The sequence below is a fragment of the Acomys minous genome (genome assembly GCF_964271855.1).
Source record: "Acomys minous genome assembly, chromosome: 14".
Taxonomy (NCBI): domain Eukaryota; kingdom Metazoa; phylum Chordata; class Mammalia; order Rodentia; family Muridae; genus Acomys; species Acomys minous.
In genome coordinates this window covers 31,826,353-32,082,176 of record NC_140496.1, presented here as the reverse complement: position 1 = coordinate 32,082,176, position 255,824 = coordinate 31,826,353, and the positions used below count along the sequence as shown (strand labels likewise).

At 47.3% G+C, this 255,824-nt stretch overlaps 5 protein-coding genes and 1 pseudogene across 18 annotated transcripts; 5 read left to right on the top strand and 1 right to left on the bottom strand.

The window, feature by feature from the left end:
* The first annotated feature begins 8,889 nt into the window (after positions 1-8,889).
* HERPUD1 (homocysteine inducible ER protein with ubiquitin like domain 1) lies at positions 8,890-18,294 on the top strand. The gene is made up of 8 exons (XM_084755677.1): positions 8,890-9,357; positions 12,339-12,416; positions 12,510-12,584; positions 13,721-13,851; positions 14,322-14,444; positions 14,925-15,275; positions 16,667-16,772; positions 17,491-18,294. The coding sequence occupies exons 1-8, from the start codon at positions 8,905-8,907 to the stop codon at positions 17,653-17,655; spliced, it is 1,482 nt and encodes a 493-aa protein (XP_084611803.1). The 5' UTR covers positions 8,890-8,904; the 3' UTR covers positions 17,656-18,294.
* A 29,041-nt stretch (positions 18,295-47,335) lies between these two features.
* On the top strand, positions 47,336-131,283 carry NLRC5 (NLR family CARD domain containing 5). 6 transcript variants are annotated; one of them, XM_084757353.1, is made up of 49 exons: positions 47,336-47,415; positions 70,720-70,832; positions 74,625-74,786; positions 75,539-75,842; positions 76,487-76,546; positions 77,114-77,182; positions 78,337-79,996; positions 81,196-81,279; positions 81,417-81,500; positions 83,635-83,718; positions 83,834-83,923; positions 84,678-84,737; positions 85,989-86,051; positions 86,464-86,547; positions 88,834-88,917; positions 89,802-89,891; positions 90,756-90,824; positions 91,682-91,750; positions 93,165-93,257; positions 93,607-93,690; positions 94,456-94,545; positions 95,265-95,309; positions 96,110-96,199; positions 96,965-97,048; positions 101,924-102,007; positions 104,821-104,910; positions 105,091-105,153; positions 106,603-106,686; positions 109,199-109,282; positions 110,115-110,204; positions 110,452-110,517; positions 111,726-111,809; positions 111,898-111,981; positions 116,868-116,954; positions 117,487-117,621; positions 118,265-118,348; positions 118,567-118,659; positions 120,340-120,423; positions 120,980-121,063; positions 123,716-123,799; positions 125,363-125,446; positions 125,705-125,788; positions 125,914-125,991; positions 126,665-126,748; positions 126,832-126,903; positions 127,134-127,217; positions 128,324-128,407; positions 128,730-128,813; positions 129,298-131,282. In XM_084757353.1, the coding sequence occupies exons 4-49, from the start codon at positions 75,551-75,553 to the stop codon at positions 129,398-129,400; spliced, it is 5,565 nt and encodes a 1,854-aa protein (XP_084613479.1). In that variant the 5' UTR covers positions 47,336-47,415; positions 70,720-70,832; positions 74,625-74,786; positions 75,539-75,550; the 3' UTR covers positions 129,401-131,282. The 6 variants fall into 6 exon arrangements, with proteins under 6 accessions (XP_084613479.1, XP_084613483.1, XP_084613484.1 ...); XM_084757356.1 differs by having other exon boundaries at positions 47,337-47,415; positions 117,487-117,567; positions 129,298-131,281; XM_084757354.1 differs by lacking the exon at positions 47,336-47,415 and adding an exon at positions 48,263-48,282.
* Positions 131,284-136,271: 4,988 nt separating this feature from the next.
* Positions 136,272-178,374, top strand: CPNE2 (copine 2). 2 transcript variants are annotated; one of them, XM_084755287.1, is made up of 16 exons: positions 136,272-136,448; positions 151,740-151,957; positions 154,307-154,486; positions 154,896-154,970; positions 156,552-156,623; positions 157,849-157,932; positions 158,067-158,156; positions 158,687-158,785; positions 159,143-159,229; positions 160,558-160,617; positions 161,273-161,406; positions 162,681-162,735; positions 165,122-165,173; positions 166,220-166,353; positions 171,910-172,143; positions 173,137-178,374. In XM_084755287.1, exons 2-16 carry the CDS (start codon positions 151,778-151,780, stop codon positions 173,242-173,244), a joined length of 1,644 nt encoding a protein of 547 aa, XP_084611413.1. In that variant the 5' UTR covers positions 136,272-136,448; positions 151,740-151,777; the 3' UTR covers positions 173,245-178,374. The 2 variants fall into 2 exon arrangements, with proteins under 2 accessions (XP_084611413.1, XP_084611412.1); XM_084755286.1 differs by having other exon boundaries at positions 136,275-136,448; positions 171,907-172,143.
* On the bottom strand, positions 177,782-208,714 carry PSME3IP1 (proteasome activator subunit 3 interacting protein 1). Of its 4 annotated transcripts, none has more exons than XM_084755300.1 (8): positions 208,500-208,713; positions 195,218-195,311; positions 194,143-194,280; positions 193,546-193,644; positions 192,848-192,969; positions 187,959-188,089; positions 184,354-184,418; positions 177,782-178,661 (listed from the first exon to the last, which is right to left on the bottom strand). In XM_084755300.1, exons 3-8 carry the CDS (start codon positions 194,267-194,269, stop codon positions 178,444-178,446), a joined length of 762 nt encoding a protein of 253 aa, XP_084611426.1. In that variant the 5' UTR covers positions 194,270-194,280; positions 195,218-195,311; positions 208,500-208,713; the 3' UTR covers positions 177,782-178,443. The 4 variants fall into 4 exon arrangements, with proteins under 4 accessions (XP_084611426.1, XP_084611428.1, XP_084611427.1 ...); XM_084755302.1 differs by lacking the exon at positions 208,500-208,713 and adding an exon at positions 208,438-208,458 and having other exon boundaries at positions 177,782-178,659; XM_084755301.1 differs by lacking the exon at positions 195,218-195,311 and having other exon boundaries at positions 208,500-208,714.
* Positions 198,669-208,430, top strand: LOC311583100 (armadillo repeat-containing protein 10-like; annotated as a pseudogene). The gene is made up of 2 exons: positions 198,669-198,717; positions 205,965-208,430. The product of its transcript is annotated as an armadillo repeat-containing protein 10-like (transcript).
* Positions 208,715-208,945: 231 nt separating the features above from the next.
* Positions 208,946-255,571, top strand: RSPRY1 (ring finger and SPRY domain containing 1). Of its 4 annotated transcripts, none has more exons than XM_084755281.1 (15): positions 208,946-209,119; positions 222,806-223,307; positions 231,523-231,575; positions 232,210-232,322; positions 233,234-233,360; positions 234,816-234,874; positions 236,595-236,661; positions 237,900-238,031; positions 239,592-239,707; positions 240,596-240,739; positions 244,526-244,637; positions 248,499-248,601; positions 249,165-249,317; positions 252,420-252,524; positions 253,995-255,571. In XM_084755281.1, the coding sequence occupies exons 2-15, from the start codon at positions 222,958-222,960 to the stop codon at positions 254,089-254,091; spliced, it is 1,731 nt and encodes a 576-aa protein (XP_084611407.1). In that variant the 5' UTR covers positions 208,946-209,119; positions 222,806-222,957; the 3' UTR covers positions 254,092-255,571. The 4 variants fall into 4 exon arrangements, with proteins under 4 accessions (XP_084611407.1, XP_084611406.1, XP_084611408.1 ...); XM_084755280.1 differs by having other exon boundaries at positions 208,946-209,486; XM_084755282.1 differs by lacking the exon at positions 208,946-209,119 and adding an exon at positions 209,667-209,804.
* Positions 255,572-255,824: the final 253 nt, after the last annotated feature.

Below are 255,824 nucleotides of genomic sequence, written 5' to 3'. Positions count from 1 at the left end.
TGTGTGTAGGCCAGAGGTCAACTTCAGTGATCCTTCTGCCTCTGCCTCCCCAGGTGCTGGGTTTATAGTCAAGCGCCACCACGCCCGGCTCAGTAGAGGCATCTGTGAGCTGCCTCATATGGGCTCTGGGATCTGAACTCTGGTCCTCATGATAGAGTGGCAGGCGCCCTTAACCACCAGGCCATCCTTCCTCTCTCTCAAGTGGATCCGTTGCTTAGCACTGGCCACAGTTACGAGGGGATTTGACTCCAGAGTAGCTTCTGGTAAGGCAAGAAAACTGCTCTGGTTATCGTGGGGGGGGGGGGGGGAGGTCGGCGGAAGGCTGGATTTCAAGACTAGAGACCGTGACACCCTCTTCCTGGGAGACAAAGATGCTTTTGCCTGTGGTTCTGCTGACCTCAGAAAGGACCATAAAAGGCGAAGTTCTTGGTGCTTTTCGTTATTTAGGGGATTTCTAGAGACCAAATAAAATAAGTGTTCCAAAAATGTAATGCAGAAGTCCAACCAGATCTGTGACTTCAGACGGTTTGAAATAAACCACGCGCATGCTCAGTCATCTTCTCCCAGCTCTGGTTTTGTGAAGACCTCTTCTGGGTCTCGGGCCCGACGAAACATGAGACAGCCCTTGGTTCCTTGGCGCTTTCCATGCATGTTCAGAATGTAAACTGGATTAGGTCTCAGCACAGACAAAGCATCATAGCGGAGCCCCCCCCCCCCACCGCCCAGTGGAATTCTAACCAGCCACAACCCTTTCATTTGCACAGACACCGTCTAAAGAGACAGATTTCTTCTCCTCAGCTCACCGAGTTTCATTCCTTGATCCACTTGAACTCCTGTCTCTGAGGGGCACAAAGGAATACAGGCTGTACGCGATCAACTCCACTAGCCGGAAACCAACAGGTGATGGCTGAGAGGAGGAGCGGCAGGAGCCAGGAGGTTAAGTGGAAGGGACGCTGGGGAGTGCGGGTGTGGTAGGAATGCTCCGTATTGTGGGAGAGGGATGGGCTACGCAGGCAAATATAGTTGCCAGGATATATATCAATCACACTTCAGACCTAGTTAAATACTAAGTTTAAAAGAGCTGTTAGCATTCTAGGTGCTTCAGTTTGCCTACCTGTGGGGTGGAAATGGCAATACCCATACTCCCTAAGACAGTGCTGGGAGAATGTATGGTGAGGTCCCAGAGGCTGTGCTATACAGCCAACCCTTGTGCACTGCAGCTGTTGTCTTTACAATCTCTATACAAAAGGCAGTCTTTGCTGTCAGGCCTTTGTTCCTCCTGCCTTGGTTTTGCAGTGTCTCCCTTCCCCCCCCTATGGTGTCAATCCACCTTATTAGAGATCTGTATCTCTTCTTCCACTGACAAGTAGGGTGATCCAGCCGTCAAGTCTGTCTCCCTCTGATGGCTTTGATCATGACTACCCCAAATTTCCCACTACTCACACTTCCAAGAGGGCTCACGGTCTTTGCTGAGGTGGTCCCAAGACCTCTTTCCATTCAGTCTCACTGATATCAACATGGCTGTTGTTGTTGTTGTTGTTGTTGTTGTTGTTGTTGTTGTCATTGTCTCAAAATAAACCCTGTACTCCTCACACGTGACCAGTGGGGCCTTTGAACATCTATCAGATGTTTAACATATCAGGCCCTCTGCAGTAGATCTGTACCCCAAACCTCTGCCCTTTAGGGGGCAGTGCACAGGGTCTCATGATGTAGCCCGGATGACCTAGACTTGAGATTATCCTGTGTAGACCTTCTGAGTTCTGGGTGCCACCATACCTGACTCCTCAGTCCTTTGTATATTTTTAAACTGAAGCTGTATATAAATGCAGTAAAATGCACAGATCTATTTATTTGGTTTTTTTCTTTTTTCATTTATTTAATCACTTTAAAGCCTGATCACAGCCTCCTCCTTCCTCTCCTCCCAGTCCTACCCTCAGCTCCCCTCCCCCTACTCTCCCCTCCCTTCCCCCATGGGTACCAACCCACCCTGGCACATGATGTCACAGCAGGACTAAACACATCCTCCCACTGAGGCCAAGCAAGGCAGCCCAGCTAGGGGAAGGGATCAATTTATTTGTTTTTTCCAAGACAGGATTTCTCTGGGTAGCCTTGGTCATCCTGGAACTCGCTCTGTAGACCAGGCTGGTCTCGAACTCACAGAGATCTGCCTGCCTCTGCCTCCAGAGGAGCTAAAGGATGTACCACCATCGCCTGGCAATAATGCACAAATCTTAAACATAATTTGATTGATTTTTGTTTGTTTGTTTGCAGGGCCTTGTAGGTGTCAGGTAAATGCTCTGCTACGAAGCTATACAACCCCCAGGCCCAATTTGATTGGTTTTGACAAACTTGGATGGCAGTGTAAGCCACATTTCGGTAAAGGCAGAGGATATGTCCTCCCCTAGCTATATCTCTGGTGCTTTGTAGCATGCTGACAGAATAGAAGCACAGGTTCCCTAGAGAAACACCCTGATGCTCTCCAGTATGCATTGACTTCCTCTGGTACCCATACTCTGCCATGGTCAATCTCCAGCTATCAGTGTGACACCACCGAGAAAGAACCGGGCAGAGAGAACCACAGTGAGTCTTTGTGAACCATGACAACGGGGACCATAACTGTGCCCCACCCAAGTCTACATCTGCTTCCCTGTTCCCTCCCAAGGCAGCTAGCTAGCTACCTTTTCCTGTCAGCCGGAGTATTTTGCTTCCTAGAGTCTCCTCCAAATGGAATGAGGTAGCATATGTTGGGACTTCATTATCCATTGGTACCTGTGGAGAATTTGTCCCAGGGTTCCCTGTACTGAAATCTGCGGCTGTTCAAGTTCTTTACACAGTTGAGAAACACCTGCACAGAACCACCCCCTCCTGGAGACTGGCAGTCATCTCTAGATTAGTTAATGATGTGGGAAATCGCATAGGGAGGACGACAGAAAGATTCTGTACAGTTCAGTACAGACACAAGGCATTTTTGGTTGTGTTTTTATTTTGGAAACAGGATATCATTTTGTAGCCAAGTTGGCCTTGGACATGAGATCTCCCCTCAGCTTTTCAAATGCTGGGATTATGGGCATGCACTACTATGCTTGGTTCCAGACACAACTTTTTAAAAAGATGTTTTTGCTGGTCACCCCTGGCCTCAACATCCAGTGACCTGCTGCCACACACTAAGACAGACCAGTTGGGTCTGGCTGCTGCTTGGGTCACATCTGGTTGCTCCAGTGTCACAGTACATCTCTGCCATGAAGAAGGTGGCTTGGCAGTTCTACCTGGAGGCTTCCCAGGCAGCTGCAGGCTTGAAACAGCCTTGTCTTCAGAATGTTTAGCATGCCACTCTGCTGACTGGGGTGTGTAGTGGAAGTTTTGGTGTCTTTACAAGCTCTGTTATGTTATGCAAACAGGTTTCCGTTTTAATCCCAAGTGTGGGATATGGAGCTGTTTTTAGTTTGTCCACAGCTGATTGTTGCAGCGTGTGGCTCAGAGAAGGGCGTGGTCTTTGCCAGCAGCAGTCAGTGGAATTCTGAGGACTTGGAAAGGTTATAAATATCAGAGCCCAGAGAGAAAAAGGGGCTTCGAGGAAACAGTCAGAGGAGGAAGACGACTCCTGGTTTGATTGCTGTTTGCTGTTTGCTGGATGTCCCCAAAGAGCCTGATAATCCTAACAAGCCGGAAGTAGCCAAAGGGAACTCTGTCCCCTCTCCCGACTAACCTTCTTTCTTTCCTAGTGGTGGGGGGATGGTGGAAGGGATGTAGAGGTATAAGAAATCCCATTAAAATAGGTAATAAAAGTAGCATCAACAGGAGCATCTTCAAGTACAAGTCCCTCCAGACCTCAGGAAAAATGCTCATTTTTTTGTAGTCACATCTTTCAGGGGTTTCTCAAATCACTTTCCATGAACCAGGGAATGTTCAAGAGAACTAATTTTGAAGCCTTACGGAAGCTTCCCTGTAACACATGTGGCAGGAAACACAATCTTCTATCAGTCCCTAACCTCTCTGAAATGTCGTTAACTACCAAGGTTTAACTATTTTATACACACTGGCTATAGCACACAAAGCAATGTAGCACACACACACACACACACACACACACACACACACACACACACACATGCACAAAAGCACAAAAAATGTTTTTGCTGAAGTTGGTTGGATCCATTAATGCAAAACTCAGAGAATATGAAGGCTGATCAGACTCATTGTGTCTGATTCTTTCATTCAACATGGTTTTAAAGTTTACTCTTGTTGCTGCTGTGTGTTTGTCATCCACTCAGTTTTTGTTACTGAGTAATATTATATTTATGCAAACATCATGATTTATCTGGCTTCCTGGGACTGTTCCCAGTGCTGTAAAACAAACTGTCAAAACATTCTTCTGCAAATCTCAGTACAAATGTTAAGTTTTTCTTTCCCATGGGTCAGTTCCTGCTATTATAATGGCTGGGTTCTGGGTGTGTGTGTGTGTGTGTGTGTGTGTGTGTGTGTGTGTGTGTGTGTGGTTTTATAAGAAAATTGCTAGGCCAGACTCCACAGGGCTGTACTATTTTGTACTTTTACCAGCTGCAGATGAGTATTCTGTTGGCTCTATTTTATGCTGTCACTATACCGAAAGCATCACAGTCAGATCAATTTATAAGGAGCAGGAGCTTATTGGCTCAGAGTTCTGGAAGCTGGCCAGCCCAACATCAAGGTGACAGCGTCTGGCGAGGGTCTTCTCTCAGTATCATAACGTGGAAGGAAGCATCACATGGTAGAAACCGAGAGAGATCAAGGGAGCAAGAGTGAGGTGTGAACATGGGAAGGTGTGAGCCCACAGTGAGGTGAGGAGCCCACTCCTGTGAGCACCATGTCCGTGCTGTCTACACCACAGCATAATCAGCCCTTACAGGCTCCACCTCTCAACATTCCCTGATGGCAATTAAGTTTCAAGGTGAGTTGGAAGAGGCAAACTTTCAGATGCTGGCACCCCTACTTTGAAGAAGGGTCCGCAGGGTGACTTTGGTTTCAGAACCAGTGGTCTGGAGTCACTGCTGCTGTCCAAATATCAATGGCAGATGCCTAGTATTTACGGAGCACTCACTAAATGTCTGGCTGTGTCTTGAGAGCATTAATAATGTCCTCCTGTTTGTGCCTCACAATAATGCTGTCAAGTTTTAATACATTACATTTTAACAAGTAAAACTGGTAGCTAAGAAAAGCTAGGTACAGGGTGGTTAAGTAACTTCCTAGAGCTGCACGCTTAATAAGTGGCGAGAGCTGGCTAGAAGACAGGCAGTGTGGCTCATTAGCTTAACCACAGTGCCCAACCTCACCCCTACACACCTTCTATATATCAAGTTAACTGTCCCCGTTGTTATTAGTCACTAATTGTTTTCATTCAGATACGTTCATCCTTTTCTCCCCTGCCTTCATCTCAGGGGGATCATACCCCCTTCCAAAATGAGTTGGAGACTGGAGAGATGGCTCAGAGGGTAAAGTACTTGCCCCTCAAGCACAAGGACCTGAGTTTGAGTCCTCAGATCTCTCATAAGCCGGATGCTGTATCTAGTGCCTGTGTTCCCGACGCTCCCAGGGAGAGATGGGAAGCAGAGACAGAAGAATCCTTAGGAACTTGCCCACCAGCTGGCAAATGCATCAGAAACAAACAAGCAAACAGCAACAACAACAAACCAAGAGCCCCTGTCTCAAAGGAGGTGGAAGGTGAGGACCACCATCCAACGTTGTCCTCTGATGTGTCATGGCAGGCGCATGTCATTGTTTACACACATGAATGAGTATATACAGACAAACAGACAGACAGACAGACACACACACACACACACACACACACACACACACACACTGATAATGATGGTGGCATACACTTTTAACCTTAAGAAGCTGGCACTGGAGGACCAGCCTGGGCCACATCGCAAGTCCCTGCATTCAAAACAGAAAGTATGGGGCCTTTGTACTATCTTTTATATTTCTGTTATCACTGCCCAATGGCTGCTGTCCTTAAATTTGTAGGGCCAGGAAGAGCGGGGTCACACTGTGTTTATCTTCCTCTCCTTGGCAATTTATTGAGATAAACTCAGTGTTTTTCTAAGCGCCCTATAAGCAGAATGAGTCCTTCAGAGAGGGCTATTTCATAGGGAGATAATTCAAGATAGAAACAAATCGGATGTGCTTTTCTCCTGCCCCGCCCCCCACTACTGAGGATCAAACTAAGAACCTCATGCATATTAGACAAGCATGTTACCATCACACAGTATCCCAAGCCCACCCTGTCCCTGTGTAGTCCTGAGTGGAAATGGACAAGTTATCTTAGGGGCCCTGAGGTTTGTCCCTGAAGGCAAGGGGAAAACAGTCTGTAGGCACACTTCATTTTGCCAGTGAGGCCCTTATTTCTAGCCTGTCTCCCCAGGGGCTCTGCTTTTCTTATCTGCTCTTACTCCAAGGTAGTTTCTAGCCAGCAGGCCTACCATATCATATTCAGTTATGTTCTCCCATCCAGAAGAGGTAGGAAAACATTCATAATTTGTGGGGTCCAGTGCAGAATAAAAATACAAGGCTTATGAAGAGCTCTAAGAGGGTGGGGCTGGAGAGATGGCTCAGAGCTTAAGATCATTTCTTCAAAATCACGAGGACCAGAATTCAGATCCTGGCACCCACACAAACAAGCCAAGCATCCCTTACAAACGCCTGTAACTCCAGCTCTGAGTGGTGGAGAGATAGGAGGATTGCTGGATTCCAGCCTTGATGAGAAAACAAGGTTTCCCCAGGTTCAAGGAGAGACCCTGCCTCAAAGGAAAAGATGGAGGTAAGCCTGTGACCATCGCACATACCAACCTCCCTACCTACACACACACACACACACACACACACACACACACACACACACACACACAGACCATCGTACCTACCTACCTACACACACACACACACACACACACACACACACACACACACAGACCATCGTACCTCCCTACCTACACACACACACACACACACATATACACACAAGCATACACAAAATAAATCTTTAAAAATAATTTTAAGAGAGAAACAACAGGGTGTTAAGTGTGCAGCACACAGTGTCAGAAACTGTTAGGATTCTGCTTCAGTCTGCCTACCTGTGGCCACCAATCTTATGTTTAATAATTTTAAAAAAGATAATACGGGCTGGAGAGATGGCTCAGAGGTTAAGAGTACTGTTTGTTCTTCCAAAGGTCCTGAGTTCAATTCCCAGCAACGACATAGTGGCTCGCAACCATCTATAATAAATAATAAATCTTTTAAAAATATAATAATAAGGTAATAAGATACCAGGCACCAGATATTATATTATATGAGGTTTATTAAGTGAGCCTGGGGAGAGAAGGAGGGAGGAGGGTTACCCCAGAGAGAGAGAGAGATAGGGAGAGAGAGGAAGAGAGAAGTAAGAGAGAGGAGGGAGTAAGGGGGGGAGAGAGAAAGGGGTGAAGTAGGTCTGTCCTTTTATATTCAGGCCAGGGCCACCCCCCACGGCAGGTAGGCAATGGCATCACAGGTAGGCAGACTGAGGTAGAATCCTAACAGAGACCACATGCCCTCGGAGCCAGTCTTTGTGCAAAGACTAGCTGTCCTCCAATTAATTTCTGAAGCTCTGCCTGCTTCTGCCTCCAGATGCTAGCATTAATGTTGTGCCAACTGGCCTCAGGGGTCCTCCTTAACACAAGAAACCGAGAAGGAAAGCGTCTGGTGTTCTGTGGCATGTTCCTGGTGGTGAGATGTGGTGACTCCTCCAGAGAGATGCTGAGGTCTCAGCCCCAGGGTGAGATGGCATTTAGAAATACAGTCTTTGAGAAAAAGATAGTTAAGATGAGGTCTTCAGCCACTACAATATGACTGGTAATCCTTATTAAAAAGGGGGGAAATGCATAAAGATGATGTAAAGATAGGTGTACGTGTATGCGCACATGGAGAATGCCGTGTAAACAGAGATTGGGACAATACTGCCAGAAGCTAAGAAGTGCCAAGGACAGCTGGCAAACCTGCACAAGTTAAGAGCGGGGCACAGATTCTCCCCCAAAAGGAAGCAATACTGCTCCACACTGGTCTCAGACGTCCAGCCTCTACAGCTGCTAAATAAACTTCTGTTGCTTGAAGCCCCAGTTTATGTCACTTCCTTCTGCCTGTGCGACAAACTCACATGGACATCCCCAAACAGGCCCCTCCTATTAGCCCTCTGACGTCTGTAAGCTCCTGACAAGGCTGAAAACCCAGATGTCCCAAGAGGATTGGGACAAAGATAGGGTCAGGGCAATGTCAGGTTTGTTTACAAAGTTTAGAGGGAACAGTGGAGTGCTGACAACACTAGAGGCCTCTGGTTGGGTTTCAGGAATCTGAGACCATTGCTGTCCTTGTCTCAACTCCAGTTTTAAAGCAGCAGATATTGTTAGTCTATAAAAGGATGCCCCTTTCCAGTGTCTCTGAGAAGGCTTGTCAACCAAAAGACACTTGGTGCCATTCATAACACTTGGTGCAAGTTGAAGATCGGGGCTTCAGGCAAACTACAAAGTGTCCGAATCCTCCATCCTCTCAGCTTAGAGCAATACAAGCCTGCTTTCTCTTCGTCTCTAAGGCGCCAGCTCATCCTGGCTAGTTCGGGAGGAAAGGCGTCCCTGGATGCCAGGATGCGGAGTCACAGGAGGAAAAGCAAGAGGACAGACTAGTGCCTGGGCGCCTAGGGGTCAGAAGGGGCGGAGGGCCGGCTTTGTGAGGGAATAATTTGCAAAGCCTGCTAAACTGGGACTCAGGCAGGCCGCCCGGGTTCAGGCACCCCTCGCACCTAGCGCTAGGACCCCCTGATTCAGACCAGCGCCCAGGAGGGCACCCCGACATGGCCGCCGAAGCCCGGCTCCCGCGCCGCAGCGGGGACTCGGGATGACGCAACCGCGGCGGGTTGCATCAGCCCTCACCCTCGCGCTCAGCCCGCCCCCCCGCCGCCCATCCCCGAGCGCTGATTGGGCCACGTCGGGCACTGCTCTCTACCTCAGCCAATGGATGGCAGCCACAGTGCGCGCTGTCTGTGGAGCCCTGGCGCGGGGCGCCTATAAAAGGTACCCGAGCCGGGGGCGCGCGTCCCAAAGACGCCAAGTGTCGTTGTGGTCTCTCAGGCGGCTGCGTCTCTGCCCGCTTGGCATCCCTGAGCGCAGCCGAACTGCCAAAGCCGCATACATGGATCCCGAACCTCAGCCGGAGCCACAGCCCGAGCCGGTCACGCTGCTGGTGAAGAGCCCCAACCAGCGCCACCGCGACTTGGAGCTGAGCGGCGACCGCGGGTGGACTGTGAGCCGTCTGAAGGCCCACTTGAGCCGGGTCTATCCTGAGCGCCCGGTAGGTGGGGCCCCGGGGTGCCAAGCCTGCAGGAGTGCCTGAGCTCACCTGTCACGCACAGATCCCCTTCCTGTCCCATCGCCCGCGGTGCCCCACTGCTTGCCCCAGCTCTTGTCATCTCTTCTGGGCCTCCACCCTTCCGCGCCTGCCGGCTGCTAGCTTCCTGCCACTTCGCCTCCCCGTACCCTCTAAACTGTCGCACATCTGCCTACCTTCCTATACCCCCTCCTCATCCTTCGAGGGCACATCCAGCCTTCGCCAAGCCAGGGGAAACAGTAATTTGACCTTGGATGAGTCATTTCCCTATCCAAGCCTCAGTGACCCTCCACAAACAACCAAGTGCTCCCAATTCGGCTTGCATCTAGTGGGTAGAAATAGAAAAAGTAAATGCTGCCAAACGAGACTTCTGGGTGCAGCGAGGACAAAAGAGTGCATGTGCCAGCTTGGGCCAGTGGCTGGAGGGCCGGGGTGCGTGCCCAGTCACTAACTTCTGAAGGTCCCACGCCCAGAAGCTAGACTTGGCTCTTCTCTCGCCACCTTCCGTTGGCTGCCCCTCCCTGTCGCGCGGCACTCGTGAAACATTACTTAGTCTGGGGGGAGGAGCCCCCTAAACTTTCTAGCGCAGGGTGGTTGAGAAAGGAAGCCGGCAGCTAGAGTAGCCCCGAGTAGGATTTGATGAGTTCCGTGGGTCCGTTAAGAGACTTTCGTTTTGTTTTGTTTTGTTTTGTTGGTTGACACAACTGTCAAAAGCTCCCTTAGCCCCGCCCACCCCTCCGGTCCCTGCCACGTGATGGAAGCTGTGCTCTGGACCTTCCCGTATTTACTTTGTACTCTGATGTTATGTAAGTGTCCACGAGTGCAATTCTGGATGAAACGGGAGAGGGCAATCGGGTGGCTACACAGATAGGGACTTCGAACAGTCGCTTTCGAGCTCCAACCGTCTGTGGCGCGTGGGTTTCAGTTTTTGTTCCGTGTTCTTGGGAATGCAGGCAAGACTTCCCTTAGAGTTGGTTAGGAAATTTTTTAGTTTAAGTGTAAGCTCCCAATGCAGTGAGTGCACTCTGGAACTTGTCAGGGCAGTCTGCAATATCTCCATGACCGTTTCCAAGAAACCAGGTGTCCTTGTTGGGAGATGGCAGTTAGGCGCACAACAAATGATGCTCCTGTGCTCTCTGGTTGCATCATTTGTAAAAGGCTGTGTTTTGAGGCCTGTTTTCCTCAGGCGAGGAACATTGGGCCTCTTGGATTTGAAGACCCAGTCTCCTGGGTATACAAATCTGTACCTTAAGATACCAGGACTGGGTGTAATTTAGCACTGGGGAGGCCAAGGCAGCTGGGCTATACATACTGAGAGCTCCTCAGAAATTAAGGAAGAAAGCATGCTCATATTTTTCGGTAGTAATCTGTCCTCGGATGAGACCCCTGCCTTTATAATAGTTATGTGCTTAATATTTAACTTTCAAATTGACCTTCCAGGTGTGGACAGAGTGTTAGTTTGGGCCTTTAAACGAGGAAAGCAATTCAAACCGATAGGCAGCTGTGGTTTTGTTTCTTCCGGCCTTTGCTTCACAGTGTTGGCTTCACATTTAGAATAGCGTTTTGCAAATTGATGTGTAGAGCATTTTCCAGTAAAGCCAGTCAGAACAACAGTAAGCCTGGCATCCATTATGTTTTTGTTTCAGGTACAGTGTCAAAAAGCGCTTATGGATGTTGATAAGTAGATGGACGTTTTGTTGCCAATGCTTTGGGCTTTTTTGAGGCAAGGCTTCCTAAGCCAGGCTAGCCTGAGCCTATGAAATACCTGAGGCTAGACTTAAACTCTTGGTCTTTCTGCCTCCACTCCCAAATACTGGGCTTATAGGCATGTGCCACCATGCCTAGGTGGGCCCAGTTTCCCTAGTCTTTTGGGGGGGTATTTTAAAATAGGATCTCTCAGGCCAGGTGTGGTGGCACACGCCTTTAATCCCAGCGCTCGAGAGGCAGAGGCAGGCAGATCGATGTGAGTTCAAGGCCAGCCTGGTCTACAAAGTGAATCCAGGACAGCAAGGGCTACACAGAGAAACCCTGTCTCGAAAAACAAAAACAAACGAACAAAAAGATAGGATCTCTCTAGCAGAGGTTTACCTGCGGCTCACTCATATCCCATCGTAGCCAGGAACTCCTGCCTGACCTACCTTCGCGCTGAGAGTCTCCAGATGAACTCGGTTTGGTTTATTTCAGGCTGTTTGGAAGGAACCGCTTAATGCCAAGATTTGCTTAATGGCTTATTCTGGAGTGCAGGCAGGTGACCTGCAGAGTGGTGTCCACCACTTGACTCCACTGCTTTTAAGTACATACTTTTGAAAGTATAGTTGAAGAGAAACTGAAAGTAGATTTTTTAAAAAAGCTTATTTATTTACTTTTTATGTATACAGTGTTCTGCCTGCATGCTAGAAGAAGGCACCAGATCTCATTATAAATGGTTGTTAACCATCATGTGGTTGCTGGGAATTGAACTCAGAACCTTTGGAAGAGTAGGCAGTGCTCTTAACCTCTGAGCCACCTCTCCAGCCCCTTAAAGTAGATTTTAGGAATAAGAATTATATAAAAGTATGTGGACACTTCATGTCTTTACAGTCACTGGCATGGAGGAGAGCATGGGTTGGAATCTTGATTGTAGAGTAGGTGACTTCAGGCAGATGGGTGAAGACTGACCAAAAGTACATTGAGTTTTCTCTGGCTTTACAGTTCATTGCTGCCCAAGCCCTCAATATAATTTCTTTTTAGTAGCAAAAAGTAGTTTCCTTCTAAGTGGCTGTAGTTCTGACGGATGAGGGGATCATTTGCCTCCCAAATTTCTTTACATATTTGAGATTAAAGTCAAGCACTTTCTAAATAGAAGTTTTGCATATGAGAACTTAAGAAAAAGTCTTCCTGTGGGGCTGGGGAAAATACTTGATGGGATCTGTGTGATGTGGGCTTTTCTTTCTGCTTCCGCCCAGCGCCCAGAGGACCAGAGGTTAATTTATTCTGGGAAGCTGCTGTTAGATCACCAATGTCTCCGAGACTTGCTTCCAAAGGTATTTGCAGCATCTCACATTATCTCCAGGGTGTTGTCAAGCACTTGCAGTCTGAACTCAGGTCCTGAGGTATGTATCTCTTATTCTATTCAGCAGGAGAAGCGACATGCTTTACACCTCGTGTGCAATGTGAAGACTCCCTCAAAAATGCCAGAAGCCAGCACAAAGGTACGGTGTCTTTGTGAGAATAACTGTCTCAAAGTCTCAAGGGAGGGGCAAAGGAAGTTGGGTGAACTTAGGAGAGATTTTATAGTGTTTCCCCAAAGCATACCAGGACTGTATTCTCACCACAGTGAGGGTGGGGTCAGTGGTAACAGGCTGCTGTATGCTTGCTGTGTGCAAAAGCAAAGTCACACCTCTGACCTGAGGTCACTGTGTGCCCAGAACACGGTACCCCAGAATGGCACTTGAAAGTGGTGTTTATGGAAATGAACACATTTCTCTAAGGATGTTCCTTTCTTTCTTATTTCTTGAGACGGGGCCTCTCTGTGTAGCCCTGCCTGTCCTGGAACTCACTGTGTAGATCAGGCTGGCCTCAAACTCATAAAGATCCACCTGCCTCTGCTTCCCAAGTGCTGGGGTTAAAGGCGAGCACCACCATGCCTAGGAACATTAATTTTTATAAAGAGTAAAGAAGTAAATATATTTCTTATAGAAATTTCTGTTGTGGTTACCTGGGTAGAAAAAGGCCACAGTCTTCATTACGTGATCACTAAAGACTTTTGTTTGACAATTCTATTTCAGTTGTATTTCCTGTAACTTCTGAATATCGCATAGAAAGTCCTCTTTACATAACTGCCTAGTTGTATGTGTACATCACATTTAATTTCTAGACTGACTAGGTTTAGCACCATACATTTTAGCATCATCAGGAAGTGTTCTCACTAATGGCAGCTAAAGGCAGAAGGTTTTCCTGAGACTACTGTAGTTATTCTTAGGGAAACAAAAATGTGGATTATATATATATATATGGATATGTAAATGTGGATTATAAATATATATATATTTAGCACATGTGTGTGTATAGTATCTATATATAATAATGAGTTTTTTGTTGGGGCTTGAACTCAGGGCCTCATGCAAGCAAGGCAAGAACTCTACCACTGAGCTGTATTTCTCAGCCCTAATATCTGTATGCTAAAAATTGTTACAGTGAACAAATTCAGATTTCTTTTTTAAATTGCACTTAACTTTGTCAAGTTGAGGGGTGGGAATAGGGATATAAGCCACTTGTAGCAGAATAATTCTTTTAGTTTGATTGCGAACAGTTGCATCAGGTCCCTTGTTTGTGTTACTTAACTTAGGGTTCAGAATCCACAGAGCAGCCGGACACCACCAGTCAGGCACCGTGCCCTGGGGAGTCCTCAAGCGATGGCTTGAGGCAAAGGGAGGTTCTTCGGAACCTTCCTCCCTCTGGATGGGAGACCATCTCAAGGTGAGTATTCATGAAGAACACAATTATACTTAACTTGTGCCAATTTAAGAGTAAGGTATATTTAAGCCGGGCTTTGTGGCGCACAGCTTTAACCCCGACACTCAGAAGGCAGGGGCTGAAACCCTGTCCTCTCCTCTAAAGCATCGAATCCCGATGAGACTTGTGAGGGAAAGTATCAGCTTGTTTGCACGGCTGTGCAGAAAGCATGCTGCATCTCCCTACAGACATGATGGGAGCCCAGGTCAGGATGGGGAGTGAGGGGGCAGGGCTTGTTTCCCACAGGATCTGATGAGCCACAGTGGGAGGCTGTCATCAGTGCTGCTGTGCTCAGTGTCCAGGGTACATCCTAGTCAACTGTTACAGTGTCTGTCCTGTCTCTGACTTTTATTTTTATTGCTGATTATACCATAGTATTAAGCTCTTCATCCCCAACCAACTCAAAGTGTGCTTTTGTTTGACCCTGCATACAGGCCTGAAGCTGTCCAGCAGACATTCCAAGGCCTTGGGCCTGGCTTCTCTGGCTACACCACCTATGGGTGGCTGCAGCTCTCCTGGTTCCAGCAGATCTATGCAAGACAGTACTACATGCAATAGTGAGTCCTGCTGTGGGTGTGGGCGTGGCTGATGGGCATGAAGAGAAATCCCATCTGTGCAGAATGGGGAGGGACGTATATTTTTCTGTCTCCTACAGCCCTGTTCTTTGTGGCTCTGTAATGTAATAGAATCGAAATGATAGCAGCTTCATGATTTGTGTCTTGATGTAGAATTAGTTCCAGATAAGCTTTGCCCTATAGCTCTTGTTAGAAAGGATATTCTTCACTTTAATCCCAGAGGCAGACGCAGATGGATTTCTGTGAGTTCAAGGCCAGCCAGAGATACATACTGAGTTTCAACACACACACACAAACACACACACAAATTTAAAAGGAAAGTTCTTCTTTAAAATGAAGATAAGTTAGGCATATACATTTCTAGTCAAATTGTTAACAGTGAAAGACCCCTGCCTAGTGTGCTGAGGTGGCCTGTCTTTATGCTGCTTTGCGTTCAGCAGTGTCTGCTTGTTTTTATTTTAGCTTAGCTGCTACTGCTGCATCGGGAGCTTTTGTCCCAACACCAAGTGCACAAGAAATACCCGTAGTTTCCACGCCCACTCCAGCCCCTATACACAACCAGTTTCCAGCGGAAAACCAGCCAGCCAATCAGAATGCAGCTGCTCAAGTGGTTGTTAATCCTGGAGCCAATCAGAACTTGCGGATGAATGCACAAGGTGGCCCTCTTGTGGAAGAAGATGATGAGATAAACCGAGACTGGTTGGACTGGACCTACTCAGCAGCGACATTTTCCGTTTTCCTCGGCATCCTCTACTTCTACTCCTCCCTGAGCCGATTCCTCATGGTCATGGGCGCCACCGTTGTCATGTACCTGTAAGCGATGGGTTCTTTGTTTCTTTACTGAAAATGAGACTATATTGCTACTCAAGTACCGGGTGTTTTCTTTCAATCTGTGGTCCTTAAAGGACATACCTTACGTTTTGTCATTCTGACACTTTCGGTGCAAAGAGTCACTAAGAATCTAGAAATCCTGTGTCAGTGCAAGAAAACTGAATAAATGACCTTCCAGAGAGCACTGCAGCATGAGAGGACATGTTTGTTTCCAGAAGGACGGAGTGGGCTTTATCAGGCTTGCAGGACAAAGTTCAGTCAGTATTGTCACAGCCATCGAGGGCCAGTGACACTTTACACACTTGCTGCTTGTCCAGCTGCCAGCTGGAGATAGTGCTGCATCTGCCCGCAGGGGCCATTTGCCAGTGTCTGAAGGATGCCTTAGCTAGAGGGCTGGTCTGGGGTCAAGTAGGCGGCAGCATGGGATGCTGCTAAGCTTCCAGCAGTGTGCAGGAGAGCTCACACCACAAGGACCCAGCCCCAGGAAGCTAGGCCTAGAGGGATAGGAAAAAAAGAAAGATTTCCTTTATAGTAAAAATGGATTATACTGTAGTTTTTTTGTTTTGGTTTTTGTTTTTGTTTTTCAAGACAGGGTTTCTCTGTGTAGCCTTGCTTGTCCTGAATTCACTTTGTAGCCCAGGCTGGCCTTGAACTCATAGCAATCCACCTGCCTCTGCCTCCCAAGTGCTGGGATTAAAGGCGTGCGCCACCATGCCTGGCTATACTTTAGTTTTTTTAAATGTCAGAAGCACAAACACTGTTAATATTTGTCTTAAAAGCTGAATTTTGTTAAATATCCAGTAAAAGCCTCTTATCAAATATTTCTATCTCTAGAATCAAATATTTTGTAACCAAATGTAGGTTATTATATGATTCCTGCTGGGGTTTGGTTTGTTTTGACTCTGGTGATGGAGTAGAGCCCTAGGCTTCTCCATCCAAGCAGCGATCTCTTTTCACTAAGTTATAATCTGAGCTTTTTTTTTTTTTGAGACAGAGTCTTGCTAAGTTGACCGGTGGCATTGAACTCACTGTGGAGCCAAGGCAGGCCCTGAATGTTGGTTTCGCCTTCCTTAGCCTTGCAGGGGGCTGGGATTACAGGGCTGCCCAGCCCGGGCTACTGCATGCTGGCTCTGTTTTCAAGTACCAGGTTTAGTTTATATCAACATTTATTAGCACATACTGCATGACAGATGTTAGTTTATTGCCAGGGAATAAAACACAACTCTGCCTTGAGGGGCCAGAGGCCTAAGAAAGTCTAGAGGGCTCACAGGCTGGCTATGCAGATGATAGTGTGTGAGTTTCAGGGCCGTAAGGTTCCTGTGTGGGTCCACAGTGACTTAGCTGAGGTGCGCCTGTTTGTGCTTTCTTCAAAGGCACCACGTTGGGTGGTTTCCGTTCAGACAGAGGCCAGTTCAGAACTTGCCGGCTGATGGTCCTCCTCCGGAAGCTGCCAACCAGGACCCCAACAATAACCTCCAGGTATAGGCCTCACTGCTCTGCCATGCTTGAAGCTCCGGTCCTTAGCCCACAGACTTTCAGACTAGTGACCTGCCACCTTTTAAGGCTAAGCATTTTATGGTTTCAAAATTTTTTATTCTCATAGCATCTATTTTTAAGACTTTGAATATGCTATATAGGCATACGGCAGTTGGAATTTTTGCATATGTAATGATGGGGGATGTTGGCCCATATTTTGAGACTTAAGAGACACATGACCGTGCATTTAGCTATGGGAACTGTTGATGGATAGTTACTGTAATTGACTGGGCACACAACCATATTTCAACATAGATTTCCTTAAAAATAATACATAGAAACAGATTCTTTATGGCAGATCAATGCATAATCCTAAATGATATACTTTATAACAAAAATTGGCTCTGTGGTCTGCTTCTTAGCTCAGGGCACTGCCCAAATTGGAAGACTCTTAGTGTGAGGCAGAGTTAGTTACTATTTGACAGTAATCAAAGGCCAGGATACTTCACTTCCTCTGACACTGGCCAAGAGGAGTGTTCGGAGCTGTGGCAGGTCATAGTTGAAGCTGCAGGAGTCGAGAGAGAGATGGCTCCTGCCACCAAGGACTCCCCACCCCTCCCAGCGATCAGTCGGCCTGCCATGCTTCACCCTGACCTGTCCTCAGGATAGGTGGTGTTGCTCTAGACCCCAAGCCTTCTTCTCATTGTGTGTTTGCCTACAGGGAGGCGCGGATCCTGAAACGGAAGACCCCAGCCGCCTCCCCCCAGACCGTGAAGTGCTGGACCCTGAACACAGCAGCCCCTCGTTTATGAGCACAGCATGGCTAGTCTTCAAGACTTTCTTTGCCTCGCTTCTTCCAGAAGGCCCGCCAGCTCTAGCAAACTGATGGCGTCAGTGCTCTCGCTGGAGGCTTTGACAGCTTGGACTGGATCACCTGGCTCCAGCTCATTTTCCTCGTTTGGTGTTGACTCAACAGAGTCACTGAAAACCCACAGGATGGTGATGCTGTGCTTCTGCGCCAAGCAAAAGCACAAACCAAGACATGAAGCCATGATACAAACTGAACAGGGCCCCTCATGTTTTCATTCTGAAGAGCTTTAATGTATACTGTATGTAGTTTCATAGGCACTGTAAGCAGAAGGCCCAGGGTCGCATGTTCTGCCTGAGCACCTCCCCAGATGTGTGTGCATGTGTGCTGTACATGGAAGTCATAGACGTGTGTGCATGTGTGCTCTACATGGAAGTCATAGACGTGTGTGCATGTGTGCTCTACATGGAAGTCATAGATGCAGAAGTGGTTCTGCTGGTTCGATTTGATTCCTGTTGGAATGTTCAAATTACACTAAGTGTACTACTTTATATAATCAGTGAATTGCTAGACACGTTAGCAGGACTTTTCTAGGAGAGACTTATGTATAATTGCTTTTTAAAATGCAGTGCTTTACTTTAAACTGAGGGCAACTTGGCAGAGGTAAAACCTCTGCTGGGTTTTCTGTTCAATAAAGTTTTGCTATGAATGACTGTGGCAGAGACTCCCATTGACCTGGCAGTTTGCTGTGTCCTTTGTCACTGGAAAATCAATGGTTCAGCTGCTGGCTCTTGAGTAACCCAAATACTTTCCTGAAGGGCTGTTTGTACCAATGAGGGATGAGACAGGGAAGCTATGGATGCTCTTGTTAACTAGGGCTATGCCTCGGTGTCCCCATTTCCTACCTAAATGTCCCTAGCTTATGTCGGAGCCTACCAAAGTTAGATCCCTCAAATTCAAGGCCAGTGATGTTAAGTGCTGGACCTAATTATTTCTTCTTCTGAGAAACTTTAATTTCAACTGAGAAAGGAAAGGATTGGCCTGGGACTTCCCACTCACAAGCCCAGGTTCCTCATGAGTGACTTTAAAGCTGTGTCTGCCCTGAAAACAGTCCCTATGCCTGGGTAGCTATCGGCAGAGACTGCCAAAAACCAAGCCCAGTGCCTTGTCTCAGAAGTCCATGGTGTTCTCTGGGTGTGAGAGGTGGGGTTATGATGGCAGAAGTGCAAGGGTGGTTAACTGGGATTTTAAAATTTTATTTATTTATTTATGTGCATTTGTATTTTGCCCGCATGTATGTCTTGAAAGGGTGTCAGATACTGGAGTTACAGACAGTTGTGAGCTGCCATGTGGGTGCTGGGAATTGAACTCTGGACCTCTGGAAGAGGAGTCAGTGCCCTTAACCGCTGAGCCATCTCTCCAGCCCAACTGGGATTTGTGTGTGTGTGTATGTGGTATAAGCCCACTAAGCAGAGATTTGGAACTGTAACTGCTTAATTACCACGAACATGGGTCCAAAGGTGGGCTCTGCCAAATGAAACAAATGCTGGGGCTGCCTGAGTATATTACAGAGGAAGGGACCCCAACCCTTAAGGAGTCTGCGGTGTTAGAGGGGACTTTTCAGGTATCAACTCCATTATCAAAGGGAAGTGGTGTGTATATGCTAAGGTCCCACGCCCATGGTCCTCGCCCCTGATAAACTACCCTTTCTCAGGCTGTACCTAAGGCCTCAGGCAAGTTCCCTATAATTGGCTGGCTGAAAAGAGACCAGAGACTTGCTTCAGTGATAGTTCTGTATGATATGTAGGCAGCACCCAGGAAAGGACAGCTTATAGCATTCTAGGCCCCCCCTCTCTCTTCCCCCCCCCCCCTTGTGGGCAGGACTTTAGGTAATGGCATCATATGCTTGGGAAGAGAAAGACTCAGAGTTGCCAGTGTTTACTCATTAGACCTTGTTCGTAATTATACTCTGGTGTACACTGATTATATTGTGGTATATGCCAATTCTGTATATAATGGTTATGGGCTGTGGCTGGTGGTGTAGCTGGTTGGGCAAGGACTTTGAAGGAACATAATTGAGAGGCTGGTGACAGGAGCCCTGGGAAGGGGCATGTAGGGAGACCTCTCCACAGGCAGCAGCGCTTGTGTCCTGTGTGAGTTCTCACCAAGGGGGGAGCTCAACAGAAAGGGTTTTTAGAAAGTGGATCAGAGGACCCATCTGTGGATACCAGCCAGTCTCCTTCCCACCATTGCCCAACAGCTCATGAACAAAGTATCCAGGGAACGGGTGGAGGTCTTGCCTAGATCCAGCAACATGGACTTCGACTCATGAGGAAGCTGCCTGCGCCCACTAAAGATGGTTATCAAGTCCTTTGTTTTTGCGGGTGGAGAGCTTTCAGGCCAGTGCTGCTCCACCTTCACGGTATTCTGTGTGGCACCACAGCTGATGAAGGGACCTCCTCTGCACATGCAGAGAGCAATGGGTCTCAAGGGGATTGGCTGCCTTATGTTCCCCCATTATACTGGACCAAATAACGTCCACCAAAACACACATCCACATGGAGCCTGTGAACGTGACCTGATTGGCAAGTGGAGTATTACCAGAAATAATCTAAGGTGAAGTCACACTGGACAGTCTCCTAAGCAGAGGGGAATCTGAGCAGGGAGGGAGGCCAGTCTTGTGAAGGCAGGCAGAGGCTGGACTTAACGCTGCCGAACATTACCAAGTACCGCCCGCATCATCAGAAGCCAGAAGAGGCAAGAACTAATCTCCGCGGAGCTTTCAGGAGCACAACCCTGCTGACGCTCTTATTTCACCTTGCCTCTCCCCTAAACAGCGAGAGGGTATGCCTGTGTTGAACTGCACCACCTGCCTGTTAATTTGCTACGGGAGCCTGAAGCAGCTGTGGAATATGGCCTTAGGACTCAGTTACAGCGCCACCACGTGGCCGTGCCTTGTAGAGTGGGGACGACGTCCACCGAGGGCTTGTGTTGTACTGAATCAGCCAGAACTGGGCGCAACGATGCCCTAGCAAAACCTTTGTACTTGGCCCCACATCCAGAGGGCATAGGTCATATGGAGTATATAAGATTTCTAGGACTGTGTAAGAACCCTAACACCAAAATAGGTAGTGTAAGGGCAGTTTCTGGGAGTTCTGGAGGCTTGGAGTCTGAAGGAGTTGGCAGGGTGCTCCCAACTTGGGGTTCGGATGGAGAATCCGTTCTGGACCTTTCACTTTTAGTGTCCCGGCAACCAGATGCTCTCTGGCTAAGTAGCTACGTCACTTCACTTCTCCTTGCATCTTCACCCGGCCCACTTCCCTCTTTCTATGCCTTTGTATCTTCATGTTGTCTTATAAGCCTACCAGCCATTGGATTTAACACTGAAAATGCCCCATTCCCATAGCAGCACACGTTCTGAGGTTCCAGGTGGACAGGGGCTTGTGGGTACCCCAATTTTCATGTTGAAAACAATCCTCAAATGTTGGTGTGACACCTTTGGGAAGTAATTAGGGTTAGCTGAGGTCATGAGGATGGGGCCCCCTTGATGGGATTAGTGACTTTCTGAAATAGACTTGAGTTTATAGCTTCCTGACTCTGGCCACATCAAGTCTTCCTCCACATTATCAGGTAACCAAAGATCTTTCCCTGACCAGGTGCTGTCACCTTGACCTTGAGCCCCCTGGCTTGCTAAACTGTGAGCTGTAAAAACCTCTATTCTGCACAAACTATCTGGCTGTCGTATTCAGTTATAGCAATAGAAATAGACCGACACTGGGTGGTCTGTTAATCAACCCCACAATCGGGAGCAACTACAGCTGCTTGGCTCCATTGTCTCCAGGCCTCTGGTGAGAAGGAACAGAATGGCACAGGGTGTGTGGAGCAGAAACGCTCACTTTGTGCAGTCCAGGAAGAAAGGAGAGAGATGGGGGAGGAAGAGAAGGCAGGGGGTGTTACTAGAAGGAATAGAAGAGGATGAGAGAGAAGGAGGGAAGGAGGAAAGAAAACAAGAAAGAGGCTGGGTGGTGGTGGCGCACGCCTTTAATCCCAGCACTCGAGAGGCAGAGGCAGGAGGATTGCTGTGAGTTCGAGGCCAGCCTGGTCTATAAAGCAAGTCCAGGACAGCTAAACAGCTAAGGCTACGCAGAGAAACCTTGTCTTGGAAAAATCTAAAAAAAGAAAGAAAGAAAAGGAAAAAAAAGAGAGAAGAATAGAAAGAGGCCAGAGATAAAATATATCCAACCACCCAATCAGGGCTCACTGCTCTGGGATCAGCTTTCGCCATGTGAGCCCACCTCCTAAAGTTTACGTCACTTCCCATCAGCTCAGTAAGCTATGACTCCATCAGTGGGACTAGTCCACCAGTAAGGTAAGAGCCCTCGTGATTCAATTACTTCCCGGAGGCCCCACCTCTAAACACTTCTGCACTGGGGACTAAGCCTTCTGGTATCCCGTCCCCAAATACGGGAACGTGTGTGCACCTGGGGACAGAGGCGCTTAAGGATAATCAAGGTGTGGGAGCTACAGCTGGCTGGCCAGAGCTTAACCGTATACCCAGTGTTGCCCACAGTCAGCAGCGGTAAAGCCACTTGGGGTTTACATCCTGGCTACTTAATAGAGATTGCATGAGGGTGCAAGTAAAACTAAAGAAGGAAGGAAGGAAGGAAGGGAGGATAATGTAGTGAGCAGATGGTACTGATTCGGGTAGGCACTGGTGGACAGAGGTCAGGGAAAGCCTTGAGGAAGCCGACCTGATTGAAGAGCTGCAAATGCAGAGGCCCCGGAGCAGGAATGAGCCTGGCGTAGCACAGATCCCACATGATGGCATCCGCGCTGAGGCTGAGCCAAAAGGAGAGTGATAGGAGGTGAGGTCCAGAAGTGGGCAGAGCAGGCCACGTGGGATACTATCAGGGAGGAATAAGACGTCTTAGCTGAAGAAAGCTGGGGCCATGAGAGGAGCTGTGAGCCATGAAGTTTGATGATGGTGTACTCCGAGGAGCTGGGGTTTAAGAAGGAAGCCAAGTGTTGTCGTCACTGGTGTGTGAAGACACTTCCTCTCTCCATGGATGGGTAGACAATGACAGCACCATAGACTGTATCAGCCAGCACCACAGCTCTTAGTTACAAACACTCTTGTGCTTCTTCTTCTTCTTCTTCTTCTTCTTCTTCTTCTTCTTCTTCTTCTTCTTCTTCTTCTTCCATTTTGTTTTTTTTGTTTTTCGAGACAGGGTTTCTCTGTGTAGCCTTGGCTGTCCTGGACTCGATTTGTAGGCCAGGCTGGCCTTGAACTCACAGTGATCCGCCTGCCTCAGCCTCCCAAGTGCTGGGAACGGCTTTTCTTTAAGTGGGGGTAGGGGGGGCATTGTCACAGGCAGTTGTGAGCTGCCCACCACGGGTGCGGGTGCTGGGAATCAAACTCAGGTTCTCTGCAAGAGCAGTGTGCACATTTAGCTGCTGAGCCATCTTTCCAGCCCATTCTCTCATGCTCTTAATGGTCGCTGAAGGACTCAGTTTTTAGAGTAGGTTCCTTAGAGCCAGAGAAAGGATGTCAACATCAGGCCTATTGCATCCCCATGGATGGAGGTGGTACAGTAAACCTAACCAGAGCCAGCTTATGGAGTGGCAGCAGACAAGAGGACAGCCAATAGTGCTTACAGTGTCCAAAGGGTAGGGTTCGGCATGGGGGGAAACTACAGCACCACCTTGCAGTGGTCTGAGTAGTGGCAGAGGACACAGTAGGAAGCTTGTTCTGATGACAACTGTCTGGTTGGGGCAGGCCTGGGATAGTTCCCACAGAAGGGAGGTAGAGTTGGCACAAGAGGGCCAGTTTGCATCCAGCTCCATGCCTGAGGGAAATCACGTTGCCTCTGAGCTCCTGTTTCTGCACAGATGACACTGTCTCTACACGAGACACCAGCTCTGCCAAGAGAGTTTACAAGTCTCCAAGGAAGTCACGTGTGCTTTCCAAAGGTCGCCCTCTGGCGCAGGTGCAAAGCATGTTGGGTGAAAGACATATTTGTTTACTGTGTTATCTTTTTTTAAAAAATGTATTCTCCACTTAAAGTGAGGATATAAAGTTCCCCCTTTAAAAATCATTTAAATAAAGGAACAAGTTAAGGCTTTTTAAAAAGTTAGGTAAACAGGAGCCTGTTGCATAAACAGGAAAGACAGCAACCCTGGCCATGGTTGATTGGCAGGAGACACACACTAACCTCTAAAGTCTCTGTGGACACAAAAATCATAAAAATATCTTGAAATATGAGGTGAATTCTTTTTTTTTTTTTTTGAGACAGGGTTTCTCTGTGTAGCCTTGGCTGTCCTGGACTCACTTTGTAGACCAGGCTGGCCTCAAACTCACAGTGATCCACCTGCCTCTGCCTCCCGAGTGCTGGGATTAAAGGCGTGTGCCACCACCACCTGGCTATGAGGTGAATTCTTAAATGCATGTATTGGGATGGATGCTGTGGGGCTGTGTGTGTACTAATGGGTAAGTGTGTCTCACAGCCAGATATATCCAGTGTCTGTATGAAGGTGGCATGCACATATCTGCACATGGGCATACTATATGCACAGGTGCATGAGGCTACCTGAATGCAAGTGTCTGTGCAGGTGTGTGGGCAGAGTGTCTCAGGTGTGTGCACATCTTGTGTGGCTGTTGATAGAGCCATGGAGGTGGCAAGTTGAGCAATTTTCTCTCAATATTCAGCATTACAGTAAGTGACTAGGCTAGAAGGCAAGGGTAGCCGGCCACCAGCCACCAGAGAGCACAACGTGTCTGGGTGGACACAGATTCAGCTAGTCCCCACTCTCCCATTTTCTTGGGTCCCTGTGAGGCAAGGTCAGCTTTGAGCTTGACTCCAGAAGTCTTAGCATCTCTCTGTCTCATCTCCGTCTCTCCTGACAGGCCTCAGCCTTATCCAGTGACCCCTGGCTGAACTTTCTGGAAGGCCCAGGGTTCAGAAAGGAGACTGGTTGCTCCAGGGAGGGTTAGGACCTGGAGGGCAACCTTGGATCCTTTGGGATCCAAGGAAGGGTGCTCCTGGCCCAGCCAGCCTGGATTCCTAAAGTGCGAAATTAGGTCTACAACTGGCATATCTGTACTGGATATGTACAGGAATTTTCCCTTGTTATCATTCCCAAACATAGAGCATAGGACTTAATTACATGACATTTACATTGTGCTGTGTGTTGTAAGTCACCTAGAGAAGGCTTAAAAGGTGTGGGAAGGTGCCAGGCCTTTAATCGCAGCACTCGGGAGGCAGAGGCTGTCGGATTGCTGTGAGTTCAAGGCCAGTCTGGTCTACAAAATGAGTCCAGGACAGCCAAGGCTACACAAAGAAACCCTATCTCGAAAAACAAAACAAAACAAAACAGGTGTGGGAAGGCACGCGCCCTGGTCCTCCCATCACAGAAAGAAACCCAGTTCTGGCTTAATTTCTGGAGCCCGAGAATGTTGTTGTTAGTGGGGGAAATATTTGAAGATATAATAAAAAACTTTTTTTTTGCAGATATGATTTAGAGATGAGGAAGCAGGCAGGCAGGTTGTAAATGAAATCGTGTGTCCTTAACAGAGAGAGGCACAGGAAGATTTGACATACAGCACAGTAAAAGTCAGTGTGAGCACAAAGGTGAAGTGATGTGACCACTCACCAAGGAGCCACGCCTAGTGCCCCCAGAGAGCCGGCCCTGTTCACCCCTCAGTCCCAGCCCCATGCTACCAGTGGTAGACTTAAAGTATGTTAACAAGCATACACTTTAACCTCAAGAATTGTTGTTTTAAGCACTGAGTATGAGTGATTTGTTACAGCAACCACAGGAAACTAACACAGGCTCCAAAACCATAATTTTTAAATCGCAGAACTCAGAACAGTGTACGTGGTATGAGATTACTTTTGTAAGATACTCAGTGTGTGTTCGGTGCATGCATGCGTGCATGTATGCACACAATCCTGGGTGAGAAACCTATCTATTATTGATTACCCAGTATAATAAGTCTTTCTGGCAATGGCCCACATACAAAGACATCAGCCTCACTGGCAAACTGTTGAGGGTAGTATAGATATTCAATACACTGGCAGTGCCAGCTGTCTCCGCCTCCTCAGTGATGTGATTACAAGTGCATGTACTATACTTGGCCATTTTCACCCCACTCTCTCTATTTGTATTTAAGTGCCTGGGTGTTTTGCCTGCAAGTATGTCTGTGCAGCACATACACGCAGTACTCCTGGAAGCCAGAAGAGGGCATCAAATCCTCCAGGGATTGGAGTTAATGATGGTTATGAGTAACCATGTGGGTTCTGGGAATGGAATGCTGGTTCTATGGAAGGGCAACCGGTACTTGTACCCACTGAGCCATCTTTCCAGCACCATTAGCTATTTTACCTGGATTCTGACTTAGCCATCTCCTCAAGCCCGCCTCCTTCTTATAAAGTCACCAGGATGCAGTCACACGGGTTCTACTCTAATGATTTTACCGAATCCTAATTCTGCAGAGGCCCAACCTTGCTGTCTTAATAGCCCATGCTGGAGGCCTAGACCCTAACATGGTTTCAGAGGGACGGCCCTTATTCAAATGTTCATGGCTGTCGCTCTAAGATAGGGTTCATGATCCCCAGCAGAGGTCAGTACAACAGTCTCCTAGAACAGGACCCGAAATGTCACCCCCTTCAGGCCATTGCTACTTTTGCTTGTTTGGCTGTTGAGTTGGTTTTCATTTTGGTTTTTTGAGACAGGGTTTCTTTGTGTTGCTTTGGCTGTCCTGGCCTTGCTTTGTAGACCAGGCTGGCCTTGAATTCACAAAGATCTACCTGCCTCTGCCTCCTGGAGGGCTGGGATTACAGGCGTGCACCGCCATGCCTGGCTGCCGTTGCTAATTTTAATCCAAGCTCCTTCCAGCCATGGGGTACAGGCCTGGTATCCCAGAGCGCTGGCCCAAAACCCCACATTTCACAGTAAACAATGACATCATTCTTTCCTCAGTCTCCTCACTATCCTGGTTTATCCTCCTCCCTGGTGCCCGCTCTTCCTCCTCCCTGGTGCCCTCTCTTCCTCCTCCCTGGTGCCCACTCTTCCTCCTCCCTGGTACCTGCTCTTCCTCCTCCCTGATGCTCTCTCTTCCTCCTCCCTGGTGCTCTCTCTTCCTCCTCCTGGGTACCTGCTCTTGCTCATCCCTGGTGCCCACTCTTCCTCCTCCCTGGTACCTGCTCTTGCTCATCCCTGGTGCCCACTCTTCCTCCTCCCTGGTACCTGCTCTTGCTCCGCCCTGCTGCCGACTCTCGTTCCTCCCTGATGCTCACTCACGTTCTTCCCCACAGCCAACACTTATTTCAGGAAGGAAATTCACCACTACTTCCTTCTTTTTCCAAACTTAGTTTTTATTTCTTTATGTGCGGGTGTATGAAAGCACTTGGAGGCCAGAGGATAACCCCAGGTGTCATCTTAAGGAAGAACTTCCCCCTCCTTTGATACGTTTATAACTTTGAGACAAGGTCTCATCCCGCTGCTCTGACTGACCTAGATCTCTCTATGTGGACCAGGCTGGCCCTGAGCTCACAGAGAGCTAGCTGCCTGCTTCTACCTTTCAAGTGCTTGGATTAAATGCATGCACCACCACACCCAGTTCCACATCTTTTGAGACAGAGTCTTTTGTTGGCCTGAAGTGTACCAATTAGGTAGACTGGCCGGCCAGCAAGCACCAGGGGTCCTCCTGTCTGTGTCTTCCCAGAACTGAGATTCCAGAAATACAGCATCACGCCCAGAATTTTTATATGGGTTCTGGAGATCCTCTTAGGAATGTGGTTTTTATATCACTGGAAAGACATAGGAGGAGGTTGCTCACAATGGACCCAACTTGGGCTGCACTTCCCTTTGAGTTACCCATGATCCTCTGAGTAGCCCCAATAAACTCATTGGTTCACAAAGCTAGGCTTGAGGGGGGTTGTTTGCGTTAGTCCATTGTTGGTATTTATCTGGGATGCTTGTTGGATTGTTTTCCAATAAGCATTTGTGTTTATGCCCATAGAATACCCCTGTCAGTCTCTGTCACAAAGAGAAACTTCTTTTTTCTAGAGGACAGTGGGTATTGTGGGGACTTGTATCTGGTCAAGTTTCTGAGAGTAAGTGACCATTGTGGTGGCAGAGTGGCCCCACGCTCAGCTACAAGTGGAAGAAAATAAGCAGACTCCGCTCTTACCCTCTTCCCTCCAGAGCCCAGGGAACGTCACTGAAGACAGGTAGAAAGACTTTAAAGAGCTGGAGGAAGAGGTGGAGTGTGTGTATCTATGTCCTCCAAATGGAAACACTTCCTTCTGCTGTGAGGAGAAGGGTTTGTCAGGACTAAGAGAAGGAAGCTTGGGAAACTCACAAGACCTGGAGGAATCAAAACTTAAGAAATTCACAGAGCCTTTCCTCAAGGTTATGTTATAGCCACAGGGAGAGGAGACCCTCTTCAGAGGTACTGCCTGTGAGCCAGACAGGGAACTCCAGGGGTATAGTAGCATTTGCAACTCATGCTGGCTGTGTGTGGGTTTTTGTTTTGTTTTGTTTTGTTTTTTGCTCACTCCCTTATCCCACTTCTGGCTCTCTGGATCCCTGTTCTCCCTCCAGCACTAGTATAAACTTTAACGATTATCCAGGAATTATTTATTTGTTTCCAGGTGAGATGAGGGAAGTTTTATGGTGGGTGCCAGGGCTTCTCACAGCGTCATATATCAGAGTTCTTGTAACTAAAAGTAGCATCTAAAAGTAACATCTAGCAGGTGGTGGCCCACACTTTTAATCCCAGCACTTGGGAGGCAGAGGTAGGAAGATCTCGGTGAGTTCGAGGCCAGCCTGGTCTACAGAGAGAGTTCCAGGACAGCTAGAGCTGTTATACAGAGAAACTCTGTCTTAAAAAAAAAAAAAGTAACATCTAAAGGTCCTGCCCCAGCGGGTGGTATGGTACAGTGTTCTCAAAGTCCAAGAAAGCTCAGACGAGGTCTTCTTTCAAAGAAGACAACATTGTTTCTGAGACTTGATTTAGTGTGTACAGCAAGCTGATCTGCTCTCAACTGTTACCTTTTTAACCCTAAAAAAAAACCTGCCAACTTTGCTGTCATGACTATTTCTAATGTTTTAGTTAGTTAGGTTTATTTTATGACAATTTTATAGATGTACATAAGGCTTTCTGGTTATTCTCCCCTCATGCCATCTCTTAGCTTTCTCCCATCCCTAACAATCCCCCGCCTCCTCCCTCCAAGCCTCTGAGCCGTTCATGCTCTTGTAAGTAACCTCACCCTCTGCCCCAGCTCATTAGTTCAACAGCCTCCAAGTGGATGGAATCATTTCTCTGGCCTGTCATCAGTGCCCTATCAAGAGGGGCTAGACATCTTCCCAGGAAAAGTCCTGTGTCGTCACATCGGGTGGTGCTGATGATGAAGGGCCCCAGCTGAAACCCAGAAGGACTAGCCTCAGGGGAGAGGAGAAAGGGCCTGGGGAATCACTGGAAGTCTCAGACCACCGCAGAGTGACCATGACAGCCAGGGAGCCATTGCTCTGCCCAGATCCTGCTCAATGGCAAAGGCAGCTAAAGGGCCACCAGAAGGATGTTGAACAAACAGCCAAAAGCAGGGCTGTTCGGTTCCATTCAGGTTTTTTTGAGGCCGTCTCATATAGCCAAGGGTAGCCTCAAACTTACTATGTAGCTGAGGCTAGCCTAGAACTCCTGCCTCTGCTTTACAGGTGCCGGCATTACAGGCATATGGCGCCATGCCTGACCTTCATTTTTAAGAACTGAGACCATCTCCCAAGTTTGAAGGGTGGCCTGCTCTGGCTTTGGCTGTTCTGTTTGTTTCATTTTTACTCCATTACATTCCTCCGCCACACTACTTCATTGATGTGAGGCTCTTATCTTTATCTTTAGTCCAGTGACCAACAATACCCTGATGGGGCCACCCTGGATCACTGCCCTTTGTGGCCCTGGAGTTGGACACATACAACAGCCATGAGGACCATAACCCCCCAGGAAGTCATCATGATCCTAATACCAGAGGCCCCTGTGTGAGTGGGATACACAGGAGGGATGTCCAGGAGGCCTGGGCTAAAGGCTACCTTCCGCTCACCCACCCTCTCAGCTAAGATGGGGCTCCACCATGGCCCTGGGTATGAACCTCAAGGGCAGTGTGCACAGGAGAAGCAGGTTGGGTTCTATGAATCATGGTGCCTGCCAGGCTTGGCTTGCTCCTGGGCAGTTTTGAACTCTTGACCCTGGAGTGACTCATGAGACAGTGGCAAATGAGTCTACTCCTGCCCTCCCTCATGGCTATCCTGCCCAAGCCCTTGCCTCCCTGGATCCCTCCCTGGAGCAGTGAACAGAAGCAATTGATGAGTTGGTCCCAGTGACAACAGGGCAGACCCTGGCCCCTGGGGAATCAGATGTCATATGTTGTGATTTTTGGAAAGCTAACGCTCCCATGGGGCTTGAAACTCAAACATCACAGAGACTCTCTACTGGGCTCTGGGTAGAGTCCTGCTCCTTCCGTCCTGTGGAACAGATGGCAGGGAGGACCATCTTCTCGTTTGACAGATGATGAAATGACAGAACTGAGGTTCACAGTGACCACATGGGCCCGGTCACCAGTGCCTCTGCCCTGCCTTTCTCCAGTGTCAGAGACTCATGGGGGGGGGGGGGCTGTGCTGGGGAGAAAGCGCTACTACAAGGGTCAGCTGACATTTTGCCAGTGGTCACAGTGCTGGCCTGACACTGGGGAAAGCTGGCTGGGAGCGAGACAGAGGGCTGTGGGAAGCCTGACTCACTGCCCTCAATGGGTCAGAGACCTTATGGGTGGTGGGTGCTATGTACCTGAGAGCCTACTGTATGAAGACACGCCCAAGATTTGATTCCAAATGCATATGCCTGCCACTTAGTAGGGGCTTCTAGAAAGAGCTTTCAGAGCAGAGGAAAGTTACCATGCAATCAGCAATCACACGAGAGGTGGAAACAGGACCTTCATTGAATAAATAGGCTGAGGCGCTAAAGACTTCACACACACACACACACACACACACACACACACCTATCACAGAACTCCTTCTTTGCCTCCTGGTGCTTTTTGGGACTTCTAGGATAATTGGTGTGAGCCTGAGTGTGATGACACTCCCTATTGTTCCTTCTCTGTCCCCTGGAGCTAAGGACATAGAGGCTTCACAGCCCTAGTAATTAAGAAATCCAGGAAAAATTGATTCCAGGAACTGTAGTTGGAAGCAGATCTTGAGAGGAGACCAGCATGGGGGGCCTAAGGTGTGCTCTAGCCACTCAGGGATAGATAATGAGGCTTTTCAAAGTCCTTTAAAGATGTAGACCCAGGAACTGAATGTCCACAAAAGGCTGCTGCCAACTGCAATATGGCCCGTGTCAGCTCCTCCCTCTCTGGGTCTCATCCTCACCCTCAAAACAGTAAGGGTGTAACTGGGGCGTCCCAAAGAGCAGGCTGCGCAGGCGACTGGGGGTGGAAGGTGGTAGCATGGAACCGAGGTCCAGTTTGAATGCCCCAGGAAGCTACTGTCAGGTTTTCAGAGGCTCTTGGTGTTTCAGAAGACAGCAAAGGAGGGATTGGTACTCAGGTCCCTACCAGCCTAGAAGCCCTTCTGCCTCTTTGACATGTAGCAGCAAACCTCCAGCTTAGGTCACTGTGGGCAGCAGGATGCTATTATTAATGCCCATTGCATTTTGACTTCTCTGTTAGCTGTACTTATTTAAGGAGGGAGAAGGAAGCTTACAATAGGAGGACACAGGTGCTCTGGTAATAAATCCAGAGCTGACCCCAGGAGGAGGTCAGACGTGTTGGTCAGGAAGGAGGTGGATCCCTGGAGCCAGGAGAACAAGCAAACAAACAACAAACAAACCAAACCAAACTTGCTTCCCCGAAGGACCTCATGGGGCCTGGGTAAACACGTATATGGGAGGTTGGCTGTCTAGCCTGGCCACTGGCCACTGCTGCTAGAGCACCATGCTAGCTGCCACACTCCTGAGCCTGGTCCTGCGAGGAAGCGCCAGTGCCTGCTCCACCAGCACCTTGTATGCGGCGGGCATTGTGTGCTGCATCACACAATGATGTGTGTGTAAGTCCCTGCCTGTCTCTTTCCAGCTAGGCATTTTTTTAAAGGACATCTGCTGTGGTCAGAAGCCAGCCTGGAGCAGGGCTGTATCTTGGCAGCTTTGGGGGAAGGGTAGAGAGGGAGATGGGGAGAGAGGAGAGGAGGGAGAGGGAAGGAGAGAGAGGGAGAGACGGAGAGGGATGAACTAAGACAGTGAGGTGAGGGGTAGGGCTCCTCTTTCTCAACTCTGCACATTCAAGGTCAAGGTCGTTGGCCTTGAACCCAGCAAGGCTAAGGAGAAGAGCGGCCAGTATACCAGGCTCTTCCAGGGTCATTTCATCTACAAGAATGTCTGTGAGGTGCTCTGCCTCCCTGCCTTCTCACCCACGCTGCAGGGGGACACTTGAATGCTCTACTTCTGGTTCTCTGAGCAAGTCCTCAACTCCTTATCCAGGTGGCCTTCCAAGATGGCCACCTCCAGCTGAGCCAGAGTTCAGGGTAAAGGTCAGGGTGGGCTGCTAGGAAAACCATGTGTGCAATGGTCTGTATGCATTCCTGCCCACCCAGGTCGGGGATCCTGGAGAGAACTTTGAGTGTCAGATCCATGAGCCACGGAGCTGCAGCCATCATATTAAATTCTAGCATTTATTGATACCCACATGAGTGGTGTACAAGATTCACCAAACAATGAAACAGTAGCCAGGCAGATGTAGTTACAGAGTTACAGATATTTTTGGTTCATGGTAATTATGCAAATAAATAGAAACTGCTTTTTAAATTTTTATTTTATTTATTTTTGTTTTGTTTTGTTTTTTTGAGACCCGAGTTTCTCTGTGATAGCCTTGTCTGTCCTGGGCTCCTTTTGTAGACCAGGCTGGCCTTGAACTCACAAAGATCCACCTGCCTCTGCCTCCCAAGTGCTGGGATTACCAGCATGCACCACCACGGCAATAGTAGGGGAAACTGGGCCTCCTACAGGGAAAAGGACTTCTGCAAGGTCCCACTGCCTCCAGCGAGGCTGGGGTTCCTTATACTGCACCCTTCCCTGTCGAATCCATGACATTGCACCCCATGCAGTGCAGTGACTATCTGAGGAGTAACTTCTTCACCCACATATCACCCCTTTCTCTTGTAGGCAGTGCTAGAGACCTGGTGCTTCAACCCTAAGCAGGAAATCATTCCAGAGTTAAGTTCTCCCGCTTGCGGTTTAGCTTATGCACCCCCATGTACCTGCTTCAGGAGCTTTCCTGTCCCCAGCTCATCTCAACAACAGCGATGCGAGCTTGTGATCCCGGGTGTGCAGTCCAAGCTAAGGATTTCTGCCTATCATCTCCTTTATAATTTCAGGCAGTCTCACGAGCCAGGCACTGTTGTGAGCCCCATTCTCACACTGGGCAGCCTAGTGAATGGCAGGGCTGCCTTCGAGCCGGCTATAATGATTCTAAAACATTATGCCCCATATTTCTGCTCCATACTAAGTCCATAGGGTCTGGCGTCGGGATATAACCCCAGCATTAGTCCATCAGAGGGCCCAGGAAGTAGGCTGTGACTACTCATTGCTGATTGTGAACCCAGATAGGCTTTAAGACATCACAGCTTCCGCTCTGCTAAGTGGTGATGGTGTCTATAAACTTGTTTCTCAAGGTCTGACCTTAAAGGGCCCATTATCCTTTCTGGATAAACTTTTTCTTTAATTAGACTCACTCCCCACCCGCTGTGGTGGTTTGCTTGGGTATTTTCATACCGCCCTAAACCCTCCAGATCTTCTCCCAGCTTCTCACAACCTCCCTTTCCACAGACTCAGTAACCCACTCAACGGCTTTTCCCAGAGCGTCCCCAACAGAGCTCCCCACGGCTGCCCTCCCTGTTCATCCTTTTCGGTCCTCCTCGGCATCTTCCTGGCCAAGCAGTGATGGTCTTTCTCTTCCGAACTTCTTATCTTCCCTTCCCAGCCTAGTCCACTTCCTCCTTCCAGAGATGCAACTCAGAACCACAGGCAAACCCCTGACCTGTCCTCCCCTGTCCATATACTGGGAGCCATCATGACATCTATTGCAGAGTCTGTCCATGTCCCTTTGCCTCCGCTCCCAACCCCAGGGGGATATTTGTGACCTCAGTGGGCTGCAGAGGGATGAACCATGGGAGGCAAGAAGGCAGTTACGGTTCAACACAACCCAGTAATTTGTGTTGGTCTAAACTTCTGGAGTCTTACCCTGGAGTGCTTTCTTTTAGGCATATTTCAGCACAGAAAACTATTCTGATGATAATCAGTTCAATCCCAAGTGCACAACAAAGCAAACCCAAATCTCTTTGAGGAACAAAGTGAACTAAATACAGCCCCTTGGTTCTATAGATCGAGGGGGAAATGATGATAAGGGTCTGGGGTTGACATAGTGCCGGAAAAGTCTCTAGCCACACAGACAGTGCAAAGGTCACCAGGGTTGAAAGCATCTCCACTCCCAGCCTTCTGGGTGGGTAACAGGTATTGCATTCCTTCCCTTGAAGAAACAACTCCGGTGTGCTTAACAGTCCAGGTTCCCCTGAGAGCACTAAGACCTCTGTGCTTGCAATAAGCTACCATTATATCTTGTACAAACCCATCTTCCACCATCTGATGGGTCTCAAGGATAAAGGGTACAGGCTGAATTCTCTGGCACACCTCTCAGACCCTGACTACCCCTCTGGTAGCTTGTTTTGTACTACTGTGATGCTCAGTTTAAGATCACTGCCAGTTATCGTCTCTGGACACTCCTTAGCATCCGCTCTTCAGCTGCTGCCTCTGCGTTGTCTCTGTCCTTCTGTGTCTGGGTTTCTATTAGGCACATATTAGCCCCTCCCCTTCTGTCTTCTACGCTAATAGCTCTTGTTATATCCATCACCTCTTTGTGTCCCCATGCTTAGTTCTGGATAGGGCTGCAAATATCCCTTTCAACTTGTTAATTCTCTTTATGGCTGTGTCTTGGACATATGGTCATTACGTAGACACTATTTTTCTTACTTATCCCTTTATTTTGCAGTGCTGAGGGCAGAACCTAGGTCCTTGTGCATCTCAAGCAAGTGCTCTACCATTGAGATCCACACTTAGCCTGAGGTTTTTTTTTTTTTAACATCAGTAATATTTTCACTTCTAGAGTTATTTAACTCATTTTCAAATCTCTTATCTCTGCCCCTTCAGTCATCGCATTATGGCTCTCATTATTTAGTTGCTTCTAAAGTTTATCTTCTAAAGTTTCTCTTGTGGTTTCTTTTAGGCCGTTCTCTAATGTCAGGTGATTGGCTGCTTACCCTCTCCAGCGGGTGTTTGTGGCTAGCCGCTGCAAGTGAGGGCCTCCCTGTGTGGCTGTCATTCTTCTCCACAGCCAAGTTCCTCTTTAGTGGAATTTGGCTTTTCTGTGGACAGACTCTGCTCCCTGGATTAACCAGATTTTCTGAGAAGAGGGTTTTGTAGGTGGGCATTTCTGGCCAAGCGTGGTGCTGTATGCCTTTAAATCCCAGCACTTGGGAGGCAGAGGCAGGCCGATCACTGTGAGTTCAAGGCCAGCCTGGTCTACAAAGTGAGTCTAGGACAACCAAGGCTACCTAGGGAAACCCTGTCTCGATAAACCAAAGAAGAAGAAGAAGAAGAAGAAGAAGAAGAAGAAGAAGAAGAAGAAGAAGAAGAAGAAGAAGAAGAAGAAGAAGAAGGTTTTGTATTTATTTCAGGGATAATAAGACATTCAACAGTTGGGTGTGTTTTTATGTTAAAAGTTCAGCCCAGAAAGTCCTGCACCATGTCAAACTCACTTACAAATATATCCTTTGGTGTTCACAGGGTGCTCTTTGCTCATTCTACTGTTTGTGTTGCTGCTGTTGTTGCCACTGTTGTTTGGAGGTGGGGCTTCACCATATGGCTCGTGCTAGCCTCAAATTCTATATGTAGCCCAGGCTGCTCTGCAGCTTGTGATCTTGCTACAGCTGAGAGTACAAGCATATACATATACCATCACGCTTGGGTCTTTAGCCTCCACCCTCCACCCCACCCCAATCCTCTTTGTGGCTTCCTTTGGTAAGAATAAGTTTTCAGATAGGGGAGGGGAATAAGGGGAAAATGGGAGGGAGGGAAGAATGGGAGGATACAAGGGATGGGATAACCATTGAGATGTAACAAGAATAAATTAATAAAGGTGAAAAAAAAAAGAATAGTTTTCAGTGTTCTTTCCACAGACAGGAAATGTCTTACTTCCAGCTGTACATCTTACCAGTTTCTGAGAACATCAAAGGCCAGAGAGACGTGCCCCTTGGTGCTACATCCTCTCTGGTGTCTTGGGGCTTTGCTGATTGCACTTTCGCCTCTCTACTGTTGTCCTGGAAAATCCAGCTCCAGAACTGAGACTTGCCCCTTACTTTATTCTGAGCCCAGCTTTGTTAAATAAAGCTTATTTGCGGTACTCACTGGTGCAGTTAGAAGAAGCTGATGGCCCAGTCTGGCAGCTATGGCTCCTATACCTCTGCCCAACTCACCTGCCACCGGCATTCCTTGTGTGGGCTAAACTCTACCTACAGGGCCTTTGCTCACTCTGTCCTCTCCACCCAAAGTGTTCCCCTTCCCCCTCCCCATCTGACTCTTTTCCACCTACAGGGTAGGTGTCTGGCTTATAGTCATCATGTAGGACCCAAGAACCGGCACTCCCAATACACTCAGTGGTGTCCTTAATGCTGGGACTCCTGAGCTTGCAGATGCAGCTCTCCAGGGTCCTGGATCTCCCGAGTGTGAAGAGTGCAAACCAGCAGAGGACGCCTCAGCTCTCCTAGAAGATGGCTTTGCCTTGGAGATGGAGGATGGGAGCAATTGAGGGAAGTCCTGGTCATGGGTCATTTCAGACCTACCAGGAAGAAGCAGCCGGGTGTGTGGACCCCGGGGCCAGGGTCTCAAGTCCCTGCAGGTGCTGGGGAACTTTCTTTTGCCTTTTCAGTCCTCTCCTGCGCTGTGGAACTCAGGACCTGTGTGTCCTCAGCAGGTGCTCCAATACTGACCTACTCCAGCTCTACACTTTTCTTTTCCTTCTCTCTGTCTCTCTGTCTCTCTCTCTCTCCCCATCTGTGTTGTGTATGTGGTATATGCATGTGTACGTGCTCCCATGTGCACACATACGTGTGTGTGCCCAGATGCTAGAGGTTGGCGTCAGGGATTTATTTTCCTCTATTGCTCTGCTTTGTACCATCTTTTTTTTTTTAAGTTTGTATTTTGTTTTCGAGACAAAATCACATTACATAGCCCTGGCTGGCCACCTGAACACTGGAATTAAGAGAGTGTGCCACCACACCTGCTTGTATCTTTTTTTTCCCCCCTGAGACAGAGTCTCTCACTGAACCTACAACTCACAAAAAAACAGCAAGCTCTAGGGACCCTCTACTCTGCCTCTCTAGCACTGGGCTTCCAAGCGTGTGTGGCCATTCCCCGATTTTAATGTGAGTGCTAAGGGTCAAACTCTGGTCCTCATGTTTGCACTCCAAGCACTTTACCAACCACCGCATCTCCCCAGCATCCCCAACTTTTCTTTTAATACAATTGCTTGATAAGATGTATTTGATGCCAAATGTCTCATAGTGCCATCTTACTGTCACTTAATTCTTTTAGTTCTTTGCTTTGAAGTCTTTTCTTGCTTTCTGAACACCACAGAGGCTTTTAGTGGCTTTTTGTCCTGTAAATGGATCTGTTTTCGTTGTGACTCATTTTTTGTTTTGTTTTGTTTTGTTTACTTGTAGTGTTGAGGACGGAAACTTGGGGCAGTGCTAGGCAAGCACTCTACTACTAAGCTGTGCTTCTAACCTTCCTTTAATTGTCAGAAGACCAAGAGCTCAGCCTGCTCCCATAGTTCCTCAAGGCCCACTGCTCCTCATGCCTCTCTTATTGTTCTGTGCAGAGGGCAAAGACCTCTGTTTCCAGAAGGGCTCAGATCATCAGCATCTGCTTTCTCTCCCCAGGATATTGTTGCTACCATCCAGGCCTCCTATTCCAAGAAAAAAGCTCTTCTTTCTTTCTTTCTTTCTTTATTACAATTTATTCATACTCCGTCACAATTGTTAGCCCCTCCCTTGTATCTTCCTGTTCCCACCCTCCCTCCCTCTTCCTCCTTTTCCCCCTCCCCTAGACCTCTGACAGGGAAAGCCCTCCTCCCCCACCATCTGACCACAGCCTATCAGGTCTCATCTGGATAGCCTGCATCCCTTTCCTCTGTGTGCACGGTCTCCATGCCAAGGGGAGGTGACCAAATTGGGACCGCCAGAGTTCATGTCAGAGGCAGTTCCCACCCACCCCCACAGCCGTGGGGAGCTAGAACAGAACAGGGGGTCTAGGTTCTCTGTGTCCATTGCTCTTAGTTGGTGCAACAGTTTGTGCAGGGCCCCCTGAGTCCAGATCCACCAGTCTTCATGGTCTCCTTGTGGGGATCCTGAACCCTCTGGGTCCTTCCTTCCCCCCATTACTCCATACCACTCTCAGCGTTCCTCCCAGAGTCCAGCAGCGAGCCCCAGCATCAGTCTCCAACCCTCACTGGGAGTCTCTTAGAGAATACTAAAGGCTGAGCGAGGCCTTGGGCATAAAATGAGAGCACCGAGAAAGACCTAGAAGTTTCTTTTCTAGAGGACGTTGTGGGCAGGAACCCAAAGTAAAGGCTAGATTTCCTCCACCACCCCCTTCTTTCTCTTTGTGTATGGGGTTAGGTGTTGAGAGCCAAGAGGCTCTCATTGCCTAGGCAAGTGTTTTACCGATGAGTTACATGTTGCTTTTTTTTTTTTTTTTTTTGAGACAGAGTCTCGTTGTATCTCCCAAGCTGGGTTTGGGGTATATGCCAAAAGTGTTCCGCAAAGATGGAGCCTGTCTACCTTTTTTAATCTTCTTCTCCTCTCTCTTGATTTCAGGATTAAACCAAAGACTGCCTCCAACATGGCCGAGGCACGTGGTCTTAGAGAAATAAGTCCTCAGGAGAAGCAGGCAGAGGCTTTAAAGGAAATTGGGCAAGAGGACCCAGGACTTGGGTCTCTTGTGTAACTTTTCTCCTGCTCCTGCCAAAAGAAACATTGTTTTTGCAGAAATGGATCAGAGAAGACTTAAATATGAAGGTAGGGGAATACCGGATAGACAGCCTCTCCCTGGATACCAGTTTCCCATCTGGAATGGGGTAACAAACCTAGCCTAGCAGGGACCTCTGGGAAAGAGCATCTGGGTTCAGATTCGCATTCTTATGGGCATGTGGCCGCCTGTCTCAGGGGTCACTTCTGTGATTCAGGAAGTGCTCACATGGCCTCTGATGGACAGAGCAGCTCCAAGTCCACCCAGAGCTTCCTGCAGTTGGTGATCTCCATAGTATACATCCCTGAGGTCATATCTCGTGAGTGTGAGCTCCAGGAAAGGGTGGGGTGGGTGTCTGGCTTCACCTCGTCCCCACTTCTAGGTTGTTCACTGCAGAGCTGCCTCCCAAGCAGGAGCCTGAAGGACCTCTGGTTCTCAAGCCAGTCGGGCATCCTGGCGATGTGTGACAGTGGTGACCTGGCGCACAGACCCTGATTCCGGCTCACACTGAGAGCTTCGCCCCTGCCACCTCACTGTTGGCTAAACACACTTTAAGCATATGCCTTTAAACCCAATACTTAGAAGGCACAGGCAGGTGGATCTCTGTGAGTTCCAGGACAGCCAAGACTATGTAGAAAAACCCTGTCTCAAAAATAAAATAAAATAAAATAAGAATACAGGTTTCCCTATGTCAAGTGGATTATGTCAGGGGAGAAAAAAAAAATCCTGACAGTTGGAAGGCTGCCACCTAGTGGGAGCCTAGGACAAACCTCAGTTTCTCCTATAAAATGAAAAATGAGACTTACTGATCCCCAGATTCCCTGTGAACCTTGACACTGTGGAATCTGCCCATATGCAGCCATCCCAATGGTAGCATCACTTTGAACAAGGGCCTGTGGGGAACTCTGTGTTCCCTTCCACGTGGGGATGTTTAGTGGGCTGCGCCTTCAATTTGAACATCTGCTTATCTACACAGCTTTGGTAGACGCAGAAAGAGGAGAGACTAGACTTAGCCTTACTGTATGTCTTGATCTCTTTCAGCCTCAGTTTCCCCCACCCCGCCCCCGAGCAATACCATGATGTCAAAGCTATAGGGAAACTGGGTATCATGGTGCAGGCCTATGATGACATCTGGTTGGGAGACTGAGGCAGGAGGATTCCAAGAGCAAACGTGTCTGAGTTATGGAGCGAGTACGGGCATTGCCTTGGCAACTTAGTGAGACATCCTCAGAGAGAGAGAGAGAGAGAGAGAGAGAGAGACAGACAGACAGACAGACAGACAGACAGACAGACAGACAGACAGACAGTCACTGTGGTGGTGGAGTGTTTGTCCAGGTTCAATCACCAAATGAATAGCACAGATGATGGTATAGATGGATAGGAAGGGTTTTCTGTGTGAGAAGTGACCACTAGGGGGCGACAGCTACAGCAAGGTGGCTAAGAGTGGCACACAAAACATCATCAGTCCCAACATTTCCCACTGGGGCTACCGAAGTGCTCCATCCTAGGCCTGGGGTTTGGCCCCGCTCCCTAAGAAGAGCTGACTTTGCTCCTTCCCCTGCTTAGGGCTGGAGGTGGCACTGACAACCCTCATGAACAGCAAAGGCCTGGACCTCTTTGGCATCGTCAGCTCCGGAATCATCACTGGGGATGTGAGTATGAAGTCGTCCCTATGACAGTCAGCTAGCTGTTTGAGTCCTGTTGCTGTGATGCAACACTCTGGCCAAGAGCCACTCAGAGGAAGGAAGGTTTCCTTCAGTCGACAGGCCACAGTCCATCGCTGGGGGAAGTGAGGGCAGGGACTTGAGGCAGAAGCCATGGAAGAATACTGCTTGCCGAGCCATCGAGGCTCATGTCTAGATAACTGTCTTATACACCCCAGCACCCCCTGCCCAGGCCAGTGAGGCTGGGATCAAAGGTGTGAACCCAACTCACAGTGAAGAAGAACATCGGAATGCTAGCATCTCTTGTGTGGGGCTCAGAGTCAGGGCAAAGAGATGGGGACCAGCTCCTTGCTTCCCTGCTGCCATTAAATGCTCTGTCCAGGATCTGAGAATGTACTCCTTAGGAACAGGATTGAGGGGACAGAGCAAGGAAGGGATGCATCCTACCCATCCTGACCGTGGTGTCTGTGCTAATGCACTTTTGGTAGGTGCCCCTACTTACGCCCCTCCCCCAAAGTTAGATCAAGGCCACCCTCTGCACAATCTGTGGACATCACCCCATCCTTCTAGCAACTTCCTAGCATGTACACTGCTCAAGGCCCTTGATTCAGACTGGAAGCTCTGAGAGACACCAAGTGGCCAAGACATATATGATACATCCATCTGTGTTCACAGGAACAAGGCATAGACTCCAGTCTGGGTGTAGAGTAGAAAAGGCAATGTCAGTAGCTCAGAGACTTGGTGAGCAGACTACTACAGTGGCAGACTTACTTATGTGTTATGAGTTTTCTATCTGCATGTACACCCGTGTGCCAGCAGAGGGCATCAGATCCCAATTTAGATAGTTGTGAGGCTCCCTGTGGTTGCTTGGAATTGAAAACTCAGGACCTTTGGAAAATCAGACAATGCTCTTGTTTGTTTGTTTGTTTGTTTGTTTTGTTTTTCGAGACAAGGTTTCTCTGTGTAGCTTTGGCTGCCCTGGACTTGCGTTGAAGACCAGGCTGGCCTCAAACTTACAGGGATGCACCTGCCTCTGCCTCCCGAGTGCTGGGGTCAAAGGCGTGCACCGCCGCCACCACCACCCAGCCAGACAGTGCTCTTAACCACTGAGCCATCTCTCTAGCCCCAAGCAATCTGGACACACACACACACACCCCCAACTAAGATGTCATCAGGCACCACAGAGGGAACATTCTGTTCCAACAGGTGTCTGCTCTCCCTATAGGGTCCAAATTCCTGATTGGCTAAGCCTGGGTGAAGTTCTAAAGCCCTGCCTCTGAGTTACTTTGATGGACGGCAGGCTTCCATACCAGGGAACCCCACCCCTGAACACCCATCTGCATCTTCTGGTGGCCAGTGGCAAGGGGGCTACTTAAGCCACATTTTAAAGGCTGAGCAGGAATTAACTGAGTATCCATATGAGAAAAGGTGCTAGAGCCAGAAGGGATGTGTGGGGTCCGAAAACATTCATTCACTCCTTGCTTAGCAACATAGTATCTTTTCATTCACTGACATCATTATTTTTTTAAAGATTTATTTATTATGTATACAGTGCTCTGCCTGCATGTACACCTGCAGGCCAGAAGAGGGCATTAGATCACATTATAGATGGTTGTGAGCCACCATGTGGTTGCTGGGAACTAAACTCAGCACCTTTGGGAAAGCAGCCAGTGCTCTTAACCTCTGAGTCATTTCTCCAGCCCCGACCTCAGTATTTTTAGCATGCCGATTTTTCTCTGCAAAGCCTAGATGCTGTCCCTAGATTCCTGGGCATATCCGCCCTAGAGCCACACCCTGGTCAGGCAAGAGCAGCTCCAATCCTGGTCTGTCCCTCCCCTGCAAGTATGAGGGTTGACAACCTTTTGTTCTCCACTATCAAAGCTCCCATCCCTCCTGTGACGATGATGGGCTTCCTGCCTGAGTCCAGCTAGAGAATCTGACTCATGCCCTGTCCCCATGGGGTTCCCACACTGCAGGATGAGGGGGGCAGGAAGTGAAGTGGATGGAAGAATCTGAGGTGGCTAGGGAGCATGAGGGCCTTGCAGAGGTCTGGTTTTTCACAGAAGAGGAAGACAGAGCCTCTGGATGGGCGAGTCTGTTGAACTCTGATGCCGAAGGGAAGGTCCCCTCAGCACATTTTCAGCCTCCTCGTCCTCCCCACCCCTAGCACAGAGGGCTCTTCCATCTCAGGCTTGGGAGGTTTTCTCCAGGCATGGGCACCACACTGTCCCAGTGGGATGGCTTGTCCTGCTGCTTCACTGCCCTTCACAGCACACACTGTGGCAGTATTGAGAGGTGGAGCCTTTGAAAGTAAGTGGGATTCCTGCATTTTTTTTTTCAGAGATTCAGTTGATTCTCAGGGATGTGAGCTCCTGGTCAATCAGGAATGAATGGGTTAGTGACTCCCAGAGCAGACTGTTATAAACCTGGGCTGACCATTGTCTTTTGCCCCCTCCACGTGTACTCCCTTGCCCATCTTTTTTTTTTTTTTTAAACCGGGAGTTGAAGCAGTGTGATACCTTCTCTGATGCCTCCAGAACAGAGCATTACATTTACTGTGAGACAAGTAAAGTTGTCTTTTTTAAAAGTGCACATACAAGCAGGGCATGGCGGAGCATGCCTGTGATTCCAGCACTCAGGGAAGCAGAGGCAGGCAGATCTCTGTGAGTTTGAGGCCAGCCTGGTCTACAAAGTGAGGCCAACCTGGTCTACATAGTAAGTCCAGGACAGCCAAGGCTACACAGAGAAACACTGTCCCCAAAACAAAACAAAGCAACCCCCCCACACACACATAAAATGCATGTACAGCCAGGCAGTGGTGGTGCACTCCCTTCATCATAGCACTCTGGAGGCAGGGGCAGGCAGATCTCTGAGTTCAAGGCCAACCTGGTCTGCAGAATGTGTACTAGGATAGACAGAGAGTTCCAGGGCTACACAGAGAAACCCTGACCTGAAAAACAAAAACAAAAATGCATGTGTGTATGCATTTGTGAATATATGTGTCCATGTGTGCGCAGGTGTGTATGTATGTTTATACCTACACGTGCCAGAGGATAAATTCAGTTGTCCACAGAAATGCTGTCTACCTCCTTTGAGATCAGGTTTCTCACCGGCCTGGATCTCATCAATGAAGCTAACCTGGCCACTGAGCTCCAGACGTCTCTGCTCCCCCCCCACCCCCCCCACCCCGCTCGTTTCATGGCCTGAGCTCACTTTGTCCCCGTTCTCTTCTGCCCTTGGCTCTCAGAGCAAGGGTCTGACACTGGAAGCAGCCAGGAGCATAGGGAGGGTTCTTAAACAGCCCTCTGGGGGAAAAAAATGTTTACTAGGCACTGGAGAGATGGAGAGATGGCTCAGCAGTTAAGAGGACTTGTTGCTTCTGCAGAGGACCCAGGTTTGGCTCTAAGCACCTGCATGGCAGCTCATAACTGTCCCTAACTCAATTCCAGGAGATCCAATGCTATCTTCTGACTTCCAAGAGCACCAGGCATGTATGTATCATACATGCATGCGTGTGCGCGCGCGCGCGCGCACACACACACACACACACACACACACAGAGGCCAAACAATCATACATAAAATACAAATCTTTTTAAAAGGAAAGGGTTTGCCATTCCCGGGTATCTAAAAGGAATTTTAGGCTCTGCAGTGTCCTCAAGGGCAGCAACACTGGTTAGAAGCCATAGCGAACCAAGACTCCTCTCTTAGGGATCCCCCAAAACTCCAAGGCTTTCCCTTAATGCCACAGAGCAAAAGCAGGAGCGCTTGCCACCCCCCCCCCCCGGCAGCCCCATCCCATGCCTAGGAGCCCTTGCAACACTAAGGGCATTCTGAGATGTCCTTCAGAGTGTCACTCCTGTAGACCCCGCATCCTAGCTGGGACCCTGGAACACATCCTCATGTCACAATGGAAAGCAGAGGTAGCCCCCAGTCCCAATTCTGTCATTGCAGAAGAGGTCTGTTCTGTGGGGCACTTAGGTCACCAAAAGGGCCCAAGAGAGTGTGTAGTAGGATCTATGGCATCCTGGAGAGCAGAACAAACAGCCAGACCCTCACAAACCTGCCACCCCCAGTCCAGAGGCTCTGCGTGGGCTGACGTCTAAAGAGCAGGATAACCTCGGCCCAGGACAGACGCTGGCAGACCTGATTAGAATCTATTGCCTGGAGACCATGCCTTCTGCTCTTTCCAGACACAAAACAGAGCTTCCCCCATCCTGCTAGAGCTCTGAGGACCACATCTTATCACCTGGGCTCCTGGTCCCTAGGGTGAGTGGGACTAGGGCTTAGGTAAATGAGGGAGATTTTTTTTTGCCAAAGGACCCTTCCTACCTCCTTGGAGTGTGGGGACCCACTTGTCTTACAGTCACCTAAGCAATAATTTTATCTGTAACTGTAGGGTAAAAGGTCCAAGCCCACCTCTATGTTTGAAAGCCTACCAAAACCCACCAATCCCTGAGCATGAAAGCCCACCAATTCCTGGGCTTGGCTTGAAATCTCAGCAGTCCCTATACTGGAAAACTCCTTTCCAAAGTGGAATACACACACACACACACACACACACACACACACACACACACATATATATATATATATATATATATATATATATATAGAGAGAGAGAGAGAGAGAGAGAGAATGGCAGCCACCCTCTTGTCTTTCCCAATAACTCTCTTGCATGAGGTTTGTCACACAGTGTGACTTTGGCTCCTAGCTGACAGGCTATTTTTCCCTTCAGAGCTGTAATATTCACCCTGGATAAACGTCCCCCTCAGAGCAGAGATGTAACACTTCCATTGGGGATGCCTTTACATTCCGAGCTGTAACACTAGTTGTACCATCCAGGCCTGGGTCTGTTCACCTTTCTTCAGTCTCCTGGCACCTTGGGCCAGTTCTCACACAGGCACCCAGCTCTCCAAAGCAGATAGCCATGCGAGCCACCAAAGAACTGTGTACATTTGGCCAAAGGAACCTGGCGTTCATGGAGGTTTCAAGGCACTGGCTGGCCTGTTGTGAGAAGTCTTTCCCTGGGAAGGTATGATCAACACCTCTACCTCTATCCCTTCCTCCTGACATCCTAATTACCACAAAATTCTGTTTCACCACGTTCACCTGGGGAACCCGTGAGTTTATTTGGTTTATTTACAGAGGAGCATGGGTGACCCCAAAGCGGCTGCACTGGGAAGTCTCCACCCAGCCTGGATGATGATGTCCCCTTAGCTGCACAGGTGGAGCCTTCTCCCCAAGTCCTCCACAGTCTATACACTCTTGCCCCATTAGAACAGAATTTGCATCCAAGTGGCTGGAAAGAGTGGCCAGAAACTCAGGTAAAATTCTCATGAAGATGGCAGCATTTGGGCTCATAGGATGCCTTAGAACACAGGCTGAACACAGGGTGTGTCTGGGAAGATGGTGCTCCCAAAACCCGTCTTGGCAGGCCTGGCTCCACCACCTTCCTCCTCTGTCCGGCTCCTCAAAGCCCTCATCCCTCTGTGTTCTGGTATTTGTACTCTCCCCGAGTCCTCAGCATCCCACTAACTCCAGCTGGCAGAGACCACGCCCCCTCTCTGAGCCTCACAAGGCTGTTATCAGCTGTAGATAAACTAAGGCAGTCCCATAGTCCCACACTTGAGATAAAAACAAAACCGTATTTACATAACATAATTGAGTTTTTAAGGAAACCAAAACTTCCACTACATGCCTGTCAAGAACTTTCTTGATTTCCAGCTTGATCCTGAGAGGGAGGAGGTTACAGGGCCACGGGAATTTGAGCCCCAAGGAAGGGGGCAAAAAATAGAAGGGCTTCTTAAGAGTTGCAGGCCCATGCTACATCTGCGGTAACTTCTGGTCTCTTCCACTCTTACTAAGGAATGGGAAGGTGCTACTGTCATGGTCCACGGGACAGATGACAGAGCTGAGACTCAAGGGGCCAAACCTTTTGTCTAGGGCAGTGATTCTCAGCCTGTGGGTCATGACCCCTGGAGACCAACCGACCCTTTCACAGGAACCACATATCAGATATTCTGCATATCAGAAAGTCACATTACAATTCATAACGGCAGCAAAATTACAGCTAAGAAGTAGCAACAAAAAATGATATCATAGTCGGGGATCAGCACAGCATGAGGCGCTGAATTAAAGAGTAGCATCGTTAGGAAGGTTAAGAACCACTGGCCTAAGGTGAGATAGCCAACCCTCAAAAAAGGAGGACTTGAGCCTGAGATGTTGGGGTCATGGGTGCGCTTCTAACCCTGCCCTTCAGGGCTCATGCGGTACCATTGTCTTTCCACTCCTCCCCAGAGCATTCTGGGAGAGTTGCTTCACTGTGGGATGTCATCAAGACACCCTGTGTGGAAGACAGAGCCATCCTCAAGAGGAACCTGGCCTTTGTTCTAGGACAAGGAAAAGAGGCTGGGCAGTCTGACAAACGTAGGACAGAGACAGGACCAGTGGCTTTCCAGGACTGACCCTGGCCCTGGAGTCCTTTCCTCAGAGCCCATCTCTTACCATCCTCCCTCATCTCTGCGCTCAGCTTTCTTCTGTAAACTAAGCAACCCTTGCACCTGTGTCTTGTGATTTCTCAAAGCCTGGCAGAGATACACCTGGAGACCGTGCTTGTCCAGGTCAGGTCTCAGGTGATGAGAGGCAGCGCACTGTAAGCCAGGAGTCAGGACCCAGGACCCAACTCCACAAAGTTTTGCTCAGTGGCTCCTCCTGCCTCCATCCTGTGTAGTCTCCAGGGAGGCGGGGGGGGGGGGGGGGGGGGGAAAGAGGGCCGTGCAGGTCCGGGGGCTTCCTGGCCCCACCCACCACCCAGCAGATGCCCACCTTACCCAGCGCACAGAGCACAGAGGCACGTCCAGACGTTCCTTCGCTAGCAATGCCAAGCTGTGGCGGGTTCCTGGCACCCTCCCTGCTCTCCCTGGGGCTGGTACTTTGAAGCCACGTGATTTCTCGGCAGCCGCAGCGGGTTCTATGAACTAGCAAACAGCGCTGGGCTCTGCCACTTTCAGTTTCGCGCAGAGCGCAAACGGAGCCTGAGCTGAGAGGGTGAGTTACCTGCCCAGGTGGGGGCGCGGAGGGAGGGAGATCTATGGATTTGCTTACTGCGCCGAGATGGAGGAGGGGGTGCCAGAGGCCAGGTGGATGGACACATGGGCAGATGGGCGGGTGGGCATTGATGGCTTAGCAAAATGCAATCGACCACTCTGCAGTTTGGGGACCACAGAAAGGTGTTAAGTTGGGGAGTGACTCAGTTTGAGAAATATTCTGTATGTCTGTGTGCCCCCTCTCCTAGTGCCACACTTGTCATCCTGTGGAGCCATACTTTCTTGCTTTTTTTTTCTTTTCATTTCTATTGCTTTATTAATAATCACAGAAGTCATCCTGTTTGTTACACACAATTCCGAATTTTCAGCTTAAAAAAAAAAACCAGCAACTCTTGTTATCAAGTAGTAGAAAGAAGAGAGAGTGGCCGTTATAAAAGAACGCCTCCTCCTACCATTCTCCAATAGTCGCCCACCTCAGGCTGGTGGTTTCTGGCTATCAGCTTTCTTTGGAAACAAATGCCAGATAGAGAATCTCAACAGAAATCCTGAAGAGTACAGAAGACGGGTGACTTTTTAAATAATAGAATATTGTGCTTTAAAAGAAAACAATGATTCTTCAACGTCGGTTCGTCACCTGCATTTCTAATGATGACTAAAATTCACCAGTTACAAGGGCAGGCCTGGGTAGCCTTTTGTCCCTGACTTCCGACATGGGCATGTGGGTTTCAAACCTTTGTCTCACTCAGAAAAGCCAGAGCTGGCAGTTTTGGGAGGTCCCTGCAGAGTCCCAGGTCTTTAGCACTCTTGGCATACATGGTTGCAGTTTTTCTGAAAAGACTCGGTGAGGGGCTTCATAGAGAAAAGCAAGGTATTTTGAAAATTGACTTCCCTAATGGGGGAAAAGGCCATACCTGAGCTTTCTCTTCCTGATTCATGTTCTCTCCGAGGAGGGGCCATGGAAACCTGGAACACCACCAGGTTCCTCCTGGGCGTAGCTCAGTGGTAGGGCAAAAATAAGGCTCCAGGCCTCCTCTCTCCCATCAGAGAACAGAGAGTCGGGTGAGAGCCGGTGACGTGAAGTTCATAAGGCCTCTTGCTGTGGGCTTCCTCCAGACCAGTTGCCAGAAACTGTGCCTGCTTGCCCTGTCTCCAGGACAGGCATCCACCAGTTCCTGGAGTGGGGACCTCCCCGTGCTCACACTGGGCACTTCCTGGATGACCAGGATCTAAGGATTGCAGCTCTCGGAAGCTTGATTCCCCATCTATGATATAAACGTAATGGGTAGTTCAAAATGTAATCTCGTGGATTGAATGAGATGACGTAGAAACGGTGCTTGCCCAAAAGACTGAGGAGTCTTGGGTCCTGATGGGACAAATGCCGCAGCTTAGGGAATGCCGTGGTCTGCTTAGTCCCATTTGCCCTGTAAGTACAGGTGGGCCTGCTCTCGGAAGCCAAGTGTGCTCAGGCCTAGTTAGCACTTGGATGAGAAAGTCTGCTTTAGACCTGACCTGGACCAGGCACAGAGCAGCAGGGCCCGGCCAGTGTCTGTGTACCCCAACACAACTCCCTCTCCTCTGAAGAAAGCCCAACACAACTTTGTAGACGACATCTCCCATGTGTTTTGCTGTGTGTTGAGTCCCCTAAGGAAGATGATGTGTCCTGTTCTCCACTGCCTCTGAATGTGACCTGATTTGGACACGGGGGGGGGGGGGTGCTGCAGGCAGGTAAGATGAGGGTGTAGGGTAGCCTGCTCTAGAGGAGATCAGCAACATCAAAACAGATACCTTAGGGAGGGCAGCCATGTTGGAGAGGCAGGAACAGCAGTTATAAGCTGAGAGATGCCAAAAAAAAAATGCTAGCAACCCCTCCAATAGGAATAACTGGGCGGTGGCGGGGGGGGTGGGGGGTGGGGTCTGTTCTAGCATCCTCAGAGGGGCTCCTGGATGCAGTCTTCCAGGCCGCAGCCCATATAGAACAAAGCGTTGGTGTCAGTGGAGCTTTAATACCACATCTGACACATCGTCACCGTCCCAACGTCCCTCCTCCACCACCGCAGAGAAGTAGGCCAAGGAAGTGCAAACCCTTAAGTTTTAGGGGAGAGGTGTGGCTTAGAGGTCAAGTGTTCTGCCGCGCTTCCAGAAGATTCCGGGTTCTATCCTTTCCACAGAATACGCATGATTTAGAAGCAAAACTTAAGAGATCAATTCTGGCTGCTGGTGCGGAGCTTCAGAGAACAGGATCTCAGGCCTTTTCACGCCTTCAGGGAGTCCTTGTAAAACCAGGTGGTACTGCTGACGCCTTATAGGACCTGTCACCCATAAGTGGGTGTGATTGTGTAACTCAAAAGTTAGCTCCAGTTTCTGGGTCCCTGAAATCTAGTAGAGCTGGCATGGCCCCCTTTCTTCCCTTTAGAGGAACCTTAAGTCTTCCAGGCTGTGGATCTCGGGGACAGGGGTAGGGGGCTTCGTTCTTCTGGTCACCTTTCACAGCAGATGCTTTCTCCTCTCTGGCATTGTCTCCAACCATAGCATGGACATACCCGTTTCTCTGGACAGGAGCTGGGAGGCCAGAGGAAACCTGACTTAACTGGTTCTTCCTGATGACTTGACATCAGGTACTGCTTTGACTAACGCCTCTGGAACTCCTTCAGGGGCTCTTCTCCAGAGAGGCACTGGCCTCCCTCTGTCTGGCTCACCCATGGCTTTTGGTGAAGGGGAATTCTAAGGAGTTGATATGCACAGGCCCTCTAGCACTGGGTTTTTCTATGTGTGTGTATCCATATTTTAATGAGCTTAGATATTTTTTCCTTACTTTTTTTGTTTGTTTGTTTGTTTGGGTTTTTTTTTCTTTTTGGTGTTTTTGTTTTGTTTGTTTGTCTTGTAGCCTTGGCTATACTGGACTCACTTTGTAGACTAGGCTGGCCTTGAACTCACAGCCTCTGCCTCCTGATACTCCTATCTCTGCCTCCCGAGTGCTGGGATTAAAGGTGTATGCCACCACATCCGGCTCTCAGATGCTTTTTTAAAATGAAATTGCTCCTAGCACTCGGGAGGCAGAGGCTGGTGGATCACTGTGAGTTCTGAGGCCAGCCTGGTCTACAAAGTGAGTCCAGGACAGCCAAGGCTACACAGAGAAACCCTGTCTCAAAAAAAAAAATTTAAAAGTAAAATGAAATTTCACTTGTTAAACTAGTCCCAAGTGCTGAGATTAAAGGCATGTGCCACCGTGTGTGGCTTGAAGTTTTATTTTTAAAGCTATTGTGAATGGAATTTTAAAATTCTTTCTCAACATGCTCATTATTGCATACAAAGTCTGCTTACTTCTGTGTCTCCATTTGCATCCTGCTGCTTTGCCCAGTATTTACTGGTTCTTAGACTTTTCTGATGCATTCTGATGCATTAGATTGTGTCATCTTTAAATTGGGATAATTTTACTTCTTCTTTCTTATTTTCACCCTTTTTCTTGTCTTATTGTTTCATCTAAGACTTCTACTACTATGCAGATTAAGAGAAGAGAAAGTGCCAGACATGGTGGTACACCCCTTTAATCCCAGCACTCGGGAGGCAGAGGCAGAAGGGTCACTGTGAGTTTGAGGCCAGCCTGGCCTACAAAGCTAGTCCAGGACAGCCAAAGCTACACAGAGAAACCCTGTCTCGAAAAAAAAAGAGTAGAGAAAGTAGACAACCCATATTTTAACTTTGTCATATAATGTTGTCTGTAGGTTTGTCACATATAGTTATATATGTACATATGTATGTGTATATATATATATATAATATTCTGAGATATACTCCTTTTTCCTAATTTCTTCAAGGTTTTCATCATGAAGAGATATTGGATATGTCAAAGGCCTTTTCTTTTCTTTTCTTTCTTTCTTTCTTTTTTTTTTTTTTTTGGCTTTTTCAAGACAGGGTTTCTCTGTGTAGCCTTGGTAGTCCTGGACTCACTGTATAGACTAGGCTGGCCTCGAACTCACAGTGATCCGCCCAAGTGCTGGGATTAAAGGCATGCGCCACCACCACCCAGCGCTTTTTCTTTATCTACTGATAAAATCCTGAAATTTCTGTTCTTTAGACTATGGATTATTAAATTTATTGGTTGTCTTTGTTGAACTGCATACTTGAGTGAAGACAACTTGACCACGGTGAATGTGCTTTTTGATGTGTTACTGACTTTGGTATGCTATTATTTGCTGAGAATTCTTTGTTGAGAAATGGCCATCTTACTGACTAGATCTTCTGCTTTGATTTTCTTGGGTATATTTTTTCAAAAAAAAAAACCCACCCACCCTTTTAATTTATTATAATTGTGCATGTATATGATGATGCATGTGTGTGGAGATGGGGAGAGCTTCCTGCAGTTTGTTCTTTCCCTCTACCTTAAGTGAGTTTAAGGCTCGAACTCAGTTCATCAGACTTGTGCAGCAGGTGCCTCTCCGCCGTCTTGCTGGCTTCATTTTCTTTTTAAAAGTCATGTTCTTAGCATATAGTAGTTATACATAGTAATGAGCTTCCATTGTGACATTTCATACATTTATGTATTGTATTTTAGTCACCTTATTCTCTATCTCCCTTCCACCCCACCTATCACTTTCATCTTCTCAAGCAGGCGCAGCCCTTTTTTTTTCTTTTGTTCTCACTCTCTGTCTCTGTCTCTGTCTCTGTCTCTGTCTCTCTCTGTCTCCTCTGTCTCTCTGTCTGTCTGTCTCTCTGTCTCTCTCTGTCTCTGTCGTCTCTGTCTCTGTCTCTGTCTCTGTCTCTCTCTCTCTCTCTCTCTGTGTGTGTGTGTATGTGTGTGTGTGTGTGTGTGTGTGTGTGTGTGTCCCTTGCCCCCAGTGACTTTCACTAGGGTCGCTTACAGGAGCATGTGTGAGGGTTTGTATACAGCAACATTTATCAGTGACTATCCCTCTGAAGGAAAGGTCTTCCCCACCCTCATCTGCCATTAACTCAGGGAAGGGTGGGGCCCAATCAGCCCCACCCCTCCACCCTGCTACTTCCTCTGACTATTACATTCTTTCCACCTCTTCTTTCACAGTACCGCCTAAGCCTCCAAGTGAAGTCTAGTGTCTCATTTATGGCTGGGCACTCAACAGTTATTAACTCTCAGCACTTTGGCCAGTGAGCCCCTGCAGTCACCACTGACCACTGTAAAATGAAGTTCCCCTGGCCACAGCTGGCAGCAGCATTAATCTGGTTATGGTCTTTCCCTGGTCTCTTGTGACCCCAGCTTCTAGAATGTTCGATTCTCTTAAATTCCTGTGCTCTTGGCTTGTGCTTTCTTCCCGTCTGTGTCCATGATTTTAAAACTTAGTTTGTTAATACTAAAAGGCCCAGGGAAGTCTGTGTTAGGGGGAAAGGCTGGATAGAGCCTTCTCATGAGGGGTGCTTGGAGCATCTGAGAGAAGAGAGGCAGGGAATGGTGGCCATGGTTACTGGAGGCTGAGAGAAGGAGGCCAAGCGTTTGGCAGGATTGAGAGGCGGGGGGGGGGGGGGGGGGGCAGAAAGAGGAAGAGGGGTAATGTGCAAAGTTTGCTTCTGTGCTCCTAGTGCTTTTGCTATGTGATTTTTTTAAACGTAATTTTTACAAAGGAACAGCATCCCTGGGCCACGGTAGGCAGTGTCAACCGCCCCCTCTCCTGAGTTCCAGAGCCCTTCTGAGTGATGGTGTGGTGGGTGGCTTGCTGTCTCCATCTCAGAAAAGGCGGGTCCACTCTGCTGACATGTAGGCATACATGTGGTTCCTGTGACCACTGCTCAGAAGCCAGCCCTCCGTTCCCAGGCTGGCTTACCTCCTCAGCTTCCTCAGGCTCCTTATGAAGGTAGACTCCTCAAGGAAGAGGCTGGCCTTTATTTTTAAAATATTTGAAACTGTGTTGCTAAATCCTAAAGACTGTATCTATGGACCTCGGCTGTGAGCAGCCCAGAGGCCGCCCTGTACCCCAGCACCCACTCATGGGCAGGAGCACAGAGCTGTCCCCACACCCATCAGCATTAGTGGTCTCAGGGTCTTGTTTTTGTTTTTTGTTTTTGTTTTTTTGAGGCAGGGTTTCTCTGTGTAGCCTTGACTATCCTGGACTTGCTTGGTAGACCAGGCTGGCCTCGATCACACAGCGATCCACCTGCCTCTGCCTCCCGAGTGCTGGGATTAAAGATGTGTGCCATGGTCTCAGGGTCTTGTGTGAGGAAAGAAATCACTCGCTGTTTTACGATCCTCTCCCTGAGATGGACAGGTCGGTCTCTAGCTAAGGACTCACCCAGGAGACAGCTGCAGAGTGACCATGGGAGGCCCTGGGATGGGGCTTTGGGCTAGATCTAATCATAAAGCAAGAAAATTGTTCTCTTTTCAGTTCCTACGTACCATTTCCTGGTTAGTCATGGTGAAACTTCTCTGAAAGGTGCCTGGTGTCTCTGGAGATTCAGAAGGGTCGTCCAGTCTCAAGGGCAGCCCAGCCTTAGGTCAAGGCTGAGATCAGCAACACCACCCCTTTCAATTCTACAACTTTGTTGTAGTTTGTTTCAGGGGATTTCTTTTAGGGAATTATGTCAGTCCCTGATGAATAATGCTTTAAAAAAAAATAAAGTTAAAAGTGAGATGGTAAAAAAAATAAATAAGAGTGAGATGGTTTCCAGACCTTTAAGAAGCAGTTGTCATATAAGGTAACCTTTGTTTGACAAATGGGTTTTTAAAAAAAAAAAAAATTAGGAAATTGCACACATCCTTGGTGGGCGGGCTCTGTGGAACATCCTGCTACTCATTTCTGCAATTCATAGAACTTTCCTAATGATTGAGATTGCTGCCTGCAAGCAGAAAGCAAAATAAATAATTTGGTTTTAAGAGAAAGGCATTTGTTGCCGGCAGCATTGCACTTCCATTCGGGCACAGCCCCTGGTTCATTACAGAGCTAATGTTCTATTATTTTCTTAGGATGCTGGAGATTGAGCCAGGAGCTGACTGGAAGGCCTGCAGATGGCATACTATGTGTGTTTCTGTACAGCATAGCTCACTTGAGGGGGCGAGCATTCTGAAGATATAGCTGTGTCCACCCACGACCCATCACCCTCACACCCATAATGCCACAGCATAGTAACAACTTAATGGTGGATGTCTGGGTTGTTCAAACATGGCTGCAGGCATCTCCTAAGCCCCAGAATTAGGTGCCTGAGTGTATTTGGACTACTGTGACAAAGTCCCATTGCCCACGTGGCTTATATGACACAAGAGTGTATTTGTCACTGTCCAGGAGACTAAAGGCTAAGGTTGGGATGCCAACATAGTATGTTCTAAGAGTCCCTCCTCTGGGCTGCAGACTGCCAACTTATTTTTGTGTGCTTGTATGATGGAAAGAGTGCTATAAAGAATGTTGGGCATTTTAATTAGGAATAAATCCTACTCCTCAGGACCCCACTTTTGTCAACTAATTGCCTCCCCCAAATCTACCCCAAACCATTGGAGACAAGGTTTCTTTTGTTTGTTTGCTTGTTTTTTGTTTTTCGAGACAGGGTTTCTCTGTGTAGCCTTGGTTGTCCTGGACTCACTTGTAGACCAGGCTGGCTTCGAACTCACAAAGATCCAGCTGCCTGTGCCTCCCAAGTGCTGGGATTAAAGGCATGCGCCACCATGCCCCGGCTGGAGACAGGGTTTCAATATATGACTTAGGGGATGACAGCAATACTGTGTTCATAGTCCCACAGGCTGTAGCCACTTGGCACTGTCTTGCTTTGGGCCAGGTTGAGCAGTGGAGTCCAGGAATGGACACATTTTAAGACTTAGAAGTCACATGTTTGAGAGCGAGCAGGCAATTCTGCAGCTGAACCTGTGCCTGGGAACGCCCTCTTTCTCTCACTTCTGAAACTTTCCTTGTGCCCTTGCCTGCTCTCCCAGCAGGGCTGGATTCCTCCGGCCAAGCTGGCTCCCTACCTCAAGGAAGCTAAGGAGGGGATTTCCAAGCTTTAGTTTCGTTTCATTTTGTTTTGTTTTGTAAGACAGGGTTTCTCTGTGCAGCCTTGGCTGTCCTAGACTCACTTTGTAGACCAAGCTGGCCTCGAACTCACAGCGATCTGCTTGCCTCTGCCTCCCAAGTGCTGGGATTAAAGGCGTGTGCCACCACTGCCTGGCTCTTTAGTTTCATTTTTGTTTGTGTGTGGCATTCTGGGCCCTTCCTGCAGGACAGAGCGTGACAGAGCCACTGTGTAGGGACCTGTGATGGGAAGGAAACAGCAGCGAGGTTAAGGTGGGCATCTTCCCTAGAAACACCCCAGGGTCTTTATGTGGACATAGATGCCCACCTGGCCTTCTGGTCCCTAGGGCCTTTGGGGACTCAGAGAAGGTCAGCATAAGCAGAACGTGGACTGCTGGAGGAACAGTGCTAGATACAGGACAAAGAGCCAGTGTCTTCCCACCCCCACCAGGAGGGGAGAACTGGTGTCATCATGGTGTGGCATAATGGTCAGATATCTCATTGTAGCAGCTGCCCTGGGAACATTCCAGAAGAGCAGTTAGCTGAACTCCACCCTGGAGAATATGCTGATATATAGGCCGTTGGACTTGCTAAAGGACACCCTGCCCCCAAGTCTTTCAAATACGCAGACAAGATGGGACCTCAGGTCTGGAGGAACCAGGGAGAAGGTTCCAGCACCCGGAAACATGTGGGGCCTCCCTGGTCACTAGCCACTTCCTCTGGATGGTGGGCCCTGGAACTGAGAGGAGGAGACGACCTCCCCAGCTGTCTGCTGTGCCAGCCAGGCTGGAGCCAGCACCCTGGTCCCAACGGAGGGCTTGTCCTGATTCCTTAGGGGCTTTCAGTAGGAAATAGCAGGTGCTGAGCTGGGAGCCAGCTTCCCGGGTTTTAGTGATGGAGATGGTAGGTTGCAATGGGGGTCTAGAGGTGATGCAATAACCACCCAGAGGGTTCCGAGGTGAGACATGTCTGTTGCTTACAGCTCTGAGGCTCAAGCCGACTGCTTGAGAGGCTCTCCTTTCAGGATGGGCTTCTACTTGCATCCTCTGTAAAACATTGTGATCTTAGGGGTTTTTTTGCTTTGTTTTGTTTTGTTTAGGTTTTTTGTTTGTTTGTTTGTTGATTGATTTTGTTGTTTTGGCTTTATTCATATAATGTATCACTATGTAGCTCAGATTTTCTCCTTCCCTTGCTCCCTCACTCCTTTTCTTCTCTCTCTCCCTTCCTCCTTTCCTCCCAACCCCTAAGGGATGACCCCAAGGCCTTGTGTGTACTAGACAAGCACTCAGTGGCAGCTACAGCTACAGCCCTGTCCTCAAACACATTTTTCTCCCTCAGCTTCCTCGCCTAGCTCTAAGTAATTTTTCTAAAGGGACCATCCACTCACCTACACACGTTATCATTATCCTACCAAAATGTATGGATCAAAGATGATTCTTGCCTGCTCTTCTAGCTTCCAAGAATAAAAGGGAAGGATTGCTGGCACTCCCTCAGTCAGGCACCTGTCACCACTAGGACCATGGAGGGAGGGAAAGCCTTATACACCAGACCCGCCTCCATCTCGCTAACAGTGCCTTCCCCTCTTAGGACCTCAGTTTCCCATTTGTATGCCTCTCAGCCAGGGCACTCCAGCTCTGTCACACTTTGACTCGCCAGCGTCCAAGCGGCATTAGGCACCTCTGGGAAAGGGCAGTAACCCTGGGTTCTCTGTCTTTATTCTTTATGGGCTGGGCTTAGTGTGCAGGGTTCAGAGGGGGCTGGCGAGCCTCTGTGGCTTGAGTTCATGTCAAAGTCCCCAGATCCTTACTTGTCTACACAATCTTGAAGCATCAACATCAGCAACACTTACTCTCCTGAGGTGCTTCTGTCCAAGTGACTGTAACCGTGACTAGAGACGGCTTTCTGGCCACGCCAGGTCCACCTTCTTCCTATTCCTGAAGTTAGCATTTGATGCCTTTTTATTTCTACCCTCCTTCTCACTGCTTATCCTATGTCCTCTTTCCAGCGGGCACCGCAGGGTCAGGGCTTCTCGACTTGACCCTCTCAGATGGTCCTTAGCACAAAAAAAAAGAAGGTGGAAACTCCCTTAGTCAAACGAGGGCACAAGGCTCTATGTTTCTCAATCCCACAGCTCATGTACACCTACAGGACCTTGAGGGTCTAGGGCAAGAGAGAAGGCAGAGGGCGGGTATTGTAATTCTCGTCCAGCAGGTACTGTGCCAAATTGGACATGCCTCACAGCAATCTGATGTGGGACCTGGAACTGTGACCCAGTGATAGATGCCTGCCACTGCCCATGGCTGCCACTGCCCACACCTGCCACACTTATGGCACTGGGCTACCGACACCTAAATCTGTCTCCAAAACACGGCCCTTAGCAGATGGTTTGTGTCACTAGAGGGGCCTGAGGCCTGACTTCTCTTAATAAGACCAGCCTGGAAACAATGACTGACATGGATGGCCATGAGTCTGCGTCTCCTGGGAGAACTGATTATCCGTACCCTGATCTGAAGCCAGGCTTTCTCTCAACCACTCTTTTTTTTTTTTTTTTAGAATTTATTTATTTATTTATTTTATTCACATGCTTCCATGTATATCTGTGAAAGGGTATGAGTTACAAACAATTTTTTTCATTTCTTTTTTTTATTAATTTATTCATATTACATCTCAATGGTTATCCCATCCCTTGTATCCTCTCATTCCTCCCTCCCTCCCATTTTCCCCTTACTCCCCTCCCCTGTGTTTGTGACTGAGGGGGACTTCCTCCCCCTTTATATGCTCATAGGGTATCAAGTCTCTTCTTGGTCTCAAACCACTCTTGTGCTTAGTTTCTGTAGCTACCCCTTCTATAAGGACCTGTCCTGGGCTCTGCTTCTAGGACTCTGACCCAGAACAATCCCCACTTTGCAGATGATGTCATTGGTATTCCAGGAGGACCAGCAAAGCATGAAGTCTCACAGCCGGTACCTGCCTAGCAGACAGAAGTCCGGGCCGGTATCAGATGATCAGATTGTATACAATAGTATGCATAATCAAAATAAGAATTGAAAGATTATTTTTTTTAATATCCGTAAGAAACAGCAAGTACCAGCATTTGGAAAAACCTCATGCGAAAACCGTACCATAAAGTTAATTGCATTAAATGTGAAACTTTGAAGTGATTCCGACTTACAGGAGCCAAGTGTAGAGCACATGCCTATGATCTCAGATTTAGGAGCCTGTGTCAGGAGGATCTTGAGTTTGAGGATAGCCTGGGCTTCTTAATGAAAACCTGCCTCAAACAAAACAAAAAGCTAAATAAAGTTTTAAAAGCAACATTTCAAGAAAATATCACATATGACTATGTGCTATGCTAATTTAAACATCTTACTTTTTAAAAGAAATTGCTAGATAGGCATTAGTTAAAAATGTGTGGAAGACAACCCATACAATGAGAAACATTTTTTAAAGATTTTATTTATTTATTATTTATAAAGTATTCTGCCCCCATGTGTGCCTGCATGTCAGAAGAGGGTACCAGATCTCATTATAGATGGTTGTGAGCCACCATGTGGTTGCTAGGAATTGAACTCAGGACCTTTGGAAGAACAGACAGTGCCCTTACCCTCTGAGCCATCTCTCCAGCCCGAGAAACACTTTTAAAAGGATCATGTACTTGTTTTATGACATGTATATATGTGTGTATGTGAGTAGTGCACACACATACCAATAAAGAAGGTGTTGAGTCCACAGAAACTGGGTTTACAAGTGGTTGTGAGACACCTGCAGTAGATGCTGGGAATTAATCCCAGGTCCTCTGAAAGAGTAACCATTGCTCTTAACCGCCTGCCTCTGTGCTGAGATTAAAGGCGTGTACCACCACGCCAGGCCATTTCTGTGTTTTTAAAAGATTTTTTTGTTTATTATTATGTATACAGTGCTCTGCTTGCATGTACACCTGCAGGCCAGAAGAGGGCATCAGATCATATTATAGATAGTTGTGAGCCACCAGTGGGTGCTGTGAATTGAACTCAGAACCTTTGGAAGAGCAGTAAGTGCTCTTTACCGCTGAGCTGTCTTTCCAGCCCCCCATTTCTGTGTTTTTTTTTAAAGCCATAATTCCAGAATTCTCACTATAATCATGAGTTCAAGGAGATCCTGTCTCAAAGCAAACAAACTCTAAAAGGATGACTTGGTCATATTGGGAGGGATTCTTGCTTGCATTTTGGCTGAACAATATTGGAGCCAGGCAGAATAGAAACACAGGCAGGGTGGCACAGACAGACATTCAGGTAAGAATTGGTGGTGTCACTGGGCGGTGGTGGCTCACACTTTTAATCCCAGCACTTGGGAGGCAGAGGCAGGGGGATCGCTGTGAGTTCAAGGACAGCCTGGTCTACAAAGCGAGTCACAGCTACACAGAGAAACCCTGTCTCAAAAAAAAAAAAAAGAAAAGAAAAGAAAACAAAATAAAAAAAGAAATGGTGGTGCCTAGTTTAGGCAAAGGCCATGGAAAAGCTGGATTCTGGAATGTACTTGGGTAGTTAAGCAGTATGGGCTGTGAGGCCTGGGAAGCTTGCCATGACCCTTTCCTGACCTGGGGAGAGGGGTAGACTGGCTTAGAATGGTGAACATGAGCTCAGTTGGCGACCTGGAAGTGTTGAACCCATTTAAGTCATCAAAATGAGTATGAGGATTCTCTATACATTTGCAGGTAGGAAACCAATACTGATTCCATAACTCAGCTACGTTTTTTTAGTGTTTCAGTAAAAACTCTCTCTATGGTGTGTTGATTTAGCATCCTTTGCGTGTGTGTGCGGGAGTGTTATCACCTCCCTACTGATTACATGGTTGCTACATCACTCTATACTTCCACCAGCAGTGGATTTGGCTTCCCTGTTCCTGCTTGTACAGCTGCCTGTTTGACTGATGGTAATTCTGCCTACAGCCTGAGAGAATTTCAGTGTAGTTTGTTTGTTTTTGTTATTAAGACAAGGTTTCTCTGTGTAGCCCTGGCTGGTCTGGAACTTGCCCTGTAGACCAGGGTGTCCTCACACTCACAGGAATCCACCTGCCTCTGCCTCCGTTTGCTGGCATTAATGGCATGCACCATGGACTTGGCTTCAGTGTAGTTTTAATTTAAAATTCTCTGTTGTTTAAGGATATTAAACAATTTCTCATATTCTTATTGGCCATCTGCACTTCATCTTTAGTCAACGTACATGATAGACTCAAAATAAATTATCTTCATGAAAAATAAATAATTTAAAATAGAGTGTTGAGAATTAAAACAGTTAATCCACTGCTGGGCAGTGGTGGCACACACCTTTAATCCCTGCACTCAGGAGGCAGAGGCAGGCGGATCTCTTGAGTTCAATGCCAGCCTGGTCTACAGAGTTCCAGGACAGCCAGAGCTACACAGAAAAACCCTGTCTGGAAAAGACAAGACAAAACAAAATACAGCTGTTGATGGGTGTGTGCACAACCGGTAATCCCAGCATTTGGGAGGCAGAAGCTTATCTGGGCTTTGATAGGTAGTCTCTGCTACAATTCAAGCCAAATTAAAGTCTATAAAGGTAGGTTTATTGGGGGTGGTCTCAGATGGGTTCACTGATCTTACAGGAGGAAGTCAGGGAAGTCACCATGCAGAGGGAGACAGAAAATCAGGGAGGTGGGGTGGGTAAGAGAGAGGAAATGCAGAGGGGGGGGGGCACAAAATATCTGGATTACATAGTGAAGAGCCTCTGGGGAAGAGGAAGCCCAGCCCCTGGGCTGGGAAGTTCAGAGTAGAGGGTGGGGTATGCCAGCCATGCCCTGTAACAGGTAGGGACTAAAGGATGCTGGGAGAACCTGGAGGTTAAATAGGTGCCTCCCCCATTTGTTCCGGATTTGAATCCCAACAGGCTCCCCAGCAAGTTCCAGGCAACCCGGGTTATTTAGGGAAACCTCATTTCAAGTCAATTGTCAAAGCTCTTTTCCTCCACATTTTAAAATTAACTATAATTACATTATTTCCGCCCCCCCCCTTCCTCTGGTCAAGCTCTCCAAAACAATCCCCCACCCACACTTGCTTCCTCTTAAATCCATGGCCTCAGTGGAAGTCATGGTACACACACCTTGAATCCCAACACTTGGGAGGCAACGGCAGATGGATCTCTATGAGTTTGAGGCCAGCCTGGTCTACATAGCCAAGGCTACATAGTGAGCCAAAACCTGACTCAAAATACAAACAAACAAACAAAGAAGAAAGAAATCCATAGCTTCTTTTTCTTTAATCGTTATTGTTACATATACGCATAAATATATCAGTACAGCTGTTGAGTTTATTAAGCATTACTTGTATGTATATGATTTCAGGGTTGATCATATGGCATTGAATAACCAGCTGCAGGGATCACCCCAATTCTCCCTGTCTTAGGGTTTTATTGCTATGATGAGACACCATGACGACAACTCCCCTAAAGGAAAACGTCTTATAAAGGAAAACCCTGACTTGAGCATTTGAAACTTCAAAACCCACCCCCAAGAGACACACTTCCTCCAACAAAGCCACACCTACTCCAACAAAGCCACACCTACTCCAATAAAGCCACACCTACTCCAATAAGGCCACACCTACTCCAATAAGGCCACACCCACTCCAATAAGGCCACACCTCCTAGTAGTGCCCCTCCCTATGAGCCTGTGGGGGTTGTTTTCATTCAAGCCACCGCATTCCACTCCCTGCCCCCTGTAGATTTGTAGCCATATCACAGTGCAGAACTTCATCCAGTCTAACTTCAGAAGTCCCCATAGGCTATTGAAGTCTCAGCAATATTTAAAAGTCCAACGTTCAGAGTCTCTTCTGAGATTCATGCAATCTCTTAACTCTAATCCCCTATAAAATAAAAATAAAAAAACAGATCACATACTTCCGAGAAATCATGGCACAGGGTGTACATTACCATTTCAAAGGGGAGGAAAGGGAACACTGTGAGGAACTATTGGATCAAAACAAGACCAAAAAAAAAAACCAAAAAAACAAAAAAAACAAAAACAAAAAAAAACCAAACAAACAAAAAAACCAGCTGGGCAAACTCTGCCTCTCCGCATCTTATGTCAAAACAGTCTTCAGATCTCCAATTCCTTTCAGCTTTGTTGACTACTGGTGCCCCTTTCTCCTCAAACTAATCAGTATTTTTCCTTGCCTAGCTTGCTCCTTTTCCTTATAGAACTGCATAGCATTAATAACCAAGTAGCACAGCCAATACTAGGCTGTCCGGAGGTCTCTGCCAAAGCTGTCATTCATAACTCTTCAATGTAGCCTTAGGCAGATTTTTGGGGGACAAGAACAGAAAGCTGCCAGATTCTTTGTCAAAAATATCACAAGAACAGCTATGTACTAACATTCTTCTCCTCTGAATCTTCTCGAGCCACGCCCCCACAATTAAAATCACCCTCATCACCGCTGTCCTCCACTAGTATGGTCCATCAAGTCCCACTTAAAACATTTAACTGCTTTTCTAATCCAAAGTCCGCATTCCTCCAAATAAAAGCGTGCTTAGGCCTACCATGGACCCAGGACTGCACACCAGTCCCTGGTGTCAACTTCTGTCTTAGTCAGGGTTTCATTGCTGTGAAGAGACACCATGAACATGGCAACTCTTATAAAGGATAACATTTAACTGGAGCTGACTTATAGTTCAAAGGTTTAGGCCATTATAGTTATGGCAGGAAACACAGTGGCACACAGTCAAACATGGAGTAGCTGTGAGTTCTACATCTGGATCCATAGGCAGCAAGTAGAGAGAATGACACGGGGCCTGGCTTGAACGTTTAAAACCTCAAAGCCCAACCCCAGTGATACACTTCCTCCAGCAAGCCCGTACCTCCTCCAACGAGGCCATACCTCCTAATAGTGCCACTCTCTATGAGCCTATGGGGGGCCATTTTCATTCAAACTATCACTCCTGCTCTCAGCCTTTCTTAATTGTCTGCAGTTCTTTGTCTATGGGTAGGTCTCTAAGAGATTTCCCCCTTCTGTGTTAGCATGTCTATTGGTCTTCTAACTTGTCCGGGTCTTGTTTAGCCGCCATGCTGTTGCGGTATTGTGGGAGTGGCTTCCTTGACATTTCTAGGAGACACAGTCTCAGCAGACCTCCTGGCCCTCTCTCTCAGACAATCTTTCTTCCCCTCATAGTCACTGTCCTATTACTGGGAAGAGGCATCATAACCAAGGCAACTCTTGTAAAAGAAACCGTTTAATTGGGCCTTGCTTATAGTTGTAGAGAGTTAGCCCATGACCATCATGATGGGAAACAACAAACAGCATGATGCTGGTGTGGGGGTGGGGAGAGAGAGAGAGGAGAGAGGGGCGGGGGGAGAGGAGAGGGAGGGGGAAACTGGGTTTGGCATGTGCTTTTGAAACCTCAGAGCCCACCCCCCAGTGACACAATGCTACACCTTGTAATCTTTCTCAAACAGTTCCACTCACTGGGGACCAAGCATTCAAACACATAAGCCTATGGGGGCGGGGCGTTCTCATTCAAACCACCACATCTTGCTTCCACAAAGTTCCCAGAGTCTTAGGTGTGGGAGTTGTGTTGTACATGTATCAATTATGTGTGGGCACTGCACAATCAGTTCTTCTATACATCTTGATCAGACCAGTGGTGTAATGGTCTCTGTCTGCTGCAAAGAGACGTTTCTTTGACTATGGGTGGAAGCTACATCATCTGTGGCCATAAGGACACGTATCTGGAATGCAGTTAGGAGCCATGCTGGTTTAGTGGAGCATCCTTAGTGAAGTCTATGAGGTCAGACCTTTTTTTTAAAAGTTGTATTTCTTTAGTAGCATGCATGGAACACTTTCCATATCGTGACTCATTTAGCTGTCATCTTTCTGGTAGCTACTTCATCTGTGTGCATCATAATTCATCTCCTATCGATGGACACCTGCTTCTTCCCTCAGCTTCAGGAGCAAGAGCTCAGTCAGCGTTCTTGTGATTGTATACTGGAATTCTGACAACCTGGGTTCCCATCCCTTGCGTTTGCAAAAGCTACTTAGTCTCTTTTCCTTCTCCTGGCTGAATGACACATTGTAAATATTCACCTTGAAGTCCAGCTAGTGAGCATTTCCTGTCTCTGTCTCTGAGGGTCCTGTTACTGTGTGCCAAGGATAGTGCAAACATCTTGCAGGACGGCCTGTATGTCCTACTGCCTCTTAATAAATGTAAGTCATTAATGGGATTTTAATGTTTTTCACCACATACTAGTGTATCTCACAGTGACGGTACTACAAAGCAGATGCTAAGTAGAAGGGCATTTAGCTTAGCCACATCACCCAATTCTTGTTCTGGTTTGCATTCCTTCATAATCAAACCTAGAGACAAACATAGCTCATTCATTTAGGCGATCCTATGGGGACAGGAAACAGAGACAGGAGAGGTCCAACATCCCAGGGCTGTGCCATTGAGCACGTTCACCCTATGGGTAATGGGATCCTGCCTAATATCCACTCTCAGCATCCCTTGGCTAAGGAGACAAATTAAATCATTGGCCTCCATCTAAGGCACATGTGTAGGTAGTCAGATGTGAACCAGGTACATGCAGGTGAATCTGGGGACCTGGGAGGAGCCACAGGGCTTTTATGACCTCTTCCAAAAACAGGAGCCACAGACTCACCCATAATGGAGAACAGTTGAGTTTATTCTCAGCCATCCACTTCAGGGAGTGTCACTAATGCCTGGGGTCTATGACCATGTTGCTGGGGAGCATGGTAATTTACTTGTAATGATAATTTACAGAGCTTTTCCATGGAGTTCTTTCAACAACCCTCTATCCATAACTATAAAGCATGCATGTATTTGTTTCCCCCTAACTACTGTCATTGCATGTCCTTTGCCATCTGCTCAGTAGGATTGTTAGTCTTTTCCATGTCTTGTTAGTCATTGTTCTGTCAGGAAAGTCAGTGGCCTGTCATATGTAACACCATTTCCAATGTGTTGCTTTCATCTTATCATTATCTCTTGTTTCTCAAATAGAAAATTAGTGGTCAATAGAGGATATTTGTATACATTGTTTCCAGTAAATTTATTGAGGTGTGGATCACCTCAATATGAAAATGCACAATTCTGGTCTGAATATCCAGGCCCCAGTTGTGTGGGGTGCGGGAGTACTTTCACATCTCTTGGGTCTGGTCCTAGGAATGGCTTCACGGAGTTTATGGTAAACTTCCAAACTGGTTCCCAAAGGAGCTGTATTCATTCCTGCCGGCCATAGATGAGTTGCAGTTCCTCTAAATACTTATCAACAGAGTCCATCTTTTTCCCTACAGCCAGCCTATTTTGGTGTAAAATGCTATGTTCCCAGGTTTTTAAGTTCCAAGAAAATTTTAAACTATTCATTTATTTGTCTATTTATTTATTATAGTTTATCTAATTTATTCATGAGAGAGACAGAGAGACAGAGAGACAGAGAGGAGGAGGGGGTGTAAGCATGTGGGTGCCATGGCAAGCACATGGAGATCAGAGGACACTCTGTAGAGTCAGGTCTCTCCTTCCATCTTTACTTGGGCTCTGGGAATCAAACCCAGGTGCATGGCAAGACCTTTACCTGATGAGCCATTTCCCCAAGCAAAATATTTAAAGATCACCTAATTAAACGTAATTATTTAGCAATGGCTCAGTGTTTTAAAACACTTGTTGCTCTTGTAGAGGATCTGAGGTAAGTTTCCAAAACTCATGTTAGGAAGCTCCTACTGATGCCTGTAGCTCCAGCTCCAGGGGATCTGATGCCCTTTTCTGACCTCCAAGAACACTCTACATGTGTACATGTGTGCGCGCGCACACACACTACACATAAATAAAAGGCAAAATAAAAATTTAGTAATAGTTCTTGTAGGCATATTTTTGTGATACTTTATTTGGGTTCTTACATTTACTACCCTTCTCCATCCCAGTTCCTTCCAGCACCCCAACACCAGGTAGGAAAGACAGAAGGTTAGTGGGGAGAGAACATTGAGATCTTTTCAGACTACTTTCTGCTGATTAAGAGCACTGAGTTCCTTGGGGGGAAGTCCAGTCTTTATCTCATCAGGGTATCTCCAACTTCTTGTAGTCTCTTTTCTCTCTCAACCACTTAACAAACCAGGCACAGCAGGAGCAGGGCCCGGCAGGGGGAACAGATATGCCCTCGCTTTTGGGGCTCTAGCTTTTTTATACCCTCTCTAGAGTCCCCAGAATTAAGCTAGCTTCAACTGGCAGAATCACACCCCTGCCAGAGCACACATGAGGCAAATAGCCTGCTGGTGTGGACAATCTGAAGCAGCCCCATATCTCACACCTGGGATTAAAACAAAAACATTTATATAACATAACTGGGTCTTTTAAGATAACAAAACTCTCACTACAAGGTCTTTAACTGACTGTTAGAAAAAAAAGCCTTTGATTAATGAGGTTTATATGAATGTGACACTTACTTGCGCTCTATTCCGTTTCTTTGGTAATTTTTAACCTTTTTTAAAGATTTTATTTATTTACTATTAGTAATATAGTGCTCTGTCTGCATGTATGCCTGCAGGCCAGAAGAGGGTATCAGATCACATTATAGATGGTTGTAAGCCTCCATGTGGTTCCTGGGAATTGAACTCAGAACCTCTGGAGGAGCAGTCTGTGTCCTTAACCTCTGAGCCATTCCTCCAGCCCCTAATTTTTAACCTTTTAAAATCTTTTTTAAAACTTCTAATGTTTTAAACCTTTTTTTTTTTCTATTTTTAGCCCAAGTTCCTTACTGCAATGGCCATTGTAGCATTAATATATTTATAAGCTTTCCCCTGCACATCTGCCTGCTTATCCCCAAAATGGTCTTTTGATAAAAATTGCCTTCTGTTTTTCTCTCATGAATTCCTGTGAGTTGACCCCAGGGTCTTGTGCTTGCTAAATCCATGCCTATGTGCTGCACACCAAGCCACAGCCTGAGCCCTTAGATATCCAGTTACAACTGAAAATGCCTCATGCTGTAATATTTATACCCTACAGCCACACATAGTTTGTCATTTTCTCCAAATTACTGTTCTTTTTGTTTGTTTGTTTGTTTGTTTGTTTGTTTTTCAAGACAAGGTCTCTCTGTGAAGCCTTGGCTGTCCTGGACTCACTTTGTAGACCAGGCTGGCCTCGAACTCACAGCGACCCACCTGCCTCTGCCTCCCGTGCGCCACCACCGCCCGGTTTAAATTACTGTTCTTATAATCAAGTACAATGGAGTATCCTGATGGGCTTTAAGTGGCATTGCCTTTCGCCTGCATGTCAACTTAGAGATTTTTATTTCTTCTACTCTTTGTGGTCATAGGCAGGTGTGTCTTAGTCATTTCGTGCTGCTGTAACAGAATATCATAGACTGGGGGTCAATTATTGCTCACAGTCTCGGAAGCTGGGAAGCCCCAGATCTGTGTGCCAGCACATGTAGTGTCTGGTGAGGGGGTCACAGCTGTTTGTTCTGTTTTTGTGGGATAGAAAGAGACAATAGCTTCCTGTATCATCATCTTCTTTTTCCTCCTCCTTCTCCTCCTTTAAAATTTATTTTCATTTCATGTACATTGGTGTTTTGCCTGTATATGTGTCTGTGTGAGGGTGTCAGACTCTCTAGAACTGTAGTTACAGTGGTTGTGAGCTGCCATGTGAGTGCAGAGAATTGAACCTGGGTCCTCTAGAAGAGCAGTAGTGTTCTTAACCGCTAAGCCATCTCTCTAGCCTGTTTTTTTGTTTGTTTGTTTGTTTGTTTTATTTTGTTTTTTGGTTGTCTGTTTTTATGGTTTTTCAAAACAAGGTTTCTCTGTGTATTTGTGGCTGTCCTAGACTCGCTTTGTAGACCAGGCTGGCCTCGAACTCACAGTGATGCACCTGCCTCTGCCTCCTGAGTGCTGGGATTAAAGGCGTGCGCCACCACGCCCAGCTCAAACTTCTTTTAGACAGGCTGAACCCATTCTGTAACTGAGAATGGTCTTGGACTCCTGACCCTGCTGCTTTCACATTGTAAGTGCTAAAACTACAGACATGCATGCCTCACCATGCTCAGCACTTTCTACTGATTGGAAACTTGAAAGTAAAGCTTCAGAGTAATAGTAAAGAAAGCTGCAAATGTTGACCTCCTGGGGGTTTTGTGGGAGAGGCCAGAGGTGGCACCTGTGGGTGAGGATTTTTCCACTTTGTGCAAATGAATGAGCCAGATCCAGCTGTAGAATTTTTATGACACCCAGGCTCTGAATTAAAGGAGATGGGCACAACCCCCTGTTCCTGGTTTGGCAGGATGGCACCAGGGCAGCTGGACTGCGCCAATGCATATACATTTTGGTTGGGAAGAACTCAGTTGATTCGTAAGGGTGAAAGATCTTTTTAAAATTAATTTATTCAGATTACACCTCAGTTTTTATCCCCTTGCTTGTCTCCTTCCATTCCTCCCTCCCTCCCTCTTTCACCCTATTCCCCTCCCCTAGGTCTGTGACAGAAGGGGACCTTTTTCCCCACCATATGGGCACAGCCTATCAAGTCTCATCTTGGTAGCCTTCTTGTTCTTTCTGAGTGCCACCAGGCCTCCCCAGAGTTCATGTCAGAGTCAGTCCTCACTCTCCACACAACTGTGGAAAATGTCCTGTCCAATGGCTAGATCTGCATGTATTGTCCTTGATTGGTGCAGTAGTTTGAACAGACACCCCTGGGTCCACATCTGCCCATCATGATGTTCTTCTTGTAGGTTTCTAGGACCCTCTGGATCCTTCCATTTCCCTAGTCTCCCATACTTCTCTCACCTAGGGTCCCAATAAGAGGTCCCCACATCTATCCCAATCTCCTGTTGGGCTAGTGTCCAATTACAAGTGTGAGTCTTTCTGAGTCTGGGTAACTCACTCAATATGATCATTTCTAGTTCCATCCATTTGCCCCAAAATTTCAGGATTTTCTTGTTTTTAATAGCTGAGTAGTATTCCATAGTGTAAATGTACCACAGTTTTTTTTTATCCATTCTACAGCTGAGGGACATTTAGGTTGTTTCCAGGTTCTGGCTATTACAAATAAGGCTGCTATGAACATGGTTGACCATATGTCCTTGTTGTTTTGTGGAGAACCTTCTGGGTATATTCTAAGGAGTGGTATAACTGGGTCTTGAGGTAGCCCTATTCCCAGTATTCTGAGAAAGTGCCAGATTGATTTCCAAAGTGGTTGTACAAGTTTGTACTCCCACCAGCAATGAAGGAGTGTTCTCCTTTCTCCACATCCTCGCCAGCATGTGGTGTTGCTTGAGTTTTTTATCTTGGCTATTCTGATGGATGTAAGATGGAATCTCAGAGTTGTTTTGATTTGCATTTCTCTGATGACTAAGGATGTTAAGCATTTCCTTAAATGTTTCTCAGCCCTTGCATATTCCTCTGTTGAGAATTCTCTGTTTAGTTCTGAGTCCCATTTCTTGATTGGGTTATTTGGTTTGGTGGTGTTTAATTTCCTGAGCTCTTTATATATTTTGGATATTAGACCTTTGTCAGATGTAGGATTGGTGAAGATCTTTTCCCAGTCTGTAGGCTGTCGCTTTGTTCTGTTGACAGTGTCTTCTGCCTTACAGAAGCTTCTCAGCCTCATGAGGTCCCGCTTATTAATTGTTGACCTTAAGACCTGGGCAGTTGGAGTTCTGTTCAGGAAGTTGTCTCCTGTGCCGATGAGTCCCAGGCTCTTCCTTACTTTTTCTTCTAACAGATTTAGTGTCTCTGGTTTTTTGTTGAGGTCTTTAATCCACTTGGACTTGAGTTTTGTACGTGGTGATAAATATGGGTCTACTTGCATTTTTCTACATGTAGACATCCAGTTAGACTAGCACCATTTGTTAAAGATACTATTCTTTTTTCCATTGAATAGATTTGGCTTCTTTGTCAAAAATAAAGTGTCCATATGTGTGTGGATTTATTTCTAGGTCTTCAATTTGATTCCATTGATCAACCATCCTATTGCTATGCCAGTACCATGCTGTTTTAATTACTGGTGCTCTATAGTACAGCTTGAGATTAAGTATGGAGATTCCTCTGGAGGATCTTTTATTGTACATAATTGTTTTAGCTATCTGGGATTTTGGTTTTTTCATATGAAGTTGAGAATTAATCTTTCAATGTCTTTAAAAAATTGTGTAGGTATTTTGATGGGGATTGCATTGAATCTGTAAATTGCTTTTGGTAAGATGGCCATTTTTCCTATGTTAATTCTTCCAAGAAGGTGAAAAATCTTTGTTGGTCAAGTGTCCTCAAAGATATCTCTGAGGCAGGGGACAGGGGCTGGAGTCCAGGACACAGCAGCATTCCTTGTGGGTTTGGGAAGAGAGGATGAGCATCCTGTCTTCTCTCCCTTTAGGGCCTGCACTATGAAAACATCCTATAAACTAAAGGGCAGAGGACAAAGCCCAGACACTCAGGAAACTCTCTACGCGGGGACACCAGACCATCTATCATGACCCAAGAAGCCAGGTAGGTGGTTTTCCTCTTCCTCTTCCTCTTCCTCCTCTTCCTCTTCCTCCTCCTCCTCTTTCTTCTTCTTCTTCTTCTTCTTCTTCTTCTTCTTCTTCTTCTTCTTCTTCTTCTTCTTCTTTTCTCTCTCTCTCTCTCTCTCTCTCTCTCTCTCTCTCTCTCTCTCTCCCTCTCTCTTTGGTTTTTCAAGACAATGTTTTTTTGTATAGCCTTCGCTGCCCTGGACTCTCTCTTTGTAGACCAGGCTCACCGCAATCTGCCAGCCTCTGCCTCCCAAGTGCTGGAATTAAAGGCATGCACCACCATTCATGGCTCTTTTTCTTTCCCCTCCCATCCATTCCTTCTCTCCCATTCTGTGGCCAGGACTGCCATCAACCCCCATTTCCCCGTGTCTCCAGTCAGCTGTACTCTTCTGCTGCATGGATGGCAACCAAGAGTGGATAAGCAATTCTATTGCTGGCATTTGCTTCTTTGTGAGTTACTTTCTCTCTTCCATCCTTATCTACCCCTTTACTTCTTCCCTTTCAAACCCCTAACACTAGATAGGAGGGGAAAAAAAGAACAGACAGGAAAAAGGGCAGCATTTATCCCTCATTAGGCTACTTCCTGTTGGTTAGGCACATTGAGTTCCTTGGGAAAAGTTTGATCTTTGCCATCAGAATTTCGAATTGCTTCTTCTTCCTTTTCTTTCTTCTTGTTTCTTTTTTGCACACAACCATGTGACAAACCACAACCAACAGCATTCAACCACCAACCAGCCACCAGCAGCAACCCTACCTCTGGGACCCTGGAAAGTTCACAGAATTCCAAACATCACACACTTGCACAAAATATCTGTGGCTGGCAAAATCATGCCCCTGCCAGAGCATGAAGCAAATCATAGCCAGCTTCTGGGAAGTAGCCCATATCCCCACACCTGGGATTAAAAAGAAAACATATTCCCATAAACTTTCTGTGTTTGTTTAAAGAAACCGAAATTACAAAATTCTCACTACAGAATCCTTTTAGTCCCAGGCCCTAGAGTGCCAAAGAACTCTGGGCAGGAATGACAGACACTGAGCTTACAGCTCCAAGCCCTGAGAACCAGATCATTAGAAGGTAGAGACTTAGAGTTCTATGTATTCAGGGTAAAGGCTTTGGCACTGGGCTTGGTTGCTGGGTGCTAGGCAACTGGTATAGCCCTCAGCCCTGGCAGCATCTGGGGTCAGGTATGGTAGATGTTAAAGTTACAGCTCTGAAGGCACCAGATATATGGCTTTTAGTAGAGTTATAGCGCCTGAGCCCCAGGTATCAGGACCCTCGGCTTTTAGTGGCAGACAGTGTTCTCATTCTTGACCTTGAGTACCAAGACCCAACAAACTTGCCCTTGGCTACCATTCTGCGTGAGAAAGAAAACTCATCAGCGCAGACTAGCTGGAGGAGCTTTGAGCTTCCAATCTGCTCCTTTAGAGTTGCTTGTTCTGCTTACTTTTTGATCTCAAATGGAGCAGGGGAGTAGCCATGATCTCAAATGGAGCAGGGGAGAAGGGATCAGGGGACATCACATATTGGCTCCTGAAACAGCTACACAAACGTGGCCTATGTCATTTTTAATATATTTCACCAGATGAATGAAGTTTCACAACCACACCAAATGCAAGGGGATGGTGTCCTGTGATACCATAAGGGCCCAGAAAGGGGGGAGGGGGGAGGCAGGGCATTTGTAAATGTCCCCAAGGCTCACCACGATGAATTAGTAGTAAGCTGGGCCTGTAATCATCTCTTGGCTCTGGGCCATGGATCTTTTTGCTGAAATCCTGGTTCCAAGGCTGTTTTTCACAGAAGTCGCCACATCTATAATGACTTGATAATGCTGTCTCCCAGCAATGGTCATTTAAAGAGCGTGGTGTCTCTTTCCAAGAGGTGGGGCACCTATGGGAAAACAAAGTCTCCATGTTTCGCTGATGTGAGGATAAGGAACCGCACCAGTGTCACCTGTCCAGACCTCTTTTTCATCTGTCACATAATGCCCTGGGTGATTCTTTCCCAGGCAACATGGCAGCCAGATAGCATCGCCCAGTAAGGAAGCCATACCCTGGAGTAGACACACAACCTTAAGGCAAAAATGGCACAAAGCCTTTGTCTCATGCTACCTGAGTCTCCAAGGCTGTGGAATTTACTGACGTGGGAGCCAAGAAATCTTGCTATGACCTTGGTATTTGACCTTGCATATTTCCTTCTCTCACCCTTGACCCAAGGCATTCAATCTCCAGGGACAGTAGTGCCAGCCTAAGGGTCATGGATGTGAGCACATTGCTAGGCTTATAAGCTCTGTGTCTATGCAGAGACAACTGCCAGAAGTCTAATGAAGGAGAGGAGCCTGGAGGAAGCTGGCACATTGGCCCAGTCAGCCCCGATGCATGCCCAGGATATACAATAGATGTAGCGAGGCTGACTCATGGGCAGGCCTAGAGTTAGAGGTGCTATCTCTCAGATGTGTGGATTGGCTACCCTTTAGTACAACCAGAGAGTGCCACGCCTAACACAGTATGTATTTTCTGAGTGTTGCCACTATTGATGGAGAAATATACCCAAAAAACAGCTTATTCTAGCCTACATAGACCATCCTTTAAATTGACCCATCCATGACTGTTTGCTATTCATGATGCCTCTGATCTTTAAGTATTATAAATAATTGTGCCATGAGCAGTTTTGTAATTAAAAAAAAAAGTTGTGCATCCATGATGGCTTCCTACTGCATATGGAATTACTAGCTCATGCCAGGCGGTGGTGGTGCATGCCTTTAATCCCAGCACTTGGGAGGCAGAGGCAGGTTGATCCCTGTGAGTTCAAGGTCAGCCTGGTCTATAAAATCGAGTCCAGGACAGTCAAGGCTACACAGAGAAACCCTGTCTTGAAAAACAAAAACAAGAAAAAACCAAACAAACAAAAAAACTAGCTCATAATCATCATTCATTATTTTAGACTTCTGCTTTCATCCTTGGCCTTCTATCAGAACCCTTTCCAGCAGGCTCATGGTGAGCTTCAGCCTAGAGAGGGAGAATTAGGCTGGAGAGATGGTTTGCAGTTAAGAGTTCTTGTGGCTTTTTCGGAGGTCCCAGGTTTAGATCCCAGAACCCACATCAGACAGCTTGGAACTGCTTGTAGCTCCAGCTCCAGGGAATCCAGTGACCTCTTCTGGCCTGTGCAGGTGCCCACATACATGCACATAAATGCAGAGACACAGTCACATAAATAAAAAATAAAGTTAAACCTTTACAAAGAAAGAATTGGCTTAAAGAGAGAGCGAGCAGATGTTATTAGTTAAGACTTGGCTCCACTATAAGCAGAAATCCTTAAATGACAATGTTTTGAACCAAATAGAAATGTATTTCTCAGTTATATAATAGAAGGCTAAAGCTGCAGAGTGCGGGGAAAGTGAGCAACTTTACCCATACATTCCTCAGCACCGGCTTTTACCTCATGACCAAACATGGCTGCCATCCTGTTAACATTCCCAGCCGCCAGGAAGAAGCAAAGGAAGACACAACATTTCACTTGCATCCCACTGGCCAAACCCCCACGATGTGGCTGCATCCAACTATCAGGGAGGTTGGGTGTCCAGTCTGTTCTGGATGACCAAGGAATAGTTGGGAGTTACAGTACTAAGAAAGGAAGAGCAATATTAGGGAATGGCTAGATGTCTTTGTCTTGAACTTAACCCAGACTGAAAGCAGCATGTATGGACCACAGAAACAGCATCCTTAGAGTCTTGTATACTTTTGATGAGCTGACAGCCCTGTTCTGCTGTAGCCAGGGTATAGTCACGGATCGGAAGCGGGCCCCCATCTCAGAAGTTGACTGTGAGCAGATGCGTCAGCGCACCGTGGAGAGGCCAAGTTACTTTTCTGTTGCTGTGACAGAAAACACTGACAATAGAGAAAAGATTCGTCTGTCTCACAGTCCATTACATGGGTAAGTCAGGGTGGCAGAAGTTGCTGGTCATCAGGTCCCCTGGATGGAGAGGCCCGGTGACACTCAGAGAAAGGATAGCTGGCTACCAAGAAGAGACTTGATACCCTATGAACATATACAGGGGGAGGAGGTCCCCCTCAGTCATAGTCTTAGGGGGGAGGAGTAAGTGGGAAAATGGGAGGAAGGGAAGAATGAGAGGATACAAGGAATGGGGTAACAATTGAGATGTAATATGAATAAATTAATAAAATATATTAAAAGAGAGATAGCTCTCTGCAAATAACTGCACACAAAAGCCTGATATGAATGTATTATTAATGATCCGTCACAGCATAATACTGTCAATAAAGTAATGATCTCTTGAGCCGTTTAAAATAACTAAAAGAAGAAGAAGAAGAAGAAGAAGAAGAAGAAGAAGAAGAAGAAGAAGAAGAAGAAGAAGAAGAAGAAGAAGTTGCTGGTCATGTTGAATCCACTGTCAGGAAGCAGAGAGTGGTTAACGCCAGTGCTCAGCTTCCTTCACTTCATACAGTCCAGCATCCCTTGCCTAGGGATCCACAGGCAAGATGGACCTCCCCATATCAATTACTGTAGTGCAGATAATCCCCACCCTCTGACAAAAACAGCCCGAGGCTCGTCTCCCAGATGATTCTAGATTCTGTCGGGTTAACAGTTAACACACATCCTCACAGGCCACCTACTCCAGCCTGCCTGCCCCCAGCTCACCTGTCTGTCTCCCCTCATCTCTGCAGGACCAGCTTCCGATGGACTCCGAGAACTTCCAAGTGGACACCGAGAACCTGTGGGCCTGGCTTGTAAGGCTCATGGGTCAGAACTTAGAGTGGCTGAGCGCCAAGGTTAGGTTCTTCATCCCTACCGTGGACCCGGACTACAGCAGCGAGACCCCCGACCCTGAGGTCATTCGCCATCAGCTCTACAGGCTGTACTCCCAAGGCCTGGCCACCTGGCAGTCCTTCATCCACTGTCTCTGCATACAGTGTGATGTGCCTCTAGAGCTGGAGGTTCCACTGTTGAGCATCTGGGGCCAAAGAGATGGTAAGGGCCCACATGGGAGGGACAAGGCTGGCAGCACAGCCTTGTGGCCTGCAGAGCTTCAGAATCCCTAGGGACCCATCTGGCCGCACGGAGAGGACACAGTGTAGCTAAATGCCTGCAGTGTCCAAGAGGCTTCCCTTCTGCAGTGCGGCCAGAGGACCTGAGGCTCTAATGATAAGAAGGAAAGATTGGACTGTTCTATTCAGCACCTTGAGAACAGCACTGAGGAGGAGCATAAGACACAGAGGGACAGGAAGTCCCTAGATAGAAAGTGGGAACTCACCTATGAGCTCTACCAGTGTGGAGGTGTGGATACATATTCACACACACATGAGCAGGTAGTACATGCATGCATGTGAACATGTACACCACAGATATGTGTGCGGACAAAGATCCTCACTGACATGTGCGCACACACACACACACACACACACACACACACACACACACACACACATACATACACACTGTGCCCACTGCTACCTGCAGAATGTACCACTTGCTTCCCTGAGGTGACCGGGCGTCAGCTTTACAATCCATGGGGCTTGCAGCTGTTCCCAGAGCAGACACCACTCATGGACCCAATAGCCTAATGACATTGTATTTCATATCCTCAAAGGCACATGTTCTGCTCTGTCTTACAGAATTCTCTAGGCAGCCAGGAGCTGGTGATGAGAGCTGTCCTGGACCTCTGCTGCACCATGGTGAGCTCTGGGGCTAAGGCTTGGGATGTCAGCAAAGCCGTTCAGTCTTCACCTTGAGCTAGTGAACAGCCATTTCTTCCTCTGCACGAGGACCAAGCCCCACTTCCACCGTCTCTGTGACTTTCAAGGCCTGCCCCACTACCTTTTACCAGGGATCTAATTTGGAGCCCCAGAGGAGACTGGCTATGGCTGGCCTCAGCCCTGGAGATCCCATGCGAGCTGTCACCCAGGGAGTGTCTTCTGACGCCCCTGTCCTCACCTCATGGGATTGTAGGAAGGCAAGCATCATGTCATGAGTTTGATTGACAAGAACCAGTTGCAGGCTCCACAAAGTAATTTAAAGCTTCGCTCTTCCAGAGCCTGTCCCTTCCCTGATGGACACGGTGCTTAGGACGCCCTGCTGAGGGCCTGTTCAGAGCCGGGAGCTTACTGGGCAAACTAAGGGAGTGGCCTTCTCAAAATCCCAGGGTGTCCTTCTCTGCCTGGGGCCACTAGTGGAATAGAGCACCCCAAAGGTGTTGCCTGGGTCCTCACTTTCTCCCCCCATGCCCTTGCTTTTCTCTCCAGGTGTCAAGCGTCCTACTGAGAGCTATGGGTCCTCACCCCGCCGGAAACACAGCAGGAAACAGCAGATAGGTGGGTTATGGGAGTAAGAAGCCTGGCATAGGGTTAGGTTGCCCTGAGGTTGATCACTGTCAGATTCTAGGCCTTGGCCTCTGGCTGCAAAGCTTCTGAGGCCAGCAGCTTGTTTTCCAAACCGCCAAGGGAGAAAGACTGAAGATCTTGAGTGAGCAGAGGAGGAGACAGGCTATTTCAAGGACATATTTGTCATCTAGGCTCTTCCAAACTGTCCTCCGGGCGGTAGAAGCACCAGGGTAGTAACCAATGTGACCTCAGGCCTGAGTCCTCAGTGGCCATGTTGGGGGTGGGGGAGGATGGAGGTGAGGAAGGTGTCATGGAGAATCTCTAGGCAGGAGACCCATGGAGACACAGGGCACTGAGGCTAGGCCATGGGGAAGAGGAAAAGGGAAACTTCCTTCATCCTCTACCAGTGGTCCAGAATAGTCTTTGACCCAGTCCTCATATGCAGACACACTCCACCAACCATGGGCATAACCAGAAAATTCACATCTATATGAAATAGGCTGCTACCTCAGTCCTTTCTGGAGTCGGGGTTGGGGATGAGTCTCCCCAATGACCCAGAATGGAAGAAACTGACCCTTGGCATAGCAGGAGGCCAACGGCAATGGTCTGATTGGCTGGTACAAAGCCTGCAGTTTGTTGATTCCCACTCTCAAGGGAAGGATGCAGAGCTTGCATCTACCATAGCTACCGCAAAACAAGTACCTCCCCCGGCTTACTGAAAACTACATCAACTGTATTGCCCTGGAAGAGAGAGGTGTGACCCAAGGGTCCAACACCACTTCCCTGGGTAAATGGCCTATGTTGCTGTTCAACCAACTCCCTCTGGGAATATGTGTGACCTTAAGAAGCTCCATTGTGCCCTTGACACTTGCTCCCATGCCCACATAGCTAGGGCTCAAGACAACCCCAGCCAAGCCAGGCATGATGGCATACATCTTTAAGCCCAGCACTCAGGGAGGCACAGGCAGGTGGATTGCTGTGAGTTCGAGGTTAGCCTGGTCTACAAAGTGAGTCCAGGACAGCCAAGGCTACATAGAGAGAGAGAGAAAAAAAAAGACAGCAGCAGCTCAATCATGGGGTCCCAGGACAATGTATGTATTAAGTGTGAGAGGTCTGCCTTCATACCTTTACTGTGCCCCCTGCAGAGTTGGCCAAGAAGTATCTGAAGCTCCTGAAGACCTCTGCCCAACAGTATCACAGTGGTGAATGCTGGATAGCAGGCCATACTCTTGCCTGCCCACGGACCTACATCCCCCCAATTCTGCAGTGGAGCCGGGATACAGCACCCTTGGATGCTCAGGAGGGAGTCACGATAGGACACCCCGAGGCAGCAGATGACAGTGAAGCGTGCATCCAGGATCTCTTCAGGACCGACAGGGGACCTCGGGTGACAGTGATTCTGGGGAAGGCTGGCATGGGTAAGACCACTCTGGCACATCGGCTGTGCTGGAGGTGGGCTGGTGGTCAGCTGGACCGCTTCCAGGCTCTGTTCCTGTTTGAGTTCCGCCGGCTCAACATGATCGCACATAAGCTGACACTGCCCCAGCTCCTCTTTGATCTGTACCTGACGCCAGAGTCAGATCCTGATGCTGTTTTCCAGTACTTGAAGGAGAACGCCCATCAAGTCCTACTGATCTTTGATGGGTTGGATGAGGCACTCTCTGCTGGTTCCATGGGTGCTGACAACGCAGGCTCCGCCCTCAACCTCTTCTCTAACCTCTGCCACGGGACCCTCCTGCCAGGCTGCTGGGTGATGACCACCTCTCGTCCTGGGAAACTGCCTTCCTGTGTGCCCACAGAGGCAGCCATGGTGTACATGTGGGGCTTTGACGGGCTACGGGTAGAGAAGTACGTTAGGCACTTCTTCAGTGATGTGCTGAAACAGGAATTGGCCTTGGCAGAAATGAGAACCAATGGGCGTCTCCGGGGTATGTGTGCGGTACCCGGACTGTGCGAGATTGCCTGTGTCTGCCTCCACCACCATCTGCTTCCTGGAAGCTCTTCGGGCCAGTCTACAGCCCTCCTGCCCACTGTAACCCAGTTGTACCTTCAGATGGCAGTAACTTTTAGCCCCAATGACACTCTGCTTGCCACATCCATGTTGGGCCTTGGAAAAGTGGCTCTAAGGGGACTGGACACTGGGAAGGTCATCTTCTCTGTGGAAGACATCTCTCCCCCGCTAATGGCTTTTGGAGCTGTCCACAGCCTCCTGACCTCCTTCAGTATCCGTACCCATTCTGAGCGCCAAGAAACAGGCTATGCTTTTGTACACTTCAGCCTGCAGGAATTCTTTGCTGCTCTGTATCTGATGACCAGCGACACGGTGGACAAAGATACACTCGCTGAATACGTCACTCTCAATTCCCAGTGGGTGCAGAGGACCAAACCTAAGCTGGGCCTCTCGGACCATCTCCCTACCTTCCTGGCAGGCCTGGCATCCCATGCCTGCCTCACATTCCTTTGCCACCTGGCTCAACAGAATGAAGCCTGGGTGGGCTCCAGGCAGGATGCTGTTGTCCAGGTCCTGAGGAAGCTGGCTAGCCGAAAGCTTACAGGGCCAAAGATGATAAAATTGTGTCACTGTGCGGCCGAGACCCAGGAACTGGAGCTGGCAAAGTTCATTGCCCAAAGCCTTCCCTTGCAACTCTCCTTCCACAATTTCCCACTGACCTGGGCAGACCTGGCTGCAGTGGCCTACATTTTGGAGCACAGGGCTGTCCCCGTTCACCTGGATTTTGATGGCTGCCTACTGGAGCCCCACTGCCCAGAGGCTCTGGTAGGATGCGGGCAGGTGGAGAATCTCAGGTGGGTCATGTCAGAAAAGGGGTAGGGAAGGGCAGGGAGGGTGGGAGGCCAACCAGTTTGCCAGAGAGACTGGATTCAAGGCTTGACTTTCGGAAAGGAATGTTCCGTCCTCATTTAGTGTTTAACACACTGTGCCTTGATCAGACCCGTCCCTGGGATCCAGTTGTACCTTTCTCTTGCCTGTGACTTCTTGACTCCCCTATCTCTCTGGCAGTCAGGGACTGGAGTGTTACACATGGGCTGTGCTGCTCAAGGCTGTTTGACCATGGACAAGTTATATGTATTACCTCCCTAAAGGGTGTTTCTCCATGCCTGTAATGAGTTCACATCATAATAAGGCAGCTCAGCCCAGCCTCCTGAGGTACAGTTTTTATGACATAAAATCTTTTATTATTTGAACTACTGAACGCAAGAAAGAAACATAAACAGCATAGAAAACAAAATAATCAAGTAAGAGAAAATATCCCCCCTTCCATTAAAAAAAATGTACCAGATAACATTTCTATAAAAGAAAGAGGTTAAGGGAAAGGGGGTGATCTTGTTTTTGAACTGATACAAAGTTGAGTTTTTTTAGATCAATTTGTGAGGTGAATTGCACTTCCTCTAAAGTCTGCCCATTTTGATAATTAGCTCTTTGTTGTTGTTTCTCTTTCCGAAGAAAGTTTCTTGAGTTTGGGGAGATGGCTCAGTGTGTAACAGGGCTTGCTGAAAAAAACAATAGGACTCGAGTCCAAGTCCCCAGCACCCATGTAAAAGCTGAGCATAGCCTCTCATGCCTGTAACCATAATGTTGTGGGGCGGAGACAGGCAGATCCCCAGCGCTCCCCTGAGCTCACTGCCAGCCAGCCAGCCCTAGGCTAAAGAGTGATTTTCAGGCTCAATGAGAGACAAAAAGAAAAAAAAAAGTGATAAAGATCACTGACATCCTATGGCTGTCACAGGCGCACATGGGTGATGAGCGTGTACACACGCACAAGCTTTGCTTGCCATGGTTTATGCTGTATGTAACCGTATTTCTATGGGAGACACGGACAATCCATTTGACAGATAAAGAAGCCAGTGCTGTAAGCTGTACTTCTTGCTACTCTGACAATACAATGATGGTTCTGCTACTGTGATGCCCCATGGACCACGGCCAGTGATGCACTGCCAATCACGAAGCTCTCCCAGAACTGACCCGTTTCGCTTCTCTCCTGCAGCTTTAAAAGCAGGAAGTGTGGGGATGCCTTTGCTGAAGTCCTGTGCAAGAGCTTGCCTACCATGGAGAGCCTGAAGATGCTGGGGTGAGCCAAGGCTTGCAAGCAAGATTTGCCACTGAGGATGTCTGGCACACTCTTCCCTACTTTGTCCTGTAGACAGAACACTGGCCAGCCCTGTTTTCCATCCCCATTCCTCTCTACCATCTTCGCTTGTCCTGTAGGTTAACCGGAAGTCAGATTACAGCCCGAGGCATCAGCCACCTGGTACAGGCTTTGCCCCTCTGTTCCCAGCTGGAGGAGGTCAGGTGAGTGATCTACAGGAGGGCAGTGGTGGCGCATGCCTTTAATCTCAGCACACAGGAGGCAGAAGCAAGGGGATCTCTTGTGAGTTTGAGGCCAGCCTGGTCTGCAGGGGGAGTGATCTACAGGAAGGCTCTCTTGCCTGGGTGAAGAGATCACTTTCTAGTGCTTAGGACACTCGTGGGGCTGCCATATTCCATCAGGGACCAGCTAGATGAGGAGACGTCAGTCCACGAATGAGGCGGGCTGAATCCAAAGCAACGCCTCTTGGGCTCCAGCAGGGTGCATATTTGGGGCCACCTTGGGGGATCATGAGTTTTGGGCTCCCTCCCCTCATTCTGGGACCCTAGGAAAAGGAATCCCAGTGTTTATGCACAACACAGATACTATGGGTACACATAAGTGCATAGCACAACACATAACTTCACGTTCCTGCACTTGAGTGCACACTTGCAAAAAAGAACACACTCACCTAACTCAAGGGTGTGTCCTATGCCTATTCACAGATGGGTACATGTGTGGCACATATAGACACACTTAGATGCAGGCCATGCTGGCTGAGTGCATCTATACAAATACTTCTTGCTTGGTTTCCACATACAGACACACTTAGATGCAGCACAAACTGGCTGAGCACATCTACACAGTATGCTTCTTGCTTGTGTTTGGAATTGATTGCTCCAGGGAAAAATGGAACCAGGGACCCTCTACAACAGTCTTTTCAAAAATTTTTTTAATTTTAATTTTTTTATTTTTTGAGATCATAACCTAATTACATCATTTCTCCCTTCCATTCCTCTCCTCCAAGCCCTCCTTTATCTCTTTCAGATTCATCACCTCTTTTTCTATTAATTGCCATTGTATGCATATGTGTATGTGTATAGACATATATATTCCTAAATACAACCCTCTCAGTCTGTAAGTGTTACTTGTATGTATGTTCCCAGGTCTGACCGTTTGATATTGGATAACTCATTGATGTGCTCTTCCAGGGGGATAACTACTTCTCCCACTCTTAGCATCCCTTAATTGCCTGTAGTTCCTTGTGTAGAACGGAGGGCTTTCCCCCATCCAGTTTAACATGTCTGTTGATGCTGTCCTTGTTATGCTTGTGTTTAGGCAGCCATGTCTGAAATTCTATGAATCTAGCTTCTGACATTACCAGGAGACACAGTCTCAGAAAGAAATCCTTGATCTGATTTAGCTTTTGTTGTTGTTGTTTGTTGTTTTTCAAGACAGGATTTCTCTGTGTAGCCTTGGCTGTCCTGGACTCACTTTGTAGACCAGGCTGGCCTCGAACTCACAGTGATCCACCAGCCTCTGCCTCCCGAGTGCTGGGATTAAAGGCGTGCACCACCACACCCAGCTGATATGCTTTAGTTTTATAAAGCTCCTTTCTGAGATTCAGAAAGGCAACCCCTGAACCTAAGCAGGCCCACACTCAGGAAGCAGCATACAGCACTTACAGAATGAAACACAAGCTGGCCAGTCCCTGCTCTTCCCTGTAATGGGACCTTTGGGCAACAGTCATTCTGGCTGGGATGCAGATTTAAACCATTGATCTCCTGTTGAAATTTTCTTTCTCAAGCGACCTTAATCTTGGCCTCCATTACCCTTTTTACTTACTTACTTACTTACTTACTTACTTACTTACTTACTTACTTGCTTGCTTATATTTAATTTCCCCTGTTGCTCTCAATTATTCTCACATCACTTATCCATCTGTCCCTCCAGTTGGGATATAGGTAGAGACAGTGAGTTCAGAGAGTCTGTTCTGAGCTCTGGTGAGCTGTGGCCAGAGCTAAGACTGGAAGTAGAGTCCTTCAGCCTCCCAGAGAGACTTCACTCATCCCTGGGAACCTTGGTGAACTCAAGAATCAGGCACAGTGGTGCACACCTGTAATCCCAGCACTTAGGGAGGCAGAGGCAGGCAGATCGCTGTGAGTTTGAGGCCAGCCTGGTCTACAAAGTGAGTCCAGGACAGCCAAGGCTACACAGAGAAACCCTGTCTCAAACAAACAGACAGACAAAAGACTCAGGCACAGCTAAGCCCAGGGAGCAGACCTCACTTCATAAGACTGTCACCCACCACCTGGGGCTTCCACACAGCTGAGGGACTGGTCCTTGGTCTCCCTGCAGTTTGTATGACAACCAGCTCAAGGACCCAGAAGTGCTGAGTCTTGTGGAACTGCTCCCTCGCCTGCCCAGGCTCCAGAAGCTTGAGTAAGTAGTCTTGGCCCCCGCCCCCAGCCAATCCCCTTTCCTGGCCCATGCCACACCTTCCTTTGCAGACCATGTCAAGAGCATCCACCCCTGATTCTTTGCCACAATTATGCAGCTTGAGCAGAAACAGCTTCTCCGTGTCAACTCTATTGTCCCTGGTGAAGGTGGCCATTACATGTCCTACTGTCAGAAAGCTGCAGGTCAGGTGAGCAGATCTTTGAGGTCGTGGGCAAAAGGAAAGGGGCAGGGGAGTGAAAGATGGGGAAAGGGGAGGTCCCTAGCTGATGAGATCTGTGTGGGCATGCCACAGTCAGCTTAATTCGCAGCTGGAATCTTGCTCGGGTCTGGTGCACAATAAATAGGAAGGATGCATGGGTGAATGGATGGATGAATGGATAGATGGATGGATGGATGGATGGATGGATGGATGGATGACTGGATAGACAAAACCGGAGTGCAAGCACAGCCAAATGAGTACATAGGCGCGTGTCGCTCTCCATGGTCCTGAAACAGCGCCATCCCATTGGCTCATGATGTAGGTCAAGTTTCTTTATCAGAATACAGCTGTAACTCTCGGTTTTTTTTTTTTTAAAGAAACTCTCAGAGGGTATGGTGATGCACACTTCCAGCACTCAGGAAGATTAGGAGTCCAATGCTAGCCTGAGCTTCATAGTGAGTTTGAGGCCAGCCTGGCTTACATGACACCTTGCCTTAAGAAACAGAAGCAAAAACCCTTTCACCTTGTCTTACTGACCTTACAAAAGCAGGCTCTGTGGTGGCAGAGGCCTTATGACCTGTGTTGGGCCTCTTTTTCCAGGTCTCTTTTCTTCTCTATCATTTAGAAAATTAAGCTTTCCATAAATAATTGAGGCTAGAGGTCAGTGAGGCAGATGGCAGCTGGCGAAAGTTGCTCTGACTTCCGGTTCCCAGATATCATGGCTTTGTGTCTGACCCTGTAGGGAGTCGGACCTCATCTTCTTTCTGTCCCCGGTCACAGAGACAACTACACGACAATCAGGGTAAGTAGCTAGGGAGGTATGGCCCCAGCTAGTCCTGAGAAGGGATCTAGGCTGGGAAGGTGAGGGTGAGAACCTAGCAAGAACTGGAGGGGGGCGAATTATCAATCCCTGCTCAGGGCTGGCAAAGCATCCTCCCTTCCTCCCATATGTCTGGAGTACATCTGACCACTGGCTAGAAAACCAACCCCAGGATCTCAGAGTGAGCCAGGCTTGTAGGGGGAGGGGAAGGAATGTGAGGCTGCCATGCTTTGAAACTTAAAAATCCTTCAAAATGAAGGAAAAGCAAAAGAGAGGGCAATCATGGCCCTCTACATCTTAAGTCTTCCTTGGGCTAGAAGGAGTGAATGCATCTAACATGCTTCAAACACTGACAAGCCACCCACACTCGGATGCTAGCCATGCATGCTCTCCAGTTGCCCCACCCCCTCTGGGTGGGTGGAGACAGAGACGATTCTGTCACTGAGAAAACACTCCAACCATGTTTCCCACACCCTGCCATGGCTAAGTTCCAAAGCTGTAGCCTTTTCCTGCTCTCAGCTTCAGTCTCCCCGTCTGTGCCATGACCCAGTTGGGCCAACGTCACTTCCTCACTAGATGTCTAAAGCTCTGATGCCCAATGTGATCACTACCAGTCACTGTGACTATTTAAATGAAGTAACTTGGAGTTCATCAGTTGCACTTACCACCCTTCCAGGGCTTGGCAGCGGCCACAGGTGGCTCCCATAGCAGATCACACTGTGGAAAAGCACGTCTATCCTTGCAAAATATTCTGTTAGACAGTTCCAATCTATAAGTTTATGGAAATTGGCTTATGGTATAGCCCAGCCTTCTCTACAGTCCCTGGCACTCTCTTCATCTTGTGGGAAAGTCTGGAAGGACTGTAACTCCCCATACCTGGACCTGTCTATGGTAGGCAGTGCATACTTCCTATCTTCTGAGCCAAGGGTCACATTAAAGGGATGCTATATCATGGTGTCCTTAGGCTGCTGAAACAGAGTGATTTGCCAGAAACTGCACAGCCACACGTGGGGGAGGCTGCATTTGAATAAAGGCCCCCTTAGACCTCAAGCCGTTTGTTCCTGCAACTTTGCCTAGTTGCACCCCGAGCACCTTCCAGCACTGTCTCTGGTACTAACACACCATGAAGAGTGAGGGCTTCAGGGTCATCAGCCCCTCGATGCTAACTGAAGAGGTCTAGTCCATCGGGTCTGGCTCTTGAGCTCAGACTAGTGTTTAATCTGTTCTTTCCAGAGCATCAGACAAACAGGACAAAGATAGCCCGAGGAAAGGACAGAACCGAAGCCTGGAACTCAGGTACCTCAGCAGGGCACATCACCCCCAGAAAAGGATAACGGAGGGATGGTCCTTTCTCAGAAGAGGAAGAGCAGTCAGGAAAGAATACAGGGAAAGCAGATGGAGGGACAGAGAAAGGGCATGGATAAGCAACTGTGTCAACAGGAGCTCCGGGCAAATGGACCCATGATATACGTAGGACACTGTACTCAGAGGTCTGTGTCTGAAAACTCATGGGAAGCCTCATGAATGACACATATTACTCTACTTTAGTAGAAGAAGATAGCAAGTCACAGACAGATTAAGTGCCTTGACTAGGATCACCCTACTACTTAGAGGTACACAAATCCCAGGTCTGTTCCCTCAGGACTCACATGACTCAGAACTAGAAGAGCCATGGTTTTCCCCCTGATAGCCTCCATTTCTATCCCAGGCTTCAGGAATGTCAGCTCAGGATCCATGATTCAGAAGCCCTCGTGCAGCTATTCCAGAAAGGCCCCCTGATGGAGGAAGTGGAGTACGTACCTTGGAAAGCGGGAAGCTTGGGGCAGGGGTGGCTAAGGGGGTGGGGGTGGGGGTGGGGGCAGGGCAGACAAGGCCTTCCCATCATGTGGGTGGTGTGGTGTCAGTTGTCTGACTCCTGAAGAATCTGGGGACATCCCAACAGTCAGACCATCTGTCACCTGTCCTGTATCATGGCACTCAGCTAGAAGCTATTAGGCGTGTGTTTCATCATCGTGTCTCTGTGATGGAACCACGTTTTTATAGAGAAGGGAATGAAGGCACAGAGGTAAATTTGCTCAAGAGCAAACAGGAAGGAAGAGGCTGGTTTTGAGGTTCCTAGCCCATCCTCCTGAGTCCTGCCACCGCTTCCATGGCCATCGGTAGAGCCGGACTTGCCTGCACTTGGGATAAACCATTCTTCACAGGCTAAAGAAGTTCCCATGATGCCTGGCTCCTGAGTAAGGCTTAAGAACTGGTAGTGGTCATCGCCTAGTGGGAGGAAAGGAGTCTTGCCAAGATAGTCCCAGGGAGTCTGCCAAGGGCTGTGAAGACAGAATGGCGGTGTCGTCCAGGCGGTGGTGGTACACACCTTTAATTCCAGAACTTGGGAGGCAGAGGCAGGCAGATCCATGAGTTCAAGGCCAGCCTGGTCTACAGAGTGAATTCCAGGACAGCCAGGGCTACACAGAGAAACTTTGTCTCTAAAAACCAAAAAGAAAAAGAATGAAAAGAAAGAAAGAAAAGGAAAAGGAAAAAAGAAAGAAAAGAAAGGGTAAGGTGTTGTGAATTATTTAGGAGTGAGTTGGCCCCACCTTAGGGTGTGGTGCATAGGGTGAGGGCTGCCTAGGTGATCAAATATTGGTTCATTACCTTATTTCATTGGAAGATTCAAGGACAGGATTAAAATGTATCAATTATGGGCCAGCAAGATGGCTCAGCAGGTAAATGCACTTGCTGTCAAGCCTGGCCATCTGAGTTCAATCTCCAGGTCCCACATGGTAGAAAGGGTTAATCGACTCCTGCACGTTGTCTGACCTCCACATGTACTGCCCCTCCTTACAAAAAAAAATAAACTAAATGGAGAGATGGCTTAGTGGCTGATTACTTACTGTCCTTCCAGAGGACCTGATTTCAGTTTCTAGCACCCATTGTAGACTGTTATAACTGCCTATAACCCCAGTTCCCGGGGATTCAGAGCTTTCTGGCATCCACAGGGACCCACAGGCATTGTAGACACTCACACAGACACACATACATATACACAACAGACATACTTTTACATAACAAAATCTTAAAAAAATAAAAAAGAAAGTATGAGATATTTCTAACCCCCTTGCCACAACTGAGCCAGCTCCTCCCCAGTGCCCTCCACTTGCAAAGCAACCCCACCTGCCTAGTTAGATGAATAACCCCTCCCCTAGATTGCTGCTCGCTCCTATCGCTGGTCCAACTTATCCCTCATGCCTGGCTCTCCTCCAGACTCTCCGTCCACTTCCTTTGTTAGAACACCCCCCCACCCCCATCTTTTACCTGGTGACCACGTTAGCTGCTAGTTAACTGTTCTCCTAGCTCCCACCACGGCATTGTCTTACTGGCAGAAGAGACTGTGTTTCTCCGCTGCCTACACCCTTTACTCCCTCCCTCTGCTCAGGGTAAAGCCCAGGTCCTCAAACCCTGCGGGATCCAGAAGCCTGCCCCAACCTCCCCAGCCCCTTGCACTCTGCTGCCCTCACTTAGTTTTCAACCTAAACATACTGGCTTCCTCTGGATGCTGGGATGTGCTGTGCCACAAGGTCTTTAAAAGTGCTATTCTTATAACTAGGGACAGTCTTCCCGAATCTCTCCCCGACCACTTACCTATGGAATTCCTGGGATTTCCAACAAGTAGTTTAAAAAACAAACAAACAAACAAGAAAGCCGACCTGACCCTACATTGGGTCAGATATCCGAGAATTAGAGAGGTCATCACGAGAAGCAATCATGCACGTGGCAGCAGGCAGGAATGGTCACAGCTGGGACCCTCGAGGCCGACTGTCTGGGTTCAAATCCAAGCCCATCCTTGAGCAAGTCCCTTAAGGACTCTGTGCCTTGGTTTACTAGGCAGTAAGATGAGGACATACTAGGCACTGTTTCATAGACTGTGGGTATGAATTGTGCCCCAAAGTGTAGAAGTACCAAGACCCTTGCCTCCCGTGGAGCTGGCTGCCTATCCCCTCTAGCTCACTTGTGGGAATGATGCTCCGACTAAAGCCAGGGAGGGACTGTGAGAGCATCTCCATAGTGCCTCTATCCATCTTAGCCTTTCAGGGAACCATCTGGAGGATGAAGGCTGCCGACTTGTGGCAGAGGCTGTTTCACAGCTGCGCATCGCCCGGAAACTGGAGTGAGTTGTATACCCCCCCCCCCACTGCTGGGTAACAAGAGGAGCTGTGAAGCATCCCATCTGGTCCCTGCTACCCTCTGTTCTCCATGTCACAGCCAGTGACAGTAGCATTGATTTACCCCGTTCCCTCTCTATCCAGCTAACTTGGGGCTGTCAACCGTGCCCCTGCCCTGAACCACTAGTAGCCTTGCCATCTAATCCGTGCACATGGACACCATATCCATGACACATCTGGCTTATAAACCAGGTGGCCTTTTCTGACAGCTCCTTACGCTGTGCCGGAGCTGAGATGCCGGGCGGTGGGTAGGCACTATGCTGCTGGGTCAAGGCATTAGGGGACAGAGTGGTATGTTTGGTTGAGGTGTAGCCGTAGTTTGTTGGAGTGGTGACCCAAGAAAGCAGGGTGTACATGGTGTGGAGCTGGGGCAGAGATGGTGTTTAGATGGGTTATATTGGGGTGCTAGGGTCCTAGTTGGGCTGGGTAAAGAGTGGTGAGGTTAGGGAAAGTGGGCTTCAGCTTTAACTGTGTCGCTCCATAACTTTGAAACTCTGGGAGAGTGGGCCTCGGTTTCTCCATTTGTAAGATGGAGTTTTAAGTGAGACCATGTGCGTCTAACACCCTTGGTACAGAGCTTACTATGACAGCCCTCCCTCTTTATAGCTCACAAAACTGAAGCTCAGAGAGAGGAGAACGCAGAGGTAGTGCTTATCGGTTAAGCCAGAGAATTTGATTTTTTTTTTTTCTGTGTGTGTTTGGCGTCATACATCCCTTAGCTCACGTAGCTACCCTGTTTGGGGCCCCATGACAGCTAACAATTTTCAAGCCTTGAGAAAGGGACAGGAGCCACCTGCGTGCTGATACTACCTCCTTCTCCTCTCCACAGCCTCAGTGACAATGGCCTCTCTAAGACTGGAGTGGCCTGTGTGTTGAGAGCCGTGAGCACAAGTGGGACCCTGGAAGAGCTGCACATCAGGTGGGAACCCCAACGGAGTACCGTCACTACCCTCTAGCCCTGAGCCCCTAGTTCCGGGTCCTCTTGTGGTATGTTTTGAAGCTTCTCATATTATTTCTGGCCTCATGACCTAGAGACACTCCCCCCCCAAGAAGATGCTTCTGGGGAGCCTACCCAGCTGGCACGGCAGTGCAGCCACTGCCAGAGCTGGTGGAGCCAGCTGGGGGTGGCAGTAACAGAAACAGTAGGGAACTCTTCAGCTCCTTGCTCCAGTTGATATGAACTAGGCAGTGTCCTTTAAATCTCCAGGGACTTAGGGTCCTGCGACTTTCAGCTTCCTTTAGTCCCCTTCCCAGCTGCTCCTGAGAACCGTCTCCAAGTGACTTGTGACCTCCCGTCCCCCTGGGCCAACCTCACTTCTATCTCTGTCAGTATTGGGAGCTTGAGGACACGTGTGAACGAGTGTCAGTGCTCTGCTGAATAGCCTAGTTCTTGGTTCTCAGCTGCATGGAAGGTGTTTCACGCACCCTTCAAAGGGCTTGAGAGAAACCAGATTCTCTCACAAGGTAGAATGGTATCTCCCTTCACTGTGATCATTGAGATGTGCTGCCTGTGATGGGAGGCAGAACCCATGGCCCAAAGCGCAGCAAGCCACCGAGGAAATCCCCACCCCCAACTCTGTCCGGGGAAGGCAGAGAGGGCATGCTATATAGGCTGAAGCACAAACCAGAAGAGGAAGAATAGGAAGTCTTGGTAGCAGGAAGGCTTCATACCTCAAAGTCTCAGAGGGCATCATAGGATGGGGCTCAGCGTGGGCAGGTGGTCCACCAGGTCTGGGTTAGACAGGGCGGTAACCTCCTTCCCTTCCCCCTGTCTTGCCCATAGCCTGCTGAGCAACACTGTAGTACTCACATTTTCCCAGGAGCCAAGGGAACAGGAGGGGCGCTGCAAGAGGTAAGGACACAGTATGTACAGACCTCTCTGGGATGGGGCCGCACTCTCCCTGGCCCAGGGACACCTTGACAAGAACTCACAAAGTAGGGCCACAGAAGTATCCCAGATGGTAGAATGTTTGTCTAAGAGCACACAGAAGCCCGGGCTTAGTTCCCAGCACCGCACAAATCAGACACGGTGGCCCCTATGGTACATGTGAGCCTGTCTGAAAAAACTGAAAAGGAATTCACCAGGGGTCAGGCAGTGAGCAGGCTTGGCGGGAGACATAGGTCCGCTGAAGAAAGAGCAGAGGGCAGACTACTGGGAACCTGTGATGTAGGATCCGGGTGCCACACCATACCAGGCCAGGCCAGGATAGGTAGACAGCTACCCATGGGAAACTTGGGGGTTTAGCCTAACTGTTGGGAGTAGCCTGTCCCGGAGCTCTGATATGGACAGGACTCCCATCTTCCTTTGGCACAAGGACCATTCATTCAGAAGGGTGTGTGCGGCCCTCCTTCAGGTGACTTCTGGCACATGGCCAGAGACTTAGCTCTGTGCCTTGTGTGCCAACCCACAAGCTATTACACAGGGGCTGAAACTCTGTAGCTTGGTAGGAGGACAGCTGCTACTTCTACCATCCCTGACGATAATGACAATGGTATTAATGGTGACAGCAACCACCGAGCATTTACCCTGCGTGCAGCTAGCTGATCCTAGACTGAGACAACTCACACGTGCCAAATTAGTCCCAGGGAGAGGCCAGTCCCTGGTCACATACCAAGCTAATGTCCCACTGACCCAGAGATCGAAAGGTGGACAATGAGTTTGAAGATGGCAGGATGTGTTCAGCATGGCCTTGCTATGTGTTCCTCCAGGGGAGCACCACTTACCAGCTTTGTGTCTCCGGCGGCCTCTGAGTTGACCCAGAGCTCTCGAAGGATCAGGTATACGGCAGCCTCCCTTCCTTGCCCCCAAGCCTCAAGCCTGATTCATAGGCTCCCTGAAGGACACCACAAGGAGTTATACTGTGGCAAGGAGTTATGGCCTGGCAACTTCTTCCCTGTGTAGGCCACCCCCTCAGCCACCTCCCCCTGCCTAGGCAGCCCCATCCCATAGCTCCCTGCACTCTGAGCTGGAGAGACTCTGAATGGAGGAAAGAGAAGCCATGAGCCGCAGATCACTAATTCTGGGCCTCTAATTCTGCTCCTGAGAACTGTCTCCAAGTGACTTGTGACCTCCCGCCCCCCGGTCCAACCTCACTTCTATCTCTACCAGTACAGGGAGCTTGAGGACACGTGTGAATGAATGCCTGGGCTTGCCTCAGCCCTGCATCTTCCCATCACCACCATCTTCCTTGTGCTTCTCTGCCTGCCTGTCTGCCTGCCTGCCTGCCTGTCTGCCTGCCTGTCTACCTGTCTGCCTGTCTGCCTGCCTGCCTGCCTGTCTGCCTGTCTGTCTGCCTGCCTGCCTGCCTGCCTGTCTGCCTGCCTGCCTGCCTGTCTGCCTGCCTGCCTGCCTGTCTTCCCGTCTTCCTGTCTTCCTGTCTTCCTGCCTGCCTGCCTGCCTGCCTGTCTGCCTGTCTGCGTGCCTGCCTGTCTGCGTGCCTGCCTGTCTGCGTGCCTGCCTGTCTTCCTGTCTTCCTGTCTGCCTGCCTGCCTGCCTGCCTGCCTGCCTGCCTGTCTGCCTGCCTGCCTGCCTGTCTGCCTGCCTGCCTGCCTGCCTGTCTTCCCGTCTTCCTGTCTTCCTGTCTTCCTGCCTGCCTGCCTGCCTGTCTGCCTGTCTGCGTGCCTGCCTGTCTTCCTGTCTTCCTGTCTGCCTGCCTGCCTGCCTGTCTGCCTGTCTGCCTGCCATGCCTGCCTGCCTGCCTGTCTGCCTTCCTGCCCGCCTGCCCACCCACCTGCCTGCCTGCCTGCCTGACTGCCCGCCTGCCTCTCTGCCTGCCTGCTTGCCTATCTCATTCAGGGTTTGTGTCTTCCTCCATGACACTTAGACTTATCTCTCCTCTGTCTTTTTGCTTTTTGTCTCTGCCTGGCTTTGCCATTGTCACTCTCTATCTGTGCCTCTCTGTGTCTCCTTCTCTCTGCATATGCCCATCTCTCTATCCTTGTTGCTTTCTCTACCTGTCTCTGTCTCTATCGCTTTCTCCACTCATCTCTGCCTCTCTTTCCCTCTTGTGCCCTCCACTCTATTTTAGGCATGAGTCAGTCCTCCTGGCTGTCTCCAATCTGTCATGTACCTGGTTCCCTCCCTTCTGCCTTGCTGGCCTTTCTGCCTGGCTCTGAGGCTTGGGGGCAGTTTTCCTCAGGGTACAGCAGAGTCTGGTGGACACTGCAGAGCTGTGGGTCTTGCCCCTTGCAGGCTGACACACTGTGGCTTCCTAGCCAAAGACATAAAGAGGCTCTGTGCGGCGCTGAGAGACAGCTGCCAGGCCCTCTACCTGGAGCATCTTGAGTGAGTATCTGCATGGAGAAAGGCAAGGGAGGGTACTTGGTGATAGTAGAGTCTGAGCCTCAGCTTTCTTTCTCCACTGACACCAGAGACTGTGCAGTGGCCTGGCAGTGGGCCACTTTCTTTCCAAATATACACCCCACTCTGGTACCCTTTGCAGCCATCCCTGGCTCTCAGAACACCACAAATCTTAGAAGGAATCCTGGGGCAGTGATGTGCCCCGAATGTGAAGTACAGAGACGTGGCCTGGTGCTTAGATTGGGTCCCTGTGCCAAGAACAGCTGGTTAACCACACTGCTACCAAAACAGAACCTACCTCACCCTCCACTAACCTTTTCTCTCTCTTTTCCAGCCTATCAGACAATTCACTGGGGGACAAAGGAGTGGCCCTACTAGCCCAACAGCTCTCAGGACTGGGTCCGCTGCAGACTCTGAAGTAAGCAACTAATCACACATACACACACACACACACACACACACACACACACACACACACACACATACACACATACACACAAAGTCCTCTGGGTAACTGTCAGTTGTAAACATGTAACCAGAAAGTGCATAGGAACCCTTTTCCCACAGCAGCGCACAGGCCAGGGTTCAACAAGGGTGTAACTGGCACTCTGCTCACCCTAGCTTATCTAGGCTTTGCTCAAGCAGTCCCTGTGTCCTCCATGGAGAGAAGAGATACTTTGTTTCTGTTTCAGTATAGGAGCCCCCTCCCATTTTTAATTTACCCACCCTTTGCTTGTTTGTTTCTTTCTTTCTTTTGATTTATTTATTATGTATACAATGTTCTGCCTGCATGTACACCTGCTGGCCAGAAGAGGGCACCAGACCCCATTATAGACGATTATAAGCCACCATGTGGTTTCAGGAATTGAACTCAGGACCTCTGGATGAGCAGTCATTGCTCTCAACCTCTGAGCCATCTCTCCAGCCCTTCACCACTTCTTTATTGGGTGGTGAAGTAGAGCTCAGGGGGCACTCTGGGTCCTGGTCTTAGCTCTGTCACCAACATAGGTCATCACCTCAGCTGTGCAGTGGAGTTGGAAGGTTTCTCACTGGTCACCTGGGCCTCTCCGGGGACTGTCATCTGCTGTCAGAGAGAGTCCCGTCCATGGCCCTGTGCTCTGACATACAGAGGGCATGTCTGAGTCCTTAGTGGCTTCACCATTGTCACCTGTGTGATCTCCAGCCTTAGCAGGAATGGCTTGTCCCTGGATGCTGTGATTGGTTTGATCTGCTGGATGTCTTCCCTACAGTGGCTGTTCCACTTAGATGTCAAGTGAGTGGATGCCCTGTCCCCCTCTCCCCCTCCCCTCATACGTCCCTGCTGAGGCCCCTCGTTTACAGGTCACCTTGGGTCATCCTCGGGGTCACAGGGTCAAGTGAACATGTGCTAGGAGTTCATGGAAGGAACAAACGAATAAATGAGTGAGGGAGTGAGGGAGTGAGTGAGTGAGTGAGTGAGTGAGTGAAAATTGTGACGCCCATGGTCCCAGAAACAATCAAATTTCTCAAAGTTCTCCTTTGGACAAAAATCTTTCTGCTTTCCCTTACTCTCCAGATCGTCCGTAGATACTCCTAAGCAAGCTGGGAGCTGCCTGGTGGCCTTTAGGGCTCAGGAACTGGCCTAACTGTGGCATCTCTAGAGCTACCCTGAATCCCTCCGTGCAGAAAGCCTGTACTTTTAGGAGCACCCTGAGAACTCAAAGAATAGAGTGTGGTGGCGCTTGGACAAAATCGGTCCTTAACTTTATTGGATCTTCAAGTCCTTGTTTAGATAGAGCTCCAAAGCCTGCCTCCTCTCCTAGTTCACCACAAGAGGGCGCTGAAATAACGGGCCATGAGCCCTGCAAGAGCCTTGAACAACCATAGCCGCCGCCGCCGTTTGAGCCCTTGGCTCACTTTCCTTCGGTGGCAGACCCACCTTCTGGTCCCTAAGCCTTTCTGGGGAGGGGGCCCTTGGTCTCTTCTAAACAGCTGCCTCCTCTTTACTTTCAGGTTTGAGAGTGACTACATTCTCCTTCAAGGAGCTAGGACTAGCAGGTGAGGAGCGGAGATCTGGGCGGTCAGGCTTACCTGTGGCTTTGAATCCTGCATCCTGTGGCTGTCCCAACAACACCCTGACACACACCCCGTGCCCAGGAATAACCTCCAGGTCTGGGGTGGTCTCTAAGGCAGCCGCATTATCTAATCTGTAAATCCTCCCCCTCCCCCTCCCCCAAGCCAAGCCAACTCCTTAGCATAAACCAATTTAGCACTCCACAGGTACTCCCAGATGCCCCCTGGTGGCGACAGGCATCATGGCCTTGAACCCTGGAAGCTGTCCTCATAGCTGAGTTTGAGGAGCCATCTTGGCTTTGACCACATCACACCAAACAGGCAATCTGAAGCCAGGCTAGCCCCAGGCTAGATACACCTCCCCCACCCCACCCCCTCCCCAACACACACACACACACACACACACACACACACACACACACACACACACACACACACACATCCAAGAGCTTTGTGGGATCCAAGGGCAAAAGAATTGAGAAACAGGGAGGCAGATGTATAGTCCTGTCAAATTGGTGGACAGACGAGGCACTGCATTCTGTCTCCACTTGCCTGGTTGGGGGCTGCCCTGCACAGGCGCGAACTGCTGACTTTCTTGGCCCCAGCTTTCCTTTTACGGATCTTAGTTTCCCCACCTGAGCAACGGGAGCCTGGCTGGGATCACATCTCCAGGATCCTCTCTAGCTCTCTCTGCAGGTGTGGAAGTCCTGAGCGTGTGGCTCAAACTCAACTTTTGCTATGCTTCTCCTACCCCACCCCCACCCCCACCCCCACCCCCCACCAAGGGATGCAGTAGCAGGTGGCCAAGGACCAGAGTTCCCAGCTGCAGCCCAGTTACCGGAGTTCAACAGGCGCCACACTTCCAGGAGCTTCTGGTACTGTACCCCACTTTTGTTTAGAGGTTAGGGAATGGGCCAAGCCAGGGCATCAGGGCTATATATTAAGGTAGAGGGAAGAGAGTTTGAGAGATGGGGAAAGAAAAGGCACACTACAGAGGCCAGTGCGAGGGACGGTGCTGCTGCTAGGGTCCTTTAAGTCACCTCAGTCAGGGCAAGGCCTGACACTCTCCTCCCTTGGAGTAGATGTCATAAATCTGAAACACACTGGAAGTCCAGCTGTCCCCTTCCCTGGATTGCTGTCTGCCTTTGAGACTTTTATTTCTAGGCTGGGCAGTGGTGGTGCATGCCTTTAATCCCAGCACTTGGAAGGCAGAGGCAGGCGGATCGCTGTGAGTTCGAGGCCAGCCTGGTCTACAAAGCGAGTCCAGGCCAGCCAGGGCTACACAGAGAAACAATGTCTCGAAAATAAATAAATAAATAAAATGATGAAACACTTGGAGGGTGATGAAGGATTGTGGGAGCAAGAGTGGAAGCCAGAGGGTAGCAGGTGATCCAGATGAGTGAAGAAGGTACTGGTCTCAGGCAGAGGCAGTGGATGGCCGAGGCCTTGTGCCACATGGAGCAGCTCTATTGTAGATATCATAATGGTGGGCACGGGAGCGCTTGGAGAGGGAAGTGTGCCCTGCAGGGTATAGGAGGGGAGCCTGTGGCCAGCAGTTCTGGGAAGGAGGAGGGTATCCTAGGACACCAGGGGCCCTGGGTCCATTCTGACTCTCTACCCTGTCCCCTGCCCCTTCTCAGCCTTCAGGAGTGTCAGCTGGAACCCCTGAACCTTGCCTGCCTCTGTGCCACACTGGAGAAATGCCCAGGGCCTCTGGAGGTTGAGTAAGTGATGAGACGCACCACTGAGGGCACAGTGTAGGTAGCTGTGCAGAAACCCGGGAGAGGACTTGCAAGGGAAACTTGACAAATCTTTCCTGGCCTTTCACCAGATCCATCAGCCATACTCTGGGACTTACAAGACGTCTCCCAGGAGCCCTAGCCTCAAGTACCGGGCCACACGGGGTCCTGTCCCAGAGATGCACACAAGTGTCTCCCCCTTCCTGCCTCTATGGCTTAGCTCATCACCTTTGAACCCCTTGTCCGTGGACTGCCTCACCCACTTCAGAAGAACTATATAGTCTGTGACTGTAAATCAGGGGTTAGCTCAGCCGCATGGAAGCTCACTCTGGATTTGAAGTCCCTGGGCCTCAGCCTTCCACTTCTGTGAATGAACAGTGAGCCTTTCCTTGGGAGTCTGTGTTGTGATAACCTCTTAAAAACTGCAGGCTGAGCTCCCTCACTAAACAAACCCTTCCTCCCACTGAATCATGGTGTCACTTGTCACAGCCCTGTCCGATTCTGGCTCATTGTATGCTCCGTTTTTTCCTTTCCTGGCTGTGTAGTTTTTATCCGGGATGCTTGGGACCAGAAGGGTTTTGAATTTTCTTTTTTTGGAATGTCTGCACATGCAGAAGGAGACACCTCGGAAAAGGGGATCGGGCCTAAACACAAAATTCATTAGTTGCACGGAAACCCTGTGCCCATAACCTGAAAGCGATATTTATAACAGGCTTGCACTTGGGGACTGGGACCTGTCAGCACTGGAGTTTTCCACTTGCAGTATAATGTCAGTGCTCAAACTATTTCAGATTTTGCATTTGAGATTTTGGGATTTTGGGATTAGTGCCTTTCGGCCTCAGGCTGCATTCTTAGACCAGGTGCAGCCTGTAGACACACCTGCTTTCCCAGGTTGCATCAGACTCCTGCTCTGACTTCCGGTTCTATCGCAAATCATTTCTAGTCCTTTGGACAAGCTAATCCATGTAGACCCCCAGCGTGCGTTTCCTGTGTACTTGTCCTTACCAAACACAGCCAGCGTCAGGGGTTTGCGTTGTTTGACAAGATCAGATCTGGCCATGAGGGATCTTCCTACATCTAACTACCATTCAGTGACAGAGTGACAAGGTGGGATTTCCAGAGACTCAAATGGTTCGAGTCCAATTCATTAAAAACCTTTTATTACATTTTATTCATTTGTTGTTTGGGAGGGGGAGGAAGTGTGTGAATACATATGCACAGCGTGGGTTTGGGGGTCAGAGGAGTTTCACAAGTCACAGTCAATTCCCTGGAACTGAATTCAGGTCGTTGGGCTTGGTGACAAGTACCTTTACCTTCTGAGCCATCTCACCAGTCCTCAGTTTCTCTCCCTCTCTCTCTCTCTCTCTCTCTCTGTTTTTTGAGACAGGGTTTCTCTGTGTAGCCTTGGCTCTCCTGGACTTGCTTTGTAGACCAGGGTGGCCTGGAACCCACAGAGATCCACCTGCCTCTGCCTCCTGAGTGTTGGAACTACATGCGTGCACCAACATTCCTGGCTCAGCTCATTTTTAAAGCTTATTCTATTTATTTTGTGTGCATGTGGGTGTGCACATGTGTGTGCATGTGGCATGTGCATGTGGGTACGCATGTAGGTGTGCACATGTGTGTGCATGTGGCATGTGCATGTGGGTACGCATGTAGGTGTGCACATGTGTGTGCATGTGGCATGTGGGTACGCATGTGTGTGTGCACATGTGTGTGCACGGGTGTGCATGTGGGTGTGTATGTCATGATGCTCATGTGGAAGTCAGAGGAACTCACCATCATCAGTTCTCACCTCCCACCTCCCACCTCGTAGATCATCTCACATCTCACTGGCCCCCAATTCATTGTTTAACAAATTCCTTTAGAATAACTGTAGACTCTTACAAAAAAAAAAAAAAGTTGCAGAGAGAGGGCAGAGATTCAGAGCATCTCACACTAGGCAGTGTGTTTGTCACAGGGAGGAAACCACTCAGGCTTTAGTACCCTTCCCATTGAGATGGAACTCTGCATTCAGGATAGCAGTCTGCATCCCCGTCGCATTCAAGCATTACTCCTCGGCCTCCTCTCCCCTGGAAGCTTCCAGTTCTTTCTTTGTGTTCCATGTCTTCCTTGGTTTTGTTTGGTTCGTTTTTGTTGGTTGGTCGGCTCCTGAGTGCTGGGATTAAAGGCAGTGCACCACCATGCCCGGGCCCATCCTCCTTGGTTTTGAGCGTGCGCACACGCACACACACACACACACACACACACACACACATACACACGGTATTTTATAAGCCTCTTCTGGTTGAGTTTTGCTGGTTTTCTCCAACTTAAGCTAGGGTCTGGACTTGGGAAAAGCATCCACCAGCCAAACTGCCTCCTCCTATCACCCTAGGGCTGTGTGCTGCCACGCTTCACTGACTGATGGCCTGGCCAGGCTGTGCCTGTCACACTTCCTCACTGTGAGGTTGCTTTGTCACTTAAACAACACTTTTTATTCCATAGGCTTCTGGAATATAGAAAAGTAGAGAGAATAAAGAACCTCAGGAGTCCCCCTCTCCCCCAGAAGTGATCGGCTCATAACTCACGCCCCACCACTTTCCCCCTACACCACACCACATAGCTGAGCACAGTGGCACCCGCCTGTGATCCCAGAGCTCAAGATGGAGGCAGGCGTATCAGGAGCATAAGGCCAGACTGGGCCGCACAGCTGGTTCCAGAGCAGATGAGATTACGCATCAACACCCTGTCTCAAAAAAACAAAAACAAAAACAAAAGCAAAAAACCCACAAAACTTCATGTGCACACATCCATAAACACATATGCTTAATTATTTTGAAGTTTCCAGATATTTTATCATTTTATTTGTAAATATTTTGGTATAAGAAGACGAGAGTACATTTATCTATCTACCTATTTAAGGTTTGTTTGTTTGTTTGTTTGTTTGTTTGTTTTTAGACAAAAATCTGTGTAGCTCTGCCTGGCCTCGAACTCACTTTGTAGCCCAGGCTAGCCTTGAAATCACAGAGCTCTACTTGCCTCTGCCTCACAAGTGCTGTGATTAAAGACACCCCTCACCATGTCCTGCATTCTTATTTTAACATAACCACAAAAATATTATCAAACCCCAAATATAAACAATAATGTCCTAAGACTGTGCAATGCACCATTCAGCATCCAGTGGCCTTGCCTGGGGTGTTTTTGCAGAGTGCTTGCCTTTCCACACTTTTGCACCTTGGCTGTTTACAGCAGAGGGTGGTGCTACACGGCCATCTAGATGTGTGCAGACAGGGATTCCTGTGGGGTCACAGCCATGCTGCCCAAAGCACTTCAGCATTGTGTACCTATTAATCACCCACTGAATACCAGGCCATGGGTTAAACATGGCTTGGGGTTGCAGGCCCTGTCCAGGCTGCGTGAGAAAGACTGGCAGAATGGGATGGGGGTGAGGTGGTTGAGCGCAAGTCTTATCTCAGGGTCCCTTCCCCCAGCATTGATTGTCTGTCCTGGGACTTGCTTGGAGGTCAGGAATGATGGTAAGTTCCCCTGCTGCAGGCCCACTTCCCTTCACTGGGGGACCTGTGATAAAATTGGAATGGATCTTATGTCCGTTGCTTTAAAAATCTGCCTAGACAAGATGGTGTAGTGGTGCACGCCTCAATTCCCAATACTTGGGGGAGGCAGAGGCAGGCGGATCTCTGTGAGTTCAAGACCAGCCTGGCCTACAAAAGTTTAGGACAGCCAAGACTGTACAGATAAACCCTGTCTCTAAATAAATAAATACATAAATACATAAATAATTAAATCAGAGACTCAGAGGCCATGGTGCTGCCGCCTGGGGACGTGGAGAAGCCCCCCATGGGGAGGTGCTATGGAAAGCCCACCCTCAGTAAAGGTCCCATTCAAACACCATCCTGGGTTCTAGCCAGGCTGGGCCAGGAAGAGCTAGTCTGAGCATGAAGTAAGTACTGAGATTCAGAGCTCCTGGCCATACCTCACCCACATCAGTGCTGTCCTACTCTCTCCTCCAAGCCAACCAATGAGTACGGCAGGATTGAAGCCAGTAGCCTTCAGGCACAAAGGGAAAGGGATAGGGGGGAAAGTGCGGGGATGGACAGAGGGAGTCAAAGCAGGAGGGAAACACAGCCCAGAGGGCTCTGGGGACAGGAAGTAACTCCAGGCCGGCAGTGGAGGACAGGCGGATGTGATTCTCCAGATATTCAGGACACACAGTGGCCCAAGGGTAGATGCTCGGACTCTTTCCTGTTCTGTCACACTGTCTGTACCTGCAATGCAGTGATTGGTGGGTTTGGATGGGGCACAGAAACATCTCTTCAGTGGGATACAGGTTCCATGTGCTCCATCGCTGCTGCAGTGGCAGTGGAGGTAGTGGATGACCCTCCACTCATGATCCATGGATTTTGTGGAAAGAACGTCCTACAGTCCCTTAGAAATCCAAAATGTCCAGCCGCTTGTTAAAGACACACAGAATAAAGCAACTTCATTTGTTTCGTCCAGTGTTTCCAAGATGCATCTGACTTGACCCAGTCTTTTTTTTTTTTTTTTTTTTTTTTTTTTTTTTTGGTTTTGGTTTTGGTTTTGGTTTTTTGAGACAGGGTTTCTCTGTGTGACAGCCCTGGCTGTCCTGGAACTCTCTGTGTAGACCAGGCTGGCCTCAAACTCACAGTGATCCACCTGCCTCTGTCTCCCAAGTGCTGGGATTAAAGGTGTACACCACCATCGCCTGGCTGACCCAGTCTTAAGAGGAGATGCTGTTAGCGACACATCTCACCTCATCTCCTGAAGGCTCTGGCTCTGACGTCATGCTGCCCATTTCTAGAAGGTTCCCCCACCTCATTCAAACCCTTTGTTTCACAGATTGTCCTGCAAGACCCTGAGAGATGAGAGCCTAGAGACCCTGCTGCAGCACCTGCCCCAGCTGCCCCAGCTCAGCCTGCTGCAGTAAGTCCAGGTTTCCAGTCCTCCTGCCCAGCTGACCACGTCCCCCAGGCTCTGTGGAACAGGGCTGTCCTTTTGGTCCCCTCCTCTCCTCTCTCCCGCCACTGCATCAGTTCATCTCGCACATCTGAGACTCGGATCACCCAGCTTCACTCTAATTCTTTGTCTCCTCTGGTTCTGCTTTGTGTTCTAACAGTGGGGTTGGTATGCCAGCTCTTGCTCCGGGTAGGGACTCAAATAGGTCATGTGCTCAGAAGCTCATGAAGGACGGGAAGGAGTGTGGCCAATAGTCAGTCATGGTTTTGCTGCCTATGGAAAGGTCACCTACCCCTACGAAGGGCCTAAGCAGGATGTAGGCCATGTATATGTCACATGCCATGGTTTTAAAGGTCACCCTCTAACTCTGTCAAAGGGGAGGAATTTAAGCAGCATCCGTCAAAGTATTTAAAACTCTGTTTTCTAATTTCAGTGCAGACCGGTTAGAATTTAAAAAGGATTTACTTTAAATATGCTTCTAGCAAGAGGGGGTTAGGGAGAGACATCCACAGCTGAGATGGAAAAATACAACAGGAAATTAAATCACAGCATTAAGAGCAGCAGCACCAAGAGCACCGAGGCTGAGCTCTGGGCATGCACAAGACTGCTTACGTCGTCGCCTGTGGGCACTTGCTTCTCTTCTGATCCTGTAGCGGGGAGGGGAGCAGGCAGATGTGAAATGGTCAGAGTCAGGGTAGTCACACAATCCACAGCTCTGAGGCGCGCGTCCTCATGCCTGCTTCTGCAGTAGCCGGTGTTTCCAACCAAGTCAGGGCCCTGGCCAGGCCTCAGCCCTGTTTCACTCACCCTCACCGCTGATGACCGGGCATGGTCTGGGGTGCTGTGGACGTGGGAGGGAAAAGCAAACAATGAGGTCTTTGCCTTCTGTGGCGCCTTGTAGTGCAGCGAGCCAAGCAAGGAACCCGGCGACACAGAATGATGCAGCCAGGTGTCGTGAGGTGGAACCCGAGCCCTTGGGAAGGTTGAGACAAGAGGATCTCAAGGGTCTTGGTTAGCCAGGGCTACAGTGTGAAATCCTGCCTCAAGAAAAAAAAAATCAATATATGAATGTAATCAATAACAAGGATCTTTTCTGTAGGTGGTAAGTGGCAGGAGAGGTGACACAGATGATGGTAGGTGTGATTAGAGGAAGCTACAACCAGCGCGACAGGGACCTGGCTTTGTAAGCTTGCAAACGGGCGGGGAACTACATTCAAGGCAGTGGGAACAGCCTGCTTGCAGCCTCAAAGCTTGATAGGTTATGGGAACAGCCTTGATACGCATGAGATCAGAGCCACTGGCTGGCAGGAAGGAATTGGACGACAAGATGGAGTGAGATGTCGGGACTGGTCACCCAGGACCTAGGAGCCAGAGAGAGGGTTTGGGTTTTCACTCCCAGGGATTTGGGTTTGTTTGTTTGTTTGTTTGTTTGTTTTAGATTTGTTTATTTATTTTATGTATGAGTGCTCTGTCTGCATGTATACCTCCATGCCAGAAAGAAGGCATCAGATACCTGTAGAGATGGTTGAGCCACCATGTGGTTGTCTGGAATTGAACTCAGGACCTCTCGAAGAGCAGACAGTGCTCTTAACCGCTGAGCCATCTCTCCGGCCCCCACTCCCAGGGATTTGAAAGACAGATGAACAGTTTGAATTTTCAAAAGCTAAGGTTGGCTGCTGAGTAGAGGAGAGACTAAAGGACTAAAGGAGCAATGAGAAGAGAGGAACTGTGGCCCAGGCAAGATGCACCCACATCCAGGTCTCTAAGGCCACCCCCTTGGGGTGTCACTAGGATGTCTGTCTTTCTGCCTTCCCCTCACTTCTTTTGCTCATGATCACTGTGGTAAAAATACAGGTGATCAAACAGACTAGTAAGACTAGACATATTGGCAATTTATGGCTTTAATGGAGACTCTGCCTCCAAGAATACTGTGGAAGAGAGAGACCAAGGAAGATTCTTTTTTGTTTGTTTGTTTGTTCTTTGTTTTTCAAGACAGGGTTTCTTTATGTTATCTTGGCCATCCTGGACTCACTTTGAAGACCAGGCTGGCCTTGAACTCATAGCAATCTGCCTGTGCCACCATGCCCGGCTCTAAGGAAGATTCTTGATAGCAACCTTTAGATGTTCATACATACACACATACACACATACACACACATACATATACACACACACCTGCCCCCCAAGAACATGCCCACATACATGTGTGGACACCACACAGAAAAGAAGAAATACATTTAAGGGACTCCGTGGCTAAGAAGCTTCCTGCTCTCGCAGAGGACTCAAGTTTAGTTCCCAGCACCCCCCGTGAGATGGTTCGCAACCACCTATAACTCCAGCTCCAGAGACCTGATGCCCTCTTCTGGACTCTCTGGCTACCTTGCCTTTATACACACAGGTGACACACACTCATATGACACAACCCCACATAGCCACATAAATACAAATAAATCTTCAAAAGAAAATGTAAACCATAGCAGCAATCAGTGCCTGACGGAGAGGAAAGAACACCACAGTTGATTAACTGTTTGCCCACAGGGAGCCGGAAACTCAGAGGTCATAAGACTTACTTAAAGTCACACAGATAACAAACAGAACCTGGGACTCAGACCCTGTCATCCTGCCCCCATCCCACTCCGTTTGGCCTCTCTTGAGTCCTTGCTGTGTCTTCCTCATTTCCTTGCTGAGCTGGAAGCCAAGATATATTCCTCTTCCTACGCCTCCGGCCTTGCTGTTTCTTGACCAACGACCCTGCGTGGCCCTGTTCTTTTCCTTCTCAGGCTGAGCCACACAGTCTTATCTTCTAGAAGCCCCCTCCTGCTGGCCGACGTCTTCAACCTGTGCCCCCGGGTACGGAAGGTCAGCCTCAGGTGAGCATTGCACGGGGAGCCCCACGGCTAGTCTTGGAGGGTGGAGCCTGGTGTTTGGTGAGTGTGAGTGATCGGGAGTACCCAAAGTGATCGGACTCACGCAGGCACGCAAGCCAGCCAAAGTCTGGGGACACCCTGAGGCAGTGGCCAAAGGCGAGTGAGTGTTTACTGTCACTACAGGTCCCTATGCCATACTGTCCTGCAGTTTAGCTCCAATGAGGAACAAGAGGGCGTGTGCTATGGGTAAGTCCTCTGAACCAACCTGGGCATCAGTGGGGATCAGAGACAAGCAGACCTGGCCCCCTGGGGTCAGAGCAGAGTGCAGGGTGCCTACTGCCAAATATGAGCTGGTTCCTTCAACAGGAAGAATCAAAGGCACAGAGAGGGCTGGGCTGGGCCCAGGGGCTAACAGAGTCCAAGCAGACCAGAACTCAAGAGGTCTACAACCTGTCCACCCTTTGTAGACCAGCTGTCCAGACCCAGCACCACCAAAGCCTGGGGCCTTGGGCAAGCTGCTTACCCTTTGACTGTTGGCGTCCTCAGATATAGTGGGGAGCTATGGGATAGGGGAACATTAGCAAAACTGCATAAACCGACATGCAAGGCACCAAGCCCATACAGACATACATGATCCTGCCCTGCTGATTCTCACAGTACTGAAGGTGAGAGAGACTGTGGCACTGCATGGCAGTCTTTGAATGCAGAGGCAGCTGAGTGCCACTAGCTCTCTGTGAGACCTTGGACCCGTCCCTTTGGGTGGTCACCTTTGCTGTGAAATGACGGTCAGTGACTAGCTAGTGCTTTGGGCACTGAAGTGTAATCCTAGCACACAAGGAGCCTGAGGCATGAGGATCATAAGAATTATGAATTCAAGGCCTGCCTGGGCTACATAGAGAATTAATGTCTTTTTTCCCCCAAGACAGGGTTTCTCTGTGTAGCCTTGGATGCCCTGAACTCGCTTTGTAGACCAGGCTGGCCTTGAACTCACAGTGATCCCCTGTCTCTGCCTCCTTGAGTGTGGGGATTACAGGCATGTACCACTATACCTGGCTAAGAATTATTTTTTAATTACAGAGAGTAATACTTTTTAAAAAAATTATCTGGCAATCTTAGCAACTCTCTGGCTTCAAAGTTTTAGGGTTTTTTGGGGAGAAGGGTGTTCTTTTGTTTTGTTTTGTTTTGTTTTGTTTTGTTTAAGATTGCTGGCTGGCCATAATCCTTTCATTTAACTGACTATGAGATTTCACCGTAGGCCTTTAAAAACAGACAGGTTGACTGTCACTTTACATCCAAGCCTTTGCAAAAACAGATGTCGCCCTTAATCTCTCTCCTCTGTCTGAGTTTTCTTATTGGAGGGGGACAGTCCAGCTACTAGAATGATCTAGAGGTCTTGAGCTTGAGTTGGAATCTCTGGAGTTTCTGATCCGTAGGTTTGATGGGGACCCAGGAGTCACATTCCAAGTGCCCAGGTGATTTTGATGTAACCAGTTAGGGACCACACTGAGAATCACCCTTCCCAAAGGGACCGCATAGGCACCAAAAGGGGCCTACAGGGAGCAGGAACTATCAGGGGTGTCCAGGATTTTCAAAGGACCCCTGGAGCTCAGCGGCCACACCCAGAAAAAGCTGAGCTAGAAGTGGTCAGGTATCTGAATGCTTCGTCTTTCCCTTGTCCCTATCCTGGCCATGCAGGTTCCCAGGGTGCAACCTCCGCCGAGAGCACGTGGAGCCTCTGTGTTGTGCACTGAGCAGGTGCAAGGTCCTCAGCCAGCTTGAGTAAGTTGGGAGGAGGAGGAGGAGGAGGAGGTGGAGAAGGAGGAGGGAGTGGAGCACACTGGACAGGTGCAAGAATGTGAGAGCCCTTAGGAGCAGGCACCCTCGCGTGCCCCACTTCAGCTCTCAGGACCAGATGTCAGGAGACAGGTGGGACTCTGGGTTTCATCTCTAAGTCTCCCTGGTCTGTGTGTGTGTGTGTGTGTGTGTGTGTGTGTGTGTGTGTGTGTGTGTGTTTCTTCTACTCTACTCCCACCTTGGCCAAGTTAGTTTCTTTTCTCATCACTGTGTGAACAAGTGCCGAACCAAGGTGGTTAGGTATGTGTGGTTAGGTTCTTAAGGAAGGAAGGACTTATTTGGAAGGGGTTTATTTTTGTCTTACAGGTTGGTTGGTTGGTTTGGTTTGGTTTTTCAAAGACAGACTAATGTAGCCCAGATTGGCCTCAAACTTTCTATGCGGCCCCAAAATGGTGGTGAGCTTTGGATCCACTTGCCACCACCTCCAGGGTTGCTGGGACTGCAGGTGGGCACTACCCCACCTAGCCTCGACCCATGGTTTGAGAAGGATACGTTGTGCCATGGTCGGGTGGTGGGAACGTGAGAAGAGACCTCTCCTCAGTTAAACCTCTCTGGAAAACCCCCCACATCCAAGCTCTGCAGGCAGGTGTGGGAGGGCAGAGTGGTTAATGAGAGGAGCATTGTTTTGCCTGGCAGATGATTAAAAAAAAAAAAAAAGGATCAAATGGATAAGTTGAAGAAGAACTGTGAGCCAGCCAGGGTAGGGACTTGTGAGGTGACATGCTTGTGCTGAGTACCCAAACAGGACAGCCCCCACCCCCCAGCGGGAGCACAGCAGCAAACACCTATAGCGATCCTCTATATTGTAAACACTTCATGTGTTTTCATTGCCCTCTCAGAAGCCTAGGTACTGTGACTGTCCTGTCCACAGATGAGAAACCGGGAGCACGGAGAGTTCAGGATCCCGCCCAGCATCACACGGCTAGTCCAGCACATATAGTTTATGCCCAACCCAGAACCACTGGGAAATAAAGGAGTCTTATAAAAATAAACGAATAATGACTATGTAGTTTAAATTCCTGTCGTGGCCAGATATGTACTCTCTGCATTTGTGGAGTGTAGGCAGGAGGATTTCAAGTGCCAAGCCAGCCTGGGTTCCCTATCAAGCTCAAAGCATCACGTAGTGAGACCCTGTCTCAACTAAAACAAAAACACATTTCAGCGAAAAAGTTGCCAAGAGAACTGTGGCCAATATGAAGCCACGTGTTTTAATAAAGATGAATGTTTCATGGTAGAGAGAAACTTGTGTTGTTTTAAAGGTCATTTTAGACCTGGAGCTGTGTCCCACTGGTAGAGCACATGGCTAGTGTGTACAAAGCCTGAGGTTCAAAGACCAGGATCATAAAAACCAAATGCAGGTCATTATATTAATTGGCTTTGTGAAGCGAAGCAATTTTTTAAAAATCCATCACTTCCCCTCCTGCATGTATGTGTGCACATGCACACGTGCCTCTCACACACATGGACACCCTCAGAGGCCAGACGGAAGGGGTGTTGGATCTGGGTGCTAGAAACTGAACTCTGGTCCTCTGCGAAAGCAACAAGCTCTCTTAACTGATGAACCATCTCTCTATCCTCTACAAAGCAATTTTTAAAAGAAAAATTCTCCAGAACATCCCAAATAACCACATGTCGAAGGCATGGGACGCTGGAGAGATGGCGCAATGGGTTAAGAACACTCGCTGCTCTTGCAGAGAACCCAGATGCTGTTGCCATTGTTTGTGGCAGCTGTCAATTGGCTTGGACTCCAGTTTCAGGAAATCTAGACACCTCTGTAGACACCAGGCACACATGTGGTAGACATACATAAAAGCAAACACCAGTACACATAAAAAATAATATAGAATAATCTTTTTTTAAAGTGTCAGAAATGTAGATGGGAAATCAGATGTTCAGGACACTGTGGTTATGTTTCTGAAGTTGTGCCTGAGCCCAGGTTTGCTATCAGAAGAGGAATTAGGGACCATATTCAAGTGTAGTGTCTGATGTTAGATTCCTAATCACAGGAGGAAATCTGTTAGGTAACTGTATCCTCCACACATTTGTCCCTTTCTTGCATCACTGTGGATTCTAGCTGGCAGCAGGGGAAACTCATTTGCTTTTCTTTAACTCCTAAAAGCCTGCTAGAGGAACTGAGGCCTGTGAGTGCTGGAGATATTGAAGGGGGAGGGGGCTGGTGATACAGTAAACATTGGGTTCTCTGTGGTGCTGATGAGGGGACCAGAGCTGATGGTGGTGCTTGTAGTGGTGAAACAACGGTGGTACGGTGATGGGCATGGTAGCTCGGGATGATGCGGATGCTTCCGGTGGTGGGGCTGTTGATGCCATGGTGGGTGATAACACGCAGCAGTGGCAGTCAGTTTAGTGGCCATAAGGACCATGGGGAACGGGCAGAGCTATAGCTTAGTTCACCAACACTGTTCCTTACTTCTTACAGCCTCACAGACAACCTGCTGGGTGACAGCGGGCTCAGGTGCCTTCTGGGATGCTTGCCACAGCTGCGCATCTCTGGGTGGCTTGAGTAAGTGAACAGCCCGAGACAGCCAGGGATCTCCCCCTTCTACAAGAGCGGGGAGGCGGGGAGGACTGGTGGTGCACGCCTTTAATCCTAGCACTTGGGAGGCAGAGGCAGGCAGATCTGTGTGAGTTCGAGGCCAGCCTGGTCTACAAAGGGAGTCTAGGACAGCCAGGGCTACCCAGAGAAACCCTGTCTCAAAAAACCAATAAACAAACAAACAAATAAAAGCATTAGTGAGTCTCTTTAGAGACCCATCTCAAGGGAACCTGAGAGCAAGATCCAGTGGTGGCCAGAGGTGGCTCTTACCTGGGCCTACCTCTGACAACCTCCTCTCTCATCCCCACCATGGGAAGATCCCGTGTCAGACACTCAAGATAAGTTAGGGCTTGTGCTAGAGTAGACCCGCCCCTCCATCATGTCCCCCTCACCAAGCTAGCTTGAGACAGGGGCAACGTTCCATTCCTACCAAGTGATGGGAGGCTTCAGCAGCCAGCTCCTGGTTGGCCCCACTCCATCTACGGGACACAGGTTTGGAAAGGATCTGCAGCAAGGGAGGGCTCTCAGGAAGCCATCCACTCTCATTCCTTCTCCTCGTGCAGCCTGTTGCTAGACAACTGAACTTGGTACTCAGGCTGGAGAGGCCTGAGCAGATTCTTCAATGTCCCACCCCACCACAGGAGCTGCAGCCTCAGTGAGGATGCTCTTTCTCTCCCTCCCCCCCCCCCACCCCTGGACTTCAATGCCAACATCTAAAGAATGCGTGCTTGGGCACTGAAATGGGAGGGAAATGGGAGGCAAGGGGCAGGGACCCTGCTAAGCCTGCATTCTCTCCTAGCCTAGGTCACAACAGTATCTCTCAGGAAGGTGTGCTGTACATGCTGGAGACTCTGCCGTCCTGCCCTCGAGTCCGTGAGGTCTCTGTGAGGTAAGCTGCTAACCGCTAACCGGCGGTGGGCTACAAGTCAGCCACATTGTAGCTTTATGATGGGTGATTTGGAGCCTATCCCTGACGGGGTGCCCACCAGGGTGGAGAGGGCCAGGTGTATAGAACCTCCCCCTCACAGCACAAGGGCGCAAAGATCTGCCCTGCCCCCCATGCTCTCAGCCCCCACCCCAGGACCCTGGGTACCCAGAATGCTAGCTTGCTGCCTCCCTGCCCTCTTTTCTCATAGCCTGGACTCTGAGCAGAACTTCCGGTTGTGTTTCTCTGAAGAAGAAGGAGCCGGGACAATGCTGAGGTAATCCTGAGTGAGCAGGAAAAAGGCCAGGATTCTGATCTATGAGGAATCCGTGGCTTCCTCACTGGGTTCTCTGCTCAGGCGGCCTGCTTCTTCCTTACAACCCAGGTTTGGTCTCCAGATGAGCCCTGGTGTCCCCATGCCATTCTAAACGCCACACAAACTACCTTATACCATATCATACATTACACACAGCACACACATATACTATACACACAAAATGCATATACCCTACATATACTATTCCACATATCACACATAGACTACACATACAAAATATGTTACATGCTTTTTAAAAAAAAAAAGATTTGTTTATTTATTATGTATACAGTGCATATCAGATGTTTGTGAGCCACCATGTGGTTGCTGGGGATTGAACTCTTGAACTCAGGACCTCTGGAAGAGTAGTCAGTGATCTTAACCTCTGAGCCATCTCTCCAGTTACATGCTTCTTCTTCTTCTCTCTCTCTCTCTCTCTCTCTCTCTCTCTCTCTCTCTCTCTCTGTCTCTCTCTCTCTCTCTGTCTCTCTCTCTCTCTCTCTCTCTCTCTCTCTCTCACACACACACACACACACACACACACAGAGCACCAGTGCACCCTGCCTCATGAGGCCTTCCTTTGCTGCTCACAATGGGCCCAGAGCCTGGCATCTTCTTCTCTTGCCGTTTCTCAGAGAAAATTCTCCCAACCCTTTAAGGCCAGCTTGTGTGCATCTCCTCCTGGAGGCCCATAAAACACCAGCATCCCTTGATACCAGAGTGAACCTCTTTGGGATTCTACAGTCCCTTCTGAGGGACAATGACCTAGCTTACCTGTAGGCTGTGGAGGGCAGAGCCACAGTCAGGGCCCAGGCTCACCCTCCACACAAGGAGCCTGAACCACCCCATTAGTCACAGAGTCCAGCTGAAGCTGCCAAGGTCAGCTTTTCCTCCCCAGAGATAACCCAGCAGCTGAGTGCTGGAGTCAATCAGTGGCTAACTGTAAATGTACCATGAGGACGAAGTGAGACATGCAGCAGGCGGGAGCCCTGTGCCTGGAGGCTAGCACTGTGCCTGTGGACTCACGCTCCATAAGTGACTGACTCAAAGCTCATCAGGCAGTAGCCAACCCCTGCCGGGCCCCAAGCTAGGCCCCGTGTGCTTTGAGGAAGCCTGGGGAGGAGAGGCCAGCAGCCCAAGCCTCCTGAGGTTTTGCCTTCTGTCGTCAGGCTACGTGAATGCAGCTTCAGCCCAGAATACGTGTCTAGACTGGCCTCCAGCCTGACCCAGGCCCCACAGCTGACAGAGCTCTCGTGAGTGACAGGCCCAGCCCATGGGGATCCTGATCGGTAGGGCACCCTGCCTGCCTGAGGAGTACTGATGGCTGATCTCTGTCCCCAGGCTGACCAGATGCCACCTCGACCTGCCACAGCTGACCAAGCTGCTGAACCTGGTGAATAGGCCAGCAGGATTGCTGGGCCTCAGGTACCCTCCTGCACGTGGGAGGGAAATGGGGAAACTGAAGAGGATGGGGTCCCCACAGACACCACCCCACCATTCCAAGTACTCAGGTGACCACTTTTCTGCCCGAGAGCCATCCCAGGCACAGGGAAACTGCCCACCAGGAGAGGGAGGCTGTGCTTTGGGGTTTTAAAAAAAATAAATCATGCTTTGAATATAGCTTAGTTGGTAAAGCGTATATCTAGCCTATATGAAGCCTTAGTTTTCATCCCTAACACCACAAAAGAAATAATAATTGGAAACAATTAAAAATAATCAAAGAAAGCTCTGAAGGATACCTAATGGAAGATCAAAATCAGATAAAATGAATATGCCTACATGTTCACCCTAATGTAAAAAGCCTTCAGAAGAAAAATGTACTTAAAAAGGAGAATCATCTTTAAAAACCCACATTCCATTTCCTGCGCTTCATAATTGCTCATTGTCTTCCACATTTACTCCACATTTGTTTGGCTAAAGTATTTTTAAAGTAAAATACAGAAGACCTCATAAAAATATCACTTCTAAACATCTCACGGTGAATCTCTGTAAAAGCCAGGGCTTGGGAGGTGCCTCAGTCAGTGAAAGGCTTGCCTTGCCACACAAAGACCTGAATTCTAGCCCCAGGGCCAGAATCCCGGAAAGAAAAGAAGGGTGCACGCCAGCATTGAGGAGCTAGAGATGGGAGGATCCCTGGGGCTCCCTAGCCGGCCAGCCTAGCCTCCTTGACAAACTCCAGGACAGTGAGAGACCTCTTTTTTCCCCCTTTTTAAAATTTGTAATTAATTTATTCAGATTACATCTCAATTGTTATCCCATCACTTGTATCCTCCCGTTCCTCCCTCCCTCCCGCTTTCACCCTATTCCCCTTCCCTAGGTCTATGACCGAAGCAGGCCTCCTCCCCCACTATATGGTTATAGGCTATCAAGTCTCATCTTGGTAGCCTGCTTATCCTTTCCTTGAGTGCCACCAGGCCTCCCCACCAAAGGGAGGTGAGAGACCTGTCTCTTAAAACAAGATGGATGGTCCTAAGGAAGAATATCTGAGGTTGTCCTCTGGCCTAGGCATGTAGGTGTACACATGCACTCACGCCCACACACAAAAAGGCACACACTGGGACATGAAATACATGCACATTTGTTCTGTTGCTGTGATTAAAAAACAAAACAAAACAAAAAAACAAAAAACAAAAAAATCATGACCAAAGGCAACTCAAGAAAGAGTTTACTTTGGCTTACGGTTCTAGAGGAATGAGTCCATAATGGCAGAGACACTTGGCAGCAAGCAGCAGACATGGCAGCCCCAGGAAGCTAAGAGATATCCCACCTTATAGCCGCAAGCCCAAAGAAGAGAACTGGAGGTGGGGCAAAGCTATGAACTCTCAAAGCCCACCTCCAATGACATACTCCAACAAGGCCACACCCCCCAAACCCTCCCAAACAGTGACAACTGGGGACCAAGTGTTCAAATGCCTGAGCCTATGAGGGACATTTCTCATTTAAGCCACCATAACATCAAAACATAAACACCCATATACAAATAGTAAGTCAAAATATATTTATTCTGTTCAGTCAGGATGCCTAAGGGATCCTTAGGGGCATGCATTATCTGGTTTAATATGAAATTCTCATATGGTCCTTAAGTGGAACCATTGACCGTGTGGTCCAGGTCCACACAGGCTCCTGGGTACTGCCGGTCCAAGGCTCAGGGCTGCGACTACCCATCATGGGCAGGGCTGGGCCTGTTTACTCCTTTGTGTGCCCTGGAGCTAACCACCAAGTTTCTTAAAGTGGTAATTAGGTCAAAAGGCTCCATGAGATGAGCTAACAAGTTTGTACCCCAAAACCTGTCTTCATGGACCGAACCCCCACATTACTGGCTATAGCCCCAAAGAAAGGCACACAAGAGCTGATTATTCTCATATTTTTCAGATTTAAGAAATAACATTTATTTTCCTAATTTCTTTCTTTTTTTAATTTTTCAAGATGGGTTTCTCTGTGTAGCCTTGGCTGTCCTTGAGCTCCCTCTGTAGACCAGGCTAGCCTCAAACTCAGAGATCCACCTGCTTTTCCCTCCCAAAAGCTGGGATTAAAGGTGTGTACCACCACTTCCAAGCCAAAATAACACCTCTTAAAATTATAGTAAAATCAGCCATGGGTACTGTCATGAGCCTGTGATTCCGGCACTCAGGAAACAGAGGAGCAAGGGCTAAAGGACAGTCCTGACTACCTAGAATGTTGAAGCCAACCAGCCTGGTCTACATGAGACCCTGACTAGAAACAAACAAACAAAACAGAGAGAGAAAGAATGGAAAGAAGGAAGGAAGGAGGGAAAAACGGAAGGAAGGATAACAACAAAAAAGTGAAAAGAAATTAACCATCATAACACAGTTAAGTGCACAGCTTTGATATGCAACCAGTCTTCACCTTGCAGCACCGAAGTGCTGTCTCCAACGAGCAGCTCCCCATGCTCCGCTCCGCTCCGCTCACCCCAGCCTCTGGCGTGAACGGTCTGTGAACTGGACTCCTCCAGTTACTTCCTCCCAGTAGAATCATGCTGTATTCAGCCTTTCGTGCCTGCCATACATCACACAGCATGTGTGTCAAGGTTCTCCCATGTTGTTGCAGGCGTGAGAACTTTCTCTTTCACTTGACTAGTAGCCCAGGATATGGGCGTACCACAGTTAACTTACTCATCTGCTGATGAACGTTCAGGGTCCTTTCAACTTTCACCCGTGTGCTATGAATGTGGGTATGCAAACAGGACTTTGTGTCCCTGTGTTCAGTTCTTTCCTAGATCACCCAAACAACGCCTTAAAATAAAACTTTCCCAGCCTAAAAATAACATTTTAAAAATTGGCAGAAAATCCAGACTAGCATAAAGGAAAACAATGTTTAAAAAAAAATAGTGCGACTGAACTGTAAAGCAGGAATGCTTTAAATAACTTTTCCTTACGGCTTAATTCATTTGTGCACTTTGTACAAAGTTTAGAAAATGGTCCAGGCAAGCCGGGCAGTGGTGGCGCACACCTTTAATCCCAGCACTCAGGAGGCAGAGGCAGGTGGATCTCTTCGAGTTTGAGGCTAGCCTGGTCTACAAAGGGAGTCCAGGACAGCCAAGGCTATCATAGAGAGACCCTGTCTCAGGAAAAAAGAAAGTAATAAAGAAAGAAACGAAAAGAAAATGGTCCAGGCTGTGAAGGTTCACACCTTTAATCCCAGCAGCAGGCAGAGGCAGATAGATCTGTGAGTTCAAGGTCAGCCTGGTCTACAGAGTGAGTTCCAGGACAACCAGGGCTACACAAAGGAACCCTGTCTCAAAAACAGACAAGCAAACAAACAAAAAACAAAGTTTAGAAAACCAAAATCAGTGGCTGGAGAGATGGTTCAGCGGTTAAGAGCACTGGCTACTCTTCCAGAGAACCCAGGTTCAACTCCCAGTAACCACATAGTTGCTCACAACTGCTTGTAACACCAGTTCCTGGGGACCTGATGCCCTCACATAGACATTCATGTAAGCAAAACACCAATGCACAAAATATAAAAATAAATAAATCATCATTAAGATGGGAGGTGGACCCGGGTGTGGTGGCGCACGCCTTTAATCCCAGCACTCAGGAGGCAGAGGCAGACAGATCGCTGTGAGTTTGAGGCCAGCCTGGTCTACAAAGCAAGTCCAGGACAGCCAAGGCTACACAGAGAAACCCTGTCTAGGAAAAAAAAAAAGATGGCAGGTGGAGACAGTAGCATCCACAAACACTCCCTGCTCAGCTAGCCTAGCATATGGAACAGAGATCGACAAACAGACCCTGTGTCAAACAATACAGAAGATGAGGACTGACACCCGAGACTGTCTGCTGACCTCCATGCTCCCCAGTATGTGCTGTGCTCATCACAGGAAAGCACACGCACACTCAAGCACACACACAAACATCCTTGAGCCAGGCCTGGTGGCAAGCAGCTATAATCCTAGCACTTGGAAAGATAAAACAGGAAGATTGCCACAAGTTTGAGTCTGACCTGGCCTGGCTTATATAGCAAGACTGTGTCTCAAAAGTGAAGAAAAAAAAAAAAGGAAAAAAAAATCTTGGTTAAGATTGTCGCAAAAATAATTGTTGGGAGAGGGGCAACGTTAATTTCCCTTTTAACAAAGATGACATAGCAAAGTAGTGCAGGGGAAGCATGCTAGGCCAACAACACATATGACTAAATGTGTAATTTTAGTTTATGCTTTATTAGTGTGTATTAATTATAACAATGGGTCTCATTATGGCATGTTTATACATGTGTATGATGCTTTTATTTTATTCATATCCCCATTGTCTGTGGTTTGGGTTTTTTTTTAATTTTGTTTTTGTTGTTTTGGTTTTGGGGGGATTTTTTGTTGTTGTTTTTTCAAGACAAGGTCTCTCTGTGATAGCCTTGGCTGTCCTGGACTCCCCTTGTAGACCAGGCTGGCCTCAAACTCACAGCAATCTGCCTGCCTCTGCCTCCTGACTGCTGGGATTACAGGCATGTGCCACCGTGCCAGCTTTTGCTTTGTCTTTTGAGATAGGATTTTATGCATCCCAGGATAACCCTTATCCTGATCCTCCTGCCTCTGCCATGTTAGTGCTGGGATTACAGGTATGCACTACCATGCCTGACTCTTGTGTGTGTGTGTGTGTGTGTAGTGCTAGGAACCCAAGGCCTCATGCACTCTAGGCTAGTCCTCTATCAACTAAGTACATCCTTAGCCCTAATTTTATAATTTAAAAACTACCCCCCCACACACACACACCCTCCAGGCTCCCCCTGGCATTGCTCCTCCCCCAGGTATGCTAAGCTGATGCTCACACCAGTCGTCCTTGTCTATGTCTCTCCCATGACAGGTTGGAAGAGCCCTGGCTGGGCCATGCCAGCTTACCAGCTCTGATGGAAGTCTGTGCCCAGGCCTCAGGGCGTCTCACTGAGTTAGGGTGAGTCCAGGGAAGGGCCCACAGGAGTTCACCTTTCTATGACCATTTAAACCTTCCCTCGCCCTCACTTCTCTAGACATCAGTGTTTCGTCCTGTGGATGAACACCATCGCCACTGGCAGAGCCTGCCGGGCATACCTGAAGAGCTATCCACATTTGTAGTCCTGTGCAGTAGGCAGGCTACAATATCAGAGAGAGGAAACTTTGGGTCCAAGGTCCAGGCAGGCACATCTGGGTGTCCATGAGAGTTACCCAGAGGCGGACCTCGGGTGCAGTCAACATGTCCTATAGATAACAGTGATATGAGAGGTTGGGAGCAAGGTTTTGGTTGGACAATGTATGATAACAGATTTCGCCATGGTGCTGTCTGCTCTTGGCGTCACCTCCCAGTTTTGAAGTGTCCTTGTCCTTTTTTGATGCTAGACCTTCCATGGTGCCATGATCCGAGTCAGGAGGCAGGCAGACACAGGCCTATTCATCCGGCCAAGACAAGCTGTGCCGCGTCTCACTCCACCTTTTCTTCTCTCCCTCAGCATCTCTGAGACCCAGAAGCAGCTGTGGCTCCGGCTGGAGTTTCCTCACCAAGAAGACAATTCTGAGGCCATGGCCCTCAGGTGGGACCCAGCATCTAGAGCCTCAAGGGAGTGGCTGGTGGCAAGGAGCAGGAGGTGACACTGCTTGGGACCAATATTTCTTATGTTCCTGCATAGTGTCTGTTGATGTTTGGTTTTTCCACATCCTGGAGGTCTGCTCCTTTGTCATCCCCACTCCAACCCAACAGCACCACTTGTCCCGATCAACTCTCTATTTATTTATTTATTTATTTATTTATTTATTTATTTATTTATTGGTTTTTCGAGAGAGGGTTTCTCTGTGTGGCCTTTGCTGTCCTAGACCCACTTAGTAGACCAAGCTGGCCTAGAACTCACAGCAATCCACCTGCTTCTGCCTCCCAAGCGCTGGGATTAAAGGTGTACGCCAACACGCCCAGCTAAATGTCACATATTTTAGACATTGAAATATCACGCTTTTGAGTGGACACAGCTCTGCATTCTGGGGAATAGAGCATGACTGATTCTCAGGCCCAACTTACCTTCCTGTCTGCATGCCGACCCTCATGTAGTCAACATCTGCCCTGGCATGCCAGCTGCCCACTTGGACAGTTCTTCCCCGCAGTGCTTATAACTAGGGAGTAAATTCGGACTTTCTTCAGCCAACGTGTATTTCCTATGCCGTGAGCGTGAAGGCAGGGATGGGACCTCCATTGTGGACCAGGTGCTCAGAAACTGCAGTTACCCTCTCTGCTTCCAGGCTGGCTCACTGTGACCTGGGGACCGACCACGGCCTTCTTATGAGACAGTTGGCAGAGACGTGCGCCAGACTGCAGAAGCTCAGGTTGGCACTGCCCATGTCCGTGTTGGCTTCAAGTTCACTGGTTCCCCCAGTGTCTTCTCTGGGCCACGTTCTCACATCCCTGGGGTAGGACTCATATTTGGCCCAAGAGTCAGAGAAGCTCTTGGCCCAGGGAAGCTCTTAGAGGGTCCATCTCTCATGGTGATCCCCCCAGGTGTATCCAGTCTACAGTCTTCTGAAGTATTCTTGGCTCTTTTCAGCTTGTCTCAGGTGAATTTTGGTGACAAAGACAACACCAGGCCCAGGCTGCTGCAGACTCTCCTACTGTCTAGCTGTGAACTGAAGAGCTTCTGGTATGTGGACTTACACTTTTACTGAGCGCCCCCTCCCCCGTGCCTGCCCACCTACCTGATCTCTAGCTCAAGGCCCAAAGGATATTGGCCCCTCAGGTCCCAGGTTCCTAGACATGATGCTAGGGGGTCCTTAAATGTAACCTCAGGGACACAACCCCACAACAAAAAAGTATCCCTTTCTCCATGCTATCTTGTTTTGTTTTCTTCCCAAATAATTATGGATAAAAAATTGCTAAGCATGGCCAGGCATGGTGGTGCATACCTTTAATGCCAACACTCGGGAGGCAGAGGCAGAGGCAGACAGATTTCTGTGAGTTTGAGGTCAGCTTGATCTACAAAGTGAGTCCAGGGCAGCCAAGGCTACACAGAGAAACCATGTCTCAAAAAACAAAAACAAAACAAAACAACAGTACTTAGAAGGCTGAGTTGGGAGGATCTGGGGTTGAAGGCTAGCTCCATTGCACAAGGAGCTGAAGGCCAGTGTGGAAATCTTGTCTCAAAATCAATCAAACAAACTCAAAGGATTGGGAATTTATCCCAAATATCTGTTGATATTTTCACATTGTTCACTTCTCCCTTCCCTAGCTTCTCCTTTTATCCTTACCCCTTTTTTTTCTTCAGACTTTCATCCACAAATTTTAGCATCCATTGGTAAATCTTGCCCGAGTTGATTACCAGAATAAAGACTGCAAAACGCAGCTTTGGTTTGGTTGGATTTGGCTATATTTTTGAGACAGGGTCTCAATACGTAACCTCTCCATCCTCCTGTCCTAGCCTCAGACCACTGGAATTTCTAGAATGAGCCCCCATGCCCAACACAAATGAGGTTTCCTGATGTCCAGTGCAACTAAATACAACAAGGAGCTCTCAGCTGGTGAAATGGGTGAACGTGTAAAGGTGCTTGCTGACAAGCCTGAGGACCTGAGCTTAGCTTTAGGGAGCCGCATGGAGGAAGGAGAGAACTCCCAAAAGTTATACACACACACACACACACACACACACACACACACACACACACACACACACACATATATACACACACACATACACAATGTCATGTGCATGTATACACACAAACAAACTTTCACACTAAAATAAATAAATAAAGTCAGAATTTTTAAATAATAGAGAAAGGTGGTATTCTCCCTAGGAACTCCTCCCACTCTCAGGAGTTTTTCTTATTTTTCTTTAATAAATTTTTATAAATAAATAGAATAAAATGAGAAAATTTAAGTGGAGGAAAGTTTTTTTAAGGTGCACGCCTTTAATTCCAGTACTTGGGAGGCAGAGGCAGGCAGATCTCTGTGAGTTTGAGGCCAGGCTGCCTATATAGTTTGTTCAGGACAGCCAGGGATACATTGAGAGACCCTGTCTCACAAAACAAATAAGCAAAATCTCTTTGGAGCTGTCAGACTTTGACCCCAGAAGGCTGAAAGCTGTACAAACAGTGTCAGCTGGAGATTACCATGGCATCCAACTGTGACTAAGGAGGGCTAGGTGACAGCCCCAGCTTCTGCCTCCAGCCACATCCTGACTGAATTAGTCCAGGATGCAGAGGTTTATGGAAGACAGGTGTCCCCTACCCACTGTCCGCAGGAGCTACTCCCAGCCTCTGCCGTCAGTTTCAGACCTCCTGAGGGCCAGGCTCTGCCTGACCTGCCACCCTTTGGTCCCCAACAGGCTGACCTCCAGCAATGTGAGCGCAGAGAGCCTCGCCTACCTGGCACATGGTGTGGGACACTGCCGACATCTGGAAGAGTTGGAGTAAGTTGGGATGGTTGGCCAAGGGCAAGGCTTCAAGGACAGCCACACCTCTGGTAGGGTGGCACAGCCAATTGCACCTGTTGCTGTTCTCCCAAGCCAATCCTGATAATCCCCAGGCGAACACTGTGTTTTGGTCTTGCTTTACCCTTACCCCACGGAGGAATGTCTCTGGTTAGATGTTTCTTCCTCTCTGGCTTGGGACCACACATCTGTCAAAATGGGCTTGGATCTGCCTCAGCTGATGATGAGTGCCAAGGTGCAGAAAGCACAAAGGGACAGAAGAATTACTGTGTGTTTGCATCCCCTCTCTGGCTTGCACCTTATCTGATGCAGCTGTGACTGCCACCCCTCCCTTCAGGAACCCAAGAGTTCGGCCCTCGGGCCTAGGAATGCCCCTGGAGGGGAGAAAGGACTGAAAGCCTGCCCTGTTATCTGTAACCCCAATCAGCCTCCCCAGGGCCAAGGGACAGGAAGGACAGTGCCTCTCCGAGGCCTCTGAGGACAGTGCCTCTCTGGGGCGTTTGCCTGAATGGAGCCTTCTGCTTGGTCTCTGCAGTTTCTCTAACAATGATCTCAGTGAGGAGAACATAGAGCTGCTGATGGGAGCCCTTCAGGGGACCTGCAAACTGAAGAGGCTGCAGTAAGTGAGGGGGTGCTAGTGAGGAGGAGGGGGGAGGAGTAAATGGGGAGTACTTGGAGAGGGGAGGAGGGGAGGTGGGGAGGAGGTTCATGGCGGGGAGTGAGTGGGAGTTCATGAGGAGAGGGAGTAGGGAGGTTCATGGGGAGGGGAGTGAACTAGTGAGTGGGGGTCAACAGGGGAATATATAGACCATGCCTAGGCACCACTGCTTCTCTCTCTCTCTCTCTCTCTCTCTCTCTCTCTCTCTCTCTCTCTCTCTCTCTCTCCCTCCCCCTTCTCCTCTCCTCCTTCTCTTCTTTTTCTTCTCTCTCTCTTTCTCTCCCTCTCCTCTCCTCTCCTCCTCCTCTTCTTCTCTCTCTCCTCTCTTTCTCTCCCTCCCTCCCTCTCTCTCTCTACTTCCCTCCCTCCCTCTCCCTTTCCCTCCCTCCCTCCTGAATGCACATTTGAGTCCCTGGATGAACTGATTTCCAGCTCAAAACAGCCAAAGCAGGAGTTGGTTGGCTTTTTTTTTTTTTTTTTTTTTTTTTAAGAAAACTACAAGGCGATTAACTTCAGTCATGGCTCTGCCTGTCCTCTGGACTTAGAGAGAGTGGTGTTTTAGATGCTGTTACAGAAGAAAAAACACAAAGTCTGGGCAGAATCCCCCTCCTATGGCCCTGGCATCAGCACACTTCTTTCTTCCTTTCTTTCAACATTGTGTGTGTGTGTGTGTGTGTGTGTGTGTGTGTGTGTGTGTGTGTGTGTGTGTGCAGAGTTAGGAGGACAACTTTTGGGAGTGGCTCTTTCTTTCCACTAGATAGGATTCAGGGATTGAACTGAGGTCCTCAGGCTTGGCAGCAAGCACCTTTATCTACTGAGCCATCTTCCCCGCCTCAGTTGTTTCTTAGTAACTCTCTTCTTTAACTCTTCCTAGTAATTTGCAATCACCAAATTCATAAGAGATGCCAGAAACAGCCCACCCTAACAAATAGTAGCATTCTGCATAAACCCAGTTTAGGCAGTGTCTTGTGAGCACGTTAACCTGCACTTTATGCTTTCAATCTGTTTTTCTGATGACCCAGAATGCACCCTGGTTATAAAAAGCTCCACAATTTCAAAAATATGTAACAAAGAGGGTGAAATCCCTTGGAGATGACACTTCTTCAGAAAACTTCCTGGAACAGTTTGTGAACTATATTCTAGATTTTTCTCCATATATGTGCTACATAGAGTTGAACAGCAACCCGGAGCTATGGCATGCCCCTAGTCTGTCCCTCCTAGTTCATCTGCAGGAGAACAGTGAGGTTGGGAGGGAGACATTAGGAAATCTTGGGCCATACAAGGCCCACCTGTCTTTTCATGGGGCTATTGCTTGGGCCTTCCCTGGGTACTCACTGCTTGCTCAGCCTTCTGGCACCTTCCTGAAGCTTTATCTAAGGGGTTAAAGACCTAGTAAGGCCAGTCATTGGCTTATTTATCTGTGTGACACCAAAGCCTCAGCAGGCCAGTGGTTGGTGGTTCAGCACAGGCTGCTCCTTACCACTTCCTTCCTCATCATCTGAAAGAAAGGGATGGGCCCTCAGTAGACAGAAGCCAGATCTGTCAGTTCCATGTTTTCTACCACTGGCAGCTCCCCTCAAACCCAGCCAGCTTCTTTCAGCTGTCCTCCCCCTCCCCCCCTTTCTCAGGTTAGGGGAGTGGACTGTGCTCAGAGCCACATCATCCAGGTGAGGTAGATAGGCTCTTGATAGGCAGCTGACTGTCTTCATTGGCTGAGGCTGTGTCAACTTCAGCACTGATTGTGTGTCCTTAAAAAACCTGTCTCAGCCTGGCACCGTGGTGCACACCTGTAATCCCAGCATTCAGGGAGGCAGAGGCAAGCAGATCTCTGAGTTCAAGGCCAGCCTGGTCTACAGAGTGAGTTCCAGGGCAGCCAGGTCTATGCAGAGAAACCCTGTCTCGAAAAACAAAAACAAACAACAACAACAACAACAAAAAAAAAACTATTTCTGGGAAACCAAGGCAGTTGGCCAAGCCACTATGCCATGCTGGTTTGAACACACTCTTCACCTCTCGAGGCTAAGTCTTCTTTCTGAGCTTTGATTTCCTGGCACTAGGAGGACTGAGTGAAATGATGTGTGCTGAGTATTGTGAACAGGAGCCAGCAGCCTTCACTGGGTAGACACCCTGGCTAATGCTGTCATTTTCCCTTTCTGCACTCAAGCTGTCAAGCCTTGGTTGGGATCACCAGCCAGTGGATAACACATGGCTAGAGCCCTGGAAAGGGTCCTTGGGTTTTATGTTCTATTCCTGCTGCTGCTTTATCATGTGACCCTGAGTAGCTCCTCTTCCCCTCTGAACCTCAGTGTTCCCCATCTGTAAAATGGGGATGACAGTGTACCCACATTTCAAGACGGCCTGAGCCCAGTCTTTGGCCCCCCTGTCATGTGATCTCTGTTACTGCTCAGCAACAGTCTAAGCGTGTGATTGAGAACACAGAACCACTGGCCACGTGATTCAGCAATCTATGCACACTTGATGGGTGCCATTGGCTTTTTACACTGCATCAGAGGGCTGTGGGTATGCTAAGTCTAGAGGCCTCGTGAGTCCATCTGGACAGGGCCTCAGCCTGCTCCCCAGGCATGCACATTTCATCTGGCTTCCTCTCTCTAGCCTCGGTCACTTTCCACTGGAAGCCTCCTCTCTGGCCTTGCTCATTCAAGGACTAAGCCACATGACCCTACTGCAGCACCTTTGGTGAGTAACCAGTGACCCCTGGGAATGAGAGAGCGGGGACCACCGGTCAGCTCTGTTGGGATATCACCCAGGGAAACACTGGGCCCCTCCTTTGGAGCCTGTGATGGCTCCCTCCGGGGACTCCCTGTGCTCTTTCACATTGATGCCCATTGTTCTTGACCTCCTAGTGCCACCGGCTTCCTTGATACAAAAGTGACCTGGCATGGTGGGGTTAGAGCCCCAATAGAAGCCTTCACATGCATAGATTTGTGTTAAGATGAGAATTATAACCACATAGACCCAGGTGCCCAGATTCTTTGTTTCCGGTGAGCACCACAGTGGTGGCAGTTTGGAGGGCCAGGGACCACCACCCTCTGTGAAGGGAGGGGCTGGACTTGATCTCACTCATGGCGCGCTCCCTTATGATGTGGTTTTCCCCAAACACAAAATATCGTGACTAGAACAAACCCCAGTCATGCCACAGGCATTTGGTTCTGTCAGATGCTCACCTAACTCTGGCAGGTCTCGTGGTTGACATGCAGGAAGATGTGGCACACAAGATCTGAAAGTCAACCCACTGCAAGGCAGTTTGCTAAAAGAGGACAAACAACCCTCATAACAAGAGGGCAAAACATGTCCCTGGGCAGTTTAGTTTACTTTTAGTTTTGTTTAGCCCTTGCCTCTTATATAGGCAAGACCAGTCCAAGCACAGAAAAGGCAGCAGTGATGATGGTGACAATAATAATAATGACGATGGTAGTGATGGTGGTGGTGTTGATGATGACAGAGAAAGCCCCCGTTTTGGTTCAGATGCCTTAACTGGGGAACCCACATGAGTCTGCCATCCTGCCAGACTCACCTGGGCAACTCTGTGGCTGGGATCGAGGCAAACAAAGCAAAGCTGAGGATTGTAGTGACTGTTTCAGGCCAGGGACTTTAAACATCATATCCCCCTTGGCTGCAAATCACTGTGAGTCTCTGACACTGGGAGCAGCCACTCTGTTTACTTTCCTCCAGAGGTTTTGTAGGTGGCATATGAGTTTCCAGACGGGTCGGTAGAGTTCTGCACGCAGTACCCGCAAAGGCTCTTGTGCCCCTCTGAGCCTGAACTCTGCTTCTCCAGGCTGAGCAGGAATGGCATTGGTGACATGGCTGATGCCTTCTGTCACTCTTCAGAGTGGCTGACAGCTTGGAGGAGCTGGGACAAGTTTCCTGCCCTCCTCTCAGATTCCAAGCAACTTTGGCAGGAGAAAACGATGGAGGTGGGGGTGGGATGGCTCTTCAAATATGCCCTTCACTCCTTAGTGTCACCCCTTAACACACGCTCACACTGAGTAAGCAATTCCTGGCGAGACGCTTGGACTCCCAAAGATGCTATGCAAGAGTATCAGGAATGATTTTAGGATGACAACAAGGACACTATCCTAAACAGACACTAAGAGTTGGGAATCCCATCCAAACGTGGGTTGATGAGACGCTTGTGTGAACTGAAGCCTTTCTCTGTGTGTCTTAACTGGGAGGGGTGCGGGCAAGGGGAGATGGGTGGCAGGTTGATGGCTCTTCATCTTTGCTTTTCTTCCCAAGCTTGAGGCACAACAAGATTGGAGACGTGGGTACCCAGCGCTTAGCTGCCATCTTGCCAAGGCTGCCAGGGCTCAGGAAGTTAGAGTGAGTCTCAGCCCTCCTGAAAAGAGCCTGCAGGGACCACACCATGCTCTTGGGAGACACTGGCCCCTGGCCCAGGCCAGCACTGGAAAGGGGAATCTCTCTCAGCCTTGGTGCCCAGTAGGGAGATTTGTGACCTCCTAGGTCCTGTTCTCTGGCTTTCAGTGTTCCATCAGGAGGAGGGCGTGGCTGCATCTCTTATGCAAATGTAGTGGGGGAGGGATGAGGGAGGAGAGGGTCCAATAAACTCCTCTTTTACAGCCTCTCTGGGAACAACATTGGCCCAGCTGGGGGAGTGCAGCTGGCAAAGTCTCTGACCAATTGCGGGTGCTTGGAAGAGCTCATGTGAGTATCTGTCCAAGTGGGGTACCCCCACAGGCCCCCTGACCCACATCTTCCTTCAGAACAGGGCAGAGTGAGGCTCCTGAGCAGGCTGCCTATGCTCATCACCCTATCCTTTCTTCTTTCAGACTAGGCAACAATGCTCTGGGGGATCCCACAGCCCTGGAGCTGGCTCAGAGATTGCCCCCACAACTGAGGGTCCTGTGGTGAGTGTCCTCCTGCCAACCGTGCACACAGAGCAGTGGAGAGGGGACCCAGGAAAAGTGGGATCTAAGCAAGCCGTGGGTTGAGGAGCCTGGTTTGAGATCAGCATGGCTCATTCGATGCTGCCATCCCCCAGTCCCCAGATTGAGCTTAGTGTTGACCCTACCCATTGCCTCTGTGAGCCCCTGGCCAAGTTTCTGCCCCTTCTGAGCCTCAGTTTCCTCATCTGTAAAAGATGTCACCAAATCCAAGCTTTCCTATTTGAGAGCAAGTCTCTATGGATGTTTGAATAAAATGTCAGCAAAAGGCCGTGTGCAAACGCCACAAATGCATTGCTGCACCCTCTGCAAGTGAAGCCCGTGGCTTCCTGAGTCCCATCAGCCCTGGGTCTGGGATTCTTGTTTGTACCATTTCCTGGGAAGAGAGCTAAGACTAGAAACAGTATGGAAAGCTTGACTTCCTAATACATGAAGAAGCCAAGCTTTGAACTTAGCCCATCAGACCCATAAGTCAGGGACCTTGGCATCCACTGGATCCTTTGTGGGCAGGGACAGGGTCAAAGGCCAGTTAAGGTTGCTGCTCTAGTCTGAGGCACATCTAAGAGTGTGAGGCTTCAGGAAGGCTCCCAACCCCCAGAGCTGGCCGCAGGTTCCTCTCACCTTGCTTTTTCCATAGTTTGCCATCCAGCGACCTGGGTCCAGAGGGGGCCCTGTGCCTGGCCCGGGCCCTGGAACAATGCCCACATATAGAAGAGGCCAGGTGATTTGGGGGTCCTGCCTGGGCTGAGGGACAGGTTGGGAGGGTCTGGGGCAGTTCTGACTGGTATCCATCCTGTCCCACAGCTTGGCGGAGAATAACCTGGCTGGAGATGTCCCACACTTCTGCAAGAGGCTCCCACTGCTGAGACGAATTGAGTAAGTGGCCTTCCCTGGTTGTATGGGACCCTGTGGAAGGACCACAGTTCTCTTTCAGTAAAGTCTTGTTCCCTGGAGGCCCGTTGAAGAGATGGGACTTAGGGATGGTGGGTAGAGGAAAGATGCTTTTCTAAGACTTACCCTCTTGGTCCCTCCTGCTCTCATTATGAGAAAAGAGGTCCTACTGGTTATGGCCCCTGTCTGAGAGGGCTATCACCATTCCATCCCAGCCTGGTTTCCTGCAAAATTGAAGACCAAGCTGCTAAGCACCTTGCTACCAACCTCATGCTCTGCCCGGCCCTGGAAGAAATTCTGTGAGTACATGAGTTGAGGGGCACTGAGTTGGGAAGAAAGGATACCTTGATTGGGGGTAGGGCGCTGCCTCTCTGCTGGTCCTCCCTTCTGGGGATGGGAAGCCATCTTGCCCCCATAATCTTACCCCACGTGCTCCAGCAACCCAGGGCAGAACCTCTGGCCTTTTCCTACCCATTTCCTTGTCTGTGGGATGGGAAAGGAGGTTCACTTGGTCTGCGAAGGATTTTTTGTCTTTGGCCTTCCCTGTGGGGGACACTTTTCATGGCTTATGGAGCCTCTATTTGTGAATGACTGTTCTGATGCAGAAGGCAGAAACTAGTGGCCAGTCCCCCACCCCCACCCCCACCCCTAACACACTGGCCCTGACCCCATTGGCCATCCACTGTCTCAGGCCTCCTCTTTACGCCACAGGTCAGCACTTGATCTTGAACTCTCCCAGTGACCAGTTACCAGTGACCCCTCCCACCCACACCCCACCCCTCCCCCAAGACCAGATTTCTCTGTGTAGCCTTCCTTGCCTGTCCTGGAACTCGCTCTAGAGAACTCAGCCACCTGCCTCTACCTCCCTAGTACCTGCACCACCACTTCCCAGCTTGACCCTCCCTTTTTAGCCAGTGGGACCAGAGCAAGGGGTTGAGTCCCCTGGGAGGGACGTGGGTCCCTGCTGGAAGTTAGGCCCTCAGTAGCTCTGTGTCCACTCTCTTCAATAGTTTCCCTATAGGTTCCTTCATATGGAGCCCCCACGAACAGTAGAAGACATAGGCTTCCATTGCAGATTAATCTCTTAAAGCAAAAACAATGTTGGGGGAGGCTTTAGAAATATGACACACACTACCACATGGGAAGTAGACATCGCAGCGAGGTGTTAGCTTGGTATACATTGCATCATATTGTGGCTTCTGAGGAACACGTTGCTCAGGCACGGGGTTGGGGGCGGCGGGTAGGGAGGAAGGAACCACCTGTGCCCTAAGACGTCTTCAGGTATAGGTCCTCAAGCACCTGCCTGGGTAACTGCTCCTGTTCCTGCTGCTGCCGGCTCTTGTGCTAATTTCCTTTTGCCTCAGTGCCCTCCTGCCTCTGAGCTTGCCCCTCCTCCACCTTGCAGGTTATCTTGGAATCTCCTTGGTGATGAGGTGGCTGCTGAGTTGGCCCAGGTCCTGCCACAGCTGGGGCAGCTGAAGAAAGTGGAGTATGATACACCCTTGGGTGGGACGTGCAGAAGGGACCCTCATCCTGAACAAGCCCAGAGGGTCCTGCCTCCTAGAAATCTGTCCAGTGTCTTGGAACACCCTGCCTGGTCCCCAGGCCCTGCCAAGCTTAGTTATTCCCATGGGCTAGCCTTCAGCCTTTCTACTGTCCCACCAGGAGCCAGAGTGCACCGCTAAACGCTGGTTGTATTAGGCGGAAGTGACCTTGTCTTGCCAGGGATGGGACATGGAGATGCAACCCCCTACCCCCAGCCTCATGCTTGCCTCTCTTTTCCTCTTCCCGTGCCTCCGTCCACTGCAAAGCTTGGAGAAGAACCAGATCACGGCATGTGGAGCCCAACTCCTGGCTCAAGGGCTGGTCCAGGGATCCTGTGTCCCAGTCATTCGGTAATGAAGGGCCGGGCCTTGCGGGGGGAGGCCACACAGACCCCACAATTTAAAGCAATCTCCTGTGGGGAGAGGCAGAGCCTAGGCTAAGGATTATCCAATGCGACTTGGACTATTCCATTGGGGATTTGGCAGCCAGCAGACTTGGCTCAAATAATCCCAGCTATGCTATTTGCCAACTGTGTTAACTTCGTATCTGTAACTGTGTTGTCTCGGAACCTCAAGGTCCTCACCTATATCTGCCTGGAAGGGTGGTAAGGCCTAAAGGAGTGGTTAGAGCACAAAGCCTGGGACACAGCTGACATCAGTGGGGAGTGGGGCATCATGCTAAGGTGACTGCCCTGGTGTATACGGCCTCCACTGGGTGGCACGAAGGGCTCTTCTGCTTTAGGCCTTGATCTCAGATCCTGTAGGTAGGTTAGGAGCAGAGACAAGAGGGATGAGGCAACACCTCTACAGCTGAGGCCCATGTCTATGTCCACAGCCTCTGGAACAACCCCATTCCTGCCGATGTCGCCCGGAATCTTCAGAGCCAGGAGCCCAGGCTGGACTTTGCCTTCTTTGACCATCAGCCCCAGGCTCTTTGAGGAATCTGATGGATCTCTCAAGACTTATGAGTCCAGCCCAGTGACAACCACATTGCCCACCAGGAGAGGGGGCCTCAGGAGACGAGCCTCAGTTGGTGCACAGCATCCTACAAATGCCCAGGAGGGGAGAGCATATTTGTTGTGTCACAGTACTTACAGGGGGTTTTCTTGGGGACTGAGAGCTTTGTTTGACCAAAAGAGGTTTATATATCATATATGACATGTGTTACCAATGGGACGTCGGCATAATGGGAGCACAATGATGTCATAGATGACAGGGAAGGCTATGTATGGTATACAATGCCCTCTTGATATGGGAAGGTCAGACTCATGACTGGTCAAATGTGGCATTACATGGGACTTGTAGCATGGCACCCAGTCAGAGCCTCTTAGCACTGTAAGTGGCAGTACCCGCAATCAGGGATCCTCCTGTGACAGAATGTACACGTCATATGACACTCAGATTGCCGGGGAAACCACAGGGAAGTTAAAGACATAATTTATTATTATTATTTTTAAAACCATGCAGCTAGACTAATAGTATGGAATCTGAGGCAGAGGAATTGCAAGTTCAAAGCCAGCCTCGGATCATTTAGTAAGATCCTATCTTAAAAGGTCAAAGGGTGTTGGGGTTACAGCTCAGTGGTAGAGTGCTTGTGTGAAACCCTATGCTCAATGCTCAGTACCTTTTTTTTTTAGGTATTTATAAGCAACTTTTGGAGCTCGGGCATCTTTCTGTCCTGGGCTGGGAAGGGAGTTAAGCACTGACTGGCCCAATAGACGAATGGACAGGGCTCTGGGACATGCCAAGGACTCACCATGAAGTCCCTTCCTTCCAGAGGCCCAGTACTCCCTTCTGTTAACTGGGTAGCCCTCCCTTCTGAGGTCAGGCCAGGCTTAGGAGCTAGCCTGACCTTGGGTGCATGCAGTTCAGGCTCATTTGTTCTTTCCTGGTGTAAGGGACAAAGCAAAGCCTAAGGGTTTAGGGATAGTTACATCCAGGGTCTTAGGCAAGGCCACTGGGCACACCCACTACCTCAGCAGGATTCAGAAATCCCTTGGGACTCCATGTTGTTTGTAACTTCCAAGAGAGGGAAGTCAGCCTCACCACACTCCAAGTCAAATGATCAATAAACCCAGCCAGTCCTTCTGCCTGTAGCTGGTTGTCTGATAAGTTTCCTGCCTCTCTGAGGTCAGAAGTGCACCACCTCTGCACTGTGGACGGGAGACCTGGAGAGATGACCGACGTCTCCTGGGATGGGCAGTCGTTTAAAGCTACCAGTCACGTGACTACAGGCCACTCACCATTCCTCACCGGCCACATGAGGCGGGTTCTCAAAGCTCAGGTGGTAGAAACAGATTTGTTTTACTTATGTAATATTTAAACTCTTTTCTGAATAGATGATCAGTATTTGGATTTGGGAACCTGTATATAAAAAAAAAAATCCCAACTCTGGCTTTTCAGGAGCTAGTCCAAAGCTAGGAATGGTAGCATATGCATGTAACCTGAACCCTAGCACTTGGGCCATATTGGAAAGAGATGTCAAGGCCCCTCTTAGCTACATTTCAAATTCCAGAGCCAGGCAGTGGTGGCGCATGCCTTTAATCCCAATACTTGGGAGGCAGAGGCAGGCAGATTTCTGTGAGTTCGAGGCCAGCCTGGTCTACAAAGTGAGTCTAGAACAACCAAGGCTACACAGAGAAACCCTGTCTGGAAAAAAAAATTTTCCTGATGGAGCCACATGGGTGTGACCTTTAGCTGGGGCACATATCTTTCAGGCTGTTACAGTCCCTCCCTGACACCCTAATATCACAACCAACTACCCTCCTTTCCTTTTTTCATGGCCAAGAGTGTGGCACATTTTGAACATGGCTGAGAGTGTAACGTGACTTGCCCCATTCCCTATCTTGGAAAGCGTGGACTGTTTCTTTGGATATCACACACACACACACACACACACACACACACACACACACACACATACACACGCACACACGCACAATGTACGGATACAAGGTAACTGGCAAAGTCAGGAAAACAAAGTGAACAAAGTCCCTGCTACAAAGAACTAAGTGCTGATTACATGCTATCTCCCTTTCTCTTTTAGGGTTGAGTGTCATAAACTGTACAGAGATGCCCCAAGTGACAAAATGGCACCTACTGTCAGTGGCCCCTTCTCCTCCAACCACATTCTGAAAAGCCCAGCCCAGTAGGGTGCAGTTATAACTCAGTAGCACTAGGGGGCAGGCTGGCACACCACTGATTTCCTGATGGAACTCACCAGAAAGAAGGCTATGGGACACATAGGAGATTAGGTGATGTTGGAGGCCATTCCCATCTGTCTAGACACTTGGTCTATCAAAGTGCTCACCAGAATGACTTTGCCCTGACCTTTTCGGCACTCCACATTGTCTCCGGCATCACGCCAAGCATGAGGAGAAAGTCCTCCGGCGAAGTGCCAAACACCTCTCCATCATACCAGGGCACCCTTATCGGGCCAGAATAGGCGCACACCTGGCGCCATCCACCACAGTCATGGGCAGGAAGGTAGCATCAGGTAGAGGACTCAATAAGTTTTCCAAGAAATCCTGGGTCCAAATCCTGTTTTCCTTCCCAGGGAAGTTGCCAGGTCAGCTAGCAGGAGTTGTGCCCATTTAGGACCTATCTGGCCCAGACTGAAGACAGGCCAGTTCAATTTGAAAAAGACCCATGTATGCACACCAGAAGTGCCAGTCCGTGTGACAGCAGGCACAGGATAGTGCCAAGGACAGGGAGCTGAGGACACAGAGATACTCTTTCGTTTTAGGCTCATCAATTTACTTTGCCTCTTTCCCTCAGTCAAGGCTCTAAACTCCAAGAAACTTAGAACAGTAGCCCCAGAACACACCACGGGCTGACTGGCAATGCGGAGCTGGCTAGGCCCATCTCAAGTCGGTGTGCCAATTCCTTCTTCTTTTCCTTGAGAAACTTCCTTTCCTACCACCTACCTGCTCAGGAACCTTGGCGGGTTTTCATCTAAAGCTTAGTAGGGCTGAGTGTCCCTGATGGTTTCCTCCCAGAGTAGGCTCAGTTTAAGAACACAGAGAGAAGCCAGGCGTGGTGGCGCACGCCTTTAATCCCGGCACTTGGGAGGCAGAGGCAGGCGGATCACTGTGAGTTCGAGGCCAGCCTGGTCTACAAAGCGAGTCCAGGACAACCAAGGCTACACAGAGAGACTATCTCGAAAAACCAAAACCAAAACCAAACCAAGCAACAACAACAACAACAACAACAAAACCGTAGAGAGAAGCAACTGAAATCCAATGAGGTGTGGTAGGCCGGTGAGCAGTGGGAGAGACTTCTCCGAGACGAAAGGATGTGGCCTGGCCTGGGAAAGCACCTAAGTCGGCCTGCAGGGCTGGGAGAAGCCTGTGCTGTTTGTCATTTGCTCATCATCCTGGGGCTTCACAGATGGTACAAATGTCTGCCTTCCTGATGGGAATTGTAGTTGCTACTTCTATCTTAGACCTGAAGCCTTCCTGAACTGCTGTCTGTCCTGTGTCTTCCCCCCCCCCACCTCCGCTCCACCCCCCCACCCCCAGCGTGCACACACACAGCTGGTCTGGAAGCCACTTTTCCAAACTGCCTTGGGGAATTGATGAGAAAGTTCCCTATAAAGGTCCAGTTATTTAAAAACAAAAACACAAACAAAACACTTTCATGTGCAATGTACGGGAGGGTTCAGCTTCTGCAAGCCTGGTCCTCCTGAACTGATATTCTACATTTCTAAGAAGCCAAAGGATAACCTGGGCTAGCCCTAGGTTGTGGACTGATTGAAGTAGCCTGCAGGTCTTGGTGTTCTGTAGACATGGGGGGGGGGGTGGCCCTGAGGAAGTAAAACGGGCCTGCCTAGGTTCTGTTTTGACCAGCCAAAGCAGGCCACATCCAGAGTTTACAGGAAAGACTACTCAAGAAATGAGCTTGCCAAAGATTACCAGGCAGCCTATGTCCCCCGGATTGGTTACCAGTAGGTCAAAACTCTAGACACCAGTGGGTGGACAGCCATCATCAACAGTCAAAGAAAGTCCTCCTTTGTCTATGGACACACCACCCTGAATGCTTCTGATCCCATCGAGCTTAAGGGAGCTTTCCCTGTGGCTTGAACCCAGGTAAAAAACTGCCCTCCTTGAGCCCAGGTGGTGATCTCAGACCCATGGGACAAGCTTTGGGGTAGTGCTGTACGTATTTTAATCCTGACTCACTCTGTTCTTTGCCCACCCACACACCTGAGGCCCAGCCAGGCCCAGCCTGTGTTCCCCCCACACACACTTGCTCCTTTTGTTTATTTGTTTGGGTCTTCTGTTTGTTTGGTTTTGTTTTGGGGTTTCTCTATGTATCCTTGGCTGTTCTGGACTCCCTTTGTAGACCAGGCTGGCCTGGAACTCACAGAGATCTGTCTACTTCCGCCTCCTTGAGTGCTGGAATTACAGGCATGCACCGCCACTCCTGGCTGACACTTGCCCCCTTTGGTTTTATCTAGAGTCACACAGCTGTTAGTCAACATCTCATCGCTGTGACAAAACACTTGAGGTCAGCCCTGAAAAGGTGGATTTCCCTCTGGCTTGTGAAAGGCAGCACATCACACCTCATGATGGCGAGGGAACAGAGAGGTAGTGGCAAAGCCCTGGCACTGAGGACAAAGGAAGATGACTCCCTCAAGTGCATGACCTTCCTCTGATCAGGCCCCACCTCCTAAAGTTTCCAGCACTTCTCAATAGCAAAACGATTTACAGACCAATATTTCTTTTCTTTTTTTTTTTTTAAGATTTATTTATTATGTATACAGCATTCTGCCTGCATGTGTACCTGCCCACCAGAAGAGGGCACCAGATCTCATTACAGATGGCTGTGAGCCTCCATGTGGTGCTGGGAATTGAACTCAGGACCTCTGGAAGAGCAGACAGACTCTTAACCTCTGAGCCATCTCTCCAGCCCTACAGACCAATATTTCAACACATGAGCCTTTGAGGACATTCCAGATCCCTATATTCTAATTTTGAAACCTTTTTTTTTTTTTTCATCCCTTCAAGAAACTCTGTGTCAAATAACAGCCACACCCATCCTCCCTCCCAGGCCCAGGCCACTAGAATCCTCTTTCTACCTCTGTGGGGGTATGTATCTTCTGAACAGTTTCTAAAATGAAATCATACAGTATGTGCCCTTTTTTTCGACAGACTGCCTTTAAAACATTCCCTACTGTAAAGTGTCAGAACTATCCCCGGGTAAGTAATATTCCACTGTGTGGAATGGGCACCGAACTTTCCTGTCCCGACAGTTGATACAAATTGGGTCCTTCACACATTTTGGCTCTTGTGAGCCATGTTGCTATAAACGTTCAATGCTCAACTTTTTGTGTGTGTGGATATACCTTTTCGTTTCTCTTGGGAATGGAACTGCTGTGACCCCTGACCTTAGTACTCTGTCCTCCCCACCAGGGCCTCGTGACATCACCCCCCCCCCCAAGGCACTGCAATCACCTTATTCTTCTGGGCTCTTCTTAGAAGAGTAGAAATCCCATGGCTGAGTTGGGTTCTCTATGCTGATTGCCTTTAATCCTGAACTTTTCATCCATCTACTTGTCTACCTGACCTGCCCTTGCTCCCCAGAGTCCAGCAGCTTGAGAAGACTGTCCAGTCCCCACTTTCTACCCCAGAGCCTCAAGGCCAGTGAAAGCCTAGGGAAACCATCTGGGTGGCTTCCTGGAGGAAGCACAGCTGGAGCTGGCTCTAAGAGGTGCCACAGGTTGCTTTGTTCCAGATGAGCAGAGGGCATCAAGGACTTTCGGTACAAGAAGACCGAGGAGACTATGAAGAAAGGCAGAAAGCTCCGGGGACAGGCAGGCAGAGAACAAAGCTCTGTGCCCTGGGGCTGCTTGGTGGGGGCCCTTCTGAGGCTGCAAAGTGCCTGTGACTCAGACGTGGAGGGAGTTCATAGCTGCTGCGTGAGTCTCCCGCATTAACCCCTATCTGTCTGGAAGAGGAAAACTACAACTCAAGCACCAGGCTTTAACCCTCAGGCACACAGTCCTGCAGCCCGTGCACATGAGGACCAAAGGCTTTGGGCATGCCCGTGAGATTTCTGGACAATCACCGCTCCCCTCTCCCTTACGGAATCTGATTTGAAAAAGCTTTGGCCCTGATGTCCAGTGGTTAACTTGCTCAGAAGGTACAAAATACCACTGAGTGGCCACCAGCTCCAGCTGCCCAGCGACAGAATAGTCCCTTAAGAACGGGTGGCCTCTTCTGGGTCAAAAGCGGGCTGCACAGAGGAGAGGCCTCAGCTCCGAGCAACTGCTCTCTCGCTGAGCCCAAACCCCATTCCAAACGTTTTTATCTCGTCGTCTTTGTCACGGGAATATGTGTCATCTTCCAAGTCTCTGGCGGTAAGAAAACGCTATTGAAAGAAATAAAAAAATAAAAATAATAAAATAAAAAGAGGAAGACACTGCCATTCTAGTGCTGCTCCAACAGTTCAGAAGCAAGTCTTGGGCGTCTCCCCGAGGGCTCCGTGCTGAGCCCTGCGCGCTTTGGGGTGAAAGCCAAGGGTGGCGCCCCGGGGTCTAGCGGGCCAGGAGATCTGCACCCCGGGTTCCCGCATCTTTAGCCCGGAGCTCAGCGAGGGGAGCTCCGCGGTGCCTGGCGCCCAAAGCAGTGGGCCCGGCGCTGGGTGCGAACCCTCGGCGTCGATCCCGAGTGGCAGCCTGCTGTGTTCAGGTCCTCGCGGGCCACTAGCCGGGAGCGGGACAGGCTCCCGCGCAGCCCGGAGAGCCGCCCCTCCAGGAAGAGCCCGCCTCGCGCCCGCTTCCCGCCCACATCCTCCCTCGACTGGAGGGAGGAGCCCGCGCCGCAGCGGCCCGAGGAGGGCCAGCCCCAGCCCGAGCGAGCGTACGAGTGGGCACGGCCGCGCGGGCAGCGCCCTGAGCCTGTCCCGGCGCCGCCGCCCGGCCTACAGCACAGCGCGCGAGGATGCCCGGGCGGCCCGGAGCACGCTGAAGCTGCGGGACGCGCGGTGAGTGGGGCCCGCGGCGAGTGCGGGCCAGGCATTAGGCGCGCCCAAGTTCGGCCTGGGGCTCCGAGGGGAGCAGGGGAGCGGGTTCTGCCAAGGGACTCCGACATCCGTGGCCGCCGCCCCCCTGCAGCACTCCCGGTGACTCAGCTCCCACCCTGCCACGCGGGGGCGCCCGTCTGCGGGGTTGGAGGTGGATGGGCGGTTTCGGGGATAGTGGCTAGCTGTCTGGGGGAACCTTATTTCTCCGTTAGGTGTTTGGGGTGGGGGGTGGGGGTGCATAGGATGGCATCCTGCAGCTGTCCGCACAGCCGCTCTAGCCAGGCGCACCCTTTGACCCCACCACCCTGACCCCCGACCTAGCCCTGCTTAGGATCAGCCCTAGGGCGGACTCCCTGCTCCAGTGGGGGAGGAGAGATGGGAACTAGTGCTGGGCAGCTTTCCAGAAGTCAGAGTGTGTTTGCAAACTAGTTTTTTTTTTTTTTTCCGCAAAAGCTGTCTGGCACCTGTGTGTTTCAAGGGGTAGAGGAGGAAGCGAGAAGCCTTTCTTCCTTCTCATCCGCGCAGCGATGCTCCTGGGAAAAATAAAGGAGCCTAAAGCTCCTCTTTCCTTCTCTTCACCTCCCCTGCCGATTCCTGCCTTTGGTGCAGCAGGCTAGTCTTTGGATAAGGGGCTACCTCGAAAAGGGGAGTGCCCAGGATCACAGGTGCTATAGCAACCAGGAGCTGGTGACCATTCAAACGGTCTTCATGCCCCCTAAGTATTCTGGAGGCCTTTGGGGGATTAGCCCACCTGCCCTTTGTATTGTCTGAACGCAGATCTCCATCATGTAGGGGTGTGGAGCTGTCAGGAAGAGGTGGGAGAGGGTACTGTCCTGCCCTTCCAGGCATCAACGGTGGCTGTGCTTGGTGGCATTGTTGCCAGGCAGGCTTCCTGCTGAGAAGTTTCTAGTTCAGGGACAGGGTCCTGCCTTCCTGCCTGGGGGAGGTTCCCTCCCTCTGCTTTACTCCGGGCACCTGAGGCAGTTAAGTGGCATAACTCTTCCAGAATACAGCTCCCTCACCTTGGAGAGCATGGCCTCAAAGGGACTTAATGTGGACTCCTCAGAGTGGGAGGGACTGGTCATCCTGCCATCTTGGCAGGGCAGCTGGAGAGGGGAACCATCCTATCCTGCTGTCCAGGAGAGACAATAGAAGGTCCCCAGTGCTTGAGGACTGAGCCAGGGCCAGAGGTGCCTCCAGGCTCCTAAGTCCTGTGTTCTCTGACCCCAGTCATCTGGTTGCGAAAACTCCCCTTGTGAGGTCCAGAGCAGAGTGCTGTTTGAATTGGAGGAGAGCCCTTCTCCCGTAGGGAGAGAAGCGTTTTGGTTGAGTTGTCATCGCTGGTAGCCTGTGGACAGCCTATACGGGAGTTGTGAGAGACCTGGCTTTGAACACCTTTTTTGTGACCAGAAGTAGGGTGGTGGCCTCAACTCTGCGCCTCCAGTTCTGTGAAGAGGCCTGGTCTCCAGGGCAGCTCGGAAACTGACCAGGCACAAACATGAAGGCATGAGTATATTGCCACCTTGGCAGGGGTCCCAGTGAGCTCTGGGGCTGTCCCAAGATGGTGATCCGGCCTTGAGAGTTCATCAGTTGTATTTCTGCATGGAAAAACCAGGGACAACAGCTATGGATGCTTGAGTTCCCCTGGCCTCTGCAAGCTTCCTGCCTTCATGCCTTGACACGCACACACCCTTTGGGTCTCGGTGTTTTTCCATCTGTGAAATGACACAGACTGTAATAGCAGCCCGTTTGAGAGCTGTAGAGAGGCTAGGGCCAGGAAATGGGCAGGTATTCTTACAAGTGGGGGACCCTTCATGAGGGTCTCTGCATGTTTCAGGCCCTCCCCCCAATGTCGTGAGAATTAAAACTCGAGGGCACTTCATGAAGAAGAGGGTCAAAATGGAGCCTCAGTTTATCTGTATCATAGTGAGCGAGGTGCACGCTCTCAGTTCCCTTCTCTTGCCGGGTAATTGTGTGTTTCCTTAAAAATAGTTGTGAGGATCGATGTAGGGGACAAAGGGCTTACGTGCCGGCACTGTGACCGGCACTGTGACCGGCACTGTGACTGGTGCGGGAGGCGCTTGGGAACAGCAGCCACCCCATTGTTCCTGGTAATATTAGCACACTTGATTCGCATGAGTGCCTTCAGGATCCCCCCCCCCCCGGGAATTTTTTCTGCCTCCTTAGAGATGAGCCCAGGAATCCCAGACATTGGCACTTAAGGGCGAGAGGCCTGGGTAGGAAGGTTCGTTCTTCTCAACCAAAGTGTGAGGAACACGTTTTGAGGTGGTGCATCCCAGGTAGGTGCCCGATCTCCCTACCTGGAGCTGACCTCACTGGGCTCCAAAGCTTGAACAGGAGACGTAAATGCACTCTAGTCATTGTGTTCCTGTCAGGAGAGAGGGAGGGAGGGAGGGAAGGAGAGGGGGGGGGAGGGGGGAGCGTATCTTTGCCTGCTGAGACCTCCTAGCAGTTCCTGCCTTCCCTTCTTCAGCCCTCCCCTAGCCCTGCCAGACAAGCTGGGGCTGCAGAAGCAAGAGCAGAGCGCTTCTAGAATCCAGCCGACTCCCTTCGAAGCACATGGCTTCAGAAAGGTCAGCGTGGTCTCTGTGGAAGTAGGAAGCTCTGTCGCCCTGCCGTCTAGGCAGGCAGGGAAGCTGGAGCCTGTGACCGTCCACTCATGGTCCACCCCTTGCTGTCCAGGAGAGACAACTCAAGGTTCCCAGCGCATGAAGGCTGAGCCAGGGCCAGGTGTGTCTTCTGTGTCCTTGGTCTCATTTGCCTCATGAATCTAGCTCCCAATGGAGGCCAAGGAGGCTACTTCTTAGTGGTACTGTTGGCGTATTCTCTACTTATCACTTACAGCCACACCGCTGTCCCCTGGCAGCTGAAAAGAAGACACAGGAGGGAGGAGGCGTAGCCCTGTCCCTTTACCTTACTTTGTTGTTATTTTTCCTTACTTTGTTTTTCTCAGGGTTTTTTTTTTTTTTTTTGTCAGTCTGAAGTGACCTCATTTATTATTTTATTTTATTTTTGGTTTTTGGAGAAAGTGTTTCTCTGTGTAGCCTTGGCTGTCCTGGACTCATTTTGTAGACCAGGCTGGCCTTGAACTCACAGAGGCCTCTGCCTCCTGAGTGTTGGGATTAAAGGCATGCACCATCACACCCGACTCATTTATTCTTCTGCGCATCGGCTCCTTAGCTCTCCTTTCCTCCAGTGGGCAATTGGCTCCACTGAACAGGCTGTGTCTTCATACTTAAGCAGTACCTGGGGCATAGAAGGTGCCCAGTAAACGCTGCGTGAGGAATGGGAGTCTACCTTTCATCCCAAGTGAGGCCCTGAGTAGCAGGTGACAACCAGGAAGGACTATGAGCTTGCCACCCTGAGTCCTTGGAGGGACACGACACTGGTTTCACTATGCTGGGTGCCAGGGATTTTATGTGGAGGAGGGTGTGTGTGTGTGTGTCTGAACAGGCCAGGGTTTCATGACACAGAAAGCTGGGGGCTGTAGGTAGTGACTGTTACTATCTGCTGCTGTTGCCTGCCCACCAGTGGACTGAGGAAGCGTCACCCATTCCCCACTCCCCACTTAACCTAGACTGTTTTTTTTTTTTTGTAAATAGTTTATTTAATCTTTTAATTTGTGTGCATTGGTGTGAGGGTGTCAGATCTTAGAGTTACAGACAGTCGTGAGCTGCCATGTGGGTGCTGGGAATTGAACCTGGGTCTTTTGGAAGAGCAGGCATTGCTCTTAACCAGTGAGCCATCTCTCCAACCCCGCCCCCAAGACTGTTTCTTAATCTCTCTGACCTCAGATCATCGACTCACTTGTTCTTTCCTTCCTTCCTATAATTGATTGGTTAACTGACCATTTGTGTGTGTACTGGAGTAGAACTCAGCCTCAAGGATGCTCAGTCTGCTGCCCTACTACTGAACTCTAGCTCTAGCCCCTGACCTCAGTTTCTTCACCTAAGAAATGGGCAACCTAAGAGCAGAGGCTCTCTCCCTCCCTCCGCCCCCCCCCCTCTCCTGCACACAGTTAGCTGCTTAGCTACTTAGCAGATGTGTCCCAAACAGGCCATCCGGGTTAGGGCTGGAGAGCTCAGGAAGGACAGAGGGGCATCTGTAGTCACACCACCAAATCTCAAAGGAAGCTTGGCCATGACTTCACAGAGCAAAAGGTATAGAGGGGAAAGAGTCACACATAATTAGGCAGTGCCTAGTGGCCCCCATGGAACTCCCCTGGTGAGTGTGAGCACCATAGCGGGGAGCAAAGGTTGAGCCCAATCTCTGAGTGAAACCACATGCTCACCAAGCCCTCAACTCTCCATTAGTAAAGGTCCTCCCTCTGGCCAGACTCACTCCGTAAGTGCTCAGAGCACTCAGCAGCCCAGACACCTCGTATCCATCCTTCCAGGGAGACAGGACAGAGGCGTGGTACCCAAGCCTACTTTGCAGATGAAGTGCAGAGACCTAGAAGGAGGACTGGTCAGAGACAGACCTGACAGGCAAGACTATGTGCTTGGCCGCCTGGCCAGCCCCTGTAGCGACACTGGGAAGAACCTAGGTGGCTGAGCTGCACGTGGTGCCTTGGGGTCCCCAGGAGCCAGAGCTTAGGTGGGTATTAACCAGCCTCCTTCCCAGTACGGCCTGATGGAAACCGAGGGTCCCAGGGGATCATCAAAGCCAACCCCTGCCGCAGCCTCCTCGCCTCTCTATGTCTATATTTATCTCTATAATGGCCTGGTTGCCTGGAGAGTGTGGTGTCTTTTAAGCACAGTACCTGGTGCCATAGAAAGTGGTTTGTTGTCCAGAGTGAGTGCCAGCCTGTTCCTGGAGCCACATGCCCTTTGGCAGGAGCCTCATAGCCACAGTGCACAGGAAGGGCCCCAGGAGCAGGAGTCTTGGCTCTGAAGCTGTCCTTCCCCAACACTCAGGGATATTGAAGTGGTAAGACTGAAGTCGGGTTCTTATCTGGATGGAAGGTGAGGCAGGATGCAGCCTTTCAGCGCAGAATGTCTCATTATTCCAAAACCCCAGAGTTCAGCTATGTGTGGTGTGGTAGCGTGGTAGCGCATAACTTTGATCCCAGTTCTCAAGAGGTAGAGGCAAAGTGGATCTCTGGAGTTCCAGGCAAGCCTGGTCTACATATCAAGGTTAGAGAAGTTGCATAGTGAGACCCTGTATCAAAAAAAAAAAAAGTGGGGCTAGAGAGATGGCTCTGTAGGCAACACACACACGGTACACATATATACATGCAGGCAAAACACACATGCATGTAAATGCACAGAGAAACCCTGTCTCAGAAACAACAACAACAACAAAACAAAAAACAAGAATTCCCAGGGCTAGGAACTTTGTGAATGTGTGATCCTGGGCTTCTATAAATCCCTTTTTTTCTCTTCCAATCTCATTCTCTAATTTGCTCAGCTCCCGTTCTGTACTTACTTTGTCAGTGCTGGGAATAACAGAAATAAGAGTCTGAGTACGGTGGCGCATGCCTGTATTCCCAGCACTCAAGAGGCTGGGGCAAGAGGATTGCTGAAAGTTTACAGCCAGCCTTGTCTACACAGGAGGACCTACTGCAAAACTCCAAAGCAGACCAGAATATCAATATTAGGGTCCATCTTTCTGCTCAAGCCAATGTTTTCAATTTGGTGATGTTGAACTGGTTCTCCTTAGGGACCAGGAAAGCAGCAAGGGCTTTGTGGAGGGGTCTTGGGTTATTGTGTCACCCCCCTGCCCCACTTAAACATCGTATTGTGAGTTCATAGTCATCTTGGTTTACATAGCAAAACTCTGTCTCAAAATCAAAAGGGCTGGGTGTGTGGCTTTGGTATCAGAGTGCACAATCAGAGTGCCAGTCCAATCCCTGGCAATTTGAAAAAAGAACGAGAAACACCACCAACATAGGATACCACTGTGCATATGGGATAATAGTAGCTGGGTCCAGAAATGGGGACACCCAGCCCTTCTCATAAGTTTCACGCGACTTGCTTCCTATTGTACCACTGTCATCACTTTCAACCGTGTAGGGGGTTTTTTTGTGTGTGTGTGTGTCCACACTTAACCTCATGTGAGGAGTCCAGTAGGGTGGTCATATTCTTTTTCAGCATGATGAGTGGTCCGTTCCCATTGCTAACACACTGATCCCTGGTCCTGCATCAGGGTTGCAACTCACACAGTGCTGCTGTGGACATCCTCATGGTGACCGCCTATGTCGGGAGTTAGCTTGCAGTCCCTATCAAATATGTTTCTTCTGAATGGTTTGCACAAAACCCCACTGCCTCTGGCAAACTCTAAGAGTTCTTGTTACTCTGCGTTCTTGCAACACGCAGTGTGTCAGCTTTCTACAAGTTTGACCAGCCTAAGGATCTTGGTGGACCTCATGCATGATGATGACTCATTTGGTTTCACTGAGCTGAGTGTGAAGAGAAGTCAGCTGGAGAAAGAGAAAAAGTGCATTCCAGGCAGCTGAAACATCAGGTGCAAAATTAGGGGTGCACGAAAAAAGTATTGGAACCTCATACAGTGAAGAACATAGCCAGAGCCATGGGGGTGATGGAGGGGGGGCCATGGGAACCCTACCACTGGGACTAGATGTTGTCCTGGGAGGGGAAGGGAGCCTCCAGGAGGCATTTATCATGTGCTTCAGAGCTTTCTTTGTGTTTCTGGCATCTCCATTGGATAAGGAAGTAGGTACAGGGGCTGGGGAGATGGTTTGGTCAATACAAGTGCTTGCATGGCAAGCGCCAGGACCTTCAGTTCCTAGAACCCTAGCTGGGAAGACAGATAGATAGGTGTATCCATCCCTAGGGTTCAATGGTCAAATTCCAGGCCAATACAAAACCCTAAGGAATGACATCTGAGGTTCTCTTGCCTGCATATAGATATGCATACACACACACACACACACACACACACACACACACACACACACACACACACACGAAACAGAGAGGGGAAGGGACGGAGAAAAAGAGAAAGAGAGAACAGATACAAAACCAGATGGCGGGTCCAGGAACCCATCAGTCTGGAAGTTGGATCCATTCTGAGCCCCAGCGAGTGTTATCAAGAGCAGTTATCACCTAGGAACCAGAAGACAAGAACCATTTAGGCAGCCGTCCAACCTCCACTGACAGTGGGTGTGGTCACCTGGTCACAAGGCCTTGAGCTCCGGTGTCTGGAAGGTTAGAGCTCGTGGTGCACTCAGAATGGGGTTGGATCTTGTCGGGACTCTGCTTTATCCTACTCTTTGTCTCTCTTGGGGTGGTCATACCCACCTCCCCCTTCCCTTTCAGCTGACAGGCAGGGGTAGCTTGGAGCTCCCACACTTGAGAAGTCAGAGCCCCATCTCAGGTCCCCACTTCCTACCCATACCAGGGTGCTTGGATGGCTTACCGTCTCTGTGAACTTGGCTGGGCTATGGTGACCAGTTGTTTGGCCAAATACCAGTCTAGATGTTTCTGTGTAGGTATGTTTAAGATGCGATTAAATTTTAAATCAGGCTTTGGGGAAAGCCGATTATCCTCCTTGCATGGGCCCCATCCAAATGATAGGCAGCCTTCAGCCAGAGACTGAGCTCCTTCCAAGATGAGGTCTTGGACCTTAAGAACACAACACAGGAAAAAAAAAACCCTTCCTGTGTCCAGCACCCCTCCAAACTTCAGGCTTATCCGTGTTGTCATCCTAGGAACAGATTCTTTAAAATCAGCCTCTTCCTGTGCACACACAGACATACTATCATCCCAGTTTCTCTGGAGAGTCCTGATGTTGTGCTCGCCCTCTGTGTTCCTGGGCCTTGTCATCTGGTCAGTGGGTCAGCAATGCCCTCAAGACCCATCCCAAGCCTCTGGGAGAACCTTGAGGACTTATCAGCCCTCAGGGCCAGCAGGCAAGGAGTGACTGGCTGATTAGTAGAAGGTTCTAGTTAGTCGAGAATTACTATCTAAACCAGGCATGGCAGGGCTTGTGTGGAAACCAAGTGTCAAGTCTGTATAACTAGGCTACATGCAGGCCAAGCTGGAGCAACCCTCAAGGCGTTGTCCCAGCCTCAGGTGCCTGCCGCCTTACTCCTGTCATGGCTGCAGGTGGACAGCTTCAAGCTTCCTCTAGGGAGCATGTTAGAAACCGCACCTGCCTGCCAACCCCGTGGTTTGTGTGTTCTTGGCCTCCTCCGCCTTGCCTGCAGGGCTTGTTCATACACGGCTTGTTAGGGGCCTCCCTAGGGCTTCTGATGGGGCAGGCCTGGGTGGGGCCAGATGGCATACTTCTGGTGCTGTCTGAGAAACATGCTTGGAATGGTGAAGCCCCAAGCTAAAAGCCACAGTCCTTCCAAGGTGGTGCCCACCAGGTCCTGTGGCTTCTGTGACCCTTAGGGTGGCCAGGGAGTTAGCTGGAAACCTCAGGGACTTCCACCATGCCCCAGACTGTCATCACCTCTCTGGCCCCATCCTCCACCCTTGGCCTAACTGACATGCTGCATTGTGCTCACAGCAGAAAAGGGCAACAGAGAACCAGGGTTCTCAGCCAGTTTTCATCCCTTACCCTTTTGTTTGTTCATATCCCCCCTGTTTTTTTTGGTCTGCTGTTTCCACCCTGGAGATTAAGAAGCCCTGGTAATAGCTGATGTGCTTTATCTTAACCCTCACAACAACCCAAGAACATACTTTTTTTTTTTTGCCTTCTTTCTCACAGAGGGTAAAACTGAGAGAGGTTAAGAAAGTGCTGTGCATGTCACACAGCCGAGAAATGGCAGAGCCAGGGGTTCACATTACAATAGTCTGTGCATTTAACTGTCCCTTGGTGCTGGCCAGCAGACCAAATGTCTATGTGGCTGCCACTAGCAAGGCTTTGCTCCTTAGAGTTTTTTTTTTTTTCATATTCCAAGTACCAGGTTGGACACACCGTTGTGTGGGGGTCAGAGGACAGCCTCAGGTGTCATTTGGCCCCTTCTATCTTGCTGGAGGCAAGGTCTCTCAGTGGTTTGCTGCTGAATACACCAGGCTCTCTGGCCTGTGAGCTGCTGGAGAGAGTCTCCAGTCTCTGGCAACCTTCTCACCACAGAAGCACTGGGCTTACAGTCACACACTGCCCCACCCCTCGTGATTCAAACTCAGGTCCTCCTGCTTGTCTAGCGAGCCCTTTATACACTGAGCCACCTCCATAGCCTTGGGCATGCTGTTTTGACAGTACCTATGGCCTCCTAACTAGGAGTCCCTCAGGGCCTTGGCTGAGAACCTTGGGGCTGAGCAGCTGCTATTGAGCCACCTTAGATTTGCTCTAGCCCGCCTTCTGCTCTTAGTTTCTTCTGGCTGGGTCCCCAGGGCGCCCTGCAACCCATTGTCTCCTGGGCCTGCTTCACTTAGCACCTCCTGTAACTATCACCTCAAAGCTGGGGTCCTCCCATCTGGCTCAGCTACAGAGTCCCCTCAACTGCGTCAAGCCCCTGTGTGGAGAGTCAGTGGGCCTGGGAGCCATCTGCCCTTGGTCCCTTCTTGGGGCTCTGTTTCCTCCCTGTTAAGGACGATCCTTGCTTCTCTTTCTGATCTGTCAGAGGGTTATGAGATCCAAGGTTGGAGAAGTGGCTTTTGCTCTCGAGCAATGCTGTTGAGCAGCCTGCTGCTGAGTTCCTGGCTCCTGGTGCATTGACTACTGTGTTTGCCGGGTGTTCACAGTAGACAGACCTGCATTCGTGCTGGGGGTCATGACGTCAGTGCTGGGACCTCCCTTGCAAACTCAAATTATGGGAGAGTCTTATAGAAGAATCTGTAGAAGAGTTGTAGATACAGTGATCTCTTAAAGAGCCGGTGTGGAGTAGACACAGATAATATTGGCTCGAGGGATTGTGGAAGGCCCCTGAGAATGCTGGATGACTGGGACCCTTTAAGAGAAGAAGAGCATATCCAGCCCGTGCAAGGAGCTCAGGGCACAGGCCCTGAGATTGGAGGAGAAGCCTGTGAAACTCTGTAGAGAACTGGGGGAGAGCGGCACGAAAGGGGTCAGCCTAGCCTGGCTCCCTTGGCCTGGGGTGATGCAAGGGATCTGGAAGCGGAGGACATTAGGAGGTTCTGTGGTAGCATTTGACTTACCTGATTGGAGTCTCTCTGGCCCGGGGCAGGGGAGGGTTGCATAGACCAGGCACTGCCACACAAGAGATTTTGCAGCTCGCCAGGCTGTGGCAGGGGAGGCAGAGGCACGAGGCTGATGCTGGCTGCAGTTAGGGGTAGGAAAGAGGCTGCCCCATGGGACATGGGAGAGAGAAGGCCAGCGAGTCACTGATCATGAATCACTAGAGTTCTGGCCAAAGCCATAATGCTCTAGATGTGTGGCTTCGTTCTAATGTCACCAGAGGCCATCTCCTATCTAGGGCAGGATGCCTGGTCTGGGTGGCAAAGGCCACAATGGGGGAGACTCCAGCCTCTTTCCCCGGGGGGACCTGTGCCCACACCAGTGCCAAGAGTCCTATCATCCTTGGAAGAGGCTCTTGCTGTCTGCACCCCCTCCTCCAGCCCCAAACCCCAAATTACCTGCAGATGGTGCTGTCCTGGAGCTTTTCCATCTTGCCCAATGTGTGCGTACACAGACCCAACCCCCCCCTTAATGACACCTTGCTGCCTTCTGCTGAGGGAGGGGAGGGGGCTGGCCCAACCAGGCTGTGGTTTCTTTTTCCATTGCGTCAGGGCCTCAGGGTCCGGATCCCTGCCCTGCTGCCGGGCTGGCACCAAGGGCCACTCTGATCCCCTGCCTGTCCCAACCTCAAGACGCCATGTGCTCCCCATTTAGGGGATCCAGAAGCTTCCTGCCAGAGGGTGAGTTGGAGCTGGGAGCCTTGCCCCTGGTTGGGGAGGAGTCCACTTCCCCCGCCCACCATTCATAGAGCTCCATGGGGCTGGAGCTGACCTAGGTGGAGTTGTTGTGGGCTTCCCTGGGCCAGGCCCTCACGGCCATGCCCTCAGCTAGGTAGAGGTGGGATGTTAACGCAGTAACAAAGGCAAGATTCTGGGTGTGTGGACGGGACTCAATGACTACCTTGAGGATGTATACTAGGAGTGGTCACGTGATCTTGGGCCTTTGTTCATTTGAGCACTGTGCTTGTGTGCTTGTGTGTCTGTCTGTCTGTCTGTCTTTGTGTGTGGTGTGTATGTGTGTCCAGGTACACATGTGTGCTGTACTAGAAAGTGTGCCTGACCCATTCCATATGGGAACAGACCTATGGGCTATAGGGGTCCATGCTTAAGATATGTGAAATCTGTTGAAGAGGAGCCAATGTTACAAATAGGAGATGGGTGTCACCCACACAGCAGTGATAGGGGGAGTGTGAGGGTGTGGATAGGGTGATTTGGAAGAACAGAGGACCTGGGTTTTGGGGATGACCAGCTATGGGTACAGGCTCGCTATCTCGCCTACTTGGGAGACTGAGGCAGGGGATAGCAAGTTCAAGGCCTGGACTGTAGAATAAGATCAAGGCCAGCCTGGGTACCTTAGTGAGATCCTATCTCAAATTTAAAAAACAATTTTTGGGGGGCACGGTTTCAAGACAAGGTCTCTCTGTGTTAGCCTTGGCTGTCCTGGACTCACTTTGTAGACCAGGCTGGCCTCGAACTCACAGCGATCCGCCTGCCTCTGCCTCCCGAGTGCTGGGATTACAGGCATGCACCACCACGCCCGGCTGAAAACAATTTTTTTTTTAATGAAAGAAAGAAACAACAAAAGAAAGAACAGAAGAAAGGAAAAAGACTGGGCTTGTAGTTTAGTAGTGCACTTAGCTCACATGTAGCAGGCCTGAGTTTCAAATCTTTATCACTACGAAATACATACATACATGCACATAGACATACCTATGTATGTACATACATACGTAAAACAGGCTGGTCCTTGACTCTCCTGCTCTGCAACCCTGGCTATAAGCCTGCCTCTCAGTCCCAGGCTCCATGGTCTGGTGATTCCCAAGCTGTCCCCACTTTGCCTAGGTGAGAAGTCCTCTACTGGCTTGGGCATCGAGCAATGGCCTCACAAGCAACCTCTGCTGCCTCCTGGATGGTGGCCCTGGACAGTGTTTGTCCACTTTCTGTTCCTGCATTTCCTGTCTGTAAAGCAGGGTGCTGATCCTGCCCGTTCCCATCCCAAGCAGAACGGGAGCCCCTGTGGACACTTGATGCCTGTTGGCCAGCTGAGGCTTGGCCCTCCATCCCTCGCTGCTTATATTATAAACATCACTTCTCAGCCTTTTTTTTTTCTTCAGAAACTGATTTTTACCAATGGGGAATAAATCCTGTCAGCAAATTGCAGTGCCATCCTGATGCTTTGCAAACTGCGATCATAATGAGGTTCTGGGGACAACCAGTAGGAGTGGAGAGAAGACTGGCTTCTTCACTCTCCATATCCCCTCCCTGCCAAGAGGTCCCTGGGCAGGCTCTGTCCCTTAGGGAACTGGCACTGGGGGGGGGGGCTTTGGTCTGGGGAGTAGAGCCCTGTGATGTGGACTTCTGTGGGACAGCAGCTGCTGCCCCTTAGCATGCCAGTCAGCAAAGCGAGCGTTTGAGAAGACAGGGAGCCAAACATGACAGTACCTGTAATCCCAGAATGCAGCAGACAGAAACAAAGATTACAGATTCAAGGGCAGCCTGGGCTACATAGTGAGACCCTACCTTTAAAAAAGGGAGGTGAGGGTGGTGGCTCAGTGGGTAAAGTTACCATTAAGCCTGACAACCTCTGCTCATCCCTGGGCTTCTCTACTACCAGGAAGGAAGGAACTGATTTACAGATTGTCCTCTGACCTCCATGTACACAAGGATGAACCCCACCCACACCCCCAACAGTAAACAAACGAATATATATGTATCTATACACATGTATACAAACTTGTACATATGTGTATAGATACATATTTATACAAATTTGTATATATATTTGTATATATGTGTATGCATATATAAGTGTGTGTGTGTGTGTGTGTGTTTATGTGTTTATTTTCCGGCGTATAAGACGACCCCCTCCCCCCCCCCCCCCCGCCCGGTAAGACTACCCCTCTTCTACAGCACCCTGTGCAGTAAACTCAGGCTGCAAACTTTGTATTTTAACTGGAAAAGTTAAAGTTGGGGGTTGTCTTATATGCCGAAAAATATGGTACACACACACACACACACACACACACACACACACACACACACATTTAAAGGGCTAGGACACAGTCCATGTGCAAGCGTGAGGACCAGAGTTCAGATTCTCCAACAACCATGTAAAAGGCCTGGTGATGTGAACATATAATCCCAGTGCTGGGAGAGGGGGCAGAGCACACAGAACCCTGGAACCAGCCAGGCAGGCAGCCAGTGTGGCCAGATAGGTGAGTGCCAGCTTCAGCAAGAGACCCTGTCTCAGAAAATCAGGTGGAGGTGCTTGGGAGGTGGCTCAGCAGGGAAGAGTGCTTGCTCTCCAAGCATGAGGATCTGGGGACTTGAATTTGAAGTTTAACCTATGAAAATGGTCATTTATGACTGGGGGTGCCTATAACCCCAACATCAAGGGGCAGAGACAGGAGTCATCCCAGGGCTCATTAACCAGCCAGCTTGACCAAAAAGGTGAACTTGAGTTCAGAGAGAGATCTTATCCCAAGGGAGTGAGACGTAAGACAGAGCAATGGAGGAAGACAGCTGGCATCTTATTCTAGCCCTTGCCTGTGTGGGCACAGATACATGTACCCTCACATCCATGCACACGGCACACACAGCAAAGTGGAGAGCAATTGAGGAGGACACCCAGTGACAACCTCTGGCCTTCACAAATGAATGCACACACATAAAGGGCAAATGATATTATGCCAACCCCACTTCTAGTTTGCCATCGCTCTCACTATGAAGTCCCACTGCCCATAGGGACCTAGGCTTATACAGTCCCTATACCAGGCTGGGGGTTCCAAGGGACCTCTAGCCCTAGAGGTGACACCAGAACTATAATATGTTCTGTACGTGACTGGCAGGTCTTAGGATGTAGGTACCCAACCTATCTAAAGGAAATGTGTGAGCCTCAGTTTCCTTCCCTGGAAAATGGGGTGGTACTCCTATGTACCCCATACAACTGAGATAGAAAACAGTGGGGTCCTACCATGCTCTATGGCTCAGGGGTAAAGCCCGGTCCTGGGAAAGATGCAGGTCAGTAACTCATTGAACAGTGAGGGGACCGAATATTAGTGAAGTTTTTATGAAGTGTTTGTAAATTAGGCTCATTGCCCTTGTTAATGCATGTGTGTCTGTGAGATAGTCTCTGCTCCTGGGGAATCTCAAAGAATCAAGGTAGGACATGATGTTGGCAGATAGGAGACAGGCACAGAGAACTTTGGGCTTGTCTACAGCTCCCTATTCCCATGGAGATAGTCCCTTCACTCCTGCACATGGACACCTTGTGCCCTGAGGAAAACAGAACCATTGGCCATTAGCGGTGTTTTGCTTAGCCTTGGTAGGAGAGGCGCACTGGGGGATTGAAAAAGTCAGGGATGCCTGGGAGGATCAGTTCTGTGCTGAAGATCAGGATCGGCTTGGACAGGACGTATTTGTTCATTTATTTGTGCACACACACTTCCCATACACTCTGGAGCCTTCTCTGTTCCAGCCATGGGTTTTCAATAGTGGTGTAGGAGGACCGAAATGGGCAGTGAACAAGGTCCAGTTTTAAGTAATTTACCAGCTTCCCACTTCCTTAGTGGTCAGAGCAATAAGGAAAAGGGAAACCGTGATACACGCCATGGGTGCTAACCCGTGCTTTGCTCAGGAGAAGCACTGGTTTCCTGGCGCAACGCACATAAGATACCTGTGTCTACTATGATGTCCTGTGATCTTACATGGGCGACGCAAGGGTCTGTGTATAGCTCATGGGTAAAGACTGAAGGTAGAGAAAAGCCACCGAGGCAAACCATAGAGGGGTCCCCTCTTAGAGACTCCTCAATTCGTTCCAAGTTCCTTGTATTCTCCCTTGGACAAGCCTTTGCTTGTTCTCTCTCTGACATGCGCCACCTACCATCCTACCGCCTGCTTCTTATTGTCTTATTTTGAAATGAATGGCATCTTGTCCAATCCCAGGTTAACCTTGGCCTCAAGAGTGTACTGCCTCAGCCTCCTCCATGCTGGGATTTACAGGCTTGTGCCAGTGCACCCCACCTATACCCAGTCACTGAAGGTCAAGTGGTGAGGCCTCCCTGTGATGAGGTAGCGTATGCAGAGTATCTGTCCCCTTCTCACACGCATTCCTGTTCTTCAGACTGCCAGGAACTGTTGCTGCTGCCACCACCAACCCCCATGGCCTATGTTCCGGATGGGGGTGCCCCCGCTGCAGGGGCCATCCCCTTGGGCTCTCAGTGCTGCGTGTGCAAAGTGGAGTTGTCAGTGAGTGGCCAGAATCTGCTGGACCGGGACGTCACCTCCAAGTCTGACCCTTTCTGCGTCCTCTTTATAGAGGACAATGGCAGGTGGATGGAGGTGAGGCCAGACACAAGTGTCTGTGATGGGCAGGGATTGGCTGGGCTGTGGAGAGGCTCTTCCTGGATCCAGCCCTTGGTATGAGGGCTGACAGTGGAAAGTCACTTAGGAAACTGTCCCGTTTTACAATGAAACTTTAAGTGTATTTAAAATATTACTTAAGCTAGGTGTGGTGGTAGACACCTGTAATTTCAACACTGAGGCAGGAGGATCAAAAATTCCTGATCAGTCAGGGTTACACAATAAGTCCCTGCCCCCTCATACACAAAAAAAGCCTAAAATAATACATATAGAAATAAAATAATCACTTTAAAATATATTTCGTTCAGGGTATGGTAGCACACCTTTAAAACCAATATAAGCAGAGACAGGTGGTTCTCTGTGAGTTCCAGGCTAGCCAAGGCTACATAATGAGAGCCTGACTTTAAAAAAATAAAAAACTAAAAACGAGAGAGAGAGAGAGAGAGGAGAGAAAAGAGAGAGCACGCCAGATTTCTGTTCAAATTATTACTCACGAACATATAATTATCCTCTTTAGTATATCCTAATAGTTTATATGGCTATAGTTAGGCAAAGCTTCTATAGTTTTGCATAGACTTGCTTCCTGTTAATAATCTTCCTGTTTTTCTAACGATCACCCTGTTGGCCAGAAGCAAAGAGAAATAAATTGCTCAGTCTTGGGCCCCAGAAATGGACTCATGCCCAGCAATGCCATCCCCTGCTGTGTGACCTCAGGTGAACTGCTGTCCCTTTCTGGGCCTGTCTTTTTGGTAAACTGGGGCTTTTATTCTTCCCTCACTGAGGGGTGAATAACTTCAGGACTGGGGATTTGTGAGCTTGGAAGGCTGGCCTGAGGGTTGGGAAGGGCTGTGGTTTAGGAAGGTTACTGAGAAACTTGACCTGCTCCTGTTAGCAGCCCTTAAGACTCAGTTTGGTTCTGTTACAAAGGAAGCTATGTTTGTTGTTCATCAGATTCAGACTAATGCGAGGAAGACAACAAAAAGGACTGTAATCTTGCCTGCCAAGGAGACACCCTGTTCACAGTTCACTCCATATGCACACATATTCCCCCAAAACATTTATTAGCGGTTTCGTTTTATGTGGCGGAAGACAACCTAGAACTCTTGGTCCTTGCTCGTCTTCCTCAATGTTGGGATGACAGGTGTGCGACTACACTGAGTTTCTGTTTTTCAGTTAAGTACTGAGGCAGATAGTGGTAGGCACTCACGAACAAGCTCCAGTTTACAAGAGTTTTCACAGATGTTGGCTTCTTGTGATGGAAAAAAAAAATCTTTAAAGGAGCTGGCATGGTTGACCAATTCACAGAGGGGAAAGCGGGGCCTGGGTTATGTAAGGTTTCTGTATGGTCCAGTGTATTTGCGGTATAGCCAACAGAGAGATGTGTGACACTAGTCAGGCTAGGAGTCCAGGGACAGTCCAGGCCTGCAGTTACTCGTCCCCTCTGGGCTGTCTCCAGAACCGTGCCCCTTAGGGAACGGTGTCTCCCCAACTTATGACACTTCCCCCCCAATCTCTGCTAAAAATAGTCCAGGTCAAGGCCTCTTCCAATCCTGCTGCTCCTTGGAAGCCCGCATAGAAGGAAAAACCAACACAGCCCAGGCCTCAAAATAGACTGTCATTCAGGTTCTGTTGTGTGTATTCTCGGTGCAGGAGATGATTCCTGCCCATACCACCCACAATGCCCAGTCCTGTCCCCACCCAGGCTTTGGTGTCCTAGACCATGGTGTCCATGCTAGACTGGACAAGTCCAGAATTCTATACAAGACACAATTACGTCCACCACCCAAGCCTTTGACCCCACCCAGCTCTTTGGCCTGCCTCTTCCGTGTTTTCCTCTTTTAGCAGCACATACAATGCCATTTTGAGAAAAGGATTTTCCCAAAGTTAAAAAAAAAAAAGAAAGAAAGAAAAAAAGAAAAGAAAAGAAAAAGAAGAAGAAGAAAAAAAAAGGGAAAGCCACTTGCCCAAGGCCTTCGTTCTAGGTAGAAGGAGGCCCAGACAGGGAGAGGGATTTGTCCTCTGTCCCTTACCTAGTCTGGGCTGTGGCCTGAGCTCTTCTTACCCTGATCCCTGGGAATGGAGAGGGATGCATCGAGTTAAGGTTACCGGAGTCAGGAGTGGGCTTGAACCTTGCACCTGCCTCCCTTTGACTGAGCTTCAGCGTCCTCACCTGTGAGCTGGGGCTCGTGGGCTGTGAGTGCTGGGGGAGGGGGGAGGTGCACTGAGGCAATGAGGTAGCAGGGGAGGATTGCCAGCCTGCCGCTAGCTAGAGGGGGAACCTGGCCGCCACCACGGCTCTGCCTCCCCCTTACCGCGTCCCTCTGCCAGTACGACAGAACAGAAACAGCCATCAACAACCTCAACCCGGCCTTCTCCAAGAAGTTCGTGCTGGAGTACCACTTTGAGGAGATACAGAAGCTCAAGTTTGCCCTGTTTGATCAGGACAAGTCCAGCGCGCAGTTGGAGGAGCATGACTTCCTGGGCCAGTTCGCCTGCAGCCTTGGCACGGTGAGCCCCGGGGCTCCCAAGTGGAGTGGGGGGGGGCAGGGCGGGGCGTACACACGGGCCTCAGAGGCAACCTGCTCCTGGGGTCAGGCGGCCCTCAGACAGGAATTCCCATCTCCTGTTTTCCCTAGTTCATCCTCCTGGACTCCTTATCTACCACACAGACACCCCAGGAGCCAACAGGCCCCACAAGTGGCGTAGCCCAGTGGGTTTAGGGCCAGACAGAAAGCACCGACTGAAAGGGACACTAAACCCAGTGCCGGTTAACCACCCACTGACGCAGAGGAGTGGGGGGCAGTGTGACACACGGTGCTGTCACTACAGTCCTGTTGTTGACCTATCTCCAAGAGCCCCTGCTGCCTCCCTGAGGTCTCTCTCTCCTCTCTCTCTCTCTCTGTGCCTCCCACCCCAGATTGTCTCCAGCAAGAAGATGACCAGGCCTCTGCTGCTGCTGAATGACAAGCCTGCAGGGAAGGGCTTAATCACGGTACCAGCCACCCCCCTCCCCGCCCTCCACATCCCTTCTCTGTCTCCACCGCCCTCCCCCCCATCAATGGACTGCTTCTCCAGCAGATAATCACCAGCTTTGTTGGGAGTAAAAAGGCCCAACTTACAACTTAGCAACAGGTCTCTTAGCAACGGGCTCCCGGCTCTACAGATGATGCACTGGGGGGGCTGCCTGGCTTGGCGGGGGAGACCATCAGAAGGCCTTACAGGATGCTATGCGGCTCAGGGCCAGGGGCCTCCTTATCGTTGTGGGGAGGGGTATCCAGAGCCCTCACAGCGGCCCCCACCAATACTAGGCCCTTGCAGCTTCGCCCTCCCACCCCCTGGAGAGCATTTCATAAGTGCCCGAAGCATGCATTCTGTCTCGACAGAATGATTCCAGCGACTGCAATGGTTCCCCCTGCACCTTGCAGTGATTCCAGCAAAGTGCAGATTCTTTCTGCGGTTGGGCTCCTGGGTCCTTGGAGGCCTAGAAGGCAGGGCAAACCCCATCTCACAGATGAGAGAAAAGAGGCCCAAGAGGAAGAAGAGTGTTGGTTAATCTAGCAAGATTCCCCCATACGGCCTGGGATATGTTGCTGAAGGCAGCTCACCCTTCTGTGTGCTCTTGGGGCCCTCGCTCCCACCCATGTCCCCCCCCCCCTCCGCACTGCCCGCACAGTCCTCCCTTCAAGCTATGAGAGCCATTAGTTCCTGCTTTGCTTCCCCGCCTCTGTACTTCTACCCTTTCTCCCTGTGCCCCAGGTTTAGGGCCAGACAAGCCCCATAGCATGCCTCAAACACCCCAGGATGGTCCCCCACCAAGGCTGTTGCGGCAGCCTGGAAGGTTGCAGTCTCCTCAGAGCTCACTGTCAGCTCTCAGAGCAGCCTCCTCACGCTTGGATGCCAGCAGGATGACCCTGCTCTGGTCCAGGATGACAGTAGCCCCACGCTAGTCCCTGGTTCCTTCCTGTGGGAGATGGGACAGCAGGCACCCTCCTGTATAGTCTAGATGAAGAACAGGGAGGGAGAAAGGGCCCCAGGGCCTTGGCCAGTGGGCACAGGGCACAGAGGGATGGCTAGTTTCAAGCAAGACATCCTCAGTTAAGCCCGTCTTAGAGGCGGGGCCGCGAGTCCATCTGTGGGAAGAGGCCACAGTGGGCTTTTGGCAGTTGTGTTGAGGTCTGAGGGCCATGCCTATGGGGAAGACATGAGTAGATGATTAGCTGGGGCCCCCATCTTTCCCTGAACCTCAGTTTACTCAGCAGTGTGCATCTGGGTTCTTGGCAGTTAAGAGCTCTCAGGTTGGAGAGCGAGCTTGAGGAAGCCTATGCTCCCTGATGGAGAACTTCTCCCTTTGGCTCCTGACCACCAGCCCTGCCTAGTCTCCTTTTTATCTCCACCCTCCACCCCACCCCCACCCCACCTCACCCCAGTGTCCTGCATCCTCTCTTCTGAGTCCTCAGGACCAGTCTGATCATTATCTGCACCTAGCCCTGGAGAGTTGGGTCCGGCATGGCGGGGAAGGGAAGCAGTAGGTTCCCCTCCCACCCAACCCCTCCTCACAGCCCCAACCTTCCAGATCGCAGCCCAGGAACTGTCAGACAATCGTGTCATCACACTGAGCCTGGCCGGCAGGAAGCTGGACAAGAAGGTAAGCCAGTCAGGGAGGGCTCCCATTAACAACAGCAAACCTTCCCCAGCCCAGGGCGCTGGGGTCTGCTTTCTTTGGCCATTTCATTTCCTATGGGTGGGGGGCGGTTTGGGGGTTGGGGGCGGGTAGGCAGACTAAGCACTGAACCACTCATGTCTGGCGGTCTCCCACTGTGGGAGAGTAGTACCCTGCCACTTAGAGGGAGGCAGATTGTGAGCGGAAAGCCTCTTGTTGTGGCCCCTGCTCACACTCCCCCACAGGGCTCTGCTGTGGTCCTCCAGGGTCCTGATGCCTTGCTATTCCCCCTCCTCCCCTGTGACCACCTAGTTAGACCAGACCCTCTTTGCTCTGCTCAGCTTTATTCATTCTCTCATTTTCAAGTGCTGAGGCTAGGACCCAGGACCTCACATCTGCTGGGCAAGGGCTCTGCTATGGAGCCATAGCACCCGGTACCCAGGTTAATACATGTCCACCTAGGACCCTCTTCAGTAAACACTGCTTTGGTGACCTTCCCATATCCTAACTGTCCTTGAGCCCTCCTGGAGACTCCTGGAGACACAAGTAGCAGTGGCCTTCAGTGGCCATCGTCACCTACACTCATGTCCTGTGCATTCTTACTTGATTCACTCTGTCTCCTTCACTTCCATGTAACTCCTTTAGAGTGCCTTTTTTTTTTTAATTAAATAAATGAATTCCCAAGAGGCCATCATGCCCTTTGGTGACAGGCATGACAGCTTTATTTATTTATTTATTACGCTTGGAGGGGTCCACAACGCTGTGGGACATACAGTAGGAGAACAGCAAATGCCACCAGCCCTCTTCCTTCCATCATGTGGGTGCTGGAGGGCAGGGATTCAAGTCATTGGGTTCGATGGCAAGGATGGTTTACCTGCTGAGCCACACCACTGGCCTGCACTGCAGTTTAAGGTTTGTGGTCTCACTATAACGTCCACGGGCCTGGCCTTATGAAAGGCATGACCCTCCTGAAGCCGCCTGCTGCTGTAGAACTCAGAGACCTTGCCTCACTGAGGAAGTTTCTCACTTCTCGGGTGGTGGCACAGACCTCTGGCGTTATGAACCTTATGGAGTAAGAGAAGGGTCAGACCGGTTGCACCATAGCTGTCACCAACTGTGAATCAGGGAGGTGGCTAAGCTACATGGCAGCCCCCCCCCCCTAGAATTTGGTAAGGCCATGCCTTCTAACACATGTCCTCCCTTCCCCCAGGACCTCTTTGGGAAGTCAGACCCATTTCTTGAGTTTTACAAGCCAGGGGATGATGGTAAATGGATGCTAGTCCATAGGACTGAGGTAAGTCGAAGGGACCTGTGGACTATCAAGCTGCCCCAGCCATGTCCAAAGCTGGAAGTGTGGCTATGGGTTTGCCCATATCTTCATATCTGTGTCCATGGGGCCTGTGAGCACTCTGTCCTCTCTGTCCCCAGGTGATTAAGTACACTCTGGACCCTGTGTGGAAACCGTTCACAGTGCCGTTGGTATCCTTGTGTGATGGGGACCTGGAGAAGTCCATCCAAGTTAGTGGCTCTGGGGCCATGTTTCCCACTCTGCTAGCCCCACCTCTTAGTCCACCCCTGCAAGGCTCCTGGTATACCTGTTTGAAACTCCTCTCATTAATGAGAAGAGCCCCATCTTGTGAGAAGAAAGCAGGAGCCCTAGGATGGAGGGCTAGATCAGCCTGGCCTCAGGACTTAGGCAGGATCCCTACTCCTGAGAGACCCAATGTAGCACAGTCTGCACCATGTAAGGACTACAGAGTGGCTGGGTAAGATTACAAAGGGGCGTGGCCTGGCCAAAGGTGGAGCAGGTGTCTTGTGGGTAGTAACCAGCGCAGCCTCCATCCTTGGGTGGCATCACCCTGCTTTTCCAACAATCATGGAAGGATCCCTGCAGGAGGCAGCTCAGGAGCCCCAAAAGTTAGACAGATCAGACGTGGGGAGGGAGTGCCCCTCCCCCCACAATATAGACATGCTGTGTGCTCAGGTGCTAACAGGCTGAGAGCACTCCTGGGGACCAGTCTGGGTTGACCGTGCTGACCCTGTCCCAGGTTATGTGCTACGACTATGACAGTAATGGAGGCCATGATTTCATCGGCGAGTTCCAGACCTCCGTGTTGCAGATGAGTGAGGCTCGGGATGGCGTCCCGGTAAGATGGGCACGTGTGCCGTGACCCCCAGGTCTCAGCAGGGACTACAAAGAAACCCAGGGCTTAGAGTCAAGCAGATAGACACTCAGCCACACCACTTCTGCCTATCTGGCCCTGGCAAGACAGCCTCCATGGGCCTCAGATTTTCCCTCTGTCTAAAGGGTAGAGGTTCGGGGTGTGATTGAAACGAGAGCCTGGGCACCTGGAAAGTGGCCTGGAAGGGGACCATCCAGGGAACCTCTCTGGAGGAGGAGGCATCTACCCCCGGGTCTAGGTTGTGGTGGGGATTCCGGGGCCCTGGAGGGATGGCGTCCCGAGATGCTTCAGCTGTGCCTCCCTTCCTTCCCGTGATGCCAGCTGGAGATGGAGTGTATCAACCCCAAGAAGCAGCGGAAGAAGAAGAGCTACAAGAACTCGGGCATCATTATCCTGCGATCATGCAAGGTGAGCTGAGGGTGCTCCCGTGGGCTGCACAGAGGCCTCGGTCTCGCTGCCTGTAGAATGGGAGTGTTAAAAAGGTAGAGCGTGCAGCAGCTTTGTCTCCTGTCCCCTCCCGGTGCAGAGCCACGAGGGTGTTGGAGATGATATCCCAGGTGATTTTCTAGGTAGGGGACTATAGGGAACCACCTCCATCCACCCCGGAGGCTTACTCTGTTCACTCGACACTTGGGGTAGAGGCTGTGGGACTGAGCACCCTGGCATCAGCGAGGACCCAGGCAGCTATGGTTTCTCTAATAGAAATGAGGCCATCAAGGCTCAGAACACTGGTGGCCAGGCCACATTGGCATACAGGACAATAAGGAAGGCTTAGGCAGCCTGAATGGACAAATGCACCCAGCTCAACCTGACACACAGGAGATTGTGCCCTCGTTACTCTACTGAGAACTCCACATCCTACTCTGGAGCCAGGATTGTCACAGGGTCACATGGACCTTTAGTGGCAGTGCCACAGACAGTGCTCCATAAATGTCAAGCATAATTTTGGACTGAGTTCTGAAACACCTGGTACTCAGAAATTTTGGTACCTGCCTGGCTGTTTTCCCAGTCTGGCTCAATTTTCTTGTTTGTTTTTTTCAGAGACAGGGCTTCTCTGTGTAGCCCTGGCTGTCCTGGACTTGCTCTGTAGACCAGGCTAGCCTTGAACTCACAATGAGCCACCTGCCTCTGCATCCTGGGTGCTGGGATTAAAGGCATGCACCACCTTGCTCAGTCCAGCCTGATTTTAAGATGGTCTGCCTGTGCAGTCCAGGTTGGTCACAAACCTGTCATCTTCCCAAGCAGAGGCATGATAGGCACCGGGAAGGGATGCCCCCTTTAAAAATTTGCTTACTTACCTTTATCTGGCAAAGATCCCTGATACCACTGATGTGGAAAGGCCAACAGGCTTTGCTGGGAGGAGACAGAGGGCTTGGCAGCAGACATGGTATCCCCCACCTTTGTAAATATGCCCTGGAGACCTTGGATGGGCATCTGCGCTCTCTGTGTGTTAGCGAGGGAGAGTGTGAGGGCTCAGGAAGGTGGCTGCCCAACAGAGGTGAATGCAGAAGTTCTCTGCTGGAGGACTAATGCTCATGTGTGACTGGCTCTGGGAAGCTGGTCTCTGCCTAGAATGGTCCTCATCCACTCATGGCCTTTGCTAGAGGGCTTTGGAGTCTTTTGTGATAAGATCAGAGGCCTTTGGTCTCTTCCTGAGGCTCCAAGACACAAGCATCAACTCCTACAGGGATATTCAGAGTCAAAATCGGGACCCACTGATTCACCAATTCTTCCAGATACACCGAAACTACTCGTTCCTGGACTACATCCTGGGAGGCTGCCAGCTCATGTTCACAGTAAGACCACTCCCCATCACCAGCCCAAACCATAGTCTTCCCCTCAGGCTCAGGCCTCTGTCACAGCAGCAGTGACATGTGATAAACTTTAGCAAGGACGTCTTTGGGATAAGGGATGTAACTGGCCTCCGAGTTAAGGGCTTAGGGAGTTTGTCCTGGTGGGTAGCTGAATCAGGCTTGGCCAGGGGCAGAGCAGGGCTACACAGGACCTCCCACTCTGCTTACCAAGCCCCTCTACAGAGAAGAAAGGTCAGCTCCTCCCACTGGCCAGGAGGGTTCCATTGGCCAGTTGCTCCTCTCTCTTCTCTCTGTTGCACTTCAGCCATGCCTCTGTGCCTGGCAGTTCTCTGCCCACCTGAGGGCTTTGCACTGTTCCCTCTGCCTCCCTCTTGGAGACCCTCCCTTGGTGCTTTCTGTCCTTTGACATGTCTGGCGTTCGTTGTCTCGTCTTAGGAATTTTCTATTCGTTCTCCTTTGCCCCTCCCCTAGACTGAAGGGCCATGGACTTGAACAGTCTACATGTTGTTTCATCCATCATCTTGACTATTGGTGCTGGGAAACGAGTAGACTTCCTGTGTCCACTAGGACCTCTTATTCCCCGAGGCCATGCTGGGGTTGGTGGCCACACCACTTGGCCCCTTTTCTCCTTCTGCAGGTTGGAATAGACTTCACAGCCTCCAACGGGAATCCCCTCGACCCTTCTTCTCTGCACTATATCAACCCCATGGGCACCAACGAATACTTGTCAGCCATCTGGGCCGTGGGACAGATCATTCAGGACTACGACAGGTATACTTGGGGATGACTCTGAAGGTCACCTGGTGGCCCTTCAGAGCTGGGAAGTTCAGCTTGTCAGAGCTAGAAGGGACCCAGGGTTCTGCAAACCTAGGAATGGTGCACAATTGGTTACTGCCCCTTCCACTGCCCATGGGGCCAATGCCAACTCATTGCCGTACCCTGGCCTGCCAAATCTGGGTTCAAACTAGAATCCTATATGTGATGTGGCAATCATCCAGTGAGAGAGTGTGCTAGGATGGAAGATAAAACTCAATTGCTACATTGTAGCCTCTGCTTTCCCAGCTGAGGGACTTAATGCTGTGCTCCAGAGGCAGACACAGGCAGATCTATGTGAGTTCAAGGCCAATCTGGTCTACAAAGTGACTTTTAGGCCAGCCATTGCTACATAGTGAGACCCTGGGGTTTTTGTTGTTGTTGTTACTGTTTTAAGAATGTATCTAAATGCCCACACATAAAGACTAGGGCCTGAGTGGCAGAGTTTCAGGAGACTAGGACCTAAAGGATGGCCATGCTTTCAGGTCATATTAAGATACATACAACATGCAGGGCAAGGAAGGCTTCTCCATGATATTCACCAGGTCACCCAGCCCCTTCATTGACACTCAGGCTCAGCAAAACTGCTGCCTCCTGCCCACCTTTAACTGGTCCCCCGGCTCTGTCCTGGGTCCTGGCAGTTCATCTTCCACAGTGGCCAGAGTGTCTTTGACACAAATATTGCATGAGCTAACAGAGAAGACATTGAGCCGGATGTGGCACAGGCCTTTAATCCCACAGCACTCGGGAGGCAGAGGCAGGCGGATCATTGTGAGTTCAAGGCCATCCTGGTCTACAAAGTGAGACCAGGACAGTGAAGGCTACACACAGAGAGACCCTGTCTTGGGGGGAGGGGGGGGGGAAGATGCTCTCAGTAGCCGGCCCTTTAATCCCAGCACTCAGGAGGCAGAGGCAGACAGATCACTGAGTTTCATGCCAGCCTGGTCTACAAAGCCCCAGGACAGCCAAGGCAACACAGAGAAACCCTGTCTCAGAAAAACAAAACAAAACAAACAGAAAGAAGAAAAGAAGCTCTCATTAGAAAGCATTGGGATTTGGAGACGGCTGCTTACTACATGTGAGGAAGAAGTCAAGGGAGTATGAAAGAGAGGCATTATGGGCTTAGTGGGGAATTTCGGCAGTAGACCAGGAGAGGAGAATGTGGTGCAGGGGGTGTGGATGTGGGTGTGGGTGTTGCTCAAATATCTCACTTGTTTTCTCTGTCTGGTCAGTGATAAGATGTTTCCTGCTCTGGGTTTTGGGGCCCAGTTACCGCCAGACTGGAAGGTGAGTGAAACGGACCTTGCCTCCTTTGGTTGAGGTGGAATTGGGGCTGGTGCATAATTGGGGGGCTGGGGGAGGCCCTGGGGTTCTGTCTGTTGGGGGCTCAGTCCAGAGTGCACTTGTGTCTTACTCCTGTACCTCTCTGTGCGTGAGTCCAAGAAAGAAGCGGAAGATGGCCTGGAACTCAGGGCTGGGGCCGGGACCCAACTCTGGGCGAGATGGAGAGGCAAGGCACACAGCGCTGCGAGCCTGGAGGCAGGAAAGTAGATCAGGGAGAAGTCACAGCATAGAAACCGGAAGGGCCAGAGGGCAAGCTCTTGGATTGCTTTGCATGCAACTCCACCTGATTGCCAGCCTCGTTTCATTCTTACCACGAGCTACAGAATCATCCATGGTCCTCCTTTCACATTGGATGAGGCTGGATAAGGGGGTGGATAGAGTACCAATCGGCCTGAGTCGCAGGGAGGGGAGAAGGGACCCTCAGCCACCAGTGGATGGAGACAGCGGCAGCCATGGTTAGACATGGGGTTGACAATAGAGACAACATTCTGGGAAGGGAGGAGGGCCAGGGCAGGAGACAGGGAAAGAAAAAAAGGAACCCTAGATGCCCATGGGGTGGCCTTGGTGGACGGCAGGTAAGAACCTCACCTATGGCAGCAGGAAACGCTGGGTGCACCAGCTTGAGAAGTCACCAAGAACACAGGCCACAGAGCTGGAGAGCTACTACAGCCAGAGCCATAGAACACAATCCCATTCTACAGCTGCAACAGCCAAGGCTCAGGGCTTTAATGTGGCTTACCCGAGGTCACCTTCACCCCAGAGGCCTGGGCTCCAGGAGGGCAGGTGGACTCTAGGGGGTCATGTCCAAACCTGTTGCTTTCTAGAGGAGGAACCAATGGGGATGGCATTCCAAGCTCAGCCAGACCCCTCTCCTGTCCACTCTGCTGTGTTGCACACTTCGTCTAGAAGTAGTATGCCCCTCCCCCACTCTTCTCAGCTCACCTCAGCGTCAGAATGGCTTTGCGTCTGACATAGGAACAATGGGCATCCTCACTCTGTACAGTGAGGCAGGACTCTGTGGGACCCAGGCTGGGCCTCTGGGCAAGCATAGATGCCACAGGGAGGCAGGTAGGGTGAGCCAGTGGCCAGGCCCAGCCAGCAAGAGCTTGTTGCTAGGAAACCAGTCAACTTCCAAAGAACTCAGCTGAATGAGACGTTTTCTTGGGCAAAAGCCTTGGAAATGTCATAGGGCAATTCTGGGGGTGCTGGGGCTTGGCCACGCTAAGCACCCAGTGGTGTTAAAACAGCACGCTGTGGTGAGCCTAGGATAGCACAGCTGTTCTGTCCTGTTCCTGCACTGCCAGAGATTCCAGGCCTGGCCCTCCTTTTTGTCATTCTCACACCTTACCCCTGTCCTGTGAGCCAGCCTTTCTTCCTTTCTACCTCAGGGCCTTTGCATGTGCCCATCACTGAGCCAGTTGAGTCCTTCAGCTGGTTTGTTGGCTGTCCAGCACTGTCCTCACAGTACCCAGTGATTTCCTAGTGTGGAGGCACTTGGTTCTCTGCTGTGCTGGTGCCTGGCATACAGTTGAAGTGAAGTCCTTGTTTGTGACAAGAGTGGATCTGGGACCCAACCTAGTGGCTCAGCAGCTTTTTTTTTTTTTTTTAGATTTGTTTTTAGTTGTGTGTGTCAGAGGGAGGTATGGACATGTGACTGTAGGTGCTGGCAGAGGCCAGGGGCATTGGTTCATCTGCAGCTGGAGTTCCAGGAGGTTGGGAGCCATGAGTTATAGATGCAGGGAACTGAATTCAGGTCCTCTACAACAACAGTCTGTGCTCTTCACCACTGAGCCCACTTTCCAGCCCCAGCCCAGGAACCAGGACTTGGGACCCGGATGCAGGAACAGACCTTGGGGATCTGCACAGCTTGCACGTGACCCACCCAGCCCCCACCGTATGGTGTGATCGATCCCTAGTTTAGCAATGAGCTGTGGTCAGCCAATCCAAGCTAGCTGAGTGGTGTGTGGCAGACTTCTGTTTGGCACCTTGCCTGCTTGGTGCTAAGATTGGGAAAGCCTTCAAGGCCCAAACAAGCAGCTCGCCAAATGGGAAGAGGGAACAGGGCCATTCCTAGTGTTCCAGGGCCCCATTGTCCTTGGGGCCCATCTCTGTCCCATTCAGGGGGTCTCTTAGTGAGGGAGGTATGCAGCAGCCTGGACCCCCAGAGGACAGTGGACTAGTCTATAAAGTTTCAGCTTCCCAATTATGAAGTGAGGGAGAAGATGTGGGATCGATAACTTAGAGGTAGCAGGGTGAGAGAGGAGCCTAAGGGGGGCTGGCCTAGGTGTCGGGGAGGATGCTGCCTCTTAGCAGGTCTTCTGTTTTCTAGGTGTCCCATGAGTTTGCCATCAACTTCAACCCCACCAACCCTTTCTGCTCAGGTGAGTATGAGCCCTGCATGAAGAAGCAGTAGGCAGTGGGAAGGGACAGGACTGCGGGTTCTGTCCTCCCTATCCCAGCCCTGCCACACGTACTCGGAACAAGCGGGGAGAATAGTAGAATTGTGGAGTCATATACTCCTGGGCTTAAGGCTAACTACTGCCTGTTCCTGGCTGTGCAGCTTTGTAGAAGTTACTGCACCTCTCTGGGCCTTAACCTTTACCTGCTCTAAGCAGGGAGGTGTGATGAGAATTAGGGGAACATGTGGCAGAGTTCTGAGCAGTCCAGAAAGGCAGCGTTGCAACCCTGCTCTCATCGTCTGCTTGCCTTTCTCTGCTGGAACAGCCTTAATGGCCAAAGATGGGCAGTGGCCTGGCAGGTAGGAGTTGGGGAGTGAGTGCAGGATCTGCCCCGTCCGCACCTAAACCTCAAGACAGTTCAGAGACTGAGGCGGAGAGAAGGAAGGTGTTTCTGTCACTGTAGGTCTGTAGTCATGGTCTGGAGATACAGGGCATTTCCTGGCCATACGTGAGGCCCTGTGCTCTCGCTTATCTAAACTCAGCTTGGTTCATGTTAGCCCTCAGCCAGAGGCCTACTGTAACAGAACATAGGGTTGTGGTGTGTTGTTTGGTCATGACACAGCTATTTGCAGAGCGCCTGGCATGTAAGCAGCTGTGCAAGCCCTGCCTTACCACAGCAGCTGCCAAGTGTCCAGAATGGACCTCCAGATAACTCCCCATGTCACCACTTTGTCAGACATCTTTGTCATTCGCCCACTAGGAGGGCCTCAAAAAGCTTAAAGAGCTCACTCCAACCTACAGGTAGAAGCAGCAAGGAAGGGCCTAAACTCAGGCCTATCTGATTCACCATCAGGCTCTCAACCATTCCCTTAGCCTTGCCTTTGAGAGCTTTCTGTTTCAAGGCCACACTGGCAATGGCAGGGACGTTCTGGGGGAGGGTGAAGATGATGCCTTGTCAGCAGCAGGATACAGGTGGTGGGGGCAGGTGGGGGCAGAGACATTGGGCTGATCCAGATGGTCTTCTGCAGGCGTGGATGGCATCGCCCAGGCATACTCAGCCTGCCTGCCCCACATCCGTTTCTATGGACCCACAAACTTCTCCCCTATCGTCAACCATGTGGCCCGGTTTGCTGCCCAGGCCACACAACAGCAGACAGCAACGGTAAGTAGAGAGGAAGAGCGTGTGCATGCTGGGATGGGGCTGGCAGTGGGTGGCACCCTGCCCAACAGGAGGGAAGTCAGACTGGGTGTGTGCTCTTACCTTCCTACCAGTATGGGGCAAGAGACAGATTTCACCTCCCCTGGTTCCCTGTCTTGGTGAGATGCAGGCTCTCTCTAGGCTGTTGTCCATCTGGATCTGAGACTAGATAAGAGCCCAGTTTGTGGGCCTTGCCTCCTGGAGCCCTACTCAGGAAAGCAGTGACATTGGTGCATTGTAGGGAGGGAGACTTGTGACCCAGAAGGCTCCTGGGGAGGGGCTGGCCACTACCTGATCCCTGTGGCTTAGGAGCTGGCCCTTTGGAACATTTTGGTCCAAAGCCTTAACAGGGAAGGCTACAGACTGTGTGTCCCCGGACTGTATGTCCCTAGGTTAGGGCTCAGTAGCAAGACTGCCATGTGGGGTGGGGCCAGGGGGATGTCTACGATGTGGGAGGTAACCAGCCTTGGCATCTGCAGGAATGGTCATCCTGCCAGGGCCTTTTCCCATACTGCATGGCTCTGCAAGGCCATCTCCATGTGGTCCTGCTTGGTCCATGCCCTCATTGCCTCTGTTGCAATTTAGCAGCCGCTGGACCATAGGTTCTTCATCTGTTGGCTGAGGATTCAGCCACATGGGCCGGGGCTCTCTGTACTCACCTTAGCCCAGCCATAGCACCTGGTGGGTGATGGGTGCACAGAGCTCCATGGATAGATGGGATTAGGTCAGTAGCCTATCCCAAAGGAAAGACTCTATACCATGAATGAGGGGCCCACAGTGGGACTGTTTGGAGGAGGGAGGCACCTGCACTGGAGAAACAGAGGTTGACTTCCTGAAGCAGCAGCAGAGAGGAGGAACTAAGAAGTGGACAGCGGGCTGGCTCTGGAAAGGCCTGGGTCTGTCCTAATTGTCTTGGAGGCAGACAAGGCTCTGGAGGGATGGAGCCCATCCCAGTCACTTGCTCTACCCCTTTATGTGTATCTAGAGCAGACCAGTGTCCAGTTTGTGTCATGGGGAAATTGACAGACTGCCTGAGGTGGTTAGCATTTGATAATCCTATTGTACCCCTAGTCCCCCTACTCCAAAAGGCCTTGAAGGGACAGTCCGTGGGTGCAAGGAACTGCGTCTCAGGGAAGCAGGAATAGCACACACAAAGCCAGGAATGGCTGTCATGTGCCTTGCCTTAAATGGCTAAAGCCCCGACTGTGGCAGCTAAGAACTTAGGTTCCTGCTTTTCATTAAGCCCAGTTCCTCTGATGCATTGGGAGTGCTGACCCCCACCACCCGTGGTGATGTAAGATGGGGTAACCTGAATGGGCAGTAATTTTGAGGCCAGGAATCATGTTTTGGTCTTTAGTTCCTGGGGGTGCTGAGCTCTAATAGCTTGGGTAGGGCAGAGAAAGGGCAGCCTCCAGCTTTACTACTTGCTTGTGAGGGTTGCCAAGTTCTGTGCCAACAAGGTTGTCTGCTGCACGTGAAAATAGGCCTGGTTTCCTCTTCAGGAGAACCATTTGGGCAGGGAACATGAGCAGTGTGTCAGGCCCCTGCCTCCCTCTCTGTACCTGCTGTCAGCCAGGGGTCAGCAGGGCAGGAGCTGGGGCTTGCAAACAAGTGGCTTCATGACTGAGGGATTCTGGGACTGCAGAGCTCTTGTCCACCGTTCCCCTTTCCTAGCAAGAACCTTTGTTCTAAGCGAAAGGACTTGAGACCCATGCTCAGACACCTGGTCAGACCACCCTTGGAGTCAGCCCTGGTTGATTTGTTCTTACCTGCTACTCCAAGCCGCCCCTGGCTTCCCCAGGGTAAGCTAACACCTTGTCACTTCAGATGATCCTATGCATCTCTAGCCATGAGTCTCTACTGCCCCTCCCACTCTGAGGCCCAGGAGTAGATACCACTTTTCTACCACTTACCTCCACCCTCTCCACCAAAGGAGGGGAGTAGTAGGGCTGTGGGGTGGCTCAACTACATGCTCCACATGCTGAAAGGACTAGTTCAAAGCCCATCTTGTCCACTTCTTGGTTGTGTTACTAGGGCAGGCAGTTTAAGGACTCTACTTTGGTTTTCTCACCCATACAATAGCATTTTCCTTCTGTAAGTGCTGTAGGGATTCACCCAAAGGGGCACTCGCGTTGTTCAGCCTAGAGCCTGGCACACAAGATGGGTTGGTTGTAGGAACACCTTAGGGTACCACCCAGGCTAACGTTCAGTTATCCTGTGCAGTGAGGCTCACAGCAAATTGGTGGATTAGCTGATGTTTCTGTTTAGCCATGTTTTGGTGTTGGGCAATCTACTGTTGCTTTGCCCTCCCTGTCCCCTCAAATATGCACATGCAGCACACCCACATACAGGAAATTGAGTGCAGATGGTGGTATCTCTAGCAGGTCTCACTCTTCCCATTCATTTGTTCCATGTGCCTTTTCTGAGCATTTCTATGCAACCCCACAGATACCTGGACAAGTTGGGTCCAGCTTATAGGTTAGCGAGGAGTTAGCTGGGAGGCCATGGCAATGACGCAGTGTGACTAAGCCTGTGATAGTTGTGGCATAGGACCACATAGATAGTACCTGACAGCAGACACAAGGAAAGTTGATGCTTAGAAGGGGATGTCAAAGCTAAGACTTAAGAGTTGGCTTCACAGGGGTACATATGTTCGTGCAGGAGTGTGTCCGTCCCAGCAGAGGCAACAGCATGTGCAAAAGCCAGGGTTTTGGTGTGTGGGTATAGCTGATAGAGGCATGTGTGAGACTTTGGCAGGGTAGGCGAATTTGAGAAGGCTGGCCATCTCCTACAGGACCTTGGGAGCCATCAAGCACTCTGGGTTTCCTTCTGAGGGTAGTGAGGAGCCACTGGAGGGTAATAAAAAGGTTTGAGTGACCAGAAAGTGGCCTCTGCTTTGGTCAGGGAGACCTTGGTTTTTGTGGTCCATTCCTGGTTGGTGCCCTAGGCATCTGGTGGCAGGGGTGGGATACAGGTAGCAGCCAGCCCTCTGGGAATGTCTTCTGCTTCCCTCCCAGAGACCTTGGCAGGCAATTTTTCAGATGCTACCTGGGGATGAGTGCAGCTTCCTCAGACTGCCTGGGAACTGTGTGGTCAGGTCTGTTTATTAGTCCAGTCATTAATACAGTCGATACAACTGTGCAGCCCTAGTGCCCTGAAGCATGCTGGGAATCAACAAGAGATAGATGCTTTACCCTCTGAATGTGCTGGGAGTCAGTATGGATTCTACTTGATGATGTGGCTATTTCTGAGGCCTGGACGGGGCTCCAGGCCCCTGATGTGCAATGTGTGCTGGGCTGACAGGGGCACCTAGGGTATAGGGAAGGAGTGTATAGGGATGCCCTGTGGAATCATCGCTGGCAGTGGAAGCATGGTACCTATTTGGGACAGAGGATTTGGCACTGAGGCATGTCTTAGAGCTCTGGCCAGGAAGGGCATCGAGGGAACCAGCACAGAAGGGACACCACCCTTTTACTATCTTCTCTCCCTCCACAGCCCTTCTGGTTTGCTCTGGGGCCTCTAGGATTTTTGAAGCTTCAGTTTATGCTGGCCCTGGTTTTGCTAAGGCCGGCTGTGGCACTGAGGAGTGAGAGTGTGATAGCCAGGGCTCTGAACTCTGTCCTAGGCCACTGACCCAGTCATTTAGACTCTCCAACTCCAGGTTAATGGGTGACAAGAGAGCTTTTCTCTGCCAGGCTCACAGTAACCAGCCAATAAGGCAAGGGGGTGGGTAGAGAAGGAAAGCAACCCAACTTTGTAATCAGACAGATGGACCTAGAACCTGTCAGTTACCTGTTATGGGACTGTAGCAAGTCATGTAAGCCCTCTGAGCCATCTGGTGGTCTGAGTCCCTTGCACCTCCTGTTTTACCTGCAGTCTTGCAGGAAGCCAGGCTCTGCCTTTCTACATCCCTAGGAAAGAAGCCAGCATTCTACAACAGAGAGCAAGACCACCACAGGGAGGAGGGGACACATGTCTGAGTGGGACTGGGCTTGAGGGCAAGTACTTACCTTTGACTGAGCAGCCAATTAGACCTTTCTTTCCTCAGTGTCAGGCCTCTTCTTGGCCCCCTTCTGCTGGCCTAAATCCCAGAAATATTGCCCTGACCTGCCTGGTGGGTGGGGTTAGTGTGAAGGGACCCTGAAACAATTGGCAGAGAAAGGGTCTAGATGGACTGATAAAACTAGAGCTAGGGCGGCAGGCAGAAGCTCTCTACTGCTGGGTTCAGGCTACTATCTCCATGGCAACAAGCAACCTCAGGCAGGGGATTGGTCTCTTAAAGGCATAGTTTCGGAGCGGGGGGGGGGGGGGGGGGGCGGGGTATGGAACGTGGGGCCAGTGTCTGCACCAGTCAACCATACCCCAACCTGTCTTTTGTACTTTGGGACAGAGGAGGAAACGGGTACGCTGGAGGCTAAGTTTGTACTGTCCGCGAGTTGCACAGCTTTGCTAGGTGAGATGGCAGCTCCATGCCCACCTGGGTCACCTCTGCCTTCCCTTAGCTTCATGGCCTTTTCTTTTGGCAATTAGGGGTTACATTAGAGGACAGAAGGCCCTGACAGTGAATCAGCACACAATTAGTCTGTTTATCTCATGGGTAGGGCAGAACTCAGAAATTCCTCTGAATAGGGCCACAAGATGGCCAGGACAGCACTGAGGGGAAAGCAAGGTGCCAGCCAACTTTAGGTCCGAGGCCCACTTGCTGGACTGTCCAGTGAATTTCCTGAATGTCATCTACCTTCTCCATACCAGGTCATCTTGTGTGCATTTTATCCTCAGATCACCCATGTTCATTATTCAATGTACTAACTGAAATAAAGAAGCACATCTTGCTATATGGAAGTTTGGTGTCACTTGTCATAAACAGAGGGTGACAGAAGACACAGAGCAAACAGTACAATGGTGTTAGTGTCTACCTGGAGCCCGTGTTGCCCAAAGCCCTAAGCTTCCTACCTTCTGATTAGGAAAGACAGAGCCTAAGAAACCAGTCTGCTTCAAAGCTGCCGTGCGTGCGTAGAACAGGGTGACCACTCAACACCTACGTAACTCCTTCTGCCCCAATTCTGACAACACTACAATCTAGACTTGACCCTGATCCACATGCCAGAAGTAATAGTCCAGATAACCTGTGCTGAGCCCCTGCAGGTGTCTCCTTCTGTGCTAAGTATGGAGCTAACAGGGTACAAATATTCCTGCCCACAAGCACAGAGGAGGTAGGCCAGCCACACAGGCTGTCGGCTAGAATGTGTTCCTGTGCAAGCCTGGGCCTGTTGGGCGGCTGACACGCCAGCCCTGAGCAGTAACTTCCAGCTTAAGAGATGATGAAACTAAAGCTCGGCAGATTAAGTCTTAGTGACCCAGAGCTGCACTGCATAGCAACTGGCAGAGCCAGTTGAGTCCAGGGCCAGGACCCAGAACAAGGAAGTTAAGGTGTGGGCAGTTTGCCTCCTTCAGGCCTTGGGGATTTGGAGGGGACGGGTGGCACTCACTCATCACCTGGTTGATTCTTCCTTATAGCAGTACTTCATCCTCCTTATCATCACTGACGGGGTCATCAGTGACATGGAGGAGACACGGCACGCCGTGGTGCAGGCCTCCAAGCTGCCCATGTCCATTATCATTGTGGGTGTGGGCAATGCTGACTTTGCAGCCATGGAGTTTCTAGATGGGGACAACCGTAGACTGCGCTCACATACAGGCGAGGAGGCAGCCCGGGACATCGTGCAGTTCGTGCCCTTCCGGGAGTTCCGCAATGTGAGTGTGGGCCCAGGTTGGGAGGGGCAGCAGCAGGGTCTGCAACAGAGCTCATAGTCCATGATGGATATCTGGTCACTTTGAGATCCCTCCCCCGCCCCCACCCCACCCCTCATACGCTGTTGGCTTCTGAGGGCCCATGAAAGCAAATGCTGTGTCACTCTTGCCTAAGACAAGGCCATTGTGACTGTGATCAATTATTTCCACAAGCCAAAGGAACCCAGGAGTGGGACCTAATCCAGATTATGGCTCAAGGTAGTGTCCTGGGTTATCATGATGGGCTTGGCTTTCTTCCCCAAAACACAGGAGAAGTTTGGTGACAGTGTTGATTGCCAGCCTCTTCCTAGAAGTGGCTCTGGCCTTACTGAGATGGCCCATGAGGCGGCCAGGGTTGGCAGAAGGGCCAAGAGATGTTCTGGGTTTTGGATGGATCGAGGACTTTTGAGTGGCCAGCCTAAGTTGTAACTCTTATGTGACCAGTCTTAGGTAAGCTATGACCTTACTGAGCCTGTTCCCTCAGCTAAAGCCTATGGGGATGTCGGGGCTTAAACCCTGGGAACCAGCCTCAGCAAGTGGCCCAGTGGTCACCATGTTATCTGCCTAGGATTATTTCGTTTCTTCCTCTGGCTTCCTAGGACAAATGTGGGGCATTGGTCATCTGTTGCTGTATAAGACAAGTGACTTGATACTTTGTTGTGGCTGCCTGCTCAGTAGTGGCCACTCACTGCTGCTCCTCATAGCCAAATTGTTAGTCAGGAAATGCTTCAAGCCCAGTAGGCTAAACAGCCATTTCTTTCCCCCCCAAATTCATCCTCTAAGGTCTTTCCCCAAACATCTCCATCGTATAAGTACAGAGCACTTCACCATCAAGGATGTCACTGCTAGAGTTGGCCCTGGCCCTCAGCTCTGCCATCCTCCATGGCCCCCTATCACAGCTCTGCTTATTAACCCTCCTCTTCCTTTTTCCTTTTCCTCTCCACCTGGACCCTACAGGCAGCAAAAGAAACTCTGGCCAAAGCGGTGTTGGCCGAGCTGCCTCAGCAAGTAGTGCAGTATTTCAAGCATAAAAACCTGCCTCCCACCAACTCGGAGCCTGCCTGAGCCTATGCCCAGCAGCAGCATGCCAGCTGAGGCCCCAGCCTCCCCAGGAACATGCACGTTCACCCTGTTTCCTCGTGGGTGGCTTTTTTTTTTTATACCAGTCCATGTTTTTGTTTTTTACAACCGGACCTCCACCCCCAACTTCCCCAGCCCAGCTGGGCTCCTTTGTTAGAGTCAACAGATGATGCTTCCAGGACAAACCGGCTTCCTCTCCCCACCCTCCGCCACTCTAAGTATTGAATGTACTTTGTATAATTTTAGTCGAATTATTGTTATTAAAGAATAAAATTTTTACAATCATAACTGGCTTTTTAAAGTACCTAGCTGCAAGACGGAATGTATTGCTAGTGCATACTTTGTATGGTGGTCTGCTCTTTTTATACCGTGACTGTGTTCTACTTGTTCTACTCAGGGGAATAAAGCAGTTTCAGATGTTGCCTGTCAAGCTCCTTCCTTAGTGAGGGTCAGTGGGCATCCACTGATCCAGATGTCCTAGGCAATGTCTTTGGCTTCAGGACTCAAAGTTATGTCTGTCTCTGACATTTCTATTGCATTTTCCTCTTAGCACACACCCGTCTCCTTCAGAGACTGGCCCCAGCCCTCCTCCCTGTCCCCTCTTTTCTTCCACATTAACAACCCTATCTCCCTTTCATTCTCTTGAGGAGTTCTAGGCCTTCTGATAGACAGAGGTGACTAAAACAGTGAGCATTTCTACTGAGCCCCAGGTCTCTAGCTCCCTGTACCAGCACTGTTCCCAGACCTTCCACAGCCTGACATGAGCCTGCAGAAACAGGCAAATGGCAGGCCTACTAGACAGGTAGAATATGGATGGAAGCGTGGCTGGCCGCTGTGCATGCATACCCTACTGCACCCAGCATATCCTTGAGCTCTGGAAAGGGCCTTCCCTCTCAAAAGCTGCTAATGGCCATACAATGTTCTATGGACATCTCCAGCAGTTGGCTCTGCCTTTTCCTCCAGGTTAGTCTTCCTGGCTGCTGGCATTGAGCAGCACTAGGCAAGTCCCAATCTCAGGAGCTATGGTGTATATGGTGGAGTGAGGATCAAACTTCTGTGGCCACTAGATCCTCGTCTGTTTTGTTTTTGAGACACGGTCTTACTATGTAGCTCTGGCTGTCCCGGAACTCACCATGTACACCAAACTAGCCTTGAACTCACAAAGATCATCCTGTTTCTGTCTCCTGGGGCTAGAACTAAAGATGTGTGCCACTATACCTGGCTACCGACACTTATTCCTGGCTCAGGGAGTCTAGTGTGTATAGCTCCCAGGTAGGTGAATGTGTACTTTTGAAGTCTCAAAAAACCAAACAAAAACCCACAGCAAGCCAGCCTTTAGGCATAAATAAAAGTTTTAGATCTGTTATGTAGCAGGGTAATCCAGGCAAGTCACTGGGCTTCTGGGATTTTGGGGTTCCTCTATTGAATGAATAGAAGGGCTGGCTTCAGAGTGCTTTTTCAGAATGAAAAACAAGTCCACTCAAACAATGCAGCATGTCCCATCTCACTGCCTGACCTGTGCAGTGGTGTCACAGGAACAGAAGAGTACACTGCCTCCCAAGGGGCCTTTCTGTGTCTCCTCTGTAGCGAGGACTAGGGGCTACCTGCTAATGCTATTCCAACTCCCTCTGAACCCATTCCTCTAACAGGTAAGGGAACACCGGCAGCCCATGACAGGCATTAAGGCGTGCCTGTGCAACCTGTGACTGCAAGAGTGTTGACAAGATTCCGGCTGAGCATCGAGCACAAGTACCTGCATTCCATTCCAGCATGTGTAACTAGGCTGGGCATGCCAGGATGCCAGCAAGCCATCCGAGTCCAAATGGCTGTGCACTGCCACCGAGCTCCCCTTGTTTTCCTGGAGGAGCCTAAAATGACAGCTGAGTCACATACCCACAACAAGGACACTGGAGCCAAGGAACCTGGTGTGCCTAAGCAATTAACATTTAGCTAACGGGAGCTAAGGCAGGAGCTGGTGAAGCTGACAAGATCTGACCCTCGCAACATGTCACTGTTCTGGTTACAACTGGGGAATGCCATTACCACACAAACCTGTGTGCAGCATGCTAATACACTCTGGATACCCTACCCAAACCGAGGAGGCATGTAATCTCCATGATGTATATGACCTGTTTCCTAGGGGATGGGACAAGTGAAGGACCCTGTCTGCCTGTATTCAGATCACTGTAAGCTTATCTTTGGAGGGTGAAAAGAGGCCCTTCTCAAGGGGCTGGAACAGCAGACCTGGTCCAGGTCAACCAAGCTTCTCCCTTAAGTGAGGAGCTGGGAAGCAAAACAAACAAACAAACAAACAAAACTAAAGTCACCTCTAACAAGGCACCTTACTGAGTAGTGGGTGTTCCTGTGTGTGTGTGTGTGTGTAGGCGCACGTGCACATACTCACGCTCACTTGTGCGTGTGTCTTGCCTCAGTCTGAGGAACTTTCTTTCAACTGGGTCTTGGGACCTCTGGAAGCTGTGCAGCCAGGGAGTCAGCTACCTGCCTAGGTCTAGTCTCATCAGCCTGCCGGCTTTTTAGAGAGAAAAATAGGTGACTTGAATTTCAGTCTCTTTCCTCCCCACCCAGGTGGGCAATAGCTTCAAGGAGACAAATGACAGGAAGTGACTGGAAGGGCGTGGGTGATACTGACACAAGTTGGACAGTTGTCTCCCAGGTAGGGCTGGGAACAGATCACTGCTGGCTTTCTCCAAATGGTCTCAAAATTACAAGAATTATGTACAAGGCTCAGAGAAACCAACCCAAACCATTTCTTGTACTTTCTTACCTACTGTGAAATCCCAGTTTCTCAGGCAGGAGTATATCTAGCGGGACTGGTCCAGACCCTCCTCGGAGGTCAACACCTGCAGATGCTCAGGTGCCGTCTGTAAAATGGTCTGTTGGCACAGAACCTCCTCATGCATCCTGTATTTTGGTCATTCCTTGCTTACTTGATTTACATCAACTTAAGACACCCAAAATGCCAAATGCTACAAGTTGTTACACTCGCTTGTCTAGGGAATAAAAAGTCTTACATGGTCAATACACAGAGCATCTTCTCTTCAAGGATTTTTAGTCCCTGTCTGAGCTCGCCCCCCATGAGACCTGCCAAGGTACACGGCTGTGTTCTGTGGGTCAATGTGGGGTTTCCTTCTATCTCTTCTCCTTCTGTTCTTCTGTGGGAGGGACCGACAGGTCTGCCCTGGCTGCTTCTTGTTGGCTGGCCTGCTTTGCCACAGAAGTGGAGTTTTAGTTACAGGCCTCTATACATTAGGTACAATGACCTATGGGTCCTGAGACACCAGAACCAGAGCTCACAGTCTGAAGTTGGGTACAGAGGCACTCACCAGTCATCTGAGCACTCAGGACGCTAAAGCAAAAGGATGGTAGGAGGTTTGCAAGCCAGCTTGGACTGCACAGCAGACTCTGTCAAAAGGAAAAGAAACCTGGGTCTAAAGACTGCTCAACACAATCAGCTTCAAGTGCTGGGAGAGCTGGAAGCAGATGTGGTAACAGAACAAGAGCTTGCTCTGACAGGTTTAACATTTGAAGCTAAACGTTTTAAACCCTGCAACCCTCCCACCATTTTTCAACATCAACAGAGACCATGAAGTACACACTAGTGGTCTCTGAAAAATCAAGCTACCTGAAACTGATGACTGATGCCTTAGCCTGCCTCCTGAGACGGTTCAGGGTTGCTTTGGATACAGGAACATTGCTGTGGGAATGACAGCACAGTCACAGGAACAATGACACAAAGACAAAAGGTGCTCTCCGTTTTACCTAAGCGTCTTGTCAGGAGGGAGCTGACACATCCGCATTGGCAGTCAGGAGATAAGCACTGGGAGGCTCTAAAAGGATGGTGGCACTCACAGGCTTCTGTGATGGGCGAAGGAAAACCACCATCTGCTGGTGGGCACCAGTGTCAATACACTGGAAGGGAAGAGGAAGGGCTGGATGAGATCCAGGGCCCGCTCTGCCCACGTTAAAACTGAGGAGCTTCCTTTGCCTGCCGGTATGTCAGTGCCAACACATTGTGTGTGTGTCTGTCTCACACCCATAGGAATGCAAAAACAATGGATGCTGGGACGGGGAGAAGATAACTTCTCAAGCTCATTCTGAGCAGGGCACACAGACTGTCATATTCACATCCCAACCTGAATCCTGCACACCTGCTCCCTCCCCTCTCCTGCTACTATGAGACAGAAACAGACAAGACCCTGCTGTTTTGGCTGCTCATGGCCCAGGAGCTGTTGTGTATGGAGGCTGGAGGGGCACAGTGGATAAAGGAAAAGTACTGAGGCAACACCTTAGGCTGGAAATAGCTTCACAGTCAAAAGCTACAACTCTGTATGTGCAAACAGTAGTGCTTTGGTGGAGCAGAGTAGAGGCATAACACACAGGCATGTCCCACTAGTTTACAGTCTGAGGGTTCCAGAAACTGCAGGGCATTAATCATCTCTTTAGCATAGCTATCAGCACTTACCGTTTCTGGCTATGATTCAGTAAGTTTGCTTCTTTAACATTCAGAATCTTAAACTAAATCTTTTATTTCAAAAACAAAATCAAAACAATTTTTTCTGGGGGAGAAGGTGGGCGGGAGATGGACATGTCCTCATTATCCGCTCCTTCCTACTCCCTCAGGCTGGATGAGAAGGGAGAACAACATGGAAGAGCATCACCTCAAGGGCTTTTGATGGCTCACTGCCTTGTGGATGCGGTTTGTACTCTTTACTTAGCCACACGACATCCAGGAAGGGTTAGTTCTAGGGCAGAGCTCCATGTCTTCAGCTAGTCAGCCCCTTTCTCTATGCCCATATGCAACATGGTAGAACCAAGCAGCCCATTCACCTACAACAGAATATCAAGATGTCTGCCCTTGCATCCTGTGCTACTAGGAGAGGAAAAAACAAAAGAACAACAAAGTACAGTGACCCCTTGCAAGCCAGCTGGTGCCTGTCCTTGCACTGTCAGTGGCATTTCTGAGACTTGCCTGAACCCAAATCTCGTATCAAGGGGTTTGGTACTGGAGTATAAAGAGAAATCAAGCAAGGTTTGAGCCACAAGTGGACTGTGGCACATTTCTGGGTTAGGTTAAATGTCACGTGTGCACAGGAAGGAGGTGATGCTGAGGCAGAACTGACATCTAACCCTCTGGGGAGATGCTCCCTGTGGCAGTATCAGGACCTAGGGTGCTTCAAGGAAGGTGTTGGTTCGGAAGATGGAGGAGACAATCTTCCCAGTAGCGTTGATGGTGCCTTCACTGTCTGAACTAGACTCGGAGTCACTGCTCCCAGAGTAGGCACCCAAGCCAGGGAGGATGCCAATGCAGACAGCAGCAGATGGGCAGTGGATGGAGGGTCCACTCAGAGAAGAGCTTCCAAGAGACATGCAGGATGGGGCCTCTGCAAAAGAGAGGACAGGAAGTTAGTTGTCACCCTTCCTAACGCTGAAGAGTCACCCCCAGGCCCTGGACACCATGTCCGGGCTTCCTATAAAAAAGCCCCAGTGCTGCAGAACAACTCCATGCAGTCACAGGGAAACTTTGGGCATCTGGGTTACAGTGAAGGAGCTGACAGAAAAATGAAAAGTGAGTTGGGACTTGGAGTCTACCCACTCTTGCCACCCACCAGTTCTGAGATAGGGAACAAAACTTTTAGAGTCAACTATCATAGTTTGATTCCCTGTCTTCACAAGTCATGGTATTACAACAAGTGGGACTCAGGGCTAGCAGAAGGATGGACTAACAGAGCCCCCTGTGAGTGGTACTAACAATTCGATGATGCCATACTTAGAGACCAGACTACCAACTAGCAGAGATCAGCCATGCAGTTATGCTCAATATTAAGGGCCATTTCCCCAGGATGGGGAAATGAATACCTCAGAAACTGACTTATCACTACTTTTGCTTCTAGCTCTTTTACACTGAGAACCACTGAAGGAAACACTGTAAAACCATGCACAACATCACCACGTACTGTGGCATACATGGTGGCTCTTTTCTGCCAAAGATATATATACACTATGATTCTGCTACCCCAATGACGAAGGCCCCAATCTACAACATGCAGTTGTAGGAGTCTGGAGAGATGATTCAGAGATTAAAAACACATATTGCAATCTTGAAGAGGGCCTGAGCTCACTTCCCAGCACTCACACCGGCCACTTCACAACCTGTACCTCCCACTCGGAGGACCTGGAAGCCCTCGCTGGTCTCCATGGTGCTGAACTCATACACACACACACACACACTCTCTCTCACACAATTAAAAATCAAATTAAAACAAAAACCAAAAAAAAACCCCCTAAATTGAGAATGGAACTCCATTCTTTCTTCCAGTCCCATTTAATCACTGTAACAACTTGTATGCAGGTGTTCTCGCTGCTTCCCGATGAGGGGAGTTGAATAAGTTATTAAGTATACAGGGTAGAGTATGAAACACTAAAGTAAACCTGCAGTAGAAGACCCTGCACTAAGGTGATGCCAAAGCTCACTGGAACAGAAAGCTCAGTGTTCCTAAGTCCCTGCCTGGGGCTGACGAGGACACCCTTTTGGGGTTTGCCTTCCACAAATCTACATCCCACTTGGGAAGATACCTCAAGAGAATGTAAAAGGGACATTGACTGCAAGGCTATACTGAGAGGCTAAGACACAGAATTCAGCTAAGGGCATCTCCTCCTCTCTAGCAGGAAAGGGAGAAAGTGCTGGAGATAAACTGCTCAAACATCTCAGAAGGCGGAATGAGAGCAATGACTGGAGTGGTAACGGTGACAAGGAGGCAGTGGCTAATGTCTGCATCAAATATCACAAACGCTAACAACGTCTGAGATGTAAACAGTTCTTCTAACCTGTTAAAAATAAATAAAGAAAACAAGCTGTGGGGCTGGAGAAATGAGGTAGTGGTAGGTGCTTGCCTAGCATGTACTAGAGCTCTGGGTTTGATCCCCAGCAGTGCTGAAAAGATAGACAGACAGACACACAACCAAAAAGCACAAAGAGCAGGGCAGAGCACTGCACACCTATAATCCCAACTTTTGGGAGGCAAGGACAGGAAGACTGTTGTAAGTTCAACACCAGCCAGGGCTACAATGGAGAGTGAGCTGTAATTATCATCATCCGAAGCAGCACCCTGGGACATAGCTCAGTCACACCAGAGTTCTTATTTAGCGTGTTGGAAGTCCTGGGTTTGATCCCCAGCACTGCAAAAACAACAACTTGACATGGCAGTTGTGCTGGACAGTTTTATGTCAACTTGACACAGGCTAGAGTGAACTGAAAGGAGGGAACCTCAATTGAGAAAACACCTCCCTCCAGAAGATTTGTCTGCAGGGCATTTTCTTAATTAATTGATTTGAGAGTACCCAGCCATAGTGGATGGTGCCATCCCTGAACCGGTAGTCCTGGATTCTATAAGACAGCAGGCTGAGCAAGCCACTGTCAGCAAGCCAGTAAGCAGCACCTCTCCATGGCCTCTGCATCAGCTCCTGCTTCCAGGTTCCTGACCTCAATGCTTTTGATGATGAACTGTTAAATGGAAGTGTAAGCCAAATAAACCCTTTCTTCCCCATTTACTTTTGTTCATGATGTTTCACCACAGTAACAGTAATCCTAAGGCAGTAATGCATGCCAATAAACCCAGTATTTGGGAAACAGAGGCAGGAAGATTAGAAGCTAAAGGTTATCCTCGGCTACACAGTGAGTCTGAGGCCAGCCTGGCCTACATGAGACCCTGTCTTTAAAAAAAAAAAAAGACATAAATGACATAAGCAGTTCATAAAACAATAAGACATGAATTCTAAACACAGGAACAGAACCAATGTATTAAGAAGGAACGTGTGGGGAACAGCTCAAGGAAATCTGGCAATGACCTGCAAACTTAACCAACTACTGTAGGAAGTAGTCCTTGGAACAAAATAACCACTACCTTTATCAAATCAGCTGTGGTTGCTTGCAACAAGCCATCCCATCAGGCCTGTTGACTGTTGACATTCTCTCAGAGCAGGAGAGGGTGGGGAGGGTCACTGGCCCTCCCTTCTAAAGGTGAAGGGTCCTTTCCAGGCCCTGGACACAGTGCCAAGGCTTTCCCTGAAAAAGCTCCAAAGCAACAAAACAACCTAAGTAACCACAGAAAGACTAATCATCCTTGTGCTACAAAGGAGACTCTAGGCATGCCTCCCAGCCATATATAATTCTGCCCTAACTGCACCTGGAGTAGAGTGTTGGAAGGTGCTAGAGTGCAAAGGCTAGGGAAGGCTAATGGAGGGCAGCTAAGGAGAGCAAGCCATCATCCATGCTGGGTGAAGCCTTCTCCTACCCCCAGTGTGGCTGATTTGGTATCTCCTGCAGTAAGTAACCATACTCCCATGCTCTGTCAGCAATCCCAATATAAACCCACAGGCTCTCCAGAGTGAATTTTGGCAGAATCTTACTTTGGTTTGTTGTTGGGGTCTTCTAAGATGGGACAGATGTTGTTTACATCTCTACAGGGAAAGGCTTCTCACAACATCAATAGTGTTCCTGAGAACTGTTTCCAGCAGCAAAAGGGAGGTGTCTACAGAAGCTATGCTGGCTACTGTTTGTCAATTTGGCACAAACTGCATCACTTGAGAAGAAGGAACTTCAACTGAGGAACTGCCCTCACAGATTGATTTGTGGGTGTGTCTGAGGGGCATGTTCTTAATTGGAGCATTCTCTTAATTAATGATAGATATGGGAGGGCCCAGGCCACTGTAGGCAGTGTCACCCCTGGCATAACAAGCCATAGCCAACTAGCCAGGAAGCAGCATTCCTCCTTGGCTCCTGCCTTTGCTCTGGCTGAGTTCCTGTGCTGAGTCCTATAGGGATGGACCTTTTCCTCCCCAAGTTGGTTTGGCTGAAGGTTCATCACAGCAACAGAGAAGCCAACTAGGACAGAAGGCAAATGGCTAAAAATAAAGGATCTTGGGCTGGGGCGGGAGCTCAACATACTCACTGCAAAATGCTACCCTACTATACACAAGGCTCCGGGTTTCACAACAGGACTGTGGGGGAAGAGGAAGAGAAAGAACGGCAAGTCTGTGTCTTCACTGGAAATGAATAGTCTCTAACATGGGCTAAATGCAAAGGGTGAGAAGGAGCACAATATACGCAGTCTGGGGAGAATCAGGAGCATGCCCATGCACATCTCTGACAAAGCCTGAAAACAAAACATGAAAAACAGGCAGGAGTGCTTGCCCTGGGAAGAAGCTGAAGGCTAGTGAGTGGGGGAGACTTACTTTTTACTGTACCCTTTTATCCCCTTTGTAGATTATTATATACATATATAACTAATTCAGACATTGTTTTTAAAATGCAAACATAAAAATTCAAGGAGCCACCTAGCCATTTCAATCAGAGCAGAATCATTCCACCCATCCCTCTAGCCCCCAGATAGCTCTCCAATAAAGGAAGAGCACTGCAGAAGCCTAACACCTGCTGAAGGGGCAGGCTGATTGTCTAGTCTCCCCACTAAACAGAGGATCCTTGAAAGGGGTGCCCCACCATCACCACAACCACCCTGGGATACACCCTGGTATGGCACCAAGTAGTCCAGAATTTATGATGGGAGTTAAAGTCATTTTATAGTTTCCTTGCAAATGGCTAATTTGGGGGAAGGTGGGGTGATGGTAGAAATCTGAATGTTTTAATATCTGAGACATGACAGTGAGTTGTATAATTCATTCCTTGGGTGTTTGTTGTCTTATTATGCACCACACAGAATCCTTTCAGAAGCAGAGAATAAAAGAATCAAGGTCATAGTGCCTAGGAGGGCTGTCGCTGGCCTAGGGAAGGACGGAGTGAATTACAGAGCTGTGGCAGGAATCTGGACCATTATGACATTGGAATTGCTTAAGTGAAAGGACCAGAACCTCCAATTATCTAGGAAGTTTCAAGAGAGAAAAGAGACTGCAACTCTGACAAATTTCATTCCAAAAGCAGTTAACTGCTCAAAGAGAACAAAATGGTGCCCTCTGATCTCACCATTTGCGGATATTTCCTGCCAACTCCTGCCTTTGCCGGACCACATTGTCATATCAAGTTAGCACAGAAAACTATGAATAGAGAATGTTCTTGGAATGCAGGCAGATGGAGAGAGTACACAGGCCACCTTACACGTTTGTTGGCTCTGCTCAAGCTAACTTTCCAGTGGGAGAGCTGAATTTCTGTCAGAGTGGAGGCTACCTTCTGAGGACGAAGGCAAAGCCTTCCCCTGCAGACAGCCAGACTGAAGCAGGCTTCAGGGAGAGCCTTCTCTTCTAGGGTCTTTCTTCTCAGCAGAGGAAGGCATTTTTTTGCCTAGCTTGTACAAGACCACAGGGATAAGAAGGTGTTTATAATGACAAATATAAAACTGCTTCTGCATTTGGTCTGGGTGGAGACATAAAAGAAATGCCCAGTGGTGTTTCTCTGTGGAAATGGAAGTGGATGGACAGTGTGAAAAGAGGCTCTTCCCTGATGATACCTTTTTTAAAGGTACAGCTACCATCCCTGGTACTGTGGACAATTTAAAAAGCATCCATTGTTTGTTTGAGAAAGAAATAGATGTAAGCCCTGTCTAATAAATGGCCAACAGAGTTGAACTGAGATCCCCAATCCCACAAGTGTAATTAAAAACACTCGTGAATTCCTCATCAGACCCTTTACTTACAGTTTCATGCTACCTAATACGGAGGCAGATTTCATCACATAAAAGTCATTGCCTTCAAGGAAAACAGACTCCTCAACACCATTAGACCCTAGGCTCAGTGCAATCCAGCCATCAGGAGCTGGGCACTCTATCTCCCACAAGTGAAATGAAGAAACTTGACATTTGGCAAGACAGAGAAAAGCCTTTTGTGAGCAGAGGTCATCTGACCAGGGCTTATAAGTTCCTGGGATAACTCCATTGTTATGTATCAGCATTCCTGCCTTGTAACACACTACTTTGGTAGGGCAGCTGAAATATTCACAGTATAAGTTCCTGCTTAGTATAAGCAGTTTGGCATTAGGCTAAGGGAGGCTAGGCTAAAGAGAAATAATGCAGCCCTTTACTTAGTGAGTCCTGTCCATCATGAGAGGAATGAAGGGACCACACCCACCTTGAGCTTTGTCATCTGGGTCAGGGTCTGGTTTCAGCCTTTTCACACTATTGCCACTCTCTGAGCTGTAACAAAAAACATGGTGATTTGAGCTACATTGAATCTTAGGGATCAACACCTAAAACCTCAGGGCACCAGAAATATTTATGAGTCTGGGGCAGTCTCTAAGACAATTGGAATGAAAAGTCCTCCTTTCACTTCCTAACCTCTTCCCAAATATAACATCGGTTAGAAAAGGGATTTACCTCCTGACAAACCCAAAGGCAGAGCATGTGAACTCTGACTTTCTGTCATCTTTATCATCCAACTCGGGCAGAGCCACTGACAGATTCCAGGAGTATTTACAGAGTTTCACAATGACAGAATTTTAAGGAAATATCTGATGACATGCAGAGTTACACAAAAGGCTTTTTACTAAAATAGACTATGAAGAATACATTTCAATGGAGAAAGACTTTATATCAGAGGAAAAGATGGTGACAGGTATCTCACATATATATGGCCCAGAATCTAATTTGTGGCACAAGACACAATAAGGTCCTGGGATACTAGGAGTACATAGAAGACAGCAAATGCAGCACAACATCAGAAGCCCCTTTTGTGGGAGGGGCTTGTGCTGGGGAGACTGTACCCACAGCTTCTCAATAGTAGGCAAGTGCTTTAGTGTACAAACTGTAGTCCCGGCCCAAGATCTGTTTGCGGAATTTTGTAAGGAGGTAAGATAGCTGTTTAGTTTTGCTTAGTATGCCTGCCTGGTAAGTTAGAAACAAAATATATGTAATGGAAAAAATATTTCAAGGCCTTATTCAGTTTTTCCCCCAAACCAGGAATATAAGAAAAAATACTTTAAAAAAGTAGAAGAGAGGCTGAGGATGTAGCTCAGCTGGTAGACTGTGGCCAATGCCCTGGGAAAGCTGTGGGTTCACTCCAAAATAGCGAAATCAGGCACAGTAGCACACCCCTGTAATCCCAGTACTTTAGGTGGAGTAGTAGGATCGGAGTCCAAGGTCATTTTTGGCTGTACAGTGAATTTCAGGGCAGACTGAAATATACACACCCTGTTCTATAAATAAATAAGTAAATAAACAAAGGACAAAAGTAAAAAGACAGCATTAAATGGTAGAAATTATATTTTAAAATCTGAATATAGACCACACAAAGTAAAATACACTTTAATGCAGTCATTTAAAGGTGTTTCTCCAAAAATGTCATAAAAGAAAAAAATGCCCCCAAACTTAATATCCAGAAAGATTATATGTGGAAGCATGGATAAAAAGAGGATCAAGGCAAATACAAGCATGAAAAGGCTGGGGTACGCTGATGCGTATTCTTCACTGCCAACTTGACTACGTCTGGAACTAACTAAAACCCTAGTGTCCTAGTCACTGTTCTGTTGCTGTGAAGAGACACCATGAGCAAAGCAACTCTTATAAGAAAGCATTTAGTTCAGGCCTTGCTCACAGTTTCAGAGACTCAGTTCACTATCATCAGGTGGGGAGCGTGGCAGCACACATGGTGTCTAGAGCAGTACCTGAGGACAGCATCCTGACCCACAGGCAGACAGAAGGCAGGGACAGGGATGGAGGCACAGAACAAATTCTCCTCAGACTCACTTAGAACGTTAGCTGCAGGAACAAGTGACATATCCTTTTTTTTTTCAAGTGACATATTCTAAGAGCACACCTGTAATACTAGCACTTGGGAGGCAGAGGTGGGTATCGAGAGAAGCCTGGTCTATAACAAGTTCCAGGCCAACCAAGGCTACACAGTGAGACTCTGCCTTAAAATAAAAATCAAGATATACGAACCACAATTCCACAATACAATTAAGTTATAAATTAGTAAGGAAAAAAAAACCCACACTGATCATAAGGTGTTGCTAATGTGGGGGAGGGGCAGTGTTTTAGAACCAAGTGAAGTATGGGCAAGCTACCTCAATATTGAAAATTTAAAATATATTTCAACATTATTCCTGATGGAAAGAAGAAATCACAATGGTAATTTTTTGTTTTTGTTTTTTGAGGCAGAATTTCTCTGTGTAGCCTTGGCTGTCCTGGACTCATTTTGTAGAGCAGGTTGGCTTTGAACTCACAGCAATCTGCCCACCTCTGCCTCCCGAGTGCTGGGATTAAAGGTGTACACCACCACGCCCAGCTCACAATGGTAACTTTAAATACACAGTAGGAAATATAAAAATGAACTCAATGAGGGCTGAAAGAAGTAAATAGTACTGCATGCTTCTAACTGAAGACTGAAAATGAATGAGCGTGGGCATCCCACAGGAATTTATAACAATAAATATAAGAATAAACTTGAAAAAAGCAAAGATAATATCTTTAAAGATATGAAACAGGTTGCTTTGTTTTGACGCTTCATACACACTCTGGGCACTTCCAGATTCTCACAGGGAATCTGAATCGTCCAACAACTTTAAGGACTCGGACTCCCACACTGTAAATCTCCTAAACCAGAATTGGTGTGAAGCCTAGGAGTCCACATTATTGACAAACTAGGGCAGGGAAGATCAGAAACTCATGCCCCAAGAATCTACTGTGTCACCTTGCTACAAAAGAAACAGTAAATGATGTGCTTTGAAAACAGGCCCTTCCTAAATATGAAAGAAAGACTAACCAAGGGAGACACGTGCAGTACCCATTTGGCCACAGCAAGAGTACCCACGAAGTAGGTAACTGCCCACCTGGAGAGCTCACACTGGCCCAGGTCTGATTCCTCAGAGCCGGTGGACTGGGAGGCACTTATGTGGGGTGTTAAAAGATCCATGGTTTGCTAAGGTTCCTTCTCAGATCACAGATCTTCCCCCCACCGCTGCTGTACCATGATGACATTTTTACATGTGCTCAGTGTTCCTAGGAACATCTGCAGCAGATAGATGTTGTGCCAAACCACAAGACTACATCAATACACTCTATTCAAAACATGTGGCTCGTTGCCAATACACCATATTGATTTTCCTAATAGACTGCACTTAACATCATTTCGCCCACAGTCTGGTTGGTCAGGCTGATTCAATCACTCTGGTGCCATTTCAGGATTTGAAAAGGGAAGAGCAAACACGACAAAGAACTTATCAGAATCTGCGGTAATGCTACCCCCGCATCAGTCCAAGTGAGATGCAGCCAGGCCTATGACCCGTCACAGCTGCCGTGATCACTCAATGGTTTTGTAGCAGCTGTTCCCTGGGTTGTTTTCTCCCTTGCCTGCAATCAGAGCCTGGCGCCCTACCCCATCGGCGTCTTTCTAAGCCCTTCTCTAACTTGGGGGAGCTTTGTTCCCCACCATGCTGTCGCCCCTCCCCAACAACGATCCTGAGGCTCCTGCTGACTCATTTGCCTATAGATACAAAAGCGCAAACACTGAACTCTTGCTTTGTTACTGTACAACCTTGGACAAAAACTCTTCAGCTTTCGTTATTTTAATAAGCTAACCATCTTTCCATCTGTAAAACAGGTCACAACAGACCTCTGTGGAACACAGCAGAGCACTGTCACAGCATCGTGATGAATAGCCATTTGTTCTGGGTACCATTACAGGTGGCATTTTATAGTGTGTGGCCATCGGGAGTTACACTGTGCACACTCACTGACCTCTTGTGCTTCACAGCTCCTGCCAACAGCTTTGCTTGGGAGAACTTGTTCTTGGTTTCTATGGGTTTCACAGCCAGCTTCTTCTCTACTTCTTTATTTTCCGCGGAAAGTCCAACCTTGTTGAGATTACTGTGAGTTACTGGTTAAGGATCAGATTAACCAAGGAAGAAATGCCGCAAAGCAAAAGTAAATCCAGAGGACAATAAATATAATCCATAGGCTCTTTGGCAGAATTTAACCAGAGACTTGCCTGTCTTGGCCTCCCAAGTGGTTGGGATATCCTGTGTATATGCGCACATGTGTATGCAAATGAAGGCATGTGTGTGTCACTGTGTGCATGTGTAGAGGTCAAGACAATCTCAGGATTCATTTTTGAGACTTGTTTCATTAAGTAACCTCCAGCCGCAAACTCCCGAATGTGGCCAGTCCTGCTCATGCTTTGGAAGACGGCCTTTGGGCTGCTGTGTTACATCTTCAGACTTCCTCATTTAAAACCTTCTCACAGGAAGAGCTACACCAGCAGGACAGGCTGGGCCTCAGGGGCCACAATTCAGTGTCACTGTCAGTCACAAGGACATTCTGCAAAACTTAATTTCACCCTTAGGAGGTAATAGTTATTTCTAAGGAAATCATATGTAATTTTTCAATTTCCTTTATATTCCTTAAGATCTTTGTTTTGTGGCTGGCAAGATGGCTCAGGGAATAAATAAAGACACTTGCCATAATAATGCTTGAGTTCAATCCTCAGAACACATGTGACAGAGGGGGAACAGACTCCTACAAGTTGACCTTTAACTTTCCACATGCATTTCATACACACACACAAGGAGGAGGGCAGGCCTGACCTGATGGTTCAGGCCTATATTCCAGCTACTTGAGAGAATAAGCTCTCTACCCTGGCCAAGCCAGCCTGGGAAAGTTAGGAAGACTGTCTCACCAAAAAAAAAAAAAAAAAAAAAAAAAAGGCTGGGAATATAGCTCAGTGGTAGAGAGATTGCCTAGCACATGTAAGGCATGTAAGGTTCTAGGTTCCACACATGCCCCTCCCCACAAGTCCACAAAAGGGGAGAAAGGCCCTAAGCAGAGCACTTGTCCCATCCCAGCTTATCACTAACTCATAAGGCTTGCCATCCTGGCTGTTCTCTCCTTCCATTTTAGGCTTCCTCACAATTTACTAAGCAGGTAAATGTCTGACATGGTGCAAGTAGTTAGGACAACAGTGACATCTAGTGCCCAAGAAATGCAAGAAGCAGCCTTTGAAAAATGGAGAAAACTGGGTACCAGACATAGGGACCAAACTCAGGTTATCAGGCTAGGTAGCAAATGTCTTTACCAGCTGGGCTGTCTTGCCAGCCCTAAATCTTTATATTCTTAAAATACATTTAAGCACACACAGGGAGATGGTATATTCTTAAAATACACTTACACACACACACACACACACACACACACACACACACACACGGAGATGGAGTGCACATTTTCCAGCAAGTGTGTAGAGGTCAGAAGACAACTTTTAGGAGTCAGTTCTCTTTCTACTACATGGGTCCCAGGGATCAAATTTAGGCCATCAGCGTTTAACCACTGAACCATCTTGTCAGCTCTAAACATTCATTTTTTTAAGAGAGAAAAATGAAAGAAGAGATTTAATTTTCCTAGTTAAAAAAAAGTCAAAATCATTAGCATACTGCAGTTTCTACTTATAACTCTGTTACTAAGGTACAGAGCTCAAAAAAAGAAACCTACTTAATATTAAGTACAAAATGGTAAAAAATATATACACCAAAACATGCGTGCATTTCTAATAACAAGACACAGATTTTAAGAAGAAAACATTTAACTTTTCATTTTTTTTAAAGTAGAGAAAAAGGCCCTCAGTTTGGCCCAGCAGGTAAAGGCACCTGCTGCAAGACTGAAAACCTGAGTGGTCCCTGGGATCCACAGGGTGGAAGGAGTTGTCCTCTGACCCACCTCCCACATGCATGCTCCTACTCCTCAACTAGTAAATGGTATCAGAAGTTAAAGCAACCTTTAGCAGGGAACAGGTAATGATTTATTTTTCATTCATATCCAAACCCCTTTCCCTCTAAAACAAACACATCTCAAAAATTTCAGACTCTACTAGATGAGTCACTTTCTGGTTCTTTCCTTTTTAGTTGAAGAGCATTTACAATCATAGCACCATTCTCTAGAATGTTCCTCTGGTGGACACTTATCTGCTAGTCCACCAACCTAAAGTAAAACAATTTATGTGAAAAGTGTAATAAAGCCTGGTGTTTGAAACATGATACAAAAAGAGCTGCCTGTCCGACAAATGTGTCAGCTCATATTACTACTCTGAAGTCTTCAGGGCACAGGTAGAGGCTCAGAAGAGTCAGTCGTGAGTTCATAGTTGAAACTCAGGGGTAACTCTGCATCAGCTCCTAGCCTCAGAGTGTACCCAGATGCCACTGACAGAACCAAGGCTGGCAGCCAGTACTTATGCTCCCAGTGCTGACTGACTACCTCCCAGAGCATCTGCCCACACTTCTTCCCACGTAACTGTTTAATACACGCTCTGGAGGAAAACACCAGCTCACACATAAACATACTACCAGCAAACCAGGCACAGTGGCAGACACCTTTAATCTAACGCTCTGGGGCAGAGGTAGGTGGATCTTTGAGTCCAGCCTTGTCAACATAGTGAATTCTAAGCCAGCAAGGGATACACACTGACTCTGTCCTCCCATCAATTATCAATTCACAGATGAAGTATGTCTAAACAGACATACTTATAAGCTTACTCAGCTTATAAGCTTGAAATATCCAAATAAGCTTCCTCATAAGAGGGTAAAAGTTAGGCTGTCTTGGGGCTGGAGAGATGGCTCAGTTGTTAAGAGTGCCACCCATTCTTGCAGAGGTCCTGAGTTCAATTCCCAGCAACCACATGGTGGCTCACAACCATCTATAATGAGATCTGCTGCTGCCCTCTTCTATAAAGCATTCACATGCAATCAATAAATAAATCTTCGAAAAAAAAAAGTTAGGGTGTCCTATGAGTAGCTCTTGTGGGTTATCTACTCATTTATTTATATATTCCATACACTGGGTAAAAATCAATCATTCTGGTTGTTATAGACCTTATTTTACATTCCAGCAGTAAAGAGATAAAATGAGCCAAAGCAAACAAATGAAAATTTCCTCTATTTAAAACAAAAATTATGGGTATAGCTCAGCAGAGAACATGTGCTTAGAATGTGTAAGTCTCTGGAGAGCTCCCTGAGTATTACAGACAGCAGCCAGGAGCTGCAACTATATAAGGTGCTCAAGGAAAGGAGTACAGAGCTGACATCTAAGTGAGGAAACGCCAGCCTTGGGAAATCTGAAGGAAGAGCATTTCAGGCTGAGGAAACTCTAAGTTGGAAATGGAATCCATTTGATGAGAAAGGAACCTAAAGGCCAGAGTACAGTGAACATGAGGAAGAGCAGCCACAGAACACCAGGGGCAGGAGATCTGCCCTAAGTCAGGAAGAACCCTACATAGTCTGATTAAAGAATGATAACTTGAGCCAGGTGTGGTGGTGCTCTTCTGTAATCCCAACACTCAGGAGGCCTAGGAGGTGGATCTGTGAGTTCAAGGCTAGCTGGTCTACAAAGTGAGCTCTAGTCTAGTCACAGCTACACAATGAGATCCTCCTGTCAGAGAGAGGGAAGGGAGGGAAGGGGGAGAGGAATAGAGGGCAAGGGAGAGGTCTACTTTAGACTAATGCCACAGGGAAGATCACTGGAGTGCTTCAAATAGTAGTCACATGATGCCATGCAACTTTTAGAAGTTCCCATTTCTCCCCAAAGAATAGATTGTTGGGGATAAAAGCAGGAATGGAAACCAATTAGTAGTGATCCTAGCACTACAGAAGTCCAGTGACAAAAAAGACACAAGATTTAGAAGGTTTGGAGTACCTTTGTGAGTAATTTTGGCTAAGGCAGAGTAGAGAAGACTGGGAAGATCACGAAGTCTGATGGAGGGAAATGTGATTAAGAGTCAGTGTGGCCCGAACTGAGAATTTTTCATCAGCTAAGTGAGATTTGGAGGTGCCTATGAAGATACTCAAAGGCATGTAGTATGTGTCTGTACTTCCAGCACTCAAGAGACAAGAGGGTCACAACTTTGAGGCTAACCTTGTCTATGCAGTGAAATCATCTCAGAAAAAGGGGAGAGTTATAGGAGTAGATGCTTCCAATGAGGCAGTATTAAGTAACATGGCCTTCGTCGTTCCCTGAGGTCCAAGCCCCCCACAGAAACAGTCTCAGTGGAGGGAGAATTGTCTAAGAAGAGAAGCATGAGAAGAGTGTTGCTACACACGCCTTTTGAGGCCTGGGCAAGGATGGGGACTGAAGCTCAAATCCTGAGCACTTGTATAAAAACCAGATGTGGTGGAGACAGGAGGATCCTAAGAGTTTACTGGTCAGGCAGCAGACTCAGGTTCACGAGGGGGCCTATCTCAAATGAATAAAGCAGGAAGTGAGAGAGCGGACGCTGGATGTGATTAGCTTTGATTTCAGTAGGCATGCACTGCGCGCACACATGCTTATAAAAGATTGTAAACCTGCCCTTTTAAGCCTCATGAGCCAATTTCTCCCCCAGTGAGACTGGCTACAGTGCCCATCTGTCTAAGTCTAATTCTACAAGGCAAGAATAACCTTGCTACTGACTATGAGAATTTATGCTCGGTTAATCCTGAAAAATGTGGAATTCTACTTACAATAGATGTGTATGTGTAACACACCCCACCGACCATAGCCAACTAGTCATTCAGAGTCACAGGGACATCAGTGCTAACAAACTAGGTAGAAGGTCGCTTTCTGTTAGTGAGGAAAGCAAGTCATTTCTCTCCAAGCGCAAAGGATATTCTGTATTCCTTCAGTTCCTCCAGCTCTTCTTCTCGTCTCTGCTTTTCTATTAGTTCCTGCTGCCGAGAAACCTCATCAAGGAAGTTGGTCTCATCCTCATCTAACCCTCTTACCATGTTTTCTGAGGAAACAATTGAAGTGCTGAGAGGACTGCGGGAAACATAGTCTTCTTTGACTTTTCCTTTCCTACATGTTTAACAATTATTCTGTGTGTATGATGTATGTACACACACATGCCATGGACACACGTGAAGGTCAGGGGACAACCCTTAGGAATCAGTTCTCTCCTTCCAACTATGAGATCTGGGGATCAACTGAGGTTGTCAGCTCACACGAGCACTTGTACCCACAGAGCCTTACTGCTGGCTCTTCTTCTTTTAAAAGTGGCGGCAGATTCTTCAGGCAATTAAAAGAATCATTCAACACCATGGCTTTTTCATAAATAGCACGGCATAAAGTCAAGAATTATTCCCGCTACTAGATATTAGCACATAATTCTAATAGTATCTTAAACTCTAAGTACAAATGTTCAGTGTGGCTTAGAAGGCAGAAGACATCTTTTTTGTACTGAATGAACTCCTGGAGGCTGGATAATCAATATAATTCCATTGCTAGTAACAAAGACAAAGGTTTCATGAGGCCAAACTACATCAAAAGGCCCAGTGAGCCCCTCAAATGTGAATTTTCTGACGCTTACTGAATTTGAACTGCTCCTCATACTCCTGCTGCTTCCTGTCTTTCTGCTCCTGCAGCCGCTCGTACAGAGAGCGGGGGTCGTAGGCCTCCTCTGGACATTCTGAAAAAAGATGGGACCAAGGAGGCACAGAATTTAGGTTCTTTCAATATTATTTTTGGAATCACAGAGAGTTGGAAAAATTGTTTGGTCTCTATATGGTCTGAGGTGAAAATAACACAAAGTCTATAGCTTCCCTTTGCACCTCACACAAAAAGGGGCAGGCAGCTTTCAATGCCACATTGCTAACTGTCCAATCCTATCAGCAGCATCCTCAGTTCAAACTGTGCCTCCACCTGTAACAGGGAAGAGACCAGCAGGATCTCCTGGAAGGCACTGTGGTGGGGAGAAGAGGGCAAATATGGAGTACTGGTTCTGCTGTGGAGACGTCACATAGGTAACTTCACAGAGGACCTAGGTTCAATTCCCACATGGCAGCTCCCAACTGTCTGTAGCTCAGTTCCAGGGCATACATGTGGGTAAACCAGCATTGCACATAAAAACAAACAGTTTTTTTTTTTTAAGGTTAAATGAGTGATGTCCAACTCTAGGTCTATATACCTTCTGGGTCTTCTGGTTTTCGAACTTTATCCCACTCTTCTTGCCTCCTTTTGCGCCGCTCATCTAGTTCTGCCTCAGACACAAACCTCTTCTTGATGACAAGGTTACCATCATCCCCTCCATCCATAATGGAATAGTCTACAGAAAAAAGGAAAAAAAAACATCAAATGAAACCTATAAGAGAAGGGTGGGGATGTTGCTCAGCTGGAATACTGCTTGCCTAGCATGCACAAGGTCCTGGGTTCAATCCCCAGCACCACATACACTGGTGTGGCAGTGCACATCTGTACTGCAGCACTTGAGATGCAGCATCTTTCACATGGGGGCTGTCCTGGCTTATCAGGCTGCCCCGACCCACCGGGGCTCGACTAACGCTCAGGAGGAGAATTTTCCTGTATGGAGACAGAACACTAAACACGAAGAAGGGGGCAAGTCTGCATTCTGATCAAACTCCGTTTATTGAAAAATTTCACAGAGTTTATATAGGCACAGAGGCATGGGTATTTGCATAAGCAAGGGTTGCTATGGCTACCTAACTCTGGAATGCTCCAGCAGGTAGGTATCTACCTTTACAGCTGCTATAATTGCAGGAGAGAAATTCCAGGAAAGTCATGAAGGATCTGGTTAGTCAGGAAAAAGCTCCCGGAACTGCTGCTCGCAGGCAGCTGGCCCTTAATCTGATCTTATCAGTAGTCCCACCAGAAAAGGAGTAGCTCGGGGGTCTGGAATGACCAGCCCCCACAATAGCCACAACAGGTGTCTAACTGCTGACCTACGACAAGGTCAGCTAGTTTCTGGTGAATGGCAGACTTCTGGAGAAATAGGAACCTAGGTTCTGACAAGATGGCTGAACATTGGCCATGTAGCCGGTCCCCAACATCAGGCAGTAAACATCTGTTATCCAGTCAGCAAAAGGTTTGGGAATTGTTCTTTTGACATGGTGTTCACAATATGTCACACCAAAGGTCTTTCTCTGTCACCCCACTCTCACTTGTTCTTAGCTTGTGTCCTGTTTTATAGCTGTAGTATTTGCTGCTGCACCTTCTTTCAATTGCATGACTCTACCTTGACTTACCTGCTTTTGCTTCCACAGCAGATTCTAAGGAGACTCTCAAGTACTCAAGGAGCCTTAGTAGTGAAGTCCAGTCTGCAGCAGGGAGGTGACAGGTCTAGGTACACAAAACATGAGTGTAAAGACTGACACCAGAAGAGCCAGACTCTCCTAACCCTCAGCTCAACGCTCTCCAGTATTAAGGAGCTGTGCTGTGGGCCTGACTGCTCTCCCTGTGAGGCAGTGGCCACATCTGTGCCACTGAGAACTCTGACTTAAGGCCTCTGTGCATACTCCAATGTAGAAGACACCAAACTTCCTTTCTGCTCTTTTTGTCAACTCTTCAGAGAATAGGGAGAAGGAAATAAAGACAAGAAAGTCTTATTCCTCTTAAAGTCAATGTTTGGAGCTGGGGAATATATCTAAGTGCTATAGCACTTGCCTAGCATGTGCAAGCCTTGAGTTGCTGGCTTTTTTTTTCCCTAAAGAATTATGGTTAATCATCTACTCAGACATGTTCTGTGTTCACTACAACATTACTACCTACCAAGGAGGCACAAACTCAATGCAATGTTTATTCCAAGATGACCTTTGATAACCCTTTAGTCTGGGGCTAAAGAAACAGCTCAGTGATTAAGAGCTCTGACTGCTCTTCCAGAGGATCAGAGTTCAATTCCCAGTCTCTTCATTTTGGCTTATAACTGTAATTCTAGTCCCAGAGGATCAGACACCTTCTTCTGGCAGACATACATGCAGGCAAAATACCCACACATACAAAATAAATAATTTTAAAAAAGTAAGTCTACAGGCTCAAAAAGCAACTAACAATTTGAAGGTCTCCCCATGTGTTAGACTTTGTATGAGTTATCAGATTTCTATGCACCAAAGCCTATGAGAAAGACTCTCATCCCAGATGAGGCTGAACCCAGTTCACTCATCTGTTCAAAGTGTACAGGCAGCAAGTTGTGGAGTTGAGAATCAAATCCAAGTCTGACATCTAATTTTCATATTCTCAGCTAGGTGTGGTGGCACAAGACTGTAATCCCAATACTCAAGAAGACTAAGGCAGGAGAATCATGAGTTCAAGACTAGCCTAGTGTACACAGCAAGTTCAAGGCTAGCCTGTACTATGTGACACTCAAAAAAATACCCAAAAAACAAAACAAAACAAAAAAACCAAAAATCACATTTTTACCCACTTCATTATACTCTTCCACATACTCTTGATTAAAACAAAGGTAAGGCTGGACGTGGTAACCAATACCTGTAATCTCACTCAGCACTCAGAAAGCTAGGGCAGAAAAATGGGCCAGAGGCCAATCTGTGCTACACAGTGAAACCTTATTTCAAGAAATTAAGGGCTGGTGTCTTACTTATTTTTTCTATTGCTGTGAAAAAACAGTATGATAAGGCAACTGATAAAAGAAAGATTTGAATTTGAGGCTCAGGGTTCCAGAGGGTTAGAGCCATGACCATCAGGGCAAGGAGCTTGGTGACAGTAGGCAGGCATGATGCTAAAGCAGCAGCTGAGAGAACGTACATCTTGATCCATAAACGCAAGGTAGAGAGAGAACGACTGGGAATATAAAGTGGGTTTTACGCCTCAAAGCTCACCTCCAGTGACGCCCCTCCTCCAGCAAGGCCACACCTCCTGATCCTTCCCAAAACCTTCTACCAACCAGGGAACAAGCACTCAAATATATGAGCCTATGGAGACCAATGTTATTCAAACCACCACGGTTGGGAACAGGGCTCAGTGTACTAGGCTCTGGGTTCGTTCCTCAGCATGGGGAGAGACACATGAGAAAACAAGGGCATGTCAATTTCAGCTATTTTTTTCTCTATCAAATTCCAGTGCTGAAAGTGCTATGTTTTTTTTTGTTTAGTAAAGACAAAAAAATGGAATTAGGGAATTAAACCCAAACATTCAGAAGAGAAGAAATCATCTCAGCCTGAATCCATCCTACTGTTGATGTTTAGTTTGATGTAAAAAATGAGAATTTCAAAATTACTAGAAAGAAAACTAAGTCAACTGACAGAACCTTTTACCCCACCTGGTCCTCAATGCAGCTTCTTTGGATGCAGCACCACTTAATACCCCAGCCAGATGCTCAGGACAAAAGCAGGATTTACCTTGTTTCTGTGACTTTGCAAAATGCCTCAAGCTCTTTGGAGCAATCTCTTAGGAAACAAGAGGCAGCAGCTTATGAAATGTCCCCAGCAGAGAACGTGAACTATGCAGGCACTGGTGAAAAAAGAGCCATGCTGGACCCTCGCTGCCCCCTTTCTGCCATTTTCTGTAGCTCTCCTTTCCTCCCCGCTACTCCAATTTCCTAGTAAATAACTTACAACAGGACAGGTCCTTACAGCCTCCACCTGGCATCAGAAGCCATCCCACACATCAAGGAGAGAATCAGCAATTCCTCTTTTAAACCTTCAGGATGGGCCACTGTACCCCCTTTCCAGGAGCCAAGTCCCTCTCAACCTCACAGTGCTTGTTCTGAAATCTCTGTTCCTGAGTTTCACGCATGAATTTAATCTTCAGGATGACAAAAGTTGAGTCTTTCCCAACATGACAATGCTTCAGTTACAGGAGGGCAACTCCTACTTCTAACTTGCTGCTTTTCCAAGCCAATATTTTTAATCCTACAAGACTAACAGAAATGTATTTCAAAGCAGTGGCATTTGCCTGGCCTGGTGGTGCCTGTAATTCCAGCACCTGAGCAGCAGATACAGGAGGATCAAGAGTTCAAGGCCAGCCTTGAATACCTGAGACATACTTCAAAATACAGGCCAACACAAAGCCTGTGTGTTGCCAAGCCTGATGACCTGAGTTTATTTCCCAGAATCCACATGGTGGAAGAAAAAATGGACTCCAGCAAGCTGTCCTTTGACCTCCACATGAGTGCTTGTACAAGGACACACACTTAATAAGTGTGGTGGTGAGTGAGTGAGTAGCCAAGTTCTGAGTGTTCTGTACAATATTCAGAATATTTCTTCTCTAAAAAGTTCAGGTCTTTCAAGAATTGTAGTTTCTTTCACAGTCAATAACTACAACCATAGGTTGGGTGTGGCAGCTCCCACCTATAATTCCAGCACTAGGGAGGCGGTTGCAGGAAGATCATAGGTTCTAGGCCCATTTGAGCTATATAATGACTTTATTTCATAATATTTCATAATAAACAAATAATACTGAAAGACAAGCTAGCTTAACTTTAGGTATCTTTCAATATAACCTGTTAAATTTCAACCAATCTATAGCAAATGCCTTCTTCTGTTGTGCTCTTATTAAGGTGGACACATGTAGCTAGGCATGGTGGCACACACCTTTAATCCCAGCACTGGGAAGGCAGGCGTATCTCTGTGAGTTCCAGGCCAGCCTGGACTACAGGGAGAGTTCCAGGATAGCCAAGGCTACACAAAGAAATCAGCCAACCAACAAACAAAAAGGTGGGTGCAGGCAATGATAAACACCATGAGCACTGACAGCAAGAGACTTAAATTCAAAATTTGGTTCTGCCAGGGTAAGACCTGGTACCACACTAGGCCAGTCATTTAATTCTTCTGAGCCTTGATGTCCTTGTCCCTAGATCACACTCACCAAAGGTGACCAAGACAGCATTACACAACATAAAGTCTGTCTGTGGGAAAACAAGATAATTCATGCAAAGCACTTGGCACTGTATTTGGCACACTTCAAAATGCTTTGAAAGGCTTCCTATTACCAAAAGGAACTCTGGATCGAGTTCAGTGGTGAAAGCAACTGTACGTACTCGAGGAATGGGAAGAAATCAGTCATAAACAAATCTGACCTTGTAAGTGGGAAAGGGACCACATCAAACTGAGAAGTTAACACACATAACTTTAATGTTCACATATATTATTCTCTCCATATGTATTTAAGTTGTTACATCTACTATATGTCCAACAAACAGTGGGCTAGATTTTTTGAAATACACAAAAGAAGTAAGGTCAGCGCTCTTGCACTTAACCCGGATAATATGGCACATAATAAACTACCACAGTGAACATTACAGGCAGAATTAGGTACACACATATGGATGAATGGTTTCCCAGGCGCAAGCCTCGGACATGCACCTATATATGCTTTCCTTCTTTATACCTTTATATCCCCCCTGTTGCCTAGTTCTCTTGTTCCTACCTCATAAGGACTTATTAATCTACCATCTTCTTTTGTGGGAAGTGGGCCCCTTTGTTTATAATTCTTTTTCAGGGCTCCATTTTGTTCCGCGGTTTCTATTCTAGCCTCCTTTCCATCCATTCTTCCCATTATCAATCTAATGGTCTTGCTAGAAGGTAAACCTGCCTGTTACTGTCCAACTTAAAATGCCAGGATCACCACTACCACCCTCATACACACCAGCACAAAAATCAAAATGTTAAATGACATTGCCACAAATCCCTCTTGTGGGTGAAATTACCTTATGGTTGAAAGTCACTCACGCCAGAGTAAAGTACATTTTCATTTGTGTGATCCCCTCACCTGTCTCACCTCCCCCATCTTCCTAACTTAACTTACAGCAACGCCTCACATACGGTCCTGGGAAGCCACACTGCTCATCTCACAACATGTCTCACTCTGCAGGCTTTGTTCAGGCTGTTGCCTCTACCTTGCTTCACCTTAACCCTCACACGAACTTCTCTGCTCAGACTCAGAATGAAAAGCCTACCTCTAAGAAGCTTCTCATGCCCTTCTAGAGATCTGGATGCTTCTTTCTTTCCTGTGCTCCAGTCACATACATTTAAAACTCTGGACAGCACCCATTAACTACGGTGCTGCTGAATGTTCCAACAGCTCTTTACCCACACTGCCTATCAGCACAGTGTGGAGCTTGTCAGGTGTATAATAAACATTTATTAAACTAGTCACTAGGAGGGGCTAAAGAATCTGAGCAGGGGAAATAAATGCACTCAATGAATATTCCCAAATACTGTTCAATGTTTAGTTAGGCAACAGGGACCATTGCCAGGATTTACTACAGTTTCAGTGTCTAAAGGCATTCTTGCTCAAACATCAGCCAACTTTGGGCTGCAGGAAACACAGAAACAAACTGAAATCACCTTTTTGTTACACAATTGAAACCATCTTTCAAAAAATAACTCTTCCAATCTTCCTTTAACTAAGTAGTTCTCAACCTGTGGGTTGTGACCCCTCTGACAAACCTCTATCTCCAAAAATATTTACATTATGATTCATAACAATATCAAAATTACAGTTATGAAGTAGCATCAAAATGCTATTAAGGTTGGGGGAATCATCACAACATGAAGAACTCTATTACAGGGGAAGGTTGAGAACCACTGCAAGTTGTATTGGGCCCCAAGTGAGATAGCTCAGTGCATAAGAGAGTTTGCTGTGTGTGAACCTAATGACCTGAGTTTGAGTCCTGGAATCAAGTGGAAAGAAAACCAACTCCTGGAATCCTCTGACCTTCAAATGTATGCAGTGGCGTCTGCACCCCTGCACTCATACCCATCTGTCTGTCTGTCTGTCTGTCTGTCTGTCTGTCTGTCTGTCTCTCTCTCTCTCTCTCTCTCTCTCTCTCTCACACACACACACACACACACACACACACACACACACACTTAATTGACAATATTTAAAGTGGGTTGGTTTTTTTAAAACTTGCACTGAGAAATGAACCTTTTTCTTCAGAGTCACACTAGCCATTTATTATTCTGCAGTACAGAAGTGGCCCATACCCACAATATACATCCTTTCTGAACTACAGAATTTACGGACTTAGATTGCATTGACATCTAATTCCTATTGGGTAGCCAAATTTTCACAAGTCTGTACTTTCCCTCTTTTGCTTGCTAAAATAAATAAAGATAAAAAAGAAGCAAACAAAGAGCCAGAGTTATAGGGATCTAACTATTAAGAGCAACATAGGGCAAGGCGCAGTGGCACACTGCCTTTAATCTCAGCACTCAGGAGGCAGAGGCAAGCAGATTGCTGTGAGTTCAAGGCCAGCCTGGTCTACAAAGTAAGTCTAGGACAGCCAAGGCTACACAGAAAAACCCTGTTTTGAAAAACCAAAACCAAAACCAAAACCAAAACCAAAACCAAAAAAAAAAAAAAAAAAAACCAACAACAACAACAAAAACAAAACCCAAAACAAACAAAAATCAACATAGGACTGCTGAGAATTTACAGTGGAAGGCTTATTTTGTCCTTCCTGTATTCAATTCTAGGAAGACTAAGTAAATCAGGTATGGTGGCTCACACCAGCATGCAATCAGAAGGCAGCAGCAAATAGATCTCTGTGAGTTCCAGGTTAGCCTTGTCTGCATGATGAATTCTAGGACAGTCAAGACTACACAATTAGAACCTGTCTCCAAAAAAGAAAAAAGAAAAAGAAGAGAGAGAAGGAGACAGTCAGATTAACTCCCTGATTAAATAAGGGCAACTTTCCTTTCCTTGCCCAGTTTTTGCTTTTCAAGGTAACTCAAGTTCAACTATGAAATCAAATACTCTTTCTTTTTCCAGTGCTGAGGCTCAAACCTAGAGTGACTTAGGAGCTAGGCCCATGCACTGCCACTCAACTACCGCCCAGCCCAACATCATCATCATCATTATTAATATTATGATGTCTTTTTTCCCCCCAGAGCTGAGGACCGAACCCAGGGCCTAGCAAGCGCTCTACCACTGAGCTAAATCACCAACCCCGCCCCCCAACATTATTTTTAAAAGAAACATTCAATGTTTTCCAGTATGGATTTTGTAGGAATCAAAAATCGCTTTGTTTAAACTTAAAAGTTTAGAAGATAGAAAAGTTTGAGGCCAACCTGGTTTATTATATAGTGAGACTTCTGTCTCCAAACACAGCCATGGTTTATAAATGTGTTCAACAGCCCCAAAACAAAGATCCTGTGCTTGAAGGCAGGGCAACTGTTACACACTGCAGTACTGGGTTTCTACTGGAGTTGGCATTTCATTTCCAGGCTAGAAAACAGAACAGGTGGTAGCATATTCTGCAAGTTCTGAAGTGCACCTTACAAAGTCATCCCTATCCTAGAACTGAAAAAGTAGTCCACTTAATTAATGCTGTGATACAAATTAATGAGATCTGCTTTCCTAAGGAATTGGATTTTGTGATGGCAGACTAAGTTTACTTCACACTGGCCACCATATCCTTCTAAAACTAGACCCTACATGTAGAAACACACTCAAGAATAAGATTTGTTATAAGGCTTTAGTTAAGGTAGCAAAAATAAGCCAAACAATTTTCTCTTGTCAGTTGACTGCTTTCCAATATTTTTACCCTAATATATAAATCTTCCTGTACTTCAAATGTAAGGGAGATGGAGAGGAGACTCAGTGGTTGGGAGCATTTGCTGTGCAGTCTTGAGGACCATAGTTTGGATCCTAGCTTTCAAGTAACCAGAGCTCTGACAGGGTGGAAACAAGAGGTTAGCTGTGACTTGCTGGCTTGCAACCACTCTGCAACAACCTAAGTCCCAGGTTCAGAGAGAGACTCTGCCTCGAAGGAATAGACAAGACAGTAACAGCTGATACCATCATCCTCTTGCGCCCTTCATGTTCATGGATAAACAAGCACGAGGGTACTGAACTAAGGTCCTCTGGAAGAACAGACAGTGCTCTTAACCACTGAGCCATCTCTCCAGCCCCTCAGGTAAATGGGGCAGGGATAAATACATATCCAAAAAGAAGAAAGCTGGCAATCATCAAGTTCTATATGCTATACACACACACACACACACACGCACGCACGCACGCGCGCACACGCGCACACAAACCTAGATTCATTAGATAGCCCAACTAAACTTCCAAAAAGACTACTACTTTCTGACCAGAAGACACTACTACCAAGCAAGTGTAATTAGATCAAGCCAACTTTTTTGTTATAAAACTTCTCTAGAGAATGATAATTACTTAGCAAAGAACTCTGTTAATATTTATTACTGGGTAAAGCAACCAGTGGGAAATATAACATCCATCTTTAACACTGAAGCTTATTAATAATATACTATAGTAGAAAAGAGATCTCATGAATCAAAAATGAGATTATAGCATAAGCAATTTAATCTGTATTTAAGATGAAGAGTAGTTTGTGATAAATATTGAGGCATCAAAAAAAAAAACCATGCAATTAGCTGGGCGTGGTGTCATACGCCTTTAATCCCAGCACTCGGGAGGCAGAGGCAGACAGATTGTTGTGAATTCAAGGCCAGCCTGGTCTACAAAGCAAGTCTAGGACAGCCAAGGCTACACAGAGAAATCCTGTCTTGAAAAACCAAAAAAAGAAAAAAAGAAACATGCAATTATATGTTAAGTACTTAATGTGTTATACAAACACACTCATACACTCACACAAAATCTTTCCACACATAAGGTGCAATCTCTTATATGCATCTAATCATCTTCTTACACTAAAGGAAAAAGGAAAATTAAAACATTTGCTCCTTTAGCTGGTGCTTAGCTCTCTACTTCACGCTTTAACTCTCAAAATCCAAACAATCCCCTCACCAGAAAGACTCTAATTTTACTTGTATTATGCAACATACTATGACAAGTGAATGCAAAGCAACTACCTCATCTGGAACTCAGGAAATAAAAACAGCAGTATCTTTTGGTCCTGTCACCCCACTCCTTAGCTCCCCCAAACTGGGAAGAAGACACAACCACATTAAAAATGTTCAGCATTTGTATTCAAAATGAGGCTTCTCTGAGAATGTTCAAGGGTGGCCTTGATTCTATACTGTTTTGCCTTCTGGGTTGCCTTCCAACTCACACACCAATTCCTACCCCATCTTCCGCACACCCATCCTTACAAAACACAACAACAGTACAATCAAACTGAAAACCCAATAGGCCTGTGTGATGCTGGTGGAAAAGGCTACCCAAGCCAGCTTTTAAATGTTGTCTTATGTTTTGTTTTGGTTTTTGAGGCACTCACTATATAACCTTGGCTGGACTGGAACTTGATTCATAGACTCAGGTGGCTTCAAACTCAGAGATCCTCCCACTCCCTGCCCAAGCCAGCTTAAAAAAAAAAAAAAAAAAAAAGTAAATCTCGAGGCACAGTGCTAGGTACTGAACAGGAGCGTACAGTCAATGCAATAATGCAATGCTGGAGCACACAGGCAATTTAAAGAAAAGCAGGACACAGTTAATGCTAAAGGACAAGTCAAAGCTGAGCTCTAACCCCCCCTACTTTCTTTTTCTTTTCTTTTTTTTTTTTTTTGGGACACAGGGTTTCTCTGTATAGCCCTGGCTGCCCGCCCTTTCTCTGTAAACCAGGCTGGCCTTGAATTCAGAGAGCCACCTGTCTGTGCCTCCACTAGGATTAAAGATATGTGCCACCAAGCCCAGTGTCAACACTAAATTCTTTCAGGAAGACTAGAATAAGGCATGAGGGAAGCCTAATTCTCAAAGCAGCTGTGCCACTAAACAGTGGAAATATTAGGAATTTTGTGTAGAAATACCATCTTTCACTTAAGTGTACGGGAAATCTCAAGCTTCACATTCCAATATCAGGTTCAAGGGGTGAGAGTCTCCCGTCTCCTGAGAAAATAGACTAAATATTAAAACACTAGAAATGTGGCTCATAGATGGCTCAATGGAGATGATGTTTGCCAAGCAAGCATGGAATCTCAGTTTGATGCTCCAGAGCCCACATAAGTGCAGGACACTGTAGTCACGCTTGTAAGCCCAGTGTTCCTCCCCAGAACCTTGTGGGCTAGCTATCCAGACACACGCAGTGGTAAACAACCAGAGACCCTGTCTCAAACAAGGTGGCAGTCAAGGCCTGGAGAGAGGGCTCAGAGCTGAGAGACCTTGCTGCTTTCCCAGAGGGTGAGTTCAGTTTCACGCACAAGGCAGGCTCACAACTGCCTGTAACTCTAGCAGCAGGGTATCCGGTACCCTCTTATGGCTTCCTCATGCACCTGCGCACATACATGGGGCATGCACACACACACACACACACACACACACACACACACATATCTAAAATAAATCTTAAAGGAATAAAAAAAAAAGTAGGAGGACCAATACAGAACTTGTCCTCTGATACAAAAGTAACTAAATAATAATTTTTAAAGCCAAAAAGATGGTAAAAACTTTGAGCAAAATCTAGAAGGTGAAAACTACAAATTAAGCTCACAACGCAAGTAGATTTATTTCATCCCGAGGATTTCTCTGACCTAAATGATTCATTATCATAGGATTCTGATGAGGCAACAGGACAGCCAAAGCCACTCACAGGGTTTGTTGATAACCACTTTCTCCCCATCTTAAACAGGTACCCAAGAACTACACCTTGAAAGGGAAGGGAACTAGCACAGAAGACATCGGGAATAATAGATAAGAAAAACAAACCTATGGAGACTAAATACATGGATCACACAACAAATATACTTATGTTCCAAATTAAAAAAAAATCAAGCCTTAAGCAGGGGCCATGGTGATACATGCCTTCGATCCCGGCACTTGGGAGGCAGAAGCAGGCACATTCTGTGAGGTCAAGGCCAGCCTGCCTACTGAGGTAGTTCCAGGACAGCCAAGGCTACACAGAGAAACCCTGTATTGAAAAACAAACAAAAAAGTGAACACAAGGTTCTGGCCCAGCTGCACCTGTGTGTGGTCCTGGCTTCTCGGCTCCTGCAGCTCAGCTGCCACAGCAGTGGAACGTGGGCTGAGTGGGCTGGGTAGCAAGCGGGACTGGTCCTTGGTGCCGCGCCTGCAACTGCATCTACTTGCTGACTCAGGGACTGCGGTGAGGAGGGTGCTGTCTATGCCCTTTGTGGTCTGCAGAAGACTTAACAGATGGTTCCTATGATGATGTCTTAAATACTGAACAACTTGAGAAACTTCTACACCTGCTGGAGTAAACTGGTGATCCTCTAATTACTGAAAAAGCCTTGTTCACCTTGGGAAATAATGCAGCCTTCTCAGCCAACCAAGCTGTGAGTTGGGTGGCATCTTAATCGTTGGAAACAAAATCAACTTTCTGAACCTCAGTATTAAAGAGAAAGCTTTAAACGCTCTAAATAACCTGAGTGTGAATGTCGAAAATCAAGCTAAGATACAGATACACGTCCATCAAGTTTGCAAGGACCTCTTTGCTGATCCCCTGGACCCTGGTGTGCAGCTGGCCGGACTGACGACGCTCTTAAACACTACCATCACCAATGACTACCAGCACCTGCTCAGCAGCTGCACTGACGGCCTGCTCCACCTGCTACTTAGTGGGCACGGGCGCACCAAGGGTCAGGTTTTGAAGTGGCTTTTGAACTTGTCTGAGAACCCACCCATGACAGAAGGATTACTGAGTGCCCAGGTGGATTCTTCATGTCTTTCCCTTTATGATGGCCAAAGAGCAAGAGATTCTTCTTCCGGTATTTATACTGTTTCAGAATATAAACAATTGCCTCAAAGTGAAAGGCGGGTTAGCTAACCAGCTTCCTTTGGCTAAAGGGTCATTGTTTTTCCTGTGCTGTGGAGAATGCGCCCAGAAGATAAGAGCTCTAACTTGCCATATTGATGTGGATGTGAAAGAGAAGGCTTTAGCAACAAAGCCGAAATTCTGATGCTTGCTCCAATTTTTTTTTTTCAAAGAGTAGTAATGCTGAGCACACAGCAACTGTTTTCTACGTTCCTTTAGAAGGGCTGTTTCAGCTGATGGGAGTTAAACAATAAAAGCCGTAATTCGCCTTAAAAAAAAAGCGAACACACTAAAATTGCTTAATATTGCTACCCTAAAGGCATATTCCACTCTAACCAAGCTTACAGTTGAACCATGCTGTTAAATTGCTTCACTATCAAAATATGGGTGGCTGCCCTTACGAAAACGGACTTCAGATCTTTGCATGGTGACAATGATGGGTGACAACCAGGTGAATGGTCTTTGCATAATTCTTCCTTTGTAAGAACCAGAAAGAATTGCCTCTTAAAGGTATTAAGACTTTAACTTCAGGGGTTGGAGGGATGGCTCAGCGGTTAAGAGCACTGGCTGCTCTTCCTAGAGGTCCTGAGTTCAATTCCCAGCAACCACATGGTGGCTCACAACCATCCACAATGAGATGTGGTGCCCTCTTCTGGCAAGCAGGTATACATGCAGGCAGAATACTGTATACATAATAAATAAATAAATAAATATTTTTTTAAAAGACTTTAATTTCAAAGATAATTAGGCCATACTACTACTTCCAGACCCCTATACATTATTCATAGCTCATCTTAGGCTGTTAACTGAAACACACAAGCTGCCTTTATTTTAACTCAGTTCCTTCTATCAAAGAGAGCCCTACAGATTCCTTTAGAATATTTTAAAAAGCAGTGCTCTTTTGTTTGCTCGTTTATTCTGATTTGTTTTCTGGCAGTCTTGCCATGTAGGCCAGGCTGTTCACCTACTGACACCCCCACCCCACCCACAGCCTCTGTGGTCCTAGGATTACAGGTACAAGCCACCCCAGCGAGCTCCTCCAACACATTGTATGGTGTCTCTGGGACTCAGCAATAAATCAATTAACTTAACCAACGAAACGAATCTCACGGGTTGACACACAAGAAGTCGCCGTAAATCCTAACAGGTTCATACTAGACTTTCTGGGTCCCACTCCAGACTTAAACAATCAGTCTATCTGAAGGGTGAGGTACAAGATCTGCATTTTAAAAACACGGGCCACAGCTCTTGTTTTCCTCCAAAAAAAAAAAAAAACTTCTACGAACAATAGGTCTCCCTTTCTCTCTGCGTGGATTGGTATTCCAAGGGGCACCAACTCAAAAAAGACATCTCAACTATCGGTCTTAGTTCTAACACACTAGGTAACAGGCGACACAGCCTTGTCTCCTATTAGAAGAGAATGTGCGAGGCAGAGCAACTGGGACACGCGACACAACAAATGTGTTCCCCATCCTGCAACTACATTCTGGGATTCAACGATTCTCAATCGGGCACCCCCACGTTTTCTAAGGAGCGTGGGGTCGGTTCCGAGCCGAACAGAGGCGGCGGCGGCGGCTCACTTCAGGCCCGCATGGCTCCCGGACCAGCAGAAAAGTGGGGCAAGCCCGACGGTCCTGGCGCTCAAGAAAGGGTCGGAACCTCCTGCCGCGACCCACACGCCGTCCCGCAGGCTCCGCTCAGGGTGGGTACCGGCAAACTCCCGGCCCGAGCGACTCAGGACACCCGGCACCGGCAAGGACACCGACTGATGACAAGCCTGGGCCCTAACCCTAACTCCAACTGTAACTCTACCTCTCGTCCGCCGAGAAACCTGGTTTCGCCTCCCGGCGCGGACCCAGGCCGCATTCACCTACCAGAGCCGGAGTGGCGAGCCTCCCTCACCTCCGCGGCCGCCTACGTCAAACCGCCGCCGCCAAGGCCACTCGCTCTTAAAAAAAAAAAAAAAAAAAAAAATAAGAAGAGAAAGGAAGAAAGCACAACGGCTTAAAGGAAGCAACCAGATTTTGCTTTTGTATTCCTTTTGACCCTTCGGGGCTTCCTGTTCCTCACCGCCACAACAAATTCCCACCCCACTTCCGGCGGCATAGTCCAATCAAAAGCCGCCTCCCTCCCCGTGCGCCTCGTGGAAATCCGGTGCTCCAACACGGGCCTGGAGAGATTTGATTGGGCCATTCACCTTTCCGCAAGAGGATTGGCCAGTTCGTTCCAGGGTGGCAGGCCGAACCGCGGGCTCACGTGACACAGTCCTTGAGAGATGATTGGCTGGCTGCGAGAGAGGGCTTGCCACCGAGGAAGGGGCGTTTCCTAGGGGACTGAGGGAGGGCCCGGGCGGTGCGAAGCGGGGGTGGGCCCCTGCGCGTAATGGCAGTGCCGAGTCCTCGCGTCCATCTTTACCGCTCTCTTGGACCTGTCACAAAGGAGTCGCGCCGCTGTCGCTGTCCCCTCCCTCCGGTGGGCCCAGGAGCTAGTGAAAGTCAGTGCCACAGCCCTACCGCGCTGCTCTGGGAAGCCCCTTGGGGACGTGGCCGGGGAGGGAGCTTGAGGGCTAGGGACGCCTGTGAGGGAAGGGAACAGCCGCTGGAGCCTGGGTCGGAGAGACTGGACTGGGGCCGCCGCCACTGCCACCGCCGCCGCCGCTGTCTCCGTCTCCGGGCAGGGGTCTTGGAGAGGGTGGCGTTGGGCAGAGCCTGGGAAGCAGCCGGAACGTTCTCCTCCGAGGCCCGCGCTGGAGGCGCCTGAAGCGGTTTCTGGAAGAGGGTGTTCCCCTTTTGGGGGGGATCTTGTCTGGAGGAGGTCCTGGGGGTCACCCTCCCGAGGAGACTGCGGCTAACCGGGCCCAGGTGAGAGGCAGGTTACCCCACCCCCCCCCCACCCCCCAGGGGAGGCTCCGGACGCGGAAGGAAGCTCGTCCAGGCTCCTGCGAGCAGAAGGGGTCGAGGGGAGCACGCCGTGGGCAGGGGGTTCCTTTGGGAGGGGGGGGGCAGTTTGGTTTCAGTGGGAAGCCCACTTCCCCCCGGGGACGTATGGTGGTGTCTTGGAGTGGAGAGTTCTACATGATGGGGAGAGGCTGTGGAGACTTCTATGCCGTAGAGAGAGGCTGGAGGCGGGAGCCAGACCTAGCGGATTCTCCTGCTCTCAAGGCCCGAGCTAAATATTAGGTAAAGTCCACGGGGAGGGGAGATTTCTGGGCAGTTCCGGATAGTAAGCGGCAACCGGAGTAGTCAGGTTCTTTTCTCTCTCTCTCTCTCTCCCTCTCTGGAGACTGACCAGGTGTCCCAGACTAAGGATTGTGCTGCCTCTGGGCTCCGCGCCAGAGAGGAACGCAGGGAGTCTCCCACCAGCAGCACCCCCTGCCAGCCTCCACATTTGGCTTTTTTACTTCCTGCCTCCTGTCTGCCTCACTTTCCCTGTTCTTACAGAAGGAGACTTAGTTAAAGGCTGGTAGGCTGAAACTCTTGAGATTCTGTCTTGTGTAAGCTGTCTTGAGTGAGGATCCGTCCCCTGGAGTGTTGTACTTTGAACTTCTTAAAGTTGGCAGTGTCTGTCATTGTCGGCGGCGTAGAGTCGCGCTGTCTCCCAGGTCCCTACCATCTGCTTGTCCTTCGTTGAATTTCTTCTGTAAAATAACGCTATGTGAGTAAGGAAGTGAAATGGATTGCCGCTGAGAAATTAAAAAAAAAAAAAGTGTCTTCTAATCTGTGAAGTTGTTGATGTAAGAGATTAGCATAAATACAGGTGTTGGTTACCTATAGCACTCAGAGCCATGTATTACTGAGTGCCTCTAGAGTCACAGCCTCTCTCTCAGGCAGTGTTACAGTCGAGACCCTGCTTTCAAACCCTGCTTCCTTGTCATGAAGAGGTTTCCAGTTTTTGTTTGCGGAGTTTTAATGTACTTTCAACTTCTAATTGTGCTGGTAAGAGTTAGCACTTCCTTCAGGAAGTTTTTCTCCAAGTAATTTGTTCTCAATATTGTAGGCCCACTTTTTCTTTTATGTATTCCTGGCCCTTTGGATGACTACAGTTAGTGAATGCTAGGCAGCCTCACTCAGTTGTAATTTGCAAATTAGCCTGTACATTTTTTCCTTCCATGAATTCTGCCTTGTGGTACCCCCAGCGTATAGATTGTAAGGCGCTTCTTTTCATTTTCATCTTATATGTAGTCTGCATTTCTTGGGATGATAACTTGGTGTGTAGATCCCTGTTATTATGAGGCTATAATAATAAAGCAATAACCTCAGTATGTGACACTTCAGTAACTTTTGGTTAGGGCACTTGCTTGTTAAGAGGTATTTACTTGTGGTTTTTGAAGTAGGTTTTTTTGTTGTCGTTTTTTATGTAGGCTTTTTTTTAAATTGACCTGAATTTCCTGGTTCTTAATCTTACATTTCATAATTGTTTGTTGATCTTTTGTTTTATTTACTGTGGTGGTTTTGTGGGCTTTTTGGTTTCCCAAGATAGATAGTGCCCAGGGCCTCTGCTTAATGTCTATCTAAGTTCTGCTTTTTTTTTTTTTCAAGCCCTTCATTTTTTTTCTAGACTGAATATTTTTAAACTATTGATTGTTGGAAGTATTCCAGCATGGCCTATGTATATTTTTTATGCTTTGCAGCCAAATTACTTTTTTTTTGTAAGTATCAAGGAGAACTTGATACTTAGAAAAGCTTAGCATTCATTTTATAAAGTAGTGTTTTGTTTTTCTGTACTGAATAGAGGAGAAACAACTCATCTGTGAAGTATGTTTCTGATGTGTATTTACAACAATCTGTTTAAGCTCATGAGATTAAGTTAGTATTCAAGGATTATATGATTTTTTTCTAATAACGAAGTAATCTCTCTTCTGTCTCTGTGCCTGCCCCCCCCCCTCTCTCTTTGTGGTCCTCTTGCCTCACCCTCCTGAGTGCTAGGACTTCAGGTGTGTGCTATACCTAACTTTTTTTGAGACAAGGTCTCCTTATAAAACCCTGGCTGGCCTGAAACTCACAGAGATCACCTGCCTCTGCCTCCAGAGTGCTGGGATTAAAGGTGTGCACCGCCATATCCAGTGAAGTAGTTTTTTTATGATGGAGAATCATTTTGAAGATTTTAGAGTACAACTTTCTTTGATATACTAAAATCTGTGTAGCTTTAAAAAATTACTAGGAATGCTTTTAAAAATTGCTAAACATTTTAAAAGGATTTTATTTTTATTGTTTTAATTATACATATGTGGGAAGGAAATTATGGCACATGTGCACAGGTGCCTTCTGGAGCTGGAGTTTTAGGCAGTTGTGAGTCTATTGGTGCTAGGAACAGAACTTAGGTGCTTTTATCCACTGTGCCATCTCTCTAGCCTTATTAAGAATTCTTAAAGATGGTGATCTCAATTACAAAACATTAAATGGGAATTTTAATCTTTTTTAGGGTCAGATCCTTGTGAAGTAAAACATACTATTCATCACACATTCTAAGTGTAAGGGAGGAGTCAGCGGGCATCACAAATGACCAATTGAACCAATGGTCAACTTTAACTTTTTTTTTTTTCTTCAAAATTTTGGCATTTTTCAAGACATTTGCCATTTATTGAGTTGGATGGATTTTCTTTTCTGGTATTCAAATTTAAAAATTGAAAAACAGAATAGTCAGGAAGTAGTGAATGCCAAAACCTGGGCCACAGCCCTTAGGAAACTTTTACGACTTTTAGTAGGGCAAAAGAATGAATATTTTCCTTCTGGAGCTAGGGTTTCAAGTGCTGGTGAGCCGCCTGAAATGGGTGCTGGGTCTCGTGCAAGAGCAGTGTGTGCTCTTCAACTGAGCCACCTCTCCAAACTCTGCCTTACCTGCTTTTTTTTGTCTGAGCTTTTGAGAAACAGAAGAACTTAATGCGCCCCTAGAATTTGGTAAGGAATGGCCTCTGCATGCAGTTTTCGTACTGCTTGAAATTATAGTATCCAGGCATAGTTTCATGGGTCCTGTATTCTTCAATTAGAAGGTTTGAAATTTCTTACTCAGCAAGTGTATTATTACTCTGTAGTTTGTGTTTCAGAGTTGGTTTTTTCTTACTTCTACCTCCTAAAGAATTAGGTTTCCTCTCCTTTTGTTCACTGAATGCAGTATTCTCAAAATATGACTGCTACTCCACCCTTCCTCATGGGAAATACAGCTCCTCTATTCAGTGTTATTGCTTCATCATTGTTCATAGTTACAGATGCCTATGAACTACATATTAATAATTTTCCAAGTCAATTTTTAAGGTTTACTAAAATATTGTATTTGTTACCTCAGACTAAAGAAAGCAATCAGAATTTACTGCAGTTGGACTAGGGAGATGATTTCATGGGCAAAAGTGTTTTTCCATAGAGGCTTGAGGATCTGAGTTCAAATCCCTATAACCCATGTAAAGCCATGTGCAGTGGAGTGAATCTGTAACCCAGGGCTTTTACAGGGCGACGGGAGGCAGAATCCGTAGGATCTCTAGAAGTTGGCTAACCTGTTGTACATGGCAAAATGAGAGACTGCCTCAACAAGATAGGAGGCAAGGACCAATGCCTGAGGATGTCCCCAAGGATTCTGTGGCACATGTGCCTGTAATCACATGTGAACATGAACATGCACAGATTTTTTTTTTCCCAAAAGAATTTACTGTTGTCTCTAGTACCTTTTTCCCTCAGGCGGTCTGTCCTTGGACAGACTTGGCACCAGTGCAAAACTTCTCACCTCTCTGGTACAGAGTGTGGATCCTATTTTGGATACAACATCCATATTGTCTCAGAAAAATCTGGTTTCTAGTCTTTGTTGTTGTTTTCATTAAACTTACTGTTTAGTCTTAGCTTTATCAATTTAAATTTTAAACTTTCTGTTAACCTTTCACTATAATTTTTTTCTTTCTTTCTTGAGACAGGGTTTCTCTGTGTGGTCTTGGCTATCCTGGAACTCGCTCTGTAAACCAGGCCTGCCTCAAACTTTCAAAGATTCACCTGCCTTTGCTGGGATTAAAGGTGTGAGCCATCACTGCCTCACATGATTTTTAATTTCTGAATTTTTAAAAATGTATTTTTGTTCTCTGTGTGTGCGTGATGTGCATGTATGTGTGGAGATCAGAAAATGACTTTGTTTTCTCTTCCCACTCCTACATGTATTCCAGGAATTGAGTTCAGATGGCCAGGTTTGTGTGGGAGAGCATCTAGAAACTTGTGGACCAACAGCCTCCTTCTAGAGGCCCTCATGGTTTATACGTAGGATTCATTAAGCTTCGTTATAGTGTTAACTGTATTTTCTATTGTTGTCCTTCATCTCTAACCTCTGCTTCCTTTGCCAAGAACACAGGGACATTTTATTTTCATCTTCATTCAGAACCTGGTAGATAGTTATTGAATGGTGATATCACAATCTTTAAACATTTTGTAAGTATTTTCTGTTTTTGTTTCTTCAAGACAGGGTTTCTCTAGACTCACTTTGCAGACCAGGCTGGCCTCGAACTCACAGAGACCTGCCTGCCTCTGCTTCCTAAGCGCTGGGATTAAAGGCATGCAGCACTGCACCAGGCTCATATTTTCTGTTTTTTTAAACACTCTTTTATAGATTTTAGGATAAATTCACCTAGGTATTTATTACCCTGCATATTAGAGCTGATAGGTATACAACTGCATGTGCAGGTAGGTGTTTTAGACACCATTTTAAACAGGTACTAATTTTTTCTTATATATTTCTATATATTTTTCGTATGTATGTAGTGTGAGTGCATGTGTGTATTATGTGTTCCCATGTTGCAGATCACATATGTTTGCACATGCATGTGGAAGCCAGAAGTTGTCATTGTCTTCCTCAGTTGCTTAGGGCAGAGTCTCTTGCTGAACCCAGAGAGCATCTGTTGAGCTAGTCTAGCTAGCCAGCTTGCTGTGGGGCTCCCATTTGCCTCCAAAGCCCTGGAATTGATTGCAGGCACCCAGTGTTTACGTGGATGTTAAGGATCCAAACTTCATTTCTTGTACAAGTACTTTATCAGTGAGCCACCTTTCCAGCCACAGTGCTGTTGTTATTGGGGTTTTTGTTTATTTGGTTTTTGGTTTTGGTTTTGGTTTTGGTTTTGGTTTTTCGAGACAGGGTGTCTCTGTGTAGCCTTGGCCATCCTGGACTCACTTTGTAGACCAGGCTGGCCTCGAACTCACAGCAATCCGCCTGCCTCTGCCTCCCGAGTGCTGGGATTAAAGGCGTGCGCCACAACGCCCGGCTTATTTGGTTTTTCAAGACAGAGTTTTTCTATGTAGCTCTGGCTGTCCTGGAACTCCTCTATAGACCAGGCTGGCCTTCAACTCAGAGATTCGACTGCCTCTGTGGGATTAAAAGTATGTACCACCACACCCAGCCAGTTTTATTTTTAACTCATGTTTTGAATGCTAAAAAGTTTTGTCTTTTCTCCTCTGTCAGGTCAGGATTGTGTTCTATCATTCTTTTTACCATAGTCTTGCCTACTTCTTGGTATAACTTTTTAACACCAAATGTTACTGCGATTGGAAACTTTCAACATTTTGGCGAAAATTTGTTTCCAGGTACTCTTTCAGTTCAGCCAGAGAGATGACCTAATTTTCTCCAAAGATGTCCTTTCTTAAACTGGCCTCAGCACAGAAGAGTAGAGTCATCCTGTGCTTGTCCCAGCCACTCCTACAGTCTAGGGAATAATAGTCCCCTGTGTAACCTAAGCCTCACCTGCTCAGCACTGCTGCTGACACAGTTTTAGACACCTGAGTGACATATAAAAATACCTTATTAAGGCTGCCTTTCCTTTTGGGCGTAAAGTGAAATTCCAACCAAATACAATCAGCTCTTGATATTCAAGGGAAATTGGCTCCCCAGGCCTTCTACAGATACCAAAATTTACAGATGTTCAACCCCCTTATATAAGATGGCATAAAATTTGCATATAACCTGCATGTGACCTATTTTGTGCCTTAAGCCATCACTGTATTACTTATAATAACTAGTAAAATATAAATGCTACATATACATGTATTTCATATATAATTGGTGGGTTGGTATTTTGGGGGGTTCTTTCCTCCCACCCCCAGACAGGGTTTGTCTGTATAGCCTTGGCTGTCCTGAATTTGCTTTGTAGACCAGGCTGGCCTCAAACTCACAGCAATCTGCCTGCCTCTGCCTCCCTCATAAATAGTTGTTAGTATGGAATTGTTTAGGGAACAATGATCCAAGAGCAACCTGTATCTATTTAGCACATTTGACTGTTAGATTTATTTATGTTAGTGGAACCTATGGATGCAGGACCTATCGGGTTGGAGGACGACTACTTCAGACGTTCCCTTTTCTCCTCCCAACAAAATAGCAAATGCAACTTTAAAAATCTTTAGGATGTTTGGAGCGATAGCTCAGTAGTTAAGAACATTGGCTACTCTTTCAGAAGACTGGGATTCAATTCCCAGCACCCACATAGTGGCTCACAGCCATCTGGAACTCCAGTTCTGTAGGATTTGACTCTTCCTTCTGGCCTCTGGCCCAGATACATACAGACAAAACACCCATACACATAAAATAAAACAATAAAAAACAAACAAAAACTTTAGGTACCTTCTGTTTCAACTGACCTGTATGCTCTCAAAATATATCTGTATTTCTTATCTTATTAGAGTACTAAATAGTCTTATTACTTTGTTTCCCTCTATTTAACTGCAATAATTAGTAAAGAAATCATGCTCTTTGGATATCCTGCAGAATATTTTTCAAAGAAAACTTGTTTCCTATATTTTTCTTTTCTTCCTCTGTGGTTACTTCAGGTGTCCTGCTGGAAATGTACCCTATCTTGATATGGTTTGAAGATACAGATATATATATTTGACAAAACTCAGCATTTAGATACTTAAAGTTGGCATGATATATATAAATTTAGCTTCTAAAAGAATGAGGCCTAACTTGTAATAGCTATGCTCAATTACGGGGGATGAGGTTACTCTAAAATATACAGTTTATTTCAAAGCACCTTTTTAAAATGTAGATGGCTTGATGATGGTTATAGTGATGGACAAATTTGTGATAAAGCAAATACAAAATGTTAATTGCAGACTAAGTGGTAAATATATAGATACTGTTTACAGGAAATTAGTTTCCCTTTGCTATATGCTTGAAATTTTTCATCAAGAAATGTTGGTTGAGGACAATAAAAGATGATACAAGAAGCCGGGCGGTGGTGGCGCACGCCTTTAATCTGGCACTCGGGAGGCAGAGAGAGGCGGATCACTGTGAGTTCGAGGCCAGCCTGGTCTACAAAGCGAGTCCAGGACAGCCAGCCAGGGCCATTATACAGAGAAACTTTGTCTCAAAAAACAAACAAAAAATGATACAAGAAGCTACTGTTTGAGACATACTGTATTGAAAGAAAATCTAAAACCATTTCTACTGAGAGAAAAATCACTGAGACAGTATATAATATGGCCTTTCGTGCTGTTTGGTTTGGCCTTGAGGGTGAAGGGCTAGAGAGCATCCTGTATCTTGAAACACTCTTTTGGAAGGATGAGGTAAAGGTCACATTGGTTGGCGTTTTGGATCCGATGACTTGTTTTCTGTCCTTATTATCATTCATTTTAAACAACTTCTCCATTCTTGACAGCATAATCCTGAAGTCTTTCCAGAGAAAAAGGAAGTTCTTTCCATTAGTGAAGTGCTTAATAACTAAATGCAAGCAAATATTTGAAGAGATGAATCACTAATTCCTGGACCATTTGTTAGAGGGAGTTAGACTAGACCTAGTGGCCAAAAACCTCTGTGGTGAGCTGGCTTTGAGGGTAGAGGCTTGTGTTTTTACTGATGGCGAGACGCTGAGCACCAGACTCTCACTGATTTAACATGAAATTTACTAAGATCTACTAAGTCTGTTGGGGTTTTTCCTTTTTTTTTTTTCCCCCTCATAGGAATTTTGAAAACTTTGAATGTTCCCAACTATAATAAAACTGCCTCACTGCTAAGATATGCAACATGTTGTGTTGTCTACAACTATCATCTTGCAGCAAAATGGTACTTAAGAATGATAGTTTAAATTGTTGCCATTGAGATAGTGAGAAAACTCCACTAAGCCTTGATATTCAGTGATAAGAGTTCTCTTTGAGCCTGGTGGTGGTGCATGCCTTTAATCCCAGCAATAGCAAGGCAGAGGCAGGTAGATTGCTGTGAGTTGGAGGCCAGCCTGGTCTACAAAGTGAGTCCAGGACAGTAAAGGCTACACAAAGAAATCCTGTCTTGAGGAAAAAAAAAAAAAAGAAAAGAAAAGAAAAAGTAAAAAAAAGTTCTCTTTGACTAGGTTGAAACACAGAATAATAGTTGTGTATTCAAAAATGACCAGGAATTTCTTCTTGGTTTTGTTTGATCTTAAAATTTACTTCACAAACTAATAGTAAGAAGATAATGTTGAAGTTTATAGGCATTAAAAGTATGTTGCCTTTACATAATCTCTAGTCATCTTATCTCTGGATAGTAGTACCCATAGGCTGGCTACAATGCTTCAGAGGGTAGATCTGATGGAAAATACTATATGGAACTATTTTTATTATTTTTCATTAATTAAAGTGTTTCATTATGAAATTTTCATATATGCAGACTGGGGCAGATTGGAGCCTTCTCCCACTCACCCCCCAATTTTGTAAATAAGATGATTTTCTAGTGGCTGTTTTGATTGTCATCTCCAAACATTCAAGAATAATCTGTTTATTTTTCTAGGGAGGAATAGTGACACATTTGCCCTCCCAAGAATAACCATTTAGTATTTCAGTTTGTCCCATAATTCATTCAGCAGATGCCAGGTTCTGTGGTAGGTACTAATCATGATTTCCAGATTTGATGCTTTCAGAATCACCTAGGAAGCTTTTAAGTCACAGACTTGAGCCACATCCTAGAAAGGATTCTGACTCTTTAGAGTTACTATGAGGTGAGAATTATTCCTGTCTTCCCTTTTGTAAAGTGTATCCATGGTCAGATTGTGTTCCAGTGAGTATAGCAGAGCTTAGAACCAGGCCTGTCTGATTGTGATGTCCATGGACTGTGCTATAGGTGGCCTCTGGTATCCTGTGCAAAATCTGTAGCTGCAGGTACTGTCTTGAAACAGTGGTCTTTGGGAAGTGGAACACATAATGCCTCTAGTCTTTAAAGACAAAACAAAGTTATCTGAAGTGTAATTGTTTATCCTTATCATTCAGTCACCACAGTTTCTTTCCTATGGAAGCATGTCGTGAGTGGCTCCCATTTTTAAGTAAGGAGCTATGTGTTTGTAGTGCTGAATGAATCTGAAACAGTTTATTCTTTTCACTTGTATGTGCTGTGGATGTAAGCCTAAAGAATATGGCCATTTCACAAATTCTTTACAGATAATTGCTCTTCTTTGTTCTTTATATGTTTCATGAGTGATCCTCTGTGTAGCACTTCATGATTCTCACATCACACCTGGTCATTACAGCTTTTGCTCTCTAGCTGGGAGTTAAAGGTACACACCTTTAATTCTAGCACTTGGGAGGCAGATCTCTGTAAGTTCGAAGTTAGGCTGAGTTCTAGAACAGCTAGAGCTACATTAAAAAAAAAAGAAAGAAAGGAAACAAAAAGTCTACTGTTAAAAATAATTGAAAACTTTAAAAAATATATTTCCCTAGGCTGAAAGCAGGATGCACATAGAGCTACTCATAAACTGAGGCAGAAGGACCACTTCAGCCAGAAATTCAATGAAAAACTGAGTGTGAGCGGCTTAGATTATTTTTTAAAAAACAAACTATACCACCTACCCCATGCCCCAAAAAACCCTCCATATTCTTTCTAACAAATTTATTGTGGGTATCATTTTCTGGATTATTTAAGGAAAGGAAGATAAGCTGAAGTTTCTTTTTCTTTCTTTCCTCCTTGTCTTCTTCCTCCTCCTCTTTTTTCTTCTTCTTTTCCAAGATGGAGCTTCTCGATATAGCCTTGGCTTTCCTGCATCTCACTGTAGACTAGGCTGGCCTCCTGCCTCTTAAAGATGTGTGCCACCATTGCCCAGCTAACATGTATACTTCTACAATTGGTAAGGTAGCTCTGTGTTCACTGGATAGAACGTTGCTGAGCTTGATAGCATTCCTGAGGCACATGAAGGAGGATTGCAAGTGCAGCCCAGTCTGAGGTGCATGCTGAGACCAAACTACCCTGGGCTACAGAGATGCTGTCTCAAAAACTAAAAAGTCAAAGAAGAGTATTTGTGGCCTCAGATAAAGGAAAAACAATTTGTAAGGCCTAATCATTGGTATACACAAGCAGATCTATAACAAGGGTTATTGGACAAGAAGATCCAAAATGGGGTGTGTGTGTATGTGTGTACACACACACGACAGAGTCTTTCTATATAACCCAAGCTGGCCTTTAAAAACTCACAGTCCTCCTGCCTCAGCCTTCTTAGTGCTAGGATTACAGGCATGTGCTACTGGCCTGGCTTAGAGCATGTGTTCTTAAGTGTCACTTGGTCCTTTTCAGAAATCACAATTTCTAAAACCGCTTTAACTGTGTAAAGTTATTTCTGGTTTCTTCCTCCTTTGTCCTTTTAAGCACTGAAAAGTCTTGATTATCTACTTCTAGAGGGAATCGTGCCTTGGCCTTCACAGTAATAGGAATATCATTCAACTTTTTATGAGTTTAGTGTGTGTTTTATGTTTAAAACCCTATTTCCAGCTGAGTCCTTGCTTCACATTCTTACCTATATTCAGTTATATCCTTTTTAAGTACGAGCTTCAAATTTTAAAGGCCACCTCACTAGCTTGGAGAAAACAGTCTGGGGGCAGATGATATCTATCCCTATACCTCCACCTCCTTCCGGTACTAGGTAAAATCATGTACACCAGTGTGTGTATGTTACCCGTGTGTAAGCCTTCCTGACAAGCTGCCATGAGGTTCCGTTGGGTCTGTCCACCTTTCTGAAAGGTAAAACTCTTTTTTTTCCTCTCTTTATTCTGGATGCTGGCTAGAGCCTAAGTATGCTTCTTAAAGACCCCCTTCCCACATGGCTGCCTGCCATTGTGTGGTTTAAATCAGATAGCATGGGTTATTTTTGTTACATTGTTTTGTTGTTTTTTGTTTTTCCCTTCTCCATTCTCTCCCATTGAAGTAGCTGCTGAGGCTTACAGATTGCCTGCCCTGAGTATTTGAGGTTTTTGTTTCGTTGTTGTTGTTGTTGTTGTTTTGTTTTGTTTTGTTTTAACTGTAATAAAATTGTCCTCAAAACTTAAAGAAGACAGGTGTGGTAACGCTTTAATGCCAGCACTGGGAAGCAAACCCTGTCTCATAAAACAAAACAAAGAAAAAAGTTTCTCATCTCCATATTTTATGGTGTTTTGTTTGTTTGCTTTGTTTACCCAAAACAGAGTTTCTCTGTGTAGCCCTGACTTTCCTGGAAACTCACTCTAGACCAGGCTGGCTTCAAACTCAGATCTGATTACAGAGTGCTAGGATTAAAGGCAAGTGCCACCATATCTAGCCTATTGTTGGTTTGTTTTGTTTTCACTTTTAGCTACCATCCTTTTTTCTTATCTCCTTACTCCCAAGTCCTCTTTCCAGAATGTAATCACATGTTCTCAGATCAGTGAAAAGCTGTTTTTAGCATTTATAATGGCAAGCCCATTGTGGGGGTTAAGACTAGCCATCCATGGATTCATGGAGTGCAGGATCTGTGCCTTTCTGTTTTTATCTTCCTAGTCCCAGCCTAATGCTTAGCAAAAGGTGTTTAGAGTGTTTTTAAGCAGAGATAATCAGTCTACTTTACTCTTAACTTTGTTGCAACAGACTAATCACAGTGAAGAATATAACTTTTTATCATGAATTCACATTTTTCTAAACAATCTTGCTTATGTAACAGAAAAATTTGGTCTGCAACAACTTACATGATTTCTATATTCTCTCTCTCTCTCTCTCTCTCTCTCTCTCTCTCTCTCTCTCTCTCGTGTGTGTGTGCGCGCGCACGCGCGCGCTGGGTATATAGAGTGTAGAGCAGAATATGGACTATCTTTCTCTATTGCTCTCTGCATTACTGTCTTGAGATAGAATCTTTACTGAACTAGATGCTGGCCATTTTAGCTAGTCTAGTTCCTTGGGATCTATCAGGATCTGGCTCCCAGTGTTGGGTTTACAAGCACTTATTGCTATGCCCAGCCTTTTATGTGGGTGCTTGGGGATTTGAACTTGGGTCTTCATGGTTGTAAAGCAAGCTCACTTACCCGCTGAGCCATTTCCCCAGCCCTGATTCCTGTATATTCTTGAGTGACTCTCCTTTGGAAAATCAGTGTAGGTTTCTGTCATTTAAAAGAACATTCTTTTATTATTAGGCAGGAACTATGATATTAGTATCATAACTTTTTCTTTTTCTTTTTTTCTTTTTTTTATTGTTTTCTCAAAACAGGGTTTCTCTATGTTATTTTTGCTGTCCTGGACGTGCTTTGTAGACCAGGCTGGCCTTGAACTCACAGTGATCCGCCTGCCTCTGCCTCCCAAGTCCATGGAGGTGTGCACCACCATGCTCAGCCATAACTTTTTCAACAATAGACATCTGTAATTAGATGTTTTATTTGAAACATATTAAATTGTCCCATATGTTTACATTTTTAAAAAGGACATGATTCATTTTTTTAAGTCACAGAAGGTACCTTTGAAAATGTTGCACATATTTGTCAAATTTATTTCTGTAGCAATAAGAACTACATCTGTTTTTTTTTTAATACATTGATTAGAACTCCTGTGACTTACAAGGATATGGTTTGAAAGCAACTTTATAATATATAATGATTGATAAAAAGGAAATGTTGATGCTGGTAAGATGCTTAGTGAGCGAAGCACTTCTGTGCAAGCCTGATGACCTGAATTCAATGCCCAGGACCCACATGATAGGAGAGAACTGACTTCTGAATGTTGTCCAATGGCCTCCTTATGATGCCATGTCATGTGCACTTGTTCTCACTCACATACATACAAAACAATCACAGTGGCTTTTTTTTTTTTTTTTAAGGAATGGTTGTTAGTTCTGTTATCCAAAAATATCTTTATGTTGAGAACCTATAAAAATAACCAAGGGTGATTGTTCATTGTAATCTGAATGCCATTAAAAACCAACCCACTAACAAATTTGAGTAATCGAGTTGCCAAGATCTTCTGTTAATTTCTTTTCTCTTTTCCTCCCTTGTAGAACTGCCAGTGTATGGCCAGCATTCCTGGTGGTTGATAATGTTGGAAATCAGCTGTTTGACCTTCTCCAGCATTCAGTTGTTAAAAATGAATAGAATGCAAGTTCAACTCCACATTATGAAAACAGTACTCGGAAAATTGAAAACTATCTAAATGATTGTCTTCGGTTGGGCTGTGTTCTTAGCAAGCAGAAGCCTTGGCCAGGGTCTGCTGTTGACTCTTGAGGAGCACGTAGCCCACCTATTGGGGACTACAGGTGCCACTACTACTATGGGTAACTCCTGTATCTGCCGAGATGACAGTGGAGCAGAAGACAATGTTGACACCCACCAGCAACAGGCTGAGAACAGTGCAGTCCCGACTGCTGACACTAGGAGCCAACCTCGGGACCCTGTTCGGCCTCCAAGGAGAGGCAGAGGACCACATGAGCCAAGGAGAAAGAAACAAAATGTGGATGGGTTAGTGCTGGACACACTGGCAGTAATACGGACTCTTGTAGATAAGTAAGTATCTGACTTACTGTCTCCTCCAGTGTCATGGGAAGTGTTCTGCAGGAGCCACCACTTGGACTCCTTGTATTCCTTTAGGATATATTTGCCAATCCTTATGCTCATAGGCCAAGAGCGAATACTTATTTCTCCTCTGATGGCAGAGTAAATAAGGTTTGATGTTTTTATTTGCTATCATCTACTCCTGTCTGGAAAGGTTTGAACATTTCTGTACAGAAAACTCTGAAAATATCTCTATGAGGGAGTACAGTAATTATGGGGTAAATCTGTATTACAGGAAATGAGGACGTTTTTAAAGATTTATTACTTTGCTGCTCTGTTGTGCTGATCATATATTTAAGATGAGTAGTCTTACCAAGAGTATGGCTGCTTGCAATTTCTGTGGTAAATTAAGGACAAGGCCAACAAGAGTTTTACCTCTCTCCTATTTTATTATTTCTTGTTTATCCTGTTAGATCCACTTGGGGGAAATTGTAAGTTGAAACTACAGGGCACACCTGGACCTGTGTTCTCTTTCTTCTGCTTTGTCTAAAAACAGAATCTCAGTTTGAATGACAACGAAATTAAAGAGTATTGTTCAAACTGGAAAACCAGTTTAAGGTTGTTTAGTAAGTGCATAAACTTCAGACCATGATGGACTTAAATTCAGATTCTGACCCATCTGAACCATTACTAACTTTATGACACTGAGCGAGGTACTTCTCTAATCCTTTTCTTTTTAATATGAATTTTTATTCTTGTTTAATTTGTATAAGTGGTCTGGTATGGTGTTTTATATCCAAAAGAGAAAGAAAGAAAGAAAGAAAGAAAGAAAGAAAGAAAGAAAGAAAGAAAGAAAGAAATGCTCAGTAGATAGCAGTTCTTTTTTTTATGTTATTTTAAATTGTTTTTACCTTACAGCCTGCTAGAAAATTTGTAGATATTTAATAACCACATTCATGAAAGTACAGTTTTGTTTAGTCCTTTTAAAATGATAAGGAAAAAGGCCCACTGTGTACTAAAATATACAAATAAATTCTTAGAGCTGTATTAGACTCTTCCATACAATACTGAAATATTTGTTAATCTCCAAGAACAATACTTTTGGGGGTTAGGGATATTTCCCAGTGGCTAGAGCACTTGCCTAACCCCCATCAAGCACTTAACTAGATCCAACCAGGCATACACACACACACACACACACACACACACACACACACACACACACAAGAATCTTTCTTTAAAAAGTTATCCTTGATACTATAGAATGATAATGGAAAATTATCCTTTCCCAATAAGGAAGTGAAACACAACAGTGCTAATTAAGCACATTGAAAACACAGGTGCTGGGCTAGCAAGATAGTTCAGAGGTTAAGAGCACTACTTTCTCTTCCAAAGGTCCTGAGTTCAATTCTCAGCATCCACATGTGGGTCACAGCCATCTATAATGAGATCTGGTGCCCTCTTCTGGTATACATGCAGGCAAAACACTGTGTACATAACAAATAAATAAATCATTTTTAAAAAAGAAAAAAGAAAAGAAAGGTGCAGAATAGACTTTGCTGTATTTAAAGGCAAATAGCTAAGGAGCAAGGTAGAAAGAAGCCCTAGCTCTAAGTTGCAAGCAAATATTACAAATTTTAAGTGTCCTTGTTAATTAAGCTCATAATTTACATAAGAGAGCCAAGTGCACCAGGCAGTGACAGCGCACACCTTTAATTCCCGCACTCAGGAGGCCTAGGCAGGCCAATCTCTGTGAATTTGAGGCTAGCCTGGTCTACAGAGTGAGTTCCAGGACAGCCAGGGCTACACAGAGAAAATGATTACTCAAGATAACTTTTACTTAAACCTGTCTCCATGGAATGATAAGTATAACTTCTGAGACTGGGAAAATAAAACATATGCATGTATCAGTAAAGATAACAAAATAGAATTCAGACAGTTGATGAACATGGATATGTAACTTGTTTCCCCTTTTTGTCTCACTGCAGAGGCTTGAATCTAGGGCCTATGTGTATGAGGCACTAATGCCCTATCACTGAACTAATCATCCTTGCTTTTTGTATTTATTAGTATTGAGTTAGCCCTGAGTTACCCCTGTTGAGCTTGAGCATAGTATGAAGTCCAAGCAGGCATTGAATTTGCAATTCTCTTGTCTTAGCTTCCAGAGTAGCTGGGATTACAGGGGTTACCTGGCTTTATAGTTTAATTTTATTGTGTTTTTATTATTTTATATATGATTTGTGTGTGAGTACAGGCATACACTTGCTATAGACATGGGTATGGTGGTCAGAGGACAACCCTAGCTGTCTGTACTCACCTTCTACCACTGCCAGCAACCAGGTTAGCTGGCCCTCAGTCTTAAGGACTTCCATCTCTACCTCTCATCTTGCAGTAGAAGCTCTGGGACTGCAGGCCTGCATTAGTGCGCCAGACTTCTGTGTGGGTTCTGGGGGCTCAAACTCAGATCCTCAGGCGTGGGCTCTATCCACAAAGCCATCTCCCCAGTCCTGTGGCTTGATTTCAGAAGATACTAAAGGATAATTTAAAATTTTTCCTTTTGATATATTTTATGAATTTATTCAGATTACATTTCACTAAAGGACATTTTATAACTTAGACAGTTCTTGAGGTGGTTAAAATGACATGTGACAGAGAACTATGAAGGACAGGACAAAGGGTGTAGCAAGAGCATACTCAAATCTGTTGCAAATGCAGACGTGGCGTTTACATCTGTCATTGTCTTCTCTTGATTGATTACTTAGGAAGGAATGAAATGGATATCAGAAGAGCAGAGAGGTGCTATGGGAAAGTTTTTTTTATTTTATTTTTTATTAATTACATCTGAATGCAGCTTCCCTCCTCCTTTCTTCCCAGTCCTTCCCTCTCCCTTCCTTTCTCCTCAGTAAAGGGGAGGCTTCCCCTGCTATATCAACCATCCTTGCCATATCAAGTTGCAGTAGGACTAGGCACATCTCCTATTGAGGCTAGACAAGGCAGCCCAGTTAGGGGAAAGGAATCTAAAGGCAGACAACAGAGTCACAGACAGTCCCTGCTCCTGTGCTTAGGAGTCTGACATGGGGGCTGGAGGGATGGCTCAGAGTTAAGAGCACTGGCTGCTCTTCCAAAGGTCCTGAGTTCAATTCCCAGCACCCACATGGTAGCTCACAACCATCTATAATAAGATCTGGTGCCCTCTTCTGGCATGCAGATGTACATACAAGCAGAACACTGTACACATAATAAATAAATAATAAAATAAATCTTTAAAAAAAAAAGGGTGGGGTAGGGGAGTCTGACATGAACACCAAGCTGCACAACCTGATACATACGTTGAGAGGGCCGCATGCTCTCTGGTTGGCGGTTCAGTCTCTCTGAGCCCCTATTGGCCCATGTTAGTTGATTCTGTCAGTTTTCTTGTGTCCGTGACCTCTCTGGCTCCTTCAGTCTTTCCTTCCCCCTCTCCACCTACTGTTTGGCTGTGGGTCTCTGCATCTGTTTCCATCGGTTGCCGGGTGAAAGCCTCTCAGATGACAGTTATGCTGGGCTCCTGTCTGCAAGTGTAACAGAATGTCATTAATAGTGACAGGAGTGGGCTCTTTCTCAGGCTGGGCCGGTCATTGGCTGCATATTCCCTCAATGTCTGCCCTATCTTTACCTCTGCACATCTTGTGGGCAGGACACATTGTGGGTCTAAGGTTTTGTGGCTGGGTTGGTGTCCCAATCCTTCCACTGGAAGTCTTGCCTGGTTACAGGAGATGGCTGGTTCAGGCTCCATATCTCTTACTGCTAAAGGTTTAGCCAGGATCAGTCACCCTCATAGATTCCCGGGAGTTTCCATTGTTCTAGGTTTCTAGCTCATCACAGAGATGCCCCCCCCACCAATTCCAGTTCTCTCTCCCGTTGTCCTCCCCATATTTAATCCCTCCTGTTCCCCTCTCCTACCTCTCCTCCACCCAGCCCCCTCCCTCTACCCACCCCCAATGTCTATTCCATTTCCCCTTCCCAGTGAGATTCAAGTGCCCCCCCCCCATCCTTCCTTGTTACTGAGCTTCTTCTGATCTGTGGATTGTAGCATGGGTTATCCTGTACTTTATGGCTAATATCCACTTATAAGTAAGTACATAGGTTTCTCAGAAAATTGAGAATAGTTCTACCTCAAGACCCGACTATACATACCACTCCTGGGCATATACCCAGAAGATGCTACACCCTACTACAAGGACGCTTGCTCAACTGTGTTAAAAGCAATTTTATTTGTAATATCCAGAAACTAGAAACAACCTAGATGTCCATCAGTAGAAACTGTGATACATTTACACAGTGGAATACTACTCAACCATTAAAAACAATGGCATCGTGAAATTTGCAGGCAAATGGATGGAACTAGAAAAGATCATCCTGAATGAGGTAACCCATACCTAGAAAGACAAGCATGGTATATCTCACTTATAAATGGGTATTAGCCATAAGGTACAGGAAGAGAGTTTGGTTTCTAGTTCTCTGCAACTTTATTTTGAAATAAATTGCCTAACCTTAGCATGCCTTTTCTCTTTTGTTTTGTTGTTTGAGACAGGATTTCTCTGTGTAGCCTTGGCTGTCCTGGGCTCACTTTGTGCTAGGATTATAGGAATGACCAACACATCCTGCTTGTTAGCGATCTTAATAACAAGTTATTTTTACATGTTTGAAATTTTAATTTGCAGACTCCCTTTTCTTTCTGTCTTTTCTGAGCAAGGCCTTACTGTGTAGGTTGGGCAGGCCACAGTCTGAAATCTTCCTCCTTCAGCCTCTTAAACTGCTCAATTATAGGCATATGCCATCATACCCAGCTGCAGATTCCTTCTGAGGAACTGAGTGTTTCCTCACTCTGTGTATGCCTTTATGCCATGCATACTCAAATGGCTAATGTGCTCCCCCAGTCTCCAAGTAACTCTGATTGACATAACTAAGGCCTGCAACATAAATTTTTTTTTCAAGACAGGGTTTCTCTGTGTAGCTTTGGCTGTCTTGGAACTCTCTTTCTCTGTAGTCCAGGCTGGCCTCGAACTCACAGAGATCCACCTGCCTCTACCTCCTGAGTGCTGAGATGAAAGGCATGTGCCACCAGGCCCGGCTTCATCATCTTTCCTTTTTAAAAAGATTTGTTTATTTTATGTGTATGGGTATCTTGCCTACATGTATAGATATATGTACCACCTGGTGGGATTGATCCTCTTGAACTGGAGTTAAAGACAGTTGTGCACTGCCATGTGGGTGCTCCTCTAGAGGAGCAGCCAGTGCTCTTGACTGCCCCTATCATTTAACTTTCTTAACTCCTTTCATTGAGAGGGATTCATGCCCCACATGTACTTTGTGCAGCTTCCCCACCCTTCCATAGATGAAGCTTTTGTCTAATTACCTAGCAAGCTGAGCATCTCTAGTCCTCCATCCAGTTCCTAACCTACAGCTCAGTAATCCTCTGGCTTACCTTCCATCTCCCGTCAGAAATGTCTGCTCTGTTTCTGCTTCTTGGGCATTTATCTTCTTTGAGCACCTTTGTATATCTCCACATAGAATTGTAATAATTATTTTCCTTATTGGTTGATGGCTCTGTTGCATTTCATTATTTTTCTCTTCTTAATTTTATTTTCTGCATCACCCACCTTTACATATCAGTAGGTAATTATTCTAGTGTTCCAGTTTCAAGCTTATGTTTACTTGCATCAGTACCAAAAGAATATCTATAGAGAGGAGTTTGGGGGGATGGATTTTTAAATGTACATAATCAATTTAATTATACAAACCTTTTTTAAAAATTCTCTCACTATTATGTTTGAGGCCATATGTAAATCTATAACTGCTTCTGGTTGCTACAAAGTATACCTTTGTATGCTTGAAAGTACCATGTTTTGTCATACTTTCATATGGTAATAGTTATGCAAATGCAAAATTTTTATTATTGTAAATACCTGTGATAAATAACAAAAATGTGCATTTATGTATAGATGTATGTAAAAGCTTCTCTAAAACTGTTAAGTATGCATATTTGATTTTATTAATTGACATTTGTTATTTGAGAATTTATGCAATAGTTAGATTGCTTTGTTTTGTTCTTTTGAGACAGGAGCTCCTGTCTCTCTTTACAACCCAGGCTGGTCTTTGAACTCAGGATCCTCCTGTCTCAGCCTCCTAGGTACTGGGACCACAGACATGTGCTACCATGCCTCACCTAAAACATTGGTGTGTGTGTATGAGAGAGAGAGAGAGACAGAGAGAGAGAGACAGAGAGAGAGAGAGAGAGGGAGGGAGAGAGACAGACAGAGAGGGAGGGAGGGAGGGAGGGAGGGAGGGAGAGTGTGCGTGTGTGTGTGTGCATGAGTGCTCCTGGAACACAGTGTCCATGTGAAACTCAAAGGATAACTTTGGTTGGGAGTCTCCTACTGTAAGATCTGAGGGTGGATCTCAGGTCATCAGGTTTGCTCAGCAGACACCTTTACCCTCTGAGCCATCTCACTGCCTTAAAAACATCTCTTAAGTAATAATTAACCCATCTTGTGAACAGACAGACACATGAGGATACCAACAACAAGCACCTAATGAGCATCTGTAGTGAACAAAGTATCTTCCGTATCTCAAACTTATTTCAAGGATTAAGTGACTAAGACAGTAGCTTTTATGTTTGCTTCTTTTTCCCATAGTAGGAAACATAAATCCAGGACTGAAGAGATGGCCCAGCGAGTAAACTGCTCACTGCATAGCATGAGGACCATTACCTGGCAGGCTGAGCACTGGGTTCTGAACCCCCAGCACCCCTGTAAGCTAGGTGCATCTGTAATCCTAGCACTGGGAGAGTAGAGACAGGTGGGTCCCAGAGTGCTCACTGGCCATCCAGCACAGCTGCAATGGAGAGCTGCATGTGCAGTGAGAGACACTGTCTCAAAAAGCAAGGTGGAAAGAGAGAGGAAGACACAGACTGTTGGCTCTGTTTATTAACAATTAAACTTTATTATACAACCCAACTAGCATATACAAGAAGGAAAAAAAGGTTAAAGGGACAGAAGATTAAAACCTCCTGGAATCCGTTCGGCAGGACGGGTCCTTAGGTATCTCAGTCCCACGAGCTGGTCCGGTCCCTTCCTCTCTCTCCGCGCCTTCTCCTTCCTCCTCTCTACCTCTTCTTTTTTTCCTCACCACCTTCCCAGTCACATGCAAAGGGCGGTCTCCTCCTCCCTTCGAGGGTCAATTAGGAAAACAATAGCCACGGTGGGGTTCCCAGGTAGGCTTCCTGAATTCTAAGCCCAGGAAGGCTCCAAACAGTCTCTCACAAGGTATTCATGGTGTGCCCCAAGGGTAAAGCCCGCCAAGATTGCTTCCACCTGTGACAAAGCTTAATCTTTCCCACACTGAACCCCCAGCACCCCTGTAAGCTAGGTGCATCTGTAATCCTAGCACTGGGAGAGTAGAGACAGGTGAAAGAGAGGTGAAAGAGAGAGGAAGACACAGACCTTTGCCTACACACGTACACGTGCACGCACATGCACACATGCTCTCACACCTGCCCACAAAGAAAACAGAAATCCAAAACTTACAAACAAAAGGTGAGTCCTTAAGCAACTTGTAATATCACTGTTTAATGGGAAATGTTCCAGCACTGAAGCTCGCCTGAAACACCTCCTTAGAATTCCTGGGCTGACACTGAAAACCCTTTAAGACATTTGATTTCATTTTAGAGAAGTCACTAAATAATCCTTTGGCTTCATTTTTGGATTCTTTTATTACTATCTTATGAAATTTAAGCAAATAGTGGTATTTTTTTTCAGAATAAGTCTTCTAAGTGCAGTGTATCTATGGGGCCTTTGATTCCCAAAGTCCTCAGTGGAACAGCCGTCTCCCATTCTAACACCTCTCTAAGGTAAGTGTGAAGGAGCTGCTGTTGGCCTTCCTGTCACATGTCAGCTGACACTGGGCTTGAGAAATAAAGTTGAGAACTCTAGCCCCCGATTTTAGTGCTGTGGATCATGTGTGGCCCTATCTGTTTACTGTGCTTGGGAGCCATTACAGTTACTGGAAAAGAGCACGTATGGCACACATTTGTTCTTACAGTTATAGCTCTGGTTATCTCTTCCATCTCTTTCCTTAACATTCATCTTGATTTCTTTTTGTCTATTTCAGCCACAAACTTCCAGTTTGAATATTATTTGGAATTATCATTTACCTAACTTTAATGTTTTGAATGTTTGTTTTTCAGTGATCAGGAACCTCCTTATTCAATGATTACATTACATGAAATGGCAGAAACAGGTATTTTGAGTTTTTTTATTTTTAATACTTCCTGATGAATTAATAAAAAATGCGTGGCTGCTTTTTATTTTTTAAGATAAAAGATCTCAAAAATACCCCTATGTAACACAGGAAACATCATGGGTGTATGGAAATCCTCTGTAAGAGTGTAATAGGCACTGTATATTGTCTCTGAACCTCACGTCTCAGTGATGGTTAGATCTCTTTTGAAATTAAGAGATAAGAAATTTTATTTCATTGATGAGTCTTTGATTGTACTTGTCCTAGAATGAGGAGAATAATTGTTCGTCCTTCAGCATCCTAAGCATCATTCTAAAGTAGAGCCAAGTGCTGACTTACTTATTTAAGTCCTCTGTGACAAATGAGATGCTTAAAATCTTTCATAATCTGATAATCAAGGCCATAGCTTAAATTTTCTCCAAATAAATATGCCCTTGAATCACCAGACACTGTAACAGTGTTTTGGCTCCATCATGATGACTGTACCTGTGTCAACTTCCAGCTTCTTAAAACCACCACATTAAACACCACGTAAAGGCCAAGAGTGTTTCTATGTTAATGTGAAGTCCTTTTGTATGTTTTCATGTTTCCAAAATAGTGACTCCATTACATAATCTTCTTGGTTTGCCCTTAGATGAAGGATGGTTGGATGTTGTCCAGTCTTTAATTAGAGTTATTCCATTGGAAGATCCATTGGGACCAGCTGTTATAACCTTATTACTAGACGAATGTCCATTGCCCACTAAAGTAAGTTAAACTGATCTTTATGGACCTGTCATCTGTGCACAAGACGAATAACCACAGAAGCATTTGATGTACTTTATATACTTAGATATGCTTTATTGAAGAGAAGCATGAATTTTTTTTATTACCAATGAAGTGTTATATCCTCTACCAATAAGTTTGGCTTAGTGCTTTTTTGTTATATTTCTTTTTTACAAATACATTTATATTATTACACATAAGTAAAGTAAACTACATACTGCAAGAACAACCACGAAACATTCAGGAATTATATAAATGTTACATAGTGAGTTGGCTATTGTATTTGGCAACCTTGAAGAAAACATCTTTCCTGTCTTGATGAGTCTAAAATTCTGCATGAAAATCAGTATCATATTTCTTCATTATCAAATTAAAACATCTATCTAGACCTGGTCTTCAATCCCATCAGAGACTCGAGAAGGAATAAAACTTAATTATGCAAGTGAATTGGTAGTGCAGATGACAGTTTGCTGCCTGAACAATCACCCAAGACTATAACGTTGGAGCATCATCTTCAGGGTTTAGTGAGGTTTTTTGTTTTGTTTTTGTTTTGTTGAGACAGAGTTCCTCTGTGTAGCCTTGGCTGTCGTGGACTGGCTCTGTAGATCAGGCTGGCCTCAAACTCACAGCGATCCTCCTGCCTCTGCCTCTGCCTCCCAAGTGCTGGGATTAAAGGCATGCGACACCATGTCTGGCTGGGTTTAGTGTTTTTTAATGTTTAAAATAGAAGCTTTTGTATTTGCAAGGACAGTCTTCGCTTGAAAACTAGAAGAAAATGAGCTGATTTTATATGTCTCTGAGTACCTTTTTATAGCTCTGTTTCTAGGAATTCTCTTGGGAAAATAACCTACAGAGTATTTGTTCATTAAATTTATTTGTAACTTTTTTTATAGGATGCACTCCAGAAATTGACTGAAATTCTTAATTTAAATGGAGAAGTAGCATGCCAGGACTCAGGCCACCCTGCCAAACATAGGAATACATCTGCAGTTCTGGGCTGCTTGGCTGAGAAACTAGCAGGTAACTCAAGCACATACCACAGAAGATCCTTAATTGTCTGACATTGAGACATCTGCACTGCAGACCTTTGTCCAACCCTGTTATAGCAGAAGGAAGGAAAGAAGAAGCTGAGTATGGTAGCACATACCTATAGCCACAGCAATTTAAGACAAGAGGGTTAAGAGTTCAAGGCCAAGAGGTGGCATGCTCCTGTGATCCCAGCACTCTGGGATGCAGAGGCAAGAGGATCTCTGTGAGTTTGAGGCCAGCCTGATCTACAAACCATTCCAGACAGCCAAGGCTCACAGAGAAACTCTGTCTTGAAAAAAACAAAAGAAAACAAAAGTTAAAGGCCAACCTCCCCTGCATAGTGAGTTAGAGACCAGCTAGAACTATGGAAGACTCTCTTTTTCAAAACAAACAAAAAAGAAATGAACAGAAATGGACCAAAAGGAAGAAAATTACTCAAAAGACTCAGTCAAATGCAGTCTATTTTAGCTTTGTTGATTTCAGAGAAATTTAAAATAAGTTTGTTGCGCACGCCTTTAATCCCAACACTCGGGAGGCAGAGGCAGGCGGATCACTGTGAATTCGAGGACAGCCTGGTCTACAAAGCAAGTCTAGGACAGCCAAGGCTACACAGAGAAACCATGTCTTGAGAAACCAAAAAATAATTAAATACGTAAAATAAATTTGTCTCATTATTTGCTTAAAAGACAGGGAAGAGCTGGAGAGATGGCTCAGAGGTCAATAGCACTGGCTATTCTTCTAGAGGTCCTGAGTTCAATTCCCAGCAACCACGTGGTGGCTTATTACCATCTAGAATGAGGTCTGATGCCCTCTTCTGGTGTGCAATTGTACATGCAGATACAGCATCGTATATATAATAAATAAATATTTTATAAATATTTTAAAAGACAGGGAAATGACTAAATTTAGTGTAACAAATAATTTTTATTTGCATTTGTAGTAATGACTATTGTCCCTTTTAGGAGTATTAACAAATTGCATGAGAATACCTCACAGCTAGTTTACTTTATAGAGTATAGAAAAAATAATGGATTCAAAATGAGGACATATTGGGACTGGAGAGCACTGTCTGTTCTTCCAGAGATCCTGAATTCAATTCCCATAGTGGCTTACAACCATCTGTAATGGTTTCTAATGCCCTCTTCTGGCATACAGGTGTACATGCAAATAGAGCACTCATATGCAATATATAAAATCATTTTTTTCTTTTTTTAAATCAAAATCAGAACATGGAGTGCTTGTCCAGACTATCATGGCTCCCCAGGAGCCCCAGAGCTAGTTTCTTTGTGGTGTACTCAGTTGCTAAGCTGTGAAATGGGAATAGTAAGAACGGCTTGAGTAATGTGAGTCAGAGTACAGAATCCAAGCAAAGCACTTCAATTGTCGTTATGATTTAAAGTAGCATGACACTTTTAATTATATATAGTGTTTGCTGTGTTTGTCTAGGTCCTGCAAGCATAGGCTTACTTAGTCCAGGAATACTGGAATATTTGCTACAGTGTCTGGTAAGTAAGACATCAAAGCTGATTATTCTCAGTCATATAGAATTGTATGTCTTTCCAAAATTACTAGCATAGTCCCTGGTGCAAAGGATAAGGTGAGTTATAAATTTTTTGTGTAAGTGTTCCCTGGGGGGTTATTTATCATCTCATGTGTTTAGAGACAGACGGGGGCCAGGGGAGAAATGGGTAGGAATTTATTACAAACAAATAACAGTTGAGTTGGTTTAGTTTTAAATTTAGTCTTAAGATAGCTGCTAGGACTTTTTGTGTGTCCTTACAATAATAGAGAACAACCTACCACCACTATCACATTCTCATTTACACACACTCTCTCTTTCATTCAGGAGCATAGTGTGTGCATGCATGTGCGTGTGTGTATGGCATTTCAACAGCAGGCTGGGCTCCCAGTGTATATAAATCTGCCCACCTTTCCCTGTATTGCTACCACAAAACTGTTGGTGGTGGATTGTTTGATACCCCTGAAGTCTGGTTTGCTGAAGCTGTGCCTTCCTTTAGCTCACAGCACTTGACTGCAGTCTTCACTAGCCTGCATTTCTATGTTATTTTTGCAAGCCTACTGAGCATTGGCCTTTTTAAAAACTCTAGAAGCTGGGCAGTGGTGGGTGCATGCCTTTAGTTCCAGCACTTAGGAGGCGACTAGTAGATCTCTGCATTCAAGGACAGCCCCTTCTACCGAGAGTTCAAGGACAGCCAAGGCTAGACAGAAAAACTCTCAGGAAAAAAAACAAAACAAAACCCTCTAGTCTAAAAGAATGCATTAGTTGGTGCCTATACAATATATGCTTAAAGTAACCCTTTTACACTGCTCTGAGTGAGCACTAGTAGATACCGAAGTAGTAGGACAGTCATTCACCCTCACAAAGTTTACTGTAAGTTAAAGGGACAGAACCATTCAGACAACAGTTAGCTTCCACTTTGTCACAGGATGTGATCAAGGGCAAATTACTTCCCCCACACCCAAGTGCTGTGAGAGTTCTGAGAAGGAGAAGGGGGTTGGGTTGGGTGACAAGGGGCCTGTGGTAATCATGAAAGACAGACTTCCTGAAGGTGGGGCTTAACTAGCTCATGACACAAGGTTAAGATTACGAACTCTTGACTAAATGAATTTCTTGACTAAAACAGCATAGATAGAAGCCTGGTGATAGTTATCTGATCAGAGAAGGCAGTGTTCAGAGATAGGAGCACTTGAACTGACTGGAACAGCCAGGCAGAAGGGTTAAAATGTGGCAAGGATAAAGATGCAGAAGAAAGCCAGGAACAGTGTTGCACACCTATAATCCCAGCACTCAGGGAGGCAGAGGTAGGCAGATCACTGAGTTTGAGACCAGCCTGATCTACAAAGTGAGTCCAGGACAGCCAAGGCTACACAGAGAAACCCTGTCTCAGAAAAACAAAAACAAAAACAAAAAACAAAAGAGCAAAGCCCTAATACAAATGTTACTAAGCCTAATAGCATAACACATTTAATGAGACACTGCTGAAATATCCATATCTATAAATTAGCTCAATGACTTTATAAAAATAGATTGAGACTCTTATCTTGATTTTTTATTAGCCAAATGGACAATTGAAATTTTGAATTAGGATGATTTTTCTGCTGTTCCAAATATATAAGCTGTCATGTATTTAAGCAAGAATATGAAATTGATAACTTACTACCTCTGCCTAGGATGACTTTGTTTTTACCTTTTGTCTCTTTCAGAAGTTACAGTCCCACCCCACAGTCATGCTTTTTGCACTAATTGCACTGGAAAAGTTTGCCCAGACAAGTAGGTATAGTGACTTCTTGCACTAATGATCTTTGGTGGTTGTGAAAAAGTGAGCTTGCACTTTGAACTCCATCAAATGTACATGTGTTCTGGTTTTAGGACCAACAAAGTATATTAAGAACAAAAACAAAGATTGTTCTCAGTTAGGATTCAAGCAGGGTGACTATAGTTACATTCATAGCTAAACTTCAGTGATAAAGGGGGTGGAAAGAAGGCTCAGCAGTTAAGAGCACTTGCTATGCAATCATGAGGACCTGACTTTGGATCCCAGCACTCATTAAGAAACCTGGCAACCCCATGAATACCTGTAGCCCCCGCTCTGAAGCAAACAAAGACAAGAGGATTGCTGAGGCTTACTGGCTTCCAGCCCAGTCAAGAAAATACAAGCTCCCAATTCAAGGAGGGATCCTGCCTCAAAAGGAATGGTGGAGAGTGATAGAAGAGGACACTCAGTGCCTTCTTCTGGCTTCCATGCATGCCTCATACATGTATGCATATATTCACACAAACATAAACACATACATCAAACACATACAATTTTAAAAAATAGAGTGCATGATGAGGTTGGAGAGATGGTTCAGCAAATAAGAGTGCTTGATGCTCTTCCAGAAGACCAGAGTTTGGTTCCCAGCACCAACATTATTAAGCAGTTCACAGTCACCTCTACAGGTACTCAGACACGTATGGCATACGTATACACAGACTCACATGCGTGCACATAAGTAAAAAATAAACCTTGTGCCGGGTGGTGGTGGTGGTGCATGCTTTTAATCCCAGCACTTGGGAGACAGAGGTAGTCAGATCTCTGAGATCAAGGCCGGCCTGGTCTACAGAGCTAGTTCCAGGACAGCCATGGCTCAAGACAGAGAAACCCTATCTTGAAAAAAATGATAGACAGACAGACAGACAGACAGAGTGATCTTAAACTGGGCATTAAGGTGCATGCCTTTAACCCCAGCATTCAGGATGCAGAGGCAGGTGCCTCTCTTAAGTTTGAGGCCAGCCTGGTCAAAGCAAGTTCCAGGACAGCCAAGGCTGCAAAAATGATGATGATGAGATTGCCAGAAAGTAGCCACAGTTCTTTGGCTGTGTCATCCCTAGAAGGAAGAATTAATGGAAACCTAATTTAGTCTCCAAATTCTCTCTTGTCTCCCCTAACTCTTTACCATCACTAATCTGCAGACACATTCTCCTCCTCTTCTTTCATTGTTATTTAAAGATGTCATCTTTCCAAACAGGTGAAAATAAATTGACTATTTCTGAGTCCAGTATTAGTGATCGTCTGGTCACATTAGAGTTGTGGGCTGATGATCCTGATTATCTGAAACGTCAAGTTGGCTTCTGCGCCCAGTGGAGCTTAGACAATCTCTGTAAGTGGGGGCTGTCCTTTATTAAAATGGTTTCTACTTCTGTATATTATTTTATTTTACTTATGTTGAGCTGGAGGTGGGTTATATGTGTGTAGAGGCTAGAGGACAAATTTTAGGAGTTGATTCTCTTTTTCCACTGTGTGGATTCCAGGTTATCATAAAAGTACCCTTACTTGCTGAGCCATCTCACCAGCCAAAATTTGTTTACATTTCTAAATCCCTATCTTCAGTAGGATAAATAGCTTTCCTTTTGTTGTAATGAGTGGGACTTCTTGGTAAGTTTCTGTATACTCTAATAGAAATTTATCCTAGGCACCTTCCCAGTGAGCATTACCAGGAATGCTTCCAATTCCAGCACTCTCCAGTTCACAGACCTTTACTGACACCTGCTGAGTCAAACTCCTTAACTATATAGCTCTGTCTAAGAACTTTCCAGTACATACTTTCCTTACTGCCCTACAACTAGGCCCTGCTGGTTTCTGCTCTGGCCCTTTCTTCTTTGTCTTTTAATGTATGCATGTGTGGTGTTTTTATTGTCTGTGACAAAATGACCGACATGAACAACCTAATAGGAAGAATCACTTATTTTGGTTCATTGTTTTGGAGGTCTCAGTTTGCTGTGACAGGAAGGTGGGTAGAATAGCCTGATCAGAGAGGCCCAGAAACAAAAAGGCAGAATACTTTTTTAAAAATTTAATATAATTTTCAGTGTTAGGGATGAACCCTAGAACCTTTCTCATGCTAGGAAAACATTCTGTCACTGAGCTTTATCTCCAGCCTTTTTACCTTCTTTGTACTCTTCTTCTTACCTCAGATGGTCTTTTTGAACCATAATTAATTCTTACTTAAGACTGTGGCAGTTATTTTTAACTTTCTCTTTTCTCCTCCAAAGGCTCTTAGAATGCAAACCAAACTGCTTTATCTGTACCTGGCTCTATTGCTTGCTCTGTGCGAATGCACAGGTAAACATCCATTTCTTGCTCTGACATAGAGTACAGCCATATAGTGCTAGCTAAACAGTGATTCTGAGTAAACACAATTTGGAAGCTGGGCATGATGACACATAGCTATAATCTTAGCATTTGAGGGGCAAATGCAAGAGAAACATAAACTCGGCATCATCAGCTACATAGTGAATTTAAACCCAACCTGAGCTACTTCCAGTAGCTCCTGCTTCAGAAAACAAAACCAACTAATCCGGGTATTATAGTACACACTTTCAGTCCTGTATTCGTGAGATGGAGACAAGTACACCTTTGTAAGTTCAAGAATGGCCTGGTCTACATGGCAAGTTCTAGATCAGTCAGGACCACATAGTGAGACCTGCAATTTGGATTTTGCTTCATTCACTATAATAGTTACAGAGACTGGAGACACCACACTCACAGTACTGCCCGTTTTGGCATTTGCTTAGTCCATAAAACAGCAAAGCTTAAGATGCTAGGCCCTGGGAGGTTTTATTCCCTGACAAGTGTGGCAGCTAGAGGTGACAGTAGTTTTTCCTTTTTCCCAAACCATGACAGCCTGCCCTAGGAAACATGACCACTTTTTCTTTTGCAGTTATAAAAGAAGGTAGACAACTAACCTACGAGAAAGTGGACTTGAGTAACATCAGGGCCATGCTGAACAGCAATGATGTCAGCGAGTACTTGAAGATCTCACCTCATGGCTTGGAGGTAAAGCTCTCACAGACATTTTCAGGGCTAACATTACTTTGTTCTTATTTTTCATGCCCTGCTTAAGAACAAGAGCAATATCTAACAAAGGTAGTCAAAGCTTTTCTTGTAATTAAAGGTAAAAGTGGTAGAGAGAGAGAGTGCTTCTAGTTGTTACTCTCTCTGCTAGATCTCACATGTGACTGCTTCTGTTGTAAGCACACAGTGCTGGCGACGGTTTAAACTGTCTGCATGTTTGGTTGTAGTGCTCACAATTGTTAAATGAGTGCTCTGCTACTGAGTTGCAGCCCTAGATAAATATATCTGTTTTAAAACTTTATCCTAAATATCTGGATGTTTTGCCTGCATGTATGTCTACGTACTGTTTGCTTGCCAAGAAGCGTCAGATTTCCTGGATCTGGAGTTACAGACGTTTGAGCCACCACATGGGTTCTGGGAATCAAACCGACATCCTTCAGAAGTGTGGCCAGTGTTCTTAACTGCTGAGCCATCTCTCTAGCTCTGAATCTGTTTTCATCTTTGCCATCTTATTTAACTAAAAGTACAAAGACAAGTGTTTCCCAGAGAAGCTGCTCCTTTTATAAGTGCTCATATAGCCTATTATACTAGACCTGATGCTTTTCTTTCTCATGTTGAATATTTCCAACTTCATAATGCATGTTGGTGTAAGACCTGCTTATATATAAGAAAGTACCACAGGTCTTGGGTAAGAAATAATAATAGAGCTGCTTCACTCAGTTTTATGCTTTTATAAGTCACTGAAGATAGACAGTGGTAGCCTCCCAGGAGCTTTAATAAGGAACACTACATCCGCCTTCCCTATGCTTCCCAGTTACTTTGTCGTCCTAAAGCACTGATGGACTGATTTGTACTCCTTCATTCTGTCAGGCTCGCTGTGATGCCTCCTCCTTTGAGAGTGTACGCTGCACTTTTTGTGTGGACACTGGGGTGTGGTACTATGAAGTAACAGTGGTCACTTCTGGTGTCATGCAGATTGGCTGGGCTACTCGAGACAGCAAATTTCTCAACCATGTGAGTACCTGGGGCCAAGCAAAGGAAGCAGCAGCGGCTTGCTTGTAGTGGGTGGGAAAGACACATGTGCTTACTTTTCAAATAGATTTTCTCAGTAACTAGGTGATGCCAGATTCCTGACAGTGGCTTGCTGTACTGTTTAGAAATAAGAAACAAGTGGAAATGCCCTCAGCCTCTAGGGTTTTCCTTGAGTTTTAAGTTCAACTTAATTTCCTACCTTAGAGTTGTCTTTATGGCTCAGTTGTAGTCCTAGGACCAGTTATCACATTGTAATAAGGGATGATTTGTTGTTGTTGTTGTTGTTGTTTCTTTTTTCTTTTTCTGTTTTTGTTTTGTTTGTTTAATTGTTGAGAAAAGCTTTCTCTGTATAGCCCTGGCTGTCCTGGAACTCACTCTGTAGATCAGGTTGGCCTTCAACTCTGAAAGCCACCTGCCTCTGCCTCCAGAGTGCTGGATTAAAGGTGTGTGCCTCTACTCCCAGGCTAGCAACTGATGGTTTTTACCTTGAGATTAAGTTTTGGCTCCTTCTAGGGGCTGGAGAGATGACTCAGCAGTTAAGAGTTTTCCTGCTCGTCCCAGAGGACCTGAGTTTGGTTCCAAATACCCACATAAAGCTGCTAGCAACCACTTGTAACTTCAGCTCCAGGAGATCCAGCAACCCTTTTTGGCCTCTATGGGCACCCACACACACGTGGCACACACACATTAACATACACATAATAAATAAAATTAAAGTGCATCTTTAAAAAGGGAACCTTGTGGGGAGGTGGTGGTGCACACGTTTAATCCCAACACTCGGGAGGCAGAGGCAAGTGGATCACTGTGAGTTCAAGGCCAGCCTAGTCTACAAAGTGAGTCCAGGACAGCCAAGGCTACACAGAGAAGCCCTGTCTTGATAAAACCAAAAAAGAAAAAAAGAAAAAAGAAAAAGAAACCTTGTATAAATTCTCTTTCCATCAGGTGTGGTGGCACACACCTGTAATCCCAGTACTCAGGAGGCAGAGGCAGGTGGATCCCTGTGAGTTCAGGGCCAGCCTGGTCTACAGAGTGAGTCCAGGACAGCCAAGATAACACAGAGAAACCCTGTCTTGGAAAACTAAAAAACATAAATAAATAAATAAATATAAGTTCTCTTTCCATAGCATTAAATATTGGTTGACTTTTCTCATTTGAATTTACCTTACAATTAATAGGCACATTTATTTTCAATATTTATCATTTTTTATAGAAAGTGCTAAAGTAAAGGGAAGTCTAAATCTGCTGTAGTAAACAGGCCTGGCATACCACTGAATGTGGGAGTGTCACAGGTCCTTCCCTCAGACGGATACTTTCCTTTTTGGACTTAAGGTCTTGCTAACCTAAATCGTTATATGGCCCAAACCTCAAACTCATTGTGCTCCTCCTACTTTGGCCTCTCAAGTGTAGGGATTACAGCCCTTCACCACCCACCTGTTAAGACATACCCTTTCAACACCTAACCCAATTGCTTTCTTCTGTTAGTCATATTGAAGGATATTTGCACTTCTTTGAGAAAACACCAAATGGCAGTGATGCTGGTACAGGAGGCAAGTCCCCTAGTCCTTGGGAGGCCTAGCCAGCTTCCTTGAAGGACTGAGGATTCGACAACTAAGATTGAGTCATGGTTGAGGCCAAAGGGCTTGTGAAGGTAAAGCCAAAGACAAGAAGTGAATCCCCAGCACCAGGGGCTACCTGGTCAAGAACATGAAGGTTTAGTCCCTGGAAAAGAGCTACCTATCCTCCCTGCCCTGAGATTATTGACTTTTTCCTGGGCATGTCCCTAAAGGATGACATTCTAAACATCCTACCAGTGCAGAAGCGGGCCAGTGGATCAAGGCTTTTGTCACTATTGGAGACTACAGTGGTCATGTGGCTCTTAGTGTTAAGTGCTCCATGCAGGTAGCCACTGCCATCAAGAGGCCTTCATCTTAGCCAAGCTTTTCATCATCCCTGTGCAAAGAGGCTACTGGGGAAACAAGATGGGCAAGCCCCACATCATCCCACAGAAGATGACTCTGCACCGATAGCTCTGTACTGATGTGTCTCAAGTGTTCTGGGGCACTGGCATCATCTCTGCTCCAGTGCCCAAGAAGCTGCTACTGATGGCCAGAATTGATAACAACTACACATCATCCAGGGGCTGCACTGCTACCTTGGGCAACTGTGCCAAGGCCACCTTTGGTTCCATCTCCAAGACGTATAGATACCTGACCCCTGGAAAGAGACTAGAGACTGTGCCACCACGTCTCCTTGCCAGGAATTAGCTGACCATCTTGTGAAAACACACACCAGAGTTTCCATTCAGAGGACCCAGGCTTCAACTCTGGCTACCACATAGGGTTTTTATACCAGAAAAAGAAAATGAATTAAGTCTAGGGGGGAAAGGCCAGGTGTGGTGGCGCACAACTTTAATCCCAGCACTTGGGAGGCAGAGGCAGGTGGATCTTTGTGAGTTTGAGGCCAGTCTGGTCTACAAAACGAGTCCAGGACATTCAAAGCTACGCACAGAGAAGACCCTGTCTCCAAAAAACAAAAACAAAACAAACAAACAAACAACAAAAAAAAAAGTCTGGGGAGAAAATAAGCTATTTGAAATCAATCCAGCCTTGTCCAGGAAGATTTTGTAAAACTCCTAGACTAGAAAGAGAATAGTTGTAAGCAGAGCAAGGCAGGTCTAGACTGTTGCATTGTGTAGACTCCAGTCTGATGTTATTTTTGTTTGGGAACCTGTAATGTTTGGAAGCCTGGGATTGTTTTGTGCTATTGTGTGGTCAGAAGTTACTAGGTCTGGGGCTGGAGAGATGGCTCAGAGGTTAAGAGCACTGACTGTTCTTCCAGAGGTCCTGGGTTCAGTTCCCCAGCAACCACATGGTGGTTTACAAACATCTATAATGTGATCTGATGTTCTCTTCTGACTGGTAGGTGTACATACAGGCAGAGGACTGTATTCATAATAATAAATAAATAAATCTTTACCAAAAACAAAAAAACAGTACAAAACAATTCCATTGCCTAGTTTCTAATACTGATTTATCAGCTATATGGATAATGGCTGCCTGTTCCACATAGAGTCCCAAAAGTGAATTCTTTTTATTACTATTAATATTATTTATTTATGTTTTTTGTTTTATAGACAAGGTTTCTCTGGGCAGCCTGGCTGTCCTGGACTCACTTTGTAGACCAGGTTAGCCTGCCTCTGCCTCCCAAGTTCTAGGATTACAGGCATGTGCTACCACACCTAGTGTGATTTATTTTTTAACCTTAAAAATTAATCTTGAAGCCAGGCGAGATATTGTTGTTGTTGTTTTGAGACAGGGTTTCTCTGTGTAGCCTTGGCTGTCCTGGACTTGCTCCATAGACCAGCTTAGTCTTGAACTCACTGAGATCTGCCTACCTCTGCCTTCCCAATGCTGGGATTACAGGTGTGTGCCACTGCTTTTCTTAGAATCAGTCCACAAGGAAGCTGACTAACCTTCAAGAGTTTGTTTCCTTTTCCAGGAATGATAGTGGTTTTGTGGGGCTAATAAGAACTAAATGAACTTTGACAAGTGTGAAAGTGCCTGCAACAAAGGAAGCGCTTGGAAAAGTTTTATTGGCAAAGCTAGTATCTGTTTACTTGGAACTAGGCTTTGGTACCAACTTTTTGATGTCTTCCAAGTTCCATAGTCTTTCCTTTCATCCACAAAAACTTAAAATGCCATCTACTAGGTCTCCCTGGGTTAGAATAGGTAGAGTCTTGTTAATCGTCTGGGCCTTATCTCTCTCCAGGAAGGATACGGCATTGGGGATGATGAGTTCTCCTGTGCCTATGATGGCTGCCGGCAGCTGATTTGGTACAATGCCAGAAGTAAGCCTCATGTGCACCCATGCTGGAAGGAAGGTATTCATTCTCCATCTTGAACTTGTCACCTTGGTTAGAACAGCTAGCTATTAGCAGGCATTTATTATGGTAAGCTTAAAATACCTTAATAGGAGACTTAGAATCACTGCCGTGGTTATGAATGCTGTTCCCTGATAAACTTACCTATTGTGACAACTCTGCTGAAACAAAGCATTTCAGAATATTAAATCCTTAGGGCCTAGAGAGATGGCTCAGTGATTAAGAACATGTGCTGCTTTTCCAGAGGACCTGAGGTCAGTTTCCAGCACCTATGTTGGGTGGCTCACAACTACCTGTAACTCCAAGAGAACCTAATACCTTCTAGCATCTCATGAGCACCTGCACTCGTGTGCACATAACACATACACTCCCATCTCAATCAGTGCTCTATTGCTCTAAAGAGACACCATGACCATGGCAACTCTTATAAAGGAAAACATTTAATTGGGGCTGGCTTACAGGTTCAGAGGTTCAATAGTTCATTATCATCATGGCGGGAAGCATGGCAGCACGCAGGCAGACATGGTGCTGGAGGAGCTGAGAGTTGTACATGTGGATCATCAGGCAGCAGGAAGAGAGAGTGACACTGGGTTTGGCTTGAGCTTCTGAAACCTCAAAGTCTACTCCCAGTGGCACACTTCCCCCACAAGGCAACACCTACAATAAGACTACTCTATGAGTCTGTGGAGGCCATTCAAACTGCTACATCCTAATTTAAAACAATAAAACTAAATCTTTTAATAATCTCAGTACTCATGAGGCAGAGGTAAGTGGACACTTTGAGTTCAGGGCCAGCTTCGTCTTAGCTAGTTCCAGAGCAGTCAGAGCTATATAGTGAGATACCATCTCAACATGAATGAATGAATGAATGAATGATGCTTCAGTTACTGTTCCAGAGAAGCTGAGTTCAGTTCCCAGCACCTACATTGGGAGACTCACAACTGCCAGTTATTCCAGCTCTAGAGATCTGACTTCCTATTCAGGCTTCCACTGGCACCTGTACTTGTGTAACATACATTCACACAAATGTATACACATGCACATAAGATAATATTAAAAAATCTTTTAAAAATAATACAAATTAGAAAAAATGTGTAGTTCTTACTGCAAAGAAAAACAAAGAACAAACAAAAGCTTCCTACAGTTAGTTTGTTTTTTTTCTTCAGAGTGTCACTTTGTCGTGCAAGTGGCCCTGGAAGTCATCCTGTACCATGGTCTGGCCTCAGCCTCCCAAGTGCCAGAGTGCAGGTGTGAATCACTATTCCCACCTGTCCTTACAGTTAAGATAGGACTGTTTGTAGCTCACTGTAGAGCAGTTGCCTGCTAACCATGAGGCCCTGTGTTTGATGCCACATAGCACGCACATACACAAAATCACTGTGAAGGCTAGTTTACTCTGTGTCTGTGGTTTGAATTAAATGGACCATGGATATGTTACGGACACTAGAATTGTGACACTAAAATGAAGATGCAGAGATGAAATGGCTATAGAATAGGTATTTGGCAGTAAGAAGCCATGCTCTACGTAGGGTCTTTTGGGATGGAGTAGGTAAGGAGTGGAGCTAGATAAGAAAGTAGCCAGGTCAGGCAGTGGTGGCGCACGCCTTTAATCCCAGCACTCCGGAGGCAGAGGCAGGCAGATCACTGTGAATCTGAGGCCAGCCTGGTCTACAAAGTAAGTCAGGACAGCCAAGGCTATCAGAGAAACCCTGTCTCGAAAAATCCCATTAAACAAAAGGAAAAAACAAAACAAAACACAAACAAACAAAAAAATAGATTCAGTTATGGGGGTGGGGGGGCTGCAGAGATGTTTCAGAGGTTAAGAGCACTGTCTGCTCTTCCAGAGGTCCTGAGTTCACTTCCCAGCAACCACATGGTGGCTCACAGCCATCTGTAATGAGGTTTGGTGCTCTCTTCTGGTATGCAGACAGAACACTGAATACATAATAAGTAAATAATTTTTTAAAAAAAGAAAGCAGCCAGTGCTCTGTCCATGTCCTCCTTCATTTCCCACACTAATCAGCATTGTAAACTGAGGTGTCAGGCAGTCTAAGAAAGCTGGGGTTCCATCACTCATAGAGGACTAAGTGATAGTGTGGAAAGGGGAATGAACTGAGAAAACAGCAGGGCACCCAGATTTTTTGTTTTGTTTTATTTAGTTTGGTTTTTGAGACAGTTTTTCTACATAGTCCTGGCTGTCCTGGAACTCATTATGTAGACTAGGATGGCTTATAACTCAGAGATCCACCCGCCTCTGCCTCCTTACTGCTGCAGTGAAGGGTGTGCACTAGCATGCCCAGCCTGGGACCTAGATTTTTGAAGGAATGTGTAGCTTATGCATTTCATAGAGACACTGTCTTCAAGGCGTTTTAGTTTGAATATTACCATTTAGTCTTGCCTAGCCCAGAATTCACTATATAGATCAGGCGGACTTTGAACCTGGAACAGTCCTTCTGCTTCTGCTTCCCAAATGTTAGGGTTAAAGGTATGTGCTACTGTGCCTTTAGAGGCTACCTTTTTTTTTTTTTTAATCAGAATTTAAGAGTGTATTTCTGAATACATTTAGTATCTTAAAATTTGAAGAATAGAAAAGTGCAAAGCAATTTTAATTTCTCTCTCTCTCTCTCTCTCTCTCTCTCTCTCTCTCTCTCTCTCTCTCTCTCACACACACACACACACACACACACACACACACACACTTAGGGTTACTATTGCTGTGATAGAACACTATGACCAAAATCAACTTGGGGAGGAAAGGGTTTAATGTGTGTGGGTGTTTTTCATGCATGTATGTTTGTACATGTACCACATGTATATCTGGTGTCCACAGAAGCCAGAAGAGAACTAGAGTTGCAGATGGTTGTGAACCACCATGTAGGTGCTGTGATTCAAACTCAGATCCTCTGGAAGGGTAGGCCTTAACTGATGAGCCATCTCTCCAGCCCTAGAGATTCTTTTTCACCGTTTATTTCCATTGTTGTACTTCATCTCCTGAACAGGTTTCTGGTTACAAAAATTTACACCACTAGGGCTAGAGATATGGCTCAGGTGATAGAGTACTTGTCTGCCCCATATGAGGCTCTAGGCACAGTCATTAGTGCTGAATAATCTGAGTATAGTGGATAGCTGGAAACAGAATTCATGGGGTAGAGGCAGGAAGATCAAAAGTTTAAGGTTATGTTAAGCTGCATAACATGTTCAAGGCCAGCCTGAGCTAGAGACACTGTCTTTTAAAAAAAAATCTAAACCATCAACAAAACATGAATGGCTTGGTATGGTGGATTCATCTATAATCCCAACAGTCAGGAGGCTGAAGCAGGAGGATTTCATGTTTGAAACTATCTTTGGCTACATAGCCAGTTTGAGGCTAGCTAAGGCTACATACAAATACCTGTCTCAGAAAATCAAAAGACAAACAATAAAATAGCTTCTAATGCTTTTCAATATCTCATTTTAAACTAGAACCAAAAAAATGAAATCTCACTTTTAAGAAATCAGTATGGCTGTGTTCTTGAAAACAAAAACATTTGGGTAGTTATTATCTAGGGAGTTTAAATCTTGCAGAGAAGCAAATCAGCACATAATTTCATCTTACCCAACATGTACATTTTTTTTCTCATTTTAGCATCTTGAAATTGAGATGCATCTTATACAATTGATTGCTTGTCATGGTTTAAATGGAAGCTTATTTTCCTTTAATGATAAATGAAAATACTGTTATGGAAATGTCAGATAAGCTGCACAGGAAACAAAGAGAAGCGTGTTGAATGTGTAGCTAAAGGCAGAAGCTTAGTACAGGGCATTGAGGCCTTTCCCGGATCTGAGGAGCACAAGCTTAACAGTGTTTGGTTTATCTTCTAGGAGACACAGTAGGGTTTCTGTTAGACTTGAACGAAAAACAAATGATCTTCTTTTTAAATGGCAACCAGCTGCCTCCTGAGAAGCAAGTCTTTTCATCTACCGTGTAAGTAGCTCCTTAGTCTGTATGATGAGTAGATTCATGGAATGTACTTTCCTCGAGGATAAAAAACTAAAAACCATTCTCTGTTTATCTAATCAATTATGAGAAATTTGTTTATTTCAATTAATTAGAGCCCCATATGATCTGACCTCAATGTCCAAGAGTTTGATACAGAAAGATAAAGGTGTGGTCATCCCTGGCTCACAGACCTGTCTAGGTTAAGAAATAAAACCTAGCCGGGCATGGTGGCACATGCCTTTAATCCCAGCACTCGGGAGGCAGAGGCAGGTGGATGGCTGTGAGTTCGAGGCCAGCCTGGTCTACAAAGCGAATCCAGGACACCAGGACAGCCAAGGCTACACAGAGAAACCCTGTCTTGGAAAAAACAAACAAACAAACAAACAAACAAAAAAACCCCACAAAAACCAAAAAAAAAGAAGGAGAACCTTTTTTTCTCTTCCTTTCTGCCAAAGTGACTGACTCACTTTGACTTTCTCAAAATGACTCTATATGTGAACTTGGATTTTATAAATTCTGTTGACCTCTGTGCTCATTTTTATTTGTAGATCTGGATTTTTTGCTGCAGCTAGTTTCATGTCATATCAACAATGTGAGTTCAATTTTGGAGCAAAACCATTCAAATACCCACCATCTATGAAATTTAGCACTTTTAATGATTACGCCTTCCTAACAGCTGAAGAAAAGATCATTTTGCCAAGGTAAGAGTCTGATCAGCTCTCTCCAGACTGTCATGTGCATTTCATGGAAAATCATAGCAACTTACGGGAGATTTTTTTCTTCCAACATTGAACAAGTAATATACTGAAAAAGTTTACTTCTGAGAAATATAAATTAGCAAAATAGACCCCATAAAAATACATACAAACTAGTGATTAGTTTAAAGTTATTTGAAAACAAAAATTAAAAGCTTAGTCTGGCAAACGCAGGTGATTTCATGAGGTCTCTATGAAATTGTGAGTGATAGCCTTATTATTATTTAAAGCAGTGGTTCTCAACCTGGAGTAGAACGACCCTTTCACAGGGATCACCCAAGACCTTTAGAAAACACAGATAGTTACATTACAATTCACAACAGTAACAACATTATAGTTATGAAGTAGCAATGAAAATAGTTTTATGCACTCGGGAGGCAGAGGCAGGCAGATCGCTGTGAGTTCGAGGCCAGCCTGGTCTACAAAGCGAGTCCAGGACAGCCAAGGCTACACAGAGAAACCCTGTCTCGAAAAAAAAAAAACAAAAAAAAAAAAAGTTTTATGGTTAGGGGGTCACCACAACATGAGGAACTTTATTAAAGGGCCGCAGCTGTAGGAAGGTTGAGAATCACTACTTTAAAGTGTTGTGGGACCCAGAGAAGAAGAAGGAGCATGCCCCCATATCCTTTACTAGCTAAATAATGCGGATGTGAAAATCAGAAAGGAGCTGGGTATGGTGACACATGGCTATAGTGCCATCACTGGCTAGGCAGAGCTAGAGGTTAACCTGGTCTACAAAGAGAGTCCAGGACAGCCAGGACTACAAGAGAAATCCTGTCTTGAAAAAAAGAAAGAAAGAAAGAAAGAAAAGAAAAGAAAATCAGTAAATCATTAGCAGACTTGATTTATTGAAACCAACTCCTTTTGGGTTTAAACTGCATAACAAACATACTACCTCTATTCTACAGCCATTAACACAAGGGAAGCCATCTCAGGCAAAACTTCATTGCCCTTATTTGACAGAAACTGAGATTGGATTATCTCCCTGGTTGAATACCTGCTTGTCTTCCTCATAAGATGAATGCAGTCTGTTCCTTCAGCTAGGAAAAGACTCCAGCTGCTTGCTAGTGATTACTGCATATTGAAGCCTGTTACACATTGTGAGCCAACGTTTATCAGGGCAGCTGCCTGGGCCAGTGTAAGGCAGGAGATTTTTATTCCTAGTGTTATACCAATAAGATAGTTCTTCAGCAGTTGAAGAGACCATACTGGCCAGGACAAAGCTTGTGTTGAACCATATGTCATACCCATAGATGTAACTATAATACAATGACATCCTGGCTTCTGTTTTGAAGCAAAACATAGGTCTATATGGGCAGCCCTCTTCCTTTACCTTGCACTCTTGTATCAGTGAGTTGGCAGTTTCAGATGAAGGAGAACATGTTACAGTAAGAGCAGCAGAGCCTTGGCAGTAGTCTAATAATATAAAGGCCATTTACACTGTGTTCAGGCATATGAGGTTTGTTCCTCAGAGCTTCTGTGTAGTTTGTCCTGGTACTTAACAGAGACTGTGAACTTTGAGTTGCTCTTGGTGAAAGTTGAGGTGACACTTCCCTTTCATCTGTCACTCCTCAGTCCTTTGTTTATCCAGCATGCTTTTCCTGGGATGGGGCTCATCTGTCACCTGAAGGGCACAACTGATCCATCTATGAGTTAAATGATCAATCCCCACTTCTTCAGAGTTAAGCTTCCCAGAATGGGGGTGGGAAATCATCCTTTATGGCCAGCTTATACATGTCAGCATGGTGACTGAATATTCATTTAACATTCAGAGTGTGTCCTGTCTTGCATTCTTATTACAACCTAGGTCAATTTCATTCTGAATCTAGACTTTATTCTCTCTGAATGGTACAGTTTGTGACATGGGCTTTTTTGGTGCAGGCCTATAATCTGAGCTACTATAAAAGCTGAAGCAGGAGGGTTGCAACTACTTGGAATTTTGTTGTTTATGTTTTGTTTATTCTCTAGTTCTTCACTGTTTTGTCTTAACCTCTTTATTATGCTAAACTCAAATACATAACAAAAATGTAAAGAAATCTGTACAGTGACGCACATACATCCTTAGCTAAGTAGTCAGCCACAATGGCCACTGCTTCTCCTGTGGTCTTCCCTCATCAGATAATAACCCACTTCCATTCCAGTCTCTCTGTTGGTGCTGCCTAGAATGTTCTCTCCCGACAGCAAGGCTCACTTCCTCCATGCCTTCACGTGTCTACTACTAAAGTGTGCTCAGTGAGGCTCCTCAGCTGCATCATTCTAAGTCTTGCACCTGACACATGTGAGCACTGCTTTCCCTCTTTCCCAGGTTATTTTCCATCATGGCGTTCTTTAGCATGAGAGGCTCTGTAAAAGCAGACACTTTTTTCTTTCTGTTTGTGGGCTGTCTTTTCCTCAGGGGCCTTTTACCCTAGCTTCCAAAATGCCGATTCCAGCTGTCCGCCACCATGCCTAGATAAGCACACTTACTTGGTCTCCTGCTTATTGCTGAATTACCAGGGTTTACAGCAGTACTAGGCGCATAGCAAGCCCATAAGTGACCTATAGCACAGCAGTTCTGCCTGTCTGATTTCCAGTCCATGTGGAATGGAAGGTTCAAACCTAAAATGTCTGAACTTGCAGAGAGTCTACATGTTATAAGCCCTTTGACCTTGTGTAAAAATGATGGGTGTTTAAAAAAAAAATGATGGGTGTTTTCCCTGGGAAAGTTGGTATGTTTCAGCAAAATCTCAATATATGTGACTTAAATGGTTGAAATTTTCTGGTTAAAAAAACAAAACAAAACAAAACATTGGACTTAGAACCAAAGGATTTAATTGTGATTTCTGTTTATTAAGTTTTACATAAATCATCTCATTATTTACTTATTTATTGTCCATAAAATGACAGCCAAGCCTCCTTCACTCTGTTAAGACTGAAATGTATGAAAACTTTACTAAACAAAGATTGCAGAGCACATTTTCCCTGTGTAGGGCTTTTTGAGAGTGTTTCTTGTATCCCACTGCAAATTGACTCCTTGTTGACAAAATGAATTTCCTATTGCATTGTCAGGCACAGGCGCCTTGCTCTGTTGAAGCAAGTCAGTATTCGAGAGAACTGCTGTTCACTCTGTTGTGATGAGGTAGCAGACACACAGCTGAAGCCATGTGGACACAGGTAAGGGGGTCTGCTTATTGGGCCACCTTCCACACATGACGTTCAGCAACATTTCATCCTGTTTTTAAGTTTTGGATTATTAGCAAATCCATAGCTGTTCATCAAGGTTATTAGATTATTAGGATTATAGTGGACAGGGTGAAGAATTATGTTGACAAAGTAGTATCTGCTGACTTTCAGAAAGTACCTGGAATAGAACAATTTGATATGGAAAACCTAGTTTTTGAGTTTTGCTTTTTGTTTACTCAGATAAAACACATACACACAAATAGATTTCAGGGGGGCGGTATACAATTTGAAATAGGGTTTTTTTGTGTAGCCCTGCATGTCCTGGAACTTGCTCTGTACATGAGGCTGGCCTCAAACTCACTGAGATCCACCTGCCTCTACCTCCTGAGTACTGGAATGAAGGCATGTGTCACTGCACCGATTTATAGTTTTGGCTTTACAGAATGTGAAAGGCAGTAGGTGTGGTGGCACAGGCCTTGAATCCCAACATGCAGAGATGCAGAGGCAGGCAGATCTCTGAATTCAAGGCCCCCTTGATCTACAAAGCAGGTCCAGGACAGCCAAGGCTACATGGAAAAACCCTGTCTCGGGACCCCACCCCCACCCCAAAAAAAGGATGGCTTAAGAGACAGTTCAGCAGTTAAGAGCACTGGCTGCTCTTCCAGAGGATTCAGGTTCAGTTTCCAGCTCCCACATGGAGGCTACAGCTATCTGTGATTAGTTCCAGGGGATCCAGTGTTCTCTTCTGCACATGGTACACATGTACATAGACAAAATACTCGTAACATTTTTAAAAACTGAAAATCTAGGCCAGTTGTGGTGGCGCACGCCTTTAATCCCAATAATCCTAATAGATTTCAATAAAATCTATAAGTATATATACCTTATACCACAGATATTACACAATGTTTATATTAGATTTTCAGTTTTTTGTGTTTGGTTTGGTTTGATTTGATTTTGGTTCTTTGAAACAGGGTTTCTCTGTGTTAACCTTGGCTGTCCTGGACTCGCTTTGTAGGCTAAGCTGGCCTCAAACTCAGAGCGATCCACCTGCCTCTATCTCCTGAGTGCTGGGGTTACAGGAGTGCGCCATACCCAGTGATTTTATTTTCTTTTTTTAAGATTTACTTTTTTAATGTTTATACAGTATGTTGCCTGCATGTATGTCTTCAGGCCACAGGAGGGCACCAGATCTCATTACAGATAGTTGTGATTTACCATGTGGTTCCTGGGAATTGAACCCAGGACCTTTGGAAGAGCAGATTGCACTCTTAACCTCTGAGCCATTGCTCCAACTCCTGAGATCTAATTTTTATTTAATTTTCTTTATGTTATTTTTCAAACTGTGTATATTTGCCCTTTCCTCAGTAGACTTGTTAATATTTTAGATTTAGCTGGCAGGTGGAGTTTGACCTTTTAAAGCATTTAATTTAATTGGCACTTATTTCTTTTTTTCCTTAGCGACCTGTGCATGGATTGTGCCTTGCAACTGGAGACCTGCCCATTGTGTCGTAAAGAAATAGTGTCTAGAATCAGACAGATTTCTCATATTTCATGACACATGTGAAGAGACACCATGGACCTGTTTCTATTCAATTCCAACCAATGTTGAAAAGAAAAGGAAAAAAAAAATCACGCAGACATCTCTAACCAGTTGTATGCACATTGAACTTCTTATAGCCATGGCCAGATTTTATGCTAAAATTGGTAGTTTGTCAAAGACAAATTCTCTTAGTCTAATCCAACTTGCCAGCCCTGAATTCCTTTTGAGGTCACGGAAGGCTGAATGTCAGCAACTGGGCCTGTGGTAGGTCCGTGAAAGAGAACAGGTGACAAGGGTCTCCTGAATGCTGAAACCACGCTGGAATTCTTCATGTTGGGTTCATTTGATTGTTTAACACAAGGTGTTTTGTGTCTTAGTCTACAGTTTTTATTTTGGGGTGAAGTCACTTTGGAACAGTAATTGACAGCGTGTCTGGGTTAAGTATCACTGGTCAGAGAACCCCGGTGTGTTAAGCATGGATATCGCACTGCAAGACTTGACTCTTTAAACGTAGCATCACACAGATCACACAGGTCATTACTACAAGCAACATAAAGACCCTGAAAGAAGGTGCACAGGCTGTAGGGAAAAAAACAATAACAACAACAACAAAAACCCAAATTTTTTTTATATTTCAGTGATTCCAAAGAACATTCTAGTTTTTTTAACTATAGAAAATTGGTGGTATTTTCACATTCATGGTGTTTCTATCCCGTTTCAGTACCCACATTTTGTGAGGAAAAATGTTTTGTCAATGCAGGAGAAACTCTTAAACCAATTGCAATGTTAGACTGGAGAAAAGATAGTGTATCTTTGAGGTACCATCAAATCAGGTTTTTTTGGGTTTTTATTTTTTAAAAAATTTTTAATCAGTATTGTTTTTGGAAGTAATATACTTTGAAACTCCTGAATTAATAGTCTCTAGAGGACAGTCTAAGAACACATATCCTGTTGTTTTAAATAAATACGTTTTTGAATAGCAAGTTCAATCATGAATTGTTGACTCTGTCTTCATCAAAAGTGTTTTATATCCCTCTCAGGGTCTCTGGTGAAGGCCTTCAAGAGTTCACTTTTTCTCCCAGAAAATTGGAAGGTAGAATTATACATTTTTAAGACTTATTTCATAATGGTGTACCTCAGCAACTGCCTTTCAATTTATGCCAAGTCCTTACTTACTGAGTTTATACTTGAATAGTAGATGTCTTCTGAGTTTTACAGTGTCTTAAACTCACTGCACATTCTTTTTTTTTTTTTTTTTTTTTTCCTTTCCCTCTTTCTTGTTTGTGGTTCATTAACCCTGTCCTACTACAGAGGTGATTTCCTTCCTGGCTGTACTTGTTGGGTGCTGAAGTTTCTCCATGTCTCTCTAGTCTTCCATAAATCCAAATATATATAAGTATATATACAGATATAGTTATGTGTTCTCTTCAGCTTGTGGTGACTGCAGTAATTTGCATTGAAGAATAAAAGATCTGTTGCATTTTTTTACTCTAAATTTCACAGCTCTCATTGGTGTCTTCCTCTAAAACTCCTACTCCCTAGGGTAGGAGAGAATCAAGTATAAGAACAAAGGAAGAAAAGTTGGACCTGTAATACCAGCACTCAGAAAACTAAGACTAGAAGATTTACATGAATTTGTAGCCAGCCTAGGCTACTACTTAGTGAATTCCAGAACAGTCAGGATTGTAGAACATTGGATCTTTAGCTCAGTGGTAGAGTTCTGCCTGGCGTGCTCAAGGCTCTGTGTT

Excerpts from the sequence above, each read along its gene's own strand:
- CPNE2 (XM_084755286.1), top strand. The coding sequence starts at position 151,778 with ATGGCCTATGTTCCGGATGGGGGTGCCCCCGCTGCAGGGGCCATCCCC. Across the intron at positions 151,958-154,306 it reads ACAATGGCAGGTGGATGGAG|TACGACAGAACAGAAACAGC; the intron begins GTGAGGCCAGAC and ends TCCCTCTGCCAG. Across the intron at positions 158,786-159,142 it reads AGGCTCGGGATGGCGTCCCG|CTGGAGATGGAGTGTATCAA; the intron begins GTAAGATGGGCA and ends CCGTGATGCCAG.
- HERPUD1 (XM_084755677.1), top strand. The coding sequence starts at position 8,905 with ATGACGCAACCGCGGCGGGTTGCATCAGCCCTCACCCTCGCGCTCAGC. Across the intron at positions 9,358-12,338 it reads GGGTCTATCCTGAGCGCCCG|CGCCCAGAGGACCAGAGGTT; the intron begins GTAGGTGGGGCC and ends GCTTCCGCCCAG. Across the intron at positions 12,417-12,509 it reads TCCGAGACTTGCTTCCAAAG|CAGGAGAAGCGACATGCTTT; the intron begins GTATTTGCAGCA and ends TATTCTATTCAG.
- PSME3IP1 (XM_084755301.1), bottom strand. The coding sequence starts at position 194,269 with ATGGATGGAGGGGATGATGGTAACCTTGTCATCAAGAAGAGGTTTGTG. Across the intron at positions 193,645-194,142 it reads AAAACCAGAAGACCCAGAAG|AATGTCCAGAGGAGGCCTAC; the intron begins GTATATAGACCT and ends ATCTTTTTTCAG. Across the intron at positions 188,090-192,847 it reads AGGAACTGAAGGAATACAGA|AGTAATCTCAACAAGGTTGG; the intron begins ATATCCTTTGCG and ends CCAGTAACTCAC.
- NLRC5 (XM_084757353.1), top strand. The coding sequence starts at position 75,551 with ATGGACTCCGAGAACTTCCAAGTGGACACCGAGAACCTGTGGGCCTGG. Across the intron at positions 89,892-90,755 it reads CTGGAAGAGCTGCACATCAG|CCTGCTGAGCAACACTGTAG; the intron begins GTGGGAACCCCA and ends TCTTGCCCATAG. Across the intron at positions 96,200-96,964 it reads CACACTTCCAGGAGCTTCTG|CCTTCAGGAGTGTCAGCTGG; the intron begins GTACTGTACCCC and ends GCCCCTTCTCAG.
- RSPRY1 (XM_084755281.1), top strand. The coding sequence starts at position 222,958 with ATGATTGTCTTCGGTTGGGCTGTGTTCTTAGCAAGCAGAAGCCTTGGC. Across the intron at positions 236,662-237,899 it reads GGAAAAGTTTGCCCAGACAA|GTGAAAATAAATTGACTATT; the intron begins GTAGGTATAGTG and ends CTTTCCAAACAG. Across the intron at positions 249,318-252,419 it reads GAAAAGATCATTTTGCCAAG|GCACAGGCGCCTTGCTCTGT; the intron begins GTAAGAGTCTGA and ends TTGCATTGTCAG.